Source organism: Phyllostomus discolor, chromosome 7, assembly GCF_004126475.2.
Source record: "Phyllostomus discolor isolate MPI-MPIP mPhyDis1 chromosome 7, mPhyDis1.pri.v3, whole genome shotgun sequence".
NCBI lineage: Eukaryota > Metazoa > Chordata > Mammalia > Chiroptera > Phyllostomidae > Phyllostomus > Phyllostomus discolor.
In genome coordinates this window covers 128,959,536-129,244,076 of record NC_040909.2, presented here as the reverse complement: position 1 = coordinate 129,244,076, position 284,541 = coordinate 128,959,536, and the positions used below count along the sequence as shown (strand labels likewise).

Below are 284,541 nucleotides of genomic sequence, written 5' to 3'. Positions count from 1 at the left end.
TGCTCACTGCACTCCCCCGCCACGCAAAAGCTCTGGGCTCCCCGCCGCTCCCAGACTTCCTGCAAGCTGCCTCTTCTGCCGGCAGACCTTGCCCCTCTGGCCCCGGCTCCTCTCTGCCCTTCAGGCCTGGGCTCGAATTGGAATGCCACGGCTTAGGTGGTGGCGCTCTGACTGTGGTAGCTAACTAAGGTCAGCGTTCCCTCTTGTTTTTCAAACATTCTGTTTTTGCCTTCACAGCCTTTCTTACAATTTGAGTGTGTGTGTGTGTGTGTGTGTGTATAGTCGGCCCTCACTATTTGCAGATTCTGCATTTGTGAGTTTGCTTACTCCCTAAATGTATTTGTAGCCCCCAAATCAGTGCTCACAGTACTTTCAAGGTCATTTGTGGACACGTACAAGGCAGTGAAAAATTTGAGTCATTCAATGCACGCATTCCCAACTGAGGTTCGAGAAGGTGACACTCTGCTTCTTATTTTGGCTCTCAAGCTCTATACGTATCCTTTTCACGGTCCATGTGGCTCCGCGTTTTCCACATTTTTGGCCTCTGGTTGGTGGTTTTGCTATTTGAAATGGCCCCAAAGCTTAGTGCTGAGGTGGTGGCTTATTCCCAGTCTCGAGAAAGCTGGGAGGTGCTCTGTGGAGAAGAGCGAAGGCGTGAGTGGTACTGCTGTTGGCTGCGAGTCCAACACGAATGGACCAACAACGTATACTCAACAAGGTGTCTTTAAACAGACGCGCACCTAAAACGAGACTGTGTGTGGATTGGCTGGGTGACTGAGACTCATTGGAATCTCACCCTGTATTTCCCCAAGGAGCAATAATGTCGTATTCACTAACCCAAGGCTTATAGCAACTCTACAAAATATGACCACCGCAAACAATAAGAATCAACTGTATTTTCACTGGTTTCTCAGGGCTGCTGTAACAAATACCTCAACCGGGGCGACTTAAAACAGCAGAGTTTTATTCTCACTGTGTTGGCGGCTAGAAGTCAAAACCAAGGTGTCAGCCGGGCGCGCTTCCTCCAGCAGCTCCCGAGGAGAACCCCCGCGTGGCCTCTCCCCAGTTCCCAGCAGTCTGCTGACCGTCATTGGCCCTCCCTGGCTGGCAGCTGCATCCCTGCCTAAGCCATTAGTTCACGTTGTCTCACGTGCTCCGTCTCTGTGTCTCTCCTCCTCTTCTTGTGAGGACACCAGTTTTATTTGACTCAGGGCTCAACCTACTTTAGCGCGATTCCTTCTTAACTGATTCCGTCTGCAGAGGCTCTATTTCCAAATAAGATCCCACTCTGAAGTCCTGGGAAGGACATGAATTTTGGGAGGAGGATTCTACTCAACCCAGATACATATTTATTTTACATATTATATATAATCTAAATATATATTTAATCAGTATCTATATTAAAGTACTTATTCAATCCATCTATTCAATAATATGCTTATTTAATCAATATCCATCTCCCGAACTAGAACACAAACTCCATGAGGAAGGACAATGGATTTGTTGTCCTTTTATCTTCAACGCCAAATCCAGCCTGATACACGGTAGGAGCTCCATGAATATTTGTGGAGGGTGAACGGACGGATGAATGAGTGGATTTCAAAGCCAGCCACGGTCAAACCGCCACGGAGCCCGGAACTCCCGAACAGCCACCACCCATCAGGCCAGGCTGAGCAAGAGGCCACATGGCTGGGCTCCCATCTGGACCCTCCCCGTTTCATTTCAACCAGCCTCCCGGCTTGTATCTGTTCGATAAACTCTGCTTCTACGTGGTATCATTCTTATAAAAGATCTTTGAAAGAGTACAAGAAACACTGAGCCTCGCCCCCATGATGCAGATGGGGAAGCCGAGGTCCAGAGACACGGAGGCTTTGCGCCGGGTCCGCAGGCAGTCACGGCAGAGGCCGGACCAGGAGGCTGGTCTTCTGAGCCCCATTCCAGAAGCTGTGACTGGACACTGGCTCTCCTGCCAAGACATACGACGGGAGTACTTTGGAATGTACCCTCCCCGGGACCCTATTTTTCTATCCGGAGCAGCTCCTGGGAGAACTGAAACAGAGCCTGCGGCATATGCCCCTTCCCCATGGCTCTGAAAGGCCCTTTGTGCCAAGTTCACGGACATTCCACAGGCCCGCTCGAGACAAATCCATCTGCCAGCGGGTCACAATCCTTGCCTTCATCTCTGAGCCCAGAGGTATTTCGGCCTTTCTGCTTTTAAATGCACCCTTTGCTTTTTTGGAAGCTGAAGCCAAGCAAGGGAGGCCAGGCTGGGGAGCCCCAGGGCAGACAGGGTGGGGTGGGCTAGGAGAGGAGGGGTCTCTCCTACAGACCTGACTGGAGAAGAAAACGGGGCTGATTATCTCCCAGGCCCAGCTGCAGGAACCCCTTAGCTCGGCAGCAGATTATAAATAGAATGCACTCCCAGCCGCTTGAAAACGAGGATTTTTTTTCCCCACCCTGTGTTAGAAGAACAGCTCTTTATAGCTACCCCGGGCCCCCTACTCCACCCCACCCCAAATGAGCTGTGATTTATGTCTTAGCACCATTACTGAGACTCAAGGATCACACAGCCCCCATAAACAGTGATTAATTCATTGCCAAGGTCTATGAAAAAGGAGGCATTCCTTTGGAAGTCCTCTCTTTCATGTTGGCAAAGATATGCTGACCCATGAGACCAGAGGGGCAGTTTTGCTGTGAGTTTGTTACCCTGGGGTTCATCCGGCTCTTTCTGCCCTTGTATGCAGTGGGGGCTGGGGGAGAGCTGGTGGGTCACTGATTGACGTGAGGGCAAGAGGGGCAGACAAGAGACTCTGAACTTGACTGATCTGCAATGTTCCCTAATGAAAAGCCAGGGATGCTGGGCTGGTCCACTTACCTTCGAGTCCTTCTTTCCGGAGGGAAATCTGTCTCTGTCTTGAGGAAACCAGGTCTCCCTGTAAATATCCTAGAAGTCCTCACACCTGGGGCTCACTCACCAGGACCTTAGGTTTGAACAGCAGCTGCCAGTGCACAAAGATCTTCCCAGGTTCCGCTCTCATCTGACCTTCACAACAACAGCTTTATTTGCTTGCTTGGTTTTCTGGAAGCCCATGCCTGCTTGTTGTTGAAAAGTTTTAAAATTGCAGGCAAGCATAAAGAGGAAAGAATCTCACCCAAATCCCACCACCCTGAGACAACAGTGTTTTCACGGACGTCCTTCCAAAGCGCCCTTAGCAGGTTACAGACGGATATAATTTTACCTAAGTAGGGTTATATCATTGTGTTATTTGAGCTCTTGGTAGAAATAGATGTAACATTCAAGTGAGTAATTGAAGAGAGTTTAATAAAGGCACTATTTACATTGGTCTGGGCAGAGCTCGGGAACACCAGCCAGGAATAAAAGTTCACACCAGAGCTAGCAATAGGTGAGAGCTGTTATCACCTGGCTCTGAAGGTCAAGGGGAGGGAGTGTTTACGGCCAGCCAGAGCTGTACAGTGAAGGTGGCCTCTCAGAAACTGTACCTTCAGTGGAGACACGGCCAGACCCAGAAAACCAACAGAGAGGGAGCCAGAGGAATAAACACCTTGACTTACTCTCCCCCAATCTTCCAACTGCTGGTGCCTCTCTGAGCCAGCCCAGCCAGAGTCAGGGGCATAGAAGCCAACTGACAGCCGTCTATGGAGGCCAATGCCACAGGGCCTGGAGCGGGTGGAGAGAAACGGAGAGCAAGCAGGCGCAGCAAGCAGAGAATACCCACACCCCCCTGCACTACGGCACCCCATCATTCCATGGAAAGCCAGGAAGTGTCTAGCTCAATGAACATAGACCCTCCCATTAGTGGTCCTTCCATGACTGCCCACTCGACTGAACTGGTCCCTTGTTGATGGCCACGGGTTTGGTTTCTGATTTCTCAAGAGCACAGGCCATCCTGGGATGAGCAGATCAGTACAGGAAACTCTTTGTGCGCTCAGGATACGAAATTGTGATTCCTCTTGGATATTTTTTAGAGACTCAGGCTCGTTGCCCAGGAAGCTCACCCCCAGTCACCCCCTGGCACGTGGCTTTTCTGAATCTTCTTTGTCAACAGTGAAGATGAAGTGGTAATAGAGAAAGGAACACTTAAGGAAAATTTTAGTTGTGGGTTTGTTTGCTTTTTTTTAACGTTTATTATTCCCTTGCAAATCCTATCACCCACGCAACGGGGAATGGAAGGGGACTGTCAAGTCCCAGGAGAACAGTGCCGGGTGGGTTAAGAGGGACAAGGGGCAGGGGAGGGAGGAAATGCCCAGGGCAGAGGAAGTGAAGTCACAGGACGCTCCTTCACTCATTTTTCAGCTGTTACGTCAAAACCTGGAAACAGGTCCGGAGGCCTCACTGTGCAGGAAGGATTGGGGGGTGGGGAAGGGGCTCTGGGGCCTGACGGAAGTGAGTGGGAGGCTGCACTTCCTGTCGGTGCCTCAGTCTCCCTGTCTAATGGGCCAGCCGCACGGAGGCTCCCACCCAGGCCGGGCTGAGGGTCTCTGACGCACTCACACTTCGCAGATGCTTTGTAGGTGCTCAAGAAAGGCACCTTTCTTCCTGTCTTGCCCCAAAGCGGGGAGCCAAGCCAGATGAAGTCTTTATTTAATTTTTTAATTTAATTGAGGTAGATAAACAAGACCCTTTTCTACCCTCCAAGGAGCTCAGAAACGCATGTGCACGAACTCACTCTGCCTCTTAGGGCCGCTGAGCTTTGGCCTGAACTGTCGCCCCTCTGTCTTCCCTGTCCTCGTCTCCCCCACCCGGTGAAGTCCCTTACATCCTCACTGTCCACTCCCGCGGGAACCCACCAACGGTGCCACTCCCCTCTGGGTACCCCCACAGGCCCACGTCCATTCCTCTCTCACACCTTGAGGCTTGGTGCAGACCAGGGATCAAGAGTAGGACTCAGGGGTTTGGTTTCTAGCCCACCCCGCCACTCGCTCGCCTGGCACATCTCAGGCTCCCCGTCTGGAAAATGGGCACAACAGCCTTTCTTGCCCCAGAGGATACTCGTGAGAACTGAAAGGGTCTCCACATGCAGGGCACAGAGAACAGTGTCTGGCAGGGAGGCTACGCTCCTCCGTGAGCATTTGGGCTGTTATTATTCATCGCTGCCCGCCTGGCTCAGAGGACAATCATCAAAAGATCTCACGATGTGTATTCATCTCCAAAACAGCAGGACGAAGTAGGGTTCCACAATGGTCTGGACTCAGCGACCCCCAGAGGACAAGATGCACAGTGTAATGGGCGGCCGGGGGGAGACAGGGTCCTGTGGTGGGCAGCCTAGGGAGAAGGTGCAGGGGCACCCTTGCCTGATGACCCAGAGGGGAGTCTTGCGCCGGCCCCAAAGGAGGAGCGGAAGGAGAAGGGGCTGCTGAATCCCCGGTCCAGCACTTCGGGACTGGGTGACTTTGGACAAGCTCCTCTCGGGCGCGTTTCGTAAATGAGGAGGAACAGGCCCCGTCTCAGAGAGGTGCTGCGAGGATTAGGCGGGGTGAGCTAAGTGCTGCTCGCGGCACACGGGGACAGGCAGGCTGGCCTTGCTGAGCGTGCGGTTCTCATGGCCGCTCCAGCAGCATGGCTACCTCGCCCTTGCTTCCAGCCCTGCTGCCGGGCTGCTCTCTGTCGGGCTGGGGGCACTGGGACTTTATGATCCGGGATTTCATGGTTCTGGGCGCCTCTGTCGGCTCTCTGAGAGCAGGAGGCTGGGCACTAGTCCTGCAAGAGCGGAGCTGCGCCTGGCAAGACCCGGGTCCCTGCCGGGAGCCCATCTGCTGGGTCTGCCAGGGCCGGAGCCGAGATGGGGAAGCCGGGAAGGAGTCCCGGTGTCTGAGCTGGATGCCAGCCTGGGCACCGACTTACTGCCTCCCCTGGTGTCCCCACAGGAGCCGTCAGCTCACCTGCCTCCTCTGGCCTTCCCCCAAGAGCAGCCACTGGGCTTCTGGCCACTGTTGCCATGGAGACTGACTCCCTCAGAGGCCTCGCCTCCCATCTCTGACTCCTCATGGTCTTCTTGACAGGGAGCCCCTGCACCAGGCTGACCTATGTGTCCCTTTTCATCCTTCATTCATTCATTCATTCATTCAGATAACAAACATATTGGAGGCCTACTATGGACATGCTGGGTCCCGTCGTAGGTGCTGTAGATACAGAAGTGAACAGACAGTGCAGTCTCTGAATCATATAGATTATGTTCTAGTGGGAAAGAGAGATAATAAGCAAATAAGTGCGTATGATACAAAGAAAATAATGCAGATATGGCCTTGCAGAGGAGGTCGTGTTTAAGCAGCGCCAGAATGTAAGGAAGCAGCCGTTTGGGTATCTAGGCACAGGCTTTTGAGCAAAGGGACAGCCAGTGTGAAGGTTTTGCATCAATAACACACTCGATGGTGTGTCTGAGAAACGGCAAGGCGACCACTAGGGCTGGAGTGCAGGAAATGAGGGGAGCACAGGGGAAAGAACTGGGTTGATGCCAGGGGTCAGGTAGCATAGGGCCTAGGAGGACAAGGCAAAGATGTTGCGTTTTAGGGGAAGGGACAGGAAGCGGCTGGCACCGGAGGGGTTGGGTGAGCCAGGGAGGGGGATGTTCTGGCTCCATCTTAAAAGTCTTGCTCTGGGTGCCATGTGGAGACTTGGTGGTGGGGGTGGAGTGGGGGATGCCGGAGGAAGCAGGGCTCTTAACTTAAAAGGTTGCTGCAGTGGCCCAGGTGGGATGAGGCAGCTTGGACCAGTGTGCTGATGGTGTCAGTGATGACAAAGGGGTGGACTCCGGGCTTGTTTTGAAGGAACAGTCAACAGGACTTACTGCTCAATAGAAAGTGGAGTATAGGAAAGTGAACCGTCTCAAGAAGGACTCCCAGGCCTTGGGCTGGAGCTGGAGGGTGGTGTCCCTCCCTGAGATGAAGACAATACGGAGACAGAAGATGTTTGGATGAAATCAGAGTTTGGGCTTGTTGAGCTGGAGGTGCCTAATGCCCAGGAAAGAGAAGGTGCCCAGCAGGTACTTTGCTGGTCTTTGGATCTGGAGCTCGGGGGAGATAAGGAGCCAAGGACGCACGCAAGGCCAATGGCCTGGGTGAGATTTTTAGGAAACGAATGTAGAGGACTGTCCTCCAGGTCCCTCTGGCACTTAAAAGTTGAGGAAGAGGTAGATGCAGTGAAGATGCTACAACAAAGCTCAGTAAGGGAGGAAAGTGAGGAAAGAGTGGAGTTCTAGAAGCCAAGTGAAGAAAAACTTTAAGAATCGGTGTGGTAGGCAGGGTAATGGCCTCTGAAGGAGGCCATAGTCACACCCTAATCCCCACACCCCGGGAATGTCGCCTAACCTGGCAAAGGGACATCGCAGATGCGACTAAGGTCATGGACGGTGAGACAGGGGTGCGTTCTCCTTTGTTACCTGGGTAGGTCTTAGAAACAGAGAGCCAGCCTTGGCTGAGGTTGGAGGGAGCCGTGACTCCTAAGGAATGTTTAGAGAAATTCCATGTTGCTGGTTCTAGAGGTGGAGGGCGGGGGTCATGACCCCCCAAAGAATGTGAGCAGCCTCTGGAAGCCTCTAGAATCAGGAAAAGGCAAGGAGACAGATTTTCTCCTAGAGCTTTCAGAGGGGAGTTTGACCCTGCCAGAATGTTGGCCTAGTGGGACCCTCTTCCAACTCCTAGCCCACAGAGCTGTCAAACAATAAATGTGAGTGGTTTTCAGCCACTAAATTTGTGGTGATTTGCTATAGTAGCTACAGGAAACTACCACAGAAAGGAAGTGATCAGCCAGTCAAATCACAATCCAAGCTTCAGTAAAGTGAGAATAAAAATTCTCCAGTGGTGTGGGTGAAATGGGGGTCACAGGGACCTCAATCAGATTAGTTCACTGGGCGTGAAAGGAGTTTTAAGAGGATTGCAGAAAATATGGGAGCGGAGGAGTAAAATCTGGGGACAGGCCAGTCTTTGGAGGCAATTATCTAGAACAGGAAGCTGAGAAACGGGGTAGAGATGGATGCAGCCTCCAGGGAGAGCCTCTGTTCTTATTTTTGAAGATGAGAGATATTGCCATGTGCTTGCATGCCGATAAGAACGGCCCCCAGAGAGAAGCAGAAATGTGATGAAGCAAGTGAAGTTGATTTTACATGAAGTGGTATCCCGTCCGCCCCGAGCTCTCTGCAGCCGGGAGCAGAGGTAAAGGACAGCAGGAAATCAAACCTCAACCCAGCCTTCCATGGGATACAGGATTCCCCCAACAGTGTGGACACAGGGTCTCACCTCGGGCCATTCTCCTCTCCAGGTTGGATTCTGTGGTACTCTAACCCATCCATCCCACATCCTGTATTCCAGGAGCTGCGAGGTCTCTCGGGTTTCTCTTCACATGTTTCCCTGAGCAGCAAGACTGCATTGATCTCATTTCTGTGTGTCTCCCCAGCCAGCCCAGATACCAACACACAGATAAGTGTTTTACTGAATGACGGTAATAGGCCACCTCCATGAGTGCTCACTATGTGCCAGGGGCCGTACTGACCACACGTGTGATCGCACATAATCCTGACAGCAGCCCAATCACCCCTCTTTCCTAGGCAGGTAAACCGAGGTAGATTAAATGACTTGCCCACAGTCCCATGGCTAGTAAATGGCAGGGTGGGGACTTGAACCCAGACAGTCTGACCCAAGGGACCTCGTGCCACCAGGATACCACATTGCCTATGGCCCAGAACGGTTGAGTTGTGTCAACTCCAGGCGCTAGAGGGGGCACGGCGGAGGGGGACAGAGGCCTTCCTAGAAGTGACACCGAGCATGGCTGTGAAGGACAAGGGAGTTTTAGCCAGTGAAGAGAGCTGGGAAGAGGATTCTAAGCCAAGAGGAGAGCGAGGCCGAAGGCACCCAGGTGGGAAGTGTGTGCTAGCCGATGAGAAGCTTCCTGAAGCTGGTTCCAGGCTAAGGTGGCGTGAGAGTGAGGAGTGGGGAGGGAGACGCCAGCGAGGGAGGTGGCACCCAGTCCAGGAAAGCCTGGCGGGGCAGCTAGGGCGCTCAGGCTGAATTTGGCAGCCAAGGGAAGTCCCCGAGGGAGCCTGGCACACAGCAATGCCGAGGGCCAGGGCCCCGCCAGTGGGACTGTGGTCCAGGTTTGGCCCCAGGCCTAGAGTGGGGAACCAGCGGCAGCAGCATCCCAAAGCCGAGCCCAGTCCCTCACCCGCACAGCTGCCTCTGGTCCCCAAGGCTGCTGAACAGTCAAGTTCATTTCAGAGAGGCCCAGGGTCAGGGACCAAAGCCCAAAGGGGGACGGGGCAGCGCCAGAGAAGGGAGCAGGGGCCCAGCCTCTGTGTGCCCACAGACAAAGGGGGAGAGCAGGCTGGGAGATGGGGAGAGCATGGGACACCTGGGCCACAGGCCTGGGCAGCAGCCAGGGCAGCCGTGGGGATAATGGCTCCTTTTGTCTTGCACATAAATTCTCCGGAAAAGAAAGGCGTCCGGGGCCTGCTTCTCCTGCTTGCACAATGCTGGCTGCCAGTGCCCCACGGCGGGGGTCTGCCGTGGCATGTGGGGAGCATTCAGGCTCCTCCCCTCTCTCGTTCCTGCCAGGCATGCTGAGCGGGAAGATGGAGTTGGGGGCCAGCCATTCTGCAGGGGGCTGGGAGTCTGGGCTGAGGCGCACTCTGAGCCAGGGACTTTGTTTCACAGCCCGGAGGAAACCAGGATCTGAATTGGAGAGTCCTGGCCAGCCTCTGTGCCCGTGTCTCTTAACACTCACCCGCCCTCCACTCCTACCCTCTACTCGCCTCCTCCACCTTCAGCAGACTATAAAAGTTACAAGAACATCTCTGCGGGTAGAGAGAGCTGAGTTCAAATTCTGGCATTGCCACTTAAAACGTCAAGCTGTTTAACCTCGATGAGCCTCAGCTCCCCATTTGTAAAATGGGTATAATAATGCCTGCTTCATAAGACTGTCAGTAAGCATGAGTGAAAAATGCATGACACATGCATAGCTTGGGACACAGCCTTCCAGAGGGACTCAGTGAGGGCAGACAGTCCAGCGGGTGATCCCGGCTGTCCTTGGATGCCTCCAACGACAAGGTGCTCCCTGCCTGAGTTCCGTATTTGGACCAATGGCAAATCTGTCTCTTTCACCCTCATTGACGCTGAGGATAGAGAGGAAAGGAGCCCGTATGTATCAAGCTTTGGTTACACACCAGGTGTCATTATACAGGACTTGGAGAGACTAGGGGTCTTGTCCAGGGCCACGCAGAGGAGCACCCAGGGTTTAAACCTGAGTGTGCCCCACGCTCTGCACCATGGTTCCACACAAGAACTCCTCAGAGGCCACACGTGAAAACGGTTCTCGTGGCCCCTCCGTGTCTTCTCTTCTCCGGGGACAACAACCCCTTGACCTCTCTCCTCTGGGCATGCTCCAATCGTCCACTGTCCCTCTTGGCAAAAACAGCCTCCGGACACCACGCTCCTCCTGCCTGCCACCCAGTGCGGAGTCAGCACAAGCTCTCACCTCCCTCATTCTAGGCGCTGTGTTGATGCTAATAACACCCAAGAAGATGTGTTATCGGAACCATTACATTATTCAGCCTACGAGAATGGTAAGTCCCTGTGTTCCGAACCCTTCGTAAGAGTGACTGCAAACTTTGTTGCAGAGAACAGAACCATCCAGCACACTTAGGCAGTCAAGCACGTTATGCTTGGTCGCTCACAGAATCTCTAGCCGGTTCTGGCTTAGAGGCCGAGAACGATTCCCTCACTCACTACCCTCACCCGGCTTCTCCACTGACGATGCCGGTGCCACCGAGCAGGGAGGGCCGTGCTAACGTCACTAGCGCTGGCCTGGATGGAGCGCCGCTGTTTCTAGAACCTCTGAAGCCCGGAGCCCCCACACTCAGCACCTCCCTCTGCCCCTCAGCCTCTTCTGGGGGAGCCTCCCGGCCTGTCATTTTGGCAGCTAAATGAGTTAACACGCGCAGAGCCAGCCTCCAGGTGGTTCACCCCCGGTATTTGCGTCCTTGTGTAGTCCCCTCTCACACTGGATGGGACTGACCTATGCAACTGGGACAGGTGGTGGAGAAGGACCTTGGGGACCAGGTCACAGAAGGCGCTGTAATGTCCTTGGAGCGCCTTCCCTAGGAGGAGCCAGCTGCCCTGTCCTCAGGACATGCACAGCACTCCAAAGAGGCCTATGTGGCGAAGAGCTGAGACGTCCCACCGACGACCACAATCATCAGGCGTCAGGGGCGCCTCCTTAGGAAGGGTCCTCCGGCCCCAGTCAAGCCTTCAGAGGACGCAGCCCCGGCCGACATCTTGGCTGCAGATCCATGCACGGTCCTGAGCCAGAACCAGCCAGCTGAGCTGCTCCCAGACACCCGATCCACAAAAACTGGGAGAGATGTAAAATAAAATATCGTTTCATATGTGTTGCTTACATTTGGGGAGAACTGGTTATGGAGTACCAGATAACTAACACAATATATGCAAATACTTAGCACGCCGCCTCGCGCCGCCCAGCCTCCCTGCAATGTGGTCATTATCTTTGTCCTCACTCACCTCTGAGCCAGATGTCAGGGGCCGTCACCTCAGCAGCCTGGGGAGTCTGGGAAATGAAAAACAACGACGATGTCAGACTGAGCCCTCCCAGCACCCCCGTGACTAGGCATGTTAGAGTCTTCATTTGACGGATGACCAGAGGTTGAATCACTTACCTCGGGTTCCAGAGACAGTGGCCCAGGACTCGAGCCCTGGTCGTCTGGCGCCAGCCCATCATCCGACAGCGCACAGGGCAGGGCAGGGCAGGGGCCAGGGGAGGCTGAATCGCACTGTGAGAAGCTCCCAACTTCCTGAGCCGCTATTTCAAGAGCCTGTTGGGATGGCGGGTGGAAGCTGGGGACCTAGCAGAGGCAGCAGGAGAGAGAAGCCCTGAGCGGTTACCATTAGGGGCCCAGGAGAAATGCTTTTGATACCAGCAGACCCGTCTCCTCCTCTCCGCCACCTGCAGGGCAGAGATGTCACAAGGACTCCATGTCGACCAGTGGACAGGAAGAATACAGAGCCGACCACCCTTATGAAAGATTCTCCTGGATTCAGGTGCTGGCTATGCGGGTACTTCTCGGTTCTCCCAGGAAGCCTCCGGGGCCAGACCGCGGTCCTCACGCCTCAGAGACTCGGCCGGCTTTCTTTTTTTTTTTTTTTTTTAAGATATTTATTTATTTATTTATTTATTTATTTATTTATTTATTTATTAGAGAGGGAAGGGGGGGGAGAGAGAGAGAGAGGGAGAAAGAGAGAGAGAAACATCAATGTGTGGTTGCTGGGGGTTATGGCCTGCAACCCAGGAATGTACCCTGGCTGGGAATCGAACCTGGGACACTTTGGTTCCCAGCCCACGCTCAATCCACTGAGCTACGCCAGGCAGGGCTCAGCCGGCTTGCTTTACCGCTCCAAGCTGCCGCCTTCGGCTCTGGCCTTGGGGACTGCCTTCTCCCTGTTCCAGCCAGCGTCGACCCTGGAGTGAAACTCCAGCCCCTCCCCACACACACTCCTGTGCTGTCTTCCAAGCAGCTACCTAAGGCCCTGACTGCGTGGTCTTGCTGGTTGCTATGAATGAGGACCCAGTGAGAGTCACAGTGGAAACTTTCAGGAATTTATAGTGCGGAGTCGAGGAGAATATAGAGGCGTGAAGATAGACCACGTAAACTCAAATTTTGATAAATCACATCACTGATATGGCCTGAAGCAAGTGATGCAGCTTCCTGAACCTTCCTTTAGTCACCTGAATATTAAAGAGGTTCCTTTGGGGAGGGCCATGCAGCAAAAGCTATCAAAATGTGAAGGGTACACACACTCTTTCACTACCAGGAAACTGCCCGACAGAAATACCCTCACCAGTTACCATCCATCAGGAAACAGGTAAAGAGATTATGGAGGCCCTGTGAGATGGAATTTCTTGGCACTGTTGAAAAGAATGAAGGGGAAAGCAGAATCTCTCAGTAGCTCATTTCTTCTCCTCCAACGGGTTCATGTGCGCTCCTGCCTTTACGCCCAGCTGCCTTCCCTGTTGCCTGCGATCGATTCTGCCTTCTCACTTCCACTCCCACAGCGGGCAGAGTGCCCCCAAACCAGCAGATGCTTCACAGGGAGCTGGCGACTCGTGGAATGATGCAGAGCTGGGGCCATGCTTTTCTACAACTAGAGAGACAGTCCTCTGACCTTTCTGAAAGCAGCTCCCTTTACAGACAAGCTGGTGGCAGAGGTGGGTGGAGAGCCCAGGCCTTGCACCTCCTAGCCCAGGACCCTCTCCCGATCTCAGGCTCTTCCCACAGCTCACCTCTGCTTTGCTATGGGAATAGCCTTAACTGGGGTTTCTGCTTCCGTCTCTTCCCCTCCAGCCTGTTCATCCCGCTGCCAGAATCACCCTCCCGAAGCGCAGCTCTGCTCTGCCCCAGCTCCCTCGGGCTCCAGGCAGGCCCATGTGCATCAGCACCGCAGATGCAGCACCCACCTGGTCCCACCAATCGCCTTTCAGGAGAGTCTGGGCTCCAGCAACCTTCCTGCCAGCCTAAGGCTTCTATTGTGTTTGTTTATAATATTTTTCTCCACCTATAAGTTTCCTTCTTTCTCTCTCTCTCCCTCCCTTCCCTGCTGGGACCTGTTGTCCATGTCTCCATATGCAAATCACACAGAGGCTGTGATGCCACCTCTGGGAGGGCCTCCCAGATCACAACAAGTCCTGCCATTCCTCCTGCCCACTGGGCTGGCTCAGAATCCCTGGGACACCACGCACGGGGCTGATGTGCCCATTAGACACAGAAAGCAGTCACGACCACGGTGGATTTCCCTCCAAGTCCCACCCACCCCCCCCCGTCCCGGGGAACCTGGCACTTCACAGGCAGCAGATGCTCAATAACTACTTGAAAAAAAAAAAAGATCAATGAATAAACCAGGGCAAAGGATTATGGCAGGAATAATTTCCAAGTGGATGAAAGAGGAGAGGAATGAATTGTCCTGAATTCATGAAAGAAGGATTATAGCTGAGCTCCGGGTCTCGTGGTCACCAACCCCTTGGTCCCAGACAATGAAAAGCCAACACTGCCAGGACCCCATCTTGGTACAGAAAATCCGGGTGACTCCCTTGGCCTCCCATGAGTACTCCTGGCAAAGAAACAATACAATGGCAACCGCAGAAAAGGAAACACAGATGGCCGGAAATATAACAATATGGTCAATCTCACTTACGATTTTTAAAAATGTACTTTAAAATAAGACAATTTTTCTCATTAAATGTATAATCCTTAGTGGGCAGAGGAGGGGAACAGTCTCAATACTGTTTGTGGGAATGTGACCATGTCTAACATTTATGGGGGTCAATCTTAACTTTTAAATATGTAAGTTAGCCTTTGATGCAGTAACTTCACTTTTAAGAATTAATCCCAAAGAAATAGTCAGGCAAAGAAGACAAAGACTTATGTATAAGAATTTTTATTTTCATAATATCTGTAAAGAATGGTGACAGAAAACAATATAAAAGTCTACAACAGTCTAGTTACAGAAATGATGCCTCAGCCACACAATAAACAATCAGAGCTTGCACAGATGTGAAACAGAATTTCATTCTGTACAGGCAGAACGTGATGCTCTCGTATCATAAAGAGGCAAAAGCAGATGAGTAATGATATCTTTTTTTAAAGATGTTATTTATTTATTTTTAGAGAGAGGAGAAGGGAGGGAGGGAGAGAAGGAAAGAAACATCAATGCACAAGAGACACATTGATCAGTTGCCTCTTGCACACTCCCAGCTGGGAACCTGGCCCCCAACCCAGGCACGCGCTCTGACTGGGAATCAAACTGGTGACCTTTTGGGTCACAGGCTGGGGCTCAATCCACTGAGCCACACCAGCCAGGGTTTATCTTTTTATTGGTGTGTATGTGTGTGTGTGTGTGTGTTTATTTGTAAATAGAAGAATTATGGAAACCTATACACCAAAAGCTTAAGATTGTGAGAACTGTTCTTTTCATTTTATGTGCTTTTGCAGTTTTTGAAAATAATCACTGATTACTTTTATAATCAGAAAAACCTTTGGAGAGCTGAAGATGCAGCAGGAGGCAGGCCATTAGGGACCACCCAGCCCCAGCCTTGCTCATGCCCCTGCTGCCCCTGCTGCCCCTGCTGCCCCTGCACTCTGCGGCACCTCTGCCCAAGGACCCAGCCCCTGGGAAAGGCCGCCCAGCCCTCTTTCTGGAACAATGAAAACAATGGCGTTTTATACAGCAACGTCAAGGGCAACTTCCAGTATAAGTCCTGGGCTCACCTCAATCCCTGTGTGAGGGAGCCGAGTGTGGGAAGGTCCCACAGCTCTGGGAAAACCACACAGGGTGGGTCCTCGGGGGCAGCTTCCTTTTCTGCGTCCTTGCCCAGCTTTGTCCAAGGTCACGCTGCCTGTGGCAGCTACCCTTATAACTCACCAGCTCCATCCACTGCCCCAGGGTCTGAACTAATAAGGCCTAGGCAGGGCTCCAAGTCAAACAGAAGAGAGAGGAGAGGAAAAGAGTGTGATTTTAACCCCAAAACTCCCTAGGAAAGGAAGCAACGTAGTAACAAATACTTGCTAATGTGTCATAATTGTTGTATGCCAGACACTGTGGAGGCTAAGGCTTGCAGTCAGGGGCTTTGAATAAAAACCTAACTGCTACGAACCTTAGCGTATTTTTTTTTTTTAATCTATGAAATAATATAGTGCTGCCTAGCTCTTAGGGCTGCCGTGCAGAATGATAGATTATGCATGTAAGAGACTTAACTTGGTACCTGGTGCATAATAAGTGGTCAGTAAGTAGTCATGGTTATACTATTCTGGCTGTGGTTACACTTTGGTGTATAGAAGGTGACCTGCCTTGTTTGTTTACCCTCTCATCGTGCCAACCGGTCCATTCCAACGGGGACAGTGGTTGGCACCACTGGGCTGGTCCTCAACAAGCAAAGGGCCCTTGCAGAGTATGGATGGTCACCGGCTGATCAGCATATCACACTCAATGCAAGTGGGGACTCACACTCCAGGCTACCCGAGGCCGTCTCTGAAAGGCAGAGGGAGAGCCAGGTGTGAGCGACGCCAAAGCCTCAGAGGTAAGTGTTATGGGTTGAACGGTGTCCCCAAAAAATGTTAAGTCCTAACCCCAGGACCTGAGAATGTGACCATATTTGGAAATGGAGTCTTTGCAGATGACCAAGTTAAGATGTCTTGTGTCCTTACAAAAAGAGGAGATTGAGACCCGGAGACAGACACACAGGGACAACGCCCGGTGAAGCTGGAGACAGAGATTGGGGCGATGCATCCACAAGCCGAGGAGCAGCGAGGGCTGCTGGCAGCCGGCGGAAGCCAGGAGAGAGGCACAGGACAGATCCTCACTCACAACCCTCGGGTGGCCTCAGAATCCCACCGACACCTTGATCTTGGACTCCCAGCCTCCAGAACTGGGAGACAATAAACTTCTGTTTTTCAGTTATCCATCTGTGGTGCTTGCGATGGCAGCCCTGCCAAATTGACACCGTGGGGTACAGGGAGAGAGAAGAGAGCTCTGTCTCTGGCCAGCCGTGTGGCCCTTGACAAGGTGTTTACTCCCACTGAGACTAGTCCCTCTATTTGTGCAATGAAGTTATCACCAGTGACTACCTCACTGAGGGCGAGTGAGATAATGCAAGGAATACACCGATGTGCAAATTAGTCACCGTGGGGGAACATAGGAGGGGGACGTGACATGCACTTGAACTTGCTTCACGCGTATGTCTTTTTCCTCCCGTTTGAAATTCTAAACCGTTTATGGGCAGGAAATGAGTAAGCATGTTGACTCCCAAGGATATCAGAACAGCTCTTTCTCTGAAATCTGTAAATGCTCAGCCAACACTTCTTACTCACTGAGGTGGGTTTTATATCAGGATTGTGTCAGAGTAAGTTCTGGAGTAGAACTCTTCTACTCCTTCTTATATTGCCCCACCCCTTCCCCAGGTGGCCAAGCCTTCTGCAGCGCCAAAGGTATGGCTCTGGGTCACGGGCTGCAGCTGGGGCTGGAGAGGCCTGGGTACAGTAAACTGAAACCTGATCCTCCTGAAAACCACCCATGGATGTTCTCCTAAACACCTGGGGGTCCTCACAGAACATTCTAGAATTAGCGATGGTCTCCTCAGAGCCCAAACAGTCCCTGGGCTATCAGACAGCTGCCAGCATATGGACTTAGTGCTCAGGGAAACACTGCAAAAGCAACTCTTACACGTGAGCTTTGGTGGGTCAGCTGACGTCCCCTAGTTACTCTCCACCCACTCAAGAGGCCGTGCAGCTCTGGCTGACGGGTGCGGTTGCATCGCATCTGGCTGGGGTCGGAAAATGTTAGCACTGACATGGACCCGGGGCACAAGCGGCTGGGCTGTTGACACACTTCCTTCTGTGTCATATAGTGGGCTTCCACACACATACATGCATTGGCAAACAGAGGTCAGATGCTTGAAAGTTAATAATAAAGATGCGCATTGGTTGGTTCAACCGCTCATTACAAAAGGAAACTGAGGCCTAGAGAGAGAAAGCGCCTTGCCCAAAATCGCACAGCTAGTGTCCGAGGCAGCAACAGAACCCACAGAACCCAGATGGCCTGGGACCCAACGAAAACGGACTCAACTTATTCACTGGAGTCTAAAATTTCACCATTAGGAATTGTCTTGCATATTATTTGATAGTCTTATTTCAGAATGTAAGTAGTAAAATACATTTTATTATAAAAATTTTTAAAGACTAAATTTGACTATAAAGTATTTAAAAGTTCTCTTTTGCACACCCTGTCCATCCCCCAGGGATGTCCAGTGTTAACAGATGGCGCCAAATCCATCCGGGCTTGTTCAATAGAGTTAGTAATACATTTGTAATGCATGATTGGGTTTTAAAATATATACTTATATGTTATACAGGGCCCAGCAAAAGTAGCATCTGTTTGACTGTGGTTTGTAGGGTAATAATATGGGTATAATAATTTATAGTTTTAATTTGAACATTTCACCTAAAATGTCATATGGTGTGCTTGACTGTGATACTGTTATTTTACCAAATGATATACTTATGATGTGGTAATAAAAAATTTTGTAGTAAAAAAGGAGCATTAGCCCTGATAAGTGTGGCTCAGTAGATTGAGTGCCGGCCTGCAAACCAAAGGGGTCCAGTTCGATTCCCAGTCAGGGCACATGCCTGGGTTGCATGCCATGTGCCCAGTAGGGGGCCATGTGAGAAGCAGCCACACACTGATTTCTCTTTCTTTTTCTTTCTCCCTCTCTTTCTCCCTCCCTCTCTCTAAAAGTAAATATATAAAATCTTTAAAGAAAGTGGGGGAGGCATTATTTGTGCCATACCCCTATATATTGTAAATATAGCTATATACTTAAAAAACGATTTATATATCACCTCATTTAAAAATATAAAATCAAATTATACCGTTTTGAGGCTTTCCCTGTTCACATAACCCCGTGTCTCAGACCCCTTCCACGCTGGTCCTCCCAGCATCTCGGCATTCCGTCAGCGGCTCCACAGAGTCCACTGCGTGAATGACCTCAGTACACATTTAGCCATTTCTCTGTCTTTTGGACATCCAGGTGGCTTCCCACCTTTTCCTAGCGCAGCCATAACGGCAGTGAACTTCCTTGTGTGTAAATCTCCGGGACAGGAACCAATGCTTCTGCAGAATTGTTACGGAGAAGTGAAAAACATGAGATCGTGTGTCCAGAGAAGGTCCCACTTTAACTCATGACGAGTCACCTTGATGTTGTTCAGAGCCTTGTCTTCGGAACCTGCTTTGAGGGCCTTCAACAGCCACACACTTTTCACCAGGAATCACCAGGGCAACCCCGTGCAAACAACGGGTGGCCCCTATTTTACAAAACATGCCTGCAGCCAGGGTTTACCAACTGAATCCGGAGCACAGCTCTGGTCACCATGCTGCGTGAGCCCCTTGGAGGGTGTCCTCTCGGCCTGGTCAGTCCCAGTTTTCACACCTGGGAGGTGGCAATGGAGATAACGGCTGCTTCCTGCAAGGTTGTCATCCGTACTCCATTGGAGGATGCCAGCGAAGCATGATCGGCCGATGTGCTTGCTGCCTCTCCCCTACCAGCCAGGAGAATTTTACCCTATTTGCTTCTCATCATTTGCATGACAAAACCCACAGGCTTCAGTTTTTCATTTCCAAATACAAAGATGGATCATACTATTGAATAGGCTTTATGAAACCCTTGAGTCTGATATGTCGTCTCTCCACTACCCCCCTGCCTCTCAGCATTCACAGATTGCCAAGTGCGACCCCAAGTCAAGAGAGGACCCTGGCCCGTTCCTTCCTCTTTTCGCATCTGTTTCCGACAGAGGAAGAGCGACGGTTTCCAGCTGCAAGGTTAAAATGGAAACCGGCAAAAGTGCAAGCGCAGGGCTCCATTTCCCACCAGTAGCTGCAGCTGTCAAGCGCCCCGAGCTATTTTTAAAACCCTTTTCAGAAACCCTGGTGCTTGCAATGGATCTATTTTCTTAACTGCCAAGAGATAATGCTTGAAAGGGATCGCTTGAAAATATTCCCCCGGCCCTCCTAAAAATGACTGAAATAGATGGTGTATAAGATATCCTTTGTCTGGAGTGGGGGAGTAAAGCTCAATGAAGTCTTTCGGACCCCAGGGCAGCCGTGCCGCGGCAGCTCCCGCGGACAACCACGGCTTTGTGCCTTGAGTGTGCACTATGACCCGAAAAGGCAGGAAAACCAAACAGTAACTGCAGAGAACATCAGAGACCTGACATTTAAATCCGTCATCAATTCCAGGAAACAGGGGACCCCAAAATAACTCTCAAAGAATCCCCCTCAACTTGAGTGCTGCCTTGTTGGTAAACCTGTCCCACCTGTCGAACATTGAATGAGTCTTCTGCTGCTCCTTACCCCTGAATTTTCCCTGCCTCGTGTGGTGGAATCGTCAGCCCGGCAACCATGGGTGTTATAAATTCAGGAATCGTCCCCAACTCTGCCTTCCTTCACCTCCTACGTCCAATAAAGCCTTACTAATCCTGTCTTCTGAGTAGTTCTCGGGTCGTATTCCCTTTACATTCCCACAGCCATTGCCCTGATTCAAGCTTTCACCATCTCTTTTCTGGATGTTTGCAAGAGCATCTTATCCAGTCTCCCCGCTTCTATTCTTGTCCCTCTTCACCAATTGACACTGGGATATTTTGTTTTTAATTTCTCATCTCATTATGTCACCTCTTGCTTAGAGTCTTTCAGCGTTTATTGAACTCAGAGGCAGGCCGCGGTCTCTAAGTGGGGCACACGAGGCCCGACTTGACCTGCCTGTGGTACTGGCTTCCCTCGGCCCTGCTAAAACCTACCTCACGCTTTATGTTCTAGCAACGCCGACCTGTGTCATTTTCCACACGCATATTATTTATTCCCCCATGCCTTTGCTTATGCCGCCTCCCCTGCCGTGACTGTCATTCATCTCCATTTTTGAGCAGGCAATGTTTTATTGACCTACAGCATGAGTATAGCCAAGACGGCAGGTTCTCTGTCCAGAGCTTGACTCGTGTTCGCCGAGCGGACACACTCGAGCAGTGACTCCACAGAGCAAGGGCTGGAACGCCATCAGCACCCCAGAAGCCCCCTCCTGCCCGCTCCCAGGCACGTGTCCCTGAACGGACGCCGACATTCTGACTTCATTCCAAACCGATTATTTTCGTCCGAGTTTGAACTTTGTTCAAATAGAATCATACACGGTATACGCTTTTAAAAACTCTGGCTTCTTCCATTTAATATTATTTTGTGAGATTCACCCGTGTTGTTGCATATGGCCGCAGTGCATTCTCTTACCGTCTTATAATATTCCATTGTATGAATATGCCACAATGTATCTATTTGGTCGCATGGGGGTGGGAAGATGAGTGGTCTCTGGGTTTTAGCTATTACAAAAGTGCTGCTATGAACATTTTTTTTTACCTTTTGGGTTTTTTCTTTTTTTTTTTGGTGAACACATGGATGCATTTCTGCTGGGTAGAATTGCTGATTGTATGATATATAAATATATATATTTAACTTTTAAAAAATGTATTTACTTACTTTTAGAGAAAGGGGAAGGGAGGGGGAAAGAGAGGGAGAGAAACATCAATGTGTGGTTGCCTCTCACATGCCCCCTACGGGGGACCTGGCCTGCAACGCAGGCATGTGCCCTGACTGGGAATTGAACTGGGGACCTTTTGGTTCTCAGGCCAGTGCTTAACCCACTGAGCCACAGCAGCCAGGGCTATATATTTAACTTTAACAGATATTGCCAACCAGTTCTCCAAAGCAGCTCACCACTCTACACACCCACTAACAATGTTGCGAGTTCTAGTGGCTCCATGTGTTTGTCTACACTTGGGACTGGCAGTTCTTGAATTGTACCCATTTTGCTGGATTTTTTAAACTATGTCTGACAAATATCTGCCTTTGAATTGGAGTGTTTTGATCACTTACACTTAATGTAATTATTTGTATAATTGGGTTTAAGTTAACCATCTTGTTATTTGCATCTCATTTATCCTATCCTTTGTTCCTGTTTTCCTCTTTTCTTGCCTTCTTTTGGATTATTGAGTATATTTTAGAGTTTGCTCGAGGTTTTATATGATGCATCTTTAACAATTCTATCTTTAAATAGTGTTACAAAACTTCATGTATAATGCAAGAAACTTTAAAAACTATACTTTCATTTTTTTTCCTTTTTTATTGTTCTTGTTCCTTTATTATTGTCATACTGATGCTGCCACATAAAATCTGCATTTTTTTGGCTTAAAAGACATTGATCTTTTTTTAATTAAAAATGAGAAAAGTTTATTTATGTTTACTCATGTATTTATCATTCCCTCAGCTCTTTACTGCTTTATATAGCAAGTTTACAAATGATACCACTCAATACAGGTTTGCTGAGTGAATGAATGATTGCATTTTAAGTAACGGAATGATGGCCCTTAGCCTCTTTGAGACTCTGTTTCGTCACCTGTAAAATGCATAAACAACACCTCTTGGCAGCTGTCACAACACTGCTGTGAGGATCAGATGGAACAATGAACCATTGGGAGTAGTTTAGTGCCCGGGAAATCACTTAGCCTGTGTATCTTCAAATATTCCTTTGCCCTATTTTCTCCCTTTTTGTTTTGGGACTCTGGTTGCTTGCATTTTAGACCTTTTCATAGTATTTTATATATTTCATTCTTCCTTTTTAGTTTTTTACATATTTTTCCCTCTGTGCTTAAATCTGGGTATTTCTTATTCTCCTTTCTTCAAGTTTACTAACTGTCTTTCCTATCATATGAAAGTTGCTATTAAATCTACCTATTAAGTTCTTAATTTCAATTATTGGACTGTTCTAGATTTGCTATTTGATTTTTCTGTGGATCCAATTCTCCACCACGCCATTGCTCTCTTGAAAAAAAATAGTAAGTTATTTTAAAGACTATGTTTGTCAATCTCAAAGTCTGGATCATCTATGGGTCTGTTTCTATTGTCTGATTTTTTTTTTCCTTTGGGTTTTGATCTTTTGGTTCTCTTATTGGAATATCTAGTAATTTTTAAATTAAAGGCTGGGAATTCTCTTGAAAAATTGTAGAGAATCTGGTTGATGTTACAGTTCTCCAGAGAAGCTTTAGTTTTCTTTTTTGGATACAGTTAGTATAGGAACAGTCCCCCTTAATCCAATCAGAAATGGACGTGGTTTGAGTGTGAGTTTGCTTTCGTAAGGCATGGTCTACTTCCAGTTGCCCTTACTCAAGACATGGACCTTCAGCGGTCTCGTTAAAAGTCTGGTCTATTTACCAGGGCCTTCTCTTTCTGGCAGAACTTGAATTTCCTCAGTCCCTGGAGACTGACAAAAATTTTGCTTAGATATTAAGACTTCTAGCTGTCATCTCCTGCTTGCCCTTCCCGGTGAACTGTGAAAGCCTCAGGGAAAGTTGTGTACACTGTCACTCACTCCTCTGCTGCTCCTCCCTGTCTGCGACCTTGTTCTCTCAAGTCCCAGTTACCTGGGTTGCTCTCAGTCCTTTCAAACAGCTGTTTTTGTTTTCTGCTCGATCAGTTGTTGGTTTGATTTGTGATCTAGCCTTTCCGGTTATTCTTGGCAGGAGAATGGGCACACCACAAACACCTACCGAATACACAGAAGCAAATGGGTCTCCACCCCCTTTTTGACTTCAGTCTTAGGTGCCATTTCACCAGAAAATCCCCCTTGGATGCTGTTCACCCAGCCCCATCCTTCTCTCCTGACTCCTCACGCCCGTTTGTCTGTCATCCCACACACCCTTGTGTGGTTCCCACGCCGCAGGTAGCCCACTGTTTATAGTTACCTGATGGTCTCTCTCTCTCTCTCTCTTTCTTCTGCACTAAACTATGAGCATCTTGAAGACAGGCCCTAGGGTTTATTTATGTCAGTATCCTCCGTGTCTAGTGCAATGCCCAGCTTCAAAAACATATGTGCTGATATGAATGTAATTGGTTCCCCATAGATACTCAGAAGAGTATCAAAAGCCAACCAAACCCACTGAAAATGGGATTTCCTTGACCCTAGAAGCTTATCACCATGAATTCCAGACTTATTCTTGTGGCCTCTGTCCCTTAGGTGTCCCTCCGCCGGCCTTGAGAACAGGCCTCTAACCTGGGTGGTATGCCCTCTCATCCTGAGTCACGGCCTTACAAGGGGGGGGTGGGGATCCTCCCAGACAAGTCGCCTTTTATCTCCAGACACCTGCATTGATATGAGTCAGTTCCAGCTTTATGGTTCAACACTCAGACTCTGCAGCCAGATAGCCTGGGTGCCAACCCTGGCTAGGCTATCCACACGCTGTGTGACGTTGGGCAAGTTAAATAGCCTCCGTGTGTGGATAAGGAATTAACGTATGTCAAAGTCTCAGAGCAGTGTCTGTCACAGACTAGCCATTAGTGTTCTGTGAGGGTCAAATGAACTACAGTATAAGCAACCTATGAAACACCATATTGGTCATTACCCCAAGGACTCAGTATCATTATAATGAAATCATTTTGCCTGGAAAAGAGCAGTTTGCCATGGAGACTTCAGTGGGTGCCACCAAAAGACACATTTAACTAAAATATGAAGATTCAACCTTATACTGTTGGCTTCTTTAACTTGCTAAAAAAACATAAGAGAGAGAGAATGAGACGTTTTCAGCCCCAACATTTACTCGGAATGACTCACACATGAGAACTGAGGGTTTTCCCGATAGTTCCTAAAACCTGTAAATCAGAAACCTGGAGCGTCAGTTGTGTCCCCAGCCACAGGCTGCGGGCAGACAGAGCCAGGACAGCCGAGGGGATGTCTGAGAAGGGGCAGAAGGCTCCAGACAGCACGGCCTCATCTGGGACAGCTCTCGACCCCCGGGGCTCCACAGCCAGGACTGAGGTATACACTGACGGCGTTACAGAGACGGGGACTGTGAAACTGGGTCTCTTGGGGACGTTGGCCAGGCCAGAGGGGAGCTGGAAATGAAGTTCAGAGGGGTTAGCAAGATAGGCGAGAGCAAGGGTTCAGAGCAGCTGGCCAAGGCCCGAGGAGTTTTGGAACCTGACCTCACCAGAGCAAGCTGCTGCCGCCTGAGTCAGCACAGGACCACAGCCGTGCCAGCTGCGTGGAGGGCCCCAGAGGGGAAAACCAGGCTCCTGACACTGGCAAGGACACCCTCCGTGGGTGGAGGGCCAAGGGAGCCATGGCAGGGTCAGTTTCAGAGCTAGGAGTTAGTTGGGCCGCAGGCAGGGACTAGTTTAGAGCCAGACCAGAGAAGTCAGCAGAAAATGCTGAAGAGACCTGCTAAAACCTTAGTGGGCAGAGAAACACACTGGGGTATGTGTTAAAATGCAGGTTTCCAGGTCCTGCCCTCAGAGAGTATCCAGGTGGCAATCTGGACAGGGCCTAGAAATCTGCCTTTTAAACAACCACCAAGATGATTCTCACATAGAGGGCTCTCGGGACGCATTTTGACAGAGCAGAGGGTCTCTTTTATCCCCAAGGGTCAGGGTGTGGCCTCTGGGTAGGAGTATCCTGCCAGCCGTGGGTGGCCTTGGCACCGAGGGGTTGACAATGACTAGCAGGAAGTCAAAGACAGGCAGGACAAGCGAACTGACTGCTCCCTTATACCTTGGACAGCTGCTAATGTATTCTGCATCTTCATGTGAATCCAGAAAATGCCTTGTAGTGGGCAGATAAAAGCACCCATTCTTCCGGATGGAGAAGCCAAGCCAAGGCTTGGGGAGCAGAGACAGGGTGGGATTCAGTACCCACTTGTCCTCTTGGCTGGGCGGCTCTCTGGTCCTCTTAGCCCCTGACAGGTTGTGCTTACAGAAGCTCTGGAGGCCAGTGGAGAACACCGATAGGACTGGGGGAACCCACAGGCGAGAGTCCCACAAACATAGCTGCTCCAGAAGCTCGGGGAGGTCCCTGCTGGTTATCCTCAGTCATTCCACCAAACACGTGCAAGAAAGTTCTGTGCAAGGCCCCTAGGGCCTGGTCCGGAGATACCTGGGGCAGCGGAAGCAGCAGAGTCAGAAGCCCAGCAGACTCTAAGCGCATCATCCACTTACAATGACGTTTAAGAAAATTCGGACTGTTGCTCTTGCTAGAACCTTTTCATTTCTCTTTAATAGTTTTGGTTTTAAGCAGTTTAACGGCATGTTCGCTGTACCAGTGGTCTGGCCTGAAGCTTCCACCAGAACAGGCGTGGTTGCACACAGCTGTGGGGAGACCTCAGGTCTCCAGGATGAACGGGAAGCCTCAAACTCCACCGGGAAGGTTTTGCATAAAAAGAAGGAGAGGCAGTGAGCAGCGACTATTCTAGACAGGGCCAGCTGTAGAGTTTGTGGGACTCAGAGCAACATGAGAAAGTGCGGCCTCTTGTTCAGAAAGCAAGAGAAGAGCTACCACCTCCCCACCTGTCGTCTACCTGTCACGGTGTCTGAGGTCAGGCTGCTGTCACAAATCCTGGGGGATGCGTGGCTCAAACAACAAACATCTACTTTTCCACAGTGTTGGGAGCCGGGAAATCCAAGACCAAGGTGTCAGCACATTCAGTTCCTGGTGAGAACCCTCCCCTTGGCTTTCAGGCTGGCACCTGCCGGCCGAGTGTGAACCCTGCTCTCTCTCCCTCAACCTCACAGGACACTAATCCCGTCACATAGGCCCCACCCTCGTGGCCTCCCAGAGGCCCCACTGCAAACACCATCACATTGAGGAATTAGGGCTTCAGCATAGGAATTCTAGGGAGACAGATGTTCAGTCCCACTTCTGGGCACTGCAGACCCTCCCAGGTGCCCGGAGCACATGCACCCCACCCAGCCCCACACCCTCTCTCAGCCCCTTCCAAGGGTCAAAGGGCAGCGGCAGTTGCTGAGCGGGGGCAGAGGAACAGGCTTCCGAGAACCCCTGCCAAGCAGGTGGGAGGTAACAGGAGGCTCCAAGCCCTGGGCCATGCAACGCTTCCCTTCAGTCTGGGCCATCAAAGCGCTGTGGAGTATTAAGCCCCAAGCACCGGACCCCCTGCTGAGCAGATGGGGGTGGGGCGGGCCCTGTGTGACTGCCGGGATGCTGGAACCCAGGAAACGCAGATAGAGGGAATTCAACATCGCCCCATCAGTCATTCTTTCGCTCATCCAGGAATCCCAACAAGTCAACTGTAGAGCTCCCGGAGGAGCATCTTAGAGCCTTAGCTGGTGCTCAGACATATTTAAACACGGGGATTTTGAAAGTTCAAACCCCCTGAAAATAGGCCTAGGTATGAAGAATCAGTGCAAATTCCATAGAAAACAAACACTCTAGATCAGGGTTTCTCGACCTCAGCTGGTGACATTTTGGACAGGGTGATCCTTTGACTTGGGGGCTGTTCTATTATGGGGTGTTGAGCAGCATCCCTGACCTCTGGCCACTAGACGCCAGCAGCACACCCCCCCTCCCACCCTCCCAACCTTCATGACAACGAAAAACGCCTCCACTTGTTGCCACACGTCCCCCGGGAGACAGATTTGCTCCTGGTGGAAAACCACTAATATAAAATTTGGCACTTCGGGGGTTATTTTGTTTATGTTTGATGAACAAATTATAGATTATACTCCCACATTTAAAAGGTCAATTCTGGTGGGCTATTTCTATGGCCTTAAAATTTTTTTAACCTAAACGTGGTCCGTGCTGAAACTGCTGTGCCTTCACTATTATCCAAACACCATAGCATCCCCCATCAGCAGTTTACAGTAGTGGGGAGAAGCTGTCATTCGGAGGAGGAAATGCGGAGTACCTTTCGGGATCTTCAACAAAGACGCACTGATGGGACTGTCATTTAATCAGCACTTGATTACCAAGGTTTGGGGAGAAGCAGATGTGTCCATATCCAGGGGAGAAAAAAACGGTATGCAAAAATCATTTCTAGTTGGCTTGAAGCATGCTGTGTTTTTGTGTTGGTTTCTTTTTGCTGCGAATCAACGCAACTGGGTTTTGTTCAGGCCCATGTGGAAATAAATGCAAGAGGAAGCCATCTGGGCTCATCAGAAGCTGAAATTCAGAAAGAAGACCAAAGGTCAACAATTTGAATTTGACCAAAGAAACATTCGGGTGCTAATTCTCTCCTCTCCTTCTTTTTGAAGACTTCTTGGAATGCAGAGAAGATTATGAACCACTTCTCAGAATGAAGAGCCAACGAACAGAACTGAGATGTGACAGGCAGTCGAGTCGGTGTTGCCTTCAGAACCCCCGAGTCTCGGGGTGCCTGTCCCCACACCTGCTGGCTAACTGGGCACACCTGCCGCTTTCCGCACAGCACGGCCCTCGGGCAGTGCAGACAGACCTGCGGGAGTCCAGCTTCTTTGAGTTGAGCTGGGACAAACTGAGGCAGAATTCATGCTCCAAATTCCCCGTGCAATCGATCGGGGTGAGGCTGGGACTTGAGCTGAAGCCACACCCTTACCTACCTTCTTCCCCTTCCTCATCCTGCTTCCTTCCTTCCCTTACTTGCTTCTCCTGCGAGTTCTTTCTTGGTGAATCCGTTACTCTCAAATCCACGACTCAGGGTCTGATTCTAGGAAGAACTGGCTTGAGACACGTTCCTTTTATCCACAAGGATGTGTGGGAAGTGTGGGCTGGGCAGGTCCCAGAGGGGCCTGAGCCACACCCCCAAACCAGGAAGACATGGTTTAATGCCAGGGCACCGATAAGACCTTAAGGCTTTGAAATTCTTTCTCATTTTTTCAAAAACTCTCTGTGGAGGGCCAGAGCCAGAGAAGGGACCTGGGCCACCCCCAAGGGGCTGCCCACAGAAGGGTGAAGAGGATTCTAGGGTCCAAGGGAAGAATCTGACGACTTAAGTGGCGTTTAGTCCGACACTCATGCCAAGGGGAGAAGACAAACCATGAGCAGGAGCCTGCAGCCCAGGAGTTGGGCACCAGGGAAACCGCCAGACCCGAACTGGACTGAGAGGGCTGGTTAGCGTCAGAGCTGGCGGCAACCCCGGTCTCCCAACTCCAGGGCTCCTGCTCTTCTTCTTACGCCCCATCCTTTGAATTGTGGGGTGTTCAGGAGCATCTTTTGGGGGGTGACGAGAGCAGCATGGCACCGAGGTGGAAAACGCTGGTCTGCGAGTCAGGCACATGGTTCTGAAAGCAGACTCTGCTTGTACAGCAGCAGGCGGGAGAGTTAGGTGATCTGCACACCTGACCACTCAACTGTGACCATGGAGACGGGGGCAGCACCTCTGTCATCGTCCCTGGAAGAGCGTGAGATCGTGCGTGCACAGTGCTTAGCTCTGGATCGGCCCCCAAACGGGTAAATGTTGAATGAATACATGAATGACAAAAAGAAAAGGAGGACGTGAACAGGTAACGACAAGGGGGTCATGGGCTCCACGACCGTCACAGAACATCCAGGTTCAAAACCACGTGTGGCACATCCCTGATTCCCCAGCCCTAGCCCACCTGGGGAACTGGGGACTGGCGAATGCTATTCGCTGACCGAGTCACCATCGGTTTTTGCTTCACGGGTTGTGTGGATCCACAGAAGATGGCGAAGGGAAAGAAATGGCCCTTGTGAGTCATCACACGATGACAGATAGGGACACCACATGGAAATTTGCTTCCCAAGTCCCTGTTTAAGCCAACTCCTGGTCACATGTGCTCTTCCAGGCCCGACCACCACGCAGAGCTTCCATTTGAGGCAGTTCTCACGTCAGGGCCACCATCCAGGGGGTGGCGTAATACACGAGCGTCAACACTTGAAGCCACTGGAGCCAGCGTGGCAGCCCCAGAGAGCCAGGTGCTCTGACTGTTGGGGGACCCAAGAGAGAACCTCGGCTGGGAGAAAAGTCTAGCTTCAGCCTGTCTTAGGGACTGCTCCACAGACACCGTGCCACCTTGGCTGCAAAGGGACTGGGGTGGGGAGCGGAGGAACCTCCCAGATAAGGTGGTTCCCGGTGGCCGAGGGCAATTCTCCACAAAAGGGGGCAGCTGTGAGCATCAGCAGCCAACACTCGGAGCACCTGGGGGATGATGGTCGCACCCGCCTTGCAAAGGAGATGGGGCGGGGCACCCACTACGAATGCTGATGCGTGCACTGAGTGGGAGCTCCCACAGGAGCCTTCTCAGGTAGGACCCCTCTTCCCCCTAGTGAGGTCTGGCAAATCAAGATTCCCAGAAGGAACCAATCAGAGAAGGAGTGGGTGTCTTTTCTCTTGTTGGGGTTTTAATCAGGCATAGCAAAAGCTTAAGCATCCACATCTCGGGACGGGAGTCCTGGCCTTGGTTTCTCTTCCCAAGCCTGCAGCACCCGGCTGGCTGTAGAACCCCCGGGGGGCCCCAGGCAGAAGATTCTGCAGCCGCCCCCCTCTCCCCCACCAGCGCTTCTCTTCTCTGGAAGAAAGACGGGCCTCTCGCTCTCTCGCCCTCCCTGCCCCACAGGTGCCCCGTGCAGCGGTGGCCTGGCAGCCTCCACGGAAGAATGTTACTCTGGCTGGGGGCCCGGCCTCAGACAAAAGCCCTTTTGGAGGTAGGCCTGCATCCTCGGGCTGACAGGACCCTGCCTGCCTTCCCGCTGCCCATGAGGGAGGGCAGCTAAATTCATCCGCCTCCAACGGCCGGTCTCCACAGGCCGAGGCCGCTCGTCTGCTCGGGAAGTAAAAGGAGCCTGGGCCCTTGCTGGCCTGTCCTTGGCTCTGGGACGAGGAGCTGACTGCCCTCACACTGAGGTGGGGAGGAGGATGAGACGTCCCGCCAGCCAGAGACCAGAGGCGGGGAGGTCTGCAGACACAAGTGCACTGGGGGTGGGCAGGAGGGTGGGCAGGAGGGGGCCCAGGGCCTGGAACAAAGCCCGAGCCGGAGCCCCAAACAAGCCTTCGCACTGGCCCCTGACCCCGTCCAGGGCTGGGAGTCAGACCAACCAGAGCCTGAACTCCGGGCTCTGCTGTTTGCTAACGGTGCGACCCTCAGTGGTCATTCTAGAACCTCTGCTTCCACAACTTCTAAAGGTGGACATAGAAGGGTTACCGAATGTACGGAAATGCTATGAGAGCAAGTCCAAGCTTTCTGATTATGAGAAGAAATACACAGAGAGAACCAAGAAAACAAACAAGGTGTAAAGAAAATAAAACTAAAATAACTCTAGTTATGATGCTAATAACTATATCATTTCTTTCCAGTCTTCTTTGCATTCGTGCATGCGTGTGAATGCTGGAAATCACAGCATTGAAGTCCCTCAGTGTGTTTTGTTTGGTCCTCACAGATTTCACCTTTAATACATACACACACACACATAAGGAAACTAGCCCTTACCTTGTAATTACTTGTTTTAAAGATTAAATGAGAATATATAAGCTCCTAGTACAATGCCCAGCACTTTCCCAGCAGGCTGACCTTCTAAGGCTACCCCATCACATCTCACATCTAAAACCTCTTGTTTGGGGGTGGGGGTCAGCATTTAATGGGTTTAGAATCTCCCAGATGTACCTTCTGGAAAGTATACCCTATTTGTATAGGTACATCTGGAAGGGTATACCATAGCATACCCTTCTCAACCAAGATCACCCCTTCTCAAGATCACCTATGCTGCTCCTTCTTGTCCCTCCACTTCAGGGCAAGTCTCAATCACTCTGTGATTCTAACTATTCCTATTCCTATTCCTAACTATTCCTAATCCTTCTCCTGGCTTGTTTCTGGGAGCCCACCCGCTGGGGTCTCATCTGGACCGAGAACCAGAGTTCCCACCCAACGCCGGTCAGACATGGCCACGGGGAGCACTGGCGTGGCGCTGGCGCGGCTGCTGGTTGATGGGTGATGGCGGACTCAGCTAGAACGGGAGGCCTGTCACTCAGGGACTTTCTTGGGACGTCGTCTTCCAGACTGCTGCGGCCCTGCAGGGCCCCCAACCCCGCTTGCTTCCTGCCCTAGGAGGTGGGAGATGTGAGAGGGGGATGTGGCCTTGAAGATGAACCCTGTCCTGTTATGGATGGACAGATGGACACTCAGAGGGGCGAAGTGAGCACAAAACCGGGATGTTCACCCTGCACAGAGGCAAAGATGCTGGGTGGTCCCCTCCTGCCACCACCCGCTTCCTCGCTCTGCCGTCACCTTTTCCTTCCATACGTCTTGGATGAAATCTTCCAAATTTCTTGGATTGAAATCTGGGAGGTTCAACCAGGCATAATGTTAATAGCATTTCCAAGAAAAACAAAATTCACATCTGCCCGGAATGTCAGAACCTCACGTGACCTTATTTGGAAACGGAATCTTTGCAGATGTACTTAAGGAGAAGTGTAACTGGATTGGAGTGGACTCGAATCTAGCGACTGGTGTTCTCATAAGAAAGAGGAAATTCCAACACAGACACACAGAGGGAAGACAGCCACGTGAAGACAGAAGCAGTGAGGGCAGTCAGGTGCCAATGCCCGGGAGTGCCAAGGGTGGATGGCAACCAACTCCCTGGAGGAGGCAGGAAGGATTCTCCCCCAGAGCCTTCCGAGGAGTCTACCCCTGCCAACTCCTCTCCTCCATTCTGGTCTCCTCGCCTCCAGAACTGTGAGAGAACAGTTTTCTGTTGTTTTAAGCCGCCCAGCTTGGGGTACTTGTTAGGACGGTCACAGGAAACGGAAATGCCCTCTTAGCCTGATGTTCTCCTTCATCCTTTGGTGAAGGGAGAACCCAGCTCTCAAGACACACTGGTTTCCACAAACGTGTGATGAGCTGGGCCCACAGCTCCATCGGATTTGCAGTTTAGAAGGTGACTTCCATGATGGGTGACGAGGGTGAGTGAAGCAGGATCAGATGTGCTCACAGATGGTGTTCTCAGTCCAGCCCTGCACGCGCCCCTACAGAGACTGTACCCAGAATACCCAGCCCTCCATCTGCTGGACGCCCCAACCAGGGCTCAGAGAGATGTGCGTGAGTGGGGCCGGGTTGCACGGCAGGTGAGAGCCTCGTAGCCTGTGCCCAGCCTCTGGTTCTTCCACCTTGTCACTGGCCATGGGACCTTAGCCGGGACCTTATCCAGCCCCTTCACCTCTTCGTGCTGTGGTTGCCTCGGTTGGAACATAGGGGTGATAATAAAATCCATTCAGCATTTAGCAATTTCATAAGAACGTTCATTGAAAATGCCTAGAAGAGGGTCTGGTACCTAGTAAATACCCAGTTATTTCAGTCCTTTCATCGGTGCCCAGAACCACGTGGCTCTGAGTGACAGAGGCAACACTGGAACCCAGGCCCATCTGGCTCCACAGAATGTGTTGGTTCCATGGTTCTGTGTGGTAGGGGGGAAGAGCCAGAAAGCTCTGGGTGCCAGCTTCACCCACAGACTTGCTCTAAGCAGATGACCCAAGGAGGGCTGTGCGCATGATGGGGATATCCCTCCCAATCCAGTGCTCAAACTGGGCAGCGACAGCCTCTAGCTGGAAGACTTCTTTGGGAAATAGGGCTGTGGGGGGCTTGTGAAGAGGAAAGGATGTTCAAACTCAAGCTGTAGCCCGGATGAGGCTGAGTCGAGTGAGGCCAGCTCTTCATCAGATCTTAGATGATGAGGTATATGTGCGCATGTGTGTGCATATGTGTGAGAATGTGTGCGTGTGGGGCGAATGTGTGTGCATGTGTGTGTGTGTGATGGTGAGAGGACTCAGAATCACCACCCCGCTGAGCAGAGTCGGTCAAAAATCAGACTCAAGTCACTTTTGCAACCACATGCTGTATCCGAAAATTGCCTCCACGTGTTCGCCCTTGCCACCTTGGAGCACCCAGCGATGTCTCCCCGACAGGCGGTGTAGACGAGGAGCTCCCAGCTGGGACTCTGGGACACAGAGGCCTGAATGGAAATCCTCACTCTGCCACTTGCTGGCTTGCGAACGTGAGCAAGACAACTCTTCTGAGACTCTGTTTTCTGCTCTTGCAAAAAGGGAGTGACCTTTGACCCAGCATCGTGCAACAGTGGTCAAGAGCAAACAAGGCAATGTCCATATAGCATGAAGACCAGGCGCAATGGGTTGGCCAAAAAGTCCATTCCATTTTTTCTTTCTTTCTTTTTTTTTTAAACATCACACTGCCCATTTTTTAAAAGATTTTATTTATTTTTAGGGAGGGAAGGCAGGGAGAGAGAGAGAGAGAGAAACATCAATGTGCGGTTGCTGGGGGTTATGGCCTGCAACCCAGGCATATACCCTGGCTGGGAATCGAACCTGGGACACTTTGGTTCCCAGCCCGAGCTCAATCCACTGAGCTACACCAGCCAGGGCAGATCCATTTTTTCCACACAATGGCTCCAGTAGTGCTTAGTTGTCTTTGACTTTATCTGAAACAATTTTGTTAGCTTGCGTTGTGACAGCTGTCATATCAGCATGCATTTAAAAAAGAATATCAAAATTGGTGAAATTTTGTGCAGTCATTTTAATATTGAATGTGGAAGAAAACGTGTAACATTTTCAAAGTATTATGCTTTATTATTTCAAGGTAAATACACAAAGGTAAAAACACAACTGAAACACAGAAAAACGATTTGCGCAGTGTATGGAGAAGGTGCTGTGACTAATCAAACGTGTCAAAAGTGGTTTGTAAAACTTCTTGGTACTACTGACATTTTGGCCAAATGATTCTTTGCCGTGGGGCTGCCTTATGCACTGAAAGATGTTTAGCAGCACCCTTGGCCTCTACCTCCTATGTAGGAGATAGCCGGCATACTCAAAATATCCAAGTCAATAATGTTATTGGTGAAAATGAAAATCTTTTATTTTAGGGGAAAAAAACTAAACAAACTTTTCGAGCCCTGGCTGGCGTAGCTCAGTGGATTGAGCATGGGCTGTGAACTGAAGTGTCGCAGGTTCAATTCCCAGTCAGGGTACATGCCTGGGTTGCAGGCCATGACCCCCAGCAACTGCACATTGATGTTTCTCTCTCTCTCTCTTTCTCCCTTCCCTCTCTAAAAATAAATAAATAAAATCTAAAATTAAAAAAAAAACTTTTCGGCCAACCCAATACCTGGATTCCACACATGGGTGCTGCTCTGGTAATGGGACTGATGAACATGAAGATGAGGCTCTCCCAGGGAGGGAAATGGGAGAGGCCACCATTTCTCCGAATGCCCACACTGGTGTCTGGGCAGCCCCCTCCCTGACCATGCGCCCTTCCCATAGCCTGCAGGGAAAATTCACTCAATACACTTCAGCCCCTTAAGCTCCTTTGTAAATTCCTGCTTCTCCTGGGTGCTGGCAAATCCCTTCCATTTCGTTTCCCCTGGAAATGCTATTAAAATCATGCCTGGGGGGCCTTCCCAACTGATCCATAAAGACCTCCTTCGAGAAGGTTGATCCTGAACCCAGCGACTCTGGTAAACACCGCCCTGTGGTGTGATTTGCTAACAATGACTGCATCTCTTTGTTCTGCGTCTTTTGGCTGACTTTCAGTTCATGAGGAAGCGTCTGTCCGGAAGCCAACTCCAACCGATTTTTCCAGCGAAATTTCAGGGGACCATGTGCCAGGTGCCTCAGAGAGCTGGAGTCTGGTGGATTCTGTCACCTGCTCACGATACCCTGGACTCACGTTTGGTTGGTGGGAGCCAGCTCCTAAAGCACCATAGGCTCACATTTGGTATTTAATCCCATCTTCACAGTAACCCCAGGAGTCTGATCTTGTTCTCACCACTTTGTACTTTTCCCACTGAACAGATGAAACAATAAGAGATCAAGGGTTGTTTACGTAGCACCTGGGTGGTCTGGAAGCTGGACCCGGGATTTTATCTGAAAGCATTATTTCAACAATTTAGTGAATATCTACTTTGTGTCAGGGATTCAGGTGTGCAGCACCCAGCTCTGGGAACACAGAGATAACTCAGACATAGTGAGTAGCCTGGGTAAGACAGGAGGCAGGCATAGAAACCCTCGTGTGATATACATTGTAATATATACACATGCACGATTAATCGCTCCTTCCCTACCCCTAGTCTGTCTTCAGCACACCCTCAACAGGCGTCCAATGCCCTGAGACACTGTTGCTGCCCCAGCCCCAACCCTCTCCAAAAACCCTGCTCTCACCAACATACCAACAACCTCAAGTTGCCAAATTCAAGGGTCAATTCTTCATTCTCATTGAACTCAAGTTCTCAAAAGCCATTGACACCGCCGACTCCTCCTCGCTTTCTTCTTAGGCTTTCGTAACAACAAACCCTGAGCTTTTCCTTCACAGAAAGCCAAGATTCTTTTCAGGCTTCTTTGCTTTTCTGTTGATCTGTTTTGTAAAGGTTGAAGCATCCTGGGCTTGGGTTGGCTCCCCTCTCCTGCCCATGGCCACCCTCTCCTTTCATTCCTTGTGGTCCGGTGGCTACAAACACTATCCATATGCTGGTAATTCCAGTGTTTATCTTCAGCCCTGATCTCTCCCCCAAGTTCAAAGCCTGGGTATCCAGTTAGCTCACTGATATCTCCACTTGAATATGTAGCAGTCATGTTAGAGTCCACTCTAATGTTAGCGTGCTTAAAACAAACCCTTGACTTCCACCCACCCCAGCCCTGGTCCTCCATTCTTGCCTCTCATGGTTAGTGGCACCATTGTTTACCCAGTGACTCAGGTCATACTTCATTCCTTTTTCCTCATAAACTATATCCGATCTACCAGCAAGTCCTGGGGGTACAGCCTGCACACTGTCTTGAATCCATTCACTTTTCTCCATCTTTACTGCTACCACCCTGGTCCCACCATCATTACCTCTCTGAGACGGGCGAAATGGACTCCTAGCTCTTGTCTCTGTTCTTGCTTGCTATTAACTCCCAGGGCAGACAGACCTTTTAAAAGAAGTGATGAGATCATGTCAGTCTACTGCTTAAAACCCTCCACTGGCTTCCATCGCTTTTATGAGATTCAAACTTCTCAGCGCGGCCTGCCAGGTTTTTCGTGATTTCCCTCATTCCTTCCTCACTGACTTCCTCATCTACAGCCCTTCCCCTGGCTTCCTCCCTGCCCTCCAGCTGAAGAGCCCCAGGGCCTTTGCCCTTGCTCCTCCTCCTGCTTGAAATCCTCTCCCTCACCTCTGGATTCTTACCATGCTTCCAGGTCTCAACTCAGGAAAGGTCACGTTCCGCTCCTTGGTCTGGGTGCTGCTCACATGGGTGTGTCACTTTGTGACAGTCCGTGTAGCTGAACACAAAACTTTTATAGTCCCCTGTGTTGTGTTATACTTCAATAAGAAGTTTTAAAACAATCATAATGGTTTCATCAGAAAAAATTCCTAAGAACGAATTTTCTCTATTAAGGCAAATTATAACTTTTTGGCAAATGGTACTATGGTGGGTTTGGTTGAACTGTGCCCCTAAAGGACATGTTAAAGCCCTAACCCTAGGCACCTGTCAGTGTCACCTTATTGAAAAATTCAGGCTTTGCAGATGTAACGAGGTTGAGTGAGGTTACACTGGACTAGGGTGGTCCCTGAATCCAATGGCTGGAGTCCTTAAAGGGAGAGGGAGGCTTGGGGACATACAGACACATAGGAAGAAAGCCATATGCCACAGAAGCAGGGAGATCCAAGTGACAGTGGCAAGCCAAGAGGGGCCCAGACCCGCCTGCCGCCACCAGAAGCAAGGGGGAAGCACTGAGGAGACTCCCTCACAGCCTCCAGAAGAAACCGCCCTGGACAGCATCCCGATTCTGGACTTCCTGCGTCCCGGAGCTGCCAGACGATCAATTGTCATTGAGGTAAGCCTCCTCGTGTGTGATCATTTGTTGTGGCAGTCCTAGAAATTCCAAGTATCAAGTTCCAAGAAAGATTTCTTTACGATCCCCACTCGGCTTCTTGGTAGAAAAGGTAAAGAATGTTCCCAAGGGGTGGTCACGTTGAGTCATTTTTGATAACCTTCTTGTTTTCAGCCAGGCCCCGGGTCATCTCCTGGCCTTTCCACTGCAAATGACTGAATCCGTCATTTCCCAGGCAGGCCAGTCACGTGCCCAGCCTGGAGGCAGAGCAGGGAGAAGGCGAGCCGGGAGGGAAAACACGGCGCGGACTTCAGATGCCGACCGTCCCAGCGCTTCTCAGCTGTTTATGTTAGGCCAGCATCTTTCCCTCCTTCCTGAACTCCTTTCTCATTGCACAGCAATTTGGGATTACTTTATTAAACGTAGACAATATGGGAAAACAAATAAAACAGATCGAAACTACTCAAAACCCACACCCAAAGACAACCACCATTCACATTTTGGTGTACTTCCTGCCAGATAGTTTTCTTTGCATATATATATATATATATATATATATATATATAATTTTCTTTTCTTTAAAGAAAAATATCATCCTAATGATATAGGATGGACTAATGGACTATATGTCTTCTTTTTTTTCTTCTTGATAAACACAGACTTTAAAAAATACTCCTGAGACCCATTCTACTGCCCCCACACACATTTCTGCTTTTGTTTCCCCCCCCCAAACAATGCAGCCCTTGCCCTGAGCCCCTTCCTGGGGCCAGCCCCTGGGGCCTCACACAAGGAGCCCGTTCTCTCTGCCACCCTGAGTGCACAACACGAACAGTACAAGGGGAGAGGGCCGTTTTCCAAAGGCTCCTTTGCTGTGGTTGCTTTTCCAGTGACGTCTTTGCTGTGGTTGCTGATTTTCCAGCAAACATTATACTATTTGCTCCTGCTCTTAGACCTCAGGTGCTGAGAGGTGAGTTCATTACACTCCTCCATTCGAGACATGATTATTCTCAACATCAGGCAAAGAGCGTCTGGCTTTAGTATGTTCCTCTACACGTCAAGACCCCGCCCCCACCCCCATTAACATCCACTCTAATGTGTTTGATTTACATCCCGGGATGGATGGCCTCCACGGGCACCTCTCCATGTCTCTCGGCCCAGCTCTGGGTCCCGGAGGCTCATCTGTGGGGTGAACAGCAAACACCTGCCCCGTGGCTTCTGACTGCATCTGACCAATGGGAAGCACTGCCAGGAGATGCAGAAGGACCCCCTTTCTCCCTCCCTGCCAGGGTAAGGTCCTCTGGTGGGGCAGGGGTCGGCTGCATCCCCACAGCTCCTAAGAGGTGACCCTCTCCAGGAAGCTCTCTCAAGCGATTTGGCCTCACGTCTAGGGTACAGGTAGGTCCGAGGCTGTTTCTAGCTCCCGCCACTTCACCGTCATGGGTTGCTTTTCCTAACCCTGTCCACACCTTTGTAAAGAGTCCTTTTATTAATTCTCCAACTATGCAATGTGTGCATGTCCATCTTTTCCCTGCCTAGAGCATGCCAGAGCATGACAGGTAGGTGTCTTTGTAAAATAAGGAACGTTCCTCTGTGTGCACACGTGTGTGCACGTGTGCATTTAATGGACAGAATATCACTGCCCTCCAGATCTCACCCCGTTTCCTGTTTATTTCTTGTGCGCTGTTTCTGTGGTTTGCATGACTGTAAATAACCCAAGTTTTGCTTCTAGCTGCAACACAGCAATGCTCCCTTCCCCACCCCACCCAGCACGCCTCCTCTTATGCCTGCAGTCCCTAGTGAGGACCGGCCCCCAACTTTCTGCAACGTCATGCCGAATGCCAATTTTCATACACGTTTCGCCCAAATCTTTCAGTTCTTTTCCTGGCCTCGGTTTTGAATTTTATGAGCAAATCACGTTGCATAAACCTCAAGTGCATGTTCCTCAGTTAACCAAAATGACCCTAAATTCATAAAGAGTGCTATAAGATGTGTTTGTGTCTCCTGATTTTGCTGCTGCAGTCATAAATTGTGTAATAGAAATAAGGGACCGGAATCACATAGGCTACCTACCGTTTATGGAGAACGTTATAGGTGCCAGGCTTGCTGTAAGCCCGGTGTGAGCTCCAGCCCACCGGCGGGGTGTGGGGCTAGCTCAGACTGCCTTCCAAGGGCCAGTTGTTTAATTTCCAAGGATTTTGCAAGCCAGTTACTACTAAACACAGCAATTATTAAAACTGGAATTATGTAAACTCATAATTACATATATTACATTAGAGACAAACATAATAAAAACTCAACACTCATCAGTTCCTAATTATTTTACTACCCATAACTGTTATCTAGGCTCAAATCATGTCTATTGTATCTGCACAGTGGAAACACTACTACTGGATGGTGCACATCTCTTTCCAATGCCACGTTCCAGGATGTTACATCGCATCTTGAAATCAGCTGTGGTGGGAGTAGTTGTACCCCGGAAATGACCGAACACCAGGGACCAGGAATAAGCCATCCCGGGAGGTGGCTGCCGAGCACAGACCAGCACACCGCTGCACTTGACCGTCACGGCAGTCGAATACGATTGTTTTTATTATTATTTTTTTTTTCAGTTTACAGATGAAAACGTGAGCTTGCAAAGAGATAAGTATTCCAAATCCTAAATCTAGTGAAGCTTAGAGTCAGGATTGCAAGGGCGACTCGCGGAGCTGCAGGCCACGCCCACCCAAGGTGCCACGGGACAGCCGGGGCCGGCGGAGGGAAAGGCCAGGTTTGGTTGTGCGTTGTCCTGTGCGGATGAGGACACACCGCCTCTCTGCCTCTCTTGCCACATCACGACCTCTTGGTGTTTCTCCCCGGGCTTGCTTTATTTTCCTCTTTCTGCTTCTGTGCACCCATTTCCGCCCCACAGGCCCCAAGCCCTCGGTTTAAGGACCTGCCCAGGCTGACTGGAACAACTTCCAGGAACACCAGGTTCCTAGAACAGGATCTGACTGGCCCGGCCTGGGCCACGTAGCTGCCCCTGGTTCAGTCCACGAGTCCAGCCGGGCTGCTGGACACAAGGTAATGCCAGGAGCGGGTGGGCTGAGCAGACGCCCGGAGTGCATCTCCCGTCTTCCTGGGACCCAGCCAGGGGGACCCCTGGGATGCCCCCTCGGGCAAGGAGAATGATAGTGATGATAGGAGTCTCTCTTCTCGTTCTTAGGACGTAGTGACATTTAATACAATAGCCCTGTGAGGTATTTGCTATTACTGTCATCACGCTGTTTTTCTGGATAATGAGGCCCAGAGAGCGGGAGAAGCTGGCCCGAGAGCAGTCATTAGCGAGGGGCGAGGCCGGGACTCCAGCCCAGCTCTCTGTCTTTGAGGCCACGCTTGTCCCTGCTCCGCCTAGCCTCACACCAAGCCAGCCGCGCAGCACTGCCAGGCTGACCTTCCCGAGCCAGTGGCAGGAACAAATGACATAATAACGCCTTGGCGAGCCATCTGAGTTCTGCAGAAACAGGTCCCTCCTCTGCCTCTGTGTTGTCCTTTACGCTGGAAAGGAGCCAGAGGCGGGGCACGTTTTAGGTCAGCCTGCGCTCCGTGGGTCTTCCCTCCCGTTCCCACCAGGACATCACCCCTCTCCTTAAGCACGTCTGCAGAAGGGCTCTCGTCAGCTTGAAACGGGTCACTTCAAAGAGGCAGTAAAGCTTTTATTAGACCAATGGTCAGCACCTGCTCTTTCTCCAGCCAGCACTCGGAGGGAGCAGGAGAGAGGGCGGGAAACCTCGGTTTGTCCATTAGGGACAGCTGGGGGAGGCGGGGTCAGAGTGGAGTCTGGGGTGAAGGCAGGGGCTGCAGTGTGGGGCAGGGGACAGGGGCCCAACAGGAAGTGATGCCCGGAGGCAGCTGTGTCTTGTCAGAAGCGGAGCCATCAGAATCACCGTGAGCGTGAGCGTGAGCGTGAGCGGAGAGAGCTCCCTGTTGTTTTTCAGGTGAGGAAACTGAGGCCCAGACCTGCTCAGGACGGGGCTGTTTTGGTCTCTTTTTTGGTTCACCAGGTGGTCTCTGTCGACCCTTCAACAACACCCAGAATGTGTTCTTTCAGGATGGTTTCCCCTGCCTGCGGCCCCCACCAGGGAGTCCCCCATGGCGATGCAGGGCTGCGGAGAGGACACAGGCAAGCAGACACACAGGTGGGGCTCCCCGCCTGAGCTTTCTCAGGCGCCTTCACTTCTGCCACTGTTCTTGCTCAGTTGGAAGTTGTGCTGTTGTGGGAGGAGCCTTCCCTCCTACACGCCCCTGGACAAAATAAGCTCCACACCCATCTGCCTGGTGGTCAAGACTCCCTCCTCCTCCACTGCCCAGCCCTCCTGTCCTCTCCTTGACAACCGGGGCACCACCCGCCCTCCTCCCCGGCACCCGGAGCGCATCGCTGTGGCTGACATTCCATGTGTCATATCCTGCCTTTTCAGCTGGCGGGCAAGCCCGAGGAGGGCTCTCAGGTGAGTCTTTCCATGGATGCTGTGAGGCTTTCATTTACTCACTGCCAGATTCTCTGCCCTCCCTCTCAGAGTGTCTTTCAGATCTTCTCTCTTTACCGGGAGAGCTGCCCTGTGGACAGCCCCTAGCACTCTGGCCACTTGACACCCCATTTCTATGAATCCCCAGCAGGAGGGGACACTATCTCCATTTGCAGAAGAAGAACCTGAGGTTCAAGGCCACTAAGTGGCAGGTGGCAGCCAGCAGGGCGTGAGCAGCTGATCACAGTTCGAGTCTATGGCTGCCGGCCTCCCCAGTCCCTGCTATTTCCCATCTGCTCACCCCCCACTCACTCACTTTTGGTGGGCTCCACCTCTTACTTCAATAAGAAAATTGAGACTGCCAGGTGTAAACCGTCTCCACTTCCTGCCACCCGCCTCTCAAGGCTTCGCTCTCCATACCCATCCTCCCCGCCCTCCCAGGCTCAGAGGGTGGGCGCCCCCTCGTCTCCCCCAGTCCATCCTCCCCGCGCTTTTGCTCAGCCCCACCTGCGCCAAGACGCCTGCTCCGCAGAAGACCTCCCTCCCTTCTCTGGTGTCTTCAGCCTCCTCTTTCCGGTGGATTTCCCTTCAGCCCATCCACGTGCTCAGGTACCTTCTATTACTCCTCAAAACAAAGCAAAACCTTGATCCTGGTTCCTCAAACAAGTTAAAGATGGAATTTGCACATGACCCAGTGATTCCACTCCTAGACATGGGCTCGAAAGACTTGAAAGCAATTAAACAACTGCTTGAACAGGAATGTTTATAGCGGGACTCTTCACAACTGTCAGAAGGTGAAAGAAAAAAACAGAAGTCCGCCCACACATGGATAAACAAAGTGTGTGGTATCCGCACAAAGGACTCGCTGTCTCCACCCTTGTCCCTCTCAATTCCACCCCCAGCACAGCCACTAGAATGCAAATGCGACCATGTCATGCTCCTTTGCCTTCCCCTTTGCCTTCAAGCCCAAGCCCAAGCCCAAGCATTCGGGCAGTGCAGTTCTTCCTGATTTGGTGCCCACCTCTCTGCTGATGCCCACACTGTCCTGACAATGTTGGAATATCCAAGGGCTGTCCTTCGTTATCTGCTTACCCAGTGGTTTTCGTACCTCTGTCCCTGCCCACCCCATCATCTGGCAGACTAGGCTCATCCTGAGAGACTCCGTTCTAGTGTCATCTGCTACAGGAAGGCTTCTCAGAGCTCACCACCTCTGTGCAACTGGACTTTCACCTGCCTGCCTGTGTCTTTGCACTTTGTGTAAATCACTGCCCACCTCCACCCTGCCCCCTTAGACTGAGCAACAGGAAGGCAAAGTTAGTTTCTTGTTTTATTTGTTATCTCCGTCTTGTTTTATTTGTTATCAGCGTCTAGAACAGGGTCTAGCACGTAGGTCCCCAGTATGAAATTAGTGAAGTGAACATTGAAAATTCATTTTACTCACCACTGCATCCTTATACATCTCCCCAGCTCAAGCTCTGCCACTTACAGGTGCAGCATGTGGGTGTTAATGTTGCCCCGTCCCTTCTGGGACAAGGACCAAGTTGTATACACTTTGCACCTTCTACAGCCAATGACCCAGCACCTTGTATCCATGTTGTTGGGACAAGAAAGCTAGGAGTGTTACATACAATGATGTCCCCCCACATGGAAACATAGAGCAAGGGGAAAGGAAGTTCCACATGAGAGGGCTTTAATTATTTCATCTCTGTTCTGAACAAACATGTAAGGAGGATATTAATATCTCCACTTTAAGGTGAGGAAACTGAGCAGGTGTAAGTAAGAGCACAATGTCATACAGCCAGCAGCTCGTGGAGCTGGGATTTGATTCCAGGGATTTCCCACCATGGGACCCTGACTCACTCCCACTTTCCATTAGGAACCCCATGCTCTCAAGCAGCCCCCTCCTGTCCGACAACCCCTGCTGACAGGGCATGCAGGGACCACAAGCATGGCAAAAATAACATTCTTTTAAAAGCTTGGTTAAAAATTTAGAATAGGGAGGTGTTCTTGTTATTGTGATCAAGCAGGTGGAGGCCCTAGTTAGGCTGGACTTTGGAAAACAAAAGGAATTCCTGTGGGTAGGTAGGGTTTTTTTTTCTTATTATTATCCTGGATTGTTGGGTCATAAGAATCAGCCCAGACACCCATTTTTCTTTTCTCTCATGTGTTGATTTCCGAGTATGGCTTTAGTGTTGGTTCCATGATCAATGATCTGGGGCAGGTTTCTTACACTTGGTGTGTTTAGGTATCATCATCTGCAGAACCTAAATTACACAGAGTCTATGAAAGGGCTTGGGTCACAGCCTTGCTCAACTCCTTTCCCTCTGCCTCTCCCAATTTTGAGTCCGTTTGCACTGCTGCTGCTAGAAAACCTGCCGCACGTTCATTGTCAGAGAGCTCCTTGGTGTTGACGCTGCCTGAGTTTGATGCTGGCAGCTGCTGGCCACCTGCCCAGAACCCGCACTGAAAGCCTGACTGCCGGTGCCTGCACAAACATTACCTCGCTTCGTACAAGGGTGGAAACAAGATGTTGCCTTGATGTGATTCTTCCATGAACACCTGCTGCTCTGCACAACGAAGCATGGAGCATGTTTCTCATTGGAAAAGGAGAGCTGGTGATCATGTGGAGCTGAGGCCCAGGAAGAGGATGCTCTTGGGTCCTGGGAATTCCCCACGTAGGACTGATTGGTCCCTGGGTCAGAGGGTGAAGCCGGCTAGCCAAGGCTTCCTGCCATCGGACCTGCTATGTGAAGGTTTTGTGCTTGTTTGGGGGGTTTTGTGGTGATCGCAAGAGATCTTGGACTGACTTAGATCTACCCAGGTTTTCTCATTGTTTCCCAATTTCCAAAAATGACTTCTGGAATTAATTCGACCTCCTAAGGCTGTTTGCCTCTTCTGTACACAAATAGCTCCTCTTCCTTCCTTCCCTCCCACCTCTAGGCCCTCCAGGCCATACTCACTTTGACTGCAGAGACTCATTTTTATACCTTCTGCTTATCACCTGTCCACTACCCTCCACACACGCACCCACTCTGCAACTGGCATTTTGACTAACACATAAAAGGTAGTCATTCAATAGGTAATGAATGAATGAAACCAGGGTAAGCTTAGATGGTCTGACATCTTTCTGAACTCAAGGAGTCCAGTGACTGTAGAAGATAAAATGAGAGTTGGGAGATCTTGTATCCTAGCCTTAACCCAGCCAATAGATGAGGATGATGATGATGACGATGATGATGATGGTGATGGTGATGTAATAAGAGCTAACCTTTATTCATCATCTTCTATATTCCAGGTACATGTAAAGCTCTTTCCAGCCACTTGTTAACTTACTCAATCTTTACAACAACCCTTTAAATAAGGACCCTTATCCCCATTTTACAGGTGGAGAATCTGAGGCTTAGAGAGGTTAACTTGCCCAAGCTCCCTGCAGCTACTGTATTTGACCCAGCTTTGGCTCTCCTGGCACCCAAGCTTCTCCCCGTGTGCTACCACCCCTGCCTCTCCTTGCTCTGGGTTGCTGTGGCCACGTCTCTTCCCCGCTCTGGGCTTCACTGTCCTCGTCTGTGAAATGGGGGCAGGGATAAGCGGCGTGACTACTAAATTCCCTGTTATAACTCTGTTTCCACAAGATTAATAGCAATCCCAAAGTATAATCCCTCCTGTTGTCTGCAGCTTTTACAGCTCATAAAGCCCTTCTCCTCCTTCTCATTAAGCAGATTGCCTTGGAAACAAGATTTGCCTACACGGTTAGACCAGCTCCCCAGAGTTACTGCTCTAGGGAACTCACAGCGGCGGGCGGTTCCTGGAACAGGCCTGTCCATGCTTACCCTGAGGCCCTAGGAGGCCCTGCCTGTCCTTCCGACTCAGCTTTCCTTCTCAGAGAGCCTGGCGGGGGTTCCAGTTTGGAGTGGTTAGACCAGCAAAGCAACTCCCTTGCACAATCCAGGCAAAGTGGGGCCACGTGTGGGCAATATAGGCCTCTAGGAAGTATCTAGTTCTGGACAGAAATCATGTCAACAGTCCAGAGAGGCTGGACTCACCCAACCCTGTGGGCTGCGGGAAGGGATCCATCATCTGTTCTGTGTAGTTCACTCATTCATTCATTCATTCATTCATTCAACAAACACGTACTGAACCTCCAGGGTGAGCCCTCATTATGATAGGCATGTAGGATAAAAGATGGTGCTCTTCTCTTGGAGAATCCATCACTGGGGAAGGAGTGGAGAGCCAGATACTCAAGCAGAGGAATCCGACACAATGCAGCACTTTCTTTGGCTGTGGGGCCCTCGCACATTGCATACCCTCTCTGAGCCTCAGTTTCCTCACCGACTAGATGGGGTTGATAATACCCCATCTTTTGCCTCATCTTCTGCAACTGCCCACATGCTGTAGACCACTCCCTGTTTTCCAAATGCACCAAACACTTATACTCCCATCTCTTTGCATTGCTGCTCCCCTCCCCTGCCTTCCCCCTGCCTGGGATGTCCTTTGCCCAAGCACACCTTAAAAATACCTACTCAGCCCCAGCACCTAGCATAGTCTCAGGCATAGTACAAAATGAATAAATATTTGCTCAATGAATACATCTCACTAGATCAAGTTTCTCTCCCTCTCCTCCTCCCCCTCCCACTTTCCTTCTCCCCCTTCCCTTCCCTCTCTACCCAGCCATGCGTGATTTCTGAAGGCAGAAAAATGACTTATTCTCCCCAGTAAACTGTAACAGACACTATGAATGACACAGAACATTGGTGTTTAGTAAACATTTAGTAAAAGTGAAAAACAAGTTAATCAGGAAAGGTATTATTATCTCCATTTTAATAATGAGTCTTGGGTTCTGAAAAATCACAAAGAGCTTTGTGACTCATCCTGGAAGATTAAGCAACTTGCCCAACCGCACGGGGCCCCGGGAAACCTTCTTTTCTGACCTGAATCTGAGCTATCAGACCACAGCCATCCTGGGCCTTGAAGAAAAGAACATATTTCGTAATGTCTAAATGCGTGTTTTCCACCCTCTCAGAAATGGAGGTGCATTTTTCTTTCTTTAATGGTGCATAAAATGATGATGAGGCAGCTTACAAGCAATGTCCTTTGATTCGATAAACTACGTTATTAGTCATAACTGGAAAGTCTGGAAGCAAACCTACATTTGGCAGCTAGTGATTAAATAAATGAAGGCGTTTTTATGCAATTGAATAATACCAAATAATGATAAATGCTGTTAATAATTATGATTAATTATTAATCTTGTGAACTGCCTGGCTAGCTCCATCGGTAGAGCATGGGGCTCTTAATTACAAATCTTGTGTGTGTTTGTGTGTTGGGAGAAGCCATTTGTGACATGTTGCTTTACTAACTGAACTTGACTTCCGTCGGATCCCATTTTCGTTTGAAAAACAATGCTGGACAGAGAGCTGCTCAGTGCAGGTGAGGATCAGGCAACACTAATGAGAATGCAGGTGTTCTTTTTGCACAGCTGAGCTCTCATTACCTTAGAAATAGCTAATTCCAACATTATTGATTGGGGGGGATTTTTCAAAAAAACCGATTTTAAAATAATTTCTGACTTACAGAGAAGTTGGAAAAATAGTACAAAGAAATCTCGTATATCCTTCTTGTGTATTTCTCTCTCTCTCTTGCTCTTGCTTATCGATCTATATTTGTGTTGACATAGTTATTTTCTATAAAACATCTGAGAACAGGTTCCATATGTCATGTTCCTTTACCGCTTAGTATTTCGACATGCATTTAAGAACAAGGATATTAGCTTACATAGCCACAGGATCATTAGCAAATTCCAGACACATAATATTGATATACTAGCTTTATCTAAGCTACTCTTCACATTCCAACTTAATCAATTTTCCCCATTATGTCCATTACAGGACTTTATTTTCTCCTGTCCAGAGTCCACTCCAGGACAGCGCATTGCATTTAGTTGTCACATTTTTTTCACCTTCTTTATCTGGAACAGCTGACCAGACGTGTTTTGTCTCATATGACATCAATGGTTTTTAAGACTAGCGGCCTATTATTATTTTAGATTGCCCCTCAATTTAGGTTGCTGGATATTTCTGTGTAATTTAATTCAGGTTATGCACTGGGGATGGAATACTACGTAAGTGATGCTGTGTCCTTCTCAGGGTATCACTTCCAGAGACATAAGATGACTGTCCCTTAGTGGTGATGCTGACTTCTGCCACTTAGTTGTCACATGCCTCTTTCACAGCATGGCTTCCATTTCACCTGTGGTAACTAGTAATTAATTTGTGGGAAGGTACTTTGAGACTGTGTACATTTCCAGTTTCTTCTTTCGAACTCCTATTTAGAAACCATTGATGGATCTGGCTTGAATCCATTTTTTACTAGATAGTTGCAAAAATGGTGATTTTTGTAGTGCGATCATTCCTTCTACATTTATTAATCTATAAAGAAAGAGCTTCTCCCTTCTTTATTTACTTATTATCAGAATGAACTATAGAGTCTTATTGTATCCCATGGGTTACAATCCATTCCTGTCCATGTGTATCCTGGTGCTCAAAATTATCTCAGCTTCAGCCAGTAGAAGCCCATTCGAGCCAGCTCTTGTGCCTTTTTGACATGCTCCACAATCTCTGTTTGTCTAAGCACTTCCTTCTGGCCTTCCTCTCTGGCCCAGCAAGATGTTCCAGGCCTATCTTGTACCTTCTGCGCTCCTGTCTTGGAATCAGCCATTTCCCCGAGGGGACTGCTTGCTTTTAGTGGATAATGGCCTTTAGAAACCAAGATCTGAGTGCATTACAGCTGTTTCATTTTTCTTCTTTCCAGTTATCTGAATCTTCTGTTTTACTTTTTTCCTTCTTCTTTTAAAAATGATTTTTATTTATTTGTTTTTAGAGAGTGGGGAAGGGAGGGAGAAAGAGAGGGAGGGAAACATCAATGCAAGAGAGAAACGTGGATTGGTTGCCTCTCATAGACACCCCAGCTGGGGACCCAGCATGCAACCCAGGCATGTGCCCTGATGGGGAATCGAATCAGCAACCTTTCACTTTGTGGGGCGGTGCCCAACTAAGGGAGCCACACTGGTCAGGGCTGTATCTTCTACTTGAAAACACAAATAAACACCTACTTCTTTATAAAAAAAATTTGAAGTTGTTTTTACAGCATTTTTAAAAAGAGAAGACAAAACAACTAAAAGATAAGGGGCTGTTGCCCTGACTTGTGTGGCTCAGTTGGCTGGAGCATCAACCCATAAACCAAAAGGCTGCGGGTTCCACGCCCAGTCAGGGCACATACCTGGGTTGCAGGTTTGGTCTTTGGTCAGGGTACATACAAGAGGCAACTGATCAATGTTTCTCTCTCACACTGATGTTTTCTTTTCTCTCTCTCTCCCTCTCATACACAGCTGACACACTCAAAATATCCAAATCAATAAAGTTACTGGTAAAAATAAAAAAAATGTCTTTTTTACAGAAAAAACCTAAACGGACTTTATGGCCAACCCAATAGTTCCTTTGGAAGGAATGCAAATCCTGGACACTGTTTTTTCTTATCCAGGGAACTCTTACACTTCAAGGGTCACATCTCCTCCCGTGAAAACCCTCACTGCAGGTTTGCTCCCGCCCCCCATCCTGCACCCCCATTACACTTTGCCTGGGCGCTCTACAGTGCTGATCACATTGCTTAGATGGGGTGTCACCTTGACTCTCTGAGAGCTCAGGAGGCAGAAGCTTTGCCATTTCATTCTTGTAGCCTCAGCCGCACACAATGTCGGTCAATAGAGTTCAATAAACACTGGAATGAATGAATGAAGGCAGGAAGGCAGGAAGGCAGGAAGGAAGGAAGGAAGGAAGGAAGGAAGGAAGGGAGGGAGGGAGGGAGGAAGGAAGGGAGGAAGGAAGGAAGAGAAGTAGAGACACTGCTGTTGAGGCGAAGCAAGGCAGACAGAGGCAGAATACGATATTGGGATCAGCGGTTTGTTTTGAGACAAAGCTGAGGGGCAGACCACCCAGTCCGATACCGCGCTCCTGGCTCCCTATCCCGGGCACTCTCATGTCACTGGATTTTGTTTCTCTCCCCATCTTTCTATCCACTATGCTATCTACTGTTTTCTTGCTTATTCTCTGTCTCCCTAACCTTGCCCCCTTCCCTTGAAGCCTGCCTCCTGGCTCATAGCTCTGCCCCAGCCGTGGCACAGCAATGGATGCGTACCGTCGGCCCCATTTATCTGCGGTTTCTCTCCGCAGTTTCAGTTACCCTCGGTCAACCAAGTTGTGAAGATATTTAATGAAAAACCCTAGAAATAAGCATTATGTATAAATATTAAATGGCGCATCATCCTGAGTGGCGTGATGAAATGCCGCGCTGCCCTGCGCCATCCCGCCCAGGACGGGAGTCACCCTTGTTCAGCGTCTCCACACTGTGTACACTCCCTGCCCGTTAGTCGAATATCAGATGGACTCTCGCAGGACCACATTCCCAGAACTTTTATTACAATATATTGTTGTAATTGTCCTACTTCATTATTACTTATTATTGTTGTGAATCTCTTACTGTGTCTCATTTATAAATTAAAGTTTGTCATAGTTATGCATCTATCTACAGGGAAAAGAGAGTATATGTAGGGTTCAGTACTACTCACAGTTTCAGGCAGCTCTTGGGGGTCTTGGAATGTATCCCCCAGGGATAAGGAGGTACGAATGTGATAGGAACCTTATAGCTATTTATTGAGTGAATGAATGAATGAATGAATGAATGAATCCCTGCTCTTTTGGAAGGCCTGGGTTCTGCCCTCAAGGTCCTGTTTTTGCCCATGTTACAAACGACACATTAAACTTAAGATACACCCCATCCTAGGAGCCTTTTAAGGGTGGCCACGAATTCCAGGTCTCCCTATCTCTCTTCTCCCAGCCTTCCTCGTTGTCTTCCTCCTTCTACATTGTCTACAAACATTCCCTGAGCGCCTGCCGTGTGCTGCTCATTGTCCCGGCTCAGGTCTGGTGTCCCGATGAGATCGCTAGTGGGGGAATGCCGGAAAGGAGGTCAGCAACACCTGGATGTGCGCAGGTGAGCTGCTTCATGCTATGAGTTCGTCTGCCCTGACTCGAGCCCGGGCAACTCTGTTTCTTGAAACTGCCAAGGAGGCTGGTTGAACGTTAAGTCGTGTTTACTCAGTAGTAGCGAGTGTGGCGACGTCTAGTTTGGAATGTTCTGTTCAGTGTGGAAGAACATGGTTATTTGGAATTCTTGCAGCAAAAGTGCTGAGGCTGTTTTAGATACAAGACTAAGAAACATCCGTCGCTGCCTTGGAGACACATGGAGAGAAATGGGGGAAGGGAGAGGGTCCCTCCTCTTCTTGAGAGTAAAGTAGAAAAACTCTTCTATGGAGATGGAGGGGAGAGGAAGGCTTGTATTTCACTGGCCAAGGGACATTTTTGATCCATTTCACATATTTTTATAACTTTATTCTGATTATAAATTAATATGTGCTAAATTTAAAAAAAAAACAGAAAAATATAAAGAATAGAAGAGTAATCTCTCTACTTCCCCCCAAGATAATAGGTTGGCAATATTTTTGGCATCTTCCCTTTTAGTTTCTTTTCTAAACATGAGATCGGTTGTACGTATCTGAGACCACGCTGTGGGTGTAATCTCATCTCCTGCTGTTCTCACTTGGTATGCCACAGGTTTCTCCCATGTAATTAAAAGGCATGTTAAACAGGAGGAAAGTAAGTTGCAGAATGATACACCTAGTCTGGTACCAGAAAAAAAACATAGTCCTAAGTAAGAATGTGTATATTCATTGCACACATGAAAAGTACTTTTGTAAATTTCTGAATGGACACACTTCATATTTCTAGTTTCCATATTTCCAATGGAAACTCAAAATATTCCCAGAGAGAGAGGAAGAAGAGACTGGCACAGCAAAAGAGGGGATATTAGTCTTACCGTTAATGCTCAGTCTGAACAGGGAGAGGGAGATGCAAGTTTGCAAGTAGGATGTAGATAATCAAAATTATTTTTGAGTTGAACTTTATTATAGTCACTATTATATTGTTTAGTCTTACACCATAAGGCTGTACCTTATTATACTTAACCTTTCTTCTAAGATCTGATATCAGGATTGTTTGACATTTTCAACTATTCTCAGTAATGTTGTAGTGAGCTCCTCTGGGTATGAATCTTTATCTTAATCATAGGTGCTTTCCTTTGCGTGGATTTCTGCAAGTGGGATTCTTTGACAGTTTACACTGCTCCGAGCACTGCCTGTTAGTGTGTACCTCACCACAGCCTCACAAGCACTGAGGAGTGTCAATTTTTTTAAATATTTTTATTTTTAATTGTATTTATTGGGATGACGTTAGTTAACAAAATCACAAAATCATATAGGCTTCAGGTGTACAGTTCTGTAACACATCATCTGTTCATTGCGTTGTGTGTTTACCACCCCAAGTCAGGTCTCCTTCCATCACCATCTATCCCCCATACCCTCCTGAGGATTATCAGTTTTTGAAATTATTACTAATTTGGTGCTGACTCGTGTAATTTGAATTAGTTTTCTCTATTAGTAGCAGATCTAAAACTTTTTTAGACATTTATTCATCATTTTCCCTGAGGAAGGATGTTTCTTTGTTGACTTTAAGGGAAGACAAAAGACAGAAACTCTTAAAAGGAAGGAGCAATACGGATACGCATCGAACAGAGTTTGTTTTTATTCATGGAGTTTTCTTGCTTTCACTGCTTGGGAGAAGGAGCAGCTGAGAAAAAGCAGCTTGGGGGCCAGAACAGCAGGAGTGATATCATCTGTGAGTCAGCCTGAAGCTCATAAAGTTAATCGCCCTAAATTGCAGGTCTGGTTGCATCACGGACCTGCCCACGCCTTTATCTCCCTATCAGCTGTCCCGACGGAAAGGCCTGCTCAGTGGATCCCAGCCCACCTTCTCAAGGAAGTTTCCCTCATCCGAACACACCACGTCCTCCATTCAACAGACATCTCCGAATCATATCACCCAAGTCCTGCCTCTTTCCTTTGCTCACACTGGTGTTCCCTACCATACAGTGCTCTCTCTGCTTGACCCCCAAAGGCCACCCCTTCTTCAGTCATGCTTTCGTTGATCCCCTACAACTCAAATGATGTTTCATTCCTTTGGACGTCTATTTGTTTTGGAGGCAAGAGTTAGAGCCAACTTTCATCCAGTCCCTGGTTTGTTGGGTTCCCTGGCTTCCTAGATGTGTGCCTCGGGCAAATTGTTAAAGGAGCTGAGTCCCTGAATCATTTCTGCAGAAAATCAGAAAATTAAATGAGATCATGTGAGGATGTGAGCGAAGTACCTACCCTCACTGGCACATGGCACAGTAGAATGTTCAACAGGTTTCTACCCTAGTTTATGTCGCCTTGCATTTGACTGATGGATATCATTTGTATACCATCCCCAGCCCCTTTCTAGAGTACGTGGTCTTTACAGGAAAAAGCCCTGTTCGACACCATAGCATCCAGCACAACCTATTCCATAAACATGTGTTGAATTTGTATAAGATTAAACTACTCAGCCCTGGCTGGCGTAGATCAGTGGATTAAGTGCGGGCTGGGAACCAAAATGTCCCAGGTTCGATTCCCAGCCAGGGTACATGCCTGGGTTGCAGGCCATAAACCCCAGCAACCGCACATTGATGTTTCTCTCTCTCTATCTCCCTCCATTCCCTCTCTAAAAATAAATAAATAAAATCTTTTAAAAAAAAGATTAAACCACTCAAGGAAGTAAAGAGAAACAATGGCGTGTGAACTTGGGCTCCATGGCCAGGCCTTCTACTCTGGCTGTGAGACTCAGAAAAACCCAGGTACTTCATGTAAAAGCCTTAGTTCGTGTATCTGTGCAGGGAGGTGTGAACAGGACTTACCCCACAGAGTTCCTTGGGAAGAGCAAATGAGATCATACATAGAGTAGACAACACCAGGAACCTAGAAAATGTTCAAGCTAAACTAACCATCATTGTATGGGTATAAAAGAAAGCAGAGACAGAAAGTATTGTGAGAACCAAAATGATGGAGAAGAGATTGACACGTGGATCTCACTAGGACATAATTGTTCAAGTTCCTAGGAACTTTAATGCTGTTTGATATAGTATTTGTTTAAAATTAATGTTTTTAGCCCTGGCTGGTGTAGCTCAGTGGATTGAGCGCGGGCTGCGAACCAAAGTGTTGCAGGTTTGGTTCCCAGTCAGGGCACATGCCTGGGTTGCAGGCCACGGCCCCCAGCAACCGCACATTAATGTTTCTCTCTCTCTCTCTCTCTCTTTCTCTCTCTCTCTCCCCCTTCCCTCTCTAAAAATAAAATTAAAAAAAATTTTTTTTTAAATAAATAAAATTGAATGAATGTTTTTTAAGATAAATAAACAAAGAGTGAAATGTTCTAGTTAACATGAATTGTCTGGCATTGCAGCGAGTGCCATAATGGCATCATCTTCAGTTTTACAGAAAGTCTGTATCGTGCAGCTCGGATGGCAAGCCCACAGCTCAATTGCATTGTCATCATTCATATTGTGAGCGCACACGATGTGCCAGGCAGGTAACAAAGCGTATGCAAAGTGCAAGGGCCATAAATATGAAAGGTTTCACTAACCATTCCTTACTGTGCTAAAACTGTAAAACCAAAGTCCTGAGATTTTCAGATTTATAGTGCTTCCAAATTGGAAAGAAATGGAACATTGCTTAGTTGTGTGTGTTCCAAGGTATTGAATAAAGTCGAGAGGGAACTCTAGCTCTGGATTTTAAGGGAATAGGATAGTGTGTACCCAACCTAACCATCCTTTTAGAGGAAGGAAGGGAGGGAGGGAGGGATGGAGGGAGGGAGAGAGGGAGGGAGGGAAGGGAGGAAGGAAGGGAGGACCATCCCATTAATAAGCAGGTTTCTGCTCAAAACCCTTCCATGGCTTTCCATTGACGTTAGGAAAAATTCCAGCTCTAACGTGGTGTAGTGGATAGTGTTGGTTGCCTACATACAGTAATATTCATTCACCCCTTCTCCCTTCCCACCTACACTTCTGTTTATACATGTAAACATGCTCCCCCCAGTTACAGAGGGAGTTTGAACTGTTTTAACCCCCCAGGACACAACAATTCTGGTAATTGTCGTTGGCCATCATCAGCAAAGGAGTCTATTGGTCCAGCCACTGTTGGCAGCCACCTTGTGACTGGGGGGTTGCGGGTGTTGAGGACCAGGCTGAGAATGATAGGGCAATGAGCAAAAGATTCTGGTTCCACTGAATCAACCAACTCTGAAGTCACCCACCTTTGAACCTTTTGTAATATTAGGTGAGAAATTTCTTTGTTATTAAGTCGGTCTGAGCCTAGACCTTGTGTAACCAGCATCGGCCACAAGCGTTCTAACAGGAAGACATGCTTTTGGGCCTCCATGTGTGGTGCCTCCCTGTCCTGCCATGTGTCTCGCCACTGGGTCTCAATGCTTCCCAGCCCTCTCCTTCTCTCAGCTCCTCAGATGTGTCTGAGTTTTCCTCCATGTCTCTACACGTGTAGGTCCCGCTTTGGCTGGGTAATTCCCACCAATCCTTAGGCCTTCGCCTGAATGTCACTTTCTCTGGGAAGACTCTCCTAGCCTTTATGATCTTGAGTTGGTTCAGACATCAGTCTCTGGGAGATAATGACATATTATTTATCCAGCCTTTTAATTAACAGGATTAATGTTTCAAGGCAATGCTGCATAGTGAGTTACCAGTTTGCAACCTGGGTTCGAATCTGGGCTCTGCTTCTTACTAGCTGGGTGACAGTGTGCAGGCTGCTCCACCCTGTGTGTCTGTTTCCCTGTGCATCAGGTGGGGATAACGGCACCTTCCCCACACGTTCCTGGGGACTGTGAGGATTCAGTGGGTTAACACGTGGAAAGCCCATTATGCCCAGTACATGGTAATGATCGTCATTGTCACTGTTGCTAGAGAGGCAGCTTAGTGCAGAGGAAAAGCATAGAAAACCCAACCCAAGACCTGGATCGCCAAACAATTACCCGTTCGAGACTCAGTATCTGTCATGCCTCTCTGCGCCCCTTTTCTCACCTGTGGAAGGAACATGAGAAACTCTCTTCTGTCATCTCTATCATTTAGTCAATGAATATTTACTGAGTACTAGTCCTTTTATCATTATGGGGAAGTCCTCTTTATTCCTAGTGATGGTTTCTGTTTCAGAGTTCATGATGTCTGACCAGAGTACAGCCCCCCCAGCTCTTCTACGGCCATTTGCATTACCCGTCCCTTCCCATCCTTTCACCTTCAGTCCGTTTTTATCTTTGAACTTAAAGTTTGTCTCCTGTCGATAGCATAGAGTTGCTTTTTTTTTTTTTCAGTGCAATCTCATAGTCTCGGACTTTTGATGGAATTGGTAGGGCTTGGTTTTTAGAATTGGAGATATCATAGTAAATCTGGATGCTGAGCAAAAGGACCCAGCAGAAGGAGAGGCAGGGGATGTAGGCGAGAAGGATGAATATTAACGGAGCAAGTCCTTGAGAGGGTAAGCAGGGAGAAAACCCTTAGCTCATGTGAAGCGAGTTGTCTCTCCCAGGAGCAGTGAACCTTTGTCTACGGTAACAGAAGGGAACAGGAGAGAATGGGTACAGATGTGGGCCTTTTCCTGGTGCGATGGCAGGGAGCTCAGAGCATTCACTTCTGGTGGTTTCTGTATTCTCTTGTGGGAATCAACACAGATAATCTGGGTGGAAATACTTCAAAAGCATCAGAGAAGCACAAAGCTAAATTTTCACTTGTTCAACCCTTATCACCTAGCATACATTAGAGCTTTGCATAAATGAGACCCCAGGACAGCTGGGTTTTGATGGGGTTGGACTCAGGAAATCAGAGGCAGGCAGGCAGGGAAGGTCTGGACCATGGAGCATGGTCTGCCCTTGACCTGGACCAAAGCCAGGGCTGAGAAGGCAGCATGGAGAAGAGGCTACTGGATTTGTGCCTCATTCCATCTTTTCTACGGGCCTCGCCCTGCGGGTAGCACCCACTGGCTCTGAGAAAGGAAGGCTCTGGGTCTGCCCCGTCATTGGCCAGTGTCCTGTCACGTCCACAACTAGATTTTGCTGGTCGTCCAGGCAGAGTGACCCACGGTGATGAGAACTTGGAATGCACAAGCTAATAAGCAAGCCTCAACCAGGCTATGTTGTCTCATCATCCTTTCTGAACTGTGCAATCCTGTGCAATCCTCACCGGCCTGAGGGGCTTCCGGCTCACTCACAGCCCGGCCCACATTCTGATTCACCCTGTTGGCCAGCGGGAAGACAGGCATCTGTCTGTACAGAGAAGCTGAACCCTGGCATAATGGGTCTGCTTGGAAAATGTTTTTCCTTTTGTCTATTTGAATATTTTTTTGACAAACCATATGCTTATTGGTGAAAAGATAAAAATATATAACCTTATTTCACATATTAAACATATATATGAAGTTATTAAATAATGTCCTGTGGCTCTGACTGGTGTGGCTCAGTAGATTGAGCACTGGCCTGTGAACCAAAAGGTCACAGGTTCGATTCCCAGCCAGGGCATATGCCTGGGTTGCCGGCCAGGTCCCCAGTTGGGGGTGCATGAAATGCAACCACACATTGATGTTTCTTCCCCCCTTTCTCTGTCCCTTCCCCTCTGCCTAAAAATAAATAAATAAAATCTTTAAAAAAATAATGTCCTGTGAACACAAAGGCAGAAGGGGGAAGTAGAGTTCAAGTGCTCTAAGGTCCTCGCATTTGGGGGGAGGCGGTAAAAGTACTCTGTGTGGAAGTGTACTTTATATTAATAGTAATAAGTCAAGGACGCACATTGAAATATCTAGGGCAACCACTAAGAGAATGATAAAAAGCATATGTAACTAACAAACTAAGAGAGAAAAAATGAAGTCATTAAAAAAAGGAAAGGAAAAAAAAACCAGAAACAGATATGACAAATAGAAAATAATTCATGCAGAAGTAAGCATGAACACATCAATAACTATATTAAATGGAAATGGGTTAACTATTCCATGTAAAACTCAGAGACTGTCACATTGGGTAAAAAGAAAAACCAAAGCCAACTTTATACTGCTAGTAGAGATATATAAGAACACTGAGCCCCGGCTGGTGTGGCTCAGCGGACTGGGTGCCGGCCTGGGAACCGGAGGGTCATTGGTCTGTTTCCCAGTCAGGGCACATGCCTGGGTTGCGGGTTGGGTCCTCGAGAGACAACTGATTGATATATCTCTCACACATTAATGTTTCTCTCCTTCTCATTCTCCCTCCCTTCGTCTCTCTCTAAAAATAAATACAATAAAATAAAGAAGATGGCAGAAACATCCAAAAAAGAAAAAAAACACCACTGAAAGGTTAAAAGGAAATGGATTGGAGGAGATAGACCAAGTGAACACTCAACATAAGGAACCTGGTGCTGTGTGAAGGAGCCTTTAGGTCCAAAAAGTGTCATTAAAAACAAAGAGGGAAAGGACCGCTAATAGTGGTGGAGCAAAGAGGACAGCAATCCCCCTCTAAAAAAATAAACAACTCTTAAAACAGCACAAATTTTTTAAAGATTTTATTTATTTTTAGAGAAGGAAGGGAGGGAGATAGAGAGAGAGAGAGACATCAATGTGCGGTTGCTGGGGGTCATGGCCTACAACCCAGGCATGTACCCTGACTGGGAATTGAACCTGCAACACTTTGGTTCGCAGCCTGCGCTCATTCCACTGAGCTACACCAGCCAGGGCCAGACAAAATTATTAAAACAACCATTTCAGAGCACCAGAAGTTGACCAAAGGCACTTCGGGTGAGAGTGGCAGAAGTCTAGGCCTTCTTGTGCCTGGCGACTCATACCCAGCACACCTCCAGCCCATTTCTGAAGCTGGTCAAGGAAGCCAGTGGCTTTGGTGCCAGAAGAGGGTGAGCTTGACTGAGGAGGCACAGGGGGCAAAAACCCATGCTTTTCCAACAAGAAGCGGTGGTGAGACTGGTTGGGAATGGACTGGGAAAGCCGACAGCTTGGTCGTCCCAGTTCAGAACCTAGGAACAGAAAGCAGATGGGATGAACAGACAAACCAATATTAAAATAGTAGAAGTGATCCTAAACCTATAAATAATCACATTAAATATTAATGGACTAAACGTAACACTAAAAGTTTCAACCTGTCTGCAAGGTACTACGAAGTAGACAGAGTTAGAGCTTTGGAGTGAGCTACGCGTGTATTCAGACCTCAGATCAATCACTTCATTTCCACCAATGTAAAATGGACAAAATTTTAGTACTTCCTTCATAGGGTTAAATGAGACTCTTGGTGTAATAAGTTTATTACAGTTCCTGGTATCTAGTAAATCTCAAGAAACACAGATTGCTTCTCTTATAATCTAATGTAACAGTAGAGGAGAAAATGGGCATTTCTCTGGTTCACGTTGGCATAGGAAAGCTGCGTTCGCCCAGAACAGGGGTTGGGAAGCGACAGCCACAGGCCACCCATTTTTGGAAGTGAAGTTTTACTGGAACACATCTACATCCATTTATTTCCAAATTGTGTGTGTCTACTTTCGTGCAATAGCAGAATAGAAGCTGTATGGTCCATAAAGCCTGAAGTATTCCCTATCTGGCCCTTTACAGAAAAATTTGCTCATCCCTAATATAGACCATAATAATTAAATTTTGCTCCCCAAATCCCAGCCTGGTTTTTATTATTGAGACATTTCCTACCAAATTTCTGCTACTAATACTTTTAATCCCATTTATTTAGCATTAGATAAACCTACTTATCACACAAAAAAAGTAGTGAGGATTATTTGGATTATTATGAGGATTATTGTTCACCTGATGAAAGTTACAATTTACACTTGCTATCTGATATCGTATCTCCAAGCCTTCTGCCATTCTTTATAGCCTTTTACTTGTGATATCTCTAAAAATTGCAACAGAAGAATTGTTTCAAGTCACTTAAATCTACCATCTTTTTCCATTGTGAATAATCATCATCCCTTTTACATGTATTAGCTTTAGAACTCCTGATTCCATATTCTTATTTAATTAGTATTACTGTATTGCATCCATTTTGCAGATGAGAAAACTGAGGCTCACAGACGTTCAGGCATTTGGCAAACAGTAGGCAGCGGAGGGTTCTGACGCAGGGTCTCGTGGTCCAGCCACTGCTGTCACTTCCCACACAGTCTGTTCCCTAATGTTTCCAGTTTTACTGAAGAAGAACTGAGGCACCAAGTGTAAAGGTGGTGCAAACTCTGACCTTAGGAGGTAAACCAAGAGTATGGAAGCCCCTAGAAACAGAGGTCCTGGAGTATTTTTTTAAAAACGGAGCTGGGTACTTAACCTCCAGTTAAGTACTTAGAACTACTGGCTTGTGATGCTATAAAAATTTACAAAGCAGGAAGCATGCCATGCAAATCTAGTCACATAACACAGTAAACACCTTCTGAGCAAACTTCCCTTGTTCGGAGAAAATTCTCTGTGCTATAAAAGCACTTAGCAAATTTGGCTGATAATTCTGCAGGTCTGCAGAGTGCCAGGCTGTGCCTGAAGCCTGGGGGGAGAAGAGTGGCCTAACAATAGCGTGAGAGCGACTGTGACTTCAGAGGACTCGGTCTAGCAGGGAGCTAGACATACATCACATGCACACGCCCGCCTCGAAGAGAAAACAAGGAACTTGGTAATAAATGGAGGGACAAGGGACATCTATTCTGGGAGTTCAAAATGTTTTATTCTGACTTGGGTGGGATCCAAAACAAACTTCCCAAAGGAAGGGAATTAGAGTTCACTTCTTTAGATATTACTCATTTCCCCTGATAGATCTGCTCTCCACCCCTCTCCATTCTGCTCTGTGCCCCAGGGGGCCGATCCTTATGGGTGGCATCAGTGGGTTGCTGGGCCCTCAGATTCAGGTTGGGCTTGAACAATGGGTGGCGTCAGCAGGAGATGGGAGGGGAATAAGGAGGCAGGCTGGGCTACTCACCACCCTGCTCCCTTGCTCCCAGACTTTGGGTGGGCCTAGTCTAGGCTCCTCTGCCAAGGGGCACAGTCCCTCTCAGGTGACTCCTTCTCTCCAGTTCAGGAAACTCTTCTTCCTCTGAGCCCCTGAGACCCAAGGTGGCCACAACACCCTCCTACAATAGCTCCAGGGCTCCACTAGCCTTCCTTGGTTTCCCTAAACTCTGCTCACACACTTCAACCGATCCCTTATTTAACTCCCTTCAAAAGCTCCTACCTATACAGTGTGCCATCTGCTTCCTTCTGGGATCCAAGGATACACCCTTGAAGAAATTATAATAGCTACACAATATAGTGTTGAAGACTAAGTTCTTGGTTTGAATCCCAGCTTCACTCCCAGAATACAGGAATTCTGCTCAGTCCGGTTACCACAGAATGGTGTGCTCAATCCTGGGCGCCCCAGTTCTAGGAAGATACAGCCAATTGGCGTGTAGTCAGAGGAAAGGCCCAGGGCGATGAGGGGCCTTGGGGAATGGCTTAAGGAACTGAAGAGTGACTGGTTCCAGGAGAGGAGACTTAGGGCACGTGGTATGACAATTGTCAACTACCCGAAAGTCTGTCAGCGCAACCTGTTTAATGGTTCTCAGAATCCAGAACCTGCGTAAATGAGTAAAACCCACAGGCGGACAGGTTTCAGTTCAGTCTAAGGGAGAACTAATAGTCAGAGCTGTTAGTAAAAGGCACGAAAGCTTCTAGAAGGAGCACATGACGCTATTAGCCGTTGTTGCCTCCGGGGAGGGGGACGTACCATTTAAAATGACCCTTGTGTACCGTTTGAAAATGTCTTTAAACCATGTGCGTGAAATGCATGTATAATGAAGAAACAAATTTAATCATGCAATAGAACAGAAAGAAAGCACAGGTGGATTTTATCAGCTGAGGTATTTTGGTTACGAGCCTCACATTCCAACGATGGCTAATAAGCAGAACAAGCCCAAGGAGGGTTTAACGGAAGGATGCGCGTGCTCACAGAATTGAGGGGAAGGCTGAGGAAGGCCAGGAGTCCCCGAGCTGCTGGAGGCCCCTGTGGGTCATCTCTCTTTGCTGTGACTTGGTTCTGTCAGTTTTCTGTCTTGGTGTCCCTGGGTACCAGACTCAGATTCCGGCGAGCCACAGTCTGATGGGTATAACTTGGGGTCACCTACCCACCCCCTCACTGACTGACAGCCCCTAGCGGAATGACTTGCAATGGGTGTAGGCAGCTGCCCACAAGAAATCTGGCAGGCTATTGTCAAACAAGTCGGAAGCGATGCCGGCAAAACCAAGATATCCATTACATGGGCTGATAATAAATGGAGTTAGCTATTTCACAAGGTAGTGAGGTCCCCATCCCTGGACGTATTCCAGACAGACTGGAGCACTTGGTGACGAGCTTGTAGAGGGATTTGGCATCTAATGAGGTTTGAATTGCACCACATGTGTATCCCTATGATTTGGGGAAATGCTGTCTTCTAGACAGGACAGCTAGGGCCACACTTCCACAGTCGGCATGCATTTCAGATTCTCGTTGTCCGGAGCCGACCAGAGCAAACGTGTGTCCTCACCAGGCTCCCGTAGCGCATCTGCCTTTCGTCCTCTCTCCTTCAGTCCGTGTGCTTGCAGGTCCAATACCTCTCCTTTGATGACTTTGCGGACTCAGTGAGAATGTTGGAGAGGCCTGTCTGTGGGGTCAGACTTCGGACCCCCTCCGGGATTCAGCCCTCACAAACTGTGTGACCGTGAGGAAATTACCATTTTGTCCTCTGTGAAGTGAAGATAATAATAGCGCCTACCTCCTGGGGCTGTTGAGCGAATTAAGTGACACAGCTAACATGGTTGTTAGAGGGCCTGCCATGGAGAAAGGGCTCAGAAAACGCTGGCTCCTCCTCCCCCTCCTCCTCCTCCTCTTAGTATCCTCATCAACAACATTATTATTATTAAAAGAAGAAGCACCAGAACTTTGCCACATAGTTGCCAAAAGTGACCTGGAAATGCACTTTGCGCTCGGTGAGGAAAGAAGTCTCCCCCCCAGCGGAGTTCCTGGCGCACGTGGGTGCTTACTAAATATATGCAACTAAGTGAGCGGACGAGAGCATCCATGGAGCAATAAACAAAGGCGGATGAGTCAGGACATACCTGATGTGGGGCACCGTTGAGGTTCCAGAAGAAGAAAGGGAAGTCAGAAGAGGAGAAAAACCTCCACCGAGGGCCTGACGGGGTTAGTCCACAAGTGAGTCACCGGCGGGATAAGACTGAAAAGCAAAGCCCCCGGGGCCACCCCCACGGCCCGTGGGTGGACACTTGAAAGCTCAGCCATCAGCAGGACCCCCCAGGGACCACCTTCTCCTGATCTGGGTTTCAGGGTTGAAAGAACACGCTGGAAGTTTACAGAGTCAGGCACTGGGGTGATCTATTTCGGAGGAATTGTCTGGAGAGGAGAAAATGAGAACTGCCGGCGACCTTTGCGTGACTGCGTTAGGCGGGGAAGGGGGTGATTCTGGGACACCCTCGTAGCCTGGTTTTTCAGGCCCAGCGCGCTGGGGGTTCCCGCGTGAATTAAGGTCGGAAATGTAACAGTGTGGTGGTGTGTGAGACAGACTGGCAAAGGCAGAAAAAGTGCTCAGGGTACGAAGACTCCATGTCCTGTACGGGAGGGGGTTTTTCCCAATTTCATGTTTTGATTACAGTTTGCATTCACCTCTTTTCCGTGTGTTAGCGTCAGGTGTACGGCACTTCCGGAGCATGAACTGCCCGGCCGGCACCAGAGGCAGTTGCTACGCTATTACTGAGCACACCCCCTGCGCGGTGCTTCACAGCCCCACGACTGTTCTGTAACTACCCATTTGCTCCTCTAATCCCGTCGCCATTTGTATGACCTGGATGGGTTTTTTTTTTTTTTTTAAGTGAACTTGTTGTTAAATGACAACAGATATGGAGAAAAGGGATCCATCAGAAATGTCTCACTCCATGCATTTTCAAAAGTGAACACACACCGTGTCACCAGCACTTGGGGATGTCGGTGAGTGTTAAACTCAGATGTTCCATAAGAACCACGTGGGGCACGTGGCAGGGAAGGGGGTGTCCCAGCCCCGCTGCCCGGGACTCCGATCCCATACTGTGCTGACTGGGAGTCTGCTTTCCCACGTGCACCGCCAGGCGCAGGACCACGCTTCCAGAAACACCGGGCGTTGGGATGAGAATACACTTTAGAGTCACGCCGCCGTCCTGGAGTTGGAACCCCACCTTTTCCCGGGGTGAGTACTTGACCTTTTCACAAGGAAAGTTGAGCTAATGGCGCTCACAGGTTTGCTTTGAGGATTAAACAAGAAAATGCATGTAAATCCATGGAAGCTGCTTAGCTTGGTGCTGAGCACACAGTAAACACTCGATAAATGGAGCAGAGCAAACCCGTGCCCAGAGGAACAGCTCTCTCCTCGGGTCCGTGTGCCCAGCATCTAGCGAGGTCGCCATCGGACAAGACCAAAGGGAGGTTCAGAGTCAGCGGCACAGGCCTGGCGGTCTGACACCCCGGGGTGTGAGTTTGAGTCCTGGCTTCACCGCTCACGACTCTCTGACTCTTGGTCTGCTCATCTGTGAAACAGGCGCTGTGATGTTTACTTCCCAGGTGATGGTGGGGGCCAAGCGAGGGGACCCAGGAAAGCCCTGAGCCCCGAACCCAAGTCCTGGCCCCTGAGAAGAGCTCACTAACGTTGGCTACTGCTCTTACTGTATAGCTGCAGCGGGGAATGTTCCATCCCTGCTGATGGCAAGGTCCCCCTCAGGGGCAGCCTGAGGGGCCACGGCCACCTCACTGAGATAACAATGTAACAGGACACTGGGTTGAGCCGTGTCATGAAAAGGCTAAGGGCTGGACATGTAGTACTAGGCCAAAGTGTCACCACCGTGATTACAGGGCAGGTGGGGCTGCCCAGGAAGCCTCTTCCGTGGTTACGCCGCTCAAGGCGGGGGAGGCAGGACCGGAGTCGGGGGAGGCCCGGCCCTGCATCTGACCGCTCTCATTTGACTTCCGCCTGACGCAGAGGCTGGGATGTGAAAGACAGGGGATATCGTGCCATTTCCAACTACATTCTCCAGTGCTCACAGCTCAGGGCCTTGACTTTGAAAATTGGTGTTCGGGGGTCACCGCCATGTACTCCCTGGGGAAAGTAAATGACACTGGCCAGTCCCCCAAGAGCTGGCATGGAGACAGCCTACCAGGTCAAAGTTTGTGTCTCCTGCCCGAGACTGCACCTAGAAGGGGAGGTTACTACTGGTCAACCAGGCCCCCTCAAGCAGGCCAGTCACCTGTCTCTAACACTCGTGAGGCCAGCTCCGGGGCAGGCAGTGGGAGTGCGGACCAAAGCACGCGACGAGTTCCTCATTCTCGAGAGCGGAGCTGCCTTGCAGAACTGCGCAGGCTGGAAACCGCCCAAAGCCATTTGACCAAGAAAGGGGAGGGCTGAGGGCCAGCCGGCACTCTGGTCTCCGGGGTCAGGCCCGCCGTGGGGGAAAGGGTAGCCTGTCCATGAATTTGCACAAAGGTGTTACGGAGGCTGGTGGTGCATTTCTTGAGAAGGTCACGGCTGCTGACACAGAGATAGAAATAAAACCTGCATTTCTATCAAACATGAAAACAAATAATTCCATCTGTTCATTTCAAGAGTGGTTGAGAAGACCTAGGGGGAGGTCAGAGATGACAACACTCGGAGACCACATGTGCGTCAGACTATAGCTCTAGCGATGCTCTGGTATAAGCATCTTGTGTTGCAAACTAGCTGTGTGATCTTGGGGAAGTCACTTTGCTTCTCTGGGCTTCATTTTCCTCATGCGTGAGATGAATCAGTCTCCCAGGTAATTCTGATGTTCATAGTCAGCAGACCTCGTGGATAAACTTCCACTTGCTCCTTCCGGGTCCCACCTTCTCTGAGCCTGCGTCCCACTATGCTGCAGCAGGCAGAACTGGCTGAACACATGAGGTGACAGTGAGGCCAGGAGATATCTCATGATCCCTAATCTGAACGCAATGGACCTTACAGAGGGCCTTGGCAGCAGTGGCTTTGTGCCCCGGTCCCCGAGCCGAATTGACTGGCCCTGGACACTCACCAGTCATCTACAAGCTCGCGGGGACATGATCATGCTACCTGGATTGACACTGTCCTTTATCCTAACTGAAAATTAGGGCCAACGGGCCCTAGCAGGTTTCCCCATGGTCGGGTCACTAAATGTCAATGTTTATGTCAGTGAATGCCAGAGCAAGCCTCTAGCCAGCCTGGAAGTTCTCAGTCTTCAACAGGCTGTGAAGACCTTTGGCCAGAACTTGCTGAGAGTTCAATGACCTACTTAGTGGGTGACCTTCTTCTCCCCTCACTCACTCTTCAAATACCTGCTAAGCCCCAGCTCTGTGCTGGGGGGCTTGGGATAGAGAAATGAAGAACAGGATAGAGAATGGACCCCTCACATCCCCAGACATACCCACTAATTGTAAACGATTCTCTGGAGACCAAAGGGGTATTTCAGGCTGTGAGTCTTTTTCAGGCTGGTTAGGAGCTCCCAGAAGTGCCAAAGACCCTCTTAAAGAGTGGGAAACCGAACCCGCGAAGGTAGCTGGAAGCAGGCGGAGGAAACAAGTAACTGACAAAAAATGCAAAAATGCAACAGGGGTTCCCTGCCTTGGCTAGCATCGGGTTTCACTGCTATGACTCAACATTTTGCAGCTGCCCACATACATTTCCTTCTGTTCCAACTGAATCTTCAGCCTCGCCGTCTGCAGGCTTGTCGGCGAGCCCCGTGTAGTCAGCAGTGGTTGAAACGGGAACCGCAGAGGCTGGATTGCTTGGTCTGTGCGACTATCAGGTCTCAACCATAATGTCGCTGCACGCCCAGGCAGGGTTTCTTTGCCCTAGATTCCTGCTGATTTATAAAGCGAACCTTTAAGTTCTCAAATGCCTCTTCCTCCCTTGGGTGGGGCTGGGGGAGTGAAGAGCGGCCACCCTGCTCTTCCACGTTGGGATGGGCACGGGTGGATGTGAACTGGAGCTAAGGTGTAGTCAACACCTACTGTGTGCTCCACTCGACAGCCTTGTGAAGGAGAGACTCGTGCCCTGAATTCACAAATGAAAACACCGCTGCCTTGGCAGATGGGTCTGAGTGGCCCGAGCTCCCACTCCCTGTGATAAACACAGCCGTCACATTAACAGCTAGCATTGCTGAGTGCGTCCCATGAGGTAGGTCTGTGCTAAGCACTTTTACAAACATTACTTCTTTTTTTTATTATTATTAATTCCACAAGGTTGGTAGTACTGTTATTCCCATGCCACAGATGAGAAACTGAGGTCTATACGGGTTAAGGAACTAGTCCAGGGTCATACAGCCAGTAAGTTTGGAGGAGGGATTCGAACTTTGGTCATGGAACAACGAGTCACAGATTCCAGACTGTTTTTTGGCAAGCTGGCCTTGACACCCCTTGTTCTTGCTTTGTGGGAAACACATTTAATGGGGTTAAAAAATAGAAACAAAACACAACACAACACCTCCTGCCGAAGGAAAGCAATCAGTGTACTTAGTTAATACACTTCTCCCTCATTTCGGGTCTAATCTTTCACGATCTGGCCTGAAGTTCATGGGCCAGTTACTGCAGATAGGCTAGTTGTGCTGCGAATCAAACAACTGGTTCTCACAGACAACAAACAGGCTTCCATTGCTGGCCCGATGACTGGCCACGTCTCAGGGTCGGAAGAGAGCCCTCCGGTGTCGTGAAGGTCACCACTGGCATGGTCTTCACGGAACTCTCGGTAAAATGGAGTCAAAGGGCATGGCCAAGAAAAAAAAATTGAGAGCGTGGGCCTGTTGGCATTTGTGGGAGTTACAGGTTTCCCTTCGTGAGCTTCCAGTTACCTTGCTGAGCTTGCCTCTTGCAGGCTGCAGGCCGCTGTTTAAAGGGGCGGGCGGCACTGACAGGGGCTGCACTGCGGGAGGAGAAGATGTGAAATTTGATCTCTGCTCACATTTGCTAGTAAGGCAAATGGATTTCAGACGGGCAGCGCTAACAGCAACGACATAATTGCTACTGTGTCAGCCAGCGAACCCCGGAAGAGCCCAGAAGAAGCCATGCTGATCGTCAATGGAAGAAACTGCAAGGTGTCGCTAAAAGGTGACATTTTAGTAGACATCGAATCCAATTTTCTTGTTTTCAAATGAGTAGTGCGCACACAGGCCTCCCAGCACCTGTGCCCCTTCCCAATGGGTAGCAGCTCTGAGCTCTGCGTGGCACTGCTCCAGCCCCCAGGTCTAGCCTCGTGTCCTGGCTGCGCACCAGGGAGGTCCCCTCCTTCGCCTTGGCTTAGGCTGAGCGCGTGGTCTGAGTCAGTCTAACCACAGTCAGGCTCGGGACTTCTGTTTGCTGGTTTCGCGCTAAGACACTTCTTCCTCTCTCTCTCCTGGTGACACACGTCCCGGAGGCCTGGAGCCACCAGGGACGCCAGGCTAAAGGCAAAGCCCACACCATGAGGGCAGCTAGGCCAAGAGAGCTGCAGAGAAAGGGGGCTGCAGCCTGGGCCTGAAGCTCACGTGCTCCTGGGCGTGTTCAAGAATGAGCCATTTGGAGTTGGGCTTTCTATCATTTGTCACCCAAAGCATTCCAAAGATACACATAAAGTGTTTTAATATAATCAAGGTCGAGTATCAGGTCGGGGGCGGGGGGGTGGCTGGTTTCAAGGAGAGAAGAACTAGTCCACACCAACAAGCAAAGATGGAATTTATTAGCTCTGGAACATGAGCAGTTAGTGAATAAATTGGGCCGCAGACACGGCTGAACACAGAATTCAGACACAGTCTTCTTAGAACTCAGTTTCTATCTCACTGCTCACTTCTACCCTCCTCCGTGGCTGGGCCTTATTCTCAGGTACCACCTCCCTCCCCAGTGGCAGTCTAGACCTTAGGACCTTTCACGTTCGAGGCCAGTGGGGAAATGGAAATCCCATCTTCAGAGTTGTCCAAGCAAAGCCCTGGGGCTTTCTGGTTGCGCCCGGCCTGAGTCCTGTTCCCCTCCTGGAGCAGGCACCGTGGCCAGGAGGCCTGGACTTCCCGGGTGATTGGGCTTTGGTCCTGTGATCCACCACTGGAGCCAACGCAAAGGTCAGCCTCACGCAAAGCACATGGCTGAAAGTGGGGGTGGATATTCCCCCCCAAAACTAAATCAGGCCACAAAACAATAGATGTCCCCGACAGCTCACTTGAAAATGCCTCTCAGCCAACATTCCTAACAGGACACGGGTCTGCGGCAGGTGGGCCCGGCAGAAGGTCCTGTTAATCACGGCCGAGGAGCCCCGTCCTGCGTCCGCCCGCCTAAAACCGGGAGTCCTTGCTGCGAGATTTTTGTTTTTCCTCTTTGCTGTGTATTCGTTCTTTCAAGGAATATTTTCTTTCTTTTTTTTTATCCAAGACAATTTTGTTCAACTAACATTTTCTGAGCACTCATGACAAAATGGGAAGAGTTCTAATCAGACTTGCTCACCACTCACAGGTACTGTATATGCATTCTCTCATCTAAGCCTCACACTAGCTCATCGGCTTTCAAAGAGGGTCGGTGTGGCCTCCTCAGGGGACACTTGTCCATGTCTGGAGGTGGTTTTGGTTGTCACAGTGCCGGGGGTGCTGCTGGCATTTAGTGGGTAAAGGTCATGGTCACTGCTAAAAACCCTGTGATGCACAGGATAGTCCCACATGGCAAAGAATCATCCAGTCCAAAATGTCAACAGCACCACGGCCGAGGCCCCTGAGCCGCAGCAGCTCATGATGCCATCTCCATTGTTGGGAATAAAAAAAGAGCAAAGCCCAGAAAAGTTCAACCGCTCGTCCAGGCTTACACAAGGCAGGAAGAGGTGGGGCTGGGAGTGTCACCAAAAGACCTCGGTTTCATCTAGTGATTGCCAGACTTGCAGTGGAGCTCAGGGTGCCTCCACCCCACCCATACCCACACCCATTTTCCGTTCTGGTTCAGTGGGCCAGGGCTCCCAGGAAGAGGCATAACAGAATCACAGGTGATGCTGATGTGAGCGGCTAAGTGACGAGCATTCGGGGGGCCCTGCAAGACACAGGCACTGGGGCCACTAAGGTGGCGTGGGGGGGGGCAGGCAGTGGGGAGGCAAAAATGCATGATCTCCGGAGGAAACAGGCTCACCGGCAGCTGTGGTGGATGGCGGGATGGATGAGTAATGACGGGCATCTCCCTCCCACAGTCCTTTGCACATGTTTCCTCTCTGCTTGGAAGTCCTTCCTCCCTCTCTGTTGAAGCTTCTCACTGTCTGGCTCATCTAGAGAGCTTGTCTGACCTCCATGTCTACAGTGCATTGTAGACGGTCCCATAGCACCGTGAACAGAATTCTGCCTTCCCCCTCACCCCACCATGCGGTAATCTGTGATGCATTTGGCTGTCTCGTTCACTAGACTGCAAGCTGCCTGCAGACGGGGACCCACGCCTGTGCACCCAGTGCTTGGTTGCCGGTTATTCCAGGAGTCAACAAACTCTTTCTGTAACGGGTGAGACAGTAAATACTTTAGGCTTTGCAAGCCACATCTCATCACAGCTACTTAACCCTGGTGTTGTAGTACAAAGCAGCCATAGAAAATATGTAAACAAATGCGTGGCTGTGTTCCAATGAAACTTCATTCACAGAATCAGGCGGTGGGCCAGATTTGGCCGGAGACCACAGTCTGCTGATCCCCCGAGTATCATCGTATCCTTTCTTTCATAGTGAGTCCTCATGGTTAGCTGTGCATGTGGCTGCTCAGCAATCCCCCCAATACACCTGCACTCCCAGGCAGCCCTGCAGCCAGATATGGACATGTGAGAAGATCCTAGCCAATGAGAAGGAGGTGGAAGAAATATTGGGATTTCTTGGAAGGCTGTTTAAAAGGAGCTGATTTGTTTGAGAAGAGCCCCTTCTCCCCCCACCTCCCCACTCTGCTTTTCCTTCTCCTTCCACCCCATGAAGGGCCCAGACAGCCCTCTGGCACCATGCTGTGGTTCTGAGGAAGAGGCCACTAGCTAGGAGGAGAGAGCAGCAGGTTAGGAGCCTGAGTCCCTGATAACACCAAGGGCCACGGGACCTGCCCTGCAGGGCCAACGTGCAGACTTGTAATGAGGACCAGATAGGCTTCTGCTGTATCTAAGCTGCCATGTGTGTTTGTGTTATGATGTGCAGTAGAGCCTAATCGTGACTGTGTGCCAGTGCGTAGACACAGCCAACAAATATTTGACTAGTGAAAGCAATGCCCGGGGTACGAGGGGGCGCGCTGGAGGAAGTTCACTTTGCCGGGTGGGTGGGGAGTCAAGGAAACGAACAAACACCAAGGCCTCCGCAGGCTTTTCTGTGGGTTAGCACCCAGGATGACTCAAGTCTCTGGTCTGTTCCTCCTGCTGCCTCTCTTCCTCCCCACAGGGGGACTTTCCTTTTAGAGGGGCCGCGGTCAACCACTTAATCTTTGGGGTGTCCTTCACCACAAAGATAATCTCTTGTGAAGAATTCATTTTCTGCAAGAGAATGCACTGTTCCCCATTGTTTGAATGGGGTCTTCCCACTAGACACCAAGGGGACGCAGCCAGGAGAATTCCCGAAATAACAAAAAGCGCAGCATCTGATATGGACTGAGGAAATGTAACAGGCCCTTATGGTCACGGTCCCTCCCTGATTTGTCCGCATGTGGGTGGTGCACACGGGTGTCATGGAGGGAAGACAAGGCTTTGGCGTCACGCAACCTTGGATTGGAATGGTGAGATATGGGCCACGTCATGTGATTTCTCTGAGTGTCAGTTTCCCCATCAACCAAAGAAGTCAATAGGAACTTCCTTGGAGCACTCTTGCGAGCATTAGATAGTGAAAGGGAGCCTGGCAGCAAGAAGGAGTCCAAATCACAGTCTGGACACTTCTGTGTGCCCGCTATCCTGATGATCAGGGTTGAGGTGCAGTGGTGACGATCATTTAGGATTTGGGTGGATCCCGCCCCTGCTTTGGAAGGTCGGAGTCCTCCAGCCTTCACACTGAACACTCCCTTCCCTTCCTCCTTTCTGAGCCTGTCCCTGTACAATCGCACTTCCTTTTATCCCCCCACCCTGCTTTAAAGCGATAGCAGAAAAATCCCCAGAATAAAAAAAACACTCATTCTTTTTCTGACATTATCTCAGCCATACCAGAGTCCTGCATGAGCATCCGGTGACACTAGGACATTCACAATGTCACACCTACTGGCCGGGCATTTTCTCTTTCTGATGAATGTGGGTGGCCTTGACGTGTCTCCAACGGAGTAAGTGGTCACAGGACACTTCAGACCTGAGGCCCTCTCCATAAAGGTGGCTTACAAATGCAAAATAGTCCACATCCCTGGAGATGTCTGAAAAAGCTATTAGCGCCATGCCTGGGAAATGAGCAACCCAAAAAAAGCTGCCAGCAGCGAACAGGATCCTGCGGCCTTCGTTGTGTGCAAATTGGGTTCGTGGAGAGGCTGTAAACTTAGCACCGCTACCTGTAAACGGTGTCAAGGAGACGTGCATGACGTGAGCCCCGGAGAGAGGGAAGGGAAGGGCACCCGCAGGTGACGGCTCTTTTGCAAGCATTCGCGGCACAGCCACTTACTGGGGAACAAAAACAATATACCCAAAAGGGAAAAGGAGCCAATTATGGATAGAGATCTGGGTGGGAAAGAAGCGAATGATCTCATTTCTAGCACCTGTTGAAACAAATGGTCCTTGTCATCCCACGGGGCATCCAACTATAACAAATGACACACTAGACGTCAGGTAAATACGAGTAAAAGTCTCATGGAGGCAGGGTAAACAAGTGACTGCTTGTGTGGAGTGCAGCCTTTCTCCCTGGTTGTTAACGATAACGAGAGAGAAAGCAGGGTAAATTCAATCAGGAACACCGATCCAATGTGTATGGGATGTTGCGTTAAGCTCTGTGCAGACTGGATAGAAGCCATTCGTTCATTCATTCCAGAGGTACCTGCGAGGCAGTGCTCCGTACGAGGCATAGAGGTAAGTGCGTGGCCTCTTCCCTTATAGGGTTGACACTGCAGGAGGTGGGACTGCAGCAGTGAGCAGTCCAGGCTCAAGAGTTGAACTACCTGTGTACAGTCCTGATGCCACCACACCAGCTGCATGACCTCGGACAAGTTACTTAATGCTGCCCTGCCTCAGTTTCCCTGCCTGCAAAAAGGGGGTGCCACGAGCATTTCTCATGTGCCATTCAGTGAGACAGTACTCACAAAGCGTTCAGAGCAGAGCCTGCCATTCCATGTGTTTTAGCTGTGGTGGTGGCTGCTGTTTGTCACTGTTACTGAGGGCCAGCGTGGGGAGAAGGCCAGCCTTGAGCAAGTAATGGCAAACACATGGAAAACTGGGAAGGAGAAGGGCAAAGTTGCATCTTGGGAAACACTTTCCATGAGGAACTAATCTCAGGGCTAGATGGGCGGTTGGTGGCAGGCTCTGGGCTAGGACACAGCCTCCTGGGTCCTGATCTAGCTGCTTTCCTCAGCCTGATGGAAATTTACTCAAAACACAGCTACAGTGGGACTCCGGTCCTCCAGCTAAAGTATAAAAGCCAGTGGGCCATCGTAACATGAACATTAGTATCACCTATCAGACGACCATGCAGAAGTAGGGTTTCCAGAAGCTGATGGCAGCGGGAATGAAAGGCAAGCTCTGGAGTCCAACAGACCAGTGACTTACACCCTAATTTCACAAGTTCAGTAGTGTTGTAAACTTGAACAATTTACTTGATTTTCCCTAACCTCAATCCCTTTCCCTGTTAAATAGGGTTAATAACACATTGTAGTGTTATTGTGAGGACAAGATGTTCAAAAAAACAGAAGGTTTTGTGATCATCACCATTGTTGTTTAATCTGATGCCTGATTTACTGTGGGCACTTATTAATCATTTGGCTTTTTATTCGTATGTCTTAAAATTGGGGTCCTATGCACCCCGTTCTGCAGCTAGCTTTTTCACTTAGCATTTTTCCAAGCTAGTACTTACAGACACACTTTCTTCTCTTTAACGTAACAACATTTCAGAGATTCCACATAAGAGGCATTGTGCATTCTAAATGAATTTGTGTTTTGCACATCACAACACCGGCTACAAATATTTGAAGCGAGTGATATGTGTATGAATGAGTCATATTATAGTTCTGATTTATAATGTGGCAATAAGTCAGGAACCACCAAATGAGAAAAACAAAGGCTATTTATGCTGAGCTTGCTATAGACGGGAGTCAGCCACTGCCACTTGCATCGTGGCAGAGACTCAAAGCCAGAGCAGCACAAGTAGGAAAGCTTTATAGAGGAAGGAATGGAGGGAGGGCGTTGGTGGGGCCCCACTGGAGGCTGCTGACAGGAGGAAGCTGGAGGCGGGCTAACTAGGAGCAGCACATCCTATTGGCTAGAAATGACTTTCTTTGATTGGTCCCATGTTAGAACAGGGACAAAAATTAGGGAAGCTGTTAGTTATTCATCCTGGCCATTTGGCACCAGTTTTTACTGAATTATTGTTTAGCTTCCTGGATTGTCACTAAAGCCAGCAACCTGGCTTCCTGCGAGTCTCACTGACAGCAGGCTGGCTACCTGGGTTTGCTGTCAAGAAGGGGTTCGTTCCCTGGGTGGGCGGCAAGTCAAAGTTCTGTTTGTTGTTTTAAAATATGACCTGGCCATCGTCCATTTGTATATTCAGCCTCTGTGGTTCTTCAGGGTGTATGGACCCCTTGCAATAAATTCAAGAAAGTCTCTCTTCATAGCCCACAGAAGGGAATCCATTGCTTTAAAGTAGGAAATAATGCTGGCCCGTATCCTGGGGCCTAAATGCTTTTTGTGGTAGCAGTCCTGCTTGGACATCTGCACCCCAACGGCCAGATTATCGCCAGGCGTGGAGCCGAGCATTCAGTGAATACACCCTTCTCTCCTAGGTAGGGAGAATTCAACAAAGTGGTCTTGGCTGCAATGCTCCGGAGAGACGGCGCGGGGCGCTGTTGAAAGAGATTTTGAATTGGAAGTCCAGGGTCCCGGGGCCACTCTGCCACTTCCTAGCCACGTGGCTTTGGGAAGTCGAACTCCCAGCCTGCTCCCACTCCCGGGACGCAGGTCCAGCTTAGTTAGCCCTTTCATACCCATCTATTTGGGCGACCAGATTTGTGAAAACGCTTCCCAAACTGAGTCGGGCTATGCAAATGCAAATGCGTATTATCAGGATGACAGAAATGTTAACTGCCTGGAATCGTGCGTTCAGTATTTCATAGAATCCATGGATGGGATTCTCCTAAAAGCAATTCTCCCCTCGGGCACTGTTCTCCGCCAGACTACTGCTTGGACTCTTACTTGATCAGCTATTAGGTCTCTGAAGCGGCACACAATTTTCAAGTGAGTTAATTCAATTAATCATTTCTGTCATAACTGCATTGTCCCTTTGGAAGATCTGCTTCTGGAAACCCACCACAGCTGGTGGTGGAGCAGGTCGAACTCCCCGCTGGTCCCGCCGGCGGATCAAACCGCCTCCTCCGCAGGCCGGGGGTGGGGGAGCCCGATTACTGGCCAAATGAAAGCGGGGGGGGGGGGGGGGGGGGGGGGGTGGAGAGAGCCAAACGGTTACCATCACAGTGTGCCTCCCCTTGCACAATGTGGTGGCCCAGTAATGCCGCTAAATGGCATTGCTACCGATTGAATCAAAACGCCGGAGATTGCTATTTAAAAGCCCCTGGGGGGGAAATTACTTGATAAAGGATCTTTCCATTTTCATGAATGAGTCCCCTGACAGGACTGCTTTTTCTAAATTTGAATTTTTATACTCCAGTGTTCCAATTATTATGTATTATAATATATATTAAACCACAAACAAATTATATTATCGAATGGCCTATATAAATATGTGTACAATATATAGAACCTAATTTCTATAGTAATCACGGTTGCTGAGATCCAGTGGCTGAGAAGCACGTGGGGCACGGGGCTGGTTGAACTGCTCCTCTGGGAGAGAACGTTTGACAGAAGGAGGTGCCTTGACTGTAAATCCTGAGGAAGCTCCCTTCCACACGGGAAGAAGACCTCAGGGTAATGAAAGTATTTCAAATAAAGACTTAGGTCCAACGAGGAAATGAGTTGCCGTTGGAAGTGTTAAACCGCCTGCCAGAAAAACTTAGATGGTGGGGAACCACTCTGTAGAAATCCATTTTCATCTTATGATTGCGCTTGAATGTTTTGGAAAATACAACCTGATGGGAGGTGTGAGATGGATAGGCCTCCTACTTCGACCTGTTTGGGTTCAAAAGAGCTTAGGGGTAAAACAAGTGTACGCAAGTTTTGGGGGGAACGAAGTGTTCACGTGACAGCTGACGGGCGGTGTGCGGGCTGATTTGCCTGGCGATGGGGGGCTCCAGCCGTCTGTACTTACACGTACAGTTGACCTTGAACAATGTGAGTATAAACTGCCAAGCTCCACTTATACACCAATTTTTTTTTAACTTATGGCATTGATACAAAGAGTACAGTACTGGAAATGTATTTTTTTCTTTCTTCTGATTTTCTTAATAGCATTTACTTATTTCTAGCTTGCTTTATTCTAAGGATGCAGTATAAATATGTATAACATACACAATATGTATTCATTGACTGCTATGTCCTTAGGATGGCCTCTGGTCAACAGTAGGCTATTAGTAGTTAAGGGCTGGGGGAGTGAAAGTTACGCCTGGGTTTTTGACTATATGGAGGGTCAGCACCCTAACCCCAGCTTTCCAGGGGAAGCAGTAAACGTCACCTGAGGGAACTCCCCACATTCAAGGAGCACGCCCCCTCCACTCACTGCCTGCAGCAAACCGCACCCACCCCTTCCCTCGTCTCTTTTTCCGGAGGTTTCCAGTACACAGACATACACACACAGGCCGAGGCAGGTGCACACGCCTGCATATCTAAAGCGGACAGAGAATCCGGAGGGAGTCTAACTTCAGGCCTGGAGGTCAGCCGGAGCCACATCGAAGCCACCTTGAACATCCTTTGGAAGAGGCCAACCCTCTCATTTTACGGATGAGGGCAGTGAGGTCCTGTGAGGACCTGTGACTCCCCAGGGATCACACGGCCACTGAAGCCCAGGTGGGGACATTGCTTTCTCTTCCTCTATCTCCGGACGGCCATCGGGCCTCGGTTGGGGAGATCACCAGGTAGAATCGTCCCTGCCCCGGGGACAGGCAGCCAGGCTGTGTTGTGCTCATTAGCTGGGTAATGCTCACCATTACCTTTGAAGCTGGGGGATAGGATTGCAGGTAAATATAATTAACCTCTGCAAAAGTAATGTTCCCCTGCACAGAACCTGTTTCCACTTGTCGCCTGCCACCTCTGGCCACTGGTGGCTAGAAACATTGCGACTGAGCTCCCGCTCACAAGCGCCATTTGCTCACAAGCTTCAGACAGTAGGAGGGCTGGGTCTGATTCCTGTTATTAAAGACAAACAAACCCATTATTAAAAGTAAACAGGTAGAACTGCTTTGGGACAATTGATTAAATGTCTTCTGGCTCAGAGGCCTAAATTCACCCCAGTTACCCCCAATGACCCCCGCCCCTTATTGAAATCTAAAGAGGGAATTGGCAGCAATGCCTTAAGAAGAATAGCCCCCTACGTGCATGCTACAGGTTAGGCTTGGTGACCACATACTCTCTAATTCGTGAGATTTACAAGTGGACTTTATAGTTAGCATTTTACCAGTGACGGCACGGGCAGGTCAGGTAATTGTTCATGGAGACATTAGGATTTGAACTTGAACCCATGACTTCCAAAATCCACACCCATTCTACCCTAGCACATTGTCCCCATTAAAGACAGGTCTCCCGCGCCTCTGTTTCTGCTGTCGACTTCAAAGAGAAGCTCAAGACATGAGAGAAAGAAGCGTGCACCTGCCCTGGTAGAACCTCCTGAAATTGCAGGCGTGCTCGTGGGGTTGCCAGGGAGAGAAAGCCCTTAAGCCACCTAAGTGGTTTAAATGTAAAGCAGGCAGGCTATAGATGCCAAACTGCAGGTGCTCAGCATCTCGCCCCAGTGTCTAACTCTTGTGCCACATTCAAAACTCTGCTTTCCAAACAAGCCGGAATGTAGCTTTGCAGGTCCAGAATCTCAGCCTTGCCCGCGAATCGAGTGTTAACGGACCCTGAAGGACAGACTCCTGTTAGCCAGACTTATTAGAGACAGATTGTACAGGCAAAATGTTACTTGGCTACAGTAGGATTTTGTTGACCTGGGAGTCTTAGTGCTAGAAACATCTGAACAGTGGTGTCATTCTAAAGTGAGATTTTTAAATGTCCCAAGTCATGCTATGGTCAGAACCAAGAAACAGTTTGCTCTGGCAGCCATGCCGGGTGACGGAGAGGCACTACACTGCCAGCGACCAGCTGGGGATGACAAAGCCGCCAAAACTCTTGAGGCGGATGGGTGGTGTCACTGTTACGAATAGATCGACGGAGACGTCATCAGAGCTACTTCATGTTGTGAAAAACCCTGTGAATTATATGGAATTTTAAGAAAAATTACTGGAAAACAGTGTGATAGTTCCTCAAAAGGTGACAAATAGACTTTCCACATGACCCAGCAATTCCACTGAAGGCATATAAAAAAAGGATTTGACAGCATATGACCACGAGAAAAGCTCATACACAGATGTTCACGGCACCTTTGTTCACAGCAGCCAAAAAGTGAAAGCAACTCCAATGCCTATGGATGGATGAGTGGATAGACAAAATGTGGAGCATTCGTACAGTGGAAAATCGTTCCACGAAAAAGAACAAAGTACTGATACATGCTATAACACAGATGAGTACTGACACATGCTATAACACAGATGAGTACGGATACATACAACAACAGGGATGAGTACTGATACATGCTATAACATGCACGATCCTTGAGAATGTTATGCTAAGAGAAAGAAAGCAGACACACAAGTGCACATGCTGTATGACTCCATTTACATGAAATGTCGGAATGGGCAAACGATACGGACTGAAAGTGGATCAGTGGTTGCTTAGGTCCGAGGACAGAGAGGTCGGGTGCGAAGTTGGGGGTGACTACTGATGGGTGGGGAGCGGCTTTGCGGGCTGCTGGCCTCACGTGAGAATGCTCTAAAACTACTTGTGGTCATGGCTGCACCGTTCTGTGAATGTACTGGAAATCACCGAATCGCATGCTTCCAAAGGGTGCATTCTATGGTATGCGAATTACATTTCTATAAAGCTGCTTTAAAAGAAAACCCACTTACAACTGAGTAGGAAATAATTGTCCTGGATATTTTCCATTACTTTTCCCGCCCCCAGTCCATTCTCCAGTCTTACTTTGCTTTGCTCCCCAGGATGCCCATCCTATGGGCTGTTTACCCACAGGCTCTGTCTGCGAGTGATCAAATAATTGATTGTCCAAACCGGGACACTTGTGAGAATGAACAGTGGATGTAAACAAACTCTCTTGGGCAGGCCAGGGGTCCTGGTTCTGTTGAGTCTGGTTCCAGCTCCACCGAGGGCTAAACCTCCTGCAAGGCCGACCTCTCCCTGCGAGGCTGCCCCTCTGGGTTCCAGCCCCGCCCCCGCCCCCTGTCCTTGTCCTTCAGGATGGTGATGACTTCCCACCTCGGCCCCCGGAACTTCACTGTCCTCCTGGTTTCCCCAGACCCTGCCCATGTCCTTGTACAGAGTTTCTGTCTTCAGTTTCCTCCATGTTCAGTGGCAATGGGCCATCTGCTTCCTGCCCACACCCTCCCGACACAAAAGTCCAGATAAACAGCCTGAAAGAGAAGTTGGAAGAGCAAAGTGTGGCCAGCACGGTGACACAGCTGGATCCCGGGCCCTCCTCCAGTTTCTGCAGACGTCCGTTTGTCCTGACAGCGAGTCCTGATGGCAAGCGCTTTTCCGGCCCCCCCCCCCCCCCCCCCCCCCCCAGGATATTCCAGGAAATACAATAAAACAAATTGCTGCAAGGGGCCTGTTCTGCTACTTTAAAAGAAATATGTGTATAGTGCAAATGACAATTTTCATTCATAACCATTAACCTAAAACAGAATGTAGAATAGCTGCCTAAATGTACATACTTTTCCTGTGTATTTCCACTTCAGTGGAATTTATCTTACTTTCGGAGTTAACCAAAAAAAAAAGGTGTTTTGTGTTCATTTATTTTATGATATTCAGAAGCATCAAATTAATGAAAGTTTAAAAATTGAGAAAAACCCCACAATTTTCAGTATGAGAATTCAGTATGAAAATGTATATTTATTGATTCTTCTTGTTCGGAATGTGCTGTGCTGCCTCAAAGCGGAGGATTTATGCATTTCATCAACCCTGGAAGATTCTCCCCCGATATCTCTTGGAATAGCTGTCCCCCCTCCCTCCATTCTCTAACAATGTGCTCTATTCTTATATCCTCCTTGTCTTCTAACCTGTTTTTCCTATTTTCTACTTTATTTCTTTGTGCTTTCTTCTGATCTTTCTGATCAAAAATTTTCTTTTCACCTCTGTGTCGATTCAGCTCCCTAACCTGCCCAAATATGTGTGGTCATTTCAATGACTACGTTTCTCATTGCTAGTCCGTCTACTGAATTCTTCTTTCACAGTGCTGTGCCTTCTTTCACAATGTTGTGTTTTTGTGTCCTGCCTTGATATTTTATTTATTTATTTATTTATTTATTATATTTTATTTATTTCTTTTTAGAGATCGGAAGGGAGGGAGAAAGAGAGAGAGAAAGAAACATCAATGTGTGGGTTACCTCTCACGTGGCCCTCACTGGGGACCTGGCTCGCAACCCAGGCATGTGCCCTGACTGGGAATCGAACCTGCAATGCTTTGGTTCGCAGCCCGCGCTCAATCCACTGAGCTATGCCAGCGAGGGCCTTCATTGATATTTCAGTCATGACAATATATGTATCCCTATCGGGCTATTGGATTAGCTTCAGCTCTCACGGGTTAGACCCCAACGTTAGCTGTGGCTGCTGACACTTGAACACCAGGGGTGGACTGTTCCTCGTACCATGTGTACCTGTGAGCTGTGAGCTCCATTCAGGGGCCTTTGTCTGCGGGAAACCTACGAGGACCTGACTGAGGGGGTGGCCCCCCAGAGCTATTCCTCCTTTGCTTCTGCCAGGCTACCCAGGACTGTTTTAGGCCGGTGACAGGTTTTCATATCCGTCCTCATCCTGGGTGTTTGGGGTCCGTTCAAGGTAAGGCAAATGCACACGCTGGACAAAGCTGTGGTGTGGGTCTCTGGTTACAAGTTCTCAGGGGATGCTTTAGACCCACCCAGAGCCCACACCGGGACGATCACGCTTCTGTGTCAGCTACAGACACAGAAGCCTACCGGGTTCCGGTGGGCACACTGCTTCCGGCTCCACCCATCCTGGAAGGTGTGTGATCACGGGTCCTCACTCTGCAGGGGGGCTGGCTCTCAGGTGCACTTCCCTCCTCATGTGGGCCCAGGGCCTCTTCTTCCTGGGGGTTCCCCTTTGGGCATCGGCTTTCGTACCTTCCCTTCTGGTTTTCAGCTTCCTCTTTGTTTCTGGCCCCTAAGGGTTTCCCTTCTTTCTTGCTAGTTCTGCCGTGGATTTAAAAGGGTTCTGATTACATCGTGCCCAGCATGTCTCCGTAGCTGTGGCAGGAGGGAGTGTCAGAGTATAGAACCTGCCTCTCTGAGGACCCTGGAAGTCCCCTTGTCATTGTGTTTACATCACAGAATGCCGGGGTTTGTGTATGTGTCACATTTTCCATTTTTAGTTGAACTCGGAGGCCTCCGATTGATTAGAAATAACTAGGTGTTTTTCAAGTGCTTCACGTGGTATATTAAAGCTTTTCTAAAATAATATGTTTCTTCATACTCTGATTGCTACGCTAACCAGAACTTACGTTTTATTTACAAAATATTCCTTTTTCTCATCATGCTTGTGTGGAACAAAAAGAGAGGATTTCCAGAGGAAGACGGGCTCAGATCCTGGACTGTCTCGTTCTGTGGTTTGTGGGCAGTGGGGGGGATACCTGCTCCCCTCAGAGTGCCCTTCGCAGTATCAAGGTAACTCAGGAGCTAAGTCAGTAGTCAGCAGACAGCTCGGGGGAACACAGACAGGGAGAAGGAAACTCAATGCTCCTGGGGGACAAGAGAGGCTTGGCACAGAGTAGGTGCTCAAGAAACGTCTTGGGAACTGACCTGAACCATCCCCACCCCACTGCATGCAGGGCAGACTCCTCATTTTCCTGGTGACCTAGACCCGTCGGACAGAGCGCCAGACACACACAAATGTTTCCCTCTTCTTTCTCTCCTTCATCTTCCCCGTGAGCCAAACCCCATACTCGGCTCTCGTGATCACAGGCTGCTTGCAGCTTGCTTGCAGAGGAGTTTCTAAACATGTAGACATTTAAACATATTTTGGTTTGGGGGAAACTTCACACCAAGATTCAAAGTTTCAGTTCCTCTGGAAAGACTGGAACATGTGGCTATTAAGGGCCCACATTCCCCTTGGCCTTGGACTGGGGAGCGGCTGGAGAACTGCTCTCCACGTCGTCACTGTGGTTCCGCCACCGCCTATGAACTTACACCTGACCTGCCCCACACAGGTGCGCTGTCTGACCCCACAGGCACAGGCTTGTGCCCTGCTGTTCCAGCATCCCTGGGCCTAGCAACCGATCAGTGCGTGAGGACATACCTTCTTCCATTAGCTTCCTGGCCCAGGGACATATCCTGCAATCGGAGGTTTTACCTGGCTGTCTCCTAGGCCACCGTCCACAAACACTTCAAAAACATCTCTTACGGCAAGTCCCTGTGACAGATGTTATCTATTGATTCTTGCTAGTTTCATTTTCAAAAGGGGATTCCGTTTCTAGATTTGCGATACTTCATCTACTGACAACTCCTCGGTTTTTCCAAGAGATTGAGTGGCTCTGGCCTCATAAGGAATTCTGCTTATAGAGCAAGCTTAAACCGATTTTGTTTCATAGGTGAGCCATGGCGATGATCAATATGTATTAAGAGCTAACCTATACTGAGCTGTACCGTGCACCAAGTACTAGGCTGAATGATCCTATCCAGTCCGCACACAGCCTTCGGAGTTAGCACTCTACTGTCCATTTTACAGGTGAAGAAACTGAGGCACAGAACGCCGAGAAGTGAAGGAGCCAGAATTCAGCCCTAGGCAGCCTGCCCTTGAGCCTACCCTTTCAAGCCCCTTCACACAGCTGCCGCTGAAGCCGAGCCCTCACTAGGCTCCGGAGTTTCACAAACAGCACCTGAGGTCTCATAGCAACCCTGGGGGCCTCACACAGCCACCTGGCCTCACATCAAAGTCATCTGGGGAGCTTTGAGAGCATCCCCACGCATGAAACAAATGTAACGGGTTAACATTTGGGGAACCTAATAGCGGGTAAATGAGAAACCTCTGCCCTACGCTTGCAGTGTTTCCATATGTCTGACATGATGTCCACATTACAAAATTAAGAGAAGAAGAGAATGTGTTAGAATAATATTAGTTGATCGGGAGGGATTTTTACAGAAATCATTGATAGCAAGAAGTGTTAACAGGAAGTGTTAATAGCAAGATCCAGAAAACTGTGTGTGATCCCATTTTTGTAAAACAAATAATGACAACACACACACACACATACCCATTAGCCTTATATGAGGATGGAATAAAATACGTGTGATACATTTTTTTAAAAGTCTGGGGCTGAGTCCCCAGAGATTGTACTTTAATTGTTTAGGGGTTGCATAGGTGGGTATGGATATCTCCTTTTAAAGTTCCTTAGATTAGATTCTTAAAATTGCTTCATATTGGAATCATCTGGAGAGCTTTAAAATGTCTTGATGCCCGTGGCGCAGCGCAGACAGACCAAATCAGCCCCCAGGGAGGGGATCCTAGGCAGCGGTGATTTAGAATTCCCCCAGGGGATTCCAGTTGAGAATCACTTCTAGCAAGGAAGGGAACTCTTGTGTGTGGCCCTACTACGTGATAGGCATTCAACATCCATTTCAATCCTGGGAACAGCCCATCAGTGAGGCACAGCAGTGGCGGAAGCAGTGGCAGGCTCCAGGGACCAAGCAGCAGCGTGCTAGAGGTCACAGAACCAGGACTCGGTGGGCGTCCTGACCCGCCCTCCTGCTTGAGGAAGACGTCATTCCCTCCCCCTCTCTCCTCCCCAGGATCACAGGGGTTGAAATTCCTCTGGTGGAGATTCATTCCTTTGGGTTCCTCCTTCCAGGAGCTATTAAAAACAAAAACAAAACAAAACAAAGTAAAAACTTCCGGGAGAAATTTCGTGCTAATCGGGTCTGGATGCCTGCACACTGAGTGCTGGGTGTTCCGGAGCAAGGAGAAAGTTAGAGGCAGGCCCAAACACAGGCGAGGGATGAATGTAAGGGGGTGTACAACTGATCTCGTCATTTTTTCTGCGCCCAGTCCCTCCGTTCACCAGCCTGCTCCCAGGCCTATTCAAAACGCCAAGTGTTGTCCCACGTCTGGGCCTTTCCTGCTTGGTGGAACTTCCTTAGGCTGCCTCTCAAGATGGTTTGGGGTGCCTCGCTTTCCCATGAAAGACAGGAGTCTGCTTCTCCCTCCCAAGGCCAGTAAAGGCCCCAGGGAAAAGTAGACAAGAGGGGCGTGCTTTGCCAACACGGCTAAGGCTGCATGTTCCGGGCCTCTGAATTTAGCGTGTGGCAGGAAAGCCGAGCGCAGTGTCCTTGGGGCCAAGGCAGGATCCCCTTATGCCAGGAGGGCTGGAGACTGCGGAGGCGTGAGTCCTCAGGCACGAGAGTCAGAAAGCCAAGGTTGAAGTCCTGCCTGCCACTTTCCAGCAGTACAACCACGGCTAGCACGACAACCTCCTTCTTCAGGTTGTGGTGAGCATTAGGTGTAACGCGCATAAAATGCCTACATTGTACACAGTAGGCCCTCAGCGACGTTGCGGGGACAGCACACCAACCAGCATTAGAGGCTTACCCTGCGCCCCTCTGGGACCAGGGACTGGAATGAGCCATGACCTGGGCCCGCCTCCTCCTCTTTCTTTTTAAAAATTTATTTCATTGTGGTAAGACCACAACATGAGATCTACCCTCTTAACACATTTTAAAGTGTACGGTTGTAAGCACGTGCTGTTCAGCGCGTCTCTGGAGCTTGTCTTACACGATCGAGACCTCATGCCCATTGATTAGTGCCCACCCCCAGCCTCTGGCAGCCACTGTTCTACTCCCTGATTCCGAGTTTGACTTTCTATTAAGCACTTCATGTAAGTAGAATCACGCAGTATTTGTCCTGTGACTGGCTTATGTCACTTAGCATAACGTCCTCAGAATTTATCCACGCTGCCACATCTTGCAGGATTTTCTTCCTTTTTAAGGCTAATAATACCCCATGGTATGTCTACACCACTGTTTCTTTATCCATTCATTCATCATGAACATAGGCTGTTCCCACCTCTCGTTTATGGCGAACAGTGCTGCGATGAATCTTTCTGTGCGGACGGTTTATTGAGTGGTTATTTACTTTATGCCAGTAACTGCTGTAAATGCTTTCCGTGTATTAGTCTAGGTAAACTTCAGGACAGCCCCCGGAGGTACATGCTATCTTCATCCTCATGTACAAAGGAGGAAACTGAGGCCCAGTTAGTGTGGCCCAAGGCCAGGCCGTTAGATTACACACTGGAGTTTGAACCCAGGCAACCTGGCTCTGAAAGCCGTGGTCTTGATCACTACAGTATCTGTAGTTTTACAGTCATAATAATGATTGAGAACGAACTACGCATCGGGCACTGTTATTGGCAAGGTGAAGATGAGACCTGTGCATCCAAATGACCTTGGGGATAGGCTCTAGCATCAGTTAATTCTAGGAGTGACACTCCTCCTTACGATTTTGGGGAGAGAGGTGGAGAAGGGGTTTGTGGCTAAGAGATGGGCCGAGTGGCCCAGGAGAGAATGATGTTCTCAGCTGGGATATACATCTCTACGGGTCTCTATGATTCATGCAGTTTTTCAAACCCAGGACTTCTCCTGTCACTGAGTCCGACACAAGTCTCTTAACACTTTACTTATGGTTTCTTTTGTATTTTCCTTTTGTTGTATATTGTGCTTCAAATGGTCAGCTAAGAGTCAAGAGAACAACTCCTAGTTAGATGCTTATGTTGTAAGGTCGTTTAAAAGCTGCTCATTGGGCTCCCGTCCTCCTTGTCTTCTTGATATTGATCTATAGGAGGGATCTTGGCTGTGCAGTTTGGCGGTGGAGCTGCAAGAATGAACCACCAGCTCCCAACACAGCTTGGTCACATTTGCTCTCTTTCCAGGTTAAACCTCCCAACAGGGCTCTCTGCAGTTATACCAGCACCAATGACCTCAGTGGGCCTGGAAAAACAACTGTCCAAGCCAAGGGCAGTCAGCAATAATGCTCTTAGGCCATTTATTTTGCAATGGCAAATCAATCCACTTTTCCAGCCTCCTGCAACTTTATTGAACTCCGCATCCCGCTGCAGGACACGCCCCTAACTCTCCTTAAATGACATATTTGGCTGTTTGCAGTCGTGACTTGGCATTGCAGTCCTGATACCACAGATCAGGCCTGTTGTGAGAAGGCTGCAGCAGCAGCAGCAGCAGCAGCATTCCCTCCCTACTGAGCGTTCATTATATGTTGGGTACTGCGCTACGCTGGCCAACCTGATCCCTGGGGAGAGTCGGGTGCACCCTCCATTCCGACTCTCGCAGCCATTGTGGGGTGGACGTTCGCCTAGCCCCATGCTGGCACGCCCTCTCTGAGCTGCGACCGGCGGTCAGAGAAGGAGAAGGTGCCCGGTGCGTGTTCACAGAAGGAAGCTCTAGCCGTGCCGGGATCCTCGCTGCACCGCCGCCCGCTGGCTCCTCTCTGTGGCCCGCGCCCTACGCGCCTCCAGGGCACGCGCTCCCAGCCCCGCCCGCGCGCGCGTTCTCCCGCGCCCCCGCGGCGGACGCACGGCCACGAGAGCGCGTGCGCCTCTCGAACGTCCCCGGGAGCCGAGCCAGACCCAGCGCCTGGGCCGGGAGCGCAGGAGTGAAAAGGAGGCGGCGGCCGCGGCTGCGAGCAACAGATCCACCCGGGCGCTGCAAGCTAACCCGCTGCGCTGGGCGATTTTTTTCTTTAATTTCCAAAATTTTTATTAATTTAGAAAACCTTGAATTTTTAAATGGCGCTGGCCCCGGGTCAGCGGGCGGTTTTCTCTGTTTCAAGATGGGCTTTGCCGATTCCGTCGTGGGCGCCAGTGGTGGTCTGATTGTCAGCCTTCTCCCGGCGTTTTTAAGGCCAGGAGCCGAGCGCTGCTTGTAGGTGAATCACCCTACGGAGCGTTTTGGCTTTTAAAATTATTGTTATTCTTTTGAGTAGAGAGCAGTGGATCTCGGGCACTTAGTCCTCTTTGCAGGAGAGGCTGCGAGCCTGAGGTGGGTCGCTCGGAGGGTGAAATTCCTCCCGGGGTGAGCGAACCCCGGTCCCGCGCACAGTCCAGGCGGCCCAGAGTGTGTGTCCTGTCCCTGCCGGCGCCGGGAAAATGGAGGCTGTGATTGAGAAGGAATGCAGCGCGCTCGGAGGCCTCTTCCAGACCATCATCAGCGACATGAAGGTAGGTCGCCGGCCGCAGCGCGCTGACCTGGCCTCGGTGCTTCGCCTCCGCCCCGGGCCAGTCGCCCAGTCCTTGTCTGCACGGCGGCTGGTAGCCACCTGCGGGAGCGCTGCGGCCCGGGTGTCACCTGCTCACCCGGGGCGCCGTTTCGGGCTGTGCTGGGTCACTGGGCGGGCGGCGTCCATGGAGGTGTCTGATGCCCTCTGCCCTCTCCCCGTTCATTGTCCCGGGGGGGGGGGCGACCCCACCTCGTTTTTCTGGAGGGTTCAGGGCTCGGGCTCCAAGTTTGCCATTGTCTGTTGCTGGACGGAGTGTCTTGCGACCTGCGGAGGCTGGATGCCTGGGCTGACACCTGATTCCCCGGGGTACGGGGAGGGGGCCCCTGGTTCGGTAGTGGGGGCTGTGCCCAGCCACGGAAAGAAGCTCTCGGCCGGAGAGACTGGGAAGGAAGCTTCCCTTCCCCTCCCTGGCTTTCAGATCCACCTGGGGGGATCTGAGCAAATTAGGTATTAATTAGGCCGTTCCAAAGCTGGTGAGAGTGTGCATGCCGTCCCTCGGCCCTCCCCGGAGGCGCGGAGCAGAAGTTCCCAGAGCAGCCTTGTCGGCGCCCGTGCTATCTCTAGCTGAGGCTCCCAGCCTGAAGGCAAGATCGGGGCTCCACAAACAACTCTCTATCTTTTCCCCCACGTACCCACCACACACAGATTCCGGGTTTTTTCTTGGAAGGATTGTGAAAATTGTGTGTGTGCGCGCGTGTGTGTGCGTGCGCGTGCGCACACGCGTGTGTTGGGGGCGGAGAACAACACCCTGGCTTTTTCCTGGGAAGGGTGGGACTGAGGATAACCTGATCCTTGGATGTGAATTTTCTGGTGCATACAGATAGACAGGGCCCCGTGTTACTCATCCAAAGGAAATATATTCAGCCTTGCGAGCTGGCTGGAGGTGGGAATTGGAGGCGGTGGGAGGAATTTGTTTTTCATGTGTATTTAGGGAGCTTCTCTTTGGCTCTAGCCCAGCCTCAGTTTGCCTCAACAGATCCGGGGAGGTGGTGTTTAATTAAAAGCTCAGCTTCCAAAAGGAGTGGGCAGGTTTGGAAGCTGTGCTTCGAGTGGGTGTGGACAGCCCCTCTTCAGCTGCTGCTTGGGTGCGGGGAGGAGCTTTTGTCTGATGAAGTGTAAGGTTTGGAGAGGGTTTGGCCTTGCAGATGGACTTGGGGAAGGAATGTTCAGCTGTCACGGGCTGCTTCCCCCTTTTGGAACCGACTGCCACCTTGCCCAGGGTGAACTTTTCCAAGGTGCTTCTGTCCTGGTCTTGTCTATTTTGAAATCCTTCTACCGAGCCTGTGCCTTTTGTTAGAAATTGACATTCGTGTAGCATTATCTTCAAAGATACCCTGCTTGCCCAGGAATGCCTCTAATCCAGCCACTTGGAATTAGACAGATTATTCCCTGTTCAAAGGCAGCCCCTCGCATTCCTTTGCCTTCAATCCACCACTGAAGTGCGCTTTTGAGACAAAGATCGGTGCCTCCTTGCTTGGACTCTTAAGAGTATTTCTGGTTAACTTAAATTCTCCATGCCTTATAATCAGACAAGACTGGGTTCGAGCCGCAGGTCGGTTCTTATCACTAGGGGAAGAATTTGAGATGGGTTGATAAAGTTGGACCCAGTGACCTCATAGCTCTGCCCACTGCAGTCTCAGAGTGTTTTCCCATCTGGAGTTTTCTCTCTCTCTTTGTTCCTCGGTCCAGAATCTAGGCTTGGTGTTCCCCATTTACTGGTTTGAGCCCAAAGCCCTTCCGAGGGTAACCCACTAGAGGGTGGGCCCTTCTGCTTTCCACCTGCCATCCCCTGGCCGCCCTGCGGCATCGTGGCCTTGGGGGAATTTGTGGGTGCTAAGTTGGCATGCTTTTTTTTTTCCTCCACAGGATTCCAGTTAAAAATAAGCACTTATTGAATGCCCCTTCCATGCTGGATCTATAGTTCCTGGTTCCTGAGTTCTTCCCCTTTCAGTGTAGAAGCATTTGTCCAACGTGCTGTGGGAAGACATTTATTTTAAAGGTTTTTGTTTGTGTTGTTTTGGCAGTCAAAGATTTTAAAAGCCAGGTGGAGTGGAAGACTAACATCTGGGGGTCTGCAGAGTTTCAGACTTTTGGGGAGAAGAAAGATAAGAAAAAAGAGGGGGGGTGTCTGATCTCCAAGATTCTTTATTCATAAGACAGTCGCCAAATATTTTCAGAGGTTTCTTAGTAAAAGATTTCTTCCTGTATTAGATGATCGTGACATTTGAAAAGGGACTTTTAAAATTCGGGCATAGAGGATCAGCAGTGTATAGTATGCATATGCATGAAGTTGCCAGCAATAAAGGTCGGTTTTTAATATCCGAAGTCAGCTGACTTTCTAATGACCTGCTTATCTGCTTTTTCTCTTCTTTGAACTCCCTGATGGGTTTATAAAGCCTCTGGTTCCCTCTCTGTTTGCTTTGAAGGACAAGTGTAAATGTCGGAAGCCCATTTGGAATGCCACCTTGAGGAAATTTTTAGGTTATTTGCTAGGAAGTGATGTTGGCCTGGGGTGAGGACAGGTAAGGAAAGGGGCTTTTTTCGTAGCGTTTGATTCTCCAAAATGAACAGCAACACAGGAAGTGGGTCACTGTCCTCTTTGAAGGAAAACACACACACACACACACACACACACGAGAAATGGAGTCCTGGCTAGGCCTACCACCATCCATCTTCCAAAACCAAAGAACCTCCAGACATCGGAGAGCTAGAGAGGATTCTTTCTGCTTTCTTCTGACGATCCTTCATCTGGTTAAGTCCTCCGCTGTCAGGATGTGCGTTTTACCCCTTGCAGGGGGAGGGATGCAGAAGAAGCCCTCACTTTTCTCCCAGTGGGATGCAGCTGTTAAATAACTTATTGATTCCTTGACGAGAGGAAACCTTGTGTTTCTCCCCTTCCTTCCACCCCACTGTGGTGGTGGTCAGTAATGAATGGTGGTGTGCAAAATCGCTTACTGGCTGCCTTTCCGCCCATCCACATAAATCAAGTCGTCTGGTGTGAGCTGATCCCAAAGGAAAAAGGGGAGGCCGGAGACTCCTGTGGCTGGAGGCGAGGGCCCACCGCCTGTCTGTCCCGGGCGGCAGCGGGCTGGAAGGGACTGTGTGTGGGAGGTCAGGTGACTGACTTCTGATGTCCAGGGAATGTTGGCTGCATGAAGGAGGCCCCGAGAGCTTTTGGAAGTTTCTATCCAAGTCCTGGGAAAAGACGGGCTAACTGTTGCAAACAGCTGACTATGCTTTTCTTTTAAATTGAGATAGAATTGACATAGAACTTTATATTACTTTCAGGTGCATGCCATACTGATTTGATCTTTGTATTTTCTAATTGATTATTTTTGAAGAAATTTAAATAATCGAACCAGCGTAGGATTCGAGGACGTCTGGGGGAGCTCTTAGGAGCTCGACCTGGAGCCTCGGGCCAAACTTGGGGGCAGCTCACCCTGTGGCTGTCTTTCTTCTTTTAATAATTAACTTAGTTCAAAAAAAAAGTTGGATGCTAAAATCAAATATTTTTCTTAGCCTTGTTGCTCAAGAATCAGCATGCCAGGAGGGGAATTGGGCCTGATGTGGGAGAACTTTGCACTAGGTCGGAGAGTGTGTTTGGGTTATATAATGTGACTGGGAGTGAAAAAAACACCCGGCCACACCTTGAATTCCCCACCCGAGGTCTCAGTCTCGGTGTCCTGTTACCAGCACCTGTGCTGGGCAGAATAGGGGCCTTGTTCGGCTCGCCTCTGCGGCCCCCACCTCTGTTCGTTACCAGGATCCTCTCTCCTAAGTCCTGCCTAAAATTAGCACTGCTCCAGGGACTTCTTGAATTCCACGGAGGTCTCTTTGTGGTTCAAAGGCACACAGTGATGTTTTCCCGCACTTATCCTTGGATCAGGAATGCGGGCGGTGGGTCCAGCACCGGGTAACGATTTCAGGGTTGTTTTTCTCTCCCTTCTGCTTTGGGTCCCTATCAGAAGAGACATTTACTTTCTCCCTGCTTATCGAGGGCCTGCTCTGTGGAAGCCTTTCGCTGGGCCTCCAGGAGCCAACCGTCCCCAGGGCCTGCTGCCCTTGGAGAGGGGCCTGACTTCCTAGGACTCCTCACCAAACGTGTTTTCTTTGCGAAGATACTGAAAACCCAGGCGAGGCCCCCTACCAGCAGCCAGGTGCTCCGAGGGAGGTGGGCCGCGCTGTGCATGGCGGCCGGCACACGGAGGCGGGACGAGCAGAGCCTTTGTAAAGTACACATGTTGGCTTTTCTCACAGCAAATGGCTGTGTTTGTCCAGGGCTTTACGGCTTCCTCCGAGGGAAGTGAAGATGTCATAAAACCCGCAGCAGGGACCTGCCCAGGACGGGAGCCTCTTCGGAGGTTCAGGGCCTGCTCTGTGGAGGCGCAGATCTGGTCGTCCAGGTTCGGAAAGAAATCTTTTTTTTTTTTTTTTTGGTTTTTGATCTTGGTTTTCAGTGTTTCTGCGGGAAAATCCCCTCATACATCATATTTAACCAACTAGTTTAGAACCAGTTGCTTGGTGTTCTGAAATTCCACGGAAAGCAATGCCCCCAATGCAGAGAGAAGGTCAGTCCTAGGTCGAGGTTCGTATGGAAGGTGAGCTGAAGTTGAATTTTGCCTGAACTGAGCTCTCATTCAGTTCTCCTGGGAGGACCATGCACCCGAGATAATACAGTGTTCCTTTAATACAGTGTTCCTTAAGCACCAGTGGAGTGGAGTAGAGTTGCAAGTACCCAGTTCCATACTATGATTTCAGCAACTGAAGATACAGAAACCTCAGTTAGATTTGAATTTTTGATGAACAGCCAACAGTTTTTAGTGTATGTCTCATGCATATCATGTCTTCTCAGCTGCTGCCCTCTTGCCCTCTGAACTCTTCTCGTTTTGCGTGTTGGGCGTAGAGAAAAGGAAAAAGCTGAAATGATACCTGTCAATTTGGCCGGCTCCTTTGGGGTTGTTAAAATGCTTGGAGGGTGAAAAGGTTGAAACTATTGATCTATTATCTATAATTTTCATCTAGGCTTTTTCCATCTTCGCAGAGATGGGTGAGAGCTGGCAGGATTCCTTCTGTAGCGAGACCTTCAGACGTTCAAAACTGGGCGTGGAGAAATGAGATCATTTCAAGTTCACCATTATTTCTCGGAACAGCCTTTGGGATACTTTCCCCTAAAACCCACACCTCTGCAGAAACAAAGAAATACCTCTCCCCAAGAGCCAGAGGACAGACTCAGCTGCCCGAGACATCAGATAAGAAGTATTTGGGGCCCCTTCACTGATGCCTTAATCAGTTTAACTCAGATTCACAGATTGCACTGCGGATAGGGCCTTATTAAGTAGCAAACCAGAAAGACAAATGGAGTAAATTAATTGGCTGAGCACGGAGGAAGCCCATTGTATTTGATTGCCAACGTTCTCCCTCGAATTCGCTAGAGACTGCGGAGGGTTTCATCTGAGTATGTGCCCTACACACGCACAAAACGCCAACGAGCAGAACCCAAACCCACCCAGTATAGACCAGAGCAGCCCACTCATTATCAATGTTTCCCACCCCTCAGCCTCAGGGAGGCCTTGGCGTGAGGCTGTGTCATCCGTCTCTGCTGCTTCCCAATTTAAGGTGCTCAGGTATGCACCTGTGCATGGCAGGTGGGTGCTCAGTGTTCAATGCAGGTAGCGAACAGGGACAGAAGGGACTGTGCTAGGCCTTGTGCTAAGTGCTTGGCATTTCTGGATTCATGGTATCCTCACGTCATTCCCACTTTACAGATGAGAAAACCGAGGCTTGGAGAGGGCATCAGTCACCTGTCGAAGGCCATGGTGAGGCAGGCTGGTGCTTGGACCTTGGCCTATTTGATTCTAAAGCTGGAACTCAGAACATGCCTAGGGCAGAGGTGGGGGTGCGGATTTATTTCTAGAAGACGGCATTTCGCTGGCCTGAGTCCTATACGAGACTCAAGGAAGAGGCAGGGTCTCTTCTCTGTGCTTCTGGCCTAGACCCAGCCTGGAAGTGTGCATTTGAGCTCAGATGCCGTCTGGATGCCTGTGGGGCGGGTGGCTCCCAGGTGGCTGTCACTTTTGAGGAAATCATTCAATTCATGGTCTATCGACATGTTGTGGCTTCCTTCTTCCACTTACCAGTCTTTTCTAGCAGATAACCAGGCATTCTCCTTTCCTCTTGTTTCCCTGGGTGTGTAGAGGGGAAGGAATTCTTGGGGCTTGGCTCTGGCAGTCACCCTGGGTCCCCGACCTTGTCCCCAAAACGTCTCCATGACGGGCCAGAGGGCCACATTTATACATCAGTCCCTGAGGCAGGGCGACTGTGCAGGCCTGACGGCCCCACCTAATTATATGAATTGAATAAGTTCACCCAAAGTTCAAATGGCTCCTCAAAGAGAACTCCTTACCTTGAACTCATTTTGTGTCTAGCCCTGGAACTCCCTTGTAAAAGAGCTTTCTGTGTTTAATTATGTCCCCGGTAGCCCTCCAGTGTGGGTTGAGTTGGTAGAGCCATTATGAGTCTGTGTTTGAAGAACTGGATGGGATCGCCAAAAAAAAAAAAAAAAAAAAATCCTTCCTCTGCGGACTCTTGGCACATACCGCCTTGGTCATAGTTTCTAAGTGGCTTTTTCTTTTCCTGTCTAGTTTAAGTGGGTGAAAAAAAAATCAGTTGAGTGCCTTTTGAGCTGTGTGTCTTTTTATTTGCTTTCTTTCCCTCAAAGACTCTGGCCAGCAGTGGAGTATTAACTGCGCAGCAGCGGTGGCCTCTGGGAGGCGGAGGGCAGGTTTTACCCAGGACCCCCTTTCCTGCCACCCCCCCCCCCCCACAGGACAGGTGTCTCCAGGGGGCTGGAGGAGGGGTCTGGCCAGAGGAGCTGGTTCTGGGCAGGTGCGCCCCTGTTGGTGGGATGGGCGTGGCTACAGGGACAGGTGCATTGCATTCCTGGAAGCCATAAGGCACTGACGCCTGGGCCCTGTTCCCCAGAGGCTCTGATTCAGTTCCCCTGGGGTGCCTTGCTGGGCGTTAGGATTTTTAAAAGCACCCCAGGTGATTCTGCTGTCAGGCTCGAGTGAAAGCATCTTTAGATGGTCGTGCAACAGTGTGAATGTGCTTAACAGCACAGCACTGCACACTCAGTGGTGGCGATGGTACGGTTTATGTTAGGGGTGTGTGTGTTAGGTGCCCTTGAGTCAGCTCTGACTCCTGGCGACCCTGAGAGTGAGTGATGTCGGCGGTGGACACGTGCCCATGGCTTCTTCTGTGGAGTCAGTCCGTTCTGTACTCGGTCTTCCTCTTTTCCTGCTGCCTTCCCTGTTTCCCCGGCATTGCCTGCTTGTCCACAGAGCCCCGCCTTCTCGCCGTGTGCCGGGGGAAGTAGGATGGCTTCAGCTTTGCCATTTTTTTTTTTTTTTTGCCTCTAGTGGGGTTTCAGGCTTCGTTTGCTCTAGGACCCGCTTGTTCGTCTTTCTGGTGGTTCACCGTATGTGTGTGGTATCACAAATTAAAAATAAAAATAAATCTGTTGTGAGATGACACTGGAGGAAATGAACTGAAATATAAAAACAACGGAAAAAGCGCCTTCAGCATACTTGGCTGTTTTTCATTGATACGTAGTGGTCCTGTCCAATACGATTTTTTGCAGTAATGGAAATTGTCAAATGTGGTCACCTGTGACGGTTGAGCACTTGAAGTGTGGCTAGTGTGGCCAAGAAACTGGTTTTTAAATTTCGGTTACATTTAAATAGCCCTGTGTGGCTAGTGGGCACTACAGTGCGGATCTGTAACATACCATCTGAGTAAAAATAGGCGCATGCTTTTCTACTTCCTTCTGGCCACGTCATTGCTTCGAAAACCCCTCGTGTAGAAATTATAGAGCTACTGCTGACCTTGGGGTCAAGGAGATGTGGCTTTAAACCCTGTGGGCAGGTTACTGGGTCTTTCTGAGCCGCATTTTCCTGTTCTGTAAAACGGGCCTGCCTTATGGGGTTGTTGCAGAGATTCTGAAATGGGGCAATGCTTAGGAAGGGGCTCAGATGTTAGCTGCGTGATTGTTCTGTCTTGTAGGATGAGGAGTGAAGAATTCTGACTTCCTCAAATCAGTGCAGTCATTATCTCCACCGCTTCTTAGAGCAAACACTACCCCACCCACCGCTCACCCGGCTGTAGTGAGAGCTTGCTTGCTGTGAAGTTGCAGGAAATGCAGAAGTAGAGTTTTTTTTTTTCTTGCTAAGTAAATTGCTCCTGAGTTCATTATAACCTCCTCTGGCTCTGCTAGGCCTCCGATTTGCATTTCTGTGTTTGCAAACCCACTGTCAGTGTAGAAAGGGAAGGGAGGGCCAGGTGCCTTGCTGAGGTTCCCAGCCTGTTCAATTTAGTGCTTAAAAATGTTTGTTTGTTTGCTCGTTTTAAATGAGGTGTTGACACCAGGGTGAGGAGAGAGGAGTTGCTTGTAAGGGCCAGCATTTTCTGTCTACATTTTTTGAATCTCTCTTCTTTTTCTGGAGTGACCCTCAGGAAACATGGCCTCGCTTGCCTGTAGCCTGCTCTGTCACAGCACCTTCCTGCTGAAACTTCTCTTTCTTCCCCAGACTGGGCCATCTTTGGATTCTTCCCAACTGCCTCTCTGCTGGGTGTGGCCCAGCTGCCTTAGCCTGGCCCTCAGGGACCCCAGTGGCTTGGCCCTGGCTGAGTAGTCTGCTCTGGGCCCAGTGCTCCCCAGCCTGGGTGCCCCTGGCGTCTTAGGTCACATCCTGTGCTCTGCTCTTCTTGCTATTTGCCCCATCTGGAGGACCCTCTCTGCCATTGTTGCCTAATGAACTCTTGCTCCTCCTTCAAGGCCTCACCAGAAAGTTGTATCATTTCTGGTCCGTCTTCTTTTCACCAAGCCAGATAAGTGACCCTTAGGGACTTTGCACATTCTGTGGGGAGTCTGCCTTGAGTGGCCCTTCACCTTTGACGCCTGGCTCGGCCACGTCTGTGACTCTGGACAAGTTATTCGACCTTCTTGAGCCTTGATTTTCTTATTTGTAAAATGAGGGGGCTAATACCTCCCCACTTAGAGTTGTTGAGGAAAAAATGAGAAAGCCTATGTAAGGAGCTCAGCATGAAAAAGTTGCTGAGTAAAATGCTCTGTGTGTCTGCCTCAGCTACCCCGGTAATTCCTAGCGGGGTCCCCTGCCGATAGCAGCACCCAGGTGTCTCAGAAAACACAAGGATCCTGTATCTCCAGAAGAGACTAGAGTGGAATGATTTTTAAGCCTTTAAGTAATTTGAGGGAACCAGTTACATGTATTCAGCAAATTGATGACATGCCTGCTGGGTGGCGGAGATACAGACACCTGTGGAGAAGACACACACGGTCCTGACCCTGACATCGTGCAGTCCAGCAGAGGGGCAGATGAGGAATCAGCGGTCAGTGTGGTCGGCACCACGGCAGATGTCGGAGCAGTGTCTCCTGCGGTCCTGGGTAGGGCCTCTGGCTCTCACGTGAATGGAGAGGACAGTCGGGGGAGGCTGCTGGTACAGGTAACACCCAGACCGAGAGCTGAGTTTTATTTTCCTTACTTCACAAGCATTTAAATGACACAACCAGGCATATTCTGATACTTTACAAATGAAAACCCTTCATCCAACAGCCCAGTGAGGCAGTTACTGCTTCATTACCACTTCACAGAGGAGCAAACTGAGGTGCAGAGAGGTTAAGCCTTTTTGCCCACTTTATAAAGCCAGGAGGAGGTGTAGCTGGGATTTGAACCCAGGCAGTCCAACTCCAGAGTCTGTGCCGTTATCCAGCAGGCTGAGCTGTCTCCCATGTCATCCATAGTATTTTAGGATTTCATTTTCAGATTCTGTAATGGGTGTATTTCATCCATCTCTTTGATGACTGTTCTGTCTACACCATTAGGACCCCAGATGAACCAGATAAAGCTTTAAAAAATCTAGGCTTTTCTCTGATTCGCTTCAAGAAGTTCAAGGGGCCTCCCTGTATTTGAAGGAGTTTGATCCAAACAGTGACACGGAATTATCAGGCAGTGGACTCACTCACCTGGGGAGCGCCTCTAACTTGAGGCAGAGGGGGACTCTGTGGGCAGTGGGCGGGCTGTGAGACCTAAGGGCGTGACATGATTGTCCAAGGTGACAGCCACACGACACATGTTTGTTTGGCAGGAGAAACCCCCTCCATCGGGGTCACCCCAGTAAACCGTCTGTGCACCTGTGTGACCGAGTGCTAAACGGGAAGGGGGACATTGCATAGGGGGCTGACCTGCTTCGAGCCTGGTTCCCAGGGAGACCGACCTCGGTTGCACACGGAGGCCTGGCTTGCTGGAGCCCAGCTGCAGCGGGCGGTGAAGGAAGTCTTTGAGTTTTGGTTTAATGGTCGCTCTTTGTTTTGAAGTGATTGTTTACTGAACCTTCAAAGCCAGCTCTCTAGCAGGATGTGATCTGGGCCTGAATAATTGGATGAGGCACCCCAATAGGAAGCAAGTCGTGGGGACCAGAGCCAGGAGTAGCTAGCTGATGGCCAAGCCTTTGGCATCTGAGCACTCGGGGGCGGGGCCGCTCCCCGAGGGCCTGAGGCCCTCGTGCAACCAGAAGTAGACCTGCAGCAGGGGGTCCCCTGGAACCTGGCCTCTTTGATGGTGTCGGGCCGGCCTTAATTAGGGACACCCTAATTAAGTCACCGAGGAGGAAGCTTTTTTCCTAAAAATAAATTAGCAAATGTTTTGAGAGCATTTCATGAGGGACTACTTCTCAGATTATGCAAGTAATGGAAAGTTAATGGGAGACAAACTGAGAAACCTCAGTTCAGGAAAAAGTCAAAGTCACCCTTAACCACTTGATCGCAAAGTGGGTTACCTGCACACGTTTTCTACAAGGGTTCACGCTGCCTGCGCCATGCCCGAAATTTCTCCTTTCGCTTTGCTTTTCACTATACTGCCTTTCCATACGTGTAATTATAGGCCGTGTCAGTTTCTGTGGCTGCGTGGTGTTGCATTTGTTGTTCTGTATGCCTGTAGTTAATTCATGTAGCCGACAAGTGTTGAGGACCCACTGTGCGCCAGGTTCTCACTTACGTGCTGGGGATACAGCAGTAAATGAAGTGGACACAACATCCCTGCCCTCCTGGACTGCATTCTAGGGGCCTGGGGGCAGATGAACCAAGCCAGTCCCGTCTCCTGCAGATTAGAAGGGTTACGTGCAGCGGGGAAAAATAAAGCAGGGACCGTGTTGTTTTTAAATAGGGTGGTCAGGGAGGGCCTCACAGAGCAACAGCTCGTGAAGTGTGTAGGTGTCAGAGGAAGAATGTTCCAGATGTGCAAAGGCCCTGAGGCGGGAGCCTGTTGCATGCTGGTTTGTGTTTAGACTGTGTCCGGAGTTTTGTAAGCAGCGCTGCAGTGTGTATACCCTTGTAGCTCCGTGTTGTTAGGGTTCAAGGAAAGGGCGGTGCGATCAGCTTGTCAAATTCCCCCCGGGGAGCAATGGCCTCGCAGCGCTGGGCACAGTTGGTGTGCTCTGCCGCCTTCCCCTAAACAGGGCCTCCTCCACGCCCCCAAATCCCACCCCCGGGCAGCTGGAGCGACACCAGGAAGGACGACGACCGTGTGCCACTTCCACGCTCACGGCCCTCTCCTGACCTCCACAGTCAGGTCTCCCCGGAAGGATGGATCCTGGGTCAAACGCTTTTATCCTGGGTCAAGTGCTTTCCCTGGCCTTTGGAACCCATTGCCGACGCCTTTCAGGAATTGTGCGTGTCAGCTCACAGCCCCCTGTGTGGGTGCTCACCGCCAGGGATTGCGTCCGAGGGACCACTAGGCCTGAGAAGTTGCCCAGGCCACAGCTTCCCAGCCCCCGGGGGGGATGTGGTGTTTCGTGGAGTGTGGGGATCCTCAGCACTTGCTGTGTGTGTGGTGCTGGAGAGCAGAGCCCGAATGGGCCCCGGGGAGTGTGTGGGATGCAGGGCCCTGGGCCCACCCCCCGGAGGTGCTGTGTGGAGCTGGGGTGGGCTCAGGTGTCTGTAGTTCTGGCGGACGCTCCCCAGGTGAGTCTGGTAGGTCGTGCTGGGATTCCACTGTGAGTAGGTGGACACTGGGGTGGCTCTTGGGCCACCCTGAGCGACCAAGGGCCTCCTGCAGCCCCTGAAGTGAGGAGGCGGGGTCTCCCCACTTTCAGATCACACCTGCCTGAATGTGTTTCAGGTGAGCACAAGGACTCCTGTGCCTAAATGTTGCGTGACCTTCCCTCTACCTGCTTTTCTTTGCTAATTTTGTTTCTTTTGCACGAATGCTTCCTTCTTTGTTTCCTTCCTATTGGCCAGGAAAATTCTCTTTTATCCTATAATACTGAGGGGAGGCATCCCCCCCACTCCCGGAAGCTTGCACCAGCCCCACCTCCCCAAACTTCGTGTTTGGGTAGGTGTCCTCCGAAGGCTTTGGGATTGGTGGCTTACATGTCAGTGTTCCTTGTCTCTCTGTGGCCGTTTGTCGCCTGTGCATAGTATGTGCTCATTAAATGTCCGAGTCAGGGTGGCTGGCATTGTAGGCTGACTCATTAAAATAGCCGTTGCCAGCGTTTATTGAGTGCTAGTCACCCTTTGAAGCCCTTGGATTATTTCACGTACTCTCACGGTCATCCTTTGAGGTGGGGACTCCCGTGGGCATCGTTTACCGAAGAAGGCAGGGCAGCGCCAGCTGACTCGGGAACTTCAGTCACCCCGCAGGGAGAGCTGACGTCGGCCAGGCCGACTCTAGAGCCGGGCGCGTAAGCCCAGGACCCGGCTGGTCCTTTCAGACTCTGGAATGTGGTTGCCCTCAGGGTCCTGTGTCCAGGCGAGGAGAAGGGCTGTCTGTGGAGAGACGTCAGAAGCGGAGCAGTGGCTACAGAAGGAACACACACACACTCATTGCCCTTTATAGTGACGCCCGCCTGGGGGTCATTTCCAGGAGCCGAGTGGGATTGGGGGTGTGTGGAGGAGGCTCTGTCTGGAGGAGGGTGGCGGAGCACACAGGTGTGCACAGGGCAGTAAGGCCGTGCACACCCAGGATCCCCCCCCACCCCGGGTCCTGGGTGCTTCTGTATCTGCTCGGGGTGCTGGAGAGACCAGCCCCGAGCGGAACTGATCCCTGAAGGCGGAAGCAGTTCTGGAGATGGGTGGAGGCAACTCAGGGAGGGCGCTTCCAGGGAGAAGTGGCTGAGTGTAGGCACGCAGGCTAATGGCAACAATACCCAGTGTGTTTATAGGGTGTGGGGGTCACCGGTAACTGGCTTAGGTTCGTCATCCTTGCAGACATGTATAAACAGGAACAAACAAAGGCAGCAGAGGCTTTGGACTCTGCAGAGTGGGACAGGGTTGGAGGATGGGTGCTTTCCATCCCGGAGAGCCCGGGCTGGACACAGACGTCACCTCCTAGCACCTGGGTGAGGGCAGCCGGACCCTGCGTCGGGTGCTCAGTGAGTGAGTCCCCGACTTTCCCGGTGTGGACAAGCAGTGGGTTTTTGGCCACCCTGGGGAACAGTTTTATCTTCAAAAGAACCGGGCAAACTTAGGGAGCTGTTCACAAAGTGAATGAGGTGTGAGGGCAAACCCTTCCCTGACCTCTGGGGAATTACTCAAGCTCTCTGTGCCTTAGTTTCCCCGGGAGAAAGGGGGCGTTTAATGCCTGCTCTGCCGCCTGCCCCCTCCTGGGTGCTTTTGTACCGTGTCACGTGTATGTAAAGTGGGACGGCGTGCTTAGCGGTGGTCACAAAATAGAGTGAACTCCTGGGTGACTCCAGACGACCCTCGGAAACACTGGAGGGAATGTCACAGCAGTGGAAGTGGGGGTGGAGGTGGGGTGGGGTGGGGTGGGGTGGGGTACGATGAACTCGGAGAAGGGAACAGGACAGGGATTCCATTTTCAGAGAAATGGGGGTCGTGGCGCACACACTGGTTTCTGCGGGGAGGGAAGCGTCCCTCCGCACTGTCCAGCACTGGAGCCACTGGCCGCATGTGGCCATCGCCGAGTGAGGGACTGCATGCTTGGTTTTATTTTGTTGTACCCAGTTTGAGTTTGTGTAAGTCCACGTGGCTAGGGACCCTTCTATTGGAAGGCTGGGCGTAGACAAAGGGAAGGCTCCTTGGTAGGAAACTTACAAAATAAATACTTCCTTGAAGATATGGTTGACATAGTCATTCATTTTTTAAAAATTTTAGTTCAAGTGGAGACCTACCCCTATGTCAGAAAACAGGCATTCCGGGCCCGGAGACTCAGCCCAGGAGGAAGAACAAAGCTTGATGTCCTTGTCTTAATTAGGGTGTCATAGTTACAAATGGAGCAGTGTGCGAGGGGTGGATACATGGAGGGAGCACCTTTTGTGGTTCAGTCCTCTTTTTTATGGGCGTATTTATTGCTGGTGAGCTTGGGCAAGTGGGTGAGGGTGGGCGTGCAAGGAAGCAACCATTGATTATCTCCAAGGCTGTCATCCACTTGATGGACAGGGATAATTAGTGGATTAGGCAAGCTCCAATCAGAGAATAAAAGCCCAGGAATGGCTTTTATGATGGATGGGCTTGCACAGTGCCTTTTATCTGAGGATCTGGGGAGTCCTTCCTCTTGCAGGATGGGGTGGGGAAGGGTGGTGTGGGGGACAAAGCTGTGACAGGCATTCACGGGGCCCGTCCTTCACGCCGCACACCCACTTCTGGAAGCCGCGGGGTCCTGCCTCGCACTTACAGAAGCAGGGCGTCCAGAGGCGCTTCTGTTTGGGTCAGACGCTTCCTCTTGAAGCTTAGTGTTTTCGTTTCCCCAGAGTCTGAGCTCACCAAGGCGTGTGCCGGGAGGAGGAAGAAGGGGAAGGATGCCGAGGGCTGCGTTCCTCACGCTCACCCTGATGAGGCTCCCACAGACCCACAGAGGGACCTGGGGGCAGCCGCCGCTGATGGAGATGTCTCAGATGGGCTGGTCCCATCTCCTGGCAGGAGCAGATGGGTTCCAGGGGCTCCTGAAAACCCACAGATGTGATAAAATTCCCCGTAACCACAGCGCCTAGGACAGCAACGGTGAACATTGCCAGTGCGTTCCTCGGAGACCTTCCTGGGAAGGGCTTTTCTTTGTTTTGTGTTTTCCTCTTCGCTTGGTCGAGGACCCTGACCGTTCCTAGGGTGACACTACAGCCCCCTGGGGCGTTGCTGCTGTGATCTGGGGCTGTGTGTTTAGGGACCCCCGCCCCAATACTCTGTGCTGTCTGGGCTCCTGTAGGACCCTGGTGGAGAGCTGGACCCCACCTACCCGCTGAGCGGTCAGAGCCCTGAGTCTGGACTGGGAGGTTGGGGCTCTTCATCTTGCTGCTTGCGTTTCCCGGAATCGGGGCAGCGCTTGGGTCACAAAGTCAGGCAGATCTGGGGTCACACTTCAGCCTAGCCCACTGCCTGCGGCCTCTGCGGCCCTCAGTTTCCTTGGCTGTGGAATAACGGCAGTCCCCTGCCTCGGGCATTGGCTGTGAGCCTGTAAGGAAGGTGTGCATCACTGTGCTCCTTGGAGTGTGGCCCGGGGGCCGCCGCGTCACTCCAGTTAGACACGCCACATCCAGGCCCCCGCTCAGACCTGGGAATCAGAACCCGTGTGTTTCTGCAAGAGCCCCAGGTTTGAGAAATGCCAGTATAAGTACCTGGCACCTAGCCACCGCTTAGAAAATGGTGATGCTTGATGACGGTGGTGACGGTGACGTCTGTCGAGGTGGAGGGAGGTGCTTGAGAGGTTACCTGTCTCGTGGGATGCCCGAGCCTGGAGTTCCCGTCAGCCATCACCACCGGGGAGCCGGCCTTTGTCTGGGAGCCGTGGACAGGACAGAGGACTTGAGCTGGAACAGATTCTCTCTAGCCTGTCCCCCGCTGGTCCCTATTTTATTCTCAGCAGAGCCTACTTCTCCTCCTCCTGAGAGTCTTCCCCAGCTCCTGGCCCCTCCGCGTGCCCTGTGGGGCTGCGTGGGTGTCCGGTTCCCTCACTGTCCCCGGAGGCCCCGCTGTCACAGCGGGCCGGGCTGGGAGAGGCAGGCCCTGCATTATTTATGGGGCGCGTTCACCAGCCCTGCCGATGAGTTAAACGGAGTATTCTTCTGCTCCGTGCGTGGGATGCCGTCCGGGGCTGCTGTTGGGTCCACACAAAACAAAGCAAAACAAAACAGAATCCCAAGCTCCGCAGAAGGCCACTGGCTCAGTCCCGTGCCCTTGCGTAAGGCAAGGGGCCTGCTCAGCCCTCTGGCTGTGGGTGAAGTGGAGGAAGAGGAGGAAGACCCAGGGGTGTGCCCAGGGCTCAGCCTTGGGTGGGGGGTGCAGAAGCCGACTCACACACCAGACTCTTGAGGAGCTGAAAGTTAGATGGGCCTTTTTCCTCAGAAGTAAGGAAATGACCTCATTCTCTTCCCCACTACCCAAGGGACTGGGTTGTGGTCAGGTGCAGGACCCCTTAGCCAGGTCCTCTTGTCACCTGGCTCGTTTGGGAGTTTTGTCACTCGCCATCTGAACGAAGGCCGTGTAGTCTTCCTCTGCTGCCCCATTTGTGGCACACTCTGGACCTTGGCCTTGAAGGCTGCTCGTGGTCACCTTGTCCGCCCCGCCCATCTCCTGCTTCTCCCAGCACGCATGCCCCACTCTGGGGGTGTCCTGTGGACAGAGCCCACTCAGGTCCTCTCTGCCCCCATTGCTCAGCCCTCGAGCCCACAGTTTGGTGGGGGAGATTCAGTCTCACTAGACGGTGAATTGCATGATGCGAGAGAAGCAGGTGCGTCCGAGAACATTCTGGCAGAGGTGACACTTGAGTTGGGTGGTGACAGCTGAGTAGAAGCTTTCATGATTGTTGAATCTCCGTGGAGGTCAGGAGAGAGGACAGCCATTGGGGGTGGGGTGTGGGGTTTGGGGTGCATGTGGCCCAATGGCTGCAGGGGTGTGAGTTAGAGCCCGTCTTCCGGGAAGCCCACCTCGCTCTCCTTGTAAGGCGTGGGGACCGTCACGCTGCTTGATTTAGGGAGTCCTCCCCATGCTTGTAAACAAACCCACTTTCGCTTCCCGTTTCGGTAATGGGGGGTGGGGGCTTTTCCTTTCTCTCAGAACCCGGTGTGATCTGAGTTCTATTTTCAACAGCGGCCGAGGGGTCCAGGCCTGCCTGCTTTCCTCTGCAGAGAGGTTCGGTGGTCCCGGAGGGAGGAGAGTGTTGTTCCCTTTGCCTGTGACTTTGGCCTTGGCTAAACCCAGGCACTCGGCAGGAGCCTCATTTTCTTTGACTTGGGTCTGTCTGGAAAGTTATAAATCCCTGAAGTGTTCTCTGGTGAACCTCTCCGTGGGGTCTGTGTTGAGACTTTTTCACAGCTCTGGGACTGCCTTTCTAGAGAGTTCCTCAAACGTGAGCTCAGCCAGAATGTGGCCCCAGGAGAGGACGACCTTCTAGGACTTCTCGGTGGGTGGGGGTGGGATGGGGGGATGGGGGTGGGGGGTGCAGGTTGAAAGATGAAGGACCGTATTGGAATTGCTTTCTATGAGGGCCCTCAGGGCATGCAGTGTCCTGACTGGCACATTTCTATTAAAATTTGAGTCCAGTTTCCTTTACTGAGTCCAGAAAACCCCCTGGTTTTTTCTGTGACCTTTATTTTTCCTCCAAGTCCCTTCTCCCTCCTTTCTCTCTCCCTCCAAGCTTGTGGATTTTTGTAGTAAGACTGATTTCAGGTGGGTAGAAACTTTGAAAGAAACTTAAAAAAAAAAAAACCTCTGGAGCAACCCAAATCACCTTGCCTTCACATTTTAATAACATTTACGCACTTAATTTTTTTTTCCTTAAACAAGGAGGTTTTTGTCTTCTGTTCTTAGAAGTTCATTTTTTTTTAGAACCCATTAAATTATAGATCGCTTGAAAGAGGTAGGCCTGACACTTTGAAAGACTGTCAAACATCATTAGGGCAGGAGAGAGCTGCTTTTGGCAGGCTTCTGCTGGCTGAGTGGGCGTCCGTGGGTGGAGGGCTGCGTGCTGCCCCCCTTCGCCGGAGAGGGGACCCTCCTCTGCTTGCTAATTTGGTAAAGACTGAAGCGAGGCTCCGAGGGGTGGGGGGCAGGGGAGTAGCTTTTGGAGTGGTTGGTGCAGTTGTTTTCCGGCACATTCATCTCAGGTTGGCGTGCCCTACCCACCGTCTGCCTAGGATGAGTGGCAGAGACGGTGTCTGGCTCGGTGCGCCCCGCTGTCTTGGTGTGCGGTGTTGGCGCCGTGGCTCACCTGCAGTGGGATGGACGCACAGCACACCTGTGCCCGGGGGGCTCCATCCTTGCGAGCGAGGATGAGGGATGCCAGCCTGGATGGGCAGGCCGACTCAGGGGGTCTGTAGCTCCTCTCCCGACAGCCTGAGACACGCTCGGACCAGTCCTCTCCAACGGGTACTGAGCCCTCACTGAGCACTTCTCTGTCTGACCCCATTTATTCCTCACACCAGCCCTGCAGAGTCGTGGCTGGTCCCCGTGCGGAGGTCGAGCCACCTGCCCGATGTCACATTGCAAACAGGAGAGTGAAGGTTCAATCGAGGAGACAACTTTGGAGTGTGTGTGTGTGTGTGTGTGTGTGTGTTTAAATCCTCACCCCAAGGTATATTTGATTTTTTAAAGAGAAAGGGAGAGAGAAAAACAGAGAAAGAGAGAGAGAGAGAGAGAGAGATGATAGATGAGAGAGAAACGTTGATCAGTTGCCTCTCACTTGTGCCCCAATGGGGATCGAACTCGCAACCTAGGCATGTGCCCTGACCAGGAATCGAACCCGCAACGTTTTGGTGTGTGGGATGACTTTCCAACCAACTGAACCACCCAGCTGGGGCCTGATTTTGTGTTCTTTATTCTTTTGTCCATTCTTTCAGTGTCCAGTGATGTTAGTGTTCAATAATGGTGATGGAATACCCTACTAATAAATACTTATTAGTGTTTATCATTATAAGGAACAGGCCCTGAGAGGTCAGGTGACCTCACCCAGTCATTTACTGGTAGGACCGTGGCTGGAATTCAGGGCTCAGTGCTGCCTGCACAGGCCTCTGGACATTCTGTCATGTTCTCAGTGACTGTGCCTGACCTTTTTCTGAAGAAATACCATGGATCATCATCTGAGAGACCTTCTTCAGGGACTTCCTGGGTGGGAGTGGTCAGTGCTGGGAGAGGAGGGGTAGCTCTCCTGTCCTTTGTGTAGATGTGAGGTGATGGTGCCTTCGCTAGAAGCGGGTGCTCCCTGGGTATGAACACGGGCTTTTCAAAAGGCTTCTCCCACTGTCTTGTGGGTCAGAAGGACAAGGAAAGGCGAGATGAGGCTGTCGTTGGTTGGTTGAGCTCTTGGGCTCCTAGGGATGCTCACCGATGCCCATCTAGACAGAGCTGCCTCCTGGCCATCCCGCAGACTCGGATCTCTCAGCCCTGAACTCTTCCATTGTTTGCATGTAGATGCAGCAGGGGGGTGCACACCTGGACTTGAGAGGAATGTGGTACGTTTTTAGGTGTCAGAATCAGGATTCCCCTCGAGGCCTCGATGGACTGGAATGGTGGCAGCCTGAGCTCTCGCAAGGTTTCATTCAACATGAGTTAAAACAAAGTTACTCTCTTGGGTGGAAGAACTGCCCCCAGGACACACAGATGGAGGCTCTGACTTCCCAGGATGGTGACAAGACCTGTGCGTGGGTGTGGGTGTCAGTGGCTCAGGTGTGGCTGCCTGAAGGGCCGCCGCCAGGAGCCAATCAGACGGGGTCGCTCGCTGACCTGGTGCAGCCTGGCATCCCCTGGGAGCAAACTGCAGCCGGAGGAGGAAGTCCAGAGGCCTGCAGCGGCGGCCAGGCAGGTCTTGGGCATCTCTGCGGAGCCCACGGCTGTGACCCAGCAGCTCTGTGCTAGGGAACTTGGGGTTCGGGCAGGCTGTGAATTCATGCTGCTGCTGTTGCCAGGGCCTGCCGCTGATTTGATCTCAAATTTTGTTCCTGTAACGACGTTTAGTGTTTTTATTAAAATGATACCTGACCTTATTAAAAACAAACAAAAGAAAAAAAACAAGCTATGGCCAGAGAGGAAAGTACAAAGAAGAAAGCAGCGCATTGGTCCAAATCTTAACTCCCAGAAATAATCCATTTTAATATTTGGTTGACAATTTCCCAGATGTCTCTCTGCACATTTTCAGACAGACTTGATAGCTAGAAAAATGTATCTATGTAGGCACTTTTATAACAGGGTGTTCATGCTCTGCATGACAGTTTCAAAATAAAAATATATTCAGTTTTACTTTCATTTATCGGAAGAATTGAAACGGAAGTGAAGAAACACCAAAGAAATTGCCAGAGTTTCAAGAACTGTTGAAAGCACCCAAAGAAATGAGTTGTTTCTCAGATATTCCTGTAAAGCAGTGGCTTTTAACCAGGAATGATTTTGCTTCCAAGGGGACATCTGGCAATGTCTGAAGACATTTGTGGTTGTCACGACCAGTGGCATCCGTGAATGTGACTGGCATGTAGTGAACACGGGTCATGTGTGCTGCTAACCACCCCACAAAGCACAGGGCAGCCCTGACAGAAAAGAATAATCTGGTCCCAAATGTCAGCAGTGGCAAGGGTGAGAAACTGCTGCAGGGGTAAGAGGAGATTATCAAAGCCATTAGGAAGGTGAAATTATTACTGTGTTTTTAAGACTCTAAGATGCACCTGGATTTTAGAGGAGGAAAATAGGAAAAAAACTTTTGAAGCAAAAGATGTGGTAAATATTTAATAACCTGTGACCCTGCTCCACCGCCGCCCCCCACAAAGTGAGCCAGGTTAGCTACATTTGGACTATAAGACACACCCCTTTTCTCCCAGATTTGGGGGGAATGTGTCTTCTAGTCTGAAAAATACGGTATGTCTGAGCTCAGTTGCCGTTTTAGACTATTTTGATTGGGCTTCTGAAAGATGAGATGATCGACTTCGTGATGTAGCTCCTCCCTCCTGTCCTCAGCAACGGAAGTCAAGAGGGGGCCCGTGTTGTTTTGCCATGTGCAGGTTCGTAGCGTTCACCTTCTGTCCTGCGACCACAGCCCCCCAGGTGGCTAGTCTTCGTGCTGTATTTAAATGACTCAGTGACAAACATAACCTCCGTAACCATGGTTTCCGCTTCTCTGGGTCGGGTTTGCACCGCCTCTTGGCTGTGGGCTCCTTGGTCTTCCTGTGAGTGGAATGGGTGTGTGCAGGGAGGCGACAGGCCCGCTCTGGTCTGGCCCTGGCAGGATTGCACCTGCAGGTTGGCGTCCGCGTCTGAGCACCACGCTTAGAGGAAGAGCAGGGGGACACGATGGGGCGTTCCCAGGACTCTGGCGGGGTGGGAAGCAGGGTCCCGGGTGGAAATGGAATTGAACTTGGGGGCTGCCGAAAGAAGGAAAGCTGCGGGTGAATGTGCTGGTTACCCTCGGTTCTTTGAAAAGACGTCCGTGTGGAAGCAGAGTTCACGTCTGAACTCTGAAGTTGCGCAGAGGGTTAGAACTAGGACCGCACGGAGATGAGGAGGACAGGGCGGCAGGTACTGGAGCTGTGGGAGGTGCTGGGTTTACTGTCAGCTGATCTGTGCTGGGGAGCCGTCTCCTCCCACATTGTAGGTAGATGCTGGGTTCCAGCCGTCAGTGGGGCAGCTCCATTTGGGTAACTTCCCCACCTCTAGACTCTGAGCGTCCAGTAATGCTTCCCAGTGGCCACCCGGGCAGGAGCCCCAGTCCCTCCGAGTCCTTCTTCCCTGCCCTTGGGGATTAGAGGGAGAATGGCCAGGGCCACCATCAGGTGGCTCAAGGTGTGTCCCGCACATCGAATGTGGGTCCTCCACCGATGGACTCGAAAAGTGACATATCGGCGTGCGTGTTCGATTCTGCCCCCTGGTTCCTGGTGGTGTCTGTGGTGCGTGCCAGGTTACAGGGACGGAGCCCCCTCCGCACCCATTCCTGAGCCAGAGCATTTTCAGGTAACCCGGTAACAGACCATAGACTGCAAAGGAAGCGAGCGTGCGGACTGTTCCCTGCGCCATTGGAGTTGGGTGCTGTGTTATGGTCTTAATCGGGTGCCTCTCACCATGCAGTGCGACCTACTGATTGACGGCTCTGTTCTGTTGCAGGGGAGCTATCCAGTTTGGGAAGACTTCATAAACAAAGCGGGAAAACTGCAGTCCCAGCTTCGGTAAGTAGGAGTCTGCCGTCCCCGGGGAAATGGCAACGGCCTCAGACGAAGGATGGGGTGGGATGGGATGGCCCCGAGACAATGCAGAGCGGGGTTAATTGTGGAAGTGTTGCAGACCTAGAAGCATGTTCTAATTCAAGCATCGTCACTTGGTAGCCATATGTCCTGGCCTCTGGGTCCCATGCATAAAATTAAACTCATCCACTCTGCCTCCTTCCACGTGAATTTTGAGAGTGGAATGGGGTATTATATGTAAAGTGGTACGGGCAACATTTACAGAGTACTCACCGTGTACCAGGCAGGCGTATGTTAACTTGATGAAATCTTCGGACCCCAGGAGCTGAGTACAGTTTCTACCCCCATTTCACTGATGAGGAAACGGAGGCATAGATAAGCTAAATAACTTATCCAAAGTCGCACAGCTAGTAAATAATAGGGATTTGAATTTAGGGAGCTTGGCTCCAGAGTCCATCCTCACAGTGAGTGTAACACCAAGTGCTGACCACTGTGGAATCTCATTTACATGAAGTGTCCAGGAAAAGCAGGTCTGCAGAGGCAGGTGTAGATTGGCGGTTGCCTGGGGCTGGAGTGGACGGGAGGTTGGCAGCGAATGGGCGCGAGCGATATTTCTGGGTGATGGAAATGTTCTAAAATCGGATGTGGTGGTGGTTGCATAACTCTAAATTTACTAAAAACCTGTTGACTTATACACCTGAAAAGGACGCATTTTTACGGTATACAAATGGTACCTCTGTACAGCTGCTCAGAAAAATACGACTTACTGCTATCTGCCCCCAGGGGCTGTTATTATTGTCTTGTGCTTTTTCATACATCACTGGATAGGGAATAGAAAATATACATCTACTTATTCTTGTTAAAACCACGTGCTCGTGAATCAGTGGGAAGAGGGCACTCTTGCACTTGGTGGGTGTCCCTCGAGGGGTGGGACAGTTACAGAAGCAGCCAGTTGCATGCCCCTCGTTCAGGGCATGGGGACAATGACATAGGTTGGTTTGGATGTATGAGGGTGATTTTCCGGAGGACAAAGCAGGTGAGTGTTTTGTAGGACCCAGGGCTCTGCAGATGACAGAGAGAGAGGATGGATGCCCGGATGCTCTCGGGCCTGTGCCGGTGGACACCAGGGGTGACGGCTCCGAGTTGTGGCCGTAGGACTGGACGTGGCCTGGCTCCCCTGGAGACGAGGGGAGCAGGACGCAGGGGCGGTGGGCCTTTTCCCTTCCAGCCCCACCCTTCCTGCGGCCTGGGGTTTCCATCTGTGCCCCGGGGGTTTCCAGAGCTGGGCACCGGCCTCCCTCCTGGTGGATGGGGGCTCTGGAGTATGGCTCCTTCTCCACGGGTCAAGTCCTTTACCATGTCTTTGCTTAAGAACTTGGGATTACTTTACACTAGATTGGTTGCAAACTCCTGCAGTCGGAATATGCGGCCCTTCACCTTGTTTACTGGTTACCTGTGCACCCCTGCCTCTGCCCCTGTTGTCATTTATTTCAAACAGGTCAGCGCCCATCCTGTAGGTGTCTTCCTGTAGTAAAACAACAAAACATTTAAGTTTACCTGCCGCCCCCACCCCAACCCCACCCCACACCACACCGCATACTTTTTCTTATCTGGCTTCACTTAATTGTCTGGCAAGCTTTCATGTTGACCAAGGAAGAGATTCCCTCTTTTTTTTTTTGCCAATGAAGAAGCCAAAGCTTAAGGTACTGAACTGATTGCACGTAGCAATACAAAGTGAGACTCAGAGCAGTGTTGTCTTAGCCCCATTGGTCCAAAGTATGATACATTTAATGTTTTTTAACGGCACTGAGCTCCTTCCTCAGCTCAGGGAGTGGAAATGCTTATTCTGCCAACCAACTGGCACCCGGCCGAGGGCACTCGGGGGGCCTCACACCCGGGGTGTGGTCTTCTGCACTCGAGAAAGGAGGAGGACAAGGCCGTACAAGAGGCAAGAGAGTCCGGGCGTGTTGCAGCTGAATCAGTCCTTCCTGCTGCCCGCGGTGGCCTGTTTGCTCCGTCCCGTTGGAGAGGCTTAAGATGTCTTGTGACAACAGCAGACAGTGAAACGTGACTCTTTGGAAAGCAGAGGTTAAAAGCTCTTAATTCGTCGTCACACTGGACCACCGTCTTCCTTTTCAGCGGAGCCCGGGTGACGCGTGAGGCACCCCCACAGCGGGCTCGGTTAATGTGGATGGTCGGCGTGGACTGGAACGGGAACAGGTCCGGCTGTCGTGGCTGATAGTGACTGTGCATCAGAGTGAGCTCTGCTGGGGCACGAGGACGCTCGGTGAAGCCGGCCTTCCCGGGGTGTGCCCTGGACGCCGGGTCTTTTCAAACTGTGCTTTGCAGTGTTTTCACTTTGGTTTTGTTTTTTCTTTTTAAGTCATTTTTAAAAACAATTTGAGCAGGATGCATTCTCGCTCTCCTGGAAAATATTCAGGCCTCGTTTTTTGAAGTTCAGCTCTAAGGGACTTCCCAGGGGCCACGCCCAGCCCCTCCTTGCAGGGAGCTTCCCTTTCACAGCTGCTGTGGCTTAACATTGAAAGGCCGTTTCTTTCCTTTTCCTCTGGTTTGAACTGTTGTCCTTGATAATCCTTATTCTCATCTTCTCCCTTCGGCAACTTTGCATTCTTAAGAATGCTCAGGAAAGGCTGGATGGATTCATGTGTGGAATCCTTGGAAGTTAGCATCAGGCTACAAGCTCCATTGTAAAGCGCCAGTCCTGGGGCTGGCTTGCTAGTTCGGGACATCCACCGCCCTGCCGGGAGCTGGAGCGGTGCCGCCCTTCACGGCAGGACACCTCGGGTCACGGTTCTAGGAGCCAGTCCACCACGGAGTGCTCCCGGCATCTCATGGTGCTTATGAGCTTGTGAAGGACTCGGAACTATTCCTAGGCCAGCAAACGAGCATCTTCCTGTTCTCAGCTTTTAGGAATGCAGGAGAGGCAGTTGAGGTAGCATTCTGAGGGCACAAAAGCAGCATCTCAGTTTCATCGTGATTAGGATTCAGGGGGAAGGTCACTTAGCTCAGAGCTTGACTTGTGGAGCAAGAATGGACCGTGAGTCATGCGGGGCTCATGGGTCCCAGCTCTGGCACCAGCTGGCGATTTTGAAAGCCACCTTGCAGTTGCGGTCTCAGCGTTCCCATTCCTAAAGCGAGTCATTGAAACTAGGTGGTCTCTCACTAGGATTCCTTCTCCAAATCCACGTACAGATTGTTTTCCTCCTCTAAAATTAATTTTCCTGGTACCATTTAAACTTCTTAATGTTTCTCTTGTTGGTAGAAACACCTGTCTTCCCCTCCTTCGTGACACTTTACCTGGTAATACCGTATCTTGCCTTGTGTAATGTGAGCTTGCTGCCCACATTTTTGAGGGAAAAATCAGGATGAGCATTATACATGGGCCTGATGGTCACATACCGTGGGTATAATAATGCCGTGTATAACGCACACAAAAATGCGGGTACGCCTTATACACGGCAAAGCACGGGGTGACTGTATGTGACCAGGTGTGATGGCATTGCCTGCGTTTGCTGACCGGACCCGAGGGAGCCTCACCTTGTTGGGGCGGAGTCCTCACAACGTGAGGAAGAGAAACAGTTCCTGGGAAACCAGCGGGTCCCCCAAGCGAATGCCTGTCCTCGTCCCCTCGTCCCCTCGTCCGTCCCCTGGGGGGAAGAGAACGTTTGGCCCTCGGCAGAGCTGCGAGCCCCTGGGCTGTGATGAACTTGTGAGTGTGAGACATTCCTCATGCCTTTGTCGTCTGTTTGTGTTTCAGGACAACAGTAGTGGCGGCGGCTGCCTTCCTGGACGCCTTTCAGAAAGTGGCCGACATGGCGACCAACACACGTGGTGAGCAGATGGCAGGGCGGCTTCCAGCCTGGACCGGATTGGGCGTGCGGGCCCTTTCCCTAGGGGGCGGCTTCGTGAGACGAGAGAGCCTAGCTTACCAGGGCTCCGCTGGCTCGTGTTCCAGGTTTTTTTTTTTAACTCTTGGGGGTTCCATGTGTGGGAAGCTGCAGAGTTCTCCAGATGATAAAGCCCAGGAGAAGAAGGATGAAAAACCAAGGAGAGGAGCCACCCCTGAGGCATGAGGTGGCTTGATGTGTGTTCGGGCCGCTTTCCGTGGCCTGCCGGTTGCAGAGCCGCGAGCTGTGCATTTAGTGGTGATTTGTTTTTCCCGTTTCACGAGGGCTGTGCTAGGGGGCTCCTGGCTCCCCTGTGGGCTGGGAGGCAGTGGGGATGTTTGGACAGGCCATTTTTCTGGGTCCTGTAAAGTGAGGAACCCTTGTATATACGCAGTGTCCTACCGTGCTGGGTTTCTGTTTCCCACATGTCCCTGCAAAGCCCCTCAGGTGCAGGTGAGTGATTTCCTCATGTCTAACCGCCCCCCAAAAAAAACATTGTGCCTAGAACATAGTAAATGCTTAGGAGTATGGATGTTAAATCAATGCAAAAAGACATCTTTTGAAATGTTTTAATAGTTTCCGTGGCCACTGAGTCCCACACGAGACGAAGAATGACGACCAGGAAACAGCCCCGTGTCCACCACCGTTGTTAGAAATGCAGCATCAGCCACGCGTGTAGAAACCCCCGTCCCCAGGGGCGCGCTCTCCCTTTCACTCCCAGGCAGAGAGTCCCTCCTGCCTCTGGGGCGGCCGTAGCTTTCAGGGTCTGCCTGTGCACTGGTAGCTCCATGCTCGTTTTTGTCATTGCCATGGGGACAATTGAAAAACATGGGTGTTGGGGGTTGCTCCCAGTTTCAGGAGAGTTGGGCTTCTCAAAGCACGTGATGGGCACCTCTGGGGACGGGGCTTTCACTGAGCACCCATTTACTTTAGGGGCTCAGTTAAATGTTCAAGCGACGCTACAGCCAGCACACTTCTCATTCATTCAGCAGACTTGAAAACTGCTGTCATGTCAGGCACCGGCATGGGCCCACGGAAACCCATACGTTACTCTCCTGGCCCTGGAGGAGCTTGCCCTTGAATGGGGGAAATGTGGATGTGCAAATCAAGACTCTGTAGAAATCACGTGTTTGCTCTGATGACAGTGGTGGGCCGGGGCGGCGGGGGGGGCATGAAAAAGGGAGCAGTCCATTCTGCTTGGGGAGATGGGGGAGGGCTCCCTGGGGGAGTTCATATTTCTCTTCCTTTCCAGGGTGCCAACGGTGTTCCAGAAGGTTCCCTAGGAAAATGTGGTGCCTTCGTCTACTTTGTCCACCTGATGTTGGTCTTACCCATTGTTGTTTTTAAGCCCTTTAAACAAAATTATGTTCCACTGTAGAAACTATAGAAAACGCAAGTATGAGGAAGAACATAACATTGACGCCAGTCTTCACCGCTGTTACTGTTATTGGGTCTATTTTATAATATTTTTTCTTCTCCTTTACCAGTGTGCAGGACTGGACTTGTCAGTTCTATTATGTCTTTTTAGAATAGCTATCCACATGTGTCTTTTTTAAAAAGTTGCTTTACTATTTTAAGGTATCTGGCATTGCATTTTTGAGGCTGTGATTCATAACGAGTTTGGATATTTTAATGTGCAGTTACTGTCCGGGCTGTGAAGGATGGACTAGAAAGACAGCCCCCGATGGCCCATCATTTCCCGCAGTGGGAGCTGGGGTGTTGGCAGGGGCTGCTCCCAGGGTGGCTCTCGGTGGGAAGTGGGAGAGCCCGCCAGTTCTCATGGCTCACGGGAGGAAACACAGAGCAATGATTTGTGGGAAAAGGAACCAGAATAGCCTCTCTGTGGTGGTGCTGGAGATCGAGCCGGAGCTCGGAGGTGATGTGTTGGACAGAAAACAAATAATGTCACAGTGACCAGACCCCGGCTTTCATTGATTTTTAAAGTATTTGATTTCTGCTCGTTTTTAATGATTCCAGAATCTGTCATGTTGGGCCGTGTCCAGAGCCTATGTGCACTGGGGGGAAACAGCTTTCCATGGTGTGTGGGGGGTGGCGGGGGTTGAGGACTCTCACGTGACCTAGAAAGTGTCTGCTTGGTGGAAAGGAGATCTGTTTTACGGCGCTGACGAGAAAAACTCGAATGCATGCACTTCTTGTGTGTTCAATAAGCATCAAGTGATTTTTACTAAGTTAATTTTTAATTAAAAATTAAAAAGTATACAGTATGCCCTTGAATTTAAAAAAATTCATGTAACGAAATATGCAAAAGGAAACCCACGCTCCCAGTACCCTTTGCAGGCGTTGGGCTTAGTGCCATTCGGTGTAGACTTTTTCCTGTGTGCATGGACCAACACATCTGGGAGGAAGACAGCTAGCTAGCTGCAGAACGGTCTGTAGAATGCTGTGTAAAACAAAGTCTGTCTGTGTGATCCTTTCAGAAGGGAGCCCGTAGGAAACCTTGTTTCATGACTCCACAGTGTATTCTGCAGCACCTGTAGCTCTGCCTCGTTCCTCCTAGTGGCCAAGTGGAATTCCACTGTCTGGAGGTAGCACGACGTAGTCAGTCTTTTATTGGGGGATATTAAGATTATCTCCATTTATTTGTTATTACAAGCTATGCTGCAGTTACTGACTATGTCTGCATCAACCAGGGAACAATGAATCTGTAGAAAATGCTTCCAGCTGGTTTGATCAGCAGTAAATAGATGACGTCTGTCCAGAAAAAGTCCAGCCTTTCTTAAGATAATGAGAACGGTTTGTGCAACTTCGATGTAACCCGACAGCCAGGGAGAGTGGACTGGAATGCGCATGTGTGAACACTGGTGACTTCACTGTACTAGTCAGTGGGGGCAGTAGACACTGTTGAGTGAGCATGTGTACCGTGTGGCCATCACATTCAATATGACTGAGTGAGTAGAACAATGAATCTGCATCAGATTTTGCGTTAAGCTTGAACATGACTCCGCAAAAACTAGTGGGATGATTCAGAAGGCAGCAGCCGTGGGCAACTGGTGTTTGGCAGCTTCATCATGACAATGCGCCCGCTCACGTATCACGTCTCATACAGAGTTTTTTTTTTTGGCAAAGTGTCATATCAGCCAGGTGACTCAGCTCCCTTACAGCCCAGATTTGGCGCCTTGAGACTTGTGGCTTTCCCCAAAACTAAAATCACCTTTGAAAGGGAAGAGATTTCAGACTGTTGATGAGATTCAGGAAAATATGATGGGGCAGCTGATGGCGACTGGGAGAACTGTGTGAGGGCCCAAGGTGCCTACTTTGAAGGGGCTAAGGTGTCATTGTCCTCTGTACCATGTTTCTTGTATCTTACATCTTTTTCAGTAAATGTCTGTATTTTTCATGTTACATGGCTGGACACCTCTGGACAGGCCTCGTCTGTCTGGGCTTTAGTTCAGGAGCGGTGGTGACTCTGGTACAGTTTGCAGTACAGAAAGCCCAGTGTCTTTGCTCAGAGCCCCGCGCGCTGGAGGTGACGGAAGGAGCGGCAGTTATTCTTAAGTGCATCTCATGCGGGCGCGTGTCCAGAACCTCAGGCTGGCCGGTCTCTGGTTTCAAAAATAATAACATTCCATCTCGTTTCCCAGAAGAAACGGCTCTGAAAGGTCTTTGTCCTTTTTAGCAAATACTTTACACTGGCTTTTCATACAGTTTATTGAGGAACAAATTTTAAAGCTCGTCACTCTAAGAGCAAAATCACTCTCGTCTGTGTCCGAACTCTGTTTTGTTCTTTTTTTTTTTTCATGGTGGGGACAAGTTGCTCTTGTAATGTGTGTGTTTGGGTTAATAATTAAACTAGGATGGAGCTTAGGAGTTTATTAGCACCATAGTACATGGTACAGCATCCTACTTTATTGATTTTTTTTAACTTGTGTTTAATATGAAAACACAGTTTTTTTCTGTGTTATTGGCCACAAAGAATTAGTGTCTAGGCACTCAGTATACTTAGAAGGCCAGACTTTTGGGGCAGAATCACCATTTTCTCTGCATCTGTGGTGGACCCGCCAGCACACAGGCTCTTGTAGGAGTTGAGAAAGAAACACTTGAACTGACTGGCATGCCGTCGTCTGGGTTACGTTACACAAGAAAGAAAAGGAAATGAACTAAGGTGGGGGAAGGCCTCTCAGCCCTCCCCAGGGGAGGCGGCCCGTCTTGGGGATCAGCACCCCTGCACCTGCGAGCACCCTGGCGCACCGGGGCCTGGCTCTCCCTCTCCGTGGATGGCAGGTGCGTCGGGCAGATGACACGCCCTGTCCTGCTCAGCACTGGCCCTCCGTGGCCACTGCGTCATTGCTCCAGTCAGTCAGCCAGGGCCTTTGAAGTTGAAGAGCACGCTGCTGTGTGACTGTCAGGTCGGGCTGCCTCCGTGGGCCTCTGTAATTATTGACAAGCTAAATTTGCCCATCTCAGGGCAAGTTTAGATGATGATACACCAAATCATAGTGAGGAGTTGAAGGTTATAAGAAGGAAGGGAATAGGTCGCCAGCCTCCTAGATCATCTTTAATGTCCAAAACCCTTTGTACGTCACTTTTTAAAATGGGCATGGTTTCTGTCTTGAGAATGATGGCTGGCCTTCACTGAATAGGTTCACAGGCTGGACTCTGTCCTGTGTGTTTTACATCTATCGAGCCTTTTTATTTTAACAACAGCCCCGGGAGGCAGGTGCTCGTGATCTTCGTTTCAGGTGATGAAATCAGACCAGAGAGTTTACCTAGGCTGGCCAAGGTCACATGGCCAGTAAGTGGTGGAGCCGGCGCCTGGCCCCCAGCCTAGGCTTTCACAGTTAGGTGACTGGTCCTTGCGTAAGGAGATCCTGGATTTAGTGTATATCGTATTTGTGACCTCAAGTGATTTTTATTTTGCCTCTCTGGGCTTTCATTTTTTCACCTGCCACAGGGGTTTTTCCAGGACGCAGGGCCCTAGCTGATCCCAGGTAAACTTTTTTGGTCGGCTCTCGTATGCTATGATTTTGAATCTTGATTTGGCCCCATTAAAGCCATCAAATGTGAGTGAAGGCGGGCAGTCTGAAATTTCTCTTCTGTATCATCTTCTGAGTTTGCTGTGCAGACACAGGGAGTGGAGGAGGCTAAGTGAAGCAGAGAGTCATGGAGGGGGAAGAGGGTCAGCAGAAGAAAATGAAAATGGAAACCACACTCGGATACTTGGGTTGATTTGAGCTGGGACAAGGCCCCCACCCCCACCCCCAGACGCGAGCAGGAGGAGGTGGGCAGGGCCATGGAGGTCCAGACGGTCAGACCTGTGCCCTCACCCACGATTGCCGTGCTTCTGGGCATCGGTGAAGAAAATCTGTACGGCTGGTGTTGGATAAAGCCATCCTGGTCCTTAAAAATATGTTATATACCTTTGGTATGTGTTGCACGTTTTTAGTGTAGACTTTGTTAAATGCTGTGGTCTTAAGACATGGCTGTGTGGATGATAATCACTCAAGAAGTTTTTTTTTAAGTACAGATTTCCAGACCCTGCCTCCTATCTATGGAATCAGAATAATGAGGTGGGGGGGGGCCCCGGCCGGGAAATCTCAGATTTGTGCAAGCTTCCCAGGAGACTGTGACCCCTTTCTTGTAAACATCTTGCCACAACCCACCTGTCCAAAGACATCTCCACCCCTGGCCGGCAGTGCCACCCACAAAGAAGTGCTTGCTATTTCGGACACCCTTAACACCTTTCCTTGCTTCCTGCTCACACATGCGCATTCCAGGCCTGGCCTTGACCTTCCCAGTCCACCCCCTCACCGCCCCCCTGCAGCTGCTTGAGGATCTGCTGCTTGTGAATCTGCTGCTCATCTTCCCTCTCCCACTCTGTCCCAAGGCGAAGCTGGCCCCAGGCCTCCGGGCCTCTGTGACACATGCTTTTTCTCCCCTCGCTGTGGTGTCCCCATCTTCCCCACTGGACAGCGGGCACCTCCAGGACAGCACCTGTGCCTGCTCCTCCCTGAGGTGCCCACACACCCAGACGCCAAGTAGCTGGCATCTAGCAGGATGTATACAGCGTGGGCACACGGCTGTTGTTTCCCGGGACCCGAGGCCTCTGGGGTGGAGTCTCTGACCAGATTCCATTTGGGAGTTCAGAATTTGAACCTTGGCAGGTGGTACGAGGTGCTCCCCTGCGGTGGCTGGGGAGGGCGTGGGAGAGGGGGAGAAGAGAGAGGAACCCTTCCATTCTAGAGGAGGAGGTGCTGGGAAGCGGTTTCCAAGAGGCAGTGGACCGGTTTGTTGGCCCCGAGTTTCATTTTAACCAGGTTGTTCAGCGGAGACTTCACTGGCCTTCACTTCTGGATGGACTTGGATGTGCAAGCCCTGAATTCTCTTTCTTGCAATCAGAGCCTTATTTCTACCTAGGAAGCTCCTTAGCCACAACTGAGGGAAAAAAATTAATTATTAAAAAAAAAGTCTTTAAAAAGCTCTTTTTCACAGGCCTTAGAACCGAATAGTCTTTGACTATGACCTTAAAGGAATGTGAACACATCCATTCAGTAGATTAAAAATAAAAAGGCATAAAACTGCAGTCTGTGGATCTCTGGATGTGGCCATAGCTCATAAACTGGTTTCTTGCTCTCACAGGCCGGTTGGGGCTCCTTAGGTATTTTTGGTTGTGGTCCTGAGCATTCTTAGGGGAAGAGGGAGAACTTAGGAGCGTTTTGAGAAGTAAGTTCGGTGGTAAGTTTCCTTTACGAGCTGAGTTTCATGCTTTGAAAGACTGAAGGATAGTGTATTAATTTTTCTGATGATCTTACTCCAGCTGAGGCTTTGTAGGTAACAGGAGAAGAAGGAACGCAGCATAAGTTATCTCGGGCAGCCCGGAGCAGTTTTACGGAAAACTACCCGAGGCTTTCTTCACCCAGAGCCTGTGTGTGGCTATCAGAGGCGCGCTGACACCTCCACTCTGGTTTCCCGGAGCTTGGCGCCCCTTCGAGGCCCAGGACACGGTTGCCGACTTGTGAGAAACTTCATAAACTGAAGCACTTCTTAGCTGGCTTGCAGAGTGGATGGACCAGTAGCTGTATTTTCTCATGGTTTTTTTTTTTAAAGATTTTTATTTATTTATTTATTAGAGAGGGAAGGAAGAGAGAGAGAGAGAAACATCAATATGCGGTTGCTGGGGGCTGTGGCCTGCAACCCAGACATTTACCCTGACTGGGAATCAAACCTGCAACACTTTGGTTCGCAGCCCACGCTCAATCCACTGAGCTATGCCAGCCAGGGCCTTTTTTTTTTTTTCCTTAACATAATTCTCTGGTCTTTCCATTTTTAGAAAGTATGTTTTTTTTTTTGTTTCTTTTTTTTTAATAGACCATCTAGTATCTAGTGCCGACTTTTTATCTTTACAGAGCAAACTGAGTCTCAGCGAGGTGCAGTCACTTGTCCAAGGCCACCCAGCTCGTCAGGGGCCCGGGGGGATGCCCGTCTTAGCCCAGGGCTCTCAGCCCCAGGGTTCCCCCTGCAAACCGCATGGTGGGCCGGCTGCTCACACGAGTCCCGGTTTGACGGTGCAGGTGCTCCAGTAGGAAGGAACAGGGGCCGTGCCCACAGATCTCCACCCTGTGCTCCTGGTCAGTGTTCGTAAGGGTGTGTGTTTGCTTGACTGTTTACGTGGAGTCCTGGCTCACGTGGTTTCCCAGAGCAGCTTGCTCCTCCCATTCCAAGTTCTTTTTCTACGGAAGGTGTTCTTGTCTTCTCGTAGCGCTGTGTGTGGGTGGGCCGTTGCGTTTATATTCAAATCATGCGTTCTATTTGACATAAGCATATTTATCTGTAAGGATAACGAGGCTTTTTCATCTACATTGTGAATATATCTCCACCTGCGTGCCCGCACGTGGCAACACACACACACACACACACACACACACACAATGTGTTTTTGGATTCCCAAATGCTTAAAGCCTCCACGAGACTCTTATTTCTACCAGAAGACACTGCTGTGGAAATCTGCGGCATTCCCTGCTGTGTGTGCCAGGACCCAGGGACCCTGGTTGCCATGGAAACCGACATCCAGCCACGGGGTGGCACTTCCCTTTAGAGCCGCACTCGAGTGCGTTCCCCAGTTCGGTACAATGCTGCTGCTTCCCCCTTTGGAATAAGGAACGAGAGGGAAAGGTGAGGGATTACCCGTCTCAAGCATACCGTTTCTGCTCAGATAGCACGAGGCCCTTAACACGCACCCTTTCGTTGTGGTTGTCAGCGGTCGGCAGTATCGCTGCCCGAAGGCGGCCGAGGTGCCTGACGCAGCACAGAAGCAGGGTGGAGGGGGCAGTGGACATGGAGCTCTTGCCCTGCACTGCCCACCTGCAGTCTTGTCTTTGGGAACCGTGCGTGTGCAGGGCCGACACGGGCTGCATCCCCCTGATTTTCCGGTCGGGTCCTTCGGTCCGTCAGAAGGGCCTGACCGCCCACAGAGGACCTGCTGCTCCTTTGTGCCCACCAGCCTGCATTTCCTGCCCCTGCCCCTCTCCTCTCAGAGCCGGCTCTCAGAGCCTGGACAGCTCTGCCTGGAGTTTAGCCCGCGAGTCGCCATGGAAACGAGATCGCCGCCCGTGCCTGTTAAAAGGCAGATGCTGATTACGACGACGACAACGATGCTCCATTTGGATGATAGGAACTTGAAGCAAAGTGCAGGATGTGGTGCTTGTGCTGGAACCAAAGGAAATGCTGAGCCTTGTAAATGCGCCTCGACCTCCGGTGGCGCTGGCAGCCCTGCTGGGGACTGGCATGGGCGTGCTCACGGCGGGTCTGTGCACCGGTGTTTGCTTTTCCCAATGTGTTCCCACGAAGCTCGTGCTGGGAGTGTGTGTTATTTGGAAACGGAGGTACCCGGGAGCCTTTGCCTATCGCAGGTGGCAGGGATCTTAGCCTAGCCTTGGCCTTGAGGATTTGCTGAGGGCCCTCTCCCTGTCGGAGCACTCAGCCCGTCAGCTGCTTTGTCTGCTGGGGGACGGTGGTCGGAAGCTAGGGGAACCAGCGAGGCGACTTGAAGTGGCTTGGTTAAATGCCACACAGCCGCCCTGGCTGGCGGCTCAGTGGATTGAGCTGGGGCTGAGAACCAAAGTGTCACAGGTTCGATTCCCAGTCAGGGCACATGCCTGGGTTGCAGGCCATGACTCCCAGCAACCGCACATTGATGTCTCTCTCTCTCTCTCTCTCTCTCTTTCCCTCCCTTCCCTCTCTAAAAATAAATAAATAAAATCTTAAAAATGCCGCACAGCTGCGAAGCAGCAGAGCCTGGGTGCGTGTGAACGACCCCTCGGGCTCGCGCACATGCTTCCCGCCTCCGAGATCCCCTGCGTATGGAGGACCGCCTAGAATTGAGACCAGGGTTTCCCAGTCTCAGCACCGTTGACGTTTGGGGCTGGACACTTCTTTGTTGGGAGGGGCTGTCCTGGGCATTGCGGGGTGTTTAGCAACATCCCTGTTCTCTGCCCCAGTCCACTGTGAAAACCAGAAATGTCCCTAGATGTTGCCCAAGGAGAGGCAGATGGCCCTGGCTGAGGACCGCCAAGCTAGACTTTGGGGGCTGTCCTGTGGCAGACTAACGGAGCTGTGCCCCTGTCTTTTTCGAGGCTGTTGTGGACAACTTGGCTCAGCTAAGCTAGGTTTTAAGTCATTCGTAACTAAGTTACGACTTCAGAGATTTGGCCATCCACGCGCTGTTTCTGCTGAGTTTGTGTGTGTAACACTGGATGCAGGGTCCACGTCTCACCAAGCCGGACTGTTCCTGTTTCCCTCGAGGCTGTTTCCCGGTGTCGACATAGGCACAGCAGCTCCTTTCAGCAGGTCAAGTTGAGTAAGAACTTCGACGCAGCCCCAGAGGGGTGCACTTTTCATCACGGAGGAGCGGGCCTCCCTCCTGGAGAGGCGGAGCCTGGGCCTGGAGTCTGGGTCGGGAGGCGGAGCCCAGGCTCTGTGACCTGCAGGGACCCGTGCAGTCGGACCCACCTCAGCTTTGACATCTCGGAGATGATGGCTGGGTCTGCCACACCTGCTTTTCAGGGTGACCGTGGAGTTCAGACGAGGTCGTGGCTATGAAAACCCCCAACAGCTGTGACACAGGATGACAGGACCCGGGATCATGTGACTCCCCAGGTCCCTACGCACAGCAGACGTGTGGCTCGTCAGTGATTTCCAGGCACTGGTGTTTCCATCTGATTCCACCTTTGCTGGCCTGGCCCCTCCCACCTCCCTGTCCTCAGCTCCCGCCCACACTCCAGACCCACTCGTGTCACTGTCCACCCCCCCCCCCCCAAAGACTCTCTGTCCTCCTCTGACAGCCTTTGGCAACCACCCTGCAGCATTTCCTGTTGTACTCATCATCGGGCCCCTGGCCCCTCAAAAAAATAAAACTGTTGAACGAATGAAATGAACCTTTAACACCAATTTGTCTTTGTATATCTTTTCGATAGCTATATGACGAGAAAAGATACCTTGAAGGGAATTTCTGTGAAATGTTCCACTAGTACTTCAAGGGTTTCTACCTCCGTACCGATATGCACACAGAAGCGCCTCTTAAACCAAAGCTCATTCTGCGGTTTATCTGCTCATCTGGGTTATTCTTGGTTGACATTTTGGGCCAGTAATGGTGTTTGGGACCTGGTGGTGTCTGCCTGGCAAAGGGTTGTTGGATCTTTTAAACACATTTAATGGTGATCAAATGTATGCCTTTTCTTAGGATGTTCAGTTTTTTTATTGCTTACTGTCTCTTTTATGGAGGAGAGAGAAGATGTAACCGTCCTTTCAGAAATGAATGGTTTTAACCGGATTTCTTCCTTGAAATAATGGCTGCCCTGTTTTTGTCTTTTCTTTATGTTCACAAGTCACAAAATCTTGTTTTTCCCTGTTACTCTGTAATTTGTAAAAATTGTATTGCAGTTGGCTTGAGTAGAATTTACTTAAGCACAGTTGAGCCTTTATATTTTCCTTCTGGCATGGACAAAAGCGTCATCAATTATGAATATGAATCCCTTCTGCAGAACGACAAGATTGAACATGGCCACGTGCTAGCATCCCAGCTGTCCCATTCTGATGCTCAGCGAAGCCTTTTTGCAGATTGTGTTTAATGGCCATGGTATCAGAACCTAAAGAAAAGAAGCTAAGAAGAATGCAAAGTAGCTTACAGTTCATTATGCTGGAAAAACATAATGAAAGGGTTTTGTTTTCACTGTAGCCATTTCTGTCTGCCCTTGTGATGCATTTGTGGTCTCAGAGTTTTGGCCGTGGCTGCAAACCAAAGGATTATTTCTTCTCTGTCAGGGGTTCAGCTGTTGACAGAAACAAAACTCCAGCTGTTCGGACGATCATTCTTGAGCCTCCTAAGGCTTAGGCCGCCTTCTCGCTCTCCTGGGGACCAAAGTCCACCCTCGGTTTGGTGGCAGAGATGCGAGTGGTGTCAGTGGCCCCTGAGCCCTCGGGGGGCCCTGTCGCTGATTCGTTGTGGCCTCACCGTGTCCACGGGGTGCTTTCTGGTACTGTCCCTGCAGGGGGTGACCTGGGGTCTGGTTCCAAGGCCTTGAGGCTTTGCACCACCGTGTGCCCTTGTCTTTCTCCCCAGTGCGTCTGCTCGGCCACTGGAGGACCATCCCAAGACGCTGGTTTCCGTTGTTCTCGCTCGCCCTGCATCCTCTCCAGTTTGCCGCCACAGAGGCTGGCCCAGCGATGGCCGTTGGTTCCCCTGTGCTGGAACCTGGGAGGAAAAGGTCCCGCCTCTGGCCTCCGGCTGGGGTTTTCTGGTCTGGAGATGGGCCTGTGCCGTCGCGTTCCTTTGTAGGCTGCCCAAGAAGCCAGCCTCCGGCGGGGGGAGGGGGTTCCCTCCTGAGTGCAGAGCCCAAGGACCCAAGTGCGTGTGTGCGCGTGCTGGTATTTGGTAGTGCGTGTGCACTTCGAGAGATTTGGTTCCTGCTCACACTTCCTTGAGTGGAGATATTTACTGTCACTGTTCCCCTTCTGTCCTTAAATTCATTGAAGAAAATTTTGGACCATTTCCTTTTTGAACCAAGGGGATTTGGTGCAAGTACGTTGAGCTATTTTTCGCTTACTCTAAATGGCAGCAGTCCGGTGACATCGAGCACGGACACGTCGGTCTTCAGCCGCGTGGAAGTGAAACGGGACTAGATGGCCGAACGCGCTGTTGCCTCGCCGCCCGGAAAACGTCAGGACAGGAACCAGGATGCTCCGAAAAGGGCACAGGTTGGGGAAGGAGGCCTGGAATGACCTCTGGTCCGTGTTAGAAAGGCAACACAAAGCATTGATCTGTACTTCAAAGCCCATCCATTTTTGGTTTCTCCAGGAACATGTGATTTGGCTTCAGCCACCACTGCCCTCCCCGTGTTTTCTTTGTGTTTAGTGTAAATTTGGCTTGCCGTGCCATTTCACGTGACTCTGTGTGACCACGTGCTGTCTGCGTGCACACGCACCCCAAGGAAACGGTCCCTCCTGTGTCCTTGCCACTCTCTCCTTTGTTCCCGCCCTTGGACGTAGGGGCTACTGTTGCCGTCAGCTGCCCTGGGCCAGCCATGCAGTTAGCCACTGGCCCAGGCAGCCAACCCCCCTTCCTGACCCCAGGCTCCCTCCTACCTCACCAAGGCCAGACTGCCCACCGCAGCCTCCCCCCGCCCTCGCCCCTCTGCTATCGCCTTGTCCCCCAGGCGTGGAGGAGGCGGCAGCTGGGCCTCCCCATTCTCTGAGCCTCAGAAGCAAATGCGTGCCCCGGGGTGGGGCCTCTCCCGTCGTCTCGGTGCTGCTCCTGGAACCTGCGGAGGGATTACGTGCCCTGAGTGCAGACGCAGAATCGAAGGGTCGCCACCTTCGTTCTGGGTTCCAGCTGGGGTGCCCCTGATGCCCGTGCCCCCTCCAGGGAGCTGGCAGTCAGCAAATGGGGTGGAGCCCAGCGCGAGGGAGGCTGCTGGAGAAGGGAGTGGGCGCACCGGTGGGGACACAGCCCCCCCACCCTGCTCCCACCCTGCTCCCGCCCCACCTAATGGCCGCCCTGCAGAGATCAGTGCAGTGTGAGATGCAAACAAGGGGAAAGGGTTCTGGTGCGGATGCCGCCCTGTTGTTAGAGTCGAGAGACTGTGCAGTGTGCGCTGGTTCAGAACCTTGGATTTGAACTGAGTTCCCGGCCTGCACTTGACCTTTGGCAAGTCGCTCTAACCTCTGTGCCCCTCAGTTTCCTCCTCTGCAGAGCGGACTGGGTCATAGCACCCGTTGCAGGGTTGTGGGAAGAGCCTTTGGGAACGTGTGTTGAGGGCGTAGCCCTGTGCCTGATCCATAGTGGCTTTCAGACCTTAGCTATCCTGACGCATAAGGGGCGCTGCTGCGTGCCAGTCCACGTGACCGTGCCCGGCGCTGTGCTGTGTGCAGATGATAGTAATTAATCTGTGTGGGAAACGGTTCTGGGCGAGGCGGTGGTGATTTAAACTAAACAGCGGCCAGGTTCCCCCCGTCACTGAAACAGTTTGAAACATGGTGGGGATGGGCACATTTTCATTGTGGATATTTTAAACATTGACGAAACAGGCACATACTCCACCCCCCACCAACCAACCAAAACGGAGACCGATGTAAAAGCAAAACCTTTCATGCCTAAAATAGCTCCTTCGACATAAACTGCATGTGGGACCCTGTTTCTCTCTGCTGAGAGCTGACTGCTGGTGCTGAATGGTGATCAGTCATATGAGGTCATCTTTTTTTTTTCAAGCATGCCACCGCTCCCCTGTGGACTTCCTTGTTTTGACACATTTGTGTAAGGCGTCTAAAGTCCAGCTTTTCGCCTGGGAGAAGGTTGAGCATAATGTTTGTTTGTTTGTTTATTTTTGCTTCGAACGGACTGCTGGGATCTGCTCCACGAGGGGGAAGATCTTTCTCCTCCCGCTCTGCCACTTAATCCCCAGGGGGCCTGGAATAGCTGATTAACTCGCGGAAATGTGATTCGGGAGCTCCTTTCCGGGGATCTACAGAAGTCACCGCTCTGACCATGAGGGTCTCTGTGGCCTGGCTTAGCCTCCCTCCCTGGGAGTACAGACTGGGGTGTACTCAGTGCCCGGTGCCCCGCAGCCGGGGCCTGCAGCCGTGTGGGCAGGTGTGAGCGCCCCTTGCCGCCTCGGCTGTTTTGCGGAGGGGTGTGCCCTTCCTTCCAACTGTAGAAACGCTGCACCTGGCACCGGTGAGCGTCCTCCGACTCCTGCAACGCGCCATTGAACTTCTCCATCGAGAGTGCATTGCTGGTCAGGTCCTGGGTGTTCCTTCAAAGAGATGAATATAGTAGAAGATTGTAATAATATACTATTAGTGTAATAGATACAGTAAATACTATTAAAGCAGTAGAAGTGTTACACTGGATTCTGGGAGCTATGAGCCCTAATTGTGACATATAAATAACCTGTTGTGTTTTTTGTTGTTGTTGTTATAATCCCCTCCCCACCTTGACCATGGCTCAGCTTCCTTCTTCACCACTCTTAGCTGAGGGGGGAGGCAGGGCCTGACGGTCAGGGGCCCCTGAAGGTTTGCTACCTGGAGGAACAAGCCTTCTTCGGGCAATTCATCCCCGTCCCCACCTGGGCTGCCTGACTCTTGGCCTTGCCTGGTGCCCTGCCTCAACCCCTGATGCCTGAGCCAGAGAGTGAGTTGTCCTCCTTGGGGGAAGCCCTCCCCACCCATGTGGGGTCTGACCCGGCGGCAGAGAGGCTGCCATTTTTTTATCTACTTTTTAAAAAAAAGATTTTATTAATTTATTTTGAGAGAGGGAAGGGAGATAGAGAGAGAGAGAGAGAGAGAGAGAGAAACATCAATGTGCAGTTGCTGGAGGCCATGGCCGGCAACCCAGGCATGTGCCCTGACTGGGAATCGAACCTGCAATGCTTCAGTTCACAGCCCACGCTCAATCCACTGAGCTACGCCAGCCAGGGCTTTGAGAGGCTGCCGTTTTTAAAGACCCCTCCCCGGGGGCTGGTCTTGCCCACCTCATGCACTGCAAGCGGAAGCTGTGATGTGACTCGTGTTTTCTGCGCGTGTCCCAGGACCGAAGACACGTACAACTGCCCGACTTGCTGTTTCTCTCATCCTAGATACCGAAAAAACAAAAGTTCTGGAGAGGACAAGGAAGGCTTAAGTGCAAAGAATGTCTTGGCAGTGGTTAGAGGGCATTTTAATTAAATCCCAAACTGGGGTACGTGAGATTATTTCCCTCTCGGAGGGTCACCGTTAGGTTAAGTCCTGGTTAAACCCTGCACAAAGTGTTGCATGAATGTTCTCCCATCAGGGAGTTAGGCAGCTTTCCAAGCTCTTTGTCCTTGACCTTGTTGCAAATGTGTGGGGAGTTTTGAGGTTCTCACAGTCTGTACGTCTCCCATTGGCTTTCTCTGAAGTTTGTCTTGAGCCTGGATGTGGCGTCGATACTGTGTGTAGCCAACACACTCTAAGTATCTTCCTCAGTCAGTGGACGGGACCAGCCTCTTTGGGGAGGGCTTCTGAAGCAGGTTAGGCAAGGATTTTGGCCTGATAAGGCTACCTGTCCAGAATGGGAGAGAATGCATGCACTTGAACACCTGTCTCTCAAAGGAGAAAGGGTCCGTTTCTACGGAAGTTGGGATCTTCTTGAATCTTTATTATTGGTGGGCAAGGGATGAACCTGATCTTTCAAAGGACAAGGTTCATCGTGCAGAGGTCTGCTCTAAAAGCCAGTGGGTCATTCGTCAGACAGACCCTGTTGTCACACTGGTTAAACCGCTCACTGTAGCAGAAACAGAGAGAGCAGGAAATGGGAGGATTGACGGAGGGAGGGAGAGAGAACACCACCCAGGTAATTTGGCTTTAGAAGTGAAGGGTTTGGATCTGTCTCATCAGGCCCCTGAGGAATCAGTTTTTTAGCACATGAGAGAGCTAGACAGGGTTTAGATACGGCGTCTAAGGAGCTGGGCGGGTCACACGAATAAAAGAACGGGGTCAGGTGCCAGTGGAATAGCGTGTGCCCTGTCTGAAGCAGGTGGATGGTGCCCTGGCCAGTGTCTGTCTTGTTGGAAGGTGGACCTGGGGGTTTGGAGTTTTAGGAACAGTTCTCTGTGGTGGCATGTTCCGTGGTGATGGACATGTTCCACATCTGTGTTGTCCAGTGGCCGCTGAGCATTTGAAGTGTGTGGCTCGCATGACCGAGGAACCAAATGTCTGATTTTATTTTAATTGAGTTCATTTACGTTTAAACAGCCACCTGTGACCCATGGCTGCCATATTGGGCAGCCCAGGTGTAGATGCAGCCAGAATCCAGGCATTGTGTGAAATCTTCTCATTTTAGGAGTTTGCAGGTTACACTCGGTTCATGGACTTTCACTTTGTCTACCCAGACAACGATTCTGAGGAACCTTTAAAAAGTTCTGGCACTTTTGGGGCCTCGCTCCCGGAAGGGCTGATCTCATGCATGTGAATTGGGGCTCAGGCGCCAGGATTCTCTGAAGCTCCCAGGCTGGATCTGAGTGCGGCCACAGTCGGGAACCACAGCTCAGACCCTGAAGGCTGGAGGGCGACAGCGGAAGAGCCTTGAGGGGTTTCCAGTTCTCGGAAGCCGCTGCCGTGTGCGGTTAGTCAACGCTCAGATTCTGCATGTGTTCGGTGAGGATGGTGACCTCGACCTCTCGTTGCAAGGTTACACGAAACCTTCTGTTCAGTGACAGGAACGAGCTTGATGTGAGAGGTAGGAGCTAGGCCTGGCTTCCTCCCTTGCTAAAGACCTGGCCCTCACAAGCCAACCTCACCTTTGTGGGGGATGGAAAACTTTTTCCCGGTCCCCTTCCAGGTTCTCCAGCCAGGGTCTTCTCCCTGTGAGTCTGGACTGACAAGAGACAGAGTAACAAGAGCGAAGCATACACATTTATATGATACCAGGTATATATGACACAGGAGCTTTCCAAAGGAAAGTAAGAGCCTAAGAAATGATTCACACTGTTCAGCCTGAGCATTTCATGCCAGGCTCAGCCAGGAGCAGAAGGCCGTGCAGACGCGGGACAGGACCAGAGGGTTGAGCTGAGGGAGGTTACTGCGGGAGAGGTAGCAAGGCCCGTTCAGCAGGATCGCCCTCGCTTTGGAGGTAAGGATGCTCCTGTCCTCCTGGAGGGCACTTCCTACCCGAGGACCTTACTAGGTAGGACCCTCGTCAGGTGGAAAAGGGAGACCACAGAGTCCCTCCTGCACCTGCGGTTTCTCAAACGCCTTCAGTTTAAAATATTTCCATGTTAAAGGAGCGTATTTTGGGATGGTGTACTCGAATCCCCTTTACCACCTACGGGATTCAAACCTGGCCCGGGCAAACCTGTAAATGAGCACTTGCCCTGGACTGTGGATTTCCTAAGAACAGTCTCCACCAGGTGTGTTTTAAGTCTTCACGAGCTGTGGGTCTCCTGGGGTCACGCTCTAGGGCAGACACGGCAGGTGCACGACCGACACGCCATGTGGATCGGGTCTCAACGACCCCGACGCTGGCAGCAGGTTGGAGTCGCACTGAAAGTGGAGAAAGCGAAGGAAGACGGTGCCTTATAGTGTAAGGCACGTATGCGTGTTTTTAATGAAAAAAGCCAGCCAGCTGCCATGAGTCTGTAAGTCCTGTGACGGTGGATACCGGGTCTGCCTTCTTCCTTGTATCTCTGGGGCCCCCGGCACTTCAGGGGCTCTCCGAGCCTTTGTGGAATGAGAGGGTGGATGCCAGGCCCTGCACTCCGGTGTCGGGACCGTTTGAGAAAGATGTTGTTATGTCTGTCCTTACAGAGCATTTGGAGAGGTTGATGTGTTTTCCCAGGGTCCGAGAACTAAAGGGCAGAATGAGGGTTTTAAAGTCTGGAATTGTTCCTATGAGACCATGCGGCTGGCTTTACTGCCGTAATATGCACGTGAACCCCTGGCTGAAAATCCCCTCTAAAATGCGTGCAGTGGATCAAAGGGGGATCAGTGGGGATCATGGTTTAGGAAGCATTGGCCCCAATCCATCACCTCCATGCCGAAAAAGCTCTCAGGGATCAAAGACCTTGGAGGAAAACAATATATTTGGTCTGCTTTCTGTCCAGCGATGTGACCGGTGCTGAACGCACAGGAGGCATCTCGTGAGTACCCACCGCTTTGATTCAGAACATTTAAATAACTACTCTTTTTTTTTTAAGATTTTATTTATTTATTTTTAGAGGGAAGGGAGGGAGAAAGAGAGAGAGAGAGAAACATCAATGTGCAGCTGCTGGGGGCTGGGCCTGCAACCCAGGTATGTGGCCTGACTGGGAATCGAACCTGCGACACTTTGGTTTGCAGCTCACACTCAATCCACTGAGCTACGCCAGCCCGGGCTTAAATAACTACTCTTGTATTTCTCTTTCAAAGAGAAGGGAGTGGGACATTTAAGTTTTAGAGGTAAGCGGGCATGTTTTAAAATCTGTAGTCCCCTGCCAAGGAGTGATTACAGGAGTTTTTAAAACTTGCTTGGAATTCATATGATAGAGGTGGGTGCTTTCTGTCTGAACTATATACCGTTGTAACATTGCCCTTGCCTGGTTCAGTTCTTGCTCATACAACCCCCAAACCCCCCTCCCCCATAATCAAAAAGAAAGGAAAAACCCCCTGCATGCACTACACCCCCCCGCCCAGAGTTAGCACCAATAATTTGAAACACGGTTGTCAGCTGCAGCCTGTGTGCCAGACCCAGCCTGCTGCTGGCCCGGGAGCTAAGAATAGTTTTTTAAAGAGCTGAAAAAAATGAAGAGTAATATTTCATGACATGTAAAAGTTAATGTGAAATTCAAACTTGAGTCCATTTATTAAGTCTTATTGGAACGCAGCCATCCCGTTGTTCAGGTTGGGTCCACGGCTGGTTCTGTGCAAAGGCAGAGCTGAGTGGCTATAACAGGGCCCGAATGGCCTGCACAGCCTGGAATGTTTACTATGTAACAACCCTTTACGGAACACGTTCCTGGATCCCCGATGGGAGCAAAGTAGCGTGGGAGGAGGGAGTAGGGATGGGAAGGTAAGGTGGAAAGTACGTTTTCCCTCATGGTTTCTCTTACATTTCAAGAATGTTTTGCATGAATCTGTCTCGTAAAAAGTACGCTCCCACCCCCACCCCTGCCCTTTCTGATTTGTATATGCCTGAATCGACGGTCTCGATTGGGGGAGACTAAAGAAAAAACTGACAGCTGGTGATAACGGAAGCAGCCAGAGAAAAGGATGCTTCTCCACCCTGAGAACTGTTGGCATTTTGAATTGTCCACTTTTTCCTTGGGGTCACGTGGGGAGCCCACTGTGAGAACGCTCCTCTGGCCGACTCGTACGCCCACAGGAGGGGGTGCCTGTCCTGGCACAGCCGGGGGCCCCTGGGCTGGAGGCCCTTCCCAGAGGCGAGGCTGCATTTCACACTTGCAAGGAGCCTGTTGTGACTGGGTTCATTTTATACTGCACCCTTAGATTAAACAAGAGTTCAAGGAAACTGAGGCTTTCCTTTTCTGGACCACTTAAGACTCTCTAACACCTGCAGGGACTTGGGTCTCTTTGTTTCTCTTTGGGTCTTGGACAATGCCTGCGTCATGAAGACAGTATTAGCCTTTTTATTGCCAGAGTTGAGACCGGAGCATGTTGCTCTTCCATTGGGCCCGACCCGTACCATGGCGGTGGGCGGTCTGCGAGGTTGGCCGCCTTGCTTGAGGCTTGGAGTTGAACGAGTTACATGGAGAAGGGAGCCTGAACCAGAAAGAGGGGGGCGCGTTCTTCTTTTGCTCTCTCCTCAGCTCATCACTCTCTCCACACTCCTGGAGGTCTTTCCTGCAGAGAGAATTTTCTTACAGCCTTTACATTGTCCACATATGTCAGGGATAAATGTTGTGAAAGTTCTGTTACACGTTCTCAGTTATGACTGACTTTTAAAAATCACATCAGGGCCCTGGCTGTTGTGACTTAGTTTGTTGGACAGTTGACCTGTTCACCCAGAGGTCGTGGGTTCGATTCCTGGTTAGGGCACATAACTAGGTTGTGGGTTCATTGCCCAGTTGGGGTGTGAATGGGAAGCAACCAATTGATGTTTCTCCACTCTCTCTGCCTCTCAAATCAATAACACATTTACAAAATAAATAAATAAATAAGTAAATAAAAGTCACGTTAGGAATAAACACCTTCTCAGTCCTTTCTTCACAAAGTCTTCGTTGTCTGACATGGCCTTGGAACTTCTTGGCCAGTTTTCTTGATTGGAAGAAATAGGGGGGATTTGAATCTGATGAGTTCATGAAGGAAGCAGCGTATCATTCCTGTGATCGTGATCTACCTCACGTACTTGTTAGAATCAAATGTAAAAAAGTCCTCCAGGAGCCATAACCTGCTGCACGGATGTTCATCACAGCACCGTGCACAGTAGCCCAGCGGTGGGAACAGCCCAGGGCCCAGCACCGGGCGGAGGAGTGGACAGGCTGTGGTCTCGGCACACGATGGAATGTTAGTCGTCATAAAAAAGAGTGACGTCCTGGTACCCGCTACCACTCGGATGGACCACAGACATTGTGCTCCATGAAAGTCAGGCACAAACTGGTATCGCATGACTGTGGTTACTTGAAACGTTCAGAATCGGTAAATCTACAGAGATGAGAAGCAGATCTGTGGTTGCTAGGGGCTGCTGGGAGTGGGGGATGGGGACTGTGCGTGCTTAGTGGCTGGCCGTGGGAGTTTGGGGGCGATGGAAATGTTTTAGGACTAGATAGAGCATTGTAAGTATATGAAATGCTCGCTTTAAAATGGTTAATTGTGTTTTGTGTCAATGAAGATACACACCTGCACTTACACACACACACACACACACACACACACACACACACAGCCTGCCTCAGTGCTACCGTATGTGGTGCGCTTGCCAGTTTTCCAGGAGTCGCCAGCTCTTGATGTGCTTGGTTTCCAGCCTGAAACGGATGGAGAACTGAACCCCCCTTGACACACCGGGAGCCCGAGGCTCAGGGGCAACGGAGCTTGCTCAAGGTCACGTCATTAGGAAGCGGCAGTTCTAAGACTGGCTCCTGGGTTTTTCTGGCTCTCATACATCTTCATTATTCCCATATGCCGTCTGTTGGCATGGCGACAGGAGAAGCTGACAGATTGGATAGACGAGTGAAGGATCAGTATTCCTCTAGGAACCCCAGGTCTGCCAATCTCCATAAAAGGCAGAGTTTCTTGAGAGCACCCACCAAGGGCTCGGTCTTCGCTCTGGTTCTCACTGGCTGTGTATTTTTGGCCTGGCCATTTCTCTGTCTCTCCGAGCTTGTTTTCAGTCTTTTAAAATAGAAATAATAAGGATGATAAGAGGACCCTTAAGATTTTTAATACCATGCGCAGCGCCTAGGAGAGGTTCAATAACTATAATTTATGATATGCCTGTCCCTTACACATTTTGGTTCGTTAACTTTCTTGGGAAGGTGTGGGGGAAAGTGGGTGCCTCCGGAGATACAGTTGCCTAATGAGATGCAGCGCGGGAGCCCCAGTCTGCCTGAAGCTGTGATCTGGATGGAATCCTTGGCATCCTCCCTCCTTCTCTGTTGACGAGGATGAGCCCTCCCGTGTCCGAGCGGCTGGAACAGCTCTCTCCGTGGTTGACAGGGACCAGACTGAGAAGGCTTCCCTGCTTTACCAGCATTCGACCTTGTGCTGTTTTCAGGTGGATCTGGAGTCTGGTTCCGTGAAATGTGGCAGTGTTTGTGACACGCGCTATGGCTTTCAAAAAGAGAAGACTCGGAGCTTTCAGCTGCTTGACACGGCCTCGGCCTCACTTCACGCCACCCTCACGGGAGGCTACAGAAACACGCTGCCCCGGATCCGGGTCTCCTGATCTTCCCGGGGCAACACAGACGGATGCGGCCCATCTGGGCTGCTTCAGGCAGACGGGAGTGAGGTCATGGTGCCTGAAATAGCACAGGGGGTGGACGGCTCAGGCCAGCCCTTCCTCTCCACTCTCCCTCGGGGGCGTTCGCATGGGGTTTCAGGATCTCGGCCTGGTGCTGGGCTCATTCGGCATGCCCATGTCTGGGTCACGCGTGTGCTCCTGACCGGTCACACGCGTGACGCCGGGAGAGCATCTCTCCGAGAGAGGAGCATGCACTGTGGAAATGTGTGGTCCCTTCTTTGGCTGAGCATTTCATTTTACGTGGCTTTCCTCGTCTCCACTGTGCTTTACGACGTATCTCGGTGTTCCTTTAAAACACAGTGCGCTTTATAACCTAACGCACCAGTCCAGTGCAGAACATACACAGTAACTTCGTTTTCCAGCTCGGGAAGACCCTGAAGGAAGCCCTGACTGCTTTGTGCTTGGGCCAAGTGCTTGGATTTGGTTCTCGAGGTGTACCTCCCCCACCTCCCGGGGAAAGGAAGGACAGCTTGATTCTCTGTCCTCGGTGATAGATGAGAGGCCACACTTCTCCGTGGTGCCCTTCTCCCTGCTCCATGTGATACGTGGACAAACTTAATATTAATGGGTTCGTGCTGTCTTTGTGCCCCTTGGAGTCTGGATGCATCTTAACTGTTTCACTCCACACGTGCTCAGAAGCGCATCCTTAAGCAGCATTCCTTGAGAAAATTAGGCAGCGTGTATTTCAGTTGACGTTCCTAGAGGTACTGTGTGGATGTGGCTGCCTGCTTTCCTTAAAACTCCTACAGGTTAGTGCTGACTGTGCGTGCAGGCATACGCCCTTGGTGTGCGCTGAGCTTCTGTTTGCCTTATTGTTGTCGTATGTAAATATTACCGATCATGGCGTGTTTATGATGGAGGATCTGATCTCTTCTTCCTAAGCGATGTTTACAGAGGATGTGGATATAGATCACGGCAGGCATTTCTTGGGGCAGGATGCTGTGTTTTTCATGCAGGTGGTGGTCGTAGGAGAGACGTCTGGTGTTTGTCCTCCGAGAGCTGCTGTCCAGGTGAGGTCAGGTGTCCACAGCCACAGCTGCCCAGACTTGTGCCTGGGAGTCCTTGAACAGACTGGCTCCTCTCACGAAGCCTTCTCTAGTTTGAGCCACCCCGTGGAGATGGGGATGTCTTAGAATATTCTGCCTCTACTTTGGTCATCTTCTGAAAGCTACCCTTCCTCTATGGCGACTCCGGGTGGAGTTGCAGAAGAGAAGCAGCCAGCGAGGGCAGAGTAGGGAAGGAAGACTTCGTGAAAGAAATGTGAGTTCTCTGGCCCTGGGGGGCTGAGTGGGTTTGGGTGGAAAGAGCGGGGACAGCCTCACCAGAAGAAGGACAATCTCTGAGGGTAGTGGCCAGCTTGACACCAGGGAGAGACATGTGCACACTCGACTCTGGAAAGGGGACTAGGTGGGTCGGAAACAAGGAGAGAAGACAGGCTGGCCCAGGTCAGAGAGGCAAGGCTCTGATTCTGGAGGGGCCTCGGGAGGGGTTTTGAGCCCAGAAGTGCTGTGGGGAGAGAAGTACGCGTCTAAGGAAGACGAACCTGGCACCATGGGCTTGTCGGAGCGTTCAGAAGGACCGGTGGTCGCAGCCATTCCGACTTGGACAAGTTTAGCAGCACTGGGGGCGTGGAGGTACTTTGGAGAAGAAGCAGAGAAAAACGCCCATAGGCAAGCGGTCCAGCAGACCTGATCTGAGCTGGTCTCGATGGAAAATGAAGGGTGCCGTGTCCGGTGCTGACTGCGGCTGCTATGTGTGTTCTTCCGGCGCACCCAGCACTCGTGGGTTCCCGTTCCAGGCCACGTTAAGGAGCTGAGCTGAGATCTGCAGAAGGAGAAGAGCCCCAGAGGCTCCTCCTTTCACCTACACTCTGGAGTTTTCTTCGCTGACCACTGTGGAGGTGGGATGAATTGGTTTCTCAGTAATTAAGAGCGAGGGGTTCTTTTTACTGCTTGTCCTTAAGCTCGGATGCTCACCGCTCCGACACAGCCACCCAAGTGAGAGGATGTGGTACAGCTCCTCGCGGGCCCCAGGGCACCACACAAACGGTGGTTATCATGAGCCCACTTCCTTATTTTTATCCTCTCACGAGATCAATTCTAAGTGCATCAGGATTGCTAAGCTCCTCTGTCCACTTGCATTTAAAGTGGTAGCTCCTTGCTGATTTCTGAGACTCCTCTGCAGGTAGAACTTGATCCTAAGTCCCTGACCATGGCCTGCAGTGCTGCATGGGGAGCCCCTGCCTGACCTCTAACCCCCTCCACCCCCACTTGTCTGTCCCCCCTAGCTTGTTAAGCTCAGCAGTGCAGGCACATTTCTTTCCATCCCGTGATCACTGACTCTGCCTGCAGTTCCCCCTGCCCGGAGTGTTCTTCCCAGACTTCCGTGTGGTTCCAGCTCACACGTAACCTCGGAAAGGCCTTCTCTGACTGTACTTTCCCCCAGGTGAAGTACCCGCATCCTCCTTCCTGTGTCTCCCCCGTTCCCTCTCCCTGCTGATGCCTTGTTTTGTGGCCCTTGGAATTATATGACATTCTTACTCGTTTGTGTGACTTCTTTTATCTGTTCCCTTTCCACGAACATGTACTCTCCCTGAGGGCAGAACTCGATGTACCTCCGCATCCACAGTACCTGGCACTCAGTAGAGATCTGTTGAGTGAATGACTAAGAATTTTCAATGAATGCATGTAAAAACAGCCCCTGCTGCAGACACACCCTTCTGTGGCGATGATAGTTGGATACTATTAGTAGAGCAAGAGCGAGATGCTTGTACCATCTGCCTTTCTGTAGCGTAGGGAGACTCTGATGTTGTAACTATCCATTTTCTTTTACCAGGACTAAACCAAGGAGAACAAATATTAACTTTGCTCAGTTGAGTGGAACCAACAGATTTTGGCACCTAAGCTAGTCGCATAAAGGTTATTGCCTTGTATCTCTGAACATGTGTAAATAGAAATGCCGAACATTAGTAAAATCAAACAAAAATGTGTGGCTCATTGTCTCTGACTCATTTATGATGGGGCCTTTTGCAGTACTGTGGCATCCTCTAAAACAAACAGAACGTAAATAAAGCTGCCTTGAATGTGTTCCCCGGCCAGCTCTTTTTTCTCCCTAGTCCGGGAAATCTGGGCTTGATCTAAAGGAACTGTTTTTCCATTTAGGCTGTCTAGCCTTAACAGCGTCTATATTTCAAGTTGGAAGCAAGCTGTATTGTAGAAGCCGGCCTGTGTGGTTATCTCAGCTTCTGCAAACATTGGGAGCCCAGTGTGTTTTATTCACCCCGTGGCTAGCGCCGTTCGTCGTAATGTCTCAGTGTAATATGACGGTGACGCCTACGCAGCTCTCGGGCTGTGTGCTCTACTAATTGTTTGTTTAATTAGAAAATGAGCAAGTATTTATAGGGAAAAGAGAATCTAAAACTGTGAGGATGAAACCTTTCTTAATCATACCGTGTTATCACGATCTCTAAAGCTTACCCTTGGGGAGCGTGTAGGTGGTAGGGGTCTTATTTGGCTGCTGGTGTTTCCTGAGAGATTCATTTTTTTTTTTTGGCTCAGCATTTCAAGTGGAACGAAATAAAATCCAGCTGCAGCAAACTCTCTTTGCAACTGGGGTTTAAAAGGCAGAGGCAAGAACAATGCCTGTCTAAACCGTGAGGCTTATGTTCGCTCAGCAGCCCTGAACAGTGACACTCAGCTCATCGGGGAAGGCACAGAGCTCTACGGGAAAGGGCCCGCGTGCACCAAAAGGTGTTTCTTTTTATGTCGCAGGAGCACAGGGAGTCAGACCTTGATGATGCAGGATTGGCTAGGTGAAAGCTCGTGTCAGGTGCGACCCTCCAGCGACAGCTCAGAATGGAATTGGAGTTCTGGGGACAGGAGTTATTTTCAGCAGGGCAGTCAGCTTTGAATCGTCGACCAAACACAAGTGCGATTTTGATTTCAACTGAACTGCTTTAGGCATCTTTACATTTCGGTGTTCCGGCTACATGCAGAGGGATTGATTGATTTTTCCCCCCTTATCATCAAATCCCACATGCTACGGAAAAGTGTTAGGATGTACGTGAAGCTGACCTTGCAGGCCTGTTTGCCGTCCTGAAGCAAGATGGAAGCTTTTAGCTGGCCGTGAGCACACAGAGAGTGGGATCTGCTGGCAGACTCCCCGGGGCAGGAGAGAAAAGGGGAGGCTTTCGGATAGAGGAGAGATGGAGTGAATGCCTGCTGTCTCTGGGACTGAGGTGTGGCCGCCCAGCTCTGTGTCTCTCGGATCAAGCCGGTCTGGCGACACCTCCCGTCTGCAGCGGAAGACATTCGCAGGTTTAAGACCAGAATAAAACATGCCCGACAAGGCGTGGCACTCGGAACTGGCGCACCTGTAAGAAAACACGAGTGGGGAGAGTACAGACGCTCCTCAGACCACTCGGCAGCTTTGTGGGCGCCACCGGGTGCCCAGCCTGCCGCCGTCTCGTCCGTGGGGCCAGCCAGCAGAGGCAGGAGAAAGCCTTGGCCACTTGGGACCGCAGTTGTGCAGCGCAGCAGCAAAGCGCATGCTAGTAATTACGGGACCTCCTCAAGGCTCAGTTTCCTCACCGGTCTGAAACGAGGCCACACCTGCCTGGCAGGGTCATTATTTTTGGATGGTGGTAAAATATCTACAACATAAAACGGGCCATTCTCACCGTTGTTCAGTGTACAGGTCAGCGACGTTAAGTGCATTCACACTGTTGCACACCCCTCGCCGCCATCCATCCCGACGTACCGCCTGTCCACACGGAAACTCTGCCCGTTACAGGCGGTGGGGATGGAGACAAGGAACGCAGGTGCCCAGCGGTGAGAGTGAGTGAGCGAACTCAGGATGGGGTTTTCTGAGCTGAGGTCTGTAGTGACAGGAAGAGGGAGGAAGGCAATGTTCATTGAATACATTGAGAGGAAATGTCGAATTAACCACGGAACAGATTGTTGAACTGAGCAAAGGCATCTTTAAAGGATCCCGGAGAGGAACGTCTCAGGCGCGGCAGGACTAATTTTGGTGTTCCGGTGTTGGAAGGTGCACTGCTCCTCGGATACGCACACGTCCGTGTGATGTGAGTGCCGCCGGAAGGCCCCCGGCAGATCACCTGCTGCACGCGTTTGCGTGAGGGCGAGTTATCTGTTCTCCCCATGCTCGGTGTTCATAAAAGTGCATCATTTCCTCACACCCAAGATGCTGTGAATTAAGCAGCAACTTTAATTTTTTATACCACTAAGGAAAAAAAATCCTGCCAGGGAAACCATGATGTGCTTTTCAGAGATGTTAAAATATGGGGAGAAAGCCCTGGCCACGCGTGGCTCAGTTGGTTGGAGCATTATCTCGTATACCGAAAGGTTGGGGGTTCAAGTCCCAGTCAGGGCACATACCTAGGTTGCAGGTTTGATCCCCAGTTGGGGCGCGTATGGGAGGCACCCAGTCCATATTTCTCTCTTACATTGATGTTTCTCTCTATCTCTCTTTTCCTCCCTCTCTCAAATCAATAAACATTAAAAATTTTTAAAAACGTGGGGCAAAAAAAGATTGGCCATAGAACTGAGTCTAGGATTGGTGTTCGAATCAGTGAAATGTGGCCACCCCTTCACAGGCTCCTCGTGACAGTGCCGGACACGCCGTGATTGCTCAGTACATGTTCATGATGGGGGTGCTGGCACGGTGGTGTTTAGACAGGGAAGGAAACAGGCCCGGAGGCTGCGAGGACTAATGACTTGATGTAAGCCAAAGCCAGGGGAAAGAGCTCTGTCTGCAGATTGTGCAGATTTAGGCTGCCTGGCTGGCTGGCTGGCTCTCCTGACGAGGGAGACCCCCTCGTTGCCCGTAATTCCATGTTACTGCGGGCTTGAGAGTGTGTGTGTGCTTTTAGGAATGAGACAAGCCGGTGGTCATCCAGACCCCGGGGGAAAGACAGGGCTCAATTTCAGAGCGTGGCCTCTAATCTCGCCTACCACCGAACTCTGATCTGCACACTCCCGGCCATTAGAGAGCCGTTTTGTAACTGTAAATGGTTGGGTTCAGACGAGAAGGCCCGGGTGCTACCAAATTAAAGGCCGGGGGAAGCTGCCTGGAGAACCGGGCCCCCGGCGTTTGTGGCGGAAGAGTCTTTGTCTGCAGACAGGCCTTGCTGGAAGCGGGGGGCACGCCTGTGTCTCAGGAGACGTTAATTAGAGCCGTGGACTTGGCTGCCCCATGATGACAGGTTGAAGTCAGGCCTGTGGTTCTACGTCCTGAGACCACTCCTGGGAACAGCCTAGCCAAACTGCGGGTGGCACCCCGAGGACTTCGCAGGGTGTGGCCCTGCAGGTCCTGACCTCTGGCTGCCAGTGCCTCACCTGTACTGCACCTGCTCGTCACACTCAGGTGCCTGTGGTTTCTTCCCCCGGACCCGGGCCCAGGGTTACTTCTGTGCTCGGCTCACGGTCTCTTCTTTGCAAACACCACTGGGCCATCGTCAGCTCATCCCTGCTTGCCGAGAAGGCCTTCCGTGACCTTGCCCATGCTCTGTGTTCCCGTGATGCCCCAGCTTATCTCTGTCGTCGTGTTTCCTAATACAATGTTCTGTGTGGTGTGTCCTTGCCCTCCTTGAAGAGGGAGACTGCATCTCACGTATCTTTGCATCTAATGGGCAGTAGGCTGTTTACAAAGGGGCACTGGGATGTGTGAAGGCAAAATAGCAAAAGGTAATGATGCTCTGAGGGTCCTTGGAGGAGGAGGGAGAGGAAGAAGACAGCCTTTGTGTGGAGGTGAAGAATGGGTCACACAGGCTGGGAACCCGGAAAGGCGAAGAATTCACAGATTGCTGCATCCAGGAGTGCGGGGAAAGGGGAGGGGGGCAGTCCTACTCTTCACTTTGATGGGGGCGTGGATCCGGCAGGTGGGTGATTTGGGGCTGACTGTGCCCACGTGAGCCTGGGTTTCCTACTGGCCTCTGAGTCCCCTGCCCTGCTCTCCGGGGCTTTGGGGAGGAGGTGATGGTCCAATAAGCATCGGACACTGCAGGTTTCCCTTCCTTCCAAGGGACAAGTATCCTTGGCTTTACGTGTAGCCTTTTGTCAAGGCCTTCGTGGGAAGCCTCCTTGAGCAGAGGGCACCTGAGGCTATGGGTTTCTCAAGAGACACGAGTGGTGTTCACTTGGTGTGAAGTTTCACCAAGTGGTTTACGGAAAAACTCACAGCTCAGTGTGCTGCTCCTGGAAGGGCATTTCTGGCTGTGCGACAGGTGCTGCTGCTTGTCTGCAGAGACCAGTTTACAGGTCAGCATAGGACACCTGTTTCTGAGCCATCCCGCAACCCCTGACGCAGTGGCCCTGAGTGGGGGTGTCCGGGTGGGGGCATGGTCCCCGCACCCGGGCTGTCGTCGGGCTAAAGAAGAGCACCGCCCCCTGGATCAGAAATGGCTCACGGCCACATCTCTGCATCACTCGGACCCTTAGGGAGTTGCCCTTAATCTCTGCCGACTTTATCTCACTGCACAGTGCTGCACGCTGGAGGCGGGGAGGGAAGTATTCATGCTTACAAATAAAAATTACCTGCTTCTCTTCTCTCCATCCGCCACCCCTCAATAGTTGTGATTATAACAACAGTTTCATTTTACTGTCTGCAGAAGATACTCTTAGCGGTGTGCCAGGATCACCTGAGAGCTCTTGGAAAGGTGCGAGTACTGGGCCCTATAATCAGAGGTGATTCAGAAGGTCTGGGGCGGGGGCTGGCTTCTGAGCACTTTAGAAAGGCTCTCTGTCTCCAGGTCCTTGGGATGGGCACTCGTGATCGAGAGCCACTGCATTAGGTGGAAAAGCTTCTTGGTGACACAGACTGAATTCCGTGTTTCTCGTTGTGCCCTGCTGTACCTGGCCTATAGTACGTGTTATCGTTCATTCAGAAATATTTGCTGAACCCTGGTCCGGGGAGGAAGCCCTGCACCCCTCACCTGGGCTGGGAAGGCTCTGGTTTGTGTTCTGTCCCAGGGGAGTTTGTACCTGTGGCTTTGCAGGGACCCCACTGCCTGACCATTGGCCGGCCCGGTTTTCATGCGTGATGGCCACACGCATATCCCCAGCTGCCAGACTCCTTCTGGATTAGCCTGAGACCGTCAGAGCTGCAGTTTGCGCTTTGTCTCGGTTCTGTACTAATCAGCCTGTGCAGGCGTGGACTGTTCGCAAATATCCATCTGTTTCCAGGACAGAAAGGAAGGAAATAAAGTGACATCTATGTAGTTTTGAAGTTGTTTTTGGGTAGTGGGTTTTATGGGTGATGTTTTCCTAGGCTTTTTTTTTTTTTACTTTCCTGTATTACTCTTCATTTTGGGGAAAGCTGATCATCTTTAAGTTTTAAAACATAGATATGTTAGTGAGTTTTTCTGACTGAAACTCTTTCCTCCAAGGATGAAGCTTCTGAGTGATAAACTTTCTAATGACCAAACTCGGCCGCCCGCTGTCTGGCACCTGGCCTCGTTGCTTGGACGCTGGGTCTGGGTTTTACTTTTCACTCGCTGTTCTCCCCCTGTCTGCCTTTGCGTCTGTAGATTGCAAATGGCCTCGGGATCCAGAGGTGACTACATTCAGAGGGTAGAGTGTGTGATCCAAATTAATTGTGTGTGCACGTGTGTGTGCATGTATGTGCGTGAGTTCAGCTCCTCCTTTATTTATTATTTATTTTTAGAGAGGGAAGGGAGGGAGAAAGAGAGAGGGAGAGAAACATCAATGTGTGGTTGCTGGGGGCCGTGGCCTGCAACCCAGCCATGTGCCCTGACTGGGAATTGAACCTGCAATGCTTTGGTTTGCAGCCCTCACTCAATCCACTGAGCTACGCCAGCCAGGGCAGTTCAGCTCCTCCTGTAAGGCATCCTTTTGCCCTAGGTGAGAGGAGAACTCAGAAACAAGCTTCTTGACGGGGCAGAACCAGCATCCCACCGTGGGGAGAACCCAGGAAGAAGAGCTACGTGGAAGAGCTCGGGGATTTCCAGTACTGAGCGAGCACAAACCTGCACCACGCAGAAACTCAGAACCATTCGTATTGTATGTACTCAGTACATACTTCATAGAAATACCGACTGCTTGCATTTCCTCACTCAGCCAGAGCCTCGCTGTTAGTTTTCAGTGGGAGGCATCTCAGCTCAGGAAGTGGGAGGGGGTGGAGCCCCAGCCCAGGAAGTTCATTTTATTCGGAGGAGTGGGTGGTGAGCCGTGCCGCTGCCAGGGAGGCTGTGCTGATTGATGGCCTCGATCTTCCCCCCTTGCCCCGCCGTTTGAGGATGTGTGTGTGCGCTTCTTTCTAAAGACCAAAATACACCTTCTAATTATAAACTAGTATCATCGGTTTCTTGCCCCGTCCTGTTGACTTTCTTTTGGTTAAAATGCTGCTCTGTTCTGGGGCTCATGTTTCTGTGGGGCAACCTATTCCAAATCCCTCAAATGACTGTTTGTGCTTTTTTTGAAACCTAACTCTAGGCTGGTATGTGGCTTTTCACCCACAACTGAGCTCAGAGCCAGAGCAGGGCTTTTCAGAATTCTTTTCCGGAATGTACATGTGTAGACTGCAGTCCACATAGACTTGAAGCCCATGGATGTCGTTGGGAACCGCTGTGTGGTGTTGAGAGCTACCTGGTGAGAGTGGCTGCCCCACCTGCCACATTTTTGGGGAGTGGGGGGTGGTACCTTTGCTATGTGAAAACAGATTGTTTCTAATACTCTGTGGCTTTTGTTATTCAGGTTCCATGGGAGATGGATCACGAGGTCTGGTTTGAACAGTTGAGTCAGAGTCAGGAGGGAGGTGTCTCCATGTACCTCCTTATGTCCATTTAGTTTTATTTCATGTGGATTCTCATTTAATTTCACGTTGTGGGTAGCTCCCACTGCCTGAAGTTGATTTAGTTGTTCTTGATATACTCATTCCTTTCTTCAATGTCTTCACTGCATGTTAGTACATTCTGCTTCTTCTGTGTAAGCGTATTTCACTAATTCCTCGGTATTATGGGTTCTCACTCATCCATCCATCTACTTTCTGTTTACTCAGCAGGCATTTGAGTGCCAGTTGTGTGCCAGGCGCTGTGTTAGATGCTACTGATGGGAAGGTGTGTGAGTCACCGTCCTTTCCTTCAGGGACTTGGTGTAGAAGGACATATCCCTGGGAAAATGTGATCGGAGGTGGGGGGCTGGGAGAAGTGTTTGTAGAGAGGTCAGAGAGGACCCCCAGTTGGGAGTTGGGAGTGGAGTAGCCCAGGTGTTGTCCCAGCACGGTGTTGAGGGAGAGGACCCAGAAGATGTCCAGGTACCTTTATATGGTCCCCTTTGATGCTATGACAATTGTGCCTCGTTTGTTTTCCCCATGAATTTCTGTGGACTTTACACTTGGACCAGTGGGCACGGTATGGTTTAAGTGACTGGCCCTTTGCTAATGGAGGCAGAGCATAGTCCTCAGCCTTTGATCTCCTGAGAAATGAGCTGAGCAGCCCCGTGTGATTTTCGGGAAGCTTTTCTGGAACTAGCCTAGAGTGGCGTCCATGTGTTGTGAGCCATGTGTCATGACCCAAGTTGTTTGCTTTATCCAGAGGGAAACCTTCCGGAGCTCACCAGAGGAAGGCACACAGTGTACACAGGAATTCTTGAGACGTGAGTCACTGCGGTGGGTCAGGAGTCAAGGGGGAAACGTGGTGAAGTGTAGCTCTCAGAGCCCGAGCTTGTCAGTCAGTGTGGTAGTTGATGCCATTGGGTTTCATTTATTTAAAGCTACCCTACTATCAAAACAACTGTTCTGAACAGGGCAGAAAGGTAGTTTTTAGGACAGATTGTCTCTTTTATCTGCAGTCAGGTACGATTATAGTTACATTAGGTTCTTACCTAGTTTTTGTAAAATTATTTATTTTTATTTAATTTTAAAATAATTATTTATTTAAGTAAGTCAGTAGATTCTGAGCATTATATATGACAAAGTTAAAAATAGCTGGGGCTTTTTCAGATTTATTTGAAATAAGGCAGAGATGGTACCTTAGATTTGGCTGCTGTGACAAAAATGCCATAGACTGGGTGGCTTACACAGCAGAAACTCATGTCTCACCATTCTCGGGGCTGGGAAGTCCAAGATCAAGGTGCTGTTCAGTCCCGTTCCCTGTGAAGGCTCTGTTCCTGACTCGTAGGTGGCTGGCTCCCTTCTTGCTGTGTCCTTACATTCCGGAGAGAGACGATGTCTCTCAGTGTCTCTTCTTAGAAGGGCACTAATCCCATCTGCAAGGGCTCCACCCTTATGACCTAGTTACCCCACCTCCAAATACCACCACACTGGGGGTTGGGGCTTCAGTATATGCATTTTGGGGGAACACAGTCCGTAGCAGATAGAAAGGGGCTTTATTTCATAAGGATTTCAATGTGACAACTCCAAATGGGTCAATAGTGTGGTTACCAGGTAGGCCCTAACCCTCCTGCAGGGTGGGTGTAAGAGCTGAGGGTCTCATGCTTTGTGTAGGGTGGTTGGTACCCGGGGGCCTCATGTGTCGTCAGAAGACTCCTGTCTCCTGGTTAAGTTTGGACTGGAAGGGGCTGTGTGTACCTGCCTTGTCCATGATGTACGTGCAGTGGGCGTGTGGCCGACCCGGGAGCCCGTTGGCTGAGCGGCTGCTGAGCTTTCGTGTCTTGAGCTCCGTTTCTGCTCAGCGCAGTGGGAACGAGCCTCTCTCCATACCCAGTCCGTCTGTGGCCGGAGGATGGCTGTTCCCTTTCGTCGCTGTTGTTGATAAGCTCACTCTGCCCTTCATGACATGTTGAAAAGAAGGGAAAACATCTTTCTGTTCTAATTTTTATGGCTTTGCTTTTTAAACTTTTTAGTGTAGAAAAGCTTAAACACATATAAAAGAGACAGAATACTGTAACAACCCCCCATCAACCATTACCACCAGCTTTCTGCTGTTCTTATTTTCAGAGGTGCACGCTCCTCCTTTTTTTCACTCCAGTGTCTTCGAGCAAAATGCAGGCATGACTGTCAGTGGACCCGGTCTGTACCCTGGGTGGGGCTGCACCGACTCTCTGGGTGGGTCCCCAGGCTGGGCTTAGCTTTGTCGGCAGTTAGGCCTTAAAAAACCCCTGTAACCACAATACTGTTACACTTCCAACAAAGTTAACAGTGATTTCTTAACATCATTAGGTCAAATTCAGTTTTCCCCAATTGACTCAAATGCCTTTTACATTAGTTTGTTTGAATGAAAATCTAAAATGCTATCAGTAATATTTGGTTGACATGGAGTTAAGTCTTTTTTAAGTCTGGACTTAGATTAAGTCATGGACTTAATCTAACCTATAACACCTTATTTATTTAAACTCCATTTGCTTGTTGGAGAACTGGCTATTTCCTTCACTCTTGCTTTTGCCCACATCTTCCCTCTTTGAATGCGTCCCCTCTGATTTCTTTCTCGTGCTTCAGAACCCAGCTGAGATGCGAGTCTCTCCTCAAAGCCCTCCAGCCCCTGCTCCTTCCCCAGTCAGTAGTCTGTCCCTTGGGTTTTATTGGTCCCATTGTTATTGTATTTGGGTCATTGTCATAGCACATGCCACTCTCCAAATGTATAATGAGTGGTTGTAGGAGTCTCTCTGTCTCTCTTGCAACCCAGTGGTAAATTCTAGGAAGGCAGAAAGCTTTATTCTTCATCTTTGACTTTTGCAAAGCACACGTGGTGTAACGATGAGTATTTGTGGAATTTCACGGACTCTGATTGCTCTCCCCTGTGTTGAAACCACCCCCCAGTTCTGCTGGGATGGGGAAGGTGGCACCCAACTGTATACTCTTGGGAATCCCACAAACCTTCGGGTCCAGCTAGGGGATGTCAAAAGCCTAGGATGCCCAGAAATGCTGTTCTCTTTGTCCAGTTGGCTGTTGCAACAGAGTCGGCATCTGACTTTGTCTTTTGCAATCATTTGCAGTAACTTTGGAGTAACAAACACTTCCCTAGAAGGGGTCAGTGGACTCGGTCTGTACCCCGGGAGGGGCTGCACTGACTCTCTGGGCGGGTCCCCAGGCTGGGCTGAGCCCTGTCAGCAGTTAGAACCTTGGACCAGCTGCAGTTCTCACACCTGTCTTGGTTCCCTCACTTTCCAGTCCCCGAGCTGCTGCGCTGTTAGGGGGCGGCCAGGCAGAAAAGGGAGGATGCAGGAGCACCTCACCCGGGGTGGGGGAGTCCTAAGGCTGAGTGCCTCATTGGATCTCTTTAACCTTGTTATTAGACTAGTAGAAGCTTTAGCATCAGAACGCTCGGGCCCAGCACCCCGTACTCTTACTTTCTGACACTGTGGCCTTGAGCAAGTTTCTAAAGCTTTTTGGGGGCCTCAGGTGGTTCTTGTCTAAAACAGGCAAACGATACTTCAGTGGGTTGATGGGAAGTGGACATGAAACCGTCAAGGGCTGTTCTCACCCTGGCTGATAGATTCATCTCTTTATGCTCAGCACAGAGCAGTGGTGTGAATTTTGCACCCCTTTATTAGTGAGGCAACTGAGACCTAGAAAGGCACCCGGCTGGCCAAGGTCACCTTGCTTGTAGTGACTGAGCTGGGTTCGGGTAAATGTTCTTGATCTCTGGTGTATTTGGCATCAAAGAATATATGTACCTCATGTGGTTTAATGTGAACCTTTGAGTTTTATACTTTATGAAACTCTGGCATTTCGTAAAATTCCCCACGGTTCTGATTTGTGGTTTCTTCCGATCCGTGGGGATGGATGAAGAACTTGTCTGCTACATAATTCATCCCCGCGCCTTCCATTTGCAGATGCTATTATTATCCCCGCGCAAGGTGGCAGAGACTGCGAGAGTGGACGGGAGCGTGTGCTTGCCACACTTCTCAAAACAGTGGATCTTTTCTTTGCTAATGACGCCTTTCTTTAGAACGAAAGCTGGGTGGGGGAGGAGGGTCAAATGTTTACAGATGGGTTAGTAATTCATTTGGCAAAGATGTCCATCCTCGGGGTTTTATTGGCAACTGCCCGCAGGGCTGCTGCTGGCCAATCCTTCCTTCCTTTGGAGTTCAGGCCCCTCCACCAACTGGTAGGTCACTGCCGACGGCCCGCCTCATCACCCTCACGTGGGGTAGCAGTAAGATATTTCCGGAACCATCCACCCAGCGGTGGGAGCTCTGGAATGGAAATGACCCCAGACGGTGCTGCGGGGCCTGACAGCCTGTGATAAGAAAGATGCCCTTTCCTGCTGCCGAGTCATCCAGCTGCCTCCTGATGGGCGCTTGGGGCCATGAGTTAAGGTTTTCTAAGTTTCCAACATTCTTTGAGTGCAAGGAACTGCTAGTGGCTCTGTGGATGGTAGACCACCCCAGCATCCTCACAGAAAGTGACATAGCATCTCATTTCCTAAAAGGGGTACTTTCATGCAAAGTAAATATTAAAAAGGCCTGTTTGGTTTTTTTTTAAAGGTAGCACAGGTATCCTTTCCCCTGATGTTTGACCAACATAGTTGGAATGACTAAACACTGACAAAGAGCATAGCATATGGAGCATTATGAGATGGCAGACTAAGCCACGCGCTGTACTAGGCTCACCTGTGAGCTGGTGCCTGTCTGGACTGTCCCCGGCCAGCGGTCACTCCACAGAGGACTGCGGGCTGCTCTCCAGGTGTGCCCGACCAACCCACTGTTCTGAGTCCCTCCCCCGCCCCCTCCCCCATCCTCCTAGTGCTTGTGTCCCCCACCCCCAGGCATTCCAGCCCCGTGTGTCTGGGCAGAGAACTGAGCATGTTTTGGATTTAAATCAATCAAAAATCCTTTTGAGAGTTACCCTGAAACAGACAGCTCACTCAGAATGCAGGTGATGAAGGTGAGGCGAGCGTGCACTGCGGTCAGGACTTAGAAGCACCTTTGATGGCTTCTAATTATCCAGTTACTTGATGGCTCCCGTTACTATGGGTGACTCTCCGTTTGTGAAAGATACAGCAGTTCGTGGTGCCCGGGCGAGCTCACTGGAGGTGGGAGGAGGAGCTGGGTGTGTCTGAAAGGCCTTCGGGGGGAGAAACGCTGCGAGTTTTGTGCTGTGCTCCCCGTTAACAGGCCAGGCATGCTTCTGTGCGCCTGGGATTGTTCTCCTCCGAGTTTTCTTGTGCTGCTCCTCACACCCCAGTTCAGGACGGGGAGGGGAACTGAATTGTCAATAAGGCATTTTAGTTTTTTAAAAATAAATTTATTGGGGTGACGTCGGTTAATAAAAGTATATAGATTTCCAGTGCACAATTCTACGATACATCATCTGTGTATTGCATGGTGTGCCCACTGCCCAAAGTCAAATCTTCTTTCGGAGGGAAGCGGGGTGGGGGGTTCGGGGGTAAAGGGCGTCAAATATATGGTGATGGAAAATGTTTTAATTTTTTAAAATATTAAGTCTTTGAAATTCAATGTGTATTTTCCCGGGATTGGACTGAATTGGTGAGACTCTTGAATTTTCTAGATCTCAGAAATTTGGAACTTACTAGGCGGAAGCAGCGCCATGCAACCTTCTAAAACAGTTTGGATCTAAATTATGCATGGACTACAGACCGTGGTAACCAGATACAGTGGATGTATGTGTGTGTGTGTGTGTGTGTGTGTGAGAGAGAGAGAGAGAGAGAGAGAGAGGGAGAGAGAGAGGGAGAGAGGGAGAAAGATACTCAGTATTTGAAGAACCCTTGACTGAACGTGTAGATTTTAGGCCACTTTCTCCTATCGCTACTTATCTGAGTGACTCCAGATTATTTGCATAAGTTGTCTGGGTCTCAGTCTCCTTATCCGTCCAGCCGGACCATGGAATCTCTAAAGTCCCTTCCTTTTCTTTTCGTGAACTAACAGGGATGTCCTGGGTCTTCTCCAGACGCCCTGGGACGCTCAGCCACGGTGGCCTTTGCCATCGGCCACACTAGAGTGTGGGAGGGAGCTGTGCTGTTCCCGTGTGTGTGGGGAGGAGCTCCCCCCCCCCCGCCCCGCTGGAAGAACGCCGCCCTTTAGTGGCACAGATGCCCACCCCAGGCTGCAGTCACTGGCCCCACGCGGCTGTTCAGAATCTCGCCGCTCAAAACGTGACTGAGCCAACTTGAAACGGATTTATACGCATTGGATTTCAAAGGCTTAGTTTTTAAAAAGTTAAAATACTTTGTTAATACCTTTGCTGGTTTTATACTGAAATGACAATATGATGGATATATCGGGTTAAATAAAGGGTATTATTAACATTATTTTATCCTGTATCTTTCTATGTTAATGTGGCCCCTAGAAATTTAAAAATCACTCATGTGGCTTGTGCTGTATTTCTCTGGGACATTGCTAACCTATAGAAGAGATACCCCTTCTGGCCAGGACAGGGGAATGGATGCTCTCTGGGTCCTAGTTATGCAGGAGTTTGTGACTCTGACTGGACAGGGTGGGGGAAAGAGGAGACGGGAACCCCGAGGAGGTTGAAATGGGCGGGACTGGTCAGGAGAGGGCTCCCAGGGGAGGTGACTTCCAAACTACGTTTGGATGTTGGGGAGTGGAAGTCCTTTAAGGAACGTAAAATGGACAGAATCGGAGTCTCTGACAGATGGACAGTGGCCCACGCCTGCCCCCTAAGAAAGGGGTCCTGGGAGAAAACCACCGAGAAGCTCCCCCTCGAGGACCGAGTGGAAGACAGCTGCTCCGAGATGGTTTCCAAAGGGCGCAGCCAGCACACAGAAAGCCACTGAGTCCCCTGGTCCGGGGTGTTCCTCTCACGAAACCCCTCGGGGGATTTAGCAAGTTCTTCCTGGGCGAGGGCGTTTTTTTTTTCCTGCTGGGTGTCAGCTGGGACTGTGTGACCCAGTGGAGACTGATGTCCCAGAACAGTTGAAATAACTGCTTTCCTTGTGAAAGCGTTCCCATTGTTCTTTATCTGGCCTGCAGCTCCAGGGAGGGGCCCTCCTGCAGCCAGACATGGCCCGCAGCCTTTCTGCCGAGGGCAGCACTCGAGAGAGACACTTGTTCTGTGACACGTTCCCAACCATGGTCATCCGTGGCACAGAGTGGCCGTGGGGACTGTGTCTGGTAGCCGGAGGCAGGTGGAGCCTTAGATAGAGTGTGTGTTATGTGTCCTGTGTAACAGCAAAGTGTGTGTGAGAGAAATGCTCTTGGAGAGGCAGGTTGCACTCAAGTCCTCATTTTAGACTCCCACGCGTGACCTGCCGGTGCTGCCCGCTTCCTTCGTGGCGTGTGCTCAGCGTAAGCCCGACGTCCTTTGGAGAAAGCCTCTTGTTGCCTGGCGTTTTCAGACTGACATCCCACAGGAGGTGGCCTTTCTCAGGTTATACTTTTAAACATTGCTGGGTGTGTGTTTGGGGCGTGAGTGTGCCAGTGAGGAGCAAAAAGTGGCCCAAAGATTGGGCTTTAAGTCTGGCAGATTCACGCCAGCAAATAATAGTCGCTGGCATGTGTGAGGACTTTGGGCAAACACTGTTCTAAGTGCTTTACACGTATTATCTCGTTTAGGCCTCACAACAGCCCTATGGGCTAGGTTCCTGTTATTTCCATCTCGCAGATGGATATACTTGGGCAGAGACGGGTAAATCGACATCCCCAAGGTCAATGGCTAGTGGGTGGAGGAGCTGGAATTCGGATGCAAGCCCTAAACAATGGTTAACTGAGCACCTGTGTTAACCTCCGAGCATGTGCTGGGCCTTGGGGATGGCTGTGGAGTGGTCGGTGGTCAGATAGGGGTGGCCTTCCCATCAGGCCTCACCTCCTTTCCAACCTCAGTTCCCCCAGCTGTGAGACTGACAGCCAAACCCTGGCCCGCCCACCTCCTGGGGTTTGTTTTTCAGGATCAGTTGCCCTAGGGCAGGGAAGGGCTACTTTAATGTCCAGCGGAAGCTTGGGGTGACTGAAGGCTGCACATGGCTTTGGTCTGCAAATGTCAGAGAAGAGGAGGAGGTGGAAATGGGAGTCCACCCAAAAGGGAGGGGGTGGAGAGACGTGGCCGCCCCTGGCCTAGGACATTGTCGGGATCTAGTCCTGTCCAGCACCTGCCCTGCACCCTGTTCTGATGGTCTGGTTCATTGCTGTTACTGGGTGCTCTGGCTGGAGTCACCCCGCCCACTAGCACGAAGCAACAGGAGCATAAGGTTCACAGCCCTTTAAACACAGTCCCTTTATAGCCCTGGCTGGTCCATGGGTGGCTTGGCCGCTTGCTCTCTGTTAGTAAGGTTACATGCACAGTGTTCGAAGTCACACTCTGGGTGGCTGAGCCCTGGGTCTTCTCCATATCCAGGAGGTGGCCTTAAATTCGACATTGAAAGATTGCATCCTGAAAGAGCTCACAGTATTTTTTTCCCCAGGCTCAAGAACACATAACCCTGAGCCTCAACTTTCTGTGACTCAAAAGTAGAGCATTGCATCCTTTCTTTGGATTACAGTGCTGTGATGCTTTCGAGATCATGGCAATAGGCGCCTCAATGACTGAAGGGGAGTATCTGGACGATCCATTTCAGTACTAAAATGTACTAACTTTAGTACTAAAATGTACTAAATGTAAGAATTGAATACTAAACTCTTACTCAGGTAACCACGGCCGGTGAAGGGTGGGTGGTGGATCATTAGCGTGAATAGGGCGTCTTGAGCAATACCAGGCTCGGCTCTAGGGGGTTTGACTATGCCTCTGTGTCCGATGCCCACGACAGCCTCGTGACGACGTGGGTGTGGACGCCCCCGTAGTGTAGCCAGGGGAGCTGAGGCCTGCCAGGCCCGTGCGTTGTCGTGAAAGCTGGTGAGAAGCACCGCCCCGTCTCGGAGCCCCTGTCCCCTCTGTCCATTGTGTCGCACGAAACCATTGTTTAGGTTAAGGGCTGCTTCCTGCTGATAATGTTATGTACCTTCTAGAGGTTTAAGTGCTTTGTGCGGTTTACAGGGCAGACGTTTTCTGTAGAGGCCCCAGAGTAAATATTTGAGACCTTGAGAGCCGCGGTGTCTTCGTTGCACCTGCGAGCCTCTGCCGTTGCAGAGTGGAAGCCGCCTCAGAAAGGGTGGGCTTGGCTGTGTTCCGATAAAACTTTACTTACAGCAGATTTCAGTATGTATGACCTTAAGCCTTGATTCTGTGTTCTGTTATCAGATACGTGACTGTTTAGTCGTGTTTCAGAAAACTTGTTGGAATTGCCCCATTTTTACAGCTGATCAGCTGAACAGTATGAAGAAGTGAGAAATTGTTTGTCTCTTAGTACTTCTGAAATCAGCTGATACGTGATCATGGGGATGGGAAGAATGGTATCACGTCAACACCCCCCCCCCCCCCCCGCACACACACATACACACCTTTCTTTGTATATTAGAACCTGCTTATTGAGGATAGAAACTGGTAAACACAAAAACTCTGGTATCTAATAAAAGCCAAAAAAATCCTGTTGCACAAAGACCCCAAATCTAGATGTGCGCAAACAGAAATTACATTACACATACGTAAAACATAAATAGTACGAAAATGTCGCTATCGTTTGGGGTACTTCTTGAAAATGTGCATAAATTCCTTTTATGTAAAGAAGGTATGTGTAATGGTGCAGATTTTTCTTAACATGTTGAAAATCCAGTAGGTTATAAAACAACATGTGGTGTCTCCTTAACACTAGGTGTTAGCAGTGTTTTTTTTCTCACTCTGCCAATGTTAGTGATCAAGGACCCCTCCCCCACCCACCTGAACTTTCTTTTTGGTCATTATGTGGAGCAGAAGCGTGATGGCCGCTCCCTTGGGCTGAGGGGTCCCTGCACGGGACACACCGAGTCTGTTGCGTGTCCTTAGTTCTCACAACAGCTGGCGAAGTGGGCTCCACTGTAACCCATTTCACTGGCGAGCAAACCGAGGCTCAGAGAGGCTGAGGCCGTGGACTGTGTTCATATGCTCCTGAAACAGCACGAGGAAAGTGAGTCTGTCTTAAGGGACTCTCATTTCCACACTGGGTGAGTCAATGCTTCTGATAGGAGCTGGGAGTGTGCCTGGAGGTCTAGGAGTTTCAAAGCTTGGCTGGGCCCCTGGAGGGAGACAGGCACCAGCTTGAACTGTCCGAGAAGCCTGAGCTGACTTGGGGCTCAGCTTTCAACTGGAGATGTTTTTCTTCCCGGAGTCCCGTGTCCCCTCCCGAGGTTTTCTTAGCACTTAGAGCTTTTGTAAACAACAGCAACAAAAAAATCTACAGGGCAAGGGAAAGCTTATCTGCTGGGATTGATTCATTTTTAAAAAATCAGAGGATGCACTGAGCTCAGGGCTTCCGTTTCCCTCGCGCTCCTCTCCTGTCGCTGCCCCCGCTGAACGCACGTGCCCCACGCCTTCCTCATCGCGGCGTTTCTACATCTTTCCAGGCACCTGTGCGTTCTGTGGAATGCTACGTGCCTGAAATCAAACCATGTGGTTGCCTTTCTGGAACTATTTCCCGTTTAACTTTCCGAGACTTGCTATGTATTGAAAACTTAAGTGTAAATCCTCTACCCGTTTTGCTGGATTCAGCGAGCTACCAGGTCCTCTGCCCCTTGAAGGGGGAAAAAAACTACACTCGTGCTAACGAAGCCTCATTCTCAGTGAGGACAGTTGGAAGGAAGAGGGAAGAAAAAAGATGGATCCACCAGTGAGGCTGTTCTTCTGTTTTAACATGCGGGTCCACTACTGGCTTATTTCTCTTCTGCCTCTCTTTTTCCCTTTTATCCTGACTCTGTTCTTTCCATGCTTGCTGGTAAAATCAGAATTCATTCACCCCTGGGTAGGGAAATGTCTGATTCAGGATGCAGCTTTTTGATTTCCTTATTTGGTCCATTGGGGCCAAGCAATACGAAACCGAAGGGGGTTTTGAGTGCTGCCACCAGGCCAGTTGTCCATCTGTCCATCCGTCTGTCTAGCCATCCATCTTCAGGGCTTCCGCCTGGGACCAGGGTGTTGCCAGGCGTTGTGGGAGGAAGGTGTGTCAGGCAGGGAAGGAACTCAGGTTCGTCGAGCAGTTGTCTTCTGAGTCTGGGACTGAGTGCTTTCCGTGTATTCGTAGTGAATTTTTGCAGCAGCTACATAAGGAACATGGGTTTAACCATTCATTGCAGGAATGGAGGTTCGGAGAGATCGGGTCTTGCTAAGGTCATGCTTGCCTGAACTCGTGTTTGTTGGGTCTCACCTTTCGTTCTCCTCCCACACTGCTCCTCTTTCTGATGGAAACACTGTGTGTTTCCCCCTCCAAGGTGCTTACAGGTGTGTGTGTGACAGAAGCCCTCCTAACCGGCCTCCCAGGACCTGCCGGCCAGAGTGACGGTGGCTCTCCATCCCCCCGTCTGGGGCAGGAGTCTGTTCTCCAGCCTGTCCTCTCCCTCTCCTGCTTTGTCCAGATGAGTGCTGCACTCACTGAGCAGCTCCTTTTTTCTCCAGAACTTCTTTTTGCAATAGGTGACATTTGAGTATGAAGAGATAAGTTGTTTTTCTGAAAAGTACATTAGGTGTTTCAAAAAGACTTGAAAAACAAAGCATTAAAAAAATCCCTGTTGTTTGTTTAGTGTGTGGTCGGCATGCATCAGAATAAACAAAGAAGGGCTGGTGGTTAAACTCGAGGAGGATTCTTCTCTAGCAAGTAGTGAAACTGTCCTTGGAGGAACCCGAAATTGGACATTGTGGGGTGTGGTTTTTGCTAGAAAGACCACGGAACTCCAATCAGCAAATCTGTACGCCAAAAAGGCCTTGGCTTTTCATAATAAGATTGAGGAATGGATGTTTTAAGTGCAAGTAAGTTGGTTTAGGTGTGTGTGTGTATAATTTCTGAGTCCTCTCCTGCTCTGACTTCTTAAAAAAACAGCTATCACGTCAGACAGGATGGTCCTTCTAGTGAACCAGAGTGACCGTGTTTCATAGTCTCACTTCCTGCTGCTTGGTGGGGGTGGCAGAACAGTGCGTGGGCTGGGGGTGCGGTCAAGAGCTGGGGGTTCTTACCCCAGCTGGACCCAGTTATCAGCTGTGAGCCCCAAGGGAAACCACTCGGTTTCCTCATCTGTGAAACAGGATGAGCAGCTCCTCTCCAGCACCACGGCAGGGGAGAGTCCAGCTAGCAAACAATATCCGTGTCACGTATACTGTTTCAGCTCATTAAATGTCATCTGCATGTGCTCGAGTCATTGTGTTGGTCTGTCTTTATAATGCTTATCCGATTTACTCGTATGATTATTAGTTACTGGGGCAAGACGTTTAGTAAAACTCTTTGTTAGGTGAGGCTTTCCGGTTCCCAAGTTTATGGACATTTAGACCGTGACAGTCTCAGACTATGTAGAAAAGAAATCAGAGGATGTTCATGCTCACAGGAAGATGGTCTGCGTAGTGGTAGGTGTGTGTTTTTCCAGCAGTTTAGAGGAGCCGTTCATGCACTTCTGTGGTGAGAATGTGATACCTTGATTAAATAAAGCGGGTGTCCTGGGACTCTCTGGCACCGTCTTAACCCCGCTCTTAACCCTGCTCGATCCTGCAGTATGCACACGCTTGGAAACAGGAAGTCCTTTTTCTCTTTGTTGTGACAGTGCTTAGCTCCTACCTGCCAGTTTAGCCTTTTGACGAATTCAAACTGACCTTCCACCATTAATGACAATTCTGTACTTCATGGGGACTGTTTCTGTGTTTCCAAAATGATTTTATCATGTGTTTGCTTGTAACGTTACAGCAATAATGACTAGTGATGAACAGAAGCACCGTCCTCTGCTCCCCATTCTTGTGTGGTGGCCTCAGGGTCCTTGCCGCCCTCCTGGGTCCGGACCGCGGTAGGAGGAGCTGTGTATGTCTGTGGCGGGTGCTCATGTTAAACTCTTAGGTTATTAGGAGGGAAGCCTTTCAGGGATGTACCGGCTTCATGCTTGAGTGGCGGTGATTAGCTCTGTGGCCCCGTCTCTCCTGCTGGTGCTCCGGGGAGGCGGCCTGCTCGGCGGACGTGAGGGCAGCAGGTGTCTGCTTATCTGAGCGCTGACCCCGCGGTCCCCTGACTGTGCCCCGGAGGGCACCCACGGATCTCTGCCCAGGAAGGGACTCTCGGCGCGGAATGTCTGAGCGTGGTCCTCTTTCCTGTTTCAGAGGGGACTCTTCTTGTTCCAAGCTTATTTTTGGGTGATGTGGGCTGCCTTTGACGCCCCCACTCAGCAGCATGACTGGATTCTAAGGTGGGGCCAGTTTGGGGTAGTGGGTTTGATCACAGACATGAGTGTGTGACACCTTTTTATCTGTGTCTTCTCCATTGGTTGAAGAGAAAGACTTGAAAAATTGGGAAGCAGTATGCAAGCTTTAAACCTTTTGTAATCATCATGAAATTTGAAATATCCTCGGATCTTTCTCATAAGTTAAAAGAATTACGATTAACATCTTTATTAGATTTATTGTCAAAGGCTACATTCTCTGACTTCAAGGGTAAAAGCACAGGGAAAGCCAGTATCATCGGCCCTAAAAAGTCAGAGGAATCACAGAATTTTATGAGACAGAAGAGACCCCAGAGGAAAAGGTTCTCAGGTGATTCTTACTGTGTACAGTACAATTGGGGATGTGCTGTCCTATCCCCAGCTGGAATGGATCTACCTCCTGTAAACGCCCAAGCCAGTTTCACCTTAGTTCAGCCGACTCGTGTATCACTGTTCTGTGAGAGTGCACTTGGGGGGCAAGTTCAGACCGATTGGCCCTATGTTCTCATAGCAGCGTGCACACCTGGGTCCTGCAGACGTTCGGATGAAACCAACAAACGGACAAGGGTGTACGTCTGAAGTGTAGCCATGAAACCAGCCCATTCCCTTTTAGGGCAGGTCTCACCCCTTCACGGAAAAGTCCCGTCAGAAGAGCGTGGCTTTGGGTGAAGACTCTGAGGCCCGAGTGCGACACAGAAATTCCATCCCTGCCAGGATGTGAATGGTGGTGAGATGATAGCCTGTTTCCTGCAGGACCCAGCGTGAAACGGCAGCTGGGCCAAGGCCAAGTGTGTGTAGGCGATCTGACCCCCAGCCTCCTGCATTTCTGCAAGTGGTTAGTGCTCATGCTGTGGTACCAAGGCCCCCACCAGCCCCATCAATGCCTCGTGCTCCACCTTCCCTTCCGGTGGGAGAGGGCGCCTTGGGGTTGCACTCCCCACCCACAGCCTATTCACCGGGCACAGCCCTCACTCAGGACTCGCTGTGAGTGTATGTATTCTTTCATGTCACCCTCTGAAACCTCCCTTGATTCCGTTCCTTCTCTAGTTGCCACGCCGTTTCTTGGTTCCCTTCTGCAGACTAGATCCTTGGGAGGGATTGGATTGATAGATAAGTTCATTAAAAGATCTAGCCGTCTTATCTGACCTCTTTGGAGGGAGCAGGACAGGTGTTTAGAAAATCACAAACAAGTGCACTTGCTTTGCAGGGGGCAGTTCTGGAGCCTGCTGCTCAGGCTTTGACCTTGGCAGGGTCACGGGTTTCTGATCTTCCGGGGTCAGGGCCTGACTTGCTGGGCTAGTGTGGCGTGAGGGGGAGGGGGGCATGTAAGACAGAGAGCACACAGCAGAAGCTTTAACACATCATTCCTTCTTTTGTCATTTCCATGGGCACTGGAGGGGAGTCCCGTCCTAGTTCAGAGTCTTATACTTCGGAATTTTAAATGCCGTGAGCAAGGAAGGCCTGAAGGATGATGAAGTCAGTGAAGTCATTTGCTGTTGGCTGCCTGCCTATAGCAAATGCTGACTGTAGTCCCTGCTAGAGAAGCTCTGTGGTCATGTGCAAGGTCACGTCTCCCCTTATCCTTGGGGGTTATGTTTCAGGACCCCCCCCATGGTCACCTGATCCGGTTGGTGGATAGTACCGACCCCTATGTATACTGTGTTTTTTCTATTTGTGCATACCTTATAGATACAGCTTAATTTATACAGGGAGACATGAACAATGGTAACTAATAATAGAATAATTAGAGCAATGTACTATAATAAAAGTGTCTCATTGCACTGTCCTCAACCTTCTTGTGACGATGTGAGATGACGCAGTGCCCGTGTGACAGGGAAAAGTGAGGTCAGCAGTGTGAGCTTCGTAACGTAGCGTTAGGCTCCCATAAGGTTGACCAGACACAAGCACGTGATTGACATTCTATATGATGACCGATGCACCATACGATGACTGAGACGGCTACTAAAGTGACCAAGGGCGAGGAGCGTGCACGGAGTGGACATGCTGGACAGAGTGCAACCAGAAAAGTCGACGTCCGTGCTGCCCGTCACCACCAGAACCAATAGGCAGGGACAAGGGTTGCATCTCTATGGGCCCATTATTCAGATGCCGGCCACCTGAGAAGACGGTGTGTTCTGTACCCTAAAATCTGTCTTAACGTCTCATCTCAGTCCAGCCTTTTTATAAGGAGAAGGAAAGGGTAGGTAAGGGGTTTGGGGGAAAAGGTTAGTCCGACAAGAGCTGCAGTCCGGTGGCGATTTTCCTAGCATTTCTTCATCCGCATCGAGGACATCCGCTTGCAGGCCCCCTGGGGCACATGGGTTGAATTGCGTGTTGACCTCCTGGAGCCGTCGGGGTCATGGATTCCAGCTCGTGCAATGACAGCGTTCTGTGATGCAGGGGTCACGCACCAGTCACTCAAGCCTGTCCACTAGAACTACAGCCCAAATCTCCAACGCTTGAGTTCCCCTATCAAAAGGGATAATTCATGTCCTAGGCAGGATGGAGCTGGATGGCCCAAGATTTCATCACAATGTTCAGAAATGGTGTATGATTTAAAACTTATGAATTGTGTGTTTCTGAAACTTACCATGTAATGTTTTTGGACTGCAGTTGACTATGGGTAATGGAAACCATGGATACGGGAGGACTTTTACGTTATCCTTCTTACTGGTTTCCAGGGAAGCCCCCTTGAGAAGGTCACTGCTGTTTTGTCATTTTGATTGATTTATACTTCCATATATAACTTCAGATCTGGAGCACAGAGTAACGCGTGAGAGAAGTAGTTGTATTAATTAATTTTGGAAGCTAATTCCACTTGCTCCATCAGTGTGGCCACTTGGAGCTTTTGGGGAAGTCTCTTTTAGAACACCATCTGAACATCACACAGCGTTGAATTAGAATCAACAAATGTTATTTTTAAAACCATGTATTGTGTTAAATTTTTGCCCGCCGAGAGTGGACCTAAGTTTTCCTTGTAGAAATAGGTGTTGGCACCTAGCACTTGGACCAGGACAAGAGGCAAAGCTGTTCAGTACTGTTCATAATCAGAAAAAGCGTTTGATTCTGAAGTAGTCACAACAATTGCTTTTCTTCAATTACTCGTAAACCGGTTTCTAGATACTGTTCTTACATAGAAGTTGTCAAAATGTTTCGACCAACAATTGCTTCATTAAAGCATCGGCTCCTAACACAAGCGTGTAGTTGGAGAAATTTCCAGTTTGTAGCAAGAGGCATCTTATGCGTGGCTGCATGTGTGCTAATAAACAGCAGCATGGAGAGTTCTGCTACTTCCCTCTCCTTTTCGGTTTGCTTTCTATTAGAACCAGACCAGACAGCCCCATCGCCAGCCAGCGCCAGATCTCTGCTATCCCAGCGGCTACACAGAAGACCAGGAGGGGGCAGTGATGGGAGCCTTTGCTTTGCTGCCCCCCACTGTTGGAGGGCCGGGGGCTTTATTCTCGAAGCTGTAGAGTAGGGACACAGTGGGGTGGGGACCTGCATTCAGTCGTTGATGGAGGCAGTGATCCCAATGGGGTGAGCCATGGAGAGACAGAAGCTGGCAGAGCTGAGGGCTTTTGCGATAAGAGCCTGAATGGAGACTTGGGGGACAGAGTGGACAGTGCGGGGCCAGAGACACCTTAGGACAACTGTAAACCTGGGGGTGAGCGGGCCTCGAGGCCAGGTGCGTGGTGGGGCACAGAGGGAATGCAGGGCTGTGAGAGGCAGGCTGGCCGGGACACGATCCGACCTCCACAGGGGTGTTGGGTCCCTGGTGCGTAGACCCTGCCTGGACGGCACACGTGTCTGGAAGGTCCCACCTGTTGTGAAATCAGTGTGCCCTGTTTGCTCCCTGCGGGTGGAAAGTACATTGTGTATCGCTGGGGAGATTCTCGGGTCAAGGTAGTGACTTTTGGTCCGTGCTGTTCTCAGTGACCTTCTGGGCCGGGAGTCTGCCTGGGGTCGGAGTCCAGAAGAACCGGTGTGTCCTTGTCCCCCCGGCTTCCTTGTCTGGGACTGCAGCACCTAGAGTGTGTGAGGTGCCTTGGGCTCAGGGGCAAAGCCGTGGGGTGCTGGCCGGTGAAATGTCGAAGTGCCTCCGTCAGTCATTATTTCCCTTTTGTCACACATGTGGGTCTTTGGCTCTGAGTGTGGCTGGTGGCTTTATCTTGGTGACGATGCGCTGTTAAACGTGTGTTTGAGAACACGCTGGTGGATGGCGAGCACCACAGCACAGCCAGCAGGTCCTGGAGTGCCGGGGCCACTGGCCTCCAGAGTGGTGACAGCAATGAGAGGCGGGGCCTGAGGCTTGCGTCCCAGCTTTCAGTGTTGAGGACAGCAGAGGCAGCTGGTAATTAATCTTCCTTCCTCCCTTCCTCCCTTCCTTCCTTCCTCCCCTCCCTTCCCCTCCCCTCCCCTCCCCTCCCCTTTTCCTTTCTTTTCTTTCTTTTTCTCCCTCCCTCTCTCCTCTCTCTTTTCTCTTCTTTTCTTTTTCTTTCTTTTCTTTCTTCCTCCCTCCCTCCCCTCCCCCTCCCTCCCTCCCTCCCTCCCATTCTTTCTTTCTTTCTTTCTTTCTCTCTCTCTCTCTCTCTCTCTCCCTCCCTCCTTCCCTCCCTCCCTCCCTCCCTCCCTCCATCAGATATTTATTCTAAATGCTTCCTGTGTATTGTTTTGTTTACTTCCTAAAACTACCCCGTCACTAAGTACCACTTCACAGAGGAGAGTATTCAGACCTCTCGGGCTTCACCGCTTGCTTCAGGTCACACAGCAAAGTAAGAACTAAATTTTCTTGACCCCCAAACCTGTGCAGTACACCAACCAGTCCTTGTCATGCTTGAACTTATAAGCTGTCCGTGACTCGCCCAGGGTCCTACTGAAATGCAGGAGGCCTGGAGGGGCACCCCTAGCTCTTGCTGCCGCACAGTGTAGGCCCCACTGGGTAGCAGGCGTCCGCCACCCCTGGCACGTGGCTTCCTGTCTTTGGGTCTCACTTCCAGGGTTTGTAAACCAAGGGCAGCCCTTACTGTTCGCCCCTGCCTTCCGAAGCGCTGCTGTCAGAATCGAGATCGTATGTGTGTAATCTTTGTAGATCAAAACAATGAAAAATACTGGTGGCCGCTCTCTTCTCCTTTTCTCCCAGACCTTTCTCCTCCTCTTCCTCTTTCAATTCTTTCCCTCTGTTCCTGCTCCAGTCCCGTGTCGCCTGTATCCCTGTGGCGGGATAGCCGTCTGTGTCTCATGGGCCCACATGTCTGTCGTTGAGGGCTTTGTTGATGGATGACTCACCTACAGCTTCAGATGGAGTTCCGATGGGGTCTTGGGGTCCCTGGCTGTCATTCCCAGATATTTATTTAAAGGTGTTCGATCTCCCAGTTTTAAGCAGTTGGAGGAATCGTATTCCTTAGAGTAGATGTGGTATTTCAAGCAAGCCTCAGACACATCTCTGTGAGCAGGCGCCAGAGCGGCGAGTGTGGCCTTCCCACGCCTGCCCTCCGCACCCAGTCAGTTCTTTGAAGGGCAAGTTCACACCCACGGGGCGGGCGGCTGTGTTTCGGAAGGCCTGATGTGTGTGATGTGTTCTAAAAGATCACAGATAAAAATGATGACGATGAAAACCGGGACTGCTCAGGAGGGGGTGTCTTAGTTTCTTGGATGATTTGCTTGGGGAGACTCCTCATTTTTCCAGGGTGTGGGGGAGGCCTTGCTGCGTGGTGTCTGAGAGAAAGGACCCTGTCATGAAGTGGGCTGAGGCGAGGGCTGTGTCTCTCCGTGCTGGGATGGAGCCAGGGCCTGCTCAGCCTCCACCAGGGCCGGAAGCCACGCGCTGGAGGCATCCGGCTGTCTGAGCCGCCGGCGATGCATGGGCTTCTCTTGAGGTCTGCTTTAAGGGGGGGCTTACCCAAAATGCAGCCAGATCTTGGGTGTCAGAGTCAGGTTCCCTTAGTGCTACATACCCAGATCTACCTCCCTGGGTCTCAGTTTCCCTGTCTGTAAAGTGGGGGTGACGACAGGGTCACTGGAAGAATGAAAATGAATTAGTGTGCGTACAGAGCACAGCCCTGGGCCCAGCTCGTGAATGCGTAGGAAGGGAGCTCTCGTTACTAGCTCACGGCCCGCCTGCCCTGGGGGCCTTCTCAGGGAGTAGGATTGTCCTGTAGATGGCCTAGGAGTCCATGAAACGTGTGCATGTTACTGTCCAAGTGTGCCGTGGCGTAAGGACACTTAAGGTACGGACTTGGGCACTAGACACCACTTGGGGGTGAAGCCTAGATTCACCTACCTGTGGCACATTTCTCCATCTCTCCAGTGGGAGTAGTAGGTAGGTAACAAGACTGGACTCGGACGATTGCTGAGAGAATTGAATGAAATTATGCAAAGTGCTTCTCACAGTTTCTTGCCCATCATAGACATTCAGTGAATGGAAGCCCTTTGCTGATAAAATGCCCGGGACTTGGATTTTCTGTACCGCGCTCTTACCAATGGGGAAAGAGCCCCCTCTGGGGTTGGTTCCGTTGACTCCGGCGGCCCACATGCCTTGGCTCACAGGACAGTGAACTTGAAGGGGAGTGTGAGCCGTGGCTTTTCTGGGTCCCGCCACCTGTCCCTTCCTGCCCTTTCCCGGGTCTCCAGTCGTGGCCACCTGCCGGGGATGGAGGTGGAGGCTCCTGCCGGGCTCGCCAGCAGTTCCAGGGTCTTGAGGCGAGTTCGCCGTGGGGAGCAGGAGACGGAGCCTTCCCACTAATCAGGGTCCTAAATGCCAGCCCGGGGCTGGGCGGGCTTCCTGCTGCTGGTTTGTGCCGTTGGGCTTCATGTCCGCAGCAGTGGTCTAATTGGAAGAGATGATTGGCGCCGTGTCCTGGGGAACAGGGTCTGGGAGGGAGAAGACCAGGAGCCGCTAGGCTGGTGCCGTGAGGCTCAGACCTGCAGACTGGGAGGGCGGAGGGCACCGCCTCTCCGCCTGCCACGCCTTGAGCTTCTCCTCCATGGAGTGTGCTTTTCTCCACTTCTCATTGTAGCGAATGTTCTGGCCGTGGGAAGGGTCTGTCCTCGGGAAACAGCATTGCCACAGTTGCCTTTCCAAGTGTAGTTCGCATTGCATCCTTACACGCCTTGCCCTGGCCCCTGCGTATTGCCTGTGGAGGTTTAGACACCGCAGGCTGGCACCTGAGGCCGTTCGCCCTCCCACCTGACCCCGACCTGCCTCTCCTTGCATCACGCCCCACTCGAAGGTCCTGGGGGGCTCGTGGGTCTGCTCGGGCTCTGATCCCAGCCTTCCCTCTTCGTGGATGTTTCCTGGTGTCCTCCTCTGTTGTCCTCGTCCCGTGTCCCCTCTCCCTCTCGGCTGGGGCTCTGTGTTGTGGGGGAGGAGTTGGGAACGGGGGTTGATAGTTCTGCCTTGACTCCTGCCCTCAACACCGACTCCTTTGCTCACTGTGGGTAAGTGACAACCTCTGTGAGCCTCAGTCTCCTCCTCCATAAAGTTGAGGTACCTGCCTTGGGGGGTTGTGCAGAAGGGAAGGTTCAGGTGTCTAATGCACGCAGTAGCACTCGGTAGGTGTCACCAATACAGTGACAAAGCTCTGATTTCTCCTCGATAGCCAGCCCTCGGCCTCCGGGTGCCAACTAAATAACTTAATTGATCCAGTTTCAGATAGGTGGGACGCTCCGGGTCTCTGGCAGCCCAAGGGCACCGTGAAGGCCCCAAGGTCAGAGGGGCCAGCACAGCGTGGGAGAGGATAATAAGCGCAGCCTCACTTTCTCTTCCGAGAACCAGGTGGCAGCCTCTCGAGGCGCTGGGAGTTTTGCTCTGTGCAAACGTTGGCACGGACCCTGCAGCTGCTGCTGCCTGGCAATTGGGAGTGTGCAGAGGACTCCGGATGAAGCAATATCCTCTGACGGGCTCCCTTCCAACCCGTGGGTGCAGGCTGGGCAGGGCAGGGCGGGGAGCGAGCTGCTGGCTCATCAGCCGCAGTGACCGGGAAATGCCTCCAGAGACCTTCCTTCGCGCCAGGCAGCGTCCGTCCGTCCCTGTGACAGTCACCATGGCAGTGTGCCCCCTGCTTGCTTTCTCTCCTGTCTCCTGGAGAAGAGGCTGGGGTCATGCCCAGGGGAGGACACTTGCAACCAGGTGTCCCCGACAGAGCTTGCTGCTGGGGCCCTCTGACCTGCCCTCACTGAGCTCTGGTCATTTCTAACCACCTCCTGTGACCAGGAGCATCTCATTGTCCCCCGTCCAAGGGCAGTGGGCGTGACTTCCAGCCAACTGCCTTACGGAAAAAATGTCACTAGATCCCTCCCTCCCTGCCCTGAGATTGCTAATTTCTGGGCTTCATACTTCCCAAGGTCCTTCTGACTGGGGCTGCCTGGACTAGGGGATTGCCTTTTAGCTTAAGCATCCTGGCAGAAAAGGCACCTGAAAGCTGTCAGGGGGTAGGACCAGCCCAAGAGAAGCACCAGGGAAACACTGGATGGCTCTGTGTCGGGGGAAATAATTCTGTGCCCGAGAGACCCATGCGAACACAGCTTCCCCTCCCGCAGCCTTCAGAGTTGCCATGGCCTTGCTTTTGTCTGGTCCCTCTGTTCTTTGTCCTCCTCCTCCTCCTCCTGCTCCTCCTCGTCAGCATGGTGCTGGGCTTCACAGACCTGGCCCTGACGTCACACTCTCAGCCTGTCCCTTCCTGTCATTACCAGGCTCTGCACATAGTAGGTGCATGTTGTGCTGAAGCTACAGTCACAGCCTGTGCATAGTTGATCCCGGAAGCCAACGGGGAGGCGCAGGGAGGCCATGAGGACAGTGCACGGACACAGTCCCGCCATCTGGACTTCTCGGAGGGCCGCAGTGCCGTGCGTGAGGGTTTGCTCGTGAAGAGGGATGGGTCGCCTCCCTGACCCGCAGTGCCTGCAGCCTGTTCATCAAGAAGGAAAAGGAACGAGATGTGTTTAAAGAGGCAGTGCAGCTGAATCTGCAGCTGGAGCACTGAAACCCTTTCTCCAGGAGCTCAAAAATGTCGTTTTTTATATATGTGTGTGTGTGTATGTGTGTGGGGGGGGGGGGGGGCCTTAACCGGCCTGCTCTCCTGGGCCGGCACTGGGCTGCCTCGGGGAGAGGCGCCTCGCCGGCAGATGGTCTGTGCCAGCCGAACCCCGCCCAGTGCCCAGAAGTGCTGGTGTGTGTCCCGTTTCAGCTTCCGTTACCCTTCAGTCCTCAGCCGAGGCCTCACTCGTTTCTCCGGACGGGAATCCTGCCGGCGAGAAGCGCTCCGAGCTGTGATAGGTTCCAGGACTGGAAGGAGTCTGCTGCTTGCCCAGAAGCCCCGGCTCTGGTGGAGGGCTTTACCTTCTGTAGCATGTTGTCCTGTGATTCCTCTCATCGTGTTTTTTAACTAGGATCTTCTGAAGCGGGAAGAGAGGCCCCCTCTCCAGGTGAGCCCACTGAGGCTTGGAAAAACCCTTTCCGGGGTCACGCCCGAGCAGGAGGCAGAGCCAGGAGGTGAGCCTCCTTCTGCCCAGCAAGGACAAGGCCCGTTCACACGCAGTGCCTTCTCACCCGCTCGTCCTCCTGGCCCCCCAGCCCCAAGCCCGTGTCCCGCAGACTATTTCCCTGGTGAGCATATCTGGGTCTGAACTGCACACAGCCAGGCCCCGACAGATTGGGGGGGCCCCGTGCTGCTGAGGTCTGCAGGGGGGAATGTGGGCACGACGTTCACAGCATCTGTCTGTGGAACAAGTGCGGAGAGCCGAGCGAGCGTCAGGACACTCCCAGGCATTTGCCAGACATCTGCCGTTTGGAATGCGGTGGGGGGAAGGGGGGGTCAGGAAGAGCTTTGCAAAGGAGGCTCCTTCGTTTCCGAGCCCATGCCTGCCTCCCTGCTGTGGGTGCACCCACCTCTTTGGACCAGCTTCCAGCCTCGTCCTCCAGCCGCCTGCTCCCTGGGCTCCTTCACCTGAGCAGGCATTTGTTTCACCGCCATCTGTGTCCCTCGTGCACTGCAGGGGTGTGGTTCCTGCCGATGCCACCTGAGACTCGGCCAGGCCAAGCTGCTGCCTCTGGGTTTCCGTGCTGGTTCCTGAAGCCCCAGTGGAGGTCGCCTGCACCTCAAATGTCCGACTAACCTTTGGCTCCTAGTGCTGCCTCCTTCCTTCATCACACTCAGGCTCGCAAGCTGGATAAACACTGCTCCTTGCTGCTGTCCTGCACCCTTTCCTTCCTCTTCTCTTTCTCCGTCACATCGCCACCTGAGTCGGGGCTGCTTTGGGTCACCTCCTCTCTGCACTGTGGCCCACGCCCTCACCACCCCCCCTTTCACAACCGGGTGGAGATCTTCCAGTAATGGCCCCGCCCCCCTCAAAAAGATGGTGCTCTCTCTCCTGCCCCCTGCACGCTGTGCGGGCTGGAGCCTTGTGTGCAGCGAGGGTTGGAGCCTCGAGCAGCGCCTGGTGAATACCGTACGCACGGGCCCTGCTCTTCGACTCTGGGATCCCGGCCTTGAGGGCAGGGCCTGACGAGTTCTGTCCGGTACACGTCTTTGCACAGTGACAGCCCTTGAATGGGGGCTTGAGTGCTGACTAGCATGTCTCAGTGGGGGTTGCAGGGGACTCTCCCTGCTTTGTTTTAAGCCAGTTTAACCAGCCCTGACCAAGTCACCCGAAGGAGAGAGGAAGCGATCTTTCTACCTTTCCAGGGAAGGTTGACATGGCAATTTTATTTCAGAAGATACTTTCCGTGTTTTAGCTGCTCTTTGTTTTTGTTTGGTTTTAAAATCAGATGCTTAAACTGGGTGTTTCACTCTTTGGGGCCAGTTTGTTAATTCAGCAGAAGTTCACCATGCAGACGAGTTGTTTTGGGAGAGGGTCGGGCGCCCACCTCTTTGGGGTGCCATATTTATGTTCGGTAAAAAGAAAAGGTGGTTTTCACAGAACCGAGCCTGATCCCATTTTCCAGCAATGGTAGCCTTTCCACGTCGCTCACACAGGTGATGGGTCCATACCTTAGCGGAGCCTGTCTGGGGAGATAGGACGAACACGCAGTCATGCCCGCCGGTCCCCTGTGGGACCCCTTGGTCAGAGAGGGTGGCATTTGTGTGAGTTCGGAGGACAGCAGGGAAGTTGCAGCTGATCGCTCTCCGTGGGGCGGCCGTGCTCTGCGGCAGGTGGGAGCCCCCCAGCTGGAACAGCTCTCCGGATCAGATGCCACTTGGTGCTGCCTCTGGTGCCCAGGCCGCAGCAGCTTCTGGACGGGCTGACAACGGCACCCGGACTGACTCGCTCCCACTCTCCTGCAGGGACGGGACTCGGGCCTTGCCTTAAGCCTCCTCCCCTTCTTCTCTCGGGACCAGAAGGGGCGTCTCAACCAAGAGTATGGCCAGAGAAACAAAACCCAACCCACACCGGGAACCTACACTTCCGTGCCAAGAGCCCCCTTGCGGATCTTTGTGACTCCCCAGGGGTTACTGAGGACTTCTCCGGGAGGGTGACAAGGACCGGTCTGTGAGAGGACGTAGCCTGTGTCCCCATCGTGAGCGGGAAGGCAGAGCCCCGGCGTGGTGATGCATGTCTTCCCGCCCCTGAGCCTGGCTTTCCAGCTCCGGGCTGAGCGCCGGCTGCCCTCCCCTGCGCTCCGCTTCCTCCTGGGGGGCGGGGGGGCTGGTCTCTTCCTCACCCCAGAGACCTCAGCCCACTGTGCTAACAAGGCCCGCTCCTGAACAGGGCCTCAGACTAACTGAAGGTCATTAAATATTTAATTGAATTATTTCACTGTGGGGATATTGTGATTCATGTTGAAAACCAATCACCTGCCTATTTATCTGGCCCCTAAGAAATAGGTCCCTGGTTAAACATTTAAAGGTCAGAGTCATGGTGATCACAGTGGCCTCATTGTCTTCTCTCCCTGTGGGTTTGGGTGGGGAATGGGAAGGAAGGGCCGCGTTGGGAGGGAGACAGTTTATTAGACGTTTCCTTTATGGGTAAAGGGATTCCAGGTGATCAGGAGGCACTGCACTCCTTTTTTGTTTGGTTTTGTTTCGTTTTGTTTTCGGCTTTCCCTTGTCTTGATTCTCCAGAGGGATGCCGGGAAGGGGCTGGAATGTGGGTGAGGATGGCTTTTGAACTAGACAGCCGTGCTCAATAGGAGAAACCGAATTCTCTGGAATGTCTAGTCATTCAAGACGCAGTTGCTTTTGTGCCGGCACAGCTGGGTGAGGGGCATCGACATTCTGTGGCTCCGCCCATTCACCTAGTTTGTCACGCAGGGAGAAGAGAAGGTGTTTGGAAATTCTCGTGATTCCTCCCTCCTTCACCGTGTCATTGCTGTAGGCACAGGTAGAGCTGCCCTTGCCTCTGGCATGACGGCCCTCCCACCAGGGTCAGACCCTCGCTTTATGACCCTAGGAATAAAAATGGCTTTGACCGTGACTTCTAAAAAAGTACATCATCCTGTTCCGTCTGGTGGGAATCTCAGGGGCAAGGAGTTGAGGCCTCGAAAGTGAAGGCGTGAGGCTGACACTCGGTTTATGTTGGTAAGAGACCAGTGATGAAATGGTTTGAGAGTCCACCGTGTGCCGAGGCCTTGCTGGACACCCTTGGGAGTTGTTAGCGTTAGTCCGACGCCCTCTACGGACGCCTGGTCAAGAAGGGAGGGGCGGACGCTGTCCTTTCAGGAGACGACCACGGTCCATTTCCCCAAGGACAAAAGTGCTCAGCTTTTGGGCAGGAACCCCCAGCCCCCCAGCTCCTCTGCATCTGTTGGGGGTGACGCGTGGGCGAGGGTTGGAGCAGTGGAGAGAAAACCTCTCGGCTGTGATTCGTGTGCTGTTACTCTCCAGCAGCAGAGCAGGCAGGCAGCCGATGGATGACTCCCGAGGGAGAGACGTCGGCCAGGACAGGGAGCGTCGGCGACGTGCTCGAGTCAGCGCAAGGCGGGTGCGTGTTCCCTGCACCTCACGGAAGCTGGGCCCTGCGACCAGAGTCAGGAGCCTGACTCCTGTGATCCTTGTGTACCTGGCCAGCTAGAGATTTCACAAACCTTTTTCATTCACGTCTGGGAAGACGGATTGTCTGTTTTGTGTGACGTTGTTTGCATTCCTGTTCTCGTTAATGACACCCCCCTGCCACCGCCCCGCCGTGTAGTGCATTTCTTCCTCCCAGTTTTCCATCATTCAGCAGATCTTCCTGACTGAGGCCTGTGCCAGACACTGTGAGGCGGTGGACAGGAGTCCTGCCTGCGTGGAGAGACAAACGTGGCAGGACAGTGTGACCATCGGGAGAGGACGGGGGCCGGGGGCCTGGCTCAGCAGGGAGGAGGGCCCTTGGAGGCGGAGCTCTGGGAGTGCTGCCGGCCCGGGTGGCACCCCCGCGGGGTTACGAGGGTGCACGGAAGCCAGCAGGAAGGGCAGTGTCCCGAGGAGGGAGCCGCGTGTGCAGGAGCCACGAGACCGGTGGAAGGGAGGACGGGGCGCGTGGGAGCTGCCAGGACGCCCGTCACCTGGAGCGCACCTGGTGTCAGCAGCTGGTGTCGATACTGTTTCCCACAAAGACTCTCAGGTGCCAGTTCAAAAGAGCACTCGCAGCTCTGCCTTTTTGTCTGTTGACTTGAATGCCCGTCGACTCCGTGAGAGTCGGGCGAAGTCCTCCTCCCGTGAATGCCGGTTCCCTCCCATGGACCGTGTAGGAGAACATTCGAGAGAAACTGAGCAGACATCGGTCCAGATCATTGGAGCAAAGCACGGCGTCCTTCCACTTTCCAGCCGCCCGCCCCCCACGCGGTAGAAACCCGTCACCATCAGAGGACCTGGGGGTGTGCGGAGGTCCGTGCGTGTCCGAAACCACACTCCATTTCTGTGCCCTTTCCTTTGCTCCTTAGGCCCATGCTTCAGCATGCTCGTGAGTTGGTGCTTTTTACGTTGGTTGTCTTCTCTCTTTTTCCCTGGGTCAGGGGAGGCCCTTCTTCTCGCCCCGTGTTTGTGGCACTGCCAACAAGAGGGCCCACACAGAGCCGGTCTGGGGGAGGCATGTGAAGGAGACCCCCATGGCTGGCGGCTCCTTGGAAGGAAAGGGATGGTCTTGGGCTCCGGCCCCTCTTTGCCACCTCCAGCCCCGTCACAATGCGTAAAATGCGAGCCTGGGTTTAGTAGCAGGGCCACCAAGTCTGCTGTGCTGGCTGTCCAAGGATTAGTGTTGTCAGCGGTGGATCAAAGACGAACATTCGCCCTGTTGACATCGCCTTTGGAAATCTCTCCCGTGATAGTGCGGGGTGATGCAACGGCAGCTCCCTTTTCGCATGAGCGAAGGCCAGCACTGTTGCGAAACAGAGGGTGTGCGGTGGGCGCTTGTCCAGTCACTTGTGAAAAATCAGTCCACGGAGGGTGGCAACCAGGCCTCAGCATCCCCTGAGACCGGGCAGCAGCCTGCGAATTTAGGTTGGAGGAGCGGCGAGACGGGTTAGAAGGTGCATGGGCATTGGAGGCACACAGCCCGGTCTGACTCCCAGCTGCCTTGCACAGTAGCTGTGTGATGTAGGGCAGGTTAACCGCCCTCTCTGTTCACAGGCAGCTTAGCAAATGTTATTGTAAGAGGTATTTAGGTAGAACTCTGGAAGGAATACTTTCACATAATACTTGACACAAGACTGAGAAATCATGCACAGCCCATGTAAAGAATCCCCCTTCCAAAAAGAGTTGGGGGGGGTGAGGCGACAGTGCCAGGCCACCTCTCGCAGTGAAACATTTTCTCTGCATCATTTCCTCCTCCGTGATGGGAGGGACGGGAATGTGGACGGGCACGCCTCGAGCTGTTAGAAACAAAGTGTAGACTGCCTGGTACCAGCCTGCTGCCCCAAACAAGTGTACAATGTCATGGGGAACTTTGCCCACTGACTTCTTCGGATCTCTGAGGTCCCTAAAATTAGGGTGAGCCCTGATCTCGAGTGGCGTGTTTGGACGGGTGAGCTCTGGGGGCGCTCGGGGCTGGGGGTGGGGAGAATCTGTGCTGAGCCCCTGCACTTGCTCCCCCACCCCCACCCCGTCAGAGCGGGACCTGTTTTCTTCAGGAGACATCTCCCATCAACATAGAGCTTTGCTGCCTAGAAAATGATCCTTTCGCAGATCTCTGACTGAGGTGAGGTTCCTTCCAAGTCCCCGGTGACTTTTCAAAGGCCCTGCCCGCTGCCCTGCTTCTCTTACTCGTAAGGAACGGGAAGAGCTGAGTGTCAGGTCTTTCATCACTGGCTGGCCTGGAAAAGGAAGGCAAAGGATTCCTGGCCTTGGGGCCTAACGGTCTGCTCTGGGCCTGGAAGGGAGCTCGTGGGGCCCCTGCTGGCCCTTCGGCGAGTGCTGGCTCTGGAAGTGGCAGAGAGAGGTGTGGAGTCCCTGCCTCCCTTGGGGAGGCAGCTGCCGGCTTCCCGGTGACTCCGGGCTGCCTGGCGCCCACGTCACCGCCCCGTACGGCGAGGAGGAAGCCTTTGCCAAGGGCAAAGAAGAGACGCCCGGCCTGCCTGAAAGTCGTCAGCCACCAGCATTCTGGGAGGGGACCCTGGGAGGAACCTCAGGCACGGACCGCAAGTCCGACCCACTCTGCGTGCTGGGGAGAGACGGCCTGCCCTCTCTCCCTGGGCTGACAGTGTTTCCAGCTGTGGGCTCCCCGCTTACATAATCCTAATTGAAAAAACACTGGGGTTTGTCACTGGCCTGCGGGCAGATAAAATGCTAGTCCTTAGGGGTGCGTTTCTGCTAGCTAATCTGATTGTTTAATCTTCAGTCCCTACTTTCCAAAGGAACTCCGAGTCTGGAATGAAAAAGCCATCAGGATTTCAGCACTAAGTAAGCACCTTGCCTCATCGCTCAAGGGCTGAGCTCCCTCTCAAGGATCCTATCAGTCAAGGGTCTGCTTTGTAGCGGCAGCAATCACTTCAGACTCAGAAAGGGGATTGGTTAGAGGCTCGGGGGTGGAGGACTCACAGGATCTGTCTCCCGTCCTGTTCTTCCTTTTGGGTCCCCTGCTCTACCGTGATACCTGTGACACGCAGGGCTCCCGTTTGCTTGTGTGTCCGACTCCCCCAGGACGCCAGAGACTGGCAGCAGGGCTGGTCTGATTTGTGGGTGCCTCTCATGGTCCCCGCCTGGCTTTTAGGGATTGAGTCACGGCATCGAGCTACGGGCAGTGTGTCAGGTGTACTGGGGGGGCCATGTCACGGAGCAGAGCAACACGATTGGGGCGTCTTTCTGCCTGAGGCCAGCGCACCTGCAGCAGCATCACAGACATCCGAGGAGGTGGCTGGGCCAGTGTCCTAACCCCCCACAGCTTCCCAGCCGCCCCCCAGTGTAAATGAGCTCTGCTCAGTCTTGCAGTTCATGGCGGGATGACCCTAATCGGTCGCACGCTCAAGCCTGCGATGTGCCTTCCGACGGAGTCACAGCAGAGCTTCGAGAGTTCTTGGCATATTGGTGTGGAGCGTTTCCGTATTCGGTCCGCGTTCCCTGCGCCCTGCACTGGGAAACTGGACACTGCCTTCCCGCCTCCGTGGGAGGCAGGTGGGGCCTAGGGCTGGGAGGGTCTGCGGCACCGTCCCCTCCGGTGGTGACAAGTGGGAGAGCGACACTGGAGAGGGATGGGGGGACCCCGAAAGCCAAAGGCCCCGGGGCCTGTGTTGCCAGTGTCTCGGGAGCTGAGCAGGGAAGGGCGTCAGACTCAGCAGTTGATCCTGTGATGGTGCATGACTTGTCCTGGGGCCTTCCAGGCTGGACCTGGTCGGGGCAGGAGTCACATTTTCGTTTTTGTTTTTTTAAAGATTTTATTTATTTATTTTTAGAGAGGGAAGGGAGGAAGAGAGAGAGAGAGAGAGAAACATCAATGTGCGGTTGCTGGGGGTTGTGGCCTGCAACCCAGGCATGTGTCATGACTGGGAATCGAACCTGCGACACTTTGGTTCGCAGCCCGCGCTCAATCCACTGAGCTATGCCAGCCAGGGCAGGAGTCACGTTTTTGTTTTGTCCTTGGTGTCTCCTCCAGAACCAGCCCCAGAGCAAGGGTGTGACCAGATCATGGAGAGCCGTGGAGGTTCTTGTAATTTTCACTTTTAGTGGTGGGAAAATGCACGTGCTGTAAAATTTACCATCTACCCACCCACCCAGAAATGAGAGCATGTGCTATCGCATCCTCATTCTGAGAACTTAATGTTTGATGTTTTGAAAATACTTACTTAATTTATTTATTTTAGAGAGGGGGGGAGGGAGGAAGAAAGAGAAGGAGAGAAACATTGATCGGCTGCCCCTGCCTGTGCCCTGACCAGGGGCTGAACCTGCAACCCAGGCATGCGCCCCAACCACAAATCGAACCAGCGACTCCTTGCCCCTCGAGACGATGCCCAACCAACTGAGCCGCACGGGTTGGGGCTTAATGTTGGATTTTTAAATTAAATGGGGTGGGCCATCGGTGTTGGCACTTGAGCTCCATTTAAATGAGGTTTCAGTCTCAGATAACCACCCCGCTCCTCCCTCCGGCTGTCTCGGGCAGGAGCTGTGCCTTTCCTGAGAGTGATAGTCTGTTTCAAAGTTTGCCAACAGACGAAAGGAAGAGGGGGCAGCAGAGCTGGCGGGGCTGTGACTCAGATTCCCCTGAAATCGCATTCTGGATTTGACGGGGGCGGAAACCAGACTTCAGGGTGCCCACGAGGAGTTGCCGGAGGGAGTGGCGTGCCCTGGATCCACACTGTGCACCACCTGCGCAGCCGGGCACAGCAGCCCCCGACGGTAGGAGGGACTTCCCGTGGCTGTCTCTGAAGGCAAGGACCCCTCCTCCTCATCAATCATTGTATACGTTTTGCTATGGGTGAGGTACTAGTAGAAAATGCCGATGCATCTGGGAATGAGGTGGGGCGTGAACCCTAAAGCAGGTTCAGTTGAGAGTCTTGTGTGAGGCCACGCCCACGGAGACAGGGAAGGGGCTGGAACCACGGCTGTGGGTGTAAGTGTTCCGAGCTCAGTGATAACGAGTGTCTGTTGAGTGCCCTCCCCCTGTGCATGGCACCTGGTCTTCAGCAGCCCACGTGGGTCATCTTGCTTGACCCTCGATAGCTCCGTGGGGGAGGTGCTGTCAGGTGAGGAAGCTGAGGTTCAGAGTGGGTGCCAGGTTGTGCCGTTGGCTGGGGGGACAGCCGGCCAGTGACTGGGGGATGTCCAGCCAGAACCCTGAGAGGCGGCGTAGCGTAGCCGGGTCACTCTGAGCTGGCCGAGAGGTGGTGTAGCTGGGACCCGGGTGTAGATGCATAGCCAGCGTGGTCTATTAACGTCCACTCCTGTGTTCGGGCATCAGGCCAGCCTTCGGGGCTGCAGAAGCGCCCCCGAGGGCTGCCTTCCGAACTAGCACCCAGCCCTGCCCTCCGAGGAGCGGAACCGGGCGCGTGGCCTGCGTGGAGGATTCGTCTGCCTGTCCGGCGGGGCATCCGCGCCTGGATGGGGGCTGTCGTGGGTTTACTTCCTCTGCTGGATGGGTCCCATTGAACTTAAATAATGAGAAAATTGGGTTTACCCTTTCCAACAGTCATCAGTCTGCTTGGAGTGCTCGTCCGCAGGCTGGGTGCAGTTCAGTGCTAATGTGGTGGCCTAGTGTTGTCCCCGCCCCGGGTTCGCTTGTGTCCCTCTGTCTCTCTCGTGGACACACACACACACACACACACACACACACATTCCCTCTCTCTCTCTCTGTCTCTCTCTCTCAACTTGAAGTCACTCAGATGTCATTGTTTTTCCTCTTTTCTTGCTTGGGACCAGATAATCCTGATGCCTAAATTTCTCTCTGGAAGGTCAGTTTCAGCTTTGTGATAGCTGGGTAATTGTCCCCTAAGATAAACCAGCATCTCACGGGCTGCGGGATTGTCTTCTCAGTTATTCTGACAGAGAGCCATCCGTCCCCCGCCCCCAGCCCTCCATGGCCACTGGCCGAGCCATTTCCTGTGGCCGAGTGCAGTGCAGTCTCTGGAAACTCAGCCAACGGCCCCACAGCGGGGGAGGGCGGCTCCTTCCTCTGTGATGGGGCTGTGCCTGTTTGTCCTCTGCCTCCTGGTCGGGAGCGGCTTTGAGCTTCTGTCTTCCCTCGGTTGTCACCGCTGGTTTGTGGTGATACAATGTCACCTCTGTAGGATGGACGCCAAGTTAATGCTAATTCTTGCAGGAGCTAATTCCTGCCTCGAGCTGCAGTAGGTTCGCTGATTAAGGACTGTCAGGATGGTTTGCTGGGTTCCTCCCCACGTGAGTGCTGGGCTCCTAAGGGGGGCACCGGTGGAAATCCCGGGGGGCTGCATGGTGGTGTTCTGGGAAGACGCTTGCTCACCGGGGCCATCCTCACGTCCAATCTGTTTCTGTGGGAATAAGCCCTTTTGGGGGTCTGAGACCAATGAGAGCAGAGTCGGCCATGCCAAGCATTTTCATCTTTTCAAATTCTCCTCTGGGGATGGGAGAAATTATAAGGCACTAAGTGACCTGGAGTCTTAAAAATATCCCCTTAAAATTTTTCTGCCTCTCATATGAAACGAGCCGGTAAGCTTGGTTCAGGGTGGTGGCGTCAGGGAGCAGGGCCCAGAGCGGCTGTCAAAAGATGCAGGGGGTGTCCAGAGGCCATCTGGGGCGTGGTGCCCTGAGGGGCAGGGACCGCATGGACATCAGCACCCAGGAGAGCGCCCAGGGCACCTTGTTGCCGTGGGACCGCCCCCTCATGGGTGGCGTCTGGAGACAGCTGGAGGCCGTGTGAACCGGTGCCTGGGTCTGGAAGGCTTCCCCGAGGGCCAGGCCGCGCCTCACGGCAGCACCCGCAACAACAGGTGGGGTTCAGGGGCTCCCCGACCTCGTAGCGTGCACTGGCTCTCACCACATGACATGTGGTTCCTGCCCAGCAGTGCCCGGGCTCAGCCTCCTCCAGGCCTGGTCCGGACAAACATCTCTCCCTGGGAGTTCCCTGAGAACCCGCACGCATCCGTCTCAGGGTTCTGTGGTGACTGGGACCTCGGGAGGAGCTGCCCTTGGTGCTGCTTGGCGGGGGCGACTAAGGAGGCAGGCACGTCCTGTCCTGGTGGGGCTCGAGGGTGGTTGTGTGTGTGTGTGTGTGTGTGTTTATACACACGTGCGTTGGTGCTTCGGCAGGTGGACGCAAGGCGTGCAGTTATGTTTCCGCCATCTATGGCCCCCCACGTGGTTCACCAAGTACCACCAGGGGCCTTGGTGCCGTTTCCACGTAGGGTGACAGTGACCTAGTGACAATCGTGAGTTTCCAGGTGGTATTCGGTGGCTGGAATTAGAGGTCAGTTCTGTCCCAAAGACCTGGGAGATGCTGTTTCCCATGGCCGAGTTTTTGGTTTGTTCAGTCTCATCGAGCTCAGGGCAGTGTTGCCTAAAAGTCAGAACGAATGCTTTAGCCAAAGCTTCCCCTTGGGAAGGGAAAGGTCCCCCAGAAGGCCCTTCAAGGAACAGAGTAGTTCTTAGGCCAGCGACGCACGAAGGTAACCTGATTTAGGTACTTGAGGATTTGCGGATAAACTGTTCGTCACAAAGGGTCTGGCCACCAGCAGAAGCAGAGCCAGAGGACTCGCTCTCTGGGGTGTCATCCCTTTGGGGCAGGTCCGTGCACCCACCTTTTCCTCCCACCCCTCACACACGAACTGCCCTGACCTGCTCCCATACTCATCAGGCCACTTTCTGACCTGTCCGACCTCCCCTGACGGCTGCCTGGGGGATGGTGCCCCAGTCCGTGGCTGTGAGCGTTTTATCTGCCTGACGGTTCAGTTTCCTGCGCCGAGGGGACGGGAGGTTCTGCACATCAGCCCACATCTGCTCTGCTGGCACGGGTTGGCGTCCTCCAGCCGCCCCAGTCTGGCTCTGGAAGGAGCATCCTTCCGCGCCCGTGTGGCAGAGGAAGACCCTGGAGGTGGGCGTTCACGGTGGCAGATGTCGGGGAGCCAGCGGCGTTTCCCGGGTGACACCCCCACGGTGCTTTTCCACCAGGCGCCGTTCCATCGGCAACGAGGGCGGGGAAGAGCCGCCGTCAGAAGGCGTGTGCTCCCGCGCTGGGTTCCCCAGAGTGTGAGCGCGTCCGTGTTTCTGTGTTCCCGTATTACCCTTCTCGCTTTGCTTCTGAAACAGCAACAAAGGGAGAGGAGTATCGGTCTGCGCGGCTGCCAGGACCGCGCAGCCAGAATCTCGTGCCTGCTGGGCTGAGGCCACCAGATGGTGCTAGGACTGTGTGTGGGTTTTTAAAAAAATTTCTTCTCTGCTTTTTGGAAAGTCGTGAAGTGGGAGAGGCTGGGGCGTGTGAGATTGGCCAGGAGACTGTCAGCTGATCACAGTGTGCAGTGCCCCCCCAACCCCGAGTGTGGGCACAGGGGTGTCTCCCCAGAGCAGACCCAGCGTTCGCTGAGCACGCACTGTCAGCTGTGCCCATGAACACCGGCTGCCCCCCACACCTCAGCCACATGCAGCAGCTGACAGCACAGCTTCGGGAGCAGGAAACTCCACGTGCTTTTTCTTCCTGCGATACTGAAGCGGGCTGTGGGGCTTGGCACTGCCGAGAAGGGAAGTTGTGCTTCCTTTGTTGTTATTTTTTGAAAAAGGCTTTACGTTTTTGGGGTTTTTTTTTTTTTTTTACACTTTTATCCTATAAAGCCCCATGAGGACCAAGGGACAGATCTTCCCACTGCTTAAAATACTGCTCGCGGTCCTCACTGGCCAGGTTCCTTGAAATTAAGTTGTGTCTTTGTTGCAAGAACATTTAGGTGATCTAAATAGCACACACAAAAATGTTTGGGTAGATGGAAGCCATTTTCACGGCTGACATAGGGCATTTGGATGCTGCTCAGTGCCGAGTGGAGCGAGGTTACGGGGCAGGTGTGAGGTGGTAAATGCTCTCTGTGTGGTAACCGTGATTCCAGGAAATCCTCTCTCCCTCCCCCTTCCCCCTCCCTCCCCCCTTCTCTCTCCCTCCCCTCCCCGTAGTTAAACAAACACAGGGTGTCCTAGGATGCCACTGTCTCCCAGCTGTCCATCGCTCCAGGCCCAAGGACAGAAATAAAATGCTGATGAAGCCAGAAGAAACATAGTTTGTTAATTTGATGTTCTTAATATCCTGAGCGCCTTCTCTGACCTTTAACGAAAACGACAGTGCCCCTGACGGGGACCAGCTGCCGCCCAGACGCAGCGAAGAGCAAGGATGCTTCTCCTCGAACAGGGGAAGCGGCAGCGAGCGCGGCGCTCCCGAGAAATCACCTGGAGCCTCTCCGCCACTTCGAGGCAAAATTGGGACGCCGGGCCAGCAAGCAACTGCTGCTCAGGGCCTCCTGAGTTTTCTAAGGCACCTTCCTGCACTGAGGTCACCCGGAAAGCCATTGCTTCCGAGTTTGGATGAGACGTACGTTGTGTGAGGCCAGGGGCTGTCGCCTCCGCTCAGAGCACGGTGATTTGACAGCAACCGTGTTTTTCCAGCGTCTGTGGCACAGGGGAATGCCGTCCCATCTCCTTCTCCAGCATCTCAGCCGAGATCACTTCTCCCATAGGAGGAGGAAGGTCATTTACTCCAGCCTGAGGTCACCTGGAGGGTCCACTTCATGGAACCTTGAGTGGGTATGCCTGCTTCCAGCAGAGGGCCAGCTGGCAGCCCTGCCTGGCGTGCCCACGTGGTCTTTAGTGGCCCATCCTTCCGTCGGTCTGGCTACAGTGGTCCACCTAGTGGCCGTGTGGACTTAACCCTTGGACCAACTATGTGTTAGCTAGGGCATCCTTGTGAAGCTTTTTGAGGTCTAAGAACTGAGCCCCTCCTTTCTTATTAGAATTGAGGCTGCCATCCAGGTGGCATTTTGAGACCCTTTTCTCTCCCTTGGGAAGTCCATGTGCCATCACTTAAAGTCGTAAAATTAAAGCATCCCGAAACGCGCCAGGGAGATGGCAGAAGTAGGGCGTTGGCCTCCTGGTCAAGCGTGACACTGGCGTGTGTGTGGCATGTTAGCCATGTGGAGCGCCGGCTGCAGACATCCCAGGGCAGCAGATGGCCCGGCCGGAGCGGCAGCTGATGCACGCTGAGGCAGTTTCTGCTGTGCGGTGCCAGGGCCGTCCCCCAGCCCACTGCCAAGGTGATAAGGACACTTGACATTTCGAGACAGATGAGCTCTCAGAGGGCAGGGACTCGAGGGCAAGGAGAGAGATACCCTGTCCTTGTGGTGAACCCGCAGTACCACAGCCTCCTGCAGGCTGTGGCAGGTGTGGCCCTGAGGGGTCCCTGATGGCTCCCAGCGCCAGATACCCCGGTGCCTTTCCTTTCTGGCCTTTGCTGGAGGAGGTTGGTGGCACAAGTGTCCTGAGCTTTGCAGTACAAAAACAGACAACAGTCCAGAACTCTGGGGGGGCACCTTTCAAAGTGAGCTAACCACCGATGGCTGCCTGCCTGATTTGACGGCGCGGGGCACCGGGTGACCGAGGCTCCCTGCGGCAGCTTGACCGTGAACCTCCCGGTGCTGCAGCGTTGAGGTCCGTCAGGCGACCACTCCATTGATGCGTGACCTTATGTACAAGCACATTCTTCCCTGCGGGCCCTCCGGACGCCCCTTCTCGGCTGCAGTTTCCTGAGACGTGTGGGGAGAAGGGACGGTTCTGTCTTCCAGAGAAGCTGCCCTTCGTGAGGTTAACTTTCCTTCCTTGTACTCGTTAGCCTGCCCCTTGGAGAAGGGCTATGCTGGATGTGGGAGAAGTGTGGGCCATTGTATGGTGGCCAGCGCATCGGTGTGGACAGACGCTCCAGCCCAGCCTGAGTTAATTGCTCCGGCCTCTGCCTCCCGGCAGGACTTGGCTGATGATGGGTGCGCCCGAGCCCCTGCCCGACAAGGGCCCCTCGGGCGGCCTCTCCTGGTTGTCTGGGTATTTCCGACATTTCGGACTGGAGCGAGAGCTGCCCCTGGTTGCACTCCTGTGTCCCTGAGGCTATAGGGAGGGAGTGGTGCCTGGTGACTTTGTGGGGAATGTCTCTCGTGTGTTTTGAAATGGATGTTTCTTTAATGGCAAGTGGCATATTTGCTCCGTTAGGCGAGCAGGAGTTGCCTGTTATGTTACCTCTGCTTCCGAAGCTGGGGGTGGGCAGCGAGCTTGTTACAGCCTCTTGTAGCGCTGCACCGTGTGCGCACAGGCCTGCTGCCGTTAACAGCTGGGCGTCTCAGGTGTGGCTTCCCCAGGTACGGGGCCAGAATCAGCAGCACATCCCCCCCCCCACTTAGGGGACAGACACAAGTTCTCCTGGGCCTGTGGTTCTCAAAAAGGGCAGTTTCACACCCAGAGGACTTTTGATGGTGTCTGGAGACATTTCGGGTCATCATGACTTGGGGTGTGCTACCGGCATCCAGAGTGTAGAGGCTGCAAAGCCCCCCCACCACTCACAGGGAGGCCCCCGTGACAGAGAGGGGCCTGGTCCAAACGTCAGCCGTGCCGAGGTCGCGAGACCCTGCTGTGGGTGACACTGTCCCTTGTCCCTTGGACCCATCTCCTGCAGGGGTTCAGAGAGCAGGCTCCTGGCCAGCGGGCTGCCCAGCTCCTCAGCAGCCTTCCAGCAACGTCCGCCCTCGGAGGGGCCGCCAGGAGGTGCGGTGGGTTACTGTAGCCGTGCGCTTCGGCCCAGGCCCTGCTGCAGCCCTGCTTCCTCCAGCCCTCCCCTCTCCGACGCAGAGGCCGGCCTGCCAGCCAGGTCCTCTTTTCAGCTCTAGTTCTCCTCCTGCCACACTGTGGACCCTGCGGGGGCCTGTCCCTGAGTCCCCAGTGGGAGGGGATGTGGGAGCCGCCTGCAAATGAGGCAGCATGGAGGGATGGGACAGGGCCACTGGCTGGATGTCACTGTCCCACCTCTTTCTGCAGAGTCGCTGTGGCAAGTGTCAGTCTGAAGGACGAGACCACGTCAAACTTTTGGGGGGGAGGGTCAGTGGCTCTAGTCTCCTCATTATTCCCCTCCCCCATGGGCCCCCCAGCAGGCATTAAACAGTTTGTACTTTGCTTGCGACTTTCACGTGCCTCCTTGTCCTTGGTTGGGAACATCTCCAGCTTGTCGTGGAGGGAAGAGCCTTTTGGTTTCCGTGAACTCAGGGCTGGGGTCTTAGCTCTGCGACTTAAAAAGTCCTGGGGCCCTCGGCAAGGTATCATCGTCCCCCCTTATAAAGTGGGGGCAGGAATACCGACCTCGTGGGCCCTGTACCACTTCGTGGGCGTCCCCTCAGCCCACTGGGAGCCCCTCAAGTGCAGGCCCTTGTCCTCACTGTCTTTGGAATCACTTCAAGGCAGATACTTATCCCGGGGTGCATTGTGTTCCCCCAAAAGATATGTTAAAATCCTAACCCCTGCTACCTGTGCATGCGACCTTACTTGGACATAAGGCCTTTGTAGATGTAATCTAGTGAAGACGAGGTCATTAGGGTTGTCCTTAACTGAGTACGACTGGTGTCTTTACAAGGAGAACTTTGGACACAGACACACGTGTCTCGGGTGAGCACAGACGCACGGGGATTGTGCCGCGTGGAGATGGAGGCAGAGCCTGGCGTGATGCGTCCACAAGCCCAGGACGGTCGGTGACCCCCAGAGCTAGGAAAAGGCGAGGGAGGGTTCTTTGCGTAGGGGTTTCAGAGGAGGCCCTGCCGTACCCTTGATTTCAGCCTCCAGAGCTGTGCGGTGACCCAGTTTTGGTTGTCTTCAGCCAGCTGGTTTGGAGCACTTGTTACGGCAGCCCCCAGGAACCTAACACAGCTCTCAGCAGGCCATTACAAATTTGTGTTTCCTGTGCCCCAGTGTGCACACGTTGGTGGGCGAGCCTCTGGACTTCTGCTTCTTTCTTTCCACTGGTTGTCTCCTTTGCAGATCCTCCAGGTTAGATTGCCATGGTTCTGTGCTACTTGTGTGAGTGTGTATGTATGTGTGTGTATGTGTGTGTGTAAGTAAGCCTTTGCTTGATATGGGAGAAAGTGCTTCCATGCACCACACTGAGAAGAACTAAGATTTTTGCCATGAAGTGTTCGTACATCCCTCAGCAGCAAGCGGTGGACTTAAATTTATTTTAGCAACAAGTGACTGTCGCCTGGTGCCCGGAGGAAGCCTGAGAGGTCATTGACCCTTCCTTCCTCCTCCTTCCTTGTTGAACTGGCAAGAAACCGAACCAGCGCAGCTTGAAAAAGAAGGAAGTGTATGTTCTCGCAAAACAGGAGCCCCAGACCCCGGGGGCAGAGCAGGCTGTGGGTGTGTTCATTTGGCTGCCCAGCATGGCCACTTGGGGACCCAGGCTCTGTCTGTCTTTGGTCCCTAGGGTGAGCCTCCCCCTAAGGCAGGTGTCCCCATGGCCGTGACGATGGCCGACTATAGCATCTGGGTGGCCTGCTTTCCAGCTCACACCCTCTGGGGTCTCTCTCTAAGACCCGGGGGGACATTTACCCCAGGGGCCTCTCCTCCAACACCTTCCTCTCCATCCTTGTCCCGTCCCTGAACCGGTCACTGCCACAGGGGATGGACTTAGGTCGCTGGCCCAGACTAACCGTTGAAGACAAATGGATCCCGGAGATGTGACCACTGTGCCCTCTGCCCTCTCTCCGAAGTAGCAGCGTTCCCTCATCTTCGGTGGGCAGAACGGTGGTCCCCTGCGGTGTCCATGTCCTCACTCCCGAGACGTGGGACTGGGGTGCCTCACGTGGCAAAGGAGCTCTGCAGGTGTGGTTCAGTTAAGGACCTTGAGATAGGGAGATTGTCCTGGTGCCTCCCGTGTGGTCCTAAGAAGGAGCGAGTAGGAGCAGAGTCCAAGAGTGAACAGTGATACCGCTGGCTTGGGAGGTCGAGAAAGGGGCCGGGAGCCGAGGTGGGCGGCGGCCTCTCCAGGCTGGAGGAGGTCAGGAAACAGCTTCCAACCGAGGGCCTCCGGGAGGAGTGGAGCCTGCCCAGCCTCTTGATTTCAGCCTGGTGAAACAGAGTCTGGACTTCTGACTGCCAGACGGCTGAGACAATAAATGTGTGCTCCTTCAAGCCACGGAGGGAGTGGCGGTTCATCGCAGCAGCTGTGGGAAACGAACCCATCGTTGTTTCTCCGGGCTGACCTGGAGTCAGTATAGACCTTTTCGAATATAGTAAGAATCTCATATGTATTTTTTACTTATTTTGGATCTTCTGTGGTGTGCACATAGAAGAGGCACCAATATTTATGGATGAAACAGAAGATAAAAGCCCAGTTCCTGGTCCCGCCTCCAGGTCCAGCCAGCCTGGTGGTGTTTGCTCTGACAGTGGCCACACGGGTTCCCTCGTTGGGCGCTGGGGCCGGGTGCAGGGTGCGCGGAAGCACGTGCAGTCTCGTCCTCGCTCAGGAAGCGCTGAGCGTGCCTCCGCCAGCTGTGCAGCTTCCACACGTGCTCGCGCTGTCACAGCGGAGCTCTTCCAGATGTCTGCCCTGGCTCAGCCGCTCAAGCCTGGTTCCTCTAAAGCTTTTTCAAACCTGCTGATTTATTTTTTTAAGTTTTAGCCAGGGTCAGGAGGAACAGAAGACGTTGTTAAGCATGTCACAGAGAGCGCTATTTTTAGGGTGCTCCCTGTTGCTCGGATCAGCAGTAATGCTACGGGCAGGGCCCCTGGGGACCGAGGGGGGTGTCATCTGCCGTCTCCTGCCCTCATGCCCAGCTGGATGGAGATACTGCAGTGGGAAGTTTTCTTCGTGGTTCTTTGTCCCCTCCTCTCCGAGTGCCCCAGGCTGCAGAGGCCCCGGGGCGCAGCACACGCAGCATGTTTGGAAACTGCTTGCTCTCACACCGCAGCGCAGCTGTTTCTGTGAAGCCGAGGGCTTTCCCGGGGACGATGAATAACGGGTGACCATCTATGGACAGTATCTGGGAAGGTCACAGCGATAACAAGCAGAGAGACGGGATGCGGGAACTGAGCTCCGAGGTGACCTTCCACAGCCGCAGTGTGCTGTGGAAAGCAAACCGCAGCTTGGGGGACCCACACGGCGACTGTCCATCAGTGAGCTGTCTGGAGTAGCTTAGCCAGGATCGGGGCTGGAGTCCCCTGCTGCCAGTGGGTAGTTCTAGGCTCAAGAACCAACAGCTTGAGGGTGGCTGTAAAGCCCTGACACCCATACTGGTGGGAGATATATAAGCTCGGTGACATGTTCCGGGCTCTCGGCTCCGCCCTTTGCCTGTGACGAGTGCTGGGTGCTGAGTGGTGAAATGCACAGACTCCGGAGGTGCCGCCTGGGTAGGAATCCCGTTTGCTAGCAGGGTGACCTTGAACAACTGACATAAGGCACTTTTCCTGTCTGCACAATGGGAGCAATGATAATACCCACACAACTAGGAGAGCTGCGAGAATCGGACCCATTCGTGCGTGCGAAGGGCGTATCCCAGAGCCCCACACGTCTCAAGCTCTGTGCAAGTGACTCACCTTCCTGTGACCTCACACAAGGCCCTGCAGCGTCCAGCTGCCTGCGTGCCGTTCCGTCCATCCCGTGGCAGTGTTACATGGTCATTTAACCCGCTCCCTGTAATGGGCTTTTGTTTCTAGTTTTCGCTGGTCTGAACAGCGTTTCAACGACCAGCCCCATAGGTAAGGGTTTGCTCTCCTCCTTGATTATCTCCTGTGTTCAGTTTCTCAGAGCAGAATTGCTGGGTCAAGGAGGGGGCAATGCTGCCCAATTTTCCTCCAGAAAAGAACTAGTTTACCAGCAGTGAATGAGTGTGCCAATTTCCTTGCATGGCCAGGTTATTAACTTTTAATCAAATGAAGGTCCAGGAAAAATAGGAGGTATTTCCCTGGGGAGAAAGTGTTCCTTGTCCTGGCTTTATAAGCAATAAAAGCTTAGGAGAACTTGTAAGGGAGCCCAGAGGGGCCCGCAGCTCATGTGAAAGCAGCGCCCTCTGCTGGTTTCTCCAGGCGCAGAGGTGTGAGCCGCGGTAGATGGCGATGCTGAGGCCGGTACCTAAGGCCTGAGCGTGGGGGCAGGTGCCAGGAGCGAGGGGGTGCCATTTTCCCGACTTCTAGCCCTTTGAACAGTCAGCCTCAGGTGACATTCAGTTCTGGTGCAGGTTGACGTACAGCAGGGCTTCTTGACTTGGCGGGGGATTGCTCTTACTCCCCAAGGAACACATTTTGGGGTATTCCCAATGGGGGGCTGCTGCGGACCCCTAGTAGCCAGAGACCAGGCGTTCTGCTGAGCACCCGATGATGCACAGGACTGCCTCCCACAGAGAAACGTCTGGCCCCTGCCTCAGCGGAGTTACGGTTGAGAAACCGTGTTTCAGGGAGTTGCTTAGACGTTTGCTCTTTTCAGATTCAGATAAAATATAAAACTGGTAATATATAATACCACTATTATTCCTAGTATTTTTTTTCTGGTTCTGGAAACCTGTTAGTTTGGCAGAATAAAGTGGAAAATCGTTGGAACGTAAACAGCCCCGTGGCCTTTCCAGAAGGCGGGGGGGGGGGGGGGGCGTCTAACCCATAATAATGTCACGAGTACTAATAAGGGAGGGAATTTTTCTCCTGTTCATTCGACTTGGTTAAACCTGCCATAAATTCCTGCGGCTCCCCCTTGAAGGCCTCGTCGGCTAAAAATAGTGCTGTATTTGACATTTCCCCCCCCTCCTGATTTCATGAGCCTTAGTGTTTTGCTAACATTTATAATTAATTGTGCTTTCCCCTGGTGGTGCGGGATTACCAGCTGCAGCTCCTGCTCACCCCTCCCTCCCCCACGCCCAAGTAAATGCTGATTCAAGCATTGTTTCCAAGAGGCGGAAGGAAGGGGCCTTCGGGAGTCATCTTAGACCAGGGTGTGCCTGGAGGGAAAAGTCTGGCGAGAATTTCGGGGAAATCGAACTGCACTGAAGTTCCCTTCGACATTTGCTGAGTGTGAGGACGGACCTCTTGCACTGGTGTAACCCAAACCCGTGAAAAAATGCCCTATTATTTCATTCTGCCTTAGCCTCGCTGGCCTCTGAATACTTGAAACAATTAGCCGGCGTGGACTTATTAGCTGCTCTAAAGAATGCTAAGAGGGTTATTTTGTCAGAAGAGGACGGAAAAACAACCGCAGCTTTCCGCTAAATATCAGACGCTGTTTTGGCCCTCCTCCTTGGGAAGTATTTTTTCAAACCATGGGTCACTGATGCGTGAAGTGGGCCGTGAAGTCGATTTCTGGGTCACCACCAGCATTTTAAAACAACGGAGTAGAAAATGTTAGAGGGTATTGTATGTAGTAACGGGAACCTTTGTGTTGGTGGTTGTATAAAAATGTCATCAAACGTAAATATCTGTGCGTGTGTGTGTGTGTGTGAGCGTGAGCACACGCATGTGTGTGGCGAGCAGTCTTCGAGGCGGTGGCTCCGGTTTTACAACGCGGTGAACCCTGGCTGGTGTTTAAACCCCTCCCTTCTCTTTTCGGTGTGTCAATGACTCCGCCCTGTCTCCTGTCTCAACGCTGCCTCTGTTGCTTCCCCAGGGGGCACCAGGGAGATCGGCTCCGCCCTCACCCGGATGTGCATGCGGCACCGGAGCATCGAGGCCAAGCTGAGGCAGTTTTCCAGGTGAGGAGCCCGGTGCGCCCTGCGGCCACGCGCCGCCGTTGCGGATTGCGGGTTAAGACCACGTGGTGGTGTGCAGCCTGACTTGCCGTGAGCGGCACTGGTTTTCCCGTAGCACTGGAATCCCCCCAGCCCACCTCCCATCACAGCCATCGCTCTGCTCATTCATGGATGATGTATCTGTCGGGCCTCTGGTCTCTGAGGACACAGCGGACAGCCAGAGGTCTAGGTCATTGCCTTTGTGGAGCCTACAACCCCCCTTGAGGGTCTGCTCTGTGTTCCTGTGGGTCTCTCCCCACCCCCGGGCCCCACCCCCTGCAGGGGTCTCCTGAACAGGGGCTGTGGCACTGGAGACGGAGGTGGGCCCCGCTGTCCTGGGGCCCACTGCAGAGGACAGTGGGAGCTCGGAGCCCTGCACGATGTCAGCCTCCTGTCTGCAGGGAGAACCGGCGGGGACTGGCATGGGGACTCAGAGTCACCAGTGTTTGAATGAGAACGGCCAGTCTTCCGAGCAGATCGGCATAGTTCAGCAGGTTGCACAGTTCCCCTTTGCGGGTTGCAAGTTGTGTGAGTGGCTGCTAACGGGAAATGCCTCGGACCCTCGTGGTGGGGCCACCCGGCAGGGGACAGGACACAGCAGGAAGCACCTAGGCCCCCGTCCTCAGCTGGCTCTTGGCCCTTGTAAAATGAGGATAACAATTTCTGAAGGGTTTTTGTAAAAATGAATGAAATGCCCACACGTTTACAGCAGAAAGAGCGTGGTATAACAGGTGATGAAATCCAGCTGCTTTCCCTCCTCCTTCTCACACCTGGATGGTGCTCCCCAAACCACACAGTGCCTCCTTCACTGCCTGCTATTTATTGAGCAGCTACTGTGTGCCAGGTGCCGCCTTAGGTGTACAGACAGAGTGGTGAGTGGGACCATACACTGCTCTCACAGAGCGTGCACACTGGACACTAAAGAAACCTCACACGAGGCCAGGCGGGGGTATGTGACACGAGACGGGGTACGTGGGGTGTGGGTGGGGGGCCACTGCCCGACACGGGGCGCTTCACTGGGGAGCCGCTCGGTTCAGAAGAGAGACCTGAGCAGAGACCTGGAAGGAGGAAGGGTGGGAGCCGCGCTGATGGCTGGAGGCGGTGTGCGGGGGAGGGAATCGCAGGTTGGCCCTGGGCAGAGAAGGAGGGCATCGTGCCAAGGACTTGGAGATTCTCAGGGGGCCCGGCACCGAGCAGCAGTGTGAGGACACCTCCTGGGTCATTCCCTCCCGTGCAGGTCAGGCCGTGTGCAGTGTTTTCCGATTTCTCCACCTCGGCTCCGTGGCACAGGAATGGGCCGTTTTCTCCTGTGGGGTAGACCAAAGGCTTGGGCTGCCTGGCTCGCGCGATTCCTCCGTGTGGGGAGCCACCTGCCCCTCCACGGGTGTGCGTGGTCTGCTTGGGAGACAGCACAAAATGAAGGGGTGTCCCTGGGGATACCTTCACCCCTGATCCAGGGGCTGGCAGTCCGGCTTCTCTTTCTTGGAGCTGCCCCCGATTGGCCTGTGCTCAAGACCTAGAATCCTGAATGTACATCAGAATCACGTGGGTCTTTTCAAAACTTAAAAATGGGGGGGGGGGGAGCCTCACGCTCAAAGTTTCCACAAGCTGTGGGGGGAGGCCCAGGTCGCCTCGCCTTTTTAAAGCTCCCCAGGTGTTCCTGTCCTGCATGCAGCCAGAGGAGGCCCCACTGGTGTGCCACGCTGCTCGCTAATAAAAAGCTTTGACTGGGACGGGGATGAGAGGCGAGGTCCCTTCCATCGGTCACACTTACCGCTTCTTAACGGTCCCTGGAAAGCGTCCTGAAAATGAGGTGGTGGCGACATCGGGGATTCAGATGTGAGCTCGGGCCTAGTATGCTGCCTTGTCTCGCTTCAGAGCATCGTGATTTTTGTATGTTTGGACAACCAAGTGTAAATCTTGACAGCACAACTATTACCTGTTTAATGTCTCCTTTTCTTCCTCTTTTTGGTAAAAGCGCTTTAATCGACTGTCTGATAAACCCACTTCAAGAACAGATGGAAGAATGGAAGAAGGTGGCCAACCAGTTGGATAAAGACCACGCAAAAGGTACGTCATCTGAGACGCGTCCAGGCAACGCCGTGGGCTGTGCCTTGGGCCCCGCCTGCCTCACTGGCGTCCCCAGGGCTGCCTCTGTCCCTGCTCCGCCCGCAGGCCTCTCAGTGTCGGAGAGAGGATACGGAGTAGAAAGTGACCTGGGGCAGGGCTCAGTGCTGGCGTTGTGTCACTCGGCCATGGCTGGCCGTGGCTCGGTGGCATTCGTCGTGAGCAGCTGAGTGCAAAGTGAGTGCCGTGCCAGGCTTCGCTGCCCAAGATCTGTCCTGCAGGCATTGCAGCACGTGTTGCACACCAAACCTTTGGTGACACAAGCTAGCCTTGGGGCTCCTGCCCAGAGATGACCCTGTCAGTGCCTCATGGTGCCCCGGGCTCCGGGGACACAGTGGTGCAGACAGACACCACTCCTGTTGGTCTCCTCGGAGCCAAAAGGGGGGGTGCTGGCCACGTGGAAGGGGCAGGGCAGGTTGCCCCAGGGATCCCACAGCCTGCAGGGCGTTCTGGGGGAGGAAAGCGTGTGGGGGGATCTGTGGCAGAAACCTGGAAAGAAAGGGTTGGCTCACAGGCCATGTGAAGAGCATTTAAATGAGAGCCCTGCAGGCTTCAGGCGGGGAAGGGAAGTGATGGGAGTAACTGTGAGGAAACTGGTCGAGTTTGCAACCATTCGAACGGGAGGGCAGCCGAGGAGAGAGGTGACGGTCACTTTAGGTGTCCACGTCCGGGTGATGGCAACGCTGGCCACAGAAACGGGGACACCTAGGAGTGGGCGTGGACTGGTGGGACAGAGGGGGTGGCTGGGCTGGACGTGGTGCGTGTGGGCTGCCCTCCTGGCGGCCTGCAGGGTCCGGCCCAGGTGTTCCTGTGAAGGAGAGGCCGCCGGGTCTCTCCCCATCCCCCTCCCCAGTCCCGTCCCCCCCCCCGGCCACGGTCTCATTTCTGTGGCTGCTGCTGAGGTTCTCTCGCCTGCATTGTAACATGTGCCGCGTCTGGCCACGTGGTTCTCTCTCCAGGAGATCTAGGCCCTAGGGGAAAGTAGAGCACATTGAAAATACGTCCAGATACTTGAGCGGAGAGATTGCGACTTTTTCACATTTAGTGAGATATCCCCAAATGACGCCTTTCCTTGAAGCCAGTCTGAGTGAAGACTGTGGGGAAAACCGCGGTACCTGCTGTAGTTGGTCGTGTCGACGACACCTCTCCGCTCAAAACCTGTCGTGTTTGTTCCGTGTCGTCGTGTTTGCTTCTTCCTGTGACGACAGTAAAGGTGGTGCCGGGAATATTTTCTGTGGAGCAAAATGGTAACTGATTCAACATTCTGCTTTCTCTTAGAGTATAAGAAAGCTCGTCAAGAGATAAAGAAGAAGTCCTCGGATACACTGAAACTGCAGAAGAAGGCCAAAAAAGGTAACTGGACGAGTCCTGCGGGTAGTAGTGTTGCTTTGGGGGAAAGGGACACGTGTTGGACTTGGCTTTGAAGCAGCGAGTGCTCGGGTCAGACCTCCTCACGTTGGACGGCCCTGGAGGGCAGACAGGCGCACAAAGACCCCATCTGAGTTCAAGGTCTCGGTGCAGACTGTCTGTTAATCCGAGGCCCCTGCAAAGTTGCGCTTGACTTGTTTCCTCCCCCCACCTTTGTCTCCGAGATCTGACGGTTGTCACGCCCATTGTACGTTATAATGAAACCTACGAATTTCCCGGAAGCCTTGGGAGCACGCACAAAAGCCTTTATGTAAATGTCCTATTGTCATTATTACAGAAATTATGTCATTTTCTCCATCTTTCACAGCCTGTAATCTTCGAAACCCTTTATTAAGTCTCGTGAGAGTGTTAGAAATGGCTGCTGAGGGCGCCAGGCGTCACCGCTAATAGGGGGATTTGTCTTGGCGTTCACGAGGGTGGGCGCTGCTCCGGAAGGAAGAGCAGACCCCACCCGTGCGAGGGGCCCACCTCCCACCTCCCTGCCTGTCGTCATCCACACACCAGCTTGCTGTCAGCTCCAAGAACTGGCGTTGCTCCTTGGGCGAGGACAGGGAGTTGCAGGAGGAGGAGCTAGCTGCACCCGCTTTGCAAGCATTGGCAACAGTTTACCAAGACCTGAAGTGCAGGGGCTCTCTCGTGAACTGGAGCAGGTGACCAGTTCTTGACACCAAGTTTTCCCCTTTGCTGCTTCACAACTGACAAAATGTCCTTTTCCCCATCAGGCTGCTCTGTGTGTAAAGTTTAGCATTTATTGGGGACCATGATCTTTGGAGGTAGAAATCCCCAAAACCAATGTCCTTTTTCTTAAACAAGAAGTTGGTTTTATTTATTTTCTTTTTAAACAAAATGCACTTGGAGAGGTGGGATAGTTTGGTGGAAGAGAGGTGAGGACAAAGTTTTGATATATTTTTTTTAATCTTTTTTTTTATTTTTATTTTTTAGATTTTGTATTTATTTATTTTTAGGGAGGGAAGGGAGGGAGATAGAGAGAGAGAGAGAAACATTAATGTGCGGTTGCTGGGGGTTATGGCCTGCAACCCAGGAATGTACCCTGGCTGGGAATCGAACCTGGGACACTTTGGTTCCCAGCCCGAGCTCAATCCACTGAGCTACGCCAGCCAGGGCGATATTTCTAAAAAATGTCCTTCTAGTTGTTATTTCAAGACAAAGGCAGCAAAACTGTCACCTATGGTCAGATTTTCTCTCCGTATAGCCCCAGTTGTTGCTTTTCAGATGCGTTTTCTGGGCCTCGGTGCTTCTCAAAATTACCTCCTGGGCACCCACTGGGGCACCTGGGAGCAAGTGTGTGACGAGTAAAAGGGTCTGTGGCCAGTAGCATTTCATTTAGCAAGTCTGGAGGTGGACATTTGTAAATCACACTGCCACCCTCTTCCACTGAGCCTGAGGTTTCGTGGGAGGGTAGGCCACTCACGATCAGGATCTGGCCTCCACCTCACCCACAGCTTGGCACCTTTGAGATGAGAGAGATTGTGGGTTTGGAGGGAGGGTCCAGGGAGGATGTTTATGGCTTGGAAAAGGTTTGGGAGTTTGGTGAAAGCGATGAGGTGTAAGGAAAAGTAGCTAGTTTCCCTTTGCTTTTCCAGACTTCTCTTTTCAGGGTCCTTAAATTCTTGGCTTCAGCGGTAATCCTTTTATCTGAGTTCTGCACAAGGCTGAAACCGTCCTCGACTGTCACTCAAAGTCCCTGGCATTGTCCAGGTAGCGGAATTGGGGCCTCCAGGGGAAGCCGGATAGGTCGAGGGCAGTGCCGCACGCAGGGAAGTTTCTGGCGATTACACTTGCCCGGCACTGGCTCAGGCTGCCTGGGGAGGGTGTGGAGCCTCCCACCTGGGCGCCAGATAGAAAGATTCAGGAGGCGGAAGGGTGCCAGGCTGTGCAGCACGAAGCGGTGCTCTGGCCCTGGGGCTTGGGGATGACTGATGTTTAGTTGGGAGGCGTCCCGGGGCACCTGGGCCTAGAGGCTGAGAGCACGGAGGAGGCTGCAGTCTGCAGGTCCGCCTTTTCCCTCCCACCCACCCACGTACCTGGAGGTCTCAGGCTCCACATCCTCTCCAGACCAGGCGGCTGGGCAGGGGGGCTGAGGTCCATAAGCCACGTTAGTTGCTTGGAATGCTCTGGATGGTTTTCTGCTTACTCCAGAAAACACTTTTTAATGTCTTTCCTGTATTAAAAAACAACAACAACACCTTTTTTCTAAAATATATAATTGTGGGGTTTTGTTTTTGTTTTTTACCAAGTGTTCATATTTGTGTATTTCCGGGGTGAATGGAACCTTCTGGAAGGGACCAGAGTCGCCATTCTGAGTGTCTGTTTGAGACGGAGTGCTCCGGATGTGAGGGTTGGGAGAAACCTGGTTATTTGAGGCTTCCCACTCATTTGGGCCTGGTTAGCGGAAGGGTCGCTTTGGGCCAGAAGCCCCTCCGTGTGCTGCATCTCCAGAGAGGCAGCTTCCCGGGCGTCCGGAGCTGCTCGGAGATGTGCACCCTGTGTCAGGATGGGCAGGTGCTTGGGTGCCGCTCCTTTTTATCCGATGGGACTGGATCTGAGTTACACAGCCGAAGCACCACTTCCCTTTCCCTCCCTTCTCAGCAGCCGGCCAAGCAGCTCTCTGCCGTGCCTTTCTCAAAAATCTGTGATCTTTGACCTGAAAACTCTTCCGATTCCCTCTTTCACAATTCCAGATGCCGGGCGCCCGTAGGCGTGGCCTGAGCACTGCCCTCGACACAGGCAGACACGTGTGGGACGTGACTCTTGCGACCAGTTCACCCTGATTCTCACTCTGCAGCTATCAGCTTTGGTCACACTCTTTGTTGGGCTTTTGTTTTCCCTGTAATATAAAGAGCAGTCCTTTTTAATGTGCAGATATTGAAACAACACTTTTACTTTTTTTAGTTTGTTTTTGGTTAGACTTTATCTCAAATCATTTTGAAACAACTTGGCATGTGCTCCAGCCGTGGGTTGAAGGGGTCTCTTTTTGTGGAAGGCGGGTTCATCGGACAGCTACGGGGAGTAAATACTAGGTAGGGAGTCGGGGGCTAGACAGACTGTCTTCACCCTCCGAGCAGTTCCAGGCTGGTGCCCAGGGCCGGGGCACAGGGCAGGGCCAGCCGGCGGACAGGTGAGGGGACAAGGCAGGTGGGCAGTGGTGCGGGGCGTCTGACCGGGTAACCCCAGTCTCCGCATGGTGCCCCTTGAGCCCCGTCCCTGGTGCTTGATGTCAGCTGAAGGCCTTTAGGCTCCTGGAGGTGCCGTCACCCGTCCGAGGAAATAAGAGGGAGTTGGATGTGGGAAACAGATTTTCTGTTGGTTCCCTGTGTGTGCCACTGTACTGGGCAAAGTCAGCAGCCTTATTTCCCTTCTAACTCCCATGTTATTGTTAACTTAAATTTAAAAAATTAATTATGATGAAACCTTTGTTTCAATCTGTAATGACTAAAATTTTATCAGGGACTTTCTTTGAGAGACCTGGAACATTTTAATACTTGAACCCTCAGGCCTGACGTTTAAGTAGTTGAATCTATCCTTTTCCACCAGAGGCTGCAGAGTTAATATTATAAACCCACTAAACAGCCTCACCAAGTTCCAGACCAGCATATTATTTGCTCTTATACGAAAACTTCAAATTCTTTAATTATTTTTTTCATTTCTACCTGTTCAACTTGTATGCTAGGTGTTTCTAGTTGCTTTTTGAGTTACGGTGTTACCTTTGAAGGGGTTTCTTGGTAAAGCTTCTAAATTGACTTCTTTGGGGAATGTATTCTTCATCTCTCTTTAAAAAAACAAACAACAACAGAAACCCCGGCTGTATTGCCTAAGGGCGAGGACCCCTAACTAGGAAGATTTAGATGCAAAGGAGAGGATTAGCGAGTCAGGAAGTGAGTCTGTGCTGCTCCTGGGGGATGGGGGTGTAATCGCCCTCCTGTGCGATCCCGTGGCTGCCGTGGACTGTGCCACCCGTGAAAGAAAGGTAAGACTGCTGCTCGAATACCAGTTTGACTTTATTATTTTCCTTTTTGTGTCAATTGTGTGTCCTGCACTTTCTCACCGCACGTGCCCCGCCAGTGGAAGCTCTCGGTAAGTCTACCATCTGAATCTCTGGTGGCTGGTCACAGTGTGGTCCCTGCTGTGGGCTTTCTGTGCTTGTCCAGACCTGTGTCAGTGGCCCGAGTGTTCCCGCCAGCTCAGAACAATCAGTGGTGCCTACTTAATTTTCCCTGACTTTAAAAAAATTGTGTGTGTGTGTGTGTGTATTTCGATCACTTTCTTTCTTTGATGTTTGGGGCTTGAACGGGTTAGCATGATACTGTGAGAGCCTTCACGTGATCATAATCCAGTGTTTGACTCACGGAAAGAAGAAATACAGAGTGATTTAAACCCCCCTTTCTCCAGGAAATAAATGTATTTGTACATGCATATATACCTAAGAGTATACATGTATGTCTGTGTTTATATCACAGATGAGACCTGTAGAGCTACACTAAATGACTCCCCCCAAGATAATTCCCAAATCAGGTTTGGTTGTATTAAGCTTCAAAGTATATTTAACTTTTTTTTTAATTTTAATCGTTGTTTGAGTGCAGTTTTCTGTCCTTTATTCCCATCCCAGCCCACCCACCGATCCCTACCCACCTCCCTCCCATTTCTACCCCCGCCTAGTTTTTTTCCATGTGTCCTTTATATTTGTTCCTGTAAATCCTTCCCATTCTCTCCTGAATTTCCCCTAGAATTCTCTGTCCTCTCCCCTCTGGTCACTGTCAGCCTGTCCTCTATTTCAGTGTCTTTGGCTATATTTTGCTTGTTTCTTTGTTTTGTTGTTTAGGTTCCTGTTAAAGGTGAGATCATATGGTATTTGTCTTTCACTGCCTGGCTTTTTTCACTTAGCATAATGCTTTCCAGCTCCATCCAAGCTATTGCAAAGGGTAGGAGCTCCTTCTTTCTTTCTGCAAAATATCTGTAACTTTTTGAAAAGAATCATAGAGTTCTTTTCAAAACCAAGCACTCATTTAAAAAAATCAAAGCCAAAGTACTTCTTATTTCAGCAGAGTTTGTGAAATGGTTCACGTCAAAGGTATTGGATCTTCAAGTTCAATCATCAAAATGACTTCTTCTGGACTGTCAAACCTCACTCTGTGGGTGATTTTGCTACTTAACCGTCAAGTTTGGCGTCTCGTGGCTGTCCCCCATCTCGGAGAGGCCTGTCCATGAGGGGCCCGTGCGGCTCACCGGCCTGGGTGTGCCCGAGCGACTCTGAGCGTTTGCCTGAGCAGCTCCCAGGGGCGTTCCAGTTGGCTTGTGTCATCAACAGGGCACCCGAGCCACACAGGTCTCCCCTACAGGTGGGGACACAGCTGTGCCCCGACCCCCAGGGTTGTGTGTGTGACGCAGCTTGAGCAGTGTCTAGTTGCCTGTGAAGGAGGGTGAGACAGCCCCTGCTTTTGCTCTTGGGGATAAAATTCATACCACACCCCACACGCCATCTTGGAGTGTATTTGTCACTGGCTTTTTAGTACCTTCGCGGTGTTGTGCAGCCGTCACCACCATCTAGTCTCAGAGCATTTGTATCATCCCCAAGAGACACCCCCTGCCTTGTAAGCAGTCACTCCCCCTTCTTCCCTGCCCCCAGCCCCACCGCCGAGGGCAGTTCCAGACCCGACACAGGTGCACACGGCTTTCCTCTCCCTGCAGGTACAGGACTAGGCACAGGTGAGTAGGGACCCGGTCAAGGTCTTTCTGTCACGTTAAAGACTTGACTTTTAGGACTGCGTTGAAGCCCTTGAAGACTCCTTGGCTTCTAGAAGATTCTGCCGTGACAGTGTACATTTGGATTTGATTGTGGCCCTGCTGGACAGCCCGTTAGCAAGTGGCTTTTCTTCGGGCGAGAGGTTACGGTGGCCAGGCCCAGGGATGGAGAGGCGGGTGGGTTCGAGAGCTGTGGAGAAGAGTGGGTGAGAGGAGGAGCTGAAGGGGCCACGGGTTTCTGGACCAGGCGACCGGGCGGAACATGGTAAAATGTTTCCTGGACTGCGGAGGATGAATCTCCTCGGTGACGTGAAGCTTCTGTTGGAGACGCAGCATGGCGAGCCCCAGGTGGGCACGGCATGGCTTCTGGCTGGTCGCTGTGCGGTCTCGTCTTGCTCTTTGCTTGGGTGAATGGCTGATTGCTCGGGACCAGCAAATCTGCATGATGAGAAGCCCCTTCCTTTAGTGAAAGGATTATGGGATCTTTTCAAATTCCTGTACATCAAAGAGGACCTTGAACTGAATACTCATTTAAAAGAAAAAAAGCCACTGTGCCCTGTACCCTCTCCTCTGCTGTGGCGCCCAGGGTAAGGAAGACAACTTCAGGGATGCTGTGTGGCCCCTGGTGACACCTGATGCTCACCCAGCGCTCACCACACACCTGGCACAGGGCTCAGCGCTTCATGCGAGTGCGTGCATTTGGCCCGTGCGAGCTGGGGACTAGCTGTCAGTCACGCCTCACAGATGAGTTGATACAGCATGTTGACAGAGTAACAGGAATTGAGTTTGAAAAAGTCAAAAAGCCTCCGATCTGTCTTGCTTTTGATTTCTGGTTTGGGGGATCAATTAAGAATGGTTGCAGGATATTGGAGGAAGAAGAGAATAATATACGGAGGCCTGATGAGAGTAGCCTTGTGGTTGGAAAAGGAGTTTTTCACTCCACATTCTGATGTCCAGTCTCGCCTTGCGTGTCCATTTCTGCCTTTACCACCTGAAAACCCTGCTGATTGAACTGTGAGGACATGCCATCGATCACAGGACACACCTTAACTTGTTAGGTGTGAAAAGGTGGGCATGTTGGAGTGACAGACAGTATCAGTCTCGGCGGCAGGTGGAAGTCATTTGGTGAGATTCCTGCAGCTTCCTCACACATCTGGCTCGGGAAAGGAAGTGACTTTGGATGTCTCTCTGGCATCCAAAACGATCTTGGCCCAGCGTGTCCTGGGTCTGTCCTCCGCTGGGAAGCCCTTAGCCTCAGAACGGCGCCCGTAGTCCAGGCTTGGACTCAGGTGTGGGGCAAAAGGCCAGGAGGTTCTGGGGCATGCTTACCACCGCTGACTGTCCTTTTAATCATGTTTGTCATGGATGGATATAGACCATTCAGGTCCCGACAGCTCGCTCCCAGGGTTTGTGTTTGCTGCGAGCCTGAGGCTTGTGGATGAGAAAGAACCACGGCCAAGCGTTGCCAGCACAGTGACCCTCAGCAAGCCGCTTTCCCTCCCTCTGTCCAAAGGGGCGTTCATTGCTGCCTTGAGCACATGTATAAAGATTAAAGCAAAAAAGTATAAATGGTAGGAAGAAATGGGATCTTCATTTCATTCCAGAAAGTTTTGTAAACTCTCCCTTACAAAACTCCATTTAAAAAAAAGAAGCCAAGCCCTTTTCCTTTAAGGGAGCTACTTCAGCCGTGACATGTGCCCACGATGCCCCAGGAGCGTTTTCTGCAAAAAAAAAAAAAAAAGAAGAACCGTGGGATTTCCCCTGCGGGAGCAGAGGGCGCCTGGCCTTCCTTTGTTCATCAGCATTCTCCAGCATGAGGCCTGGAAACGGAGAGGGAAAAACGTGCTTAAGACTGAGGTGACTTAGATTGTACAAAGAAGGTCACGGGCAAGTCTTCGCTCAAGAATTTTATCTGGAAAGCCCATTTAAGGCACCCCTCCCTGCTTTTGGCTGCTTGGCCGTCCTGGAATTTGCCGGTTTTGTGGTGTCAGGCCGTTTAAGGCCATCGTGGTTGCAGGCCAGTGAGCAAATGCAGATGAAGTGATTCCATCGGTGCCGCCACCCACTGGCAGATAGATACCTGCGTACCTGTGTCCAGGCAGGTGTGCTGGGTGAGAAGGTACCGTGCTGGGCAGAAACATGCCTGGGGCTTCCGATCGGTGGGGGAGACTGACATCACCCAGAAAGGCAGAAAAATAAAGATGAAACTAGCACTGGGGAGTGTCACGAAGGATAGGTACAGGAAACTTCTAGCTCAAATGACAGAATCCTAATCTTGTGAGAGAGTTTGAGGAGGGCTTAGCTGAAGGATGGGGACCCCCAGGAGAAACAGACTATGCAGGTGGGCAGGAGGGAGAGTGCCTTGAAGGTGGGGTGAGCAGAGGAGGGGAGGAGAAGGCGGGGTCCACCGGCCTGAGGCTGTGAGCGGGCGGGCTGGCCCATGCAAGCCTTGCAGGGCAGGCCCCGTGAAGGGCATTCATTGGGCTTCGCTGGAGAGAAACAGGAGCTATTGACAAGAAGTGGTAATACTTGGGTTTTGACAGCAGTTTGGGGCTGCTGATCTAAACGCAATGAGGTGACGTAGTAGGGGCCCCCTTACAGCTGTCCAGGCGAGAGAGCAGGATGGCCCAGCGAGAATGGCGGTCACAGAGGCGGAACCAGCAGACAGAGTAGAGTCACATGGGAGCTGGGGGGGCGGGGACGTGCGTGGGGGTGTTGGTGACGGCTGTCGTCATGACGTCGCACACAGGGGGGATATGAGCAGGCACCTGTGTGGCACAACCCTGACTTCTTCAGCCTGGAGAGGGTAGTGCATCTTAAAGCCAGTGCATCCAACGGGGCCGTGGAATAATTTCCTCCATAGTTTTTTTATAAATATGATTATACGTTGTGTTCTTGAATTTGAGGAATAAACGTTGTGCTTTTTGGTTATGATTATCCTGAGTGGAAATGTACTCACTGTAACTGTAATTATAGCCATCTTTACAGATTATACTTATTTTAGAACACCACAATTTGAAAAGCCCTTTAATTATAACACAATACATATTTAAGATAAGTTGGCTATAATTATAGAATAATTTAAATTTATGTTTACCAGATTAGACTCCACTCGGTTCTGGTCACTTTGTTTTTCTCTGCGAGTATATTTTTAAAGGTCAGTGTTATTAATTACACGTAGACAGACAGTGCCTGGTAACTTGTGACAGGAAGTAAATAAAATACACGTTTTTCCCATTTCTTATAGTCAGAGTCTGACAGTAAGAGAAATTGCTACTATTCTCAGCACACCCAAGCTGGTTTGGTCAGGCATTGCACACTGTACTCCACCCTCTCCCCCGACTCCCCTCCGCCCTCCCCCACCGAGGCTCAGCACGGCAGACCTGGTCCTCAGCCCCCACATGCCATGGGCGAGAACATCACCCACGAGGCTGGGAGACCTGCAGAAGGCCCGAGCCGGGCCGCGCTGTTCTGCAGGCTGCACAAGAGCAGGGCCTGTGTCGTGTACACGCTCGGTGTATGTGGAGTCAGGTGCACAAGCCTTCCCGTCCCAGGTGGTGACCACCCAGGCTTTCCTCCTGGCGCCGTGTCTGTGGGACAGTGTGTGTCCTCCAGAGGGCGCCCAAGTCTCCCAGCAAGGCCCTGGAGAGAATGGAGAATGCTCGTCTAGACTTCCTGTCCACTAGAAACGTGTGAAACCTGTGGTCTGGTGGCCAGGTCGTGTGTGGGGATGGCTCCCCCGCCTCCTGGTGGCCAGGTCCTGAGTGTGGATGGCTCCCCCTGCCTCCTGGTGGCCAGGTCCTGAGTGTGTGTGTGTGTGTGTGTGTGTCTGTCTGCTGCAGGAGCGGATGGGATTATCCTAAGGGGTAGGTGGTGATAAATGGAGGAATGCGTGAGTGGGTGACCTTGAACGTATGTGGGAACTGGTCAACCAGCAGACTCTTACTCGATGGCATTGTGGGGTGGTGATTCAGTACTGCACGTGGTCACACCTGCCCTACGTGGGTGCTCCCGTGATGAGTGAGAGTCGCACGCACACAGCATTTGCTGTGCCACATGGGCCAGTGAAGGCACTGCCAGGGGCGGCTTCTGGTGGCACGTGAGTCTCCCTATGTGTGCTCACTCAGACCCAACCGCTGCCTCCCAAGTGACTTAACACCCAGCGACCTCTTCTGTTGGGACATTCTTGAAGCCTGACCTCTTGCTCCACATTCAGCCTTCCCATCTACATAGGAGAGAAAGCACAGGTTATTTTCCTCCACTCCAGGCAATTTTCCCTGACGCTTCGTTGTTTCAAACCAAATGATGCATTGCATTTAAAGTTCTCTGTGTCATCGTCCGAGGGGTGTGTGGTGACGGGTCAGGAGCCTCCCTAAGAGGGTAGTGACATCCCTTCCTGGACTCGAGGCAGTGGGCCGGGGGTGCTGAGTCCAGCGACAGAGGGGAGGGGGCGGGCTGCCTGGGCTCTGCCCCGGCTCGCTGCGTGTTCCCCGAATGACCCCGGACGAGTCCCTCACCCTCTCTAGGCCCCGCCTCCACTGAAGTGCCAGCAGGTGCACTTGGATAACCCCTAAGGCCTCCTCCATCGCCGATATTCTGTGTTTAAACGATCAAGCATATGTTGAGCACTTGTGCACACACACACGGCATTGTGCTAAGGGCTGGGAGAGTCCAAGAGCCTGCCCCGAGGAGCTTTTTATTTTTCTTTCCTTGTTTAAAAATGTTTTATTTATTTATTTTTAGAGATAGGGGAAGGAAGGGAGAAAGAGAGGGAGAGAAACATCAATGTGTGGTTGACACTCACACACCCCCTACTGGGGACCTGGACCACAACACAGGCATGTGCCCTGACTGGGAATCAAACCGGCGACCCTTTGGTTCACAGCTCGCTCTCAATCTACTGAGCCACACCAACTAAGGCTGTTTTTCTTTTTTATTGACTTTATTGGGGTGATACTGGTTGGTAAAAATATACAGGTTTCAGGTGTGAAGTTCTGTTACATCATCTGTGTATTATATGATGTGCTCACCACCCCAAGTCAAGTCTCCTTGCATCACCGTGAAGAAGTTAGGAATCCGTTCTCCGGTTTGGACGACAGGGGAAGCCCCTGTTCGGGGCCCAGTGTGGACGCGCAGGAGCTGGTCTCCCAGGCGGTCACCCCCTTGTTCCCACTACAGGTCAGATTACAGCAGCCCCTCCCCCCAAAACGGGGCCTGTTTGTCCATGTTCCTAGAGCCGCAAGCCTTTTCCCTAAAGGGTCAGACTGTAAAGTCTTTGTCACAGAGCTTCCACCCTGTAGTTGTAGCAAGTGTGGGCGTGGTCAGTATGTAAATGATGGTACATGGCTGTGTTCTCATAAAACTTTATTTATAAAGACAGTTTGCCAACCAAGCTCTAGAACTGTTGAAAAGGTTAACACCCTGTCTTAAACTCTCTAAATGGTTGCCTGCATGCTGGGGTCTGTGGGCCTGGCTGCACAGGGGCCCCCCTCAGCAGTGACACCCCCTTCAGTTTTCCACCAGCAGAGACCTGACTGTAGGTCTTTGTATTACTGGGCTTGTGTGACAGGGAGGGCGATCGGAACTCTCCACTGGGGAGTTCAGCCCACGGCCAGGGAGTCCCAGGGGTCCCCGGAGCCAGAAGAGCTGGTGCCTGCCGCCCCGTGCCTTCAGGGAAGGGCCCTTCTGTGCAGACAGAGGCTCTTGGATGGGGGTGGGCCCAGCAAAGCCAGCTGGTGCCCAATTTTGGAAACATCCACAGGTCCTCACCTGTTTATCCCTTCGCCGCTTCAGAATGTTGCAAGAGGAGAGAATACCACCCGGCTGCCAGGTCCTGGGGTTGAGTTGGCAGAAGGCGCCGTGGGGCCCCCCGGGGAATCCGCCGTGCCCAGAATAAGCCAGTGCGCCCTTGCAGCATTGCAGATTGGGAATGGCTAGTCCCGGAAAAACAGCCACCTTCCGTCCTTTCTGGGTGCTACTGAATCACTTTCCTACGCCTTGGCAACGTGTGGTTCCCCTCCAGCACCCGGGGGAAGAGGGGCCCTTGTCCTGGGAGCCGGTGTCTCAGCAAGCCGCGCCTGGGGCTTTGTTCTGTCTGCAGGGAGAGGTGACATCCAGCCGCAGTTGGACAGCGCTCTCCAGGATGTCAACGACAAGTATCTCCTGTTGGAAGAAACGGAAAAGCAGGCCGTCCGGAAGGCTTTGATCGAGGAACGTGGCCGGTTCTGCACCTTCATCTCCATGCTGCGGCCCGTGATTGTGAGTTGGTGGAACGTGCCAGAAGGCCTGAGTGCCAGTTGGGAGGAGATTCTCCTTCTCCACCCGTCACTGAGTCATTGGGAATCTGCTGTGTGTCAGGGGACCCTAGCAGAGTGCCCGAACATGACTTGTCCCCCCACCCCCCGAGCATAGAACTTCCCAGGGATCATCGTGCCTCGGCCCAAGGCCCCCCGGCGTGGCACTCACGGGAAAGTGTTTCTGCCACGGCCCCGTGTTCCTGCAGCATTGCCGTTCATTAAGTTTGTGGTAGAGACAAGAAAGGAGGGGCACGTGACCTCTGTTGAACACACGTGTGCTGTCACGGAGATCTCTAAGCTCTGCTAGACCAAAACACCCACGTCTGTGGCACCGTTGAAGCTGAGTGGCTTCGCAGGAGAGCCTCCCCGCCCGTGGAGGGGGCCGGGCTGCAGGGCCTGGGAGGGAAGACACAGGCAGCCCCCACCCCCACACACCCAGCTGGCCCTGCTGGCCCCAGACACTGTGAGGGAGGCCCACTGACTTGCTTTGGCTCTGGCTCACCGCGGCCGGCAGCATGCAGGCCACTCTGGTGACAGCGGAGCTCCCCTTCCTTCCCAGCCCCCAAACAAAGGGCTGGTGGTGCCTTCAGCAGAGATGTGCCAGTCCCAGGGGGACCCTCTTCTGAAAAGTCCGAAGGGTTAGCCGGGGGCCCTAATAAAAACAGTGGGACCAGGACGAGGAAGTGGGTCGCTCGTGATGATAACAGGCGGTGAACTGCTGTCCCTCAGGAAGAAGAAATCTCCATGCTGGGGGAAATAACTCACCTGCAGACCATCTCGGAAGACCTGAAAAGCCTGACCATGGACCCTCACAAACTGCCCTCCTCGAGTGAACAGGTAGGAGGGTTGGTCAAGCACTCCAGGGAGCAGACCAAAGAGATGAGGTGCAAGGTCACAAGGGTCCCCTGAGGCATTATCCCATTGTGGTGTATAGTGTCGTCATCTCTAGCCATTGCAGAGCCCCTGCTGAACCTGGACTATCTCAGCTGATCTCCTTGGAGAGCGTTGGGTCAAGTCGCTGAGCCAGGGTCGCCTCGCTCATCAGTGATAGAGCTGAGGTGTGAGCCAGGCAGTCGGTTCCAGAGCCTGTGCTCATAACCACTGTGGCCACCTGCCCTCCAGGAATGCACTGTCACGGGAGCACGACAGTGGTGTGTCTTGGTTGTCGTGGCGAACCGTTCTAATTAAGTCATGCATGGGGTTCTCCCTTATCAGAAAGGTGACATTTTCTGTGCTTATTATTTGCTTCATGTGACATTAATGTTGTGTCAAGTGGGAAGAGACATACCTGGGGGAAGAGCTGATGAATCAATCACAGGTTGGCCTTTGCCCTTTGCATAAAGTTCTTATTGCCCCCTGGAGAGCCGGCTCAGAAGACATTGGAGAGCTTGTGTTTCCCGCTCTGTGAAATCGCTCTTATGAGCCCACAGCATGCTGGTGTTCACTCAGTGAATAGACATTTATTGAGCACCTACTATGTGCACAAAAGGTAGAGCTTACACTCAAGTAGTTCTTTGTCAAACGAGGGAGATGGATGTAGAAATAACTGTGAAACAGTTGGTTTGCCCTTGGTTCTGTCGGGTTGTCCAGTATCGGGCCCTGGTCAAACAGGGCACAAGTGACCACTGATGATCAAATGACTAAAATGCAAAATCAATAGTCCTGAAACCATTCGTGCCTCTGTGGTGCCGTCAGACAAAAATCCTGTGGATTCTAGCCTTGGGTGTAAGCGACTCTTGTAAACTGTTTTATCTGTCATTGCAAATCTCCATCTCTCTCTCCATGCCCCTCACCTCCCAGTTAAGTCTGGTTTTACTTGTCTCGGAAAAAGAATTATGACATTAATGGATTAGTAGTGTGGTTCTTTAATTAAAAAACAAAAAGCAAAAACCCCATAATGACATTTTTTCTTTAATCCGCACCCTTGGTAATGGCAGAGTTTTGATGTTACAGGTACTAAGACTTGACAGGTAATGTTTCCTTCCTCAGCACCTCGCTTACCCTCCTGGCTCTGTCCCCTCAGGTGATTTTGGACTTGAAAGGCTCTGATTACAGTTGGTCCTACCAGACACCACCCTCCTCCCCCAGCACCACCATGTCCCGCAAGTCAAGTGTCTGCAGGTAAGTGAAGGGCTCTGCCTCTGCTCTCGGGACAGCTCTCCTTCATGCTCCCGGGAGCTGCCTCTTAGAAATGCTCGCTTTCAATAGCAAGTGGTGATGTCATCGGCTGAAAAAAGCTCCATATGATTTTGGTCTCACTCTTTGGTCTCTGGGTTCATCTCAGATCAGGAGGAAAACCCCATTTGGCCCTAGATGAGTGGACGTAGCTTCCTGTCTTTGATTTGTGTGTCGTAGAGATTTTCCCGCTTTGTGAATTCGAGTTTGATTTCCTTATTCTAGTACGGGCTGATCTTGCACAGGAGGAAGTCATGGTGGCTTGTGCCCTCAGTTTCCCCAGGTTTTTATCTCAGGGTTTCATAAAGTGAATGGCATTCTTGCTTTGTTAACCACTACCCCTCACCACCACCACCACTCGTAACTAGTGCTGCTACTGACAGGCAGTGAGAACTAGCGGGAATGGTTCTGCCGCCTACAAAACTGTTTTCTAGCAGTTTTCTGTTCGAAAACCATTCTTGGCTTGCTGATCACAAAGTCCGTTCTCTTCTTGAAGGATGGAAGCTTGATCACGCCTCACTTACCTTTCTTGGTACACTCCACCTACTCTTCTCCTTCGCTGTTTCAAAACCAAGGGAATCTGGCTTCCTGTGAATTAGCATGGAGAGGAAGGAGCGGGCGGGATCTGCCGCATCTCTGTGGGGTCACGTCTCTGTACACACTTGTGTGTTTTGTTGCCTGTCTGAGCTTGTACAGTAATCGCTGAGCAGGAAGTTCAGACTTCAGACGCTGCCTCCTGCCATTCTGCAACCTGAAAATGTTGGTTGGTTTCACGTCATCCTTTGTGTCTGTGCTGCGTGTTCTGGGTGACAGACAAATCCACTGTTTCTGTTTGTTGCTCAGTAACTAAGAAGACTGTATCTTGCCTGCGTAAAGCAGAGCTGCACGAGGGTCTTCCCTTGTGACAGTTTTAGTTTCCACAGGAAGTCGCAGTGCGCTGACAGCAGCTGGGCGCCGGCTGGAGGGGAGTGCGTGGCTTTCCAGTTGGTCCCCACATGCCCTCGTCCGACTGAGTGCAGGGGACAGCAGGGATCAGGATAATCATTCCCAGCAGCAGTGCTTTTTGCCGGCACACACCGGCGTGTCAGAGCTTTGGCACCGCATCATCGCGGTGTAGACAGGCACAGAGGCCTCGGCCACCTCCTCGGCCATCCGAGTTGGCGGAACTCGACAGGACTCTCGGGGCTAGGAACAGAAACCACAGACTTCGGGATCCCAGGCGGGGTTGTTCCTTTCATGCCGTCAGATGCTTCTAGAGCTGCCCTTTGCACTTTGGCTCCGCTGGTTGGGACCAGGACTGTGTTCACTTTTCTGGTTTTCTTAATCGGAGTTATCGTACAGACTGTGGCGCATGTTTCTTGTGACTGGAAAGGGAATGCAGACAGAACACCCAGAGGGTGTGTGAGGTTTTTCGACATCCTATTTAGTGTTTATTCTCGGAAGCTGACGGCTTCACGTGGATTGCCATTACTCACTGAGAACTGCCTGCGTCTTGCCAGGGGTGCTGTTAGCGCCAGGCCCGAGGGTATTTTAACAGAGAAACACCTATGGTCAGGGCAAGCTGTTCTTTAAAGCATCAGCCTTGTCGATAAAACGCCGACACAAGCACACTGAGTTGATTGGCTGATATTCTTTTTCCGGTGGCCTTGAACTAGGCCTACCCAGGATGAAATTATCTTGAGACATCCGTGGGCGCCTGTGCTGCCAAAGCAGTGGTGGGCAGGGTGACCTTGGCCTCCTGGACCCACCCAGATGGTCCAACCAATGGTAGCGCTTGCACATCCCGTGCAGGTCACACTGATGATGCCTTTGTGGGTTTTGCTGTAGGGCCCTGGTTTCTGCTTGCAGAGGACAGACAAGATCAGCCCCGTCTGTGTTCATGCCACAGTCATGAAGTCCCCAAGCGTTGGTGGTCAGTGACGTGGCAGAATTGGGCAGGATGTGATTTTTCAGAATCACAGGCCTCCATGCTAAAGACCCTCATCACACGGGCAGAGAGCTGAGTCTTGGTGGCTGGTTTTGCCCCCTTGGATCATGTGGAGAAAATAAAAACAACTTTTGTTGACTAGCTTAATGACCTGGCATTTTAGAAACACACCACGCTGTTTGCACTGCTTCTCTTGAGGCCGAGAGCTGATTCCATTTTATTATCGTCCCTTCTCTGCCCCTTGTTTCCTGCCCCCTCCCCTGTCTTACCACCGCCCCGCCCCCTCCGCTCGCCCCGCCCCTCCACTCACCCCGCCCCCTCCGCTCGCCCCACAGCAGCCTGAACAGCGTGAACAGCAGCGACTCGCGGTCCAGCGGCTCCCACTCGCACTCCCCCAGCTCCCACTACCGCTGCCGCAGCTCCAACCTGGCCCAGCAGGCGCCCGTGCGGCTGTCCAGCGTGTCCTCGCACGACTCCGGCTTCATATCCCAGGACGCCTTCCAGTCCAAGTCGCCGTCCCCCATGCCGCCAGAGGCCCCCAACCAGGTAAGGGTGCCCTTGGTCCCCGAGCAGCCGTCGTGCCTGGTGCCCGGACCACTGTCGATGGCCAGACCCACGGAAGGATCTTGGCTCAGATGAGAGAAGAGTCGGGCTTCCTTTCTTGCCTTTAGATGTGTTGCCCCCCCCAAATGGAGAAACGCTGTGAGTCGGGCTTGCAGCCTGTGTTGGTGGTGGCGGCGGCTGAGTCACCACGTGGGTTGGGGGAGTCCTCACTTGTGAGTGGATAGACTCAAAGAGGGTCGGCTGCTCTCTGGCATCCATGTAAGTGCCCGGCTTGGCGTGATGCTGCAGTTAATGGGCGTTTGCACAGTGGGACCACCTCTTCCCCATCTCTGCTTCTCTCTGAGATTCCATCATGGGACGTTGCCTCGGGACCCTCCTTTGCAGTCTTGGGTTCCTCCTATCAGTTTATGCTGAGGATGAGAATGAGTCTTCACAGCTTTTGCAGCTTATTCTGTTGGCACTGTGCTCCTGGGAGAAGGGGAGGTGTTGAATCTCTTCAACCACAGTGGATTACGGGGGGTGGGGCTAGACCTAGCCCAGCCCAGCCGGCCCATACCTATGGAGCAGAGGGGGGGAACCAAGCAGGGCATCACAGCACCTGCCCCGCTCCTCCTCTCTCTGCCCTCGCTCCGCTGGTGCCGGCATTCGGCCTCGCACTTAGTAAGCACCGCAGCACAGATGCTGGGCAACGCCACGGTCCAGGGTGCCCCACGGTGCCATCTGCCAGGCATGGTGGCTTTGAGCCCATCCTGTCCATTGTGAGACTGAACCATACCCAGCCTTTGGTCCAAGATCCCGTGGACAGAAAGTCAGATGCTTGTCTTGTTTGTCCAAGTATCCAGTTTGCCTGACAGTCACGGAACACCTCCGGCACCGCCCCAGGCCCTCCCGCACGTAGGTCCCGCGTCACCCTTCCCGCAGCCACCTGGTCCTATGGTCCCTGTCGTGCTGTGGAGACGGAGGCTTGGAGATGTGAGGGAGCTGCCTGCACCGCACGGCTGTGCGGTGTGGCCTGCAGGTTGAGGACCTGGAAGGGGGTTTCTGACTCCGGGCCCAGAAGCCTTCCTGCTGCACCTCAGCCGCAGGGCGGCCCTGGGAGAGCGTCTGGGGCCACACTGCGCACCGCGCAGGCAGTTGAGGTGCTGTGGGAACCCAGACCCCCGGGGGGCCTCCTGCCTGAGGTGTCTGACCTCCGTGAACCGGAGCTCTCGGTGCCCCACCCACTCCTTGTGGCATTTGTTCAGCTGTCCCTGGAGACCGTGGCCTCTGCCCGTCCTCCTGGGGGAGGGACTTGATTTCAAAGAAATGATCTGGGCCTAGATCTGCAGCTTTAAGTTTGGATGTGCTTGTCCCCGCCGGGGTGCTTCGGCTCGGTCTCTAAGGTGTCCCCACCCGTCCTGCACCCATCCCCACCACGTGTGACGCTGAGCCACACCTGTGTGTCTCTCCGAGGCGGAGTGTGAATGATGGGAAGGAAAGCAGGATTTTGCAATTCCTCAAAGGCTATTTGAATGTGTAGCAGATTTCTGTGTGTTTTTAACCAACTGACAAATTAACCCAGGCTTGTGCACTGACACCCATTTCTAAAAAGAGGGGGGCCACACGCTTGGGCTTTCTTGTGGAGGACTGTGCGTGGGTCAGGCTGTAGCGAGTGTTCCTGCCTCTAGCAGCGCGGCGGGAAGCAGACGGTAGTGGCTGGGAAGTACTTACCTCTCAGAGCCGGCACCCAGATACCCTCGGCCAGCAACTTTAGTTTCAGTAAGCTCAGTGTGCTGCAAAATCTAATAGAGAAATCTGATTTTTTTTTAAAGCATGCGGCTACTTATAATTAGAAAGCAGAGAGGAAATTCAGGGAAACTGTACACGTCACACAGGCCAGAGGAGGCAGCCTCTTGACGGCTTAATGCCGTCTCTGTCGAGGGTGGGACGAAGGGGAGACACGCATCTGTGGGGTGACAGCCCCTCGATTCTCCACGCAGCCACGTGGGCAGAAACGGACGCCGCATGGCAGGGTGTCTTCAAAACTCTCCCTTTTTCCTCCGAGCAGGCTGCGCCCGCCCCTGAGTGCGCCCAGCAGTGGGCCCTGCTCGTGTGCGGGTGTTTTCCTAGAGTTGCTGCCTCTGCCAGTGCAAGAGTGAGCACAGACCAAAAGAGACACGCACCTGCCATCCCGGGCTGGTTTGCTGGTCCTTTTTCCAAGTTGAACGTAGTTGGGTTAGAGGAACTGAAATAAACAGCCCTGGGAAATTATAGTGTTAACTGAACTTCCTTTACACTCGGTTAAGCACTGTATACAGACACACACGTGCATATAAAATCTGGTTTTCACTTCATCGTTAGATATTATTGCTCTCCATTCTAAAAATGAAAATCGAGGTTTGTAGATATTAAGCCCATGGCTCCTTGACAGACAAGTGGCAGAAACAGGACTTAAATCCAAACCTTAAGACTCCAACCCTGGACTGCTAGCCAGACACGGAGCTCGGTGAGCGGCCGTGGCGTCCACCGTGTGGCTACCTACGGCTCCACGGAGCCGCTGGCATTGTGCGGGGTGTCTTCTGGGTTCCTTGCCCCTGCGGGGTGGGGCGGCTCTCGCTCTGTCCCTCGCAGGGCCCCTCGAAAGGTCCCTTTGCAGGGACCTTTCTTTCTTTGGAGGCTGGAAAGGGTGACAGGAACATGAGCCCTGCCTCCTAGACCATGAACACGGGAACGCTCCTGGGGGAGTGATGGTGGACCCTGGTGGGGCTGGGCTTCTGTAAACACCTGGGATGAGCCAGAGGTGGCAGAAGGGGGCCCAGTTTACACAGAAGAGATGGCGGTTGCCACTCATCCATGCCGTGATCTCGAGCGCCTGCCGTAAGCCAGCACAGGACTAGACGCACACAAACCGGGGTCCTGGGGGCTGACAGTCTGGTGGTCCGGGCCTTGCTGGGTCTCACGCTTCTTTTCAAGGGCTTGGAAGCCTCCGCGTGTGCAGCTTTGGGGAAAAAATAATCCTAACGCTCTGCTTCTCTCGTCCTTCCCTTTTCTATGTATACGTGTGTCTCTCTGTGCGTGCTCTTCCCCAACCCCGTTTTTTTTTTTTTAATTTACGGTTACTTTTTGCCGGTGTGTGGTCTGGATTCTGTTGGTCCCCTCACCCCGTGTGGTCCCCCCACCCCCACCCGCTGCAGAACTCGTCCAGCTCGGCCTCCTCGGAAGCCTCCGAAACCTGCCAGTCAGTGAGCGAGTGCAGCTCGCCCACCTCAGTCAGCTCAGGCTCCACCATGGGCGCCTGGGCCTCCGCAGAGAAGGTGACCGACCCGGGTCCCAGCCACCACGGTCCCACCTCTCCCCGCCCCCGGCCCCTCCCCCTCCCCTGCCTGCCGCTTGTGTCTCGGGCGCAGGAACCTGGAAATTCAAAATCTCCACCGAGAGCTTGGGGACGAGGGAGACGAGGTGGAGGGCATTCTCCCTGAGTGGGTGTCTGGCTCCCGAGCAATGAGTGTGAGGTCGTCACCAGGTCGTCCAGAGGGAGAGGCAGGGCTGTGGGGAACTCGGAGGTGTGAAGGCTTCTCCCCAGGACAGTGCTGTGTTCTCATCCGTCTCTTCTCCCCAGCACCCCGCCTGCCCACACCTCCCTGTCACCATACTGTCGGGTGTGACATTTCACTGTGTCAGAGACTGTGTGCTTCTCCCACCTTTGAGTTTGCAAACCGCCCCCTATTCACCCCGATTTGGAATTGTGAACAGTGTGATGATTTTGGGCGAGGACGCTTTAGAATTTTTAAATTTGCATAATGAGAGGAGCAAATCACTATCGCCTGAAAGGATGTTTTGTTAAATACTCGGAAATCATTGAGAACGTCACCGATGAAGGACACTGGTCAATTTCCAAACTATTGACAGATTATAGATGCACTACTTCCTCGACTGAATACCGTATTTTGCCGTGTATAACGCACACCCACATTTTGGTGCGCGTCATACACGGGGTTATTATAACCATGGTATGTGATCATTATACCCAGGTATAATGTGCACCCTTATTTTGCCCTCAAAAACTTGGGCAAAAAAAGTGCGCATTATACACAGTAAAATATGGTACTTACTTGGTGTCAAGTAAATCAGTTGTGCATTCTTTGCATGGGCTCCTGTCTCCTGCGTCCTGGACCACCCACAAGCAGAGAGCCCCAATGTTTGTTTATAACTGTTCCAGTCTTGCCCTCCGTTGAATGTCAATGCCATCCACACTCATCCTGTTATATTAATTTTTTTTTCCTTTTTCCCCTTTTTTGTTTTGTTTCCAGTTGTCTAACGGGTTTTCTCACTATAGTTTATCAAGTGAGTCCCATGTGGGGCCCGTGGGGGCAAGTCTTTTCCCTCATTGCCTGCCTGCCTCCCGCCTGCTCCCTCGGGTCACCTCTGTCCACCTTCCAGACTACGCTCATTATTACACCATTGGGCCCGGCATGTTCCCGTCATCTCAGATCCCTAGCTGGAAGGTTTGTGTCTCTCCTCCCTCTCCCTGCCCTTCTCTCTCCTCTCTCTCGTGGCCTCTGGGCTCACCCCCCTCTGTCCCACCACCTCCTCGCCCTGACTGTCCCCTCGCCCTCCTCCTTCCACATCTGCCTTCTTCCTCATAACGCCTCTCCCCAACTGAACTCCCACGGGAGAGTGAAAAAGCAGCAGGCAGCTTCGAGATAGAGGTTCCCACCAGGAGCTGAGATTGCAGAGCCTCCCGTGCTAAACATTGGTTGACCCCAGTTACAGGGTGGGCACCGGTAGGACCTTGCAGGGAAGTCCGTTCCAAGTTCAGAGTCCCAGTGCTGCCCTCCAGGTGGCTGGCCACCTGAGGGTGTCACTGCTATTACCAGGCCCTGGGCAGGACTGTCTTCCTCGCCAAGTTCCCCAGACTTTCCCCCTGAGGCCCCTACTGGGTCAGGATCATTTCCTAGCAAGTCCAACTGATGCCCGGAGGATATTCCACTTTATCTTGAGAGGAGGTCTCTAATTTGCATAGTAGGTCCCTAGGCTGCCAGCATTTTGAGCAAGTCTTCTGTTTGCCCCTCACACATAGTGTGGACCCTCAGACTCCTCAGAAATCTTCCAACTGACCCCAGGGGCCTCCTCCTTCCTACGTGAGGACCTCAGAGGACACTCCCTGAAGTGCCCTTTGGGGCCCAGGTTTCAGAGAGTGGAGCTTCGGCCTCAGGGAAAGTGGCTGCAGGTCCTTTAGTGCCCCCTGGTGGCCACTCCGCTCCAGCGAAGCCGTTTCGGGAAGAGGGTTCTGCCTGGTCCCTGGGGACGCGTCTCCACTGGCTGGGGCCTTCCCGACACCAGGCAGTGGGTCAGCTACTAACTAAGAGTCTCCACAGGCCGCTGGCCTGGCTGTTGAAGATTTTTAATCTGTGGGCAGACAGGAGGAAATGGGAGGTAACCAGGGGCCCCCCCCAAGGGGGTTTCCACTCCCTTTAGAGCCAGGTGAGGGACCAGAGGGGCCTGCAGACCTGTCCCAGCCTGAGCTTCCCCCCGGGGGGCCCGATGCCTTCTGTGGGCCGCAGTCCGCAGGGTCCGCAGCCCTCCGAGTGGGAGCGGGCCCTGGCAGCTGACCACGCTGTTCTGCTCAGGACTGGGCCAAGCCGGGACCTTACGATCAGCCTCTGGTGAACACCCTTCAGCGCCGCAAAGAGAAGCGGGAGCCGGACCCCAGCGGAGGAGGACCCGCCGCTGCGGGCGGCGCGCCTGCCGCTGCCGAGGAGGCTCAGAGACCACGGAGCATGACGGTGTCGGCTGCCGCCAGGGTGACGCACTTTTTCTCTGTAGCGGGTTGGACGCCCCCTAGACCTGGCTGGTGTCCAAATGCGGACCGAGTCAGCCTTGCCGCTGGGGGGACTCGAGCCTCCCCCCGCCCTGCCACTCCCCGCTCTCCAGCTTTTGGGAGACTCACAGGGGGAAAGCCATCTATGGGGATCCAGACTTGTAGCGCTTTCTAGAGCCTGGGTAGGACCCAAGCAAGTTCATAGCCCTGAGCCTGCAGACAGGTCGTGTTCCCGGGGCAGACTAGGAGTGATATCCAGGTTCCCAGTCAAAGAGGGATGCGGAAAGGCCACGGGGACATCAGACGGGGGACTCATGGCCCTGGTGGCTTCTCTGTGTCTCTTTCCTCCAACCTGCAGCCTGGCGAAGAGATGGAGGCTTGTGAGGAGCTGGCCCTGGCCCTGTCGCGGGGCCTCCAGCTGGACACCCAGAGGAGCAGCCGGGACTCGCTGCAGTGCTCCAGCGGCTACAGCACCCAGACGACCACCCCGTGCTGCTCGGAGGACACCATTCCCTCCCAAGGTATGAGGCCGCTGGGCTTCCCGGGGAGCGCCAGGTGAGGAAGGGGGCGGAAGCCCTGGCTACCAGACCGGCTTCAGCACCCTCTGCGTCACCTTGGAATGGCTTTGGAGAGCTGATCTGTCATTGTCGGGTAGCTGCCATCTGAGGACACGGCTGCACTATTGCAGCTTCTTCTGTTTTCCACCATCAGGGTACAGGGTAGTTCCCAATGTGAACCTAGGCGGATGCTGTTAATAGCATCGTTTGTGTTCTAGCACTTTATTTTCCCATTTGATGTTCACAACCACTTATGTAATAAGTATTTTTATCCCCGTTTTATATACATGGAAACTGAGTCTCTGTAAGTTGCTGAAATTGACACAGCTAATCAGGAGTAGAGCAGGAGCTGGCCCCTAAGGTCTGTTAGAGTCTGGAGCCCAAGTTCGTAACCCAGATCCTCCGTCAACCACCACCCCGTCCCCACGGCACACACAGGCCAGCAGGATGGCGATACAGCAGCAGCTAGAATAGGTCTGTGATAGCTGACCAAGCCTCTTTGCCGTTCAACGGCCAAAGCCTTTAAGATAGGGATTTGCTGCCCAGAGGACCATTGGCAGTGTCTGGAGACATTTTGGGCTGTCACAACTGGAGGGGGTGCTGCAGGCCTCCAGTAGGGGGCCAGGCATGCTGCTGAACATCCTGCAATGCACCGCACACCCCCCTTACCACCTGCAGCAAGGAGTTCACCCAGTCACGGGGCTTGTCATTCAGAAACCTGCTCTCATCTGTAAGCCTCCCCCCCCCGTGACACCACTTTTTTGAGAAAAGGTGAGCACACGTCATTGATGGAACCTACTTTGTACCTGTTTTCAGGGATCCATTGCCAGTAGCACACACCTCATGGACTTGTTATAAGGGAGCTGGTAGGGTCTGAGGTAGTCTGGTTGAGGTTTGTTTCTCATGCTGAATTCTGGTCTGGAGGGTTTGTGGGATTTCTTTCCACGCCCCATTCCTCCCAGAGATGCCTGTGGGTAGCTCCACCTCAGCCTGGCAGTTCCACATTTGTCACCTCTCCCCAGTATTTCAGTGTGTGCCTACCACGGCCAGCACTGTTCTGGGGGCCCCGGGTCATATCAGTGAACAGAACGAAGGTCCCTGCCTAGTTCTTCCACGTCCAGTTTCTGAAGACAGCACAGAGGCCCAGGGGAGCCCTGGGGCAAGACTGTGGCTCCTTGCCTCCTGGACCTTTTGTCCACCCAACACAAAAGAATCAGAAAGCAAAGCCTGCTGCCGTGGAGATTCCTAATCAAATCCTATCATCAGTTTCAGATTACGATTATTTCTCTGTAAGTGGTGACCAGGAGGCAGACCAGCAGGAGTTTGACAAGTCCTCCACCATTCCGAGGAACAGCGACGTCAGCCAGTCCTACCGGCGGATGTTCCAAGCCAAGCGCCCGGCCTCAACTGCCGGCCTCCCCACCACCCTCGGACCTGCTATGGTCACCCCAGGGGTTGCCACCATCCGACGGACCCCTTCCACCAAGCCTTCTGTCCGCCGGGGGACCATCGGAGCCGGTCCCATCCCCATCAAGACACCCGTGATCCCGGTGAAGACCCCAACCGTCCCAGACCTCCCTGGGGTGTTGCCGGCCCCCCCGGATGGGCCGGAGGAGCGGGGTGAGCACAGCCCCGAGTCACCGTCTGTGGGTGAGGGCCCCCAGGGTGTCACCAGCATCCCCTCCTCACTGTGGAGTGGCCAAGCCGCCGTCAACCCTCCCCTTCCAGGCCCGAAGCCAAGCATCCCGGAGGAGCACAGACAGGCGATTCCGGAGAGCGAGGCTGAAGACCAGGAGAGGGATCCTGCCAGCGCCACTGCCTCCCCAGGCCAGGCTCCAGAGAGCGACCCTGCAGACCTGAGCCCGAGAGAGACCCCGCAAGGAGAAGACATGCTGAACGCCATCCGCAGGGGCGTGAAGCTGAAGAAGACCATGACTAATGACCGTTCAGCCCCTCGCTTCTCTTAGGTGCATCGGAAATGCTGCCAGCGGGGAATGAACTGTTTCATTAATAAGACCTAATTTGTCTTGATCCATTCCAATCTATAATCAAACAGATTTTGTAGGCAACTCAGAATACAGCTCTTTTGAACGTACTTGACACCTTTAGATAAGAATTAAAAGCAACATGTAACTGACATGACCTTGATCTTTTAATTTGTAAATATTGACAATTTTCTTTCTGCACATTTTAATCTTAGCTTCCCTTTTAATTTTTCTGAAGGTGCCAAATTCCATTTAACTTTTTTACAAGTCTTTGTAAAATTTTAAATGCATAAGGGTGGGGGGGGCTCAGGGCAGGGGAACCATGAAGTAGTTAACTTCAGAAAAAAGGGGTAACTTTTTTCTTTTCTCTCTCTCTTTTTTCCCCTGCAAGCTTTTGTAGATGCACTGTAGTTAGTAGTCTGGCTTAGAAGCAAATTCAAGTTATTTTAATGTACAAACAAAATGGTAAGGGGTAAAAATCTTCGTTTAAATATACTCTGTTCCGAATGAGCAAAGCAGTAGTAAGAGTTGCTGAGCAATATGCAGAGGGAAGAGAATCCAGAGACGGTGGACTGTTGGGATTGGGGGGAGGGCCATGGGAGGGGCACACTTTCAACATAGCCGATCCTGTCACATTTAAGAGTAGCCTCGTAGGTTGAATTTCTAGTAGCTTCATGGTTAATGCATCCGAATAAGCCATACTGGATTGCAGTGTTTGTTTCTGTAGGGTGTTTAAGGAATTCCTTTCTCCCACGATTCCTCTCGACTGCACACAGCACCCACCTCCAGTCCCGTGCATGCTGCCGCCACCAGGTAGACTAGAACCCCACTTCAGTTACTCGTCCGTTACACCTGTTTCCATTGAATCCAGTACATCCGAAAGGGTAAGGCAGTTTCAAAAATGTGAAAATACTTAAACATGATAGCAGGGAATTCTTAGATAATAGCGAATGCCTTTTACTTAACTGTGCCCAGCAGGCTGGGCACATTGGAAAGCCCAAATATTTTGACAAAACTTGAGTGGATTTAACAAGAGTAACCAGCTCAGAGTCCAGCAACTTGCCGATGTGTTTACCAATCCGGGGGCTTGTTTTTCTTGATTGGCTTCATACTAAACAATGGAGAGAGGATTTCTTTTATTGTCACTCGGAATCTGACCACTAGACTGTCCCTTTTTTTTTTTTTTTTTTTTTGGGTATTCTAGGTAATGTATTTTGGAATGGATTTATGTCTTTTCTTCTTTAAGTGAAAGTTAAATTTGTTATAATGCCTATCCCCTAAAGCCAGCAAGGATTTGTAGATTTAGAGGGATTGTGTTTGGAGAATACAAACAAGAAAGCAAACGCCTTAGCAGTTGGGTCAGTTGCAGGAGCTCCCTTTAGACGGAAGCCGTCAAGAGGTAGGAGCCCGGTGGGTCCCACAGACCCTGCAGGTTTCTGTTGGCTTGTATCTTCAATGACATAATCTTATGCTTTAATACATAACTGCATTGGATGTGAGAGTAACATACCTGTATAGTCACTGTTCTATATATTAACATGTAACACTGCTGTGATTGCTCAAGGACATTTTATGTTATGGCTTTAAAGCAAGGGCATGATTATTAGAAACTATTTAAGCTTTTTTTTTTCCTTTGAAAAACAAGCTCCTTTTACAGACTGTAAGCAACAGTAGTGCCTGTGGTCTAGCCCACCAATCTTGACGACTAAAAGTAGCTGATGCATTGTGCATATGATGCTTGAGACGGTTTTTGCAAAAGCAGAAATCACTACAAGGTAATCACAATAGATAAAAGTGGTATTTTAAACCTTTGAGATAAATGGATGTGACTGTACCTTGGTACAGCTTCTCACTTGTTTAGTTTTTAAACGTTAGTAATAATCTGAAGAAATTTAATATAAAACGTTGCCAAATTCAATGTAGAAAGAATGTGACGAAACACCTTGGGTAGTCCTGTTTGTGTTTTTGCATATTGTAAAAGCAGTGTCACAGCTAAAAATAAAGAAATCGTTTCTAAGGTAAATTATTGGTGTTTAGTTGCTAGTTTGTACTGAGAGTTGACCTCTCCCTGTGCAGTTTTTTTTGTTCTAAACTTGTATAAATAACAATTGTGTAATGTGTTTCCCTTCTACCTTGTAACAATTGCTTCAGTCTACATTATAAATAAAGAACCACTAGAAAAAAAAGTTCTGTATTTCACATCTTATTGGTCTTCATCAAATGCTAGAAAATGTTCTGAGACTAAGCTTACTTAGAAAACCGGCAACACGTTCTTTTCGTGATGATTTTGAGCCTGACGGACGCCAGTTCCTGAACCGATCACTGAATGCAGCTCCGAAGAGCTGTCAAGAGCCAAAGGCAGCTGGGTCTGCTCGGCCGTGTTTAGAGTGGCCTTACCTCTGAAAGGAACTTCTTCAAACGTGTAGGATCCTGCTGTGCCCTCACCTGTGAGTCCGCAGGCAACCCAGGCTATGGCAGAGGAAGCAGAGGTGGAAAACAGCCTCTAAAGTCACTGTCACAACAAAAGTTTCACCCCAGACCGGACCCCTTAACCCCACTCATCGAACTTCCACTTCAGACAGGACCCCAGAAACTCCAGGCTTATTTGTTGAATGTGTGTCTCTTAGAAAAGTTGTCGTTTAATTGAAACTAAAATTCCACCACAGAATCTTTAGAAAACCAAGACAGTATCGTATCGTAAGTCCTTAGTATTAGCATACCCTCCCTCCTCAGCTCCGTGTTCCCCTAGACACAGGGGCTAAACTCGGCCCTCAGCGAGTCTGTTCAGCTCAGTCTGCACAGCAACCCGTGTAGGCTCCGCTCTGCAGCCCCCCTTGCTGACAGCATGTGCTATCTACAGACTCACTTAATGGGGAAGGAGAGAACGCATCCGACCAGCCACACCTCCCACACTTCCCTTTATGCGCACACCCGTAAGACAGTGGCAGGTTACTCCTCAGACAGAAGAACACATCAGTCACACCTTGTTACTTTTATTAGGGCAAGTGCGTATTTCCTGTAAATCGTTTCACTTGCAACCACGGCCAGTGAGGTGTCTTCCCCTCTCGTTCTCTATGTGGGCCGCTCCCGGGGCCTGGTCACAATGTGCCACCACAGAGGGGGCAGATCACCTTCCTTGCGGGCTGGGGGCAACGCTTCGGTGCTGGGACCACCAGCCAAGGTTTCCTGCTGCAGCTGCTTGACCTGGAAGGGGCAAGGAAGGAGCGGTTAGAAGAGGAGCTGGACTGGAGTCCACTGCAGCGAAGCTCTGTTCCTGCCGTCTGTCACGTTACACACTGTCTGAGCCTCACTACCGAAAGCAGTGTATTTTTATACACACCTGCTTTATTTTCATACCCACACCCTAGCTCAGGAAAGGCATTCCCAAAGCCTCTCCCATTCTTTAAACAGCAAAGCTAAGAAAACAGCCCCCATCTGACCTTATTCATTAACCAAAACCACAACAATTACTGTTCCATTTCACCTTGTTATGTACCCCCTCCTGCATGCCTCCCCCAATAAAAATGAATGAATGTTTGTGTCTCAACTAAGTGTTCTCCAAAAGCATCATTATGAAATCTCAATTTCATACATATTAAGGATGTTAACTTTAAAGCCTCACCCCCATAGCAACCAGGACAAGTAACACAAAACCACATGTAAAAATGTGCTTGGTTCTGCCTGATGTTGCCCAGCTACCCCCCAGTTCTGGAACCCCCAGGACTATCATGGTCCTAACAGCGGAGGAAACCTAGAGCCCCACTTTCAGAAGAACCACTTCTGGGCCGTGGTTAACCGGAGCCTCCAGCACGTGTGCTGTCCAGTAACGGGGAACGGGCAACAGCAGAGGAGGAAAGTTTCTGTGGCGGGGAGGCAGTGCAATAGCGATCAGCTGCAGCACGAACCTGCAGCTCGCCGTGAACCGGCACACCCCCAGTTTCCACGCGCTCACACCAAGGCCTCCGTGCACGCTTGGGGTCCCAAGCCTCCTCTGAAAGACGTCCTCCTCCACCTATCCCCTGCCTCGTCAGCATCATCAGCTGCTCCCTCGTCCCCAAATCTAATCAGCATGTACGCACCATTGTTTCTCGGCTTAGGAAATAAACAATCCCCTGGCCTCCAGTGACTGTTGTCAGCAAAACTTCCCAAGAATCAGCTCTCCCTCCTGTCTTCTCTTCCTTACTTTCTGCTCACTGCTGTCAGCGTGATTAAGTCCTCCAGAGAAGGGTCCAGTCAAGCCCACGAATGCCCCTCCTGTATCCAGACTCCTTGGACATTATTTCCAGTCCTCACTCTGCTCCCCCTTTTAGCAACTTCCAGCAAAGATGGCTTGGCCCTCCATCCTGAAACACTTTCTCCTGGACGTTGCGCCACACCCCCAACTGCCCCTCCCCCCTGCCGGAGGCTCCGAAGTCTCCTTCTCCTGACCTCCACAGGTGGGAATGCCTGCAGCTGTTCTCTCTCTCTCATCTCCCGCAAGGTTCTCATCCATTTACAAGGTTCTCATCCATTTCCGTGGCTTTGAAAACAACAGTCAGCTCACAAATTTCTATTTCAAGCTCAAAGCTCTCCTTTCAGGCCCAGGTTCCTGTATCCAATGTCACCTACTGACATCTGCACTTGATGTCTCACAGGCTTCTCAAATTTAACATTCCTCAATTTAACACTTAAAACTGAGCACCTGACCGTCCTGACACCTGCTTCCCCCACCTTCTCTGTCTCAATCAACACCATCACCAAACTCGGTGTTAAAGCTGAAAACCTGGAAATCATTCTTGAGTTCTCACGGTCTCTCACCACCCCAGCCCCTGCATCCAATCAACCTCCATGCCCCTCCAAACCATCCCCTGAACCCACCTCACTCCACACCCACTGCATCCACCCTGGTGCTGCCTGTCAGAATCCTGACCGAATTGCAGTAACCTCAGATCAGTCTCTCCACTCCTCACCGTACCCTCTCCAATGTGTCCTTCACACTACAGCAGGACTGAGCTGTCAGAAACGTAAAGCAGACATCATATGATGACTGCAAAGTGTGCAAGGCACTGGTGGAGAGGGAGGGTGAGTGATAACAGGGCTCAGCGTGGAGGTCAGGTAGAGGACTGAGGAGGAGGGGGATGCCAAATTTGAGACCAGAAAACCCAAAAGACCAGGCAAGACAGCGTAACCTGTTTGGGAGATGGTTGTGAATGTTACATTAACTCACCTAGAAATGAAGTACGTGTGAGAGGCAAGGGGCCAGGGTAACTGTCATACCTGGACTCTGGACCTCCTCAGCGGGGAACAAAACCTGAGCCCCTTCCGGGTGTTGACCACGTGGGCCGAACGATATGGTAAAACGCAGGGCAGGCTCACCTCTCGCTCCCAGCTTTCCCTCCGCAGTTTCTTCCACTGCTCTCTCTTGGCAAAGTAATCAGGATACATTGCCTTCTCCGAAGGATGCCAGTCATCTAAGCACCACTCAGGAACCTGTCCGGAGAGAAAATCATGACGTCATCACACAAGGTACAGTTACATACCACTGATGGGTCCTACACAAGACACAAATCAAGGTGCATGGTGATAACCTCTGCAAGGCCCAGACTGCTGCTGACTCCAGGCAATGAACGGCAGAGGACAAGCAGGCACCAATATAAAGAGAATGCCTTACCCGCGGCCTGCAGGCCACACGTGGCTCGGGATGGCTGTGAACACAGCCCAATGCAAAATCATAAATTAACTTAAAACATTATGAGATTTTTTGTGTGTGATTATGTGTCACAATATGTTTAATGTGTGGCCCCAGAGACACCAACAGGTTGGACACCCCTGCTTAGAGTGACACAGCCTGGGGTTGAAAACCAGCAAGGTCAGGCCAGAAAGAACTGGCATCATTCTGGTTGTTCCCTAAACATCGAATGGGTTTACATTCTTTGGGAGTATCACCTAGAACTTCTCAGAAATCCAATCCAAGTTGGTTTACCTTCAGGTCCAAAAATGAGTTATACCAAGTAATTTAGCACCCTGCTTTGCCAAGAAAGGTACTACAAGCTGAATTTAGAAAAAAAAGTCTTATGTCATCTGGGAGAGAGAAAACTGACACCTGAAGACGTGTCTACGACCGTCAGGGAAGCAATCTCGCTGCCCCTAAAGGGTAAGTGGACCTGGGGCCACAGAGTCCACCTCTCAGAGCGCAGCTGCCCGTGCAGACCTCACCTACCTTGTAACACTCGTATCTCTCGTAGGAGGTGCCCCCAGGAGAGTCCGGGAAGATGTATGGCTGAGGATGCTGGTTGTGCCAGAATTCCTTCTCCGCCTCTCTCAGCAGCTGGGTGGCCTTCACCATATCCGTTTCATTCTTATGTTCTTCAAACCGAGCCCTCAACAGACATGCAAAGTACCGGTATTTGTCCCTTAAACCAAAATGATTTTGGATATTAGAAATGTTATCTACATGTCCAGATCTTCTCCATCATGTTTGAGGTTTTTCCCAAAAACCTCTGAGAAGGGAGTGGAGGCCTGGCATTCAACCCAGATGACAGCTGGGTTGTCATGTCACCTTGTACTACACCTAGGTCATGGAAAAAAATCTATGCTTTATGACTATGTTCTCAGGCTGGCCTCAGAGGGATAGAGGAAAGAAGAAGTTGTGTGGGAGGGGAAGAAGGGGTGGGACGTGAAGGTAGTGAAATGGGCTGGGTGGAGCTGAAATGAGGAAAGCTGATGGGAAGCTGGAAGACTGCTGATTCGTTGGACTTAAGACACCTGTTTTCATCCTGGTTTGGCCACTGACCAGCTACAATGCCCTGAGCAAGTAACTCTCTATGCCTCTAGGTCCTCATCTGTAAAGTAAGGCTCAGCAGTCCCTAACTCCCAGAGTTGTTGTGAAGACCTGGGAAAATAACGCACATACTACTACTGTTAATATCAGGAACGAGGTCATGAAGACAGCTATTATTCAGTGAGCGCTGGAAAGCGTGACAATTGCAGTTTTAGGCACTTGCCTTTATTTCATTGAACCGTCATGCGGCCCTCCGTGCTGGGCACTGCATCCTTAGAAAACTGACGCCTAGGCCAGAGAAGCAATTCTTCAAGTTCTCGCAGCCCAGGTCGACGAGGTCTGGACTTGAACCCGGGTCTATGGGCGGACCCCGTGGGCCGAAGGGCCGCCTTCCCAGTCCGTTCCCTGTGTCCTTGAGACGCCCAGTCCCTCGGGGGCTCGGCCTCCGTGGGGGTCCCCAGAGTCAGCTCCCCCCGCCCTGGGTCCCCGTCCCCCACCTGTAGATGCACCAGGACTCCAGGTGGCGCAGCGCTCGTTTATAAAGTCGCAGCACCTTCTGCTGGTGGGTCAGGTAGGCCACCGGCGCCGAGAACGCCATGGCGGCCCGCTCACCTTCAGCGGCCGCTGGGGCTCCCGGGAAACGGAAAGCCGGCGGCCAGGGGGCGGGACGGCCGGAGCCACTTCCGCTTCCGCTTCCGCCTGGTGGAGACCGGCACCGCAGTCATGAGTCGCTTCAAGTTTGTGGGTAAGTTGTTTTTCCGATCCTTGGGCTTTTTTGTCTCCTCCCGGGCGTCGCTCGCCGGGGCCAGGAGGCCCAGGAGGCCCAGGAAGGGGTTTTGAGGGTTGCAAGGGCTCTCAGGGGAAGGGGCCGCCGGCGGCTTCTGGGCGCCGGTCGGGTTCTGCTTCTCTGTCGAGGTGCTCGCTTCCAGGCGTGCTTGTTTGTGCGAGTTCCCGAGTGGTGCGGTTGTGATTTGTGCTCCTTACCATGTGTGTGTAGTGTTCAGTGACAAGGAAGAAGGAAGCTAAACTACTAAAAAACAAACAAACAAGAGGCCAGTCGCTGTATTCTCCTCTATCCCACGTGCACCTGCCACCACTTACCTCTCCGTGGCCGCGAGAACCGGAGGGGTAAGAATAGTTACTCCCCGGCACTTAGGGAGACCTGGGGGACGTTGTGAGAGCTAGGTCGGGAGTCCAGTGTTTTGGTGAGCTTAGTCTGCTGTGGAGAGAGTGGAGCTTCTTGGCTAGTTGTCTTGTGGATTTGTCTGTTTGCTACGCGGTGGTGTCTAGCTTGTTCTCTAAAGTCCTGTATTTCCTGTAAACTTGGAGTTATGTCTAAAGGCAGAGCAAGTCTAAAACAATTTTAAAATGCTGTTTCCTGTCCCTTTGTGTTCCTACATCATAGGTGACAGGGACGTGACATGCCTAAACAGTGAGGTATTGTTAGGGAGGATAGACAGTAAACCAAGGCAGGGAGGAGGAGGAGGATACGTGTCTCACCCACTAACTCAGCAGTCCTCAGCCTGCCCCATAATATTGCCAGGTGTTCCAGCATCACAGGACACACCAGGCTAGCTTGGGTAAAATTCTATGTATCTGTATTCAAATTCTTTGAAACTGTATTCATCCCAAGGCCTGGAAGGCGGGAAAGGGTCCATAGTGCCCAAAGAAAAAGCCCATAAAATGACTTTGGTTAATTGCCTTACCTCTGGTCACTGTCTGCTTTAAGAGGGAGTCCCTAGTGCGTACAGGAATAGCCTATCAATAACTTTGGGTAACTGCCCCAACTTTAGTTAACTGCCGCCTATCGTGGATCTGTTCTACAAGATGACCAAATGTAGTCTAGAGCAAGGTAAGGATTCGGGCCAACAAACCACCACACACACCTACGTTTGGGTAGTCATGTCTCCCCTGGGGAAGCTGGCACCACCTTCACCTGTCAGTCAATATGTAGCCTCTTCACCTGTGTGGCACCAACTGTGTAAGTCCCGAGAACATAGGACCTGATGCTCGTGCTGTCCTCACCTTGCTTTACGTTGAACCTGTGTCTTTCACTTCCACCTCAGCAAGGCCTGTTCTCTTCCATGAGAATGTATCATTGATAAACCCCGGCTGACATGCGAATAGACTTGCTGATCTGTAATTCTTTACCGCGTTGGCAAGAACCACATTTCTCCTGGAACAGTATCTGTTTAGAGATGTGGTTTTCTTTTGGTTGCAAACATCTTTCCTATTGTTTTGAAAAAGAAAACTCATTAATACTGGAAGTGTCTTTTAACAGTAAAGCTGGTACTGCTTTTAAAGCCAGCCAGTAAAAAAAAATCGTACATTTGAATGGATGAATTCTTATACGAAAAGATCTGAATAAGTAAGGTGACGTGCCACTAAACATATGAACCCCTCAATTGCCCCCCTTTTCCCCAAATCAGAAGTAGTAATTTTCCACTTTGCCCTTCCTTTTAAAAAAAATCAGGCCATTCTCACTCCTGTCTCTCATTTTGTTAGTTTTCCAAGTTGTTTATTATCTTTGGCTGGAGCTGGATAGAAATAGATTTTCATACAGTATTTCTTTACTGGTTTTTGAGTTGTGGAAGAAAAGGGGCCACCTATTAGCCAGGGGGTGGTCGGAAATTAAAACTTTTTAACTAACAGTGGTTCATGGTGGGTAGTCATGTCCTAAGGCAGTTATTTTTCCTAACAAAGGTCAGTCCTCACCTCACCTAAGTCTGTGTGTTGTCTTTTGCGTATGGAATAACATACCTGGTAAACATGCCTTTGCAATAACAAGTAGTTTTTCTTTTCCGGACCCCTGTGCCTGCTCTTTCTCGAGTGCATTCAGCTCAAAGTAACCGACATGCCAAAGCTGCATATTTTGGGATGGCATTTCTCAACGCAATCAGCAAACGTAAGGTGCTGGAGCCTATTCATGAAAGCATAGAAAGCAGCTCTAATAGCTAGCTGAGGAATACACTTCAGACAAACTGTATGTCAAAAAGAAAAAGGTTTAGGGCTATAGTCACGAGAGTTTCTTGCAGAAAAGGGAAGAAACTGGTGGCTGTGCAAGATACCCTAAAGCCGAAGGCTCGTGTGGGTCCAAAGCTGAATACAGACCTTGGAGGTACACTGTGGCCTAGGGCCTGAGAGACTGACCTGAGTGGGGAAGAGGCAGGATGTAAGAAGTGGGGTCCCCTGGAATTGGCCTCAGGGTGAGTAAGCTTTGAGGAAGGATTTAGCACCCGTTCCTGTTCGGATTGGGACAGAGACTTGGAGGCTTCATAACTGAGCCTCTAAACTAATCTTCAATTCACTTTTAAAATTCATATCAGAAAGTTTACTTGTTAAACTGGTTTGCCTTGGGGTTTCCTTTGTTTTTCACTTCATTTTCCAGGAAAAGATTGCTTTGCAAAAATCCTTCCTTTGCTGCACAAAGGGGAAATGGGCATGAGATGCAGGCCCATTTTGCTCTCCTAATAATCATCAATAGTGGATGACTAAACTGACCCCTGTGCAAGATTATTCTAGAGCAGCAGTGTCAAACTCATTTTCACCGGGGGCCACATCAGCCTCGCGGTTGCCTTCAAAGGGCCAGAATAATTTTAGGACTGTATAAGTGTAACTACTCCTTAACTGTTAAGGAGTTGACATTACATTTGGCCCTTTGAAGGCAACCACAAGGCTGATGTGGCCCCCGGTGAAAATGAGTTTGACGCCCCCTGCTCTAGACAGAAAGTCCTCTCTTCCCTGGGTTTCCTTTCCCAGTCTGCCCCTTCCCTATCTTATTTCCTTTCCCTGTGGAAAGAAAGTAGATACCGATTTCTTGTAATCTAGGCCATTTCCATTCCACTGAATTTGTACTCGTGGTATTTGATAGTTTGTGTGTTGACAGCCTTTTTTAAATCACTGAAGATATGCTTATTGATTTTAGAGAAAGGTAAAGGGAGGGAGAGAAACATAGATAGGTTGCCTTTCCCATACATCCCCGGGACCAAGCGTGCAACCTATGTATGTGCCCTGACCGGGAATTGAAGTCATGACTTACCGGTTTACAGGGTGATGCTCCAACCAACCGAGCCAAACCACCAGGGCTGTTAACAGCCCTTTACAGGTGCCTGTTGTGAACTCAGTTCCCACCCTCCATCACAGATCGCTGTTGCAAGTCTTAGAAGTTTTCTGCAATGTGCCTTTTCTTGTTTCAAATGCCTGAAATACTCTCCACCATCTCTTGAATTATCCAAACTCCTGTTCATCTTGCAAGGCCTGTCTTAATGTTGAAGCAGCAGAGCTCACTGAGGGCCAGCTTGGCAGAAGCAGAGTGAGAATATACTGAGAAGAAGCTGAAGCTCAGCAAAAACAATGTAGGGTCTGCTCCCTACCCCCACCACAAACTTGGAGATTTTCCTAGAGCTAAAAGCTGAAGGGTGTGTATTTCAAATAAAGATGGCCTTTTTATTGCCCGTGGCCATCACACTCTGACTTCATGTCTCATTCTTCCCCTTGTTCTCTTCTACTTTACAGCAGGATTTATCGAGGCCGGCACTTGATAGTGTGGGTTGGATAAACCTTTGTTGTGAGAGGCTATCCTGTCTCTGTCTGCCCTGTAGGATATTTAGCAGCATCCATGGCCCCAAGCCTAGATGATGGTAGCACTCCCTGTGTAGTGACAACTAGAAATGAATATACATTGTGTGTACATTGCTGAATGCTGGGGGCGGGGAAGTGAAAAGAAGAGAGGGGCTGCAAAGTCACCCTTCATGGAGAACCACTGCTCTACAGGCTCAGAGTTTCTTCCAGTCTTTGTACCTACACACATCTGCATGCAGAGCGCCTTTTGCATTAGTTTTAGCTCCAAGATTACCTCTTCTGTGTGATAAGCTCTTCTCGTCACACTGCCAAAACTGTTATTTCCCCCTTTTTGTGCTCCCATGCTATGTGTTGTGTTCTTTAAAATGAAAAGCCAAGGTAAGAGGCAACGAGAGTGAATTTGAGTCCCAAAAGGATTGAACTTCCGGGCAGCACTGATAACAGGCAGAAAACCTAAAAGTGTTCCAGTTATGGGGTGAAGGTAAGGAGTACTTGCGAGAAAGGGATGGGGATAGAATGGAAGAAAGGAATTTCCCTTGGTGTTAATGAGCCAGGGAAGGAATTCTTGTTGGGCCAATAAGCGAAGTTATTCTTTAGCTACACGTGGTGGTGCTAATTCTAAAGATGTCAGGATTTCTGCTCTCCCGTTAGCTTTGTAAACGGTTGTTTGGCCCAGCCCAAAGGTTACTTTGTCCAGTTTAAACCTTCCGAAGGTTGGAGAAGTAAGATGTGCAAGGCAGCTCCTCCAGGTGGCAGCACTGACTCTTTTAAAGGGGCTCCATTTATGTTATTTTCACAAAACCATTATGCTAGGTTCCAGGGATACAGCAATGAAGATTAACATTTTGTGCCTCGTGTTGCTTACAGTCTGCTTATTATATCACAAATCATATTGTAGTTCCCATGTAGACTAGAAATTTCTGGAGGCCACGGGCCAAGTGTTGGGTCTTACTTACTCCTGTGTTCCCTCACCCCTTACCACAGGACTTGGCACAGAGCTGTTCCCTACAGATATTTGATGGCTAAAGGAAATTAATAATTTATTCTTCTTTCTGCATCTGCACTTGCATTATCCCAATCCAGGCTCTCTTCACTGCAGATAAGAGCTCTTGCCTGTTTCTAAAGGAGGTGTACTGACTCCAGTTGCTCCCTTCAGCTTCTACCCTCCACTCCATTCCGGACTCCAGAAGGAGGTGTCCAGGATGCAAATCTTACTCTTCTCCTTTAAAGCCATCAGTGCTTCTTGTTGCACCTGGTATTTTAAAGACAGTCACTGTAACACAGTAGAGTCTGACCTCTCCCGGTCACTCCTTCCCTGCACTCTTCTCCAGCAGCCAGGATGGCCCGTAGTTCTCCATGGTCGCTGTGCTGTTTCACACCACCGAGGCTTTGCTCCTGCTGCTGCTTCTGTCTGCAGTTTCCCCTCTTCTGCTGGGCGACTCTGACTCAGCGTTTAAGATTCAGCTCTTTCTGGAAGTCTCTTCTGGGCCAGCGACCAGATGAGGTCCGGTGTTCCTCTTCTGTGTCCCACAGTACCAGTGCCTGCTTTTAATATTTCTTAACTGTCTGTTAATGGGTCTGCCTTCCCAGACCCCAGGTCCCTGACAGCAGGAAGTCTCTCTGACTCATCGCTGTATCATGGGTGTCAGACACAGTGATGGACCAGCTGTAGACACGCAGATTTTGTCTGAGTGAATGAATGTGAGGATGGAAGGTTTAGTAATGAGCTTTTATTTAAGGAAAAGGTTTCGTATAGAGGTTCTTCATGATTCATCATTTATTTTTGCTTTCCACAGATATTGGTATCAACTTGACAGATCCTATGTTCAGAGGAATTTATAGGGGGGTTCAAAAGCACCAAGGTAAATGTTGTATTAAGGTAAATATTTTTGTCTGTGAAGATGAATTGTCTGCCTTGAGGAGATCTAGAGAAGCATGATCTACTCCTACAATTGAAGTATTAAAGAACTTTTGCATCTTGGATAAAATTGTAAACAAAGTTTAGACATGTAAACAAAGTTTACAATTTGGTGTTTTGGTGTTTTACAACACCTATGAAGTTACATTGATTAACCTTGATAATGAACACTTATGAAGCACTTATAACAAAGTGTTAATCAAGCCCTTATCTATAGAAGTTTATAATTTGGAATATAGAACTTTAACCATATGCACAAAAGCCAAACCTTATTTGGTGTTTAATCTTTCCAGCAATTGAACAGTAAGGCACATAATTTAAAGATCATGTACAGTGGAACATGAGTATAAGGCCCGGTTTTCCTAAAATATGTCCGCTGGGTGTCTCAGTGGAGTTGTGACTTAGGGGGCGGTGCGCTGCATTCCACCTTTCCCTGGCTTGCCTCTCCCCCTTTCCAGCCAAGTCCTGCTGAACAGGTGGGAAGAGTAGTCGTACCTCCAAGGTTGATGGAAAACTTAGCCAAAAGCGAAATGGTTTCTGTTTATCACATCAAGTTCGTTTTCAAGGCTTATTATGTCAGCTAGGTGACTAAGCAGGAAATGATGATGGCAAGTTTTTGAAAGCAGAATTTCTCCAGCAAACTAGCCTGTGCATATTGCCTCAGAAAATTACTATATTTGTTACAATGTAAGTGAAAACAGGAAAACTTGGTTTTGTGGTTTTGGATGATAGAGAGTTGCACGTAACAGCAGCTGAGTCAGAAGTTAACCTCACTGCACTTCTAGGCGATGCTAAGAGAGAGCTCTAAGTATAGGGGATGTTAGGTGTCACTAGAAAGAAGAAAGATAAGTGTTAGCTTTCCTCTAACCCTCACCTCAAAACTTCCCTTTTCTGCTTCATTTAGACATTTAAATGACATTGTTTATATAGTACAGTTAGAATGCTGAACAAATTATATTCTGCTTTTGTTGCCTTTTAGCACTTAGATTTCATGCTTCGTACTCTGTATATGAATGTTTGTATATGTGTGTTTATGAAATAATTTTCATAGTGATCAGTATCAGTATTACTCTAATTTATAGTAACTAGCAAGACTGGCTGTCCTACTTAGTATACATTCAAAGTTGATATTCTTTGTCTCAAATAAATTTTATAGCTACTCTGGAATAGTAACTGAATTCCAATCACATTCACTGTGATGCTTAAATATGAAAATAAGAGATCAGTTTTTATGATGTAACTGTTTAATTGTGCTGTTCATTTATCTCAGGCCTCTCAAAGCTTAGTAATCACTATTGATCTCTCCAAAAAGTTTGTTACTTGGTAATAAATTGTAGGGAAAAAGCAAAAAAAAAAAAACAAAAACCCACTGTCAGAGAAAATAAAAATTAACCTTCCTCAGTGGGAATGGTAATTAAGAAATACAGCATTAACTAAAATTTAAAAATAGGTGTTATGTTTTGGGGGACATTGTGGGTATACCCTGAAAAGCCATAGTAAAAATAATTTTAATGAGTATTTTATTTTTATTTAAAAAAATTTACCAACATTTGAAATTCAAGGCAAGTGACATAAATCGTAAGGAGTGCATTTATCTTTAGTTTGAAACTTCTGAGTTTTGTCGCTTTCCCCCTTTTGACCAACAAAATAAAAATATAGTTAAATGGATAATTTTATCTAGTTTGCCTCATACAGGCATTTTTTCTTTTTTTTTTTTAAAGGTTATCACTAGTATTATTATAGGATAAATATTCATCAAATAGTATTGACTTGATTTTGATTTAGTAAATGTGACTATATAGATAAGTGGATATTTACTTACTGGACTTTCTTACTCTGGGGTTCAACTTTTACAGATGACTTACAAGATGTAATACAGAGAGCTGTCCAAATTGGTGTTAAAAAGGTAACATCTAGTTCTTGATACTCTTGAGATTTGTCTAAAAACTAAGTTTTCATTAAAATACTGCAGCATACAAGGGAAAGAACCAGCATCACACTTGGCTCTTTTTTTTTTTTTAAATCCTCACCTAAGGACATGTTTCCATTGATTTTTAGAGAGAGAGAAACATCGATGCCAAAGAGACACATTGACTGGTTGCCTCCTGAATGTGCCCCAACTGGGGATTGAACTTGCAGCCTAAGTACATGTCCTGACCAGGAATTGAACTGGTGACCTTTCGGTACACAGAATGACGGTCCAACCACCTGGGCCAGGGTCACACTTGTCATTTTGAGTGTATATTGTTAATATGTAACATTAGCAAGTTAATGGTATAAAATATATCAAAATATTCTGTTCACAGCAGTTTAAGTGACACAGACCTCATGGGTAGTTAGTTCTTCCATACAATCAGAAATATGATAAATAGCAAAATGTCTTTGAAATTTTTTTTAACTATCTCAATTACCAGCCTTCTAAAGAGGCAACTTTAAGTACATTTTATGACATACTGTAACCTTTATTAAAAAGGCATATCTGTCACCAAGTCTAGTTTTTATAGTTTGGGTATACCATTTCAAATAACTGAGGACATTTTTACTTGTTAGTAATTTGGTATCAGGAAAATTCCTACTACTTTTTTAGAGAGCCCTCACAAATGAATATTCACTCAGTGTCAAATTCTTTAAATAGTATTTTTAAAAGTTAGTATTTTAAAAAATAGCAAGCTAGCCAACCCATGTACACAAGAATGAGGTTGAATTCCATAGTGCGGTATTAACACACCTGGTGGCTACTGCTTCTAAGTTGAATAACTTTGGTTTTAAAAAGCGACGCTGCTGCCCTGGCTGGTGTGGCTCAGTGGTTGAGTGCTGCCCTGCAAATCAAAGGTTTGCTGGTTCGATTTCCAGCCAGGGCACATGCCTGACTTGCAGGCCGGGTCCCCAGTAGGGACATGTGAGAGGCAACTTTACAACTAGTAAGATAAAAGTTACAATACTAATTTCTCAGTGCATGGTCCTTTCACTTTATGAAATGCTTTGTACGTTTCTGCTTCTGAATTTTTATGTGGCAGCCGTGAATAGTTTAATCTTAACATTTCTGATCACACACACATGGGCTTAGGAACGCCAGGACATCACAAACGTGGCTTCCACCCTCAGCTTTATCCTTCATAGCCTTGTAACCTGGGCTGCTTCGTCCCTCTGGACTTCAGTTTTCTCTTCCTACACAGAGTGAAAATAGTAACCTAAATGCACAGTACTTGGTATTGTGTCAGGCACAAAGTAAACAACCTTTCTTTTGTTTATGATGGAAGTTGCCATCTTATCATCAGCATCACATTATAACCTGGGAGAGCCTATTATGTCCTCTAATCTTGCCCTAACTTTTTTCATATATTAGAAGAAGTTATAGATAAAATAAAAGGCAGGCTTCATTAGAAGCTATTTTATATAATTAAAATACTGAATGGGGGCACCTGGTCTTGCATTAAATAATCAGGTAGAGTTAGAAAAGTTTTGCACAATTTTTATTAATATCTTACATCCTGTGTTTTACAAGTGGTTGAGGATTTAATTATGGCTCTGCATCCCCTGACTAGATGCTCAGTGTCTGTCACATTAGAAGTTTACGTTGCTTTATGAAAATGTCTATCATTTGTACTCCCTCCGATGTTTTGTATGTTTACTCTTTAGGTGTGTACCTAGAATGAATTCCCCATTTAAGCTCAGTGTGAGTCTTGAAGTATGCTTTTAAAACTAACACACCTTTGGCCCTGGCAGTGGATTAAGCACCAGACTGTGAACCAAAGGGTCACGGGATCAATTCCCATTCAGGGCACATGCCTTGGTCATTGGCCAGGTCCTTGGTGGGGGTCATGCGAAAGGCAGCCACACATTGATGTTTTTCTCTCTCTCTCTCTCTCTCTTTCTCTCTCTCTCTCTCTCTCTTTCCCCTCCTTCTAAAAATAACTAGTTAAAATCTTAAAAAAATAAAAGTAATATACTTTTGTAATTAAATGCCTTCTTTAGAAGAATGTCACTTAGGCAGCACTTCCTCAGGGGTCATCACCAACACATAGCTCTCCAGTTGCATTTTCCTGTTAACAAGCCAGCAAAGATGGCTCTCTGAGTGCCTCTAATGGCTATTCCTGTAGATGTGTGCTTCTTTGCCAAGAGCCATAAATGTCCCTACAAAGAATTCATCAGTACATATTAACCCAGTGTTTCTTAAACTTTTGGTCTCACAACCCCTTCATGTTTTCTAGTATGATTGAGGGTTCCAAAGGGCTTTTGTTTATGTGGGTTTATCTGTTGCTATGTACTGTATAAGAAATTAAGACAAAAATTTTTTAATATGTATCAATTTGTTTAAAAATAATACTATTATGTAACAAAGCATATTTTTATGAAAAATATATTTTCAAAACCAAAAAAACTTAGCGACATGAGTGGGATTGTTTTGCGGTTTTTTACATCTCTTGAATGCCTGGCTTAATAGGAGACCACTGACTTGCACATCTGTTTCTGCAGTGTGACATGATACTGCACACTAGGTAGCCCCTGGAATACCTCCTTGCTCACTTGGGACAGAGTGAGAGTGAAAAAGGCAAAGAGCATCTTAGTATTGTTACAAAAGTGGTTCAGTCTCACATACACCATGGGGGTTCTGGGATGATACTTGGGAGAACTATTGAATTACTCAACACTAAGGAATCACTGAGTTAGGTGAACAGAATTCTAAACTCAGAGGTCTTTAGTTAGTTATTCAGTCTTTTGCAACGTTTCACAACTTGATCTCTGCCCTCAATGGGCTCATGCTCTGATAGGAAAGAAAGATATATAAATACATTTCAATATCTGAAAGGTAGGAGTTACGAATTCTGTGTATTGTGTGTCTGCGCACGTATTGGAGAGGTAGACAGGGACCACTCTCCATAGGAGCTGATCTTTCAGCAGAATTTTAAAGGATGGGTAGGGGTGTGACAGTCTAAGAGACTAGAGCGTTCTGGAAAAAAGCTGCAGCAGGAAGGCATGTTTGTGGACTGTTGCTGGTACCTGGTTAAAGTGGGCTTAATTTATTTCTGTTTCAGTTTATGATTACAGGTGGAAATCTACCAGACAGTAAAGATGCACTGCATTTGGCACAAACAAATGGTATCCTCATATCACTTTTACCCAAAACAAATAATTGAGTTATTTTGAAGAAATCTTTCTGAGAACTGCTTCAGGTACAATGCAATGAGTCGTGATGGTAGAGACAGCAGGAAAATAGACTGATTCCAATGGGACGTGAGTAGGATGAAAACAATTCAGAGTGCCCACTGGCATAGCAGAGCTTGAAAAAAACTGTTCATTGTACTTAAGATTTCAGTTAGTGAGAATTCAGGTCACCAGGTATATAATTTAACCTCAAATATTTCTGATGTAGAATTTTTGTGTGTATGTTGTAATGTGTTTAAGATATGAGTTGCTTTTTATTTGCTCTTTTTTTAACTTAAGCTGAGAAAAGTTATTTATTATGCAGACCAAATGCTGTCCCAGCAATGCAAGTAATAATATAACACATAATCTCTCATATGCTTACTTTATGTTCATACATTCTGCATCTATTTAAAACCTTTGAACTTTTGGAACTAATTCCAAAGGAATCCTAACTATATAAAATGCCTCCTTTATCTGGCATTCATGTTCTCATTAACCTTTTTTGGGGGGTGGAGGCCTGCTTCATTTGCTGGACACTGAAAAATCAGACATTCTGTCCCCCCTCCCCCCCCACCCCCAAAATACTGGCCTTGTTTATGGCAGTCTTCTCTTCAGGATCCACTGATGCTTTTTCCTGGTGATTAAAGTCATAAGAGGAATCACCTTCCCAGAGCTTTCAGGGGTGTAGGAGTGTTTGTCTTCCATGCTTGCTGTCCCCAGACAGACAGTGTTCGGGGGTTCTCACATCTCCCCGATGGCAGCCCTCTTCCACTCCTCCCCGCGAACCTGTGTCTTCCCTGCCTTCAGTGCTCCGCCTCCCTTTACACGTCACCCTGTGTATCCGTCGGAGCCCGAGGTGGCGCCACACCTTCCCTCCCTGGGTTCAGGCGCAAGAAGGGCCTTAAACCACTCACAAGCCCTTTTTGACTTCACATTTGTGTTCCCTACAGTTAAAACTATCAAACAGTATGGCCTCCAACTAAGGGAGCTTTACCTTCCATCAGAAAAATGAGTTCCCCCTTCTACCTCTTTAAGTCATCCCCTTTAAGGGGAAGGAATACATATTTTAACTGGTAAATACATGAAATAACACAGCCACCTGAAGAGTGACTATGAAATATAAAATTAGCTATTGACATTTAATTGTACAAGAAATTGTTTCATTTTCCTTTCTAGAAGACTCAGTAAATACCACGCTTTGGCAAGAACTGCATAAATTCTTTTTACCAATATGTTAAGGCAGATTTTTCATCTTCATGTCCTGTTTTGTTAAAGTATTCCAAAAATTCTTACATGATTAACCTAATGCAGTCTGGCAGTTTGAATAGTTTATGGCTATTGTTGAAAATTAACCATTTGAAATTAATATTCTCTTATGCATATTAAATATACATATGAACAATATTTTGAAAATAATCCTCGGACATTATTTTGTGCTAGATATGTTTTTCAGTACAGTTGGATGTCATCCTACAAGATGTGATGACTTTGAAAAGAATAACCCTGATCTTTACTTCGTGGAATTGCTAAATCTTGCTGAAAACAACAAAGGGAAGGTTGTAGCAATAGGGGAGTGTGGGCTTGGTAAGTGCCAATCTCGCCCAGCTAGAGTGACTTTGAAAATGATTGATTTGCTCTGTGTAAGTCCTGAGTAATTATTGGTTCTGTTTTCTTCTTTTGTCTTTTGAAGATTTTGATCGACTACAGTTTTGTCCCAAAGATACCCAGCTCAAGTAAGGAAATTTGTTGACTTTAGAAATTATTGTAAAGTCTTAAAAGAGTGTTTTTTAAATTACTTTGATCAAATATGAAGTTAGATTAAGCATCGAGATACTATGTTTTTCCCATTGTATATCAAAAGTTCAGTGAAACAGATTCCATGCATGTAATTCCTAAAGGATGGAAGGATAGTTCCCTGATTAAATAACCATCTAATTAGATTTTAATGGTAGAGATAAGGGGTGCGCTGTCTATAGTAGAGACTTTTTGTTGCTTTTTATTGCCTTAATAAATGCATTCCTACATGAACCATTCCAGTGAAGTGAGATTCATTTAGAAGGGATGTAATTTAAGAGGAAAGGGTATCAGAGAGAGACAGGATCAACCACCAAAGCTAGAGAAACTTCCTTTACTCTTGCTGGGCATTGGATATGTCACTTTGGGCAGGAGAACCCTTTCACAAGAGCCATGTTGAGGGTGGCAGCTCTTGGAAAACAACAAAACTTACAAGCCTGAGGGACCTCCTGTATCCTATTGCCTATCGCTTTTATTTGGCGCTCCTGTCAGGGGTAGCGGAATAGGCTGAGAAGAAAAATTTGGCCATAGGCTTAATTGAAGACCTGTGTATTTTGTTGAATTTTGGAAACAGTGTCTTCATTATCAAGATGATAAAACATTAGAATGGGCTTCTAAAGGAGGTTAATTTATTATTCAACCATTCAGCAAATATTTATAGAGTAACATGCCAGAAACTACTAGGAACTCAGTAGACAAAAATATCAATAAGGTATATCTGTCCCCAGAGCGACTTCAGGATAAACAGCCCTCCGTCTGCTTAGTTGCTTATATATGAACGAGGAGTCTGGATCAAAATCTTTCTTAAGATACCATCTAACTCTATCATAATATTTTTTGAAAGATTTTTATTTATCTTTAGAGAGAGGGGAAGGGAGGGAGGGAAAAAAACATTGAGGTGTGAGAGAAGCGTCAATTGGTTGCTTCTTGCACGCACCCCAGCCGGGACCTGGCCCGCCACCCAGGCGTGTGTCCTGACCAGAGCCGACTATGCCCAACCGGGCTGCGCGGGTCAGGGCATCCATCATGTTACTTAATAATTAACCATTTTTCACATGGTCCTTAACCCAGTGGCTGTAAGGGATTTTTAAAATAACACATGCCAGAAGTCTACTTTTTCCTCCTTCCTTCCTTGCCCCGCCACAAACAGCCCCATAAGCCAGCGCAGTTGAAAACACCTGCAGGAGAAACAGGCTGACCGGTGAGTCTGTCACAGCCTATACTTCAGGCACCAAAATTGCTGGAGCATGAAGGTCCATGGCCAAGTGACACAGGGTGGGTTAGGAATGCTCTGTGAAGTCTTTCCTTCCGTCCTCTCGTTTTTGTAGCTCTGTCCGAGCTGTTTAGTTAGTGACGTAATAGCTGCTGTGTTTTTCAAGGTTCATGTGACTGGCAACAGGATCACTAAATCCCTTTATCTCGATTGTCACAGACGTCAGCTCACTTAACCTTAAAAGTTCACACTCACCTTTAAATAGAAAAAGCAGTTGTCTATAGCAGTTTCTCAGGTTAAGCCCACAGATCATAATTCCTCCACTTTTGGGTCTGTTCGCGGCCCAGATCAGCCAAGGGATGAAAAGACTGGTGTGACAGTCATGGGCAGTGGCCGAGTTCCCCGAGAATTCTTGCCCATGTGGCTTTTCATCCATGAGTTAAAACTGATTCCAAAATGCAACACAAATAACTTTAAACTCAGTTTTTTTGTACTAAATGAAAACATTAATAGGATCAGTTCTATTTTACTGCTCTGAGGGTACTATTCATCTTAAGATCAGAACTTAAAAGAATATGTACAGCAAGCTATACTTATGCTTTAACAAACACCAATTGCCCGGATGTTAATCTGTCATAGAGAGGTCCGACTGCATTCAGTAAGTGGTTGTCAGGTGCTCTCTCACAGTACAAGGAAAACGAAGACTTAGAACCACTGTGAATTGTGGATGACTGTGGAAGGAAAGCCGTAACGACTCGAACGTTCTTCGGCAGCTCCAGCAGGGATAAGCCGACAGCCAACTGGACCGTGTGCTAAGTGGGATCAGTTGAACTCTGTTTTCTTACTTGAGCAACTATTTCGTTGACCCTGCTTACGTACGTCGGAGGAGCCCACCACGACTTCAGTTACACAGCTTTTGTACTGAAAGAACTCAGTTTTTGTAGTGCCTATTCCACATTTAACTTAAAGTAACTTCATAGCACTAAATGGCCTAGCAGAAGGCTTCACTCCAGACTTGTAAGGACATTTTCAGTTTTTTTGAATAATGTCTTTGCTGCTTCTGGCCCTAAGAACACCACTGAACAACAATGCAGCCACATGGGGACATATTTTTGGAAGCAAAACTTTAATTTTATGCAATATACGCTGTGGAGAGCGAAGCAAATTTAAGGCTACTTGTTCCTATTTTTTTGGTAACAATAGAACCCACTGTGCTGAAGATTCTTGACATTATATTATTTTTCCAAGTATTTTTTAATACATTGGAATAAAATCTGATATGATCGTGGTCATTAAATGGATTTGTTTGGAAAGTTACACATGAATTTTTTTATAAGAGGACATGAATGATTAAATAGGCTGGAAAGTTGCTATCAGGAAGGTGTGTGGACGGCAGGGAGAAGGACTGAGTGCAGGAGTCGGAGAAGGCTTTCCCGGAGGTGACAGGGCCTGAGTGAGGCCCCTTTCGGGGTGGGTGGGTTTAAAGAGAAGCTACAGTAGAAATTTCAGCAAGATGGGGAGTTCAGTTTGAGATTTTTTTGTAAATGTTATAAAACATCAAGTGACTTAGTAAAAAATGACACACAGTAATAAACACATTTGGATTGTTGTTCAGGAAACAACGCATGATTCTGTCCTGGCTCCCTCCCTCCCCTGGGCCCACCCTGACAGCACGCAGCCCTCTTCTCGGTGCACACGGCACCTCCATGTTTCCGCATTCCCCGCCGGTACCGAGGTGTTCTCTCCCCCTCCCCCTCCGTTACCTCTCCCCTCCCACAGTGAGCTAGTGTGTCTGTCTGATTCTTCAAAGGCCCGGACCGAGTCCGAGTGCTCAGGTGGTGGTTCCCGTAAGCCCCTAGCGCAGTACTTTTAGCACATGGTAGGTACTCAGACGCTTGTTGGATTTTTAATAAGGAGGGAAGTAACTTTGATTACTGTACCGCAGCATGGGTTAAAAGTGTGTAATTCACCTTTTTCTGTTGGGTCTATTTTTGGAAGAATTTACATTTTAGTCTCTGCTTTTATGCCATTTGAAACAACCCGTGTAAGAGTTGTCTTTTTTTTTTTTTTAGGTAAAAATGTAATCTGGAAAAAGATACATGTAAAATGAAAAATAGGAAATAATTAATAGATTAGGAGGCAGGACAAAAAAACTTATGTGCAGTAGATGTAGTGTCTGAAAAATGATGATAGGTAAAGGCAGCAGCATGTTAAAATTAAAAGACCTTTGCAATCAACAGAGCTTCCGGTTTGAATCATAACTGCCGTCTGGTGGCTGTATATATCCCTTTATAAATCTCAGCTTCCTGAAATGGCAGTAATACCTCCTCCTACCTTTTCATTTGGTAGTGGAGCATGTAGTGCTGTGACTGGCATAGAGTAAGTGCTCAATAAATTGTGGCTAGTATATAATTTTTAGAAATATTGACATCCCAAAGGAAAATACTGGCTATAGTTTCTGTTTGGGGTTTTGAAAAATGTTTTTTAAAGAGCAAAAAGCAAAGCATGCAAACCAGGAAGAGGCCCGAGTTAGTTACAGGAAGGTTATCTTTTAAGCATACCCTGTATTTTCAGTTCCTCTGCCCTGTGCTACACTCCTTACCTTGTGGCAAGGTCATGCTGTGTTCACTTGAGTGGGAGGAATTTGCTTTTGGGGCATATTTCTTGGGGTTTTAAAATGTTAATACTGTGCAGGGGTTTTTTTCTTTTTAAATTAAAAATTCAAAGTAATCTTTAGGGGACCTCAGATATGAGAGACTGAGGCCCTCTTTGCCATCAGCCAGTGTATAGAGCACTGGTTAAGGTATACTAGTGTAATGCATTGGGTCTTTTGGATTTATCTCATTTCTATTCGTAAAAGTTGCTACTCTGAGCCTGGACATTTTAAGCCCTGTCCTTCCTTAGTTATTGTTGAGTCTAAAATGTAAGAAGCCGTTAACATAATCAGAATCAAATTACAGCTTCACTAAAATGAGCAAATCTAACTTAGGAATGATTTTCATTTATGAACTAAAAAAATCATGAGTAACTAAAAGCAGAGAAGTCCCTTAATAGGTGCCAGTTCTGCCCTTTAACTTATATTGTTATTTCTAGTTAATCATATATGTGTTTTTTCTTCCTTTGAAGACACTAGTCATTTGATTTTAAGTACCACTTGTCCTCAATTTGTGTCATTAGGAATAATTTTTTAACACATGGCTTCCATATGATACCTATCTAGCTTGAGCGCATGGACCTCTCTTTTCTAAAACTAGACAAGGGTCTGTAGACACGTTGCTTGGGCATCTGTTATTTTCATTAACTGTACTTCTGCCTGCTCTGTTATAGGAAGGCTAGTTTCCAAGCGACTGGTTAGAATCTGCAAATCTCCAGCTTGGTCATGTGGTTTAGTACATGGACTTGTGCCTGAAAGAAGTGTCCAGTTTAGGGAGGAGAACACAAAAAGCGGAGAGTACTCCCGGCTGTGTAGCCAGAAGCTGAACGCACAGCGAAGCTCCCCTGGTCACTGGAGCCCACTTCATTGCTGATATTTGAATTAGAGGTTACGGAAGTAGTGACTATAGTAATGAATTAGATCTCTCCCCCTGGTTTTTGCTTGTATTTCCTACACTGAAATTTTAGTACCTGAAAAATAGTTTTGCTTATTCTAACCCAGCAGAATTTGAAAGGTTGTCTTAAAAACCTAAACATTAGGTAATAAAGACATAGATCACTGATTTTAGTAAGACTGTCTTTAAGAAGTATTATTTCTGTTTTTAATTTTGAAACATAGCATATTCAAGGATTCTGAGGGGTACTCCTTGAAAATAGTTGTTCTGCACTTTAGGAGACAAGGTATAGGAAAATATTGCCAAAGAGATTTAAGTTAAACACAAATTATTCCCCAAGATCAAGGGGCCTAGAAGAGATAACATAGTAAGACACCTACTGTCTGTAACTCCTGGCTTCACTTAAAGCTACCTGACCATTAAGGAGAACAAGAACAAGAGGGAGCATGGTGATAAAATCAAAAACAAAACAACAAAAACTGCCCCCACCACCATCCGATTGTGTCCTGTAGATATTATCATTATACTCTAGGAAGAGGCTCTTTGAAATGCCACGACTTTCAGTAGTTTTGGCTGGGACTTGGGATTGGAGCTCAGAGATCTGGTTCCGGGTTTGCCACGGTGTTGGTGTGTTGTGACCTTGGACAAGGTCCTACCCACCTCTGCCACTGGCTCCTGTGCTGTACTAGGGTTCTTCTGAGGATCAAATGAGATAATGGTTTCTGGCGCTTAAAAAAGCCTTTTCATAAAACTATTCTGAAATATTCAGGGCTACTGTGTGATTTGCATTTTGCTGAAAAATGATGGAATATTTCAGTTTTTATGCTCTGTAACAGGTCCTTGCGTTTAGTTTGTATGAAATCCTGCTTTTTGTTCAGTGGTAGTAATTTCTTAGACAACAGAACATAGAAAACAGTACAGAGTTCTGCCTGGCTTCTCACGAATGAGTTGACCCCTGCAGGTGGTGCTCAGCCCGCTCTCAGAGCCAGGTGCCAACTGTGTATCTTCCACCACAGACACTCTGTGCAGGGGAGGGATCCCGCAGGTTATGGGGGGGTGCCTGTGTCACTTGCTGAGGTTTGGTTGGAAAGCCAGTTAAAAGGAAGGGGATTATCCCCTATACCTCTAAACTTGAACTTAATAGCTCTTAACTTCTATCAGTCAGTAGTAAAGTGCTACCTGAATTACCTATTCGTTATAATCATTCCTGAAAATAATTTTGTAATCTCAGAAAATGAAGTATCCCTTTCCAGAAGATAGGTGTTGTAAAAGCCTTTGGCCAAGCCTGAAGTATTTTAAATGCCTGAATTTGCTACTTCTGTCCTATAATTTCTAGGGAAATCCTCTTAACTACAAAAGATCATTTGACAGTTATTTTTCTTGTGCTAAAACAAAATTTCTAACAAGAAAATCTTATGTATTATGCAGATATTTTGAAAAACAATTTGAATTGTCAGAACAGACAAAATTACCAATGTTTCTTCACTGTCGAAACTCACATGCTGAATTTTTGGGTGAGTTAAAGCTAAAATATTTAGAATTCGTTTTGCAGAAATCCAGCTATTTGCTAAAAGTTCTGTTTTTAATTCACAGATATAATGAAGAGAAATAGAGATCGGTGTGTAGGTGGAGTAGTAAGTATAAGAGGTATTTTTGATAGATGCTGCACAAAAGCTTCTTGGTTATTAAGGCTGGCCTCTAAAGTAATTCAGATGTCAGCAATAAAAGTATTAAGACCCTTCTCTCATTATATGAAGGACATGTAAATTTAGTTACTTTGTCCAGAGCACAACAATGAGTATAGAATTCTGTTCACAAGAAACCCCTGAATGTACACATTTTATTATAACAGTGTGGTAATTTTTCTCTGTCTCTTCTATCAGCCATTCTTAAATTTGGGCAAAATAAAACTAGTTTTAATAATACTTGAAAATAATTTGACCCTCATTTCAGATTTGCCTTCCTAATTTCTCGTCAACTGTATTCACTGACTTTCTGCCACTCATGAGTCTAGAGACTCATTCTCTTGTAACTTGCTTCTGTTGTAAACACTTCTCCTGTATGGTCATTTCAGTCATTAATCTTTAGGCATTTCCCTTAAATATTATGCCCACCACTGAACTCCAGTATCTATCCATATCAGTGATTTTTAATTATTTTGGGGTCATGGACTCCTTTGAGAATCTGCCTCAGAAAAATGCTGAAATATATAAATTTTCATACAAAACTTCAGGAGAGACTCACTGGTCTCCAGCAAAAAAACCTGTAATCCAGGTATATAAAATACATATCTGCACTTTGCCAATTAAGGAAGAGGAAGTAGCCCTGTGCCCTAATTATATACCCACATTGGCATTGCTTTGACAGTGTCATATTTATTCTCAAGTTTTTAGCCTCATCTCATACGTACTAGTGATGTGCATGCTTTTTGAATTTCTGGAGTGGCAAACATTCCTGTGTGCACTTCTAGCTGAAGTTTACTGACACGCTCACTGCCCTTTGAAACAGCGCGGGGGGGTTGGGAAAGGCGTGCACCAACGCTCTTGGTGTTGCTGGTGGCACCTGCAACCTTCAGGCGCTACCTCTCAGCCCATTTGCTCTATTTCTAAATAAGAATTTACTTGGATGATTCCCTAATACTTATTGGATAATTCTCTAATAGTTAAAAAATTAACAGCAACAACAAATCCAACTTCAATGTTTGACTTTTATTAAAGGGACTGCCAAATAAAGAATGAATAACTAATTTTCTGAAATGGTTTATGAGGAGTCACATTTAAAATTATTTCCCTATTATTGGAGAATGTGTTTTCTAGTCAGCTGGAAATGCTGAGGATAAAAACAAACCGTTTGGGCAGCTGTGCAAGAGTTTTATTTGTTGAAAAACATGTTACCTTAGTGTATTCAGACTCCAGGCTCAGTATTAATGTGCTATATCACTGGTTAGGTAGAGTGTTGTTATTGTTGCCTACTGGTTTTGATCACATAAGTACATCCAAACTATGAAAACTAAGCCTTAACCCCTACATCTTTGAAAAACAAAAACACCGTCTCAATTTTTTTTTTTTTGGCCTACTGAGCTGGTATTCTCACAACCTCTTTATAAACTGTCTTAAAATTTGCCTCTTAAAAGTCATTTCTAGTAAGCAGTATCCTATAGCAGAAAAACTGAACATGTAAAAATATTTATAAAGTAGTTTTATAGCATTTCTAACTTTTTCTTATGCTTTGGCCTAAGAATGCGGCTCCCTAGGGCAGTCCCCCTTCCTGGAGACGTAACTGTGATGTGTGCGTGCAGTAATGCTGGTGGAGAAGTGTCCACACAGCCACAAAGACAGGGATTTTAGGTGGCCCACTCATCCTTGCCTCATGTCATTGGAGACGATGACAGGTTGTAATCATGAACGCTGATTTGAAAAATTATAGGGGCACCACATATGAAATCTGTGGTCCCAAACCCCTAGTGCACCTATATTCTTGCTAAGAAAAGCTTATAAATTGTATTTAGAATTTTGAAGGAAGAGTCATAAATTATACCTGTATGTCTTTAGGTGCATTCATTTGATGGTACCAAGGAAGCGGCAGCTGCTTTGATTGACTTGGATCTCTATATAGGATTTAATGGTTGGTAGGTGCCTGTTTTCTGTTTAACTTTTATATTAAACAGATTCCTTAACTTGTCTTATAGTGAATTGTTGATAATGATAATAAAATTTATTAAAGTTATTTTGCATTGACCTTGGCCTGAGAATTTCAGTAATTATGTAAGAAATGCGATAGTACTGTTACGTGTTTACACTCGAACATTTAAAACTACTACCGTGTGTCCCAGCAGTGGAACATAATTTTGTGTTGAGCTCAACAGCTAGCCTTCCCTAGCACTGCAGTTTGTTTTCAGGGTGTTCTGTCCCAGACATACCTGTTCACAGCATCGTGTGTGTGCACACGCGCACATGCCTGTATATACAAGCACGCGATGTGTAATTGTGGGGGAAAGGTCATACTATGACATCATCATCTTTATGTCTGTAGGGCAAGTAACTGAGGCTTAGAGGAGCTAAGAAACAGCTATAAAGTACAGTAACTCCAAGTGTGAAGACCTACGTCGCCTGGCTCCTCACTCAGTGACCTTTCTGCTGTTACACCAAACAAAAACCTCACGTACCCAATGCAGGTTCATTTTCTTCCAAATTTGGGAGCCTGCACCAGTGTCTTTTTTACAGGATGTCAGTGTGGCTCATTAAGTAAATTGCAAAATAGTATAAGATTGCTTTCCCTCATTAGTGTTTCATTTCCTTAAAATTATTTTTCTGATAGCAATTTTTACTAAAATTTTAGGAAACAGAATCATGAAATTACCTGTCTGCTATAGAGTTTAGACTTACTTAAATGTTCTGGGTATACGTCCCATATTTTAAGTTATTTGACTAATTTGTCAATATGCAAAGGAATATATGCATATTAATATGCATATGGGATGTATGAATAAGTGCAGTAGTACTAAGAGGCTTCAAACAGTCTCTAGCGTGTCTTCTACTCCTAAGTCAGCTTTTCCAGAGGCAACCACATTGCTGTTTATCACCTTATTTCTAAATATGCATCGCAGTTATTAATTCATTCTCTTTATGTTCTCATGAAGGTATATGAGCATTTAAGTTCACATCCCATACTGTTCCCTCACCTGCATTGTCGTCCATAGTCCTCTCAATGTAGTTATTTCAGAATTTTGTGGTTATATGCATATTTGGTGTTTTATTATTGATGATTGAACCACGTGGTGTATATACCACTTTTTGACTCTCCTGGAGTAAATTTCCTCATACTTTTATTTTATTTGAGTGTCTTCAAGACTTGAAGCCTTCTCACACTTTCCAACAACTCTGTAAAATGCCTTTCTCTCTTTTGCCACGTGAGGAAACCTACCTAGACAATCCAGTAGTTCCATTCCTTCTAGACCCTTCCATCTTTCTGCTTGCTTGGACTGGTATCTTTTCTGTGATAGAACTATTTTTCTGTCCGTGTATTCATTTTGTTTTGATGGAACACATGTTTGAAAAGGAACATATGCTCTTCTTCCCTCTTGAAAGTGTGCTTGGATAGTGGATTAAAAAAACAACTTCCATCTGATACTTTTCTGTAGCATCTTCTCATCTCTTTAAATTATGGTTCTTGAAAGTTATTTTCTGTATACCAAAAAATGCTCTGAGTTCTTTTTTCTGCTCTCTCTCACAACGCAGGCTTTCTTTAAATGTTGGGCAGTTCCCTGTATATTGTAAAAGTTAAAAAGGAAAAAAAAAACGCTGTTAGAGATAGCCCATCAACTGGCAGGCCAGTCACGTGGCCACCTGATGTTCTCACCAGGGATCCCTCAGGGTCAGCTTGTTGAGATCTTCCGCCGGGTGGGTTCAGTTCCTCCAGAGAGGATGCTCCGATGCCTGGGGAAGAGTGGGGTGGAGACTCACAAACGTGCCTGCGTGCTGAAGCAGGGTAGGGCTGCAGAGGCTCTCACTGTGCAGGCAGTCTCCATGTCCACTTCCATGTCTCAGCCCTGCACGCCTCTGTGCTTGTCCCCCAGTCCAGTCTCTGATTGAAATTTTCCAGACTGTCTACTTCTCTCCCTCTCCTCCCTCCTCTCCCTCCCTTCTCCCTCACCCACGGGTGGGGACAAAAGTCATGGTCTCTTCACCAACTCACTAATCTAGGAGTCCCATCTTCTCTTTACCCCGACTCTTCAAACAATCCCCCTCTTCAGTCCCAGCCTTTTCCTAGTTTTTCCAGTTCTTAGAACTTTCTTGGCTGAATTGGTTTACTTGTTTCAGTATCTCTTTCTGCAGGCACATAGCACTTAAGCTGCTTAGCAGGTAAATACAGGTTATTTACCATTTCTCCATCCACTTTCTGATTTATGTATTTTGATTAGGGGGTTAGCAAGTATCTCCTAGTTTCATCAAAAATGGTGTTTCTTTTTTTTCTTGTTATTTTGGACAGCTCTCTGGAGGAGGAGGGGTAGAAGGCCTTTTATTCTACCCTGTTGAACCATAAGTCTGCTTCAACTGTTTCTAACCTGTCTTCAGTTTATAAAGGCTTAGCTTTTCTTCCCCTGCATTAACATAGTATTAATGGATTAGTCATTTGTCTAATCAAAGTCAATATTTGTTCTTGTTTTGAAATTTAATTTATTATAGTCTTAATTTGAGTCTCTGCTATGTTAATTTATACTGTCTGTCACAAAGTCTGTGGTTTCTAATTAAATTATAACTTTTCCCTTCCTAAGAAAAAGGGCGAATTTAAAGTTGAGTATAGAAGCATAGTTGTTCTTTAAATGGGAAACCTTTTAAATAAGTACACTAGCTTCGATTAAAAATATTTCTTCTGGTACTGTTTATTTCGGTATTTAGATCAGTTTTTACAAATTGCCAGGATTATAAAATCAAATTAACATGAGACTAATAACAGGAAAAAATCTTCAAACTTACGATGTAGGTACATATGGGCGCTCCAGAGAGCAGGATGAGACCAGAGGCAGTTGAGGCCTCGGTTGCCCTCTTCAGCTAAGGACAGGGAGGGGCTGTGGTTTGGGGTTTCAAAGCAGAGGAAGGCAATTCAAAGGGAAATGAAAAGCAAAGGTTTGGTTAACAAATGTCGGGCCATCTGTAACAATGGGGACACTGTGAGGATATGGATCAAATGGGCCCTGTGCATCTCTGTCACAGTTCAGAGGGTAGTTATGATGATCCGTCGTCCCTCACTGGAGCAGATCCTCCACCTACATTCTCTTAGGCACTTAGGGGGAAGGTCAGAAGTTTTTCCTGTTTTTCTTAAAAGTAACGAGCTTAAAATAATATCCCAAAAGGCATATTTGGGGAGGGGGGGCAAACCTTGCTTCCTCTCAATATGGAGCATGTCCATATGTTTTAGAAAATATATTGACAAAAAATACATTAAATGGACTGAAAATATGAGTTTTTTTTCCTAGAGAACACTAAGACTGGTACTTATGGCAGACTACACAAACATTTCACTCCTACTCTTCTAAAATCCAACTAAAATAAAATTACAGATACTCAGAAAGGAAAACCTAAAAAAAAAAAGAGTCAGTTTTGCTAATAGAGAAATGTTCTATAGACTTCTGGAAGACAGTTGAAACTGGAAGAGAAAGCTTAGACTGTTCCACTCTGAGTTATGTAAATTACTCAGAGGAAGTGAATTCTTTTTAAAAAGTTAAGTTTTAGACTCAGAGAAAGTTATTGCATCCACTAAAGAAGGCAAGATCTGGTTGGAATAGATCTTAATTGGATTCTGGAAGGATAACAACAAGGAGAAAGTTCTGAGATGTCCTAAAATAAATGACAGCAGGCAGAGGGTAGAAGGAAGAGACAGGAAGAGGTTAACAACTGCAGGGTCAGCTACCAAGAATGCTCACATTCCTGTATGTTGTCTGGTGGAATCTTGGATTAACTGCCTGATGGCTATTTCCACGATTATCTAAAAAGAGAGACTAGCCAGGCACCATAGAACCCCCAGGAGCCTCTGCTTGAACTTTCCAATCTGTTGCCCACAGCCAGTCCCTGGACCAGAGATTTTTTTTTTTTTCCCCCCCCCGGCAGACTCAGAGCCTATCCCAGAGCTGGCCCTGCTTCACCTCCTCCCACCCCTTATCTATATAGACTAAGAACATTCTTTCAAAACAACTTACATGCTCCTCCCAACTTGACGTGTGAAAATGCTCAACTGCTCCTGGACAGCTAAGTTGCCTTTCCCTTCCCACTCTTGGACTTCATACCCCTGGTCTTTTTCTTGCTAGCAAGGGCCTAACAGCCTTTTGTTTAGAGAGACATTCAGCCTTGGGTGAAACTTTTTGTTTAACAATAATGGTATACTGCCTCTGTAGCCAACCAAAGTTTATTCTGGGATTTCGAGATAGTTTTGTGATCTGTCTCAGACAAATTTATAGTATGGAAAGTTATTCTTCATTAAATGTACCTTTTAATTTTATACATTAATATCTTTTTTTAAGCTCACTGAAAACTGAGGCTAATTTGGAAGTTTTGAAGTCAATACCTAGTGAAAAATTAATGATTGAGACTGGTAAGTTGGTTTTTAGAACTTTCTCATATTAAAATATGCCAAAAAAGAGCTAAAGAAAACTGAACAAATGTTTTAAAGTGGCACACTCAGCCTCAACAGTTACACTCTTTAGAAAACCTTTGGGTATTGTTATCAGCTGATGGGAAGATACTTACGCAAGTGTGTAATGTTTACAGTTTGACAAAGCCTAAGCACTTAAAAGATGTCAGTAACTAAGGTTGTATTTTTGAATATTTTATCAAACAAGGAGTCTTACTAAGCATTTTACCTCAGGGTTTCAAAAACTGTTCGGGATTTTATTTTTTACACAATTTCATCTTTGCAATGGCCTAATTTTACAATACTCTTAAAGTGCAGAAATTTAAATCAAATTGGTTCAGTCTAAGAATTTTTGATAATAATATTGCCTCTTAAAATAAAACAAAGTTAGAAGCTAAAATTTTTATCTGTACCATGGAACTCAAGGGTCTCTTTATATACATGGACTTAAGGCTGAGCCATTCTGAAGAAATCAGGTTTATTTCCTTGGGGAGTAAGGAAAACTAAATGAGCTCATTAGAAGTACAGTGTTTATAGAATGTGTGAGCTATTATAATTCTTAATTAAGGAAATATGTTAGTGAATAATCCCAGTATTCAAAGCCACCGTTTCATATTGAGTAGAGGCTACATAGAAATTTGTTTTACCTAAGTGTTTCATGTCACAGTTGTATTTCTTTTAGCTGTAGGTCTTTTTTTTTTTAAGCCTGTCATAGACCAGCAATAATGTTAGCCAGGGTTTGGGGGTATAAAAGCGAGTCTTATAAAAACATTTAAGAATTTGTACAGTTCTCAAGATTTTATTAATTGTGCTTTTCTTAGATTTTTTTTCTGTTGCTTTTTGCCATACTTGAAGCTGAACCATGGCTTTTATTTTAGAGGTTATATATTGATTTGGTTATGCTCACTTAAAAAATAATTTAAAAAGTTAAATTTCTGAAGATACTTCTATTTGCTAACTCTAGATGCACCTTGGTGTGGAGTGAAAAGTACACATGCTGGTTCAAAATATGTAAAAACTTCATTTCCTACCAAAAAGAAATGGGAAAATGGACACTGTTTGAAAGACAGAAATGAACCCTGCCATATAATGTAAGTATTTTGTTTTTGTGGTCTTCCAAAAACATTAATATCAACCACCAAATGGCACCTAACAGAGTGAACTCAAGAGATAGACAGTTGGGTGAAATCCAAATGAAGTTCAGATCAAACACCATTTTAATCATTGTAATGAAGTGATTTGGAGGGATTTGCACCCGACTTGTATTTCAGCCTCTGTTCATATCCTCTCCACCTCAAGTGGTTTTATTGCTGCAGTGAAAACTTCATGTGATTTTGGTCATTTGTCATTTCATAGGAGGGAAAAGATCTTAATGCTTTCCATATATGGAAACTGGTGTAAGTTCTGTTCTCACGCAGCTTCCCTGTTGATGGTTATAAAAATGCAGTCTCAGCAGACCTTCCGCCTGGTATCTGCACTTGAAATGATTTGACAACCTGAGTAAACCTAAGAAACAACACGAGAGGATTTCCTTTCCCAACTAAAAAAAGGGGGTAGAATTTTATTTCCTAAAAAAACTAACTTAGAATCACTTTTTGAAATTATAGTATATAGCACATATGAAAAGAGGGCCCTGTTACTTATCTGTCAAGGAGCTGGAGACCATAGATCAACTCACAGGAAAAGTCTGTTATATCACTTTAATGGGGACACCATCTAATCTCTTTGGTTTGCACAAGCCCATAATTTAAATCTAGAATGCATCAGTCTAGTATGGTTTACCAATTTAGGCAATTGGATGTATGTATAACACATTCATATAAATTACTACTGAATTTTACTTTTAAACTAATAATTCCTTCCATATGCATCATCTACTTGTCAGTCATTTTTAAACAGGTAAGAGTATGAAGCAAGCCAGATCTAAAGTCAGCAGGCAGAAAAGTGAATTACTCTATAAAAACATACTGGAAAGATTTTTCTGTTATTAAACATGCTGGTGTTGGCAAAGACTAAAACTCATTTTAAAACCGAGGGATGAGGAATATATATAAATTCTGCTTAGTAAAGAATCAGTTGTAATTTTTATGAAATGTATGACTTGCAAATTCAGTCAGGACACAGTATTTCTGAATAATTCTTCAGACATTTAAAGAGGACACTAGAGACAAGAAACTGGTATTTATCTAGCAGCCAGCTTAGAGAGGAAGTAGTTGCCAACATTTTCTATACTTCCTTAATGTCAGGCTGTTGACTTTAGCTACACATTTGCAAGACAGGATGTTAAGGTGTTTCTAAGTGTAGACAGTAAAGAACTAAAAATGCTTGATTACCAAGCACAATCATGAACATTAGTTCTGAGTAGGGAGAGCTTGGGAAAAATCAACATCTGCAAACTGAAAATTTCAAAAGTGCACATGCCATATGTAGTCTGAACTTCTCCTTAGCAAGTTAAAATTCTTACTTACAAAGTCATTTTAATCCACCTCCGTCTATTAACAGTTTGGCTTTAATTATTTCTATAGAAATCTTCCTTCTAAATAAATTTCCCAAAAGGCATTTTGGAGCTCTTGCCATGTCATTTTACTGAGGCTACACAGAAGAATCAAGACAGTCTCTGCCCTCATCCATCCACCAGTGAGTAGGTGCCAGACACTTCGGATAAGGCATTAAATGAGCCAGACAAGAGTCCCTTCCTTCTGGAACAAACGAGCATGTAAAAAGTGTAGTTCCAGATGGCAGTGCTGTCAGAGAGGCATGAGTATGTGACTGGGGCTGTAGGACATGGCAACCGCCTGCCGTGAAGGGAAGTGAGAGAACTAAGGTGACATTTCAGCTGTTTACTGACTGGGAATTAGTCCAGCTAGGACACACACTCTGAACCAAGGCAGACTGCAGGAGGGCGTGGCTGCTCTGCTCCAGGGGAACAGTGAGTGTAGTGTGGCAGAAAGCAGGGTGCACAGGTTAAGCGATCAAGTTCGGGATGGTAGAGTGAGGCCAGAATGTGAGGCCTCTTGTATGCCAATCTTATTAGTGGTTTAGATTTTATCAGGACCAAAAGGATTTTAAGCTGGAAAATGGCAGGGTTTATTTTTGTTTGTTTGTTTGTTTGTTTTTTTTAAGCTGTTAGTGGTATCGGTGTGGAGGGACTGCAAGGGACAAGGAGTCATTGATTTTGCACAATGTTATACATGTAGTTCCAAGTCCAGCTAGTGAAATGGAGGAAAATTCTGTAGTTCATGAAGAAAATTGCATCTTTAGTGTCAATTTAAATGTTAACAGATTTACTTTTAAGCATATCTTGTCAGATGACAAAAATTAGCATAGTCAGTTCATTTAGTATACAGATTAGGCAAGCCTTTTAGTGTTAACTTCTAGAGAATAAAAAGTTCGTTAATCTTTAATTTCTACCCCTAATACCTAATAGGTGTTTTATATAAAGAAACTGATAAAGGGAACAAAAATTAAGACAGACTATTTAAATGTTTAGTTTTGACTTGAGAACTTTCTAATTCATGTATAAAATTCTATCTATATATAAGAATGCTAGAAAACATTACTGATAATTATCCTTCTAGGCAGAGAAACTGAAAGATTAACAATCTGGGTTATTCTTTCTATTGTGTGTGTGGGGGGGGGGGGAGAAGTAGAGAGAGAGCCCACTCCATTCTGCCTCCCCATAACACACATTGTTCCAATAACTTCTAAGTTCCTTTGCTGTCATTGTGCTGGTGATCAGATCTCAATTTCTTGCTATCCTTTAGTAGCCAGTTCTCTAAGCAGTGGCTTTCAGGCTTTGATGCATTACACGTGTACCGTACATACATAAATGAAACCCACACAGAAATGAAAACAGCACTTCCGTACAGTGTACTTTGCCCTTTCTTCCCGTGGTTCAAAAGCTCGTCGTGACCCAGTAGTGAATATGTAGTGACTCAGTGTTAAGGACTGATTCCCACTGGGTTGATTCCCTAATTGTGGTACACATAACATAGGCTGGCTTTATAGTTTGCAACTGTTTTTTTTTTTTTGCTCTACTTATATGCAAGACGACCCCAGAAATCTGTCTCTCATTACCCTATTTTAAATATCCTAGCAGTTATTTGCCTGGCAGTTAAAATTTCCAGCACTTTCTGACAGTGCTGAAAATTCTCATACCTGCTGAAGCTTATTAAAGGTACTAGGATCATCCTTTATGTGGAAAAATAAAAATACCTTTAAAACAGAATATGTATTTAGCAATCTAAACTATCTTTTTGTTTTATTTTAGTCAAATACTGGAGATAATGTCAGCAGTAAGAGATGAGGATCCAGTGGAATTAGCCAACACACTATATAACAATACCATTAAATTATTTTTCCCTGACATGTAATTAGTATGTCCTCCATTTTCCATCATGTATGTAAAACTTCATGGTGAAACTTAGTGGAAGTTTCAATAAAGGAATTCTCTGGGAGTTGTCCACGAAGAGGCATTATATACCACTGCACGCCACCCCCCTTATTTGTACGCTTAAAGTTGGGATTTTTCTGAGCTTCAAAGAATGACCACCACCAAATGTTTCATTTTGTAATTTCTTTTAAAAGTCCAAAAGGATAATTTTACGTCATTGCTGCAAACACAGAATGGCTAACAGATACACTGATTTTCACATCAAAATTAAACACATTCTGGCTCATGCCAGATACAAGTTGATAAAAGCCTATTTCTCAACTCACAATCTCCAAATCTGGACTTTCAAACTCAGCTCAACTATATAGTGCTACACTAAAATTTCAAAGTCTCAATCACTTCTGGCAACCTACTTTTTCCGTAGTTTATAAAATTACTTCATTTCCTTGATTTTGTGGCTTCCTCTGATTTGCATTTTCATTCTCCCACCCATCTTAAAGAAACACTAGGGGCCAGAGTTAGATGAATTATACACTTTCATTGAGGAATCTTTGGCACAGTTGGCGCACCATATTATCATTACATCTATTAAAAAGCTATTTGTTCAAATTTTGTCATAAAAATGTGAAAACATTTTATTCTATGTACAATAATGTACACAAATTTAAATAGGTCACCAAAGAGACCAGAAGTAATTAAAGAGGTATATTTACAGTAGCACATCACAGTAAACGGAAAACCATTCACAGATTAAACACTGATACTGTTTTTGTGCTTGGTTACACACTGATGTGAAGCATATTAACTCCATTTTGGATGAACTGAAATTTAACAACCTCAATGATTAGTAAATGCTATTTTAATCAGTCAGTGTCCTCATTAAATTCTTCAGCTGCTGTATCTGTGTGCTGAATCACTCCATTTCCTTCTCTTTGAACATCATCGTCACAATCTGTACTGTCATCTTCATTCAGTTCCCTGTCCGATTCAGCAGCAGCCTCTCTTACAACTTCCTCTGGATTTTCATTGGGTGCAATAAATCCACTGCTGTCAGGTACATCTGAATTATTCTTGATATCTTCGATGTATACTTTCTGATGGCACATTGGACAAGTATCTTGAATGTACAGCCATTTCCGAAGGCAAAGTGCATGAAAATAGTGATTACACCGTGTGACACGAGCAGATGATGCAAACTCTTGGTAGCAGATTGCACAGACATCACCTATTCCTCGTAAGTTGCTCCCTTTCACTTCAGGAAGTGAATTAATTTTCTTAACAGCAGTCCTACGATTCATAAATGTCTTCCAGCCATTTTTTGCTTGTAAGTAGATGTTAAAATATGCATGTAGACACATCATAAAAGCCCGAATTTTACTTCCAGATTCAAACATCATAGTATAAGCCCCATTTCCAAACATTACTACTCCAAATATAAATTCAATAATATTGCCTGTTGAACGAACATAGTAGACATAATCGTCAAGCTTTTCCCAGAGGACATTATAGTAGCCGTCAATCATGAAAAGCATATAAACAGTGAGAGAAACAATTACTTTTAAGCAGAGTTCCACACAAAATGCTGTGACCGCAAACAACCATGTGTTTAGTTCATAACGATGCCAAAGAACACGACCAAGTGAAAAGGGAAGAAAAAATAGGCAAGCAGAGACAAAGAGCACAGGAAAATGTCTACGAAAAGATGACACGTGAGAGGCACTGAGAGACATTAATACAGGGTCTGTCATTCCGTGGATGAAGTGCAGGACTGCAGTAAACAAAAGGCACATGTTTCTACTCAAGCGAATAAGTCTCTCTTCTGGCCTTAGCCCACTTAAACCAGTCTGAAGAGCCAAAATAAAAAATAAAACAGGTGCTACAAAGCCAAGCCGCCTGTCGTCGTCTTCTGTTGACCCAATAAAGGCCAATATTCCAAGGCCCAAATAATGGGCTACTGAGGAAATTACAGCACTCATGCCCAGTACAGTTAGTGTAGAATCACATCCACTAATGATAAGATTGCTAATGAGGTCCCAGAAATCATCCCAAGAAATGAAGAAGGAATCAGTTTCATTTGCCATCCTTAAAATGTACATTAACACTGTAGCCTGAGCTGTAATTCTTGTTAGCCAAAATACTCTCAGTATATCTGGGAAACGAATCCTCTTCCATGTGTCCTCCATTAGTAACTGTAATCCATAAATTCGATACATGTGCCTTACTAAAAGATAAACATACCGTGTAGAGTAATAAAACCACTTAAGTTTCATTGCCAAGACAAGCACTGTGTTTAATAGAAGAATCAAGAAAGAAGTAAGAACTAATCTCTCTCGGATGTGTAATGGTAGCTCTGTGATTAAGCCTATTACAGGAACCAAGAGATCCAAAATAATTAATTGTGAATAGATGGAATGAATTTGGAATAGTGTGACGTATCCAATTCCAAGTGTTAGCTGTAGAACAATGAGTGCCATCCATAGTGAGGGCCCTTTCCGAGGAAGCAGCTCAATTCCAAAAGCTGATGTGGTGTAGGCACCATAGAAGTCAATGTGCAAAGAAGCATAATAATTTACCAACACTGAAGTTGCAGCTAACAGCAAGGCTGCACTGTACGTGTAAAACTTGAAAAGTGATCGCTGTGACAATATCAGAACAACACTGGATAAAAATATACCTAAAAAAAAGAAAAAAAGAGGTCATTTGAATGGAACATTTTTAATAATGTTACCCATTAAGAGTCAGTCTTCCTATAATTAGGAAATGTGAACATTTTCAAAATTATAAACATTAAGCCTCAAGACAAGGCTTAAAGGCCATAAAAGATGTTGTAAAAGTCAGTTCAACAAGACAGAAAAACATTACTTCTTAAAATCATATTAGAATTCTAGTTTCCAAAGTAATTCAAGTAGTGCCATATTCCCATGCACCAAATTATTACTAAATTATCTTCAAGTTTGGAGTGATACATACATTTTATCAAGTTTTAAAATCTTTAAAGAACATGCCAATAATTCCATTACAAAAACATTAGAATTAAAAATAACCAAAATGGTAAACATTTGTTCCTATTAAATCTTAGACTTTTTTTCTTATAAATGTTCTCTAGAAAATCAAGTTTTAAGTTTTATACTTATACCTTATTCCTCCTTTTCCACAAACTGAACTCCTGCTGGCTCTTATTTTTCCCACTTCTTAAATTTGAGCATTCTCCCCTGGATCCAAATTCAATTTTGCTTTTTTTTCCCTCCTCTACATTTTTCCTTGCACATTTCAGAAATGTTCTCCTAGTTCCCCTTTTCCTGTACATTATTCAGTCTTTGTCTTCAAATAGCCCTTTTTATTGTTCAAATCACAAAAGTAACATTCAGAAAACCAAAATATTTTAAAAGTGATAAATCCTCCCCCTCCCTAATCCAAACTTAACCAATGTGTGGTGTGAAGTGTATCTAGTACCATCTTTCTTTGTGCTCTGACAACTTTTTAAGTGAGATTACAATAAACATTATTATCCAAGGTTTCAACATGGGAACGACACCCAAATATCCATCTAAGGACCACTTCTACATTACAACGGCAAGACTCAAAATTTCTAAAACCTAACTCACCTCAAAAGGCTCTTCCTTGTGATTTCCAATTTCAGTTAAAGGTACCATTACTGTTTTCTTAATGGCACCTTCCAGCCCTGCGCCCTCAAACTTGACAGTCACCAAATTCTAACACCTATTATCTCCCTTTTTTCAGTGACACCAACCTATTTATTAGTGTCTAAAAATTCACCTTGTCCAAATCCGTCTACAAGCCATCACCAATATGCCTTCCTTCATTTTTCTGCTCAAAATATTGCAGCAGCTCTGAAATCACTATAAACCAACATCTACATTTCTTGTCCTAGCAATCAAGGATCCAATTGGCCTTACAGTAATACTCCTCTCAAGGCACGTGCCAAAGCTCCAGACTTCTTCCCCAAGCACAACCCTTCTGTGCTTTCACTGCAGCTGTGTTTGATCCTTTTCTCTGCTTGGCCCCACCAACTGCCCAAGTCCCTGGCTGTTCAAATCCTATCCATCCTATAAACTCACTTTCTCTGATAGTGACTGTTCTGTCAGCCTACCTGCAGAACCTGTGAATCACCTAATACTCATATACTACCTGCTAGTGTAGTTATCACCATGTCCTTGCTAGCAAGCAAGAATCCTACCTTGTACATCTATGGAACCCAAAATATTTTGTAGAAAACAAATGCAATTTCTATTCATTGGGGAACTAAATGTATTCTTGTTGAATTCTGGATTATGTTTTTAAAGACAACCACAAAATACAGCCCACATGGAAACTGAAATTTATAAACAGATTAAGACAAAGCTAAGAACACAAATCTTTGGAGTACAGAAAAAGTGACAAACACCAAATTAAATATCCACCCATCCACCTTATTTCAGCATGTAATCAAAAAAGATCATATTACCGTGGAGGCATTTCATAATCCATTACATGTAAAAAAGCTAGTTCCTCTAAATGACTATGCCCATGAACTTAAAATTCATCCTGTGCCAATTTGGCAGGTCATCTGTGAAAAAGAGAATGAAGGACACAGGCACCTAGAAGAGACATAGATTTGTGCATACAAACCATCTGGCTGATTTCCAGAGCAAGCTGGCCACTAATAATCTCCCAAAGAGCTGATAGCTGGGTGTAGGCCCTTTCAATAGAAAGTGAGCTTTTTTTTTTTTTTTTTTTTTTAGCAGGATTAGAATATCTTATTTTTTCTACATAGGAAAACAATTTATTTTTCCCGCAACAAAACAATCTAAAATAAGTCAAAATAAAACCATAGTAACTTCAATTCTTAGTTTATACTAATTAAAAGGGAGAAAGTCAAACAGGGACTATAAATTAGTTTTATCAACTTGCCATTCACAAAGTGGCAAGATAATTTTTATTTGTGAATATTCATGAACTTTGTTGTAGTTTATACCATTCCTTTTTAGTCTAATAGCTTTGCCCCCTCAAGCTTATTTTGACACACAAGTGAAGGAATGTGTGATTGGGGTTTTAGAAATATGGAGAAGAAGTGCCATTTTGCTTTATGCAAATACACCAAGGGAAGAAAAGAGGAGGCTGTAATAGATAAATAATGTAGTGAGACTACAACCGCAAAGTTCAAATGTGTCCTAGCAAAGTAACAACCTGATACTACTATTTCTCGACTAAAATAGCCTCAAGATGGTATGATTACATGACCAAACGTTTCAAGAATAGTATAAAACTGCTTAATCCTTATCCAAAGTTTGCATGCACATGGGGCTCTTAAATTTTTCTTTCATATGAACGCAAAATCAGCTCTCATTTTACAGGGAGAATAAAAAAATCAACTTCCCATATAACAAGTCTCAACATCCCCTCTCTCCTGACCTTTAGGGACTACTGACCTAGGAAAATTAAGCCCAGGGATAGTAGTTCTTATTAGCACTTCAGAGTTATCTGCATAAGTAATCAAAGCTATATACAATTGATGCTTTATAAAGAAAAACCATCTTGGGACACTGAAATCACAACTCAGGGACCCAATTTTCCAGTGATTAGTTTCACTGAAGTTTCTGAGGTAAGACAAGAAACAGGTATCAATCAATTCAGGAGCTCTGAAGCTATATCAGGGCCTTTACAATTTGGATTACCAGAAATAAGCAAACAAAAGCAAACAATAAACCCCTAACATACTACACAACAACGTGTTTAGCTCAAATTTTATGTGGAAAGTCCATTCAGACCCTAACCTTTTCTGGAAACTTAGGACTAAAGTGAGAAGGAAACATGACATAATAGGTACACTCTCCTGCTACCTTAGATACCTTTAAAACATAATCTGAAGCAAGCTGTGGGAAAACATTTCAGTGCTGTACAGAATGAAGATGGAGCCCAGAAATAAATGTTAGGACTACCTTTCTTCCAAGGGAGCCCCAACAAATTAAATGCAAAACAAAGTAAAATACTTGAAATGGTCATCTGTAGGTGTACTGGATAAACTATAGCATAAACAAAATTATTCAATCAAACTCTCATTTTAGGTTAAAATAGGGTATATTAAGTTTCTTGGTAAGGTAAACCTAAAATCTTGTTTGTAAACTAAGATTTTAAGCATGCTTTTATTTAAAAAAATATGAATGTGATTTTTGAAGTCAATCCCAATAGTAAATGAAGAATAAACCAAGCTTTGTATAAACGAACACATTCATAAACTCGTATTCTTTTTTGCTTTTTACTTAAAGAGGATCCTACTTAATGGTTTTTCTTGTTTTACCTTTTAAAAATTTGCATTTCTGATTACTTATCAAAGAAGGAATCTTCCAGATTACTGACCATTAATGTTTCTTTGAATTGCCAGTTTCTTTGCCCATTTATGGAGCTGGTTTCCTTTAATGAATCATAAACATAAAAAAATATTGTGACTACAAATTGTCAGTTATCTGTAATGCAAACATCTTCTACAGGTGTGTGGCTAGTCTTTTCACTTTTCTGATTAATAAAGGTTTTAAATTTTAATATCATTGAATTTATCAATATTTTACAGATTTGCTTTTATATATTTTAAAAGAACTTTTCCCTTACTCTAAGGTTAAAAAAATGTTCTCCCATATTTCCTCCTAAAATTTTTTAAGTTATGCTTTTCACATTAAGGTATTAATCCACTTGGAACTGTTTATATATTGACATGAGGTAGCGGTCCAGGATCACTCTTTATTTTTTTTCTATATGTATAATTAAATGACCACTAATTTAATAGTCTGTCTTTACCTCAACATACTTCAATTCTACCTCTGAAACATGTCAGGTTTCTATATATACATGGGTAGTCTATTTCTGGGCTTTCTATTCTGTGCTATTGCTCTGTTTGTGTATCCCAGTGGTTCTCAACCAGGACCTTATCCCCCCTCTCCCCTCCAGATGTCATCTGGCAATATCTAGAAACATTTCTAGCAATTTCAGCTGGGGGAAGTGGGGTGCTACTGGTATCTAATGAGTAGCAGACAAGGACGCTGTTAGAAATCCTACAATTCACCCTGGTCAGGTGGCTCAATTGGTAGAAGCATCATCCTGCACACCAGAAGGTTAAGGGTTCGATTCCTGGTCACAGCACATATCTAGGTTCAGATTCGGTCGCTATGAAGGAAGCAACCTGTTCATGTTTTTCCCTTCCTCTCTCTCTAAAAGCAATAAAAACATATCCTTGGGTGAGGAAAAAAATTCTACAATTCACAGCAGCCCCCCCAAAAGAATTACCTTGTCCAAAATGTCATAGTGTTACAGCTCAGAACACCTAGTTTATCCTTATGCAGTCATAATTACAACTGCTTCACTTTGTTTCTTCATATCACACGCTTTCTGAGTTCTTTCTACAGCACTAAAATTAACTATATCTCATGCTTTTCAACAACTTGATTGTATGGCTAAACCAAATACAAAAACATGCCCTTTTAATAGACATTAACAACTTGTTGTTTTGTTAGTACCAACAATGCTGCAGTGAATATCCTTGCCCGCAGTCTTTGTACACTATAGCTTTAGGTCATATTCTTAGAAATGAAACATGTCAAAACGAATATGATGAATTTCAGTTGATAGTGCCAGGTGGCTTTACACAGAAGTGACAGCCTACCAAAACTGTGTAACTTGAACTGTTTCCCCATAGCTTTGGCAAACTAGTTTCTTCTATTCAGACTTTGAACTCTTCACCAATCTAAGTTGTAAAGTTTTGTTTTGATTACATTTATTTAGTCATAAATGAGGCTGACTGACCATCTACATTTTATTTATTGTGAACTGCTTACACCCTGGGCCCATTTTTCTCTGGAAGTTTAAGTTTTTCTTAATGACAGAGTAAAACTTTCACAGTCTCATCTGATGCAGATATTTTTGTCTCAGTGTGCTACTTTTAAGAATTTTTTAAAAGTTTTGTCATAACAGTTTTCCATTTATTAAAATTTTCCTTGTAATTTCTGGATTTTATTTTATGCTTAAAAAGGGCTTTCCACTTCAGTGAATTGCCATTATATGAGTAATACTATTAATACAAACTCCTATGCTTGCATTTTCTCCCTTGGAATCAGATTTGCTAATTCAGCATTATGCTGCACTGGACTGCATTTCATTTAGCATTTAACACCTCCTAAGAATAGCTTAACATTCTTAAATATTCTGTATATTGTGATATGATTTTATTTCGGATCTCCAAATAAACGAGATGCTTTATTTTCTACCCTGTTGAAATTCTCCCATTAGTTTGATACCAAACAAAAGTACAGTTTTAGTACTTTAGTGTAGCGGAAGGGAAGTGTATTCTTCAGATACCCTTTTTTTTTTTTTTAAGATTTATTTATTTTTAGAGAAGGGGAAGGGAAGGAGGGAAGAGACATCAATATGTGATTGCCTCTCACACACCCCCTAATGGGGACCTGGCCCACAACCCAGCGACCCTTTGGTTCACAGGCTGGTGCTCAAGCCACTGAGCCACACCAGCAGATGCCCATTTTTATATCATGTTAAAGAAATAGGTCAGACTGCCAAGTTTTGAGATTATATACAACAGTATATAAATTATTAAAAAGGTCTACAATTAAAAATAACCAGGTAGAACAATTAATTTTAATTATCCTTTGGTATTTTTTATACAAAATGTGTAATTTTAAAAAACAGAATGCCTCACTGAATGGGCCTTAAAATACTTCAGACACTTGCATTCATTCAGGATGAATTTTTAGCACCAAAGCCAGTTTTTAAAAACTATCACCTACAAATGTGAAAAAATTAATAATTACACACATAATGTAAGGAACAGCCAGGTGACAGATTTGGAAAATTTTTTGTATTTCTGATGAAATCTTACCCAGAGAATATTTTGAGAGCAAAATTTCAAATAAATAGCACCAACATTTCACTGATGTCTTCAAAAGACCAAAAAATCTGTTAACAGTGGGGTTTTAATATAAATATTAGGAATTTTTCTTAAAAAGCTGGCAAGCTTACTATAGGTAACACTTAAATAGCCCTTACTAGGTCCCAAGTACTAAGGACTTACATCCTATCTCTTTTATTGTCCTGAACACCCTGTGAGAGAGCTGTGATTACTGTCATCTTTAAAAAGGTACAGATCCCTGACCAGCGCGGTGTCATCCCACAAAGCAAAAAAGGTCATGGGTTCAATTCCTGGTTAAGGCACATAACTGGGTTGCTGGTTCGGTCCCTAGTCAGCCCTGTATGAAAGGCAACTTGTGGATGCTTCTCTCTCACAAAAATGGTTCTCTCCCTTTTATTCCCTCCCTTCCCTCTCTCTAAAAATAAATAAAATCTTAAAGAAATAAAAATAAAAAGGTACCAATAAGGCCCCAGCTGGTGTGGCTCAGGTGGTAGGAGCGTCATCCGGTAGGCCTAGACCAAAAGGTTGCATGTTTGATTCCCAGTCAGAGCACCTAGGAGCAGATAACCAATCCATGTTTCTCTCACTCCACCCCCTTCCTCTCTAAAATCAACAAACATTTTTAAAAAATAAGCATTGCGTACAAAAAATACCAGATTATTTAGTTTAATGTTCTGAAACCACGAATTATTTAAATAAGGAAAATACTCCTTTTCCTTAAAGCTCCCTCGCCTGAAGCTCAACTCTGAGAGCCACTGCATTTAACAGTCGGTTATCTTCCGTTCTCTCTTTTGGTTTTTTTTTTGGGGGGGGGGGGGGGCAGGGCTGGCAGTCTGTCAGTTTAATTTATTATCATGATGAATGATTTCTACTTTTTAAATATTTTATTTATTTTTAGAGAGAGGTGAAGGGAGGGAGAGAGAGAGAAACATCCATCTGCACCTCTCACAGCCCCCAACCCAACCACCTAGGACTCAACTCAGCCTGCAACCCAGGCACATGCCTTTACCGGGAACTGAACCAGCAACTCTCCACTCTGGGACGACACCCAAACCACTGAGCCATGCTGGTGCACATCAGTGACTTCTGACAGGAATACAATGCCCTCCTGACAGCCCCCTACTTCTTTATTTGTCAATTATTATTAAGAATGATCTTTATTATTTATTTTTGTGACCACACATTATTTGGAAAGATTTGTCCAAAGCAACAACAAAAAAAATAGGTAGGATGTTTCAAGTGAGGTTCCAAATCGAAATCACCCTCTGAGTAGTCAGGTGCCTTGCTCAGCCAACAGCCCCATTCTTACTAATTTCATTTTAACATTAACCCATGACTGTCAGAGTTAAATAAAATGTTAAGTATAACACATTAAAGCTAATTCTTTTTTAATCTAAGTAGAGCTGACACAGTATTATATACCATGACACAATACTGGATCAGGAGCGCAACACATTAGTTTCAGGTGTTTGATATTTGCATACATTACAAAAATCACACAGCCCCAGCTGAGCGCACTACGCTTTTACAGCTGTACGTAGGAATGGCTGCTGTGAAGCAGCTGGCGGGTTACTGATAAGCCTGTGCTCAAGTACAGCTGGTACACATCTGTTAGTTTTCAGATCTAGCATGTGATCATCACTATGCCATGCTGTGTGTCTGGACTGAAGCTGTACTGGGGGGGAAAGGGGACCACCACTGATGTCAGAAGATTTTTAAGCCTGAGCTCTGGCGACCACTTATTCGTTGTGTTTCTATCAAAAGCAAAACATAACCTCTATGACCCTCAGTTTTCTCATTTGCAAAATGAGACCACCACCACCCACCTCTGGGGGATTTCTGAAGGTTAAATATTAGGTCAGATAGTACTAGTAAAAATGCTTTGCAAAAGTAAAGTACCAAACATGTAAAACATTGCTATTTACTGCTAAGAACAAACCACCACCACCACGGTTCTTATGTCAGAATAAAGCAGCAACAGATGGCTCCTAATTCACCAAGGCTGGTAAGGACCTCAGTATCGCACCCTCAGCAACACTTCAAAGCACTAGCCTTTAAAAACTTTATTACTTCATCGACAAAATTTGCCAAGTTTCAATCACTTAGAAAAGTTCTTTTACAATAGATGCTTCTCATTCTGGGGATGCAAGTGAAGGTGGGGAGTGAAACATCAGATGCTTTCAACACTCCATTCATATACAACAAAAACTGATTCTCCGAAGTCTTTTGGAAAAAAGTCTCATCACTCTCTCGCCACGTTTTTTCTTTAAATACCTCCACTTCATTCATGGAAAATTGTAGGACTCGTTACAAATATCGCCTTCGTTATGAAGATTTTGGGTAATGGTGTCAAGGCCTGGACGTTTGAAACCCTGTCTCTCTTTTTGGGATGTCATTTACCGCAGACACTTTACCATCATGGGGAGCCCGCGGATACAGAAGTGACAACACGCGCGTCCTCTGCATTTTGCAAAGAAGGGAACTGAGGCCCAGGCCTTAGCACGACAGGGCCAAGGTCACACACAGACAGGGGCGAGCAGAGTGGCTGTCTTCCCAGAGCTGTCGCATGGCACGTGTAAGCCAGCTCTCGTTCCCCTAGAGAAGCAGCAGGCGGAGCCGCAAGCTCGCCCATCCGGGCTTCCTCCCCGCCGGCCCTCAGGTGCAAAAAGGAACTGGGGCCGACTGGCCGGGAGCGCGGCTCTGCGGTCATCTCGGATGCTGGTGTCACATCCTCCCCCGCCCCCCCCGCCCCCGTCCAGCCCGCAAGGACGCCCCTGGGGGACGAACCTGGTTCTCCCTAATACACACACACACACACACACACACAGCCTCTCGCAGCCGCACGCTCTCACACACATCTCTCACATTTAGTCTCAACCGCGGCCTCGGTCTCTTATTCTCGCAGTCTCACACACTACCACACTCCCACTCTCACATCCTGCCACAACACTCACATACACAAACCTACACAATCACACACTTTCTCACTCTGACATCCACTCATTCACACACCCACGGCCTGCGCGCGGCTGCCCGCTCCCTGACGCACGTCTCCGCCAGCAGAGCCGCCCGGGGGTGCAGGCCACCCCCTCGCCCTTACCCAGAAGCCGGAGGAAGATCTGGACCACGAAGCACAACCGGCTTTGGCTGGAATCGTAGGAGTTGAAGATGGCGTCGATGATGTAGAGGCAGGGCACGCGGAGCGCCACTTCGAGCGCCGCCCAAACCCGCTGGCGGGCCATCCGCACCTGCTGCCGCGGGGGCCCCACCGCTGCCATAAGCCGTTGCCACACCGGGGCTGGGCAGGCCCTGGAGGGCCGCACCGGGCAGGACCTGGGACGGCGGCCAGGGGCGGGGCCGAGGCGGCCGACTCCGCCCCTCCCTCCTCTTCTGTCTCCCTCACGGCCCGCCCCGCCGCCCACTCGCGTCCGGAGCTGGAGCAGGCGGCGGCGGTGGCGGCTTCCGGGAGGCCTCTGGGAGTCGGTGTTTGCGGCTGGCTACGGTCCGGCTCCTCCTCCTCTCACCGCTTCCCCCGCCCGCGGAGCCACCATCTTGACCTCGCCCGCGGGCCTCGGCCGTTGCTGCCGTTGCAAAGCTGAGAGGCAGCGCTCGCGGTCACGCGAGACCGCGGGGACTACGTCGCTGCCGCGTCATAATCCGGAGCTAGAGCGCTCCGTGTCGTCATCACGTACGGCGTAGCGAACGTCTCACGCGTCGCCATGGTTTCCGCTTGCCTTTGCGACTTTGGCGCCACCCCGTGGCGCGAGCGCTTTGGGGCAGTCTCGTCCTTCGGCCTCGGGGTGGAGACGTGGGCTCGGTGGGGGGGCTGCCTGGTGCCACCGGCGGGAACTTGCTTTACTGGAGACCATTAAACGTCTCGTAAACAGGATTCAAAGGTGCTTGAGCGGAGGAAAGCCGAAGGGCGCCGCCCATCGCAACTGGACACCGGGCCTGACGGACGGCTGGCATTGCGGGGAAGAGACCTGCGAGGAGACGTGGTTGTCCGTAGGCGCTACCTAGAGAAACATGCCTCTTAGCCCTCTGCACATCACCCTAACCACCCCCTCCCAAACTGGACGGAAGCCAGGACACTCATCGGCCACATTTTACTGTGTCAAGGGCTGCTGTGACTTCAGGGCAAGAACCCACCGCCGTCTCTGATTTCTAGTCTTCTTTTAGGTAACCTTGCCGAGGGGATCCTTTTCCTCAGGGCACAAGAGGCCAGACTTTTATGATGTTTTTTAGTAATTGGATCAGAACATGCCACCCCCAAAGTATGCCACTTTGACAGGATTATTTTGAGCTGAAGGCAATTAAGAGCTTAAGCCTCTTCCCCCAACACACACACACACAAAAGCTTTCTTGCCTCCACCACCCCCCAAACACCTTTGCCCCAAAAGCACATAAATGTGCATCTGTAGAGGTATCTCCCTCTCCTTCACCTGTAACTCATACTCTGAATCACCCACTATAATCTTAATCATCTTCCACTGGTTTCCCCTATACATTTACCTTCTAGAAGCCTAAATCCCTTTTTGTCTTGTCCCTTCTTTACAAATGTATCGCTCTTTCTTAAAATGCTATGTAAGCCCCAGGTGGTAGCCACCCCGTTACAGTTACTCATCAGTGGGTCTATCTAACCCTGTGTTTCTGGACCGCATGCTTAGGGAAACTGTTTTCCCTTGTTAATCTCTCTCTTGTCAGTTTAATTACCAGGGGCCCAGCCCTGGAACCTAGGATGGTAAAGGAAAAGTTCCCCCCTCCTTTCTTGCCCACCCATATAAGTCATATACTAATCTGGCCATCCTTACCTTTCTCTTCCTTCACCAGCAAATAAAAATGTACATTAGGTCTGAGTCTGCATTTGTAGACCTTGCCACCTCAGATTAAGGGGATAAAATAGTAAGCAAGAACCTGGCTCACTTGTGTTCCTAGCCCAACTGTGCTCTGCAGTCCACTTTGTGTAAGAGCTCTAGATGAGTGATTATTGTCTAGGAGTTAAGTACTCTCCATAAGGGAGGAGGATTATAATACTCCAAGACCCCTTTCTCTGGATGTTGGTGGGTGTGGTAGAATGATTGAACCCCCACCCAAGCTTACTCCAGTCTCACGGTTTTCACCTTCTATCGTTATCCCCACTAATAGGGACTGCCATCTGTGCTTGCTTGCGGTACACTAGGCACTATGGTAAGGGTTTTACATTTTATTTAAATTTTTCTATCAGCCTCATTTTGATAGGTTTTATTTATGATCCTCACCTGAGGACATGCTTATTGATTTTAGGAAGAGAAGGACGGAAAGAGAGAAACACAGATGAGAGAAAAACATCGATGGGTTGCCTCCCATATGTGCAGGGACTGGGGACCAAACCCCTCCAACCCAGGTCATGTGCTCTGACTAGAACTGAACCCACAACCTTTTGGTTTATGGGAAGACATTCCAACCAATTAAGCGACATGGGCCAGGGCTTGACTGGTATTATTATTTCTTAGAGAGGAGGAAACTGAGGCTTAGATTAGTTATCAAGATCAAAAAGTTAGGTGGCCACTAAGCCCAAAGCTACTTAAGAGTCCAACACAGGATTTGAACTCAAGGCTACCTGGAGCTTACAATTTCAGGCATCTCTGACTCCTTCCTTTTTTTCAATCATAGCCAAGCTGCGTTCAAATCTTACCTTTTTTTTTTTTGACAGTCTCTTGTACCAGTTTCCTTACTATTGTCACTGGCAGTATCCTGACCCAGGATCTACTGTAGCTTGCCTGGTTATTGCAATATCATTATGATCACCATTTTTCTAATTTTGTCTGTTTACTTCTGCGGGGTTCATCTTCCTAAACTGCACATCTGGGGAATAACCTTGTGATTTTGACAAAATTCCCAAAGGAAAGCCAACTTGGTAAAATGAGGGAACTATGAAGATTTACAGAGTAACCTCAGAGATGTGAATTAACAGCTCAAGCTACCTGTTATTTCGCCCTAATTGCAATTTAAAGCAAAAAGAGAGGCCATTATGGAGAAAGGGGTCCACAAGGACTAATCTAAAAGAGGAGTACGGTAAGGAGAGGACATAAGTTTATATTATGATCATACAAAATGGAAAATAAAAGTTTATGGGCTTTACTCCAATTTTTACTTAAAAAGTTAGATGTACTAAATACTAAATAAAAAGCTTCTAAACGTGAGCAAATGCTTCAGTTCTTATTGAAGTTCTAACAGTTTCCTATCTTAGTTTGATGCACAAATTTTATTCTAATTTCAACTAAAGTCCATCTTGGGCCAAGAATTTTCAGGAATGCTGGCACAGTCATTCTTATTTTTCTCACCTGTGACTTCAAGTCTCTTTTGACTTTCTACACCTCACATGTCCTTCGGCAGCACCCATACTAAACTCTCTATATCTTACTCTCACCATCCATAAAATGAAGGTTTGACTAAGATGCTGCAAGTATTTTAAAATACTACTTTAAAACTAAATTTACATCAGTGAGGTAGTTTTTAGATGCTTGGGGATTTTTAAAATAGAAGATAAGCTTTCAAAGAAAGAACTACAACTCACTGAATGTAGTCTTCGGTTTCCACATTGATTTGAATGTTGCACAACTCAGGTGCATATTTGCATTGAGTGTACCCAGAACAGTATGGGTGTGTGAGTGGGCAGGCACACACAGCACACTTCATATACACAAATGACCTGTGGTCAAAGATAACAATCTGTTCACTCGGCTTTCACAATTCAAACGCCTTTTAGTGGCTCTAAAAAAAAAAGCTTTCAACAATAGGATGTGTAAAACAAGTTTGGATTTTCTGTCAATGTTTTCATTGGCCGTTTCATTCCCAGACCTCTCTCTTCTATCTATAAGGGACATGAACTATATAATGGCTATTGATTTAGAGAGTATATGGTTATCCCTGCAACAGCAGATGATTTTTGTTTTGAATCCATATTCCAACAAAATCAATCAGCGAACTTAGCTCTGGCTTTTTTTGTCCTCCTTCAGTCAGACATAAGAGCTTCTCAAGTGGCCAAAATTGTGAGCCGAGGAAAGGGCATTGGTGCAGGGGCGGTAAGTGTGACCTGGGAGTCTGGGCCACCTGGCTGCGCACCTGTTCGTCTCCTCTGGCCCTGACTGCCATCAATTCCCAATGCACCACTTCCATCTTATGACGGACCGACCTGGTGGGTCTGACAAAACCCTGCCCATACTGGACATGTGGCTTCAGGGTCATCTGATGTCTTACGAGATGCTCAGTCCCCTCAAGGCCCATGAGCATGCGAGGAGCCATTTTTCGAATGACGTGTTCTCTGCTGCAGATGACCTGGCCTTGCTACAGAGCCCTAGGAGTCTACCTTGTGATTCTCCTATTGCAGCTTAATTCTCATGGCTGTTCTGCTTATCGCAGATACTACTGCCCCAAAGAATCTCCGGGAATGAAGGGCCCATCCAACAAGACTAATTACAGTGTGTGCTGCACCTGCTACAGAGTTTTACATGCTCTGGATCCCACTGAAAACTGTCACCCGGTACAGAGTCAGAGCAGTGTTCCCAAACTGTAAATTTCCACAAAGCCTACAGTGCTTACTGTGTTTCTTTGGTGGCAGGATATTAATAAAATGAGTAAGATGCAAGAATTTGTTCTTTACTGTGAAGAAGGCATCTTGGCACTTAAGCAGATCACTGGTCCCCCCAGATTTCAGAGCCATGTCTATCTTCTTTCACCCGTGAACACTCAGGGCCGATACATACATCAGGTTGAATGAATTCCTTCAGGTGCTGCCCATCCATAGTTAAAAGGAAGAAGGTAACTCCTCAGCCCCTGGACCTGTGGCTCTGTGGCTCATCTTCCTCACTGTTTGCCCCTGCCTTCCTCCCCACACTGGCTCAGGCCCCAGCTCGGCATCTTTACTTTGAGGCAAGAAAGCCATAAGCTCACATGTGAGAGCAAACTCAATATGCACCAGAGGAGATGGTTAAGGCAAACACAGAAAGGCTACTTTTGTGATGGGATCACATGATAGCTAACACTTCCTAGGGGCTTGCCGTGTCTGAGACACTTACTCTTCTTTAATCCTTACAACGGCCCCCACCTTCAGCACATCTCTCACTGCTTCGTCTGGTCCAAACTGACCTACTGGCAATGTTGCAAACATTCTCTGAGCGTGCAAACTTCTGCACCTGTTATTCTCTTCAACTAGAATCTGTTTTCACCCTGACTCCACTAATTAAAATTTTACCCAGACTTTAAACGCTACCTCTCTAAAGACTTCACCATTCATTTCTCAGAACTTTTCTTCCCCACCTTTGCACTCCTACAAATGCTATCACTCACTGGCACTTATTTCATTGTACTCTGATTCTCTGAGTATTTGTGTTATTTCTGCTGCCAGGGTGTGAGCTCTGCAGAGGCAGGAACAGTGTCTAATGAATATATTTCCTGAGGCTCATGTATATAGTAGACACTTAGTATTTGTGGAATAACACACACAACACCAATCCTGTCTTTAGCGCCACTGTTTCAAGAAGGACAAGCAGCCCAGCCCAACCCCAGCCAGCCAAATGCTCAGTACCATCACAGTCCCGATAAAGCCACACACTTCTCTGTATTTCCTCTGTCAGGCAAACAAGTCCAGAGGGCTTCAAAGTGCACCGGAATAAAGCTCTGAGAAGCGATTCTCCACAATTAGTTATCCCAAAGGTAAACAGAGTGATTCTCTACAAGTAGTCATCCCAAAGATAAACAGAGTAGTGATTCTTTACAATTAGTCATCCGAAGGGTAAACAGAGGTGATGGCAGACAGACATAAAATAAGGCGAGGCTTGAGAAACTCTACAGAACACCTCACGTGGCCTGCAGATCCTCCGGCCTGTCTTGATGTAGTTGGCCAGGGAGGGAGATGAAAAGGGAGCCTGAAGCCTTTAAAAATCTGAGGTTTTAATGTGAACCTTTAAAATAACTAGCACTTGGCAGCTAATGTACAAGCTTAAGACTGAAAATCTAGTTTCCCTACAATATAAAACAGTCATTTTATCCCTTTTTCTATCACAATAAATCCAATATTTAAGAGATGCACCCCCCCCCAAAAAACAAACATTTAGGAATTCCAAAGTAGGAGAATAGAATTAATACACTAGAATAATTTTTGTCCCATTCCCTCCATATTTTGTTAGTGATAATAACAAAGCAGCACCATTTTAATGCCTTGATGTGGACTCCATTGCTTAGTCCCATTGATTTATTTCTCAAGTCCATCCACCTCCCAATGCCACCACCCTAGTCCAGGTCACCATCACCTGGACAACCACAGGAACCTTCTCACTGGTCTACCTTCCATCCAGGCCACCCTCCAGTCAATTTCCCATATTGTAACGAGTGGTCTTGGAAAGAGCAATGCCTTTCACGCTGAAATAACCAATGCTCTATATACAACTACTTGTTTAAAAAAAACAAAAGCCATGTGAGGTAGTTCAAAGGAACCTTCATATGCAAATAAGAAAATCCAAGGCCAAAAGAATACTGAAACCATGTACCCAAGGTCAAACAGAACTGAGGTCCGAATTCGGATTCACTGACTGCGCAGATGGGCCTCGTTTCAGTGAGCCAGCCACGTTGCTTCTCCCAGACGTGTAGCTCATTCTCGGTGGGATCAATGGAAGACAAATGAAGTGGTTTGGATTGGTCCAGAGCTGCTTTCAGGGCCACAAAATGTTAAAACAGATTACCCAGAGACAAGAGGGGTGAGAACCCGGCCTGAGCTGAGGAACTAAGGGTCACTTGCTCATACATAGATCCTCGCATCTCAGAATCTACCTTCTTTAGCCAACCAGAGGACAGGGGCGGCACTCCAGATCCAGGACGATGTGATCCACATGGGGAGCGTAGGATTTCACTGGCTGGATGTGCAAGACTCGTGTCTTCCACGGTTTCCCGTGCACCTGCTGAAGAAGAGCGACGATGCGAGTTTCTGCAGATTCTGCCCATCTGTGCCATTCTGGCTTGATGGCTGCTGACAGCACTTTTCTCCTGGAATCCCCGGGAGCTTCATGTTCCCGTTGGTTGGGGATAATTTGCTGAGGATAAGGCCAGTGCTCCTTCCCCAGTTCACTGCTTCCAGGAGGCTGGAGATTCTTCCCTGGGAAAGATTCCACATTTTGGTGGATATGCAAAACGCCCCCAGTGTCCTTTCGTAGCACTTGGCAGGCAATGGGCCAGCCTTCTTCAGAGCTGGGAATGAGCCCCAGGTACACCCGGTCTGCAACGTTTGAGAGCTTCAATTTTCTATTATCCCCGAAGTGTATTTGGCACCGATCTGCTACTCCATTAATCTCAAGGTTATTTCTCAGAGCAACTTCAGCATGGGGGTTCCACTCACAGGCATGGACGAAGGCAGCACCAGCATGAACTAGGAAGGGCAACGTAAAATAACCAATCCCTGCATAGAGATCCACCAGCACTTGTCCAGCACAGGGCAGCGATGCCACGCGAAGCTTCTCGCTGATGTTTCCGAAGGAGAACATGCACTGAGTTACGTCAAACTTATATCGGATCCCATTATCCACATGCTCGACCCAGCCATCGTCGCCCAGCAGCATTGTCACCGCTGGAGTTCGAGTGCCATCCGGTAATACCCGTCCTCGTTTGGCCAAACGCTGGACGCCAAGTGCCGAGGCAACAATCTCCCAGAGTTCTGGTTCCAGATTTTTCCACTGCTTGGCTTGGAAACAGTCCTCACTCAGCAACAAGAGGTTACCGTGCCGTTGCCAAGATCGAGGCAAATCAGCCTCCAACTCAGCCGACCACGTCACTCCTCGGGCCTCCACCCAGCGACTCACCTCAAGACACAGCCTTTGGGCAGGTGAACAAGCTTGGGCCTTCTTGGAAGGAACAGGATCCAAGAGCTGCGTTAGCGTACAGGTGCTGCCTGGGGCCACATGAGTCCTCAGCTCCTGCAGGTGCTGCTCAGGGAGCGCCTCTCCCCGCACGGGTAGCGCCACGGTGCCGTCCGGCATCTTTTCCACGCGGTGCTGTCTGTCCAAGAGTTTCTCCCTCTCGAGATAGTCCCTGTATCGCTGGGTAAACTGAGGCTCAGTCACGACTGCGACAACAGCTGCGAGCTTCCCGCCTCCCCTTTCCATATTCGTGGCCTCATGTTCCTCCGGATTCGCTCCGCGACACTCTGCTCGGAGTCCACTCACCGCGCCGGGTCCATTCACAGCTACAGCAGGAAAACCGGCGCGCAAGCCACCGAACCGGGAGCGGAAGTGACGTCAAACTTGCGGGCCGGAACCGAATTCTGTCGTTGCCCCAGTAGACGATTGGCGTCGTCGTTGCCGTGGTGAAGTCGCTACTGCCATCTTTATTGTGACGGCCCATTACTTGCTTCACCCTAACAGGAAGTCAATAATAACAAGGAATTGTATGAACTTAAACACTTCAAATTAGTGGCTATCCTCCAGAACCCTCATGCCCTCTCTGCAGTGCTGCTCACGAATCCAAAGGGGAAAGCGAACCCGGAATGATGCGCCGAATTTGGAGGACGGACTCCCACAGCCTCATGCTGCTCCCTCAGGTCAGCATCAGCAGCCGCCTCGTTTGCCGAGTGAACAGTATGATGTAGCTTCTTCATTCCTTTTCATTGCAGAAATAGTCGTCACCGTCTCACTGTCCAGCAGTATAAGAAACGAGGGTTTAAGTCAGAAGGATCTGAGTTCAGGGAAATCATATCACCTCTCAGAACCAGAATCTTCACCTATAACGGGAATCATGTTCACTTCCTCACATCAGTGCTATAGTGGTTAGACATAAAATGCTTTGAACCCTGGCCAGTGAAAAGGAGATACTCAAGAGATACAATGTAACAAGTTAAAGTGGCAGGTGGCAGATATTTACCGCTTGAAATGCTCTGATATATCTAATGAGGGAAGACAAAGGGGAATTCCCCTACCAATACCTTAAAATAATTGAAAAAAATTTTAAAGAAGCCCTGCATTTTTCCCTTTCCTCCCACCATTCTACAGGTTAGGTCATTGAGACCCAGGGAGGTTAACTGGGTTGAAGTCCCCAGTCCAGATGTCTGTATGGGAGGCACAAGCTATGGCTAACACTTTCTTGTCTCTTCATTCCTATTCATTATCCATCGGAGTTGTTCTTGTTTTCAGTTTTTCTCTGTTAAAGGCTCAGGAATGGAGAAAACATCGACCAGGACAGAGCTGAAAACCCTCGTGGTGCCCCACGTACCTCTGGTCCCCACCACTCCTGTATGTGCCACTCAGTGGCCTCTGACTGCAAGCATTTAGGAGCCTTTGCCCGTGGCTTTCTCTGCTCACCAGAATCATTTTATCCCAAGTCCAGGGCAGACTGGAAATGCTGGGGAATCAATGCTGCCCCACATCACCCCTCAACCAGTGAGTGCTGTGGGTCAGTAAATGAATTCCCAACTTCCACCTGCCATAGTTGGAATACCTCTGAGGCATGTGTCCAGCCTGCGGCCCCCGGGCCACATGCAGCCCAGGATGGCTCTGGATTTGGCCCAACACAAAATTGTATGTTTACTTAAAGCCTTTTTATTTGCTCATCTGTTTTTGTTAGTGTTTTGTTGGTGTATTTAAAGGTGTGGCCCAAGACAACTCTTCTTCTTCCAGTGTGGCCCAGAGATGACAAAAGGTTGGACACCCCTGTCTCCCAGAGTTCTCTCAGGACTTTCTTCTTCAGTAATCTCTGTATCCCATGCTTTCATTGTTTTCTTGCTCTTTCTCTCCTGGATTATTCCTGCCAGTATATGAACATGCTGCCACTTGCCATCTGTAACAACCTCTCCCTCGACTCTTTATTCCTACTGACATTCCCAAGTGTGTATTTCCCGCTGCTCCGCACTCTCACTCCCTTCTCCAGTGCCATTTGTATCTTTGATATCCCAGCGTGGTGTCTGAGAGGCAATGTGTCTAAAACAGGTGTGCCCCCCCACCTGTATAATAGAGTACTATGCTGTCCAGCATCCACCCATTTTCTCACGCACACAGTTTAGAAAATGTCTTCAATCACCTCCTGCCCCCTTTTCCTCAACTATTCGATAGTTAGCTGTCGTGAGCTTATATCCTCCATATACTCCAAAGTGTATACCAAGTTAGTTTACCTCTCTCGATCTCCCCAGCCACCGTCCAGCACACGGACTACAGCAGCTGCCTCCTCCCTGGCCTCTCCATTAGGACTCTCACCTTTTTTATTCTCTGCATAGCAACCAGGCTGAGAGTTTTCAAAGCGTAGGTTCTGATCCTCTCTCTCCAAACTGAAAAACAATTCCTGCCTACCCTTCGTTCAGCAAATAAGCTCCTTGCCCTGGCCCACCAGAGTATGCGTGATCTGACACCTAAATCTCATCCTGAGGTGGAAATGTCCCCCAGGCTATACACACTCTAGGGACACCAGCTTCCTTTCACTTTCCAAGCGAGACCAAGTCTTTTCTTGTGCTTTTACCTTTGACTTGCTGTTCCCTTTGTCTGAAATGCCCTCTTCTAGATGATGCAATGGCTGGGGGTTTGCCTTGAGGGCCTCTTCTTGTGGGGCCTTTATTTCACACTGTCTCTGAAAGTGTCATTCTCTTCCACTGCTATGTCTGTGTAACACTTTGTTAGTTTCTTCTTTAGCCCTTGCTTGCTATTTACTTTTTTACTCTTAAATCACTGTCTCCCCAGGAGCAAATACTCTTGTCATACACAGGGGATGTTCTTTTTCTGCTTACTGCCATATCCCCAGCACCGTGTATAGTTCCCGGTCATGAGTCACTGCTTGGCACATGCTACACCTGTTAAGAGCCTGACTGCTTTGAGGAGCCAAAAGACTCGAACAGGTTCATACCCATTCAAAGGGTACTCCAATCCATGAACGCAGAAATGATCAGAAATTCAGACTAAGACCGATAAACTAAAATACTCTTGCTTTTTCACTTAAAGCTATATATGAAATGTTAAGCAAATATGATACATGCTTTAAATGGAAATATTATCTAACTATTATGACAATATAAGAGATTGTTATGACATGGGAGGTTACTCCTTATGCAGTACTCAATTACGTAATATACAGATGTGCCCTGGATGGTGGCATATTTTTATTTATGTATTTAGTGAAATTCATTAGGGCAAGCTCTAAAATGTGAACATTGATTCACAGTGATTTCCTGTAGGTGACATAATTATAGGTGATTCCATTTTCTTTGGTACCTTTTTTCCTCTGGTGACAAATTGCATGTAGTGAAGAAATGTTATTTATGTGTTAGAAGAGTCTTTTTTTAACAATTTATTTATTTATTTTTAGAGAGCGAAGGGAGGGAGATAGAGAGAGAAAAACATCAATGTGTGGTTGCTGGGGGTCATGGCCTGCAACCCAGGTATGTACCCTGACTGGGAATCGAACCTGCGACACTTTGGTTCACAGCCCGTGCTCAGTCCACTGAGCTACGCCAGCCAGGGCTTGTTAGAAGAATCTTTAGAAAATCTATGGTGCGGTGAGGAAGTTATTTTCTGGGTCTCAAACAAACGGAAACTCCCTTTAGTTTTATCTGTAGTGGGAGATGGGAGAAGCCTTCTGTTACAGTGTTGTTTTTTCCCTAGGTTACCTCCTGTTTTAAGGTCATTCTGACACCCGGAAGACTAATGGATGCACTAAGCTTGTGATCTCCCTGTGCCTCTTTAGCTTGTGAAATGCCCCTGCCACTCTCCTAGATGCCCCTGTCACCAACCGGGACTTTTCTTTTCCTGAGGCCTCTCGTTGTCCTCAGTGCTCACAACGAAGCCATCTCCACGTTTAAGGTATTTCACCCGCTGCATCGTTCTGCAGAGCATCCCTTCTCTCTGTCCAGTGACAGCGCCCTTGTCTCCAGCTTTTCTCACAGCTTCCCAAGTCCACTTCCCACCTTCGCTTATGAGTTCCAATATGCTTTTATTATCATGTATATTCGTTTAGTTATTTCTAAGGAAACACACCTATTTCTATAGAAAACTATATGATGAAAAGCGAAACCATTGTAAGCTAATCTGTTTGCAATTTGGGATTTTCTTATCCGGCTTGTAAATTTTTGAAGACACGCCACTGAACTTGACATGTACAGATAATCTGTGATCCATAAATGGGAGGAGTGAAAAAATACATGATCCCTGCCTTCAAGGAACTGATAGAAGAGTAGGCGTTTGATAAGTACCTACTGATTTATGATGCATGGACCTTTGAGGCCTGAATAACCTACCTGCCCAATGTCACGCCTTCCTGATATCCTGTGGACACCCAAAGGGTAATGATTCCAAAGGTAGCTACAACAAAACAAAAGACTACCACAGACGCTGGCAGAATATGGGGTTCATTAAGTACAACTTAATCATTAAGACAATAATATTTTATGTGCATCATAAAATACTAAATATTAAATATTTGCATCATAAAAAATTTTCTGAAGAACTAACTACCTTATCACTTTATTCTAATCTTAATCACTTCTCAATTATAAATTTTATTTGAACTTATGCACCAAAGTGTAGTCAAAAGGAAGGGAGCAATGTTATGAACAGGAACAATAAATTATTTACCCAAAGCTGTTCAGAACATACTAGTCAAAACTGGAATGAGGTTTCCAAACATACTGTCAGTATTTAAATATTTCAAGGTCAAAGTCACATTAAGCAACTGGTGTTAGATATTTTTAGCAGTAGCTACAATTAAGATTTAACAAACTGGTCAGTTCTGGAAATTGGCATACACTGGTTAGTATCTTGAAATTCCTTAAGAAATCCATGACGGACTTTATGCTTAGCCATGAAACAACCTTGATAAGTTTAAAAGGATTGAAATCAAAGTATATTCTCTGACCACAGTGGAGGGAAATTAGGAATCAATTACAAGGACACTCTGGGAATTCTAAGTATGTAGAAATTAAACAACTTATTCCTACATAATCAATGGGTCAAAGAAGAGGGGCTACAGATGGCCTGTCTTCGTGCGTGAGCAGGGGAAGGACGGCCCAGTGGCAGTGGGGCACGCCGGGAGATGCCTTCTGGTTACAACCCACAAGTCTCGAGTATTCATTTGACTGTTCACACTTGAAACACGACAGATCAATAAGTAAAAACACAAGCATTACCATATAAAAATAAGTCATATTGAGATTTTACTGGAAAACATAAAAAAGATTCAGTAACAGTATCTACTAATAAAGTGAGAACTTTTCATATGGGCTCCTTTATTAAAACTTGCTATTTTAAAGTTTTTATAAATTTGCCCTGGCTGGCGTAGCTCAGTGGATTGAGCGCAGGCTGGGAACCAAAGTGTCCCAGGTTCGATTCCCAGCCAGGGTACATTCCTGGGTTGCAAGCCATAACCCCCAGCAACCGCACATTGATGTCTCTCTCTCTCTCTCTCTCTCCCCCCCCCCTTCCCTCCCTAAAAATAAATAAATAAAATCTTTAAAAAAAGTTACTATAGTAAAAAAAATAAATGAAGTTTTTATAAATTTAAGTATTACAACCTTTCGAGCTCTAGCTCTCATAGTATGAATTCTTCAAAGACAGTGGACAACAATGGGCTATTCAATTATGACCTGTGCACTCTGCTATTGTCAGGTTGAGTATTCTGTAGACATCTGTCAGCTGATATCTTTGCGGCCCCTTCTCAGGGTGACATAATTCTACGGGCACAATAACTCACAGCCATAGTCTCAGTTCAGAAACTGGAACGCCTGGTGTGAAGTGCTCATCAGAACACGCAGCATTCTCTTATTCCCTCCCGCGGAACACACCCCTCCCCTCACTGCGGCTCGTTCTCATGACTTTTCTCGTTGCCCAGAGAACTCCCTAACTGCTCACTCCTGAGGTCTCGGCCAGTCCCAGAGTTTCCAGGAAAGGCCTCTCTAACCTCCCCCTCATTTCCCCAGTGAGTCAAATCTCACTGGTTCTTGTAGCGCCCTAGTCCTCTCGTAGCTCTTTCCCGTCCTAGTTTTTCATTGTTTAATTTCGTTAATGGCTCTCTCCCCGCAAGTGTGTAAGTTTCAGGGGGCAAGGAGCTGGATTCCCCCCTATTTATAATTATTGTGTTCCCTTATTGCACTTACGAGGACCTGCCACACACAGTAGAATGAACACACACAAGTGAATGAATCCATGAGAGATGGAAGAACAGCTGCGGGAAAAACAATTCCCGGCCAGAAAGCGTTTTCGTTCTAAAACATTGCCACTAGATGGCAGCAAAACCAGCGCCAAAGTAGTGGAAGCTTTGGAGGAAATAAATTTCTTGGGTTTGAATGTCCAGGGCTTGTCAAGGGTCCTAGAATTCCCCACCAGTCTTTCTTCATTCATCTCTGCTAGACAGCCCTTACTAACGTAACTAATTCAGAGGTGTGAGTGTGTTTGGCAGCAAGTAATGGAAACCCCAACAATGGGTAGGAAGTATATATTTTTAATATACAAATCCAGGGCTGGTGTAGCTGTTTAGGGAAATCCTCAGTAAACCAGGCCCCTTCTCAGCCTCAGAATGACCTTTCATCCTTGGGGTTGCAAGGTGGACACCACACTTCTAGGCTCTGTGAGCATTTTGAGGCAAGAAGACTAGGGCAGAGCAAAAGAAACAAGGACCTGCCCGAAGGACCTCTCCCTACTCCTCTGGGACAGAAAGGGTCCCCTTGCCACCCATGACTGTCAGTGGGGCTGGGGGCATAACCGGCCAGCTGGTGGGAATAACACGTGTTCCATCCCGGTGCCGCGACTCGGCTGGAGAGCCCGTGAGCCAGCAGTGGCGGGGGCTGAGAGCAGGCGGCGGAGTAGTCAGGGGGCAGACCATACGAGAGGTTTAGACCCGGCTAAGGGGTCTGGGTTTTCTGTTGAGCACAATGGGAAGCACTGGGGATTTTAAAACACAAGAATAACATGTGTGTTTTTGTAAGCTTTTATACTTTGTTAGAATCATGCATCTTCAGAACTTGAAAGAATTTTACAAATGACCTGGTATAGTTTTACTTACATACAAAAACAAACCTCACAAGCGGTAGATGACGTATCGCTAAGGCCATGCCGATAGTGCGGGTAGAGCTAGGGACTGGTCACAATTCTGGCTGCAGACCCAGCGTTCTTTCTGTGTGAGAACTTGGCCTTGCCATCGTGAGCTGGGGCTGATGAGAAAGAATTTACAAGCTTCTTTTGAAACTCTTTGGAAAACTGTTCCTAAGCTACAAACCAATCTAGAAACAGGAATGTGCAGTTGCCAAGCTTGGAAACCAATTAGTGCAAAGTCCTTGCTAATGCTCTGGGAAAAGTCAGTACTAAATTGGGGTGTCAATTGCACCGGCATCCCATGAACCCAATCACTTGTCAGTGAGCACGTACACCTGCTATTCCAAATGCCTCGCACGTAATCCTGGAATCAGAATCTTATAACTTATGAGACCTTTGGATTCATTTAGTCTAATCTTCTTAACAACAAGGAAATTGACTTACCTGTGTTCCTCTCTGAGGATCCCTACAGTGGTGTTTTCTTCTTTATAAAATACCACCTACGTCTTTACATTGCAAATTTGAGTTCGAGATTTTCAAGATATTTGTTGATAGTGATAGGATTACTTTGAACTGTTACTAAACTTAACTGATTCATTTTTAAAATTTTAATGAGCACGTACTATGTGCAAGAGATACAGTGGTGAAAGAGATAGAGGATGTTCCTATCATCATGAGGCCTGTGTTCTTTTCCATTGCATTTATCAGTGAAAGAAACCCATGGGATACAGGTAAGGGAAACATACGTGTGAGAAGCTTTCACAGCCATTTGAGTTAACATCCAGTTGTCAGGAACCCAAACGTGCCTTAGTTGTAGCCAGCGTGATGGTTGCTATGAGCTCACAGCTAGATTCCAAATGTTCTAACTAGGGGCTGTCACAAAAAAAGTAAACTTTGCTATTTTTATTGTCCTTTTACAATATGTTTAAACTTCCTCTTACTATTTATCCACTTGACAAGAATTTATTGTGCACCCATTAAGTACTGGCAGGCACCAGAGACCCAAAGCTGAATAAAACACAGTTCTTGCCTTCGGGAGAAATAGGCACTGCTGGGAATATCATGTAATTAATGATTTAATTACATGTTAGATGTTAATCATGTAATTAAAAGAGTGATGAGGGATGTGTGTGTGTGTTTAAAAGAGAGGGAGAGAGAGAGAGAGAGAGGCATGGGGATGTTGAGAAGTAGAAGCAGAGCACTACAGACGGAACAGCAGGGACAAAAGCCCAGAAGCAGTGACAAACTAGGTATGTCCCTGGATCGTAACGGAAGTTTGTGGCTGAAGTGTGGAGCAAAGGGCAGCGTGTAAGGAAACGAGGTCTCAGATGCGAATGGAGGTTAGAGAAATACTAGTAGGACTAGGTTGAATAAACACTAGTAGGACTCATTGAGGAGTTAGGATCCTATCACAAGCCATGAGAACACAGGGGGTAAGGGGTTAAGCAACACAGTGAAATGATATGATTTATGTTCTAAGATAACCATTTTGTCTGCTTTAAAGCTTATGGATTTGAATGAGGATGGAGAAGCTGGGAAACTATTAACCAGGGGTGTCCAACCTTTCTGTGTCTCTGGGCCACCCTAGAAGAAGAAGAGTTGCCTTGGGCCACACATTAATACACAAACACTAACAAAAACTGATAAGCTAAAAAAAGGTTTTAAGTAAATTTATGATTTTGTGTTGGGCTGCATTCATAGCCATGAGGACTGCGGGTTGGACACCCCTAAATTATAGGCTATTGTGGTGTAGAGCAGAGACAATGGGCCAGGCCTCAGATGATGGCTGTGGGGATGAAGAGAAACCTTGAAACTCATACAAAGACAAGGTCACAGTAATTGACCTCAGCTCTAAGGTCAACAGGTCTGTGTTTGAACTTGGCTGGGCCTTAGAGAGAAGAAAAGCTTAAACTCTGGAGTTATAAAGACCGGAGGTTTGAATACTGTCCATCATTGCTTGGGCAACTCACTTACCCTGTCTGTACTGTATCACCAGTTTTTCATCTAAAAAGTGAGGATTAAAAATATTCCTACAAGATAGGGTTATCAATGAAAGTAAGAGAAGTAATCTATATTAAAGGTGTAGCACAGTACCTGGAAAACGTTGAGCTATAATCATCATCATTATTATTCTTATCTATAAGCTGGAGATAAGAAAGCTACTTTGGAAGCCTAAGGAGATTAAAGGAGATGAAATATGCAAAGTACTTAGCACAGAGTCTTCTGTGTGCCGAACACTAAATGATTCGCTGTTACTGTGAAATTAATTGGCGGACCAAATCATTTAACTTCACAGCACCTGGGAAGTGATGGAGAAGTGTTTTGCTCACATTAATGAAATAAGCTAGATTAAATTTTGTTTACATGGCTCAAGTGGTTTTGTCTGCCATTGTACTTTATTTTAATGATATACCACATTTCCTT

General features: G+C 49.3%; 5 protein-coding genes and 1 long non-coding RNA gene across 28 annotated transcripts; 3 read left to right on the top strand and 3 right to left on the bottom strand.

Moving 5' to 3' along the window:
* Positions 1-86,286: 86,286 nt before the first annotated feature.
* On the top strand, positions 86,287-219,721 carry MTSS1 (MTSS I-BAR domain containing 1). Of its 13 annotated transcripts, XM_036031399.1 has the most exons (17): positions 86,288-87,284; positions 109,446-109,507; positions 113,301-113,374; positions 188,959-189,043; positions 191,058-191,149; positions 192,485-192,559; positions 196,718-196,729; positions 204,495-204,652; positions 205,420-205,527; positions 206,714-206,811; positions 209,128-209,338; positions 212,530-212,649; positions 213,646-213,840; positions 214,966-215,139; positions 215,515-215,677; positions 216,980-217,333; positions 217,442-219,721. In XM_036031399.1, exons 1-17 carry the CDS (start codon positions 87,213-87,215, stop codon positions 217,678-217,680), a joined length of 2,292 nt encoding a protein of 763 aa, XP_035887292.1. In that variant the 5' UTR covers positions 86,288-87,212; the 3' UTR covers positions 217,681-219,721. The 13 variants fall into 13 exon arrangements, with proteins under 13 accessions (XP_035887291.1, XP_035887292.1, XP_035887289.1 ...); XM_036031398.1 differs by having other exon boundaries at positions 86,287-87,284; positions 215,017-215,139; positions 216,980-219,721; XM_036031396.1 differs by having other exon boundaries at positions 216,980-219,721.
* LOC118501784 lies at positions 128,368-136,977 on the top strand. Its single transcript, XR_004904440.1, has 3 exons — positions 128,368-128,839; positions 131,179-131,180; positions 136,965-136,977. It is a non-coding gene; the product is annotated as an uncharacterized LOC118501784 (long non-coding RNA).
* A 954-nt stretch (positions 219,722-220,675) lies between the features above and the next one.
* On the bottom strand, positions 220,676-225,114 carry NDUFB9 (NADH:ubiquinone oxidoreductase subunit B9). The gene is made up of 4 exons (XM_028533853.2): positions 224,956-225,114; positions 223,898-224,090; positions 223,054-223,167; positions 220,676-220,902 (listed from the first exon to the last, which is right to left on the bottom strand). Exons 1-4 carry the CDS (start codon positions 225,054-225,056, stop codon positions 220,771-220,773), a joined length of 540 nt encoding a protein of 179 aa, XP_028389654.1. The 5' UTR covers positions 225,057-225,114; the 3' UTR covers positions 220,676-220,770.
* Positions 225,075-255,759, top strand: TATDN1 (TatD DNase domain containing 1). 11 transcript variants are annotated; one of them, XM_028533851.2, is made up of 12 exons: positions 225,075-225,203; positions 230,836-230,901; positions 232,814-232,863; positions 235,994-236,057; positions 237,546-237,689; positions 237,796-237,838; positions 244,089-244,174; positions 244,254-244,294; positions 246,212-246,288; positions 250,678-250,748; positions 251,752-251,878; positions 255,058-255,759. In XM_028533851.2, exons 1-12 carry the CDS (start codon positions 225,182-225,184, stop codon positions 255,158-255,160), a joined length of 894 nt encoding a protein of 297 aa, XP_028389652.1. In that variant the 5' UTR covers positions 225,075-225,181; the 3' UTR covers positions 255,161-255,759. The 11 variants fall into 11 exon arrangements, 9 of the variants coding, with proteins under 9 accessions (XP_028389652.1, XP_035887301.1, XP_035887304.1 ...); XM_036031403.1 differs by having other exon boundaries at positions 225,157-225,198; positions 230,831-230,901; XR_004904439.1 differs by lacking the exon at positions 250,678-250,748 and having other exon boundaries at positions 255,058-255,244.
* On the bottom strand, positions 255,643-267,673 carry RNF139 (ring finger protein 139). The gene is made up of 2 exons (XM_028533632.2): positions 267,192-267,673; positions 255,643-257,854 (listed from the first exon to the last, which is right to left on the bottom strand). The coding sequence occupies exons 1-2, from the start codon at positions 267,367-267,369 to the stop codon at positions 256,044-256,046; spliced, it is 1,989 nt and encodes a 662-aa protein (XP_028389433.1). The 5' UTR covers positions 267,370-267,673; the 3' UTR covers positions 255,643-256,043.
* A 5,860-nt stretch (positions 267,674-273,533) lies between these two features.
* On the bottom strand, positions 273,534-275,654 carry TRMT12 (tRNA methyltransferase 12 homolog). Its single transcript, XM_028533671.2, has one exon. The coding sequence runs from the start codon at positions 275,221-275,223 to the stop codon at positions 273,904-273,906; it is 1,320 nt and encodes a 439-aa protein (XP_028389472.1). The 5' UTR covers positions 275,224-275,654; the 3' UTR covers positions 273,534-273,903.
* Between the last annotated feature and the right edge of the window lie 8,887 nt (positions 275,655-284,541).

Coding starts and splice junctions, on each gene's coding strand:
- MTSS1 (XM_036031396.1), top strand. CDS start 87,213: ATGGAGGCTGTGATTGAGAAGGAATGCAGCGCGCTCGGAGGCCTCTTC. Junction 87,285..109,445: donor CCATCATCAGCGACATGAAG/GTAGGTCGCCGG, acceptor GTTCTGTTGCAG/GGGAGCTATCCAGTTTGGGA. Junction 191,150..192,484: donor GGATAAAGACCACGCAAAAG/GTACGTCATCTG, acceptor GCTTTCTCTTAG/AGTATAAGAAAGCTCGTCAA.
- TATDN1 (XM_028533851.2), top strand. CDS start 225,182: ATGAGTCGCTTCAAGTTTGTGG. Junction 225,204..230,835: donor GAGTCGCTTCAAGTTTGTGG/GTAAGTTGTTTT, acceptor TGCTTTCCACAG/ATATTGGTATCAACTTGACA. Junction 244,175..244,253: donor CTCACATGCTGAATTTTTGG/GTGAGTTAAAGC, acceptor TTTAATTCACAG/ATATAATGAAGAGAAATAGA.
- RNF139 (XM_028533632.2), bottom strand. CDS start 267,369: ATGGCAGCGGTGGGGCCCCCGCGGCAGCAGGTGCGGATGGCCCGCCAG. Junction 257,855..267,191: donor GATCTTCCTCCGGCTTCTGG/GTAAGGGCGAGG, acceptor TCTTTTTTTTAG/GTATATTTTTATCCAGTGTT.
- TRMT12 (XM_028533671.2), bottom strand. CDS start 275,223: ATGGAAAGGGGAGGCGGGAAGCTCGCAGCTGTTGTCGCAGTCGTGACT.
- NDUFB9 (XM_028533853.2), bottom strand. CDS start 225,056: ATGGCGTTCTCGGCGCCGGTGGCCTACCTGACCCACCAGCAGAAGGTG. Junction 224,091..224,955: donor GAGTCCTGGTGCATCTACAG/GTGGGGGACGGG, acceptor TTTTGGTTTAAG/GGACAAATACCGGTACTTTG. Junction 220,903..223,053: donor GGGAAAGCTGGGAGCGAGAG/GTGAGCCTGCCC, acceptor TGCCCCTTCCAG/GTCAAGCAGCTGCAGCAGGA.